This window comes from Phyllostomus discolor, chromosome 3, assembly GCF_004126475.2.
Source record: "Phyllostomus discolor isolate MPI-MPIP mPhyDis1 chromosome 3, mPhyDis1.pri.v3, whole genome shotgun sequence".
NCBI lineage: Eukaryota > Metazoa > Chordata > Mammalia > Chiroptera > Phyllostomidae > Phyllostomus > Phyllostomus discolor.
In genome coordinates, this window is record NC_040905.2 from 149,104,573 (window position 1) to 149,326,539 (window position 221,967).

The window sequence follows — 221,967 nt, forward strand, 5'->3', positions numbered from 1 at the left end:
GGAGCATGTACTTATGTGCCATGCACTTTGCTGCATCCTGGTATACATACCATGGTAAAGGTAAGACATAAGCCCTGGCTTAATTTTTCATCTAGCAGAGGAGACAGACCATGAACAACTCATTTATGATTTGTCCTATCATAATTAGTCCTATACATGATTAGTCTTATACAGGAAAACAGTGCTCTACCAGAGAATGAGAGGGACACTATTTGAGACAGTGTGGTCAGGAAATACTTCTTTTAGGAGGGACATCTAATCCTAAAGACCTTCACGGCACTAACCAATGGCAAAGGTGAATTTGGGACTGTGGAAAGCTTGTAATGACAGGATAGAGTTTAGAAAGTATTAACTTAAGTGAAAATAAATGGTTCATACCCAGCAAAGTGGTGATATAATTTTGCGTTTTAAAAAGATCGCAGAGGCAAGACAAAACAAGGAGACTTCTTAGTGGGCACTGATTGTGGCCTCGACTTGGGGTAATTGTGATTACTGGCTGGAGCGACAGGGTGGCTGAGAGTGTCCTTCTGTGATAGTACAACAATGATTACAGTGTTGCTGAAGGGCAAACTGATGACCGAGTATTTAAGGAGAAAACAAATTAGGGTTGTCGGAGTATCTTGCAGGGAACGGCCGGAACTAGAAAAGGTATCTTCCCCAGGCGGAAGTCTTCCGAGTCCGAGGTAAGAGAACCCAGGAGAGCTGCACTCTGGTCCCGCCCTCCCTGTTCGGTAGCAGTGTCCGAAACAGAGTTGGGGCCCTGGCCTAGCCAACAGTAATGCGGAAAAGATGAGGCAAGAGAGTGTCAAACCTTCAGGACTAAACCAGCCACCACGCTAAAGCTCGGCCACACGTGTAACTGAGACTGCCGAGTGCACTTCCCTTCAGATTAATCCCGCCCTCAGAAGTGCCGTCTACACACGATCACTTCCGCTACCCGTCTTTGCCTATCTCGCGAGAACTGGAAGTGCCTATGTGATCTGGGTTAAGCGGAAGCCAGTCCTCTTTTTCGTGGCGCCTGGGAGGCGGTCGGCTGCTTCAAGATGAAGGTAGGAAGAGATGGCAGTTGTGGGTTAGGCTTGGGGAACGGTAATCGAATCCCATTATACGGCGTTGCCGCAGTTGTAGCTCTCCAAAACCCTGGCTCTAGGTAGAGAAGGCTCTGAGGTAAGAAAAAGCTCTCTCTTTTGGAGCTAGAGCTCCTTGAGAGAGCGGATGGTGAGCGATTGCAGCTGGAGCTGGGCTAGTCCTGGAGCGCAATGGTGGCGCCAGCTTGGGCCTTGCCGGGGCGGATGCGGCCCTGCAGTAGTTTGGACTCCCTACTCCGAGAGGACGAACGGCTGCGGAGCACCCTTTGGCCCCGGAGTCGTTCTGCAGGGTCTACTTAATAAAAGTCGTATTTTTAGCTCGGTGCTTGTTGCGCCTTATTGTGCACGCACGTGCTTTATGGTGAATAAAATTGATATCAAACTTGACAGATTGTGTGGGGGGGGGTGACATGTAAGACTTTTTGCGATACCTTTCTTCGTAGGTGGTTTTGCAGTTTTCATAAAGTTTCCTCCCCCCCCACCCTCATCTTAATCCTTAGCTGAACATCTCTTTCCCGGCCACTGGCTGTCAGAAACTCATTGAAGTGGACGATGAACGCAAACTTCGTACTTTTTATGAGAAGCGTATGGCCACAGAAGTTGCTGCTGACGCTCTGGGTGAAGAGTGGAAGGTAAAAGTTGACTACCAAATTGAATTGTTGCAGGTATTTGAGAGAGGTAGTTACCGTCATTGGTAATTAGTATGTGTAATGGGTTTCAGACTCCGGGCCCCGTCTCCTGATCTTGGGTAAGTTACTTGCGAATGTCATTCTGTAAGGTAGAGCCATCACCTGGCAGGGTTTCTTTGAGCAAATGGGAAAACAGGTGTGTAGCCAGCTAAGTTTCCAAAGGGTGTCATTAAAAGTGCTAGGAAGGGATGTTTCTGGTTTATTTGCTGTTTGTTGATACTAATATTGCCCTGGTATTGTTATATGTTGTGTTAGAAACATGTCTTAATTGAAAGGAATTTGCTCATTGAACTTGGCAAATTGGGAATGTAGACAAAACTGAGTGGAGAACAGTTTATGTTGAGAAGTTTCAAATTGTACTTTATAATCTATCATTGTATTGCCTACAGGGTTATGTTGTTCGAATCAGTGGTGGGAACGACAAGCAAGGTTTCCCCATGAAGCAGGGTGTCCTGACCCATGGCCGCGTCCGCCTGCTGCTGAGCAAGGGGCACTCCTGTTACAGACCAAGGAGGACTGGAGAGCGAAAGCGCAAATCAGTTCGGGGTTGCATTGTGGATGCTAATCTCAGTGTTCTCAACTTGGTCATTGTAAAAAAAGGTGAAGTTTGTGTTCTTGAGTTCAGTTATGGCTGACATTACATTGACTTAAAACTCTCTAAATGCTTTTTCATTTGCCATAGTTTGACCAATGGAGTTGGTTTGTTTCTACCATTGTGTAAACAACTTAGGATTCTCTATAAGGAAGTTGAATTAAAATGTTTGTTCACGTCTTTTAGGGGAGAAAGATATTCCTGGTCTCACTGATACTACTGTGCCTCGTCGCCTGGGGCCCAAAAGAGCTAGCAGAATCCGAAAACTTTTCAACCTCTCTAAAGAAGATGATGTCCGTCAATATGTTGTGAGAAAGCCCCTAAACAAGGAAGGTAAGGGAGATTATGAAATTGAGGGCTTGCTTAGTAATCTGTCACTAGTGTTTTGAGTGCTCGTTGAAAAATAAAATCTGCCCACAACTTACCTGGAGGTTTCAGGAAAATATTGAAGAGGGTCAAGATAGGTGGTTGGCATTCTCATTACATCCAATGCCTTCTAACTGGGGTGCTACAATGTTTTGTTTTGTTTTGTTTTGTTTTGTTTTCCTGTTAGTCATTGATGTGTAAGTTTATCCAAAGGTAACTTATCAGGCAGTAAGTTCATTGCTCTTGGGTTAGGAGTTGAAGGAAGGACAGAAAATTCTATGGCTGTGATTGAATGCTGTCACCCCCACACATATCAGGGGTTCTAATTTTTTGTTTTACAAAAGAGAAATGCTTTTATCAACTTGCTTTAACTTCTGATCCTCATATTCTTCATCAGTGGGATGTGGATAACAATAGTAACAATTGTGAAAATTAGAAGTTAGAAAAGTACTGTATTCTGAATACTAGGGAATGGGTGTTATCACCAGAGCAATTTGTTGCTGCAATGCTTTTGTAACAATATTTCTGTAGTGGCAGGTATGAATATTTACATTCAATGGAGTAAGTAGCATGTTAGTTCAGGTTGAGTTTTCCTGGCAAATGGGGGAGGGTGATTGGGTTTCAGTTTTCATGTGTAGTTTTAGCCTCATGAAACTTAAAATTATGCAGGAGTTTCCCATAATCACACCTTTGGAGCATAGCAGGGTTAGTAAGTGCTAGTTGGCAAGTGTTTTTAAGATGATTCTTGGTGTTATATCATCTCACTTTTAGCAGAACTGGAACAGTTGAGCCTGGGTAATTTATTACTTCCACAAGGTATCCATAGCTAAAATGACTATAACTGAAAATACATGTGCTCTAAAGCAGATCTGTAATCCTTAGGATAGTGAATTATAAATTGGACTAAACGAAGACATTCTGTGAAGAACATGATGCATGTTCTAATGTTAATGGTTTAGTTTCCCAGATTGGCAGGAAAGTGTAGATTCAAGCTGAATGGAACTTGAAAGCATGGTGGGATGGTGATGATGATAATGTTTGATTTACCTAGTTTTCAGATTGCTAAAATAATACTCCTGTCTGTGTTTTATGGTACAAAGATATTTCGTAACCTAATTGTGGAAAGGAAATCAAAGTGAATACAAAAAAACAGGTTGGAGCATGACTTCATTATTAAGAAAAGTAACCTAAATTTATGTATGATTTTGAGCCTGACCAAACTAGTTTTGATCCAAACTAGGCATCACTTAAATGAGCTGTCTTATTGGAGGCGTCGATTAGGAAAACACTGGCAGCTAATAAGTTAGCTTGGGCCCTTTTTACAAGGGCTTAGTTTTCCTTATATTTAGCCTATCTTATATTTTGTTGACAGTCAAGTTTGATTTAAAAGGTTTCATACAAATAAGTTTTTGTAGATACTACTAATTCAAGTCTGAGTCTGTTTCTAAAGTTTTTAAAATGTAGATGTGGATCCTAATGAACCAAAGATGCTGAGAAATGATCAAGCCATTATCTGAATTTTTAGGTAAGAAACCTAGAACCAAAGCACCTAAGATTCAGCGTCTTGTTACTCCACGTGTCCTACAACACAAACGTCGGCGTATTGCTCTGAAGAAGCAACGTACTAAGAAAAATAAGGAAGAGGCTGCAGAGTATGCTAAACTTTTAGCTAAGAGGATGAAGGTCAGTCTAAGATGATTGGGGGGTGGGGTCATCCCTCACTTCAGGTTTGCATTTTTAACACTGATTTTTGTTTTGTTTAGGAGGCCAAAGAAAAACGCCAGGAACAAATTGCCAAGAGACGTAGGCTGTCCTCTCTGAGAGCTTCTACCTCTAAGTCTGAGTCCAGCCAAAAATGAGGTCTTCTAAGAGTAACAAATAAATAAGGTTAAACATTAAATCTTCTTTACTGGCTTTTCATTGATGATAAAATTTAGTTGAAGGGAGAGAGACTGGGGTCAGAAAAAGGGGGATAGCAATCTAATGATACATAAAACTTGAAGGTGAAGCCCTGGCTGGCGTAGTTCAGTGGATTGAGCGCCGGCTGGGAACCAAAGTGTCCCAGGTTCGATTCCCAGCCAGGGTACATGCCTGGGTTGCAGGCCATAACCCCCAGCAACCGCACATTGATGTTTCTCTCTCTCCCTCCCTTCCCTCTCAAAAAGTAAATAAATAAAATCTTTAAAAAAAAACAAACTTGAAGGTGAGCCCTGGCCTGAGCCCCACCAGCCAGGGCTCACCTTTGAGCCTTGCTGCCTGTGAACTGAAAGAGCACCAGTTTGATTCTAGGTCAGGGTACATGTCAGGGCTGTGCAAGAGAGCAACTGATTGATGTTTCTCTCCCTCTCCCCATTTCATAAGTAAAATATTTTTAAAAAATGATATCCTTCAACTTTAGAGACCAGGCCCAGGTTTCTTTTCTGGGTAGCTCAGGAAAATACAGTGTTAAGGCATGGGCCAATTTTCAGTAAACAAATGAGTAGAACTATTAATTTTTTATATACTTTATTTTGAAGCATACATTTTTTTCTTAAACATCTGTGCACAATACATGGAAAGTGCCCTTATGAAGGCGGGCATTTGTCATGTGATAAAACTTGTTAAAAGCAGTTAATGGATACCATTTTGAAATAGTTCACAAAGCTTTTAAAACCAGTGCAAATTTACTACATTAATAGACAGCTTTTCAACTCCAGTGACTTGTTCATGCTTTTATTCTATTTCATACTCTGAAAAGGAGTTGACTCCTTGTTTGAACATTTGTATCAATGAAGGATGCACAAAGAGAAAGTAGTACATCTTTTCTAATGTGCCATATCTAGTCTCTGGTTATTATGGTTAAGACTCGCCTATGTAGGGTAGAAGGGTCTTAAAAGAAGGCACATTAGGCTTTCAGGCTGAGAAAAAGAGGCTCCTTATTTGCTGAAATACATTTCAAGCACAGGTGAGTAAAATTTTCAAATAAGTTCCCATGTGAGGCCAATAATCCAGTTCCTGGACTATACTGTGAGAAGCGAGATTCTTAAGACAATAGGAGATCCCCATTGTTCTTAGTGCGTGGTATCGGTTACAGAACATGAAGAGTCTTAATTGGCAACTGATGTAAAAGTTGGACATTAGAAGCAAAAGGGGAAATGCAGCATTTTTAAAGAACCCAAAACAAAAACGACCTATTAAACTTAAGGGGGTACCTTAAAGCCAAAACGTAAGTCTGGTGTATATAGCCTAGAATTCTTTACCAACTAGTATGTACACGGTTGATTTAGTACACAAAATAGCCACACTGCTTTGTGATTTTGATTGCACTCCCTAAAGTGGACAGATAACAGCTTGCCTAGACTAATCTAGGTCACGAGTTCTGGCAGATTTAAGATTGAGATGTTAGAAAATATCTGAAGCATTAAGATTACAAACATGTTCAACCTTGTATTACTACTAGGTACCAAAAATGAAGAAAAAGGGCAACAACTGAACAACCCAAATAATGGGAGATTTACTCGGTTCATTATTAACCATACAGGGTGCTATAACCTAAAAAATGTGGCTCAAGTTAAATTAGGCTATCAAATCCAAAAACAGTATGAAGTTTTAGACTAAATCTGGACTAATTTGAAAGGATGCTTTCAGAAGTTACCATGATGTTTCATACAGTCTACAACTCATTCTAGATATTTCTGTCTTGGAGATTCAAATGATGTGAGATCTGGTTTTCTGGTAATAAGTTTTTCATGGTACCCACCCTTTCTGTGGTAGGTGCTAGAAAAGGCCTTTGAATAATTCGAACACAAACCAGCTTGTGTTTTCTAAGTGACTAGTAGTTTCAGGTTTCCAGTATACAATGGCTGTAATTTAGAATGTTACAAAAAGTTATCAGAAAATTTATTATTAAATACAATACAGCCAAATACTCTTAAAATGTTTAAGGAGGTCTTCATTACAGTTTTTATTTTTTAAGTGGGAATTTAAGGCTACAGAGACGAAATGGGAAAACGGGAATTACAAAGATCACGAAGGTTCAAGTTTACATATTTCAGGAGGCTTAAAAATGTAACAAGCACAGCAAACAATTTTTCATTCAACCTCCATCTTTATATGCAAGAGTAATTACAAACTTTGTTAGGGCAATTAAGTGTTAAATATTAAAAGTAGTACCAAGTCTTATGCTGCAAAAATATATACTCTGAGATAGTGCAAAAGATCCATTTTTAAGGTAATGAGAATTGAACATAATTTCTGACAAGTTCACTTAGCACTTTCACAGTAAGTGGAAACTAGAATTCTGCATAGGTCAGATTAACCCTGAAACATTCAAATAATGGTACAGTAATATGTGAAAGATTATACCAATTGGGAGGGAGATTTGTGCTGTTAACAGTAAATTTTTTTGTATCCACTGATTGAGTCATATGCATAATTACTATAAAAGCACCCACACAATGAATGACTGGCTTTTTAAGCCATGCAGAGAGTTAAGGCAATCTTACTGTTCCTAAGAGGTGTTTTCAACAAAAGCCATGATAACTGACAGGCATGTGAGGTCATGATTTTCTTAAACCTACTGGCAACAAGCTCAATTGCTTTAAAGTATTAAGACTTAATTGATTTATCCTAAAAAACAGTATTTACAAATGCACAAATAAGCATACAAATCTATTATACTATACAAGAATAAAACTGCAGTGCAAGTTTATCCCACAGGTTTTTAAAAGTGACCAAGAGCAACTGTTTACTGTGCCTGAACAATTTCAGGTCCAAAGGTAATATATACAAGCATTTTAAGCATGTTCCGAGTTTGTGAATTATGAAGCCAATTTAATTTAAACTGGCTCATTTACTCCAATTTTAAAGATGTTGCATATTAACATGGTATTGGGAAGATGGAAGGAAGTAACTGGATATTCAAGATACAATCCATTAAAGAAGAAAATACAAAATATGAAGGGTAAAGATACATATTAAGTCAGGCAAGGCAGCTGCCACCAGACTTTAAGATAATTTTGAGATTAATGACTACAGAGAAGTTTAGTAGTAGTCATTTAATAGACCCCTTTCAGAATTCCAACAATCTATAAATTTTAATAAATACAATATGGCTGTATATACACAGACCTACACAGCCACATATATGTACACACATATACAAAGCACTGCCCTTATAATTGAGATATTTTATTTGTATTGGGGTTAGGCAAGTTTATGTTAATTTGCTGTTCCCCAAACCCAATTAGCTTCAAATATAAACAAAATACCAAGGATGAATGTAGTTTCTCATGATCAAACTACTAAAACATTGAGAAATCCAAACAGTTTTTAGCAGATAAGCCATTCAGAAGTTAACAAATATTCAACATCAATAAACCCTGTGGAATTTCAATGGCATTTTTCCATTATGAGATGATTCAGTATGAATTACACTTCATCATATATTGTCTCAAGAGTTACTTCATTTCAGTTTTCACCAATTCTTAGCATTTGAAACAAACCTTGAGTGTGTCCAGACTGAATCTATTCCACCAATTTTGTTTATCAGAAATCTAGTGAATCCCTTGTTTAAATGAGAGGTGTTCCAAAACACTTCCTGCACCATTCCACACTGACACTTGGTGGAACATCAATTTTCTGCAACTTTCCAAGGACGTCTGAAGGTAGACTATTGTATGCAAGTCCATATTCATTATCAAAAGCCTCTGAAAGACATTTTCAAAAATGCAGTTGGAATTTGTTGAAGGAAAAGAGTCATGTATTTAAAAATGGTGGTCAAATCATACACATACACATACATATGTGTGTGTGTGTGTATAAACTGCATATTCAAAAGTAGAGCTCTTTCTGAAGACAAGTGGAATATTTACCCATACCAGTTGCAGTTTTTATAATTACTTTAGAAAATAAAATTACATGAGAAAATAAAAGGTAAAAATTACATTAGAAAACAAAACACAAGAAAACAAAATAAACCCTAATTAACCAGCTTACCGATATCAATATTCTCTCTTCCAAGAGACACTAATGATAAGAAGAGGATTTCTCTGTATAAACTCCTATAAAACAAATATTTTTTAAGTTAATGGGCAAAGAGTACAAAAACAAACACATGAAGGTGTTTTAAATGGTTAAAAAAAGATTAAGTTTGTGGTCTAGCTAACAGTAATATACCTATGTCAATGTCCTGGTTTTGATACGTACTACAGTTACATGAGATGTCACCTTTGGGGGAGCTGGGTGAAGGGTACACTGAACTCTGTTTTTGCAGGTACTTCCTGTGAATATCTATTTCAAATTAAAAGTCAGTGAGCATAAAACTTGACACTAGAAACAATGAAAAATAGTTTATTGGTTTACTTAAAATTTTTAACAATATTACTGTTCACAAAAGCAGAGTCTTCTCTCATCTTTTGCCACTTGAAAAAGTAACATTAATTTCTAAGTTAGGAGTCTAAAACCCTTGGACACAAACAGTGTGAAAGGTGGTATGGTCTCTTTACTATCAAATCCAAAAATAAAAAAGATACTTTATTTGGTTTGTGGGCATTTGTGGGTCACAAATGAAATCTTAAAACTGACCTTCCATGGCTCAGCTGTTAAAAATAAACTGGTTTCTGAGTAGTTAGAACAAGAAATTAGAGAGTAATGCTGATTTTGATGATGCTCCATATAGCTTTGAAGCATCATGAGCTCCATGATGCTCCAAAACTTCCACTGCAAAATAAACATCCCTCAAGTAAAAAAAAGATAGTGTGGGTATGACAGGGCCTGAGCAAGTAGAATATATGTACAACATCAATGTTACCAAATCCAGAGAGGGTTTCCAGTGAATAGCAGTAATGTTTCCTGAAGATTCAATACACTTTAGACATGAATGAATTACCACCGAAAATTTAACCTATTCCCTCCAGAGAGGCACTTTTATTTCTGCTCAAGTAAGAATATATGCACTTTGGTATCACTTTTTAAAACAATAAGATGTTCTACAGTGGGTATGTGCTTCTTTTACAACTAGAGATATTTTTTAAAAACATGATACTGTTTTGAGTAGCAAATACTGAATATTACCTTTGTCTTTTCTTGTCTGGCTTCATTTGCTGTGAAAGCAGGTTGATGGGTTTAAGAACATCATTACGTTGAATACTCTGCTTGATGGTTTCTACTAAAGTGCTTGTTGCTTGTTGTTCTTCTGACAGGACAGACAATTTCTTTTCAGAATCTAATAATAAAACACAATAATTAAGAAGGTTTATCCACTCTAATTATTAAAGAAGTATTTTTCCAGAGTTGTAGCATTTTCTAGTTTTCTATTGAGCATTGCTCCCTCCTGCTCCCCTCCCCCGCCTTTCTAGTAAAGTTATGTGGCAATGTGACCAGCTAAAACATAGTTTTCCTTTTTTCTTCAGATAGGAAAGACCCATCCCATTACCCTTTCCCTGAACTTAGGGCTTCCTGTTTGAGGCTGGGGTATGATAACTTGTACTCCAGCAGTCATCTTGTGATCATTAAGCAACCTTTACTGATGGAAAAGCAGACACAACAAAAAGAGCCTGGGGCCCTGGTGACAAAGCAGTTGCCTATCAGTCCTGGAGTGTCTACTTCATAATTTTTTTTAATATGGGACTTCCGGCAAGATGGAGGAATAGGTGGTCGCACCGTACCTCCTCGTACAACCAAGATTAGAAAACCAATAATTTACAACAATAATTTACAGTCAGAATAACACCCAGATCCGGCAGAGGATTTATCTGAATGGAAGTCGGGCAGCCAAGAAGTTGAAGTAGACGCGTTCATCCGGACTGGTAGGAGAAGACCAGCCGGCGGGCGCGGGGCTGGCTCGGGTCAGTGGTGCGTGGAGGTCGGGGGAAGGTTTGGCGCGAAATTGGCGCAAAAGCCATCGGGCGCGTAAGAAGGCAGCGGTGATCCCTGAGTACGCAAGCTGCGGCTGGCAGACCCAGAGGGGCAGCGATTGTGGACCAGGGCAGAACTCGCGGCCTGGAAGCCCAGACAAGGGTCTGAGTCCAGGGGAACGGAACTACCGCCATTGTTTTCTCCCGCCCCGCTCCCGCTCCCGCCCCCACTTATAACATCACAATCCAGCGACTGGGGTGCCCAGCCCCGGTGAGCACCTAACGCTCCGCCCCCCACCGTAACAAGAGCAACCAGACCAGGGAAAAAAAAAAGGAGAGACAGGGGGAAAAAAAAAACCCATGTTTTCAACAGAGCAGGTCAGTCCCCCAGGACTCATCCTTTTGAGCGACCAAGAACTAGCCAATCTATCAGATGCGCAGTTCAAAACACTGGTGATCAGAAAGCTCACGGAACTGGTGGATTTTGGACGAAATTTAGATGAAAGAATGCAGAGTACCATAAAACAGATGCAGGAAGACACGTGGAGGAGAGCCAATAGTGAAAGGAAGGAATATGAATCTCAAAACAATACAGTGGACCAGAAGGAAGATAGAATCAACCAAGCAGGAAAGCATGATGAAATAAGAATTCAAAAAATTGAGGAAAAGATTAAGAGCATCCAAGACACCTTTAAACGTTCCAATATCCGAATTATAGGAGTACCAGAATCGGAAGGGGAAAGCAACAGATTGAGCACGTCTTTGAACAAATAGTAAAGGAGAACTTCCCCAGTCTGGCAAAGGGAACAGTCTTCCAAGAAATCCAAGAAGCTCAGAGAGCCCCAAAGAAGTTGGACCCAAAAAGAAACACACCAAGGCACATCATAATTACATTAGCCAAGGTAAAAACGAAGGAGAGAATCCTAGAAGCAGCAAGAGGTAAGGGGACAGTAACCTACAAAGGAGTTCCCATCAGACTATCAGCTGATTTCTCCAAAGAGACCTTACAGGCAAGAAGGGGCTGGAAAGAAATATTCCAAGTCATGAAAGACAAGGACCTACATCCCAGATTGCTCTATCCAGCAAAGCTCTCATTTAGAATGGAAGAGAAGATAAAGTGCTTCTCAGATAAGGTCAAGTTAAAGGAGTTCATCATCACCAAGCCCTTATTTTATGAAATGCTAAAGGGATTTATCTAAGAAAAGAAGATTAAGAAAAGACATATATAGTAAAAGGACAGCAAACTCACAAATATTAACAACCACACCTAAAGCAAAACCAAAAGAAACTAAGTAAACAACTAGAATAGGAACAGAACCACAGAAATAGAGGGCACAAGCGGGGGCTAGCAGTAGGGGTGGGAGGAGGAGAGAGGGGGAAAAGGTATAGAGAATAAGTAGCATAGAATGTAGGTTGAAAATAGATAGGGGGAGGGCAAGAATAGTACGGGAAATGTAGAAACTAAAGAACTCATAAATATGACACATGGACATGAACTAAAGGGGGAAATGTGGGTGGGAGGGGGTACAGGGTGGAGGGGAGAGAAGGGGGGAAATGGGACAACTGTAATAGCATAATCAATAAAATATATTAAAAAAAATTAAAAAAAAAGAAAAAATAGGTATAGTAAAAGGACAGCAAACTCACAATTATTAACAACCACACCTAAAGCAAAACCAAAAGAAACTAAGCAAACAGCTAGAACAGGAACAGAACCACAGAAATGGAGGTCACATGGAGGGTTAGCAGCAGGGGGGTGGGAGGAGGAGAGAGGGGGAAAAGGTATAGAGAATAAGTAGCATAGAATGTAGGCTGAAAATAGATAGGGGGAGGGCAAGAATAGTATGGGAAATGTAGAAGCTAAAGAACTCATAAGTATGACACATGGACATGAACTAAAGGGGGGGATTGTGGGTGGGAGAGGGGGTACAGGGTGGAGGGGAGAGAAGGGGGAAATGGGACAACTGTAATAGCATAATCAATAAAATATATTTAAAAAGTAAAAAAAAAAATTTTTAATATGAAAGGGTAATCGTTTCTATAGCAGAATATAATCCTAATTGATAAAGGCTAATTCTAGAATTATTAATAGCATTTAGATTTCATAGGTTACAGAAGTACTTCAGTGGTAAAATGGAATTCAATCATACTAACATGAAAAATATGCAAAATCAACAATGTGTGCTTGACTCAGAAGAAAACTTTAATACCACAACAAATTCCAGCAATCATACAATTTTATTCATAGCCACATTGAGATAGGAATATGTATCCAGTAGCTCCCCAGTCCAGCCTGATTCTAAATGCCTGTCATAAAGTAAGCTGTTGTATTTTTCATACAACACAGCCCCTTAATAAAGGCAACTAGTAGTATTTCATTTGTATTCAACCAAATAATTGGCAAAATTGTTATAATACAAAAGGAAATATTGGCTGCTATACACTTAAATCCTAGCTCTTCTACTTTGCTTAATGATTACCTTGCTACAGATTTGATTTTCATGCTATGTTGTGATTTTGGAGCCTAAACCAAATATATAACTTTCCTGTTTCTCCTTTAATTCAATTTTTAAAATAACACCTTTACTGAGAAGTAATTCCCTAACCATTCAATTCACCCATTTAAACTGTACAAAACAGTTTAATATATTCTGTAAGTTGAGCAACCATCCCAATCAACTTATCACGACCAAAACACCTATTAGTAGTCACTCTTCTACCTTCACAACCCACAGTCCTAGGTAACCACTACCTTCTGTCTCTACAGATTTACGTATTGTGGATATTCTGTATAAATGGAATCATACTTTCTGTGCTCTTTTGCAACTGGCTTCTTGTACAATGTTTTAAAATTCATCCATACTGTAGCATGTATCAGCATTCTGCATTTTCATGCCAAGTAATATTTTATTGTATGCACATACCAAACTTTATCCATTCACCAGCTGATAGACATTTAGATGGTTTCCTGTTGGCTATTAAGAAAAATGCAGCTAAGAACTATGTTTTTATGTGGACATAGGATTTTGCTTGGGTATGTACCTAAGACAAACTGCCGTGTCACATGGTAACTACTACTTTGAGGAATGCTGAAACTATTTCCCAGAGCAGCTGCACTATTTTTTATTCCAATCCACAGTGTATGAGGGTTCCAATTTCTTTATATCCTCACCAACACTTGTTAGTGTCTATCCTTTTGATTACAGCCAATCTAGTGAGTGTGAAGTGGTTTCTTTTTTTTTTTAAAGATTTTATTTATTTATTTTTTTCAGAGACGGAAGGGAGGGAGAGAAAGAGAGAGAGAGAAACATCAATGTGCGGTTGCTGGGGGTTATGGCCTGCAACCCAGGCATGTACCCTGGCTGGGAATCGAACCTGGGACACTTTGGTTCCTTTTTGTGGTTTTGATTTCCTTGTCCCTGACATCTAGTGATATTGAGCATCTTTTCATTTGCTTTTGGCCATTTGGACATCTTTTTTTGGAGAACTGTCAGATCCTACAATGGTCTGAATACGTCTACCCAAAATTCACATGCTGAAAACGTAATGCCCAATGTGATGGTATTAGGAGACGAGGCCTTTGGGAGGTATAAAGTCATGAGAGCAGAATCCTCATGAATGGATTAATGCACTTAAAACAACAACAACAACAAAACAACATCAAAGAGATCCCTCACTCCTCAAGCCATGTGAGGCTACAGTGAGAAGTCTGAAATCGGAAGAGGCCCCTTAACTGACCATGCTAGTGCCCTCCATCTTGAACTTCCAGCCTCCAGAACTGTAAGAAATAAACGTTTTTTATAAGCTATGCTACCCAGTCTGTGGTATTTTGTTATAGCTGCTGAATGGACTAAGAAGATCCTTTGCCCATTTTTAAATGAGTTATCTTTTATTATTGAGTTTTCAGAGTTCTTCACACAGTCTCTTGAGCTATATTATTTGCAAATCTCTTCCCCTATTCTATTCTCTGGGTTGACATTTCACTTTTTTGATGGTTTATTTTTCAGCAGTTTTTGATTCTGATGAAGTCCAATTTATCTTTTTTAAATTTTGTATTTGTATCTAAGAAGACCATGAAGATTTACCCCTATGTTTTCTTCTAAGAGTGCTACAGTTTTAGCTCTTATAGTTAGGTCTATGATTCATTTTGAGTTCATTTTTATGTATGATTTGAGAAACCAATCCAACTTTTTTTGACTGTTGCTCCCATTGTCCCAGCACCATTTGCTCCAGTCCCATGGTCTTGGAACTCTTGTTGAAAAGCAACTGACTATACATGAAAGGGTTTATTTTTGAAAACTCAACTCTATTTCATTGACCTATATTATCTATCCCTATGCAGTACTTTCTTGATTACTGTAACTCTGAAATAAATTTTCAAATTGAGAAGTATGAGTCCTACAACTTTGTTTTTCATTTTCAAGATTGGTTGGCTATTTTGGGTCTCTTGAATATCCACATGGTTTTTAGGATAGGCTTGTCAATTTCTATAAAAAAGCTATCTGGAATTTTGATAGGGATTTTGCTGAACCTGTCCATTAATTTGGAAGTACTGCCATCTTAAAAATATTAACTCTTCTAAACATGGGATTTCTTTCCATTTACTTAGGTCTTCTTTAATTTCTTTCAACAATGACTTTAGTTTTAGAGTATGTTTTGTACTTGTTTTAAAGAATTTATTCCTATGAATTTAATTTTTTATTGAATTTATATAGGTTTCAGGGTTACAATTCTATAATGCATCATCTGTACATTGTATTGTGTGTTCACCACCCCACGTCAAGTCTCCTCTGATCACCATTTTTTCCCTTTACCCTCCTCCCCTCCCCACACATTCCCTCTGGTAATCAGCATACTGTTGTGTCTATGAGATTTTGGGGCGGGGGGAGGAGCATGCTTAACTCCTTCACCCTGTGAATTTTTATTCTTTATGCTATTATAAATGTAATTATTCTCCTAACTTCATTTCTGGATTTCTTATTGAAAGTGTATAGAAATACAGTTGATTTCTCTATATTGATATTATATCCAGCAACTCTGCTGACTTATTACCATGTTTTGTATTTGTGTGTATGTATTCTTTAGGATTTTCTATATTAAGATCACATAATCTATATATAGAGACAGTTTTACTTCTTCCTTTACAATTTGGATATATTTTAATTTCTTGTTCAATTTCTCCAGCCAGAACCTCCAGTACACTATGTTGAACGGAATGATAAAAAGAAATACCCTTGTCTTGTTCCTGTACTTAGGTGAAAATATTGTCTTCTATCATTAAGAAAACTGTGGGTTTTCAAGATGCTCACAAGCAAATTGAGAAAGTTCCTCCCTATTTCTAGCTTGAGTGTTTTTAACAAAGGGTGATTTTATTAAATGCTTTAGCTATGCCTACTGAGATGACCATGTACATTTTGTCTTTTATTATGTTGATATGGTATACTACATTGACTTTCAAATGTGAAACCAACATAGTATTCCTGAGATAAATTGAATTGCACTTGGTCATGGTTGTACAATGCTTTTTCTATAATGTTGGATTCGGTTTTCTAGTATTATATTTTGTTGAGAATTTTTATGTCCATATTCATTAAGTAATACAGATTTGTAGTTTTCTTTTCTCGTGGATGTCTTTGGTTTTTGTATCAGGGTAATACTGACCTTCTCACCACAAGCTCTTACTGTATCCAAGAGTGTTCTCAGGCTTGAAATTCTCCATACTCTGTCCCAAATGCAAACATTTCCTTTGAAGAGAATTTCAGAGCTTTCTATTCTTATGACCTGCCTCTCCTCCTGGGCAAAATCTCTGAGCCACTGCTGTGAAGCTGGGGCTCAGAACAGTGGCCCTTCTCTTAGAATGACACTCCTGCTTTGTTAACAGGGTGCTGGGTGGGAGCAATAGACTCTGTCTTTTCAGCTTCCCTTTTCTGGCATAAAACTGCTGCCCTGTAACCAAGATGCAGTAAGAACAATTGGTACCTCAACACTCCTGGCTTGCCAACTAAGGTAGAATGGCTGCCCAATGAATGGGGCTGGGTGGAAGAAATAAGCCTCCACCTCCCCTGGAATTCACCTCTGAGGTAACAGAGTTGAGAGGTTAAAAAGGCTGCCCGATTGTCTTTCCCAGGGAGATGCTGAAGCCCTGGACTGGGAGCTGGTGGGGGTAGGGAGGTAGGAGGATCAAGTTCTAATTCAAGTGCCACAGAGTCACATGATTTTACTGAAATTTGGTATATTCTCTTCAATAAATATTTGTTCATTTGCTCTATAGCCTTGGACATTTTTTTTCTTTAATAATTTTCACCAATTATAGTTGTTTTGCTGAGAAGTGGGTAGTACAACTCCTCCTACGGCCATTCCATAAGTCATCACTCAATTTTTTTAAAAAGATTTTATTTATTTATTCATTTTGAGACAAAGGGTAATGGAAGGAGAAAGAGAGAAACATCAATGTGTGGTTGCCTCTCACACATCCCCCACTGGGGACCTGGCCCACAAGCCAAGCATTGGCTTGTGCCCTGACCAGGAACCAGGAAACAAAACGGCTTTGGCTCACAGGCCGGCACTCAATCCACTGAGCCACACCAGCCAGGGCTACTTTTTATATGCCTTTTATTCTTATCTATATGCCAATTCTTCATATAAAGCTGCCAATCAAGGAAAGAAACAAGGCCATTCTTAAGGGCTCTTAATTTTATTCCACCAAAAATTATAGAACATTTTGAATCATTAGTCTATTTCATGATATGTGTGAAGACAGTTGATTTCATCTTAAAAAGCCAACTTCATTCTAAAACTAATTTGCCTGACCCCCTGTACTCCTTCCCTTCTTCCCTCACAGACTCTGGAATGTGCGCAAAGGCTTCAGGGTAATTACACTATTATTAATCCTTCATTCACCATACAGCCCTTCCTTCCAGGCAAGGTGCCCTCAGCAACCTATTTTTTAACTCAGATGGCATCAGAGCTTCAGTATCTGGTCCCTTTGTTCCCCTCAATCAGCCCTGCAATTCCTTTGGAGTATGCAGGTCCATGTCTTAGGCGGGTATAAAACTGGTGGTCTGGGGGTGAATGGTACGGGGATCCCTTTTTCTGTCCTGCAGCTGCCCAGAATTGCTTTTTGTAAGTAAATTCCCTATTAAACCAATAAGTTGAACTTGTCTGCATCATAGTTTGGCCTCTTGACTCCTTCAGCATTTGGGGGCTTTGCATACGTGGCCCTTTCATGTGGCCCAAACACAAGACATGCAAGAAAACAACTGAAGAAATGGCATCTCTAATTGTATTATTTTCTAGCATAGGTTTCAAAGGTACTCTGTGCTCCTGCCTAAAAATCATTAATATCAGAACTGGGACAATAACAACAAAAAAGATAAAAACTTATATTTAACCACAATTTTGTGACTGGCATATTTCAAGGGAAAACACTAGAATTTTTTCTTCCAATGATTGCAAAGTAGTGATAGACTGTTGAAAGCATAAAACAATAAAAAACTAGTGAACTTTTCCCTTTATCTTTTGAGTAGCCACTGCCAACAGCTTGGGATATATGGTTTTACACCTTTTTCTTTGTATATATTAAAAACATGTAGGCTGGGATGGGAGTAAAGGACAGAAAACCGTACTTGAATAACGATTAAAATAAAAAAAATATACATTTTTTTTCTATTTTTATCCTACAAAAAGGGGAAAAGACCAAATATTCTTCTGCAACCTGCCCTTTTTTTGACTGAATGTGGATGTATGTATGGGCATACATCCTTTCATACATCCACATACAAACGACTCTCATTCTTTGTCATGGCTGCCAACATTTTATAGTGTGAACTTTTCACAATTCTCCTGTTAGGTCTTAACATTTTGCATCATTATAAACAATCCTGAAGTAAGCATCATTGTGCAGACAGCTTTGTACACTGTATTTCTATAGAAGACAGTTGTCTTACTGTGTTTACTGAGTTAAATGGTATCCACAGATTAAATTGAGAACATATGCCATACAGTTCTCCAGAACTGCATCATTTTGCACTTCTAACAGTACAAAAAAGTATTCGTTTCCTCCATATCTTCAATAATATTGAATGTTATTGTTAAATTTTTTTGCCATCCTGACATATATAATTTTATATTTTCTTTAAAAAAGTTATATTTCACTAAATAATGAGATTGAGCATTTTTAATACTTGTGTTATGAGTGAATTATGTGCCCCTCAAATTAATAATATTGAAACTCTAACCCCAATGTGACTACATTTGAAGATCTGTTCTTTAAAGAGGAAATTAAAGTTAAAAGAGGTCATTAGGGTGGGGCCTTAATCCAATATGACTGGTGTCCTTATAAGAAAAGGATACCAGGGTCCTGGCTAGTGTGGCTCAGTGGACTGAGTGCTGGCCTACAAACTAAAGAGTCACTGGTTCGATTCCCAGTCAGGGCACATGCCTGGGTTGCAGGCCAGGTCCCCAGTAGGGGGTGTGTGAGAGGCAACAACAACACACTGATGTTTCTATCCCTCTCTTTCACACTCCCTTCTGCACTGTCTATAATTAAATAAAATCTTAAAAAAAAATAAAACATCTTAATAAACGAGGATACCGGGGAAATGAAGACGCACACAGAGAAAAGGCCATCTGCAAGCCAAAAAGAGAAGCCTCAGAAGAAACCACAACTACCAACACCCTGATCTTGGACTTCCAGTCTCTACAACTGTGAGAAATATCTGTTGTTTAAAGCCACCCAGTCTGTGGTATTCTATTAAGGTAGCCCTAGCAAACTAATACAGTCTGTATAAGCCATTTAATGTTTCTTCTATGATCTGCCTTGTTGATATCATTTGTTCAGTTATCTACTCAGTTATTTGTGGTTTCTTATCAGCTCACAGGGCTTCTGGACTGGATGATGACCCTTTAAACCCCTTGTAAAAATACATTCTAAATATAAAAGACTAAAAATGAGCTAGAATCTTTGAGACTAGTCTTCATATAACTAAAACTAATGGCCCTATACCTACACATCCAAATTACTATTCCACTATACAGACTTTAGTCTTCAAATATCTAACCAAAATGGTATTTGACAGAAAAATCACAAAACAATACTCTTCAACTCATGTGGAGACCTGACATAGTTAAATGGGTCAGTTACAACAGCAAATCAATTTGAGCTAAAATAGAAAGTATCTTGAAGAAATACTAAAAGTGAATGAAAAAATTTGAAATAACACAAATAACTTATTTCTTTCTTCACATAAATTCTAGTCCATTTTTCTTTATTGCTAGACAGTACTATACTGTGTGGACAGCTTCTACTACAATTTGCTTATTCATTCACCTGTGGGTAGATATTTGGGTTGTTTCCAGTTTGAGTATTTTATGTCTTTAATTCTATTTTACTTACTAAAATTCCTCCATGAGATATACAGAGGTTCTCCTGGTTCCTGATGAAGGTTGATGTTATCCCATAACAGCTGAATATACACAAGTTTGCTATCCTGAGACAGAGATGATAGAGGTAGCTAAAAAAGATTGATACAAAGTGTTAGTACCTCAACCATAATAATTACCAGGGGACCTAGCAAAATCTGATCAAATAAAACACATGAGTTTTTCCAAAACTCTGAAACTAAACTTCTGTGCAACAATTTTTATTTAAATCTGAAGATTTATGTTTTTATTATTTTCTGAAGTGCAGGTTTCTCATTCTAAACTTCAAAGATTGGAATTACAACTTGGTAACTAGCACAGTAGCTACATGAATGATTAACTGACATCACAATACTTTTTCAGGTAAAAGTAAATAAGCGCAACAGTTCTACTCTCTTGGTGTGCCAACTAGTACTTAAAATAAATGGGTCAAAATGGAGTTTGTAATACTTTAAGATTTTGTTGGACCCCTAGTCTACATTTGGAGTATAGGGTACCTCTCAATATTCAATTATCAAAATGAAGGAACTCTAGGACCTCACTATTTCCTCTGGAATAAGGGTTCCCAGCACAAGTAGAGCAGGGGCTTTCAGAGTAAGACAACCAGAGTGTGATTTTAGCTCTCCATCACATATTAGGTATGTGGCCTTACAAAAATTACTTACCTTCTCTAACTTTTAATTACATCATCTGAAAAATTAGGATAATGTGAGTCTTTTTTTTCTTTTTTCAATTGTATTTTGTATTGGTCCCAGGTGTATAGAATATGAGACTTTTAAAATATGGTTGTTGTGAAAAATTTTAGCTGAGAGTATGATAGTTCAGAATAAAAGCTACCTTTTCTACCTACGTTTGCAACGGGAAATAACCATATAACATCATGCCAAATAAATACATATGGAAATATGTACAACTCCAGGAACTGTCCCTAAAGAAGAATACATATTCTTTTCCATTCATTTTCTCCTTACTCTTAAGTAGAATGTTGATGTGATAGTTTAGAAGTAGAGTCAGCCATTTTGGTGTAGAACTTGGAAATGGCGGTCATGTATAACTGAGCAAAAAGATAGAAACATTTCATGTCCTTAACAGTACCATCCCTGGACCACCTATCCAAACTTTTAAGTTAGAAAAATAATGTACATCTTGTTAAGTCACTATTGTTCATATTTTCTGTTACATTAAGCCTCATCCTAACCAACACCAACAGAAGTTGATACCCTACCTGTGTACCTCCATTACAATGTTCAGATGTGAGGATAAGTCCTGGCAAGTTACTAGGAAGGTCCAAACGTCTGAAATACCAAACGAGGTTCCAGAAAATGATTGGATGTTGATTGATGAAAGAGGAAGTGTGAATCACCTGATCACCTTCATTTTCTAGCAAAGATTCAAGCTCTTTACGAAGCACTAGAGGACTCAAGTAGGGCACAGAAACAGGTGGAGGATTGGGTCTTTTTCCTAAAGGATCCTTAAAAAAATAAAAATATAATAGATGTGAATATTATCTAATTAATTCTGTATGTTTTAGAAGTACTTCTCAATGAGATTATGCTTATCTATCTTTAAAAATCAGTTATTTCAAATCCATTTCTACATGCAGAACACCTCAATTAAAACCTAAAAAAAAATCATAATTACCTTAAAGTTAAATAAGATAAAATTAATAATCCATATAATAGACACTATTATAAACATGACAGTTATTCTACTATGTTGATAAAAACAATGGTCTCTGTAGGATTGATTTGTCCTTGCCAATTTTTTAAAAATTAATAAATATGTGTGACTTTATCTTCCTCCTACAACAGGGTAATTTTTTTGTGTTAATATTCTCTGACTTCTTTTAAAATTATATTTAAGTCAGTTTTACATTTGATTACAATAAAAAAGTAAAGTAGTTAAAGAGCAGTTTTATAAATCAAGCAAAATAATGAATAAAAAAAACACAAGAGACACTGTAAGTTGTACATAATATAATCAGAAGAAAATGTTTATGACCAACTCAGTATTAAGTATCCCTAATAGCCAGTCTGTGATATCCAAATACTTGTTCCCTCTAAAAGGAACAGTGTTTCTTAGAGAAAGGGCTTATTCTAGGTCTGGAATAGAAAATAATATAACATGAGCATAAAACATCTTGTCATATAAAAAAACAAGGAAATGTCTAAAAAATTTTTAAGGCTACCAGAGTCGTATCACAGGAAATAAATCACTAACTTGTAGAGAGCTCTAGCTGACCAAAGAAGGGATGATGTAATCAACATCAATAAGAATAAGGACAGTGAGAGTAGACTCTGGACTTCCAGCCAAGATAGAGGCGTAGGCAGATGTACCATGCCTCCTCCTACAGCCAAAAGAAGGACAACAACAAATTTAAAAACAAAAAATAACCAGAACTGCCAGAAACTCGAACTGTATAGAAGTCTAACAACCAAGGAGTTAAAGAAGAAGCATTCATCCAGACCTGCAGAAGGGGCGAAAATAGGCAGCCAGAGCAAAGAGGACTCTTAGCAAGGTGGCGGCTGGTAGACCAGGTGGTCCCATGTTTGCAATGCAGATAAACTGGGAGGAACAACTGGAGAGCGAGACATATTACATAACCCAGGTTTCCAGCAGAGGGAAATAAAGCCTTAAAGCCTCTGACTATAAAAACCTGTGGGGTTTGCAACAGTGGGAGAGATTCCCAGCCTCATAGGAGAGTTCACTGGAGAGACCCACAGGGTCCTAGAACATACATAAGCCCACCAACCCAATAATTAGCACTAGAAAGGCCCAATATGCTTGAGGGTAGCAGAGGAAATGACTGAACGCTGACTGAGAGCTCAGCAAGTGGCATAGTTACCTTTTGGACCCCTCCTCCACATACATTGTCACGGCGACATGAGTTGCCCCACCCTGATGAATACCTAAGAGTCTTCCCCTTACTATGTAACAGGGGCACCCAGACAAAAAAAAATATATGGCCCAAATGAAAGAACAGATCAAAACTCCCGAAAAAAAAACACAACTAAGCAATGAAGAGATAGTCAACCTATCAGATGAACAGTTCAAAACACTGGTGATTAGGATGCTCACAGAAATGGTTGAGTATGGTCACAAAATAGAGTAAAGAGTGAAGGCTATTCAAAGTGAAATAAAAGAAAACATATAGGAACCAACAGTGACAGGAAGGAAACCAGGACTCACATCAACAGTTTGGACCAGAAGGAAGAAAGAAACATTTAACCAGAACAGAATGAAGAAACAAGAATTCAAAAAAATGAGGAGAGGCTTAGGAACCTCCAGGACAAACTTTAAACAGTCCAGCATCCAAATCATAAAGGTGCCAGAAGGAGAAGAGGAAGACCAAGAAATTGAAACTTATTGGAACAAGTAAGGAAGGAGAATTTCCCCAGTCTAGCAAAGGAAATAGACTTCCAGGAAGTCCAGGAAGCTCAGAGAGTCCCAAAGAAGTTAAACCCAAGGAAACACACACCAAGGCACATCATAATTACATTACCCAAGATGAAAGAAAAGGAGAGACTTAAAAGCAGCAAGAGAAAATGAGACAATTACCTACAAAGGAGTTCCCAATAGATTATCAGGTGATTTCTCAAAAGAAACCTTGCAGGCAGGAAGGGCCTGGAAAGAAGTATTCCAAGTCATGAGAGGCAAGGACCTACATCCCAGAATGCTCTATCCAGCAAAGCTTTCATTTAGAATGGAGGAGCACATAAAGTGCTTCCCAGATAAGGTCAAGTTAAAGGAGTTCATCATCACCAAGCCCTTATTTTATGAAATGTTAAAGTGACTTATCTAAGATAAAAAACATGTATAGTAAAATGACAGCAAACTCACAATCATTAACAACCACACCTAAAACAAAAACAAAAACAAAAACGAACTAAGCAAACAACTAGAACAGGAACAGAATCACAAAAATGGAGATCACATGGAGGGTTATCAGCAGGGAGTGGGGAGAATGGGGGGAAAGGCACAGGGAATAAGAAGCATAAATAGTAGGTACAAAATAGACAGAGCAAGGTTAATAGTACAGGAAATGGAGAAGTCAAAGAACTTTTATGTACAACCCATGGACATGAACCTAGCAGAGCTGGGGGCACAGGGATGTGGGTCCGAGGGGGTGTACATGGTGGAGGGGAATAAGAGGGGAAAATAAGATAACTGTAATAGCATAATCAATAAAATATATTTAAAAAAATAAGTTCAGCAATGAATGTAAACATAAATGTTAAAAGTAAATTTTTCATAATGATACCCTACTCCCCCAAATTAACTAATCACCTTAGAGAATATTAGGAATTCAACTTGTTATTCTGAAGATTGGTAAATAAAAGGGGGGATCAAACATTTTCCTGCCTTTCCCACTTAAACTGCATCTTTACAACACCAAACAGAAGACCTGGGGGAAGGTCTGCATAGATGTACTCCATATTATAAAGATAATAGCATTAGACTATTATTATTTTATAAGCTCTACATGAATAATCTGATCTAGGCAACAAGATATTTAGTAGTTTCTAACATCAGAAATATAGTTCATGTCTCCATTGCAGGAATATACTGCCACTGATGAAGTTGTCTTGTAAAAATAAACAAATGAACAACAAAACAAGACAAAATTAAAAAACTGAATTTGACCAAGCTTCCAGTTACAATTACCACTTTATATGGTTGGAATCAATAAATGAGGCATAAAAGGAAAAAGGGAGAGTCTACAGATTTAAAAAAGACCAAAAAACGGATGAATCAATTGCAATGCATGGGCCTTATCTGACCCTGATTCCTCAAACTACAAAACAGACATACTTGACATTTTGGGGACAATTAGAAATTTCAACAAAAACTGAAAAATTTGAGATTATTTATATTTTGTGGTCTGATATTGGCATTCTATTTTTAAAAGAATCCTCGTCTTTTAGAGATACAAACAGAAATATTTACAAGTGGAATACATGATGTTTGAAATTTCCTACAAAATAACCTGTAATAAAGTGAATGGGGGTATACACGAAAGAAAAATAGTTGTAAATTGAAAATTACTGGATCTAGACAATGGGCCAGAGGAATTCATTTCTGTTACTCCTCTGTATATTTTTGTACATGTTTGAAATTTTACAAAGTTCTTAGTCTTTTATGAAAAATTCTTAATTCTTTTCATGACATTCAAATACATCTTCTACAGAAGAATTACATACTGTTCTAATAAATAGTTACATGAACACAGAGTGTAATTATAATGTTGTTACATACCAGAACTTCCTGCAGACTGTTTGGAAGACTAACTGTTGAAATGCCATGAAATGGTCGCTGAGAAAAGTCAATATTTTGCAAAGGACCTCCAACACTGTGACTTCGAGTCAAAGACACATTCCGCTTTGATAAACTATTAGGCACAGGTGAAATTTTTGTAGTTTGAATATCTCCACTGGCATTCTTTATTTCATGACTTAAAAATGAAGAAGAAATGCTGGTTCTGTAAAACAATCTAAATCTGTAGAGCTAAAGTATTTTTTACAGTGAATTTTGAGTCTATTGAATATGTGAGTAGTCAGTACTGCCTTGTAAGAATAAAATTTTCTCCAGGCACTTTGTAAAACTGGTTGAAAGGGCAAGATTGAGTGCATGACTTTGGTGAAGTGGGAAGAGGACACATGGTAGATAACAGGTTCATTTTAAAAAGACTAAGTGCCCATTCAGTTGCTTTATTCAAACATTATGTTATCTTTATGAAACAAAATCACCTAGAAGCAACTATGCTGCATGCAAGTAATGTGGATTCATGGCAAGTTATTTCATCTCTACCAGGCTATGACCCACCTAAGGATGGAGACCAGAACTTACTTTTTTATTTTTAGTGTTTAGCATAATGTTTAACATAGAAAAGTCTCTCAATAACTGTTTGATTCAAAAATATTTAAGAGTAAAGACAGTATGTCATTGGAAACTGCAATGACTACACTAAAGGGGAAAATAGTTTTTTACTGGTTGGTAAGTTCATTTTGTACAAGACTGTAAAACATTAAACATAGTTTAAAAAAGTTAATCATCAGATTCATTCATTAGATAGTTAAGATTAAATTTTTTAAATGCTAGAACTTATGCCTACATGAGTCAAGTTATCTTTAAAGATGGAATTTTTACAAGGTTATCCAATTTATTATGAGAAGTTCTCTATAACCAGTGGTACCTTGATTCAACTGCAGAGCTTGTTTCTTCAGTTATGGTCTGGTTTTGTTTTGGGAAATCCATAAAGTTGATCAAATCAGGTTCTGCTGAACTGGATACAGGTTTGTGCTCTAAAGGTTCACTTGCCAATGGAATGCTGCCACTTTGTAAACTGTCACCAGAGGTACTTGGTTTCAGGAAAAAGCTAAAAAACACAGAGCAGTCCAAAAAATAAGTCTAGCCCTGTAGCAGTCCAAAAAATAAGTCTAGCTAGTAGCTCAGTGGATTGAGTGCGGGCTGCAAACCAAAGTGTCGCAGGTTCGATTCCCAGCCAGGGTACATGCCTGGGTTGCAGGCCATAATCCCCAGCAACCGCATATTGATGTTTCTCTATCTCTCTCTCTATCTCTATCTCCCTCCCTTCCCTCTCTATAAGTAAATAAATAAAATCTTTTAAAAAAAGTAAAAATAACCTCAGTAAAAATTATAAAAACAAAAAAAACAAAAAAAAAAAGTCTTAAAAATCCTCAAGTCCTCTAAATTTCATATTTAGAATTAGTTTATGGTAAAGCAGTCATTAATGAATTATATAATACATAGAAATATTGCCTATTTCAGACACACACACACACACACACACACACACACACGATCACTCACTCACACTGCTACTTTCATTCTTTCCCTCCTGTCCTAAACTCTTCAAATGAAAGGTCTGGAGGTCATTATAGTTCAGTGAAGATCCCTTCACTTTTTAAAAACTATTAAAGAAAGCTATGAAGGAAGAACAAAGCACAATATTTCATTGATTTTCTGAGTTAAGAAAGAGAAGAAACAGCAGCATTTTAATGTGTTATTAACCTATTACTGTTTATAATACCTCTTTTTCCCCCCTTATAAAATTTCCATTTGGTTTCTGGTCATTTCCTCTCTCCTCTATTCATTCAGAGTTTTATTTTCCTCTTATCTCTCTCTCCTCCTTCTGGGTGGGAACAGTGTGAGGGTTGATCCTTGCAAGGGACATTAAGAGAACTTTCTGAGGTAACAGTAATGTTCTGCATCTTGTTATGTATCTTGATAAATGTTTGAATTTACACAAACGTATGCATTCTCTATTTAAATGGAACGTTTAAGATCTGTACATTTTATTGGATACCAACTTTACCTCAAAAGAAAAAATGTGGTAAACAAATATCAAACTCCAATAATTATATATAGGATGAAGTCTTTGAGGGAGAAATGTAGTAATGTCTACATTCTACTTTATTTATGTATTTTCAATTACCAGTGCCTCAGATAAACCTCTTTGGTTAAAATACTACCACTAAGCAAAGCTACATTTTACTTTAAATGAATAAAAATATAAGGTGGATTGGTGGCTGGCTGGAGGGATAAATTGGTAACAAAGCAAGCACAGTAAAATGTTAATTGTAGAACATAGGTGTCAATATTTGGGTGTCACTGCAAAAAATATCTTTAAACAACTATAAGTTTGAAATGTTCCAAACTGAAATACTGTGAAGGAAAACCAATAATGCTCCTTTATACTCAATTAGACAATATAAAATAAGATCCTTACCACGATAGCTTAAGAAACACAATTACTCAACAATAAAGTACAAGACGTACAGAGAATACTTTAAAAGTACATAAAAAATCTAAAAAATGAAGATATATACTATGCTCACAGATAAGAGAATAATATTGAAAATATCTATTTTCCTTACATTAATCTATAAAACTAATGCAATCCCAATAAAAACTCAAGTTGAATTTTTAAGGATCTTAAAAGTTATTCTAAAGTTCTCTATATATGTATACACATATACATATGTATACATAGAAATATATATACACATAATATATATATATATTTCTAATCCTCAACCTAAGGCATTTTTTCATTGCTTTGAAGAGAAAGGAAGGGAGAAAAGAAGAGAGGAACATTGATTGGTTGCCTTCTGTGCATGCCTGGACCGGGGACTGTTCACGTCTGGACCAAGGATCAAACCTGCAACCTAGGCATGTGCTCTGACTGGGAATCGAACCTGCAACCTTTCAGCTACAGAGCAACACTTCAACCAACTGAGCCACACTGGCCAGGGCTCAAATTTTATAATTTATATAATAGGTAACTATAAGCAAAAAAAAAAATCCATAAGAGGGTAACTTACAGATATAACAAAGAGTAATAAAGTTAATACGATATTGACAAAAAGAACAGGAGAACACAGAGTGAGATGTACATAAGAATCTGAGATGTACATGGGATGAAAGGCCTAAATATCAGAGGTAAAACATCAAAAGAATATTCAGGAGAAAAATTTTCATGTCCTACAGTTGGGAACAACTTTTAAAACAAGACTCCAGAAGCACAAATCATAAGGTTTAAAGTTAATAGATGAAGACAGCAAAATTAATGATTTCTCTTCAGGGAGTTAATATCGAGAATATTCAAGGCAGAGATCAACAAGAAAAAAATCTTAACATAAAAATGAGCAAGGGATATACTGCATTTTGCTGCATATGATGTGCAACTTTTTGCCCCAATTTTTGAGGGAAAAATAAGGATGCGTGTTGGGAACCGCCCTGTCTGGTATCAGAAGCTGTAACCCCCACCAAGGCTAAGGCTGAGGGAACGACCTTGGAACCGTAAGCCACCAAGGAAGACAGGCTTATCTCCCTGGCAGGAGCACCACTTCTCCTTTTACTTCACCCTGCCTGGCCCCCAATGCTTGGTCAGTTAGCCAATGATGGGTAAGATTCCCCAAGGGGGGGAACGATCTAAGACAGGCACGATCATGTGGGAGGCCCCCAAGGAAGGACTTTGGGGGCTACAGCAAAAGGGGGTGATGGACCCTCACCCCTTGGCTTTGACATAGCCTGAGTCCTCATTGTCTGAGAGAAAATCTCCTTATGTCTTGGTTGCCTTAGTTCCCTTGCTCCACCTAAGCCTGAAACAATGACAGGGTGGTGCCACCCTGTGCTGGAAAGGGCGAGTTCCCTAGGTGATCAGGCCTAAGAAAGAATGTGTAAAATCCTGTGAAACATGCTTTGTTTAGAATGCTCTCTGATGGAATGATAAAAGTCCAAGGAAGAAGTAAGTTTGTTCCTCAAAGTTTTTTATAGCTCTTTGACCCTGACTCAAAATAGGCCCTCAGACTTCCTTGTTATCTATTGTTTGATCCTTATTTCCTGGCAATGAGTAATGAGCTTTGCCAGAATTCTTATGCAAATGAACCCAATAAAAAGCCTGCTTGGGCAGGAGAATGAGGAGCTCTCCCCTAGGGAGGGTGGCCATGGCACTCCCCACTAGAGAGAGTGGCTGTTCCGTTCCTATTTCCCCACAGGACCTGGTTGTCTCTGTGTATGTTTTTCTCGTGTTTCAACGAGCCATCTGCAGTGTTCCAAGGTCTTTGCTGGTCGGTGATCGAGACAGACGTCCATTACATATGGGTAGTATTAATTTTGTAACTATATAATGTTTTTAATTCTTTTATTTATGCTTATGCATTAAAGAGTATAACTCTAGAAAAGCAATAACAATATCCATATGCAAAATAATATGATGGAATACAATAATTGGTTTTGTTTCTAGAGTTTGTTTCTAAATATAAATAAAAAATTGAATTAAAAAACTAAAACGAAAGATTTGTTTCCTGAAAGTTTGGGACAAAACATGAGTGTGCATTATACAGGGGAGCACACTATACACAGCAAAATATGGTAAATGGGCAATTCACAGAAAATTCTGGAAAAACAAATAGAAGAGATACACAAACTCTCTAGTGTTCAGAGAAATTCAAACAAAAATGAGATTCTACATTAGTCATTAGAATGCAAAAATCAGAAAAATTATAATACCAAATGCTGGTAAGGAGGTAGATAAATAAAAATTCTTAGACACTGCTAGTGGGAGTGTAGCCATCTGGGAAGCAGTCCCCCAGTATTTTTTGAAATTATGTAAGAAACAACCCAATGGTCTTACTCCTAAGGCTAACTTTGGGAAAACTACTTCACAAGTCCAGAAGTAAACATGTATTTTACAGTGTATAGGGGGTACCTCCCAAAACCAGAATTATCTTCTGGAGGACTTCTGGTGGACATCTTATAGCACAGCCTTCCCCCACTAGGGGAGTGTTCTAGGAACCCATCTATATCAGTGTATCAACTGGTAGTGTTGTGAGATGTTGTGTTTTGCTTCAGTGATTTTTTTTTGGAAGACTCATTCGATGCATTTGCCCATTTCATGATGAGTGACTTACCAGTACAGCTGCCCACACCACACTGAGTCTCAGCAGTCTTTGACCAAAAATGGCATGACCCCCATGGCCCACTCTCCCTATTCACCTAATTTTGCCCCCAGTTACTTTTTTTGTTTCCTTGGATGAAAAAAGTCTCCAAAGGGAAACATGTTGCTGATGTGGAAGAATTGAAACAAAAAATGGCAGAAGCACTAAAAGGCATCAAAATCAACAAGCTCAAAAACTATTTTGAGCAGTAGAAAAAATTTCTCAACAGGTATATTGCATCAAATGGAGAGTACTTTGAAGTACTTTGAAGTACTTTGAAGTGACTGAAATTCAAATATATAAGAATAAATACACAATATTTTTATAAATAAATTCTGTTTTTTGGGGTCCCCCCTTGTATTTTATCACTGTGGTGGTATTTATTAACAACAAAGAACTGGAAGCAACTGAAGTATCCAACACTAGAATAATGGATAAGTAAAATGGGATATTAACTTCCTGCCAGAGAAAAGAAATAAACTAGATCCACATATAGCAACTCAGATTTTAAACTGAATGACAAAATGATAGAGATTTTCCACATTATTCCAATTATATAAATTTAAAATGCATAATCCTGCAAAACAACATATTTTATAAGGACATATATTCAAGGATATACTACAAACAACACAATGTCTTTGTTGGATAAAGCAATGAGAATGGGAATGAGCAGGTGGAGGAAGATAATAAAAGAGGGCCCTTGCAGAAACCATAGATACTATATCAAGAATCAGAGTTCATTCTGCACCACACCTGAAGCTAAAAGGAAAAATAGAGAGAAAACACTCATACAACTGGACATTTTTAAAAAACAGTTAAAAGCAGACAACAATATGAAGTTCATTTGCTCCATAAAACAAATAGAAATATTAAATATAATTACTTAGGTCAGCATAGCTACCAAACTCAATTACTTATTTGATGACTGATTATAGATCAGTTAGTCTCCTTCTTATTGCTTAGAATTTGGTCGTTTCACTGTACAGAGGACCACCAGTTAACAAGAAGAGCTCAGGCAAGGCCCACCCCCCACCTTTTAGTTTATTTGTTTCTAAAAGACATAATTAAGGTCAAGAGGCAGAATGTTTACAGCAATGCCTAACATAAGATTTTCAATTTTCTATAAAGTTTAGCTGCAAGAATTAATTGCTACTGAAAATTTATATGTTAAAAAAATGAAAAAGTAGTTTCCTACATTACCATTATTTTCTACTTAAATACTCATACTGAAAGTGATGGTTAGAAAGGTAAGGGACACCTGGAACATAACATGAATATTTCACTCTTCCCCCAGGAGTCATGCCATTGGGGGGCACTTACCTCTTAAGAGTTTTTATAATACTAACCTTGCAGAGCCTCTGAAATCTTTAAACTCTACATTGAGAAGAGGCAAGAAGTTGCTTTTACAAAATGGGCAAGAGGTATTCAAGTTTGAATCATCTGCCGTCCATCCAGCCATAATTTCTTCATCATAAACTAAAGCTCCACAAGCTGTGCACTGTGAACAACTTGACATCAAAACCTAAGAGTAGAAAAATGTAGACACTGAAAACCTCCACAATGACAATCTTAACAGACCATTCTCTTGAGACACAGAATTTTATTTATTTTGTTGATCAAACCTGGGATTACAGTTCAATTACTTTACAGATAAAACTACTAGTTTATTGCCTTGCTTACATAAGATATCAAGCAAATTCAACAAAATGGCTTATTCTGTCGACAGGCATATCATAGAGTTCTGTTAAATGTCATTCTGAAATGAAAATACGTTCACAGCAACTTTATCATAAGCAGAAACAGAACTTTTACCTCCATTGCACAATTCTGATAGATGCTAGACATGCTGGTGTTTTGAGAAGAACCATGATCTGATTTTTCAAAGTCCTGCCCTTTTATGCCTCTTGGAAATGGAAGTTCACCTAGAGAAAAGTAACCATCATAACACATTATGAGAATGTTCTTATTCTTTGGAAATGCATACTTAAGCATTTAGGGGGAAATTCAGGGGGAGATCATGAAGTCTGCTATTTACTTTCAAATGGCTCAGTATGCAAATGTATGTGCATTTATATGTATTTTTATATACACATGTACACATATACACATACATATATAGCAAGAGTGGGAGAGAGAGAGAAAGTTGACAATAGTTTAAATCTAGGTGGAGAATATAAGATTGTTCACTATATGATTCTCTGAACTTCTCAGGAAATTTAAAATTTTTCACAATAGAAAGTTAGAGAAAATAGAATTATAATTTTAAAAAAGTAACACAGAACTAAAGACATTTCAGTTGCCACGGCCCAGGGACTCTCAAACCCTGGTAGGTACTTGATTCACCCAGAGAGCTGATTAAAAACCATAAATTTCTAAGGCCCTATCCCACATATTCAGTCTCAAAAATTTTAGCCTAGGACTTGGATATTTGTATATATTTTTAACCAAACTCCCCAGATGATTCTGACACACTAAAGTTTAAGAACAACTGAAAATAAAGTCATTAAGTAACTATAGTACTTGGAGATCATATAAAAACAGTGATAGTATCATGTGGCTATATTAAAAATCTATCAGATCATCTCAACAAATGAGGCTTATTGTATGCCTGGTGGGAGAAGGGAAAGGTAAGGTAACATAAAATAGAAGAGAAGACAATCCTTCCCCATACCTGTTGAGTAATGTGATTTTCCTATATCTCCACTGCTGCTGCTACTGCCAAGGCTTGTGTTGCTCTGGGTAAGTTCACTAGGGACCAGCCCTGAGATACTTGTGTTAGGTGACATATTCTCTTCCAAAATATGGTCTTCAAGGCCAGCTGGGAAGCTGTAATCTCTATTAGTTTCCTCCTTCAATTGAAAAGAATAAAACCAGACACATAAATAATACCTTTGCCAATGAGAATATATCTACTCCACCTTTTTCAGAATTAAACTTCTCTATAACCCTTAAATAAATCATCAGCCCCCATATTTTTTAAAACAAAAAAACTTCTATTACTTGTAATTTTCAAACTCTTGAAACATTCAAGAGATGACCTATATAATACTACTTTAAGATTGTGTTATGGCCCTGGAGTATATTTGGGATATTGGCTGCCTCTCAATATTCAATATTATAAAATGAAGGAACTCTCCCTGGCTGGTACAGCTCAGTGGATTGAGCACTGGCCTTCAAACAGAAAGGTTGCTGGTGATTCTAGTCAGGGCACATGCCTGGGTTGCAGGCTAGTCCCCTGTTGGGGATGTGAGAAAGGCAACAGATCAATGTTTCTCTCACATCAATGTTTCTCTCCTTCTCTTTCTCCCTCCTTGCCCTCTCTCTAATAATAACTAAATAAAATCTTAAAATAATAAAACAAAATAAAATCAAGGAACTCTAGGAGCTCACTGTCTCTAGTGGGATCAGGGATGGCAGCACAAGTAGAGTAGGAGTGTTAGAGTCAGGCACAGCCGGGGTGTGATCTTGGCTTCTGGTCACGTTACATGACTTTGCAAAAATTACTTCTTTAACTTTTAATTATATCATCCAAGAAATATGGATAACATGAGTCCTTTAAAATAAGACTGTTGTAAGACTTTCAGTTGGGAATGTGACTGTTTGGAACAACAACCACCAATAATAGAGATATAAAGAATGAATAAAGTTCCAAACACTGTTGTTCTTGACCACTGTGACTGTTGATGCTTTAGTTTAAATAAAAAATATTTCAATAAGCAGTTTCCTTTTGAATTTTGCTTTAAAGAAGACTTGTGTCTTCTGTGTTATAAAATCACATTAAATGATAAAAAATTTAAGTACAGATATGCAAAATGGGAAATAAGAGCATTTGAAATACCAACATCCACAGAATACAATAAAAATCTTGATGTATAGCCTTCTAATCATTTTAAAATATTCTTAGTACCTTTTTACAAAATAGGAATTGTTTTTTAACATAATCTTTTCATGTACTTTGACATTAAATCTACATTGCTCTGACTGGTATGGCTCAGTTGGTTGGGTGTTGTCTGGCAAAGCAAAAGGTCACAGGTTCAATATCTGGTCAGGGCACATGCCTGGGTTGCAGGTTTGGTCTCCAGTCAGGGCATATACAAGAGGCAACTGATCGACGTTTCTCACATCAACGTTTCTCTACCTCTATCTCTCCCTCCCTTCTACTCTCTCTACAAATAAATAAATACTTTTTAAAAACCTTCTACATTATTTATACCTCTCCATCCTAATCCAATTTACTGATGTACTATAATGTATTTAGTAAATCCTCCATTGTGTATACATTCATAATGCTTTAAATTTTATATGTTACACTGATGAATTCCCTTGAGCTATTTTTATACATATTCCTAATTTTTCCCTAGATTAAATTCTGGTTAATAATTAGAAATATTTTATAGACTTTTTACTCATTTCTTCCTTTGAAAATATTAAGTATATCCTATTTGTTATTGCCAGGGTATCATGGCTATAGCAATGAAAAGAAAGATTAAGATCTGTGACCACTTGGTATCTATATCTTACATTCCAAGTCCAAATTACTCCATATAAAGCTTTAAAAAAAATACTGTTAGATAAAATTTCAAATATAAAATGGCTCACTTTTTTTAAAAAAGAATAAAACACCTGGAAATAAATCTAACCAAGGAAGTAAAAGACCTGTACTCAGAAAATCATAAGACACTGAAGAAAACAAACTGTTGTGCAAATAAGTAGAAGTATATATCGTGTTCATGGATAGGAAGAATTAACATCATTAAAATGTCCATACTTCCCAAAGCAACCTATAGATTCAATGCAATTCTTATCAAGATTCCAATCATGTATTTCACAGAACTAGAACAAATATTTCAAAAATTGATATGAAAACACAAAAGGCCCCACATAGCAACAGAAATCCTGAGAAAGAAGAACAAAGTTGGAGGAACCACACTACCTAATATCAAGCTATACTGTAAGGTCATAGTAATCAAAACAGCATAAAAACAGACACATAGATCAATGGGGCTGAACAGAGACCCCAGAAAAAAGCGCATACCTTTATAGTCCATTCATATTCGACAGAGGAAGCAAGCACATACAATGAGCTAAAGATAGTTTATTCAATAGATGATGTTGGCAAAATTAGGCAGATATGTGCAGAAAAATGAAACTAGACCACTTTCTTACACCACACACAAGAATAATTTCAAAATGGATTAAAGACAAATATTAGACCCAAAACCATAAAATTTCTGGAAGAAAAACATAGGCATTAAAATTTCAGATATAGTTTATAGCAATATTTTATCTAATATATCTCTCCAAGCAAGGGAAACAAAAGAAAAAATAAACAAATGAGACTCCATCAAATTAGAAAGTTTTGCACAGCAAAGGAGACCATCAACAAAATAAAAAGATAACCCACGATGGGAGAACATATTTGCCAATACATCTGATAAGGGGTTAATATCTAAAATTTATACAGAACCTATAGAACTCTACATCAATAAAACAAACAACCCAATTAAAAGTGGGCAAAGGACGTGAAAAGACATTTTTTTAGAGGAGGACATACAGATGGCCAATAGACATATGAAAAGATGCTCAACATCACTCATCATCAGAGAAATGCCAATTAAAGCCACACTGATATATATCACCTCACATCTGTCAGAATGGCTATCATCAATAAATCAACAAACAAGTGCTGGTGAGGGTGTGGAGAAAGGGGAACCCTTTTGCACTGTTGGTGGGAATGCAGACTGCTGCAGCCGATGTGAAAAGCAGTACGATACCTCAAAAAATTAAAAATGGATATGCCTTTTCACCCAGCAATTCCACTTCTGAGAACATATACTAAGAAACCCTAAATACTAATTTGAAAGAACATGAGCACCTCTATGTTCATTGAAGCATATTTACAATCTCAAGGTATGGAAACTGCCCAAGTATCCATCAGTAGATGAGTGGATAAAACAACTGCAGGATATTTACACAATGGGATATTAGCCATAAAAAAGAAAAATTTTACCCTTTGCAACAGTATGGATGGACCTGGAGAACATTATGCTAAGTGAAATAAGCCAATCAGAGAAAGGCAAGTATCATATGATTTCACTCATGTGAAATCTAGTCAACAAACTGAACTAACAAGCAAAAGAGGGACAAACTCATAAATAGAGAACAGGATAACAGCTATGGAGGTGGGGGGTTTGGGGGTGGAGGAACTGAGCAGAGAGAAAGAAAAAAGAACTCATGGACATGGACAAAAGTGTGATGATTGTAGGGCGGGGATGAGAGTATGAGGTGGTTAAATAGTAATACAAGAAAAATACCAATAAAAATTTTAAAAATACTGTTAGGTAAAATTTCAAATATAAAATGACTCTAAAAAAAATACTGCCAGGTTAAGGCATTTTTGAAGTTAGCTTATCTTTTTCTTCCCTTAATTGACTGTATAAGCTCCTTAAATCCAACATACAATTTGAATTATAATACTTACTGTACTTTTAATTCAATTGAATTTGCCTACAGAATTTTCCTTTGAATGGTATACAAGTCCTATTTGTCCAGTTTTATTTCCTGTCTCTACTTCCTATTTATAACTTTAGCAATCTGAAATTGATTATGTTGTCTTAAAAATGCATGATGCTTTAAGCCTTCATACTTTTCCCATTATTTTCTCTGATACACATCTGCCATCTTACTACTTTAACCCAAAACTTTCAATTTATCCATCAAAAGCCAACTTAGACACTATCTGCTTTCCTCATTTGGATAGTCTCCACAGGAACCTTTTCTAAGATGTTGCCCCCTTCTTTGCTACTATGGTGGTTAAGGGCATGAACTCCAGAGCAAGTCTCCCAGACTTCAAATTCCAGTTCTGCCACTCACTAGTTGTGTGACCAGGGGAAGTTAATTAATCTCTCTGAATCTCAGATACCTCATCTATTAAATGGGGATAACAACAGTACCAATCCATGGGATTGCTTCAAAAAATAAATACACAGGTGAACATTATATATTCATATGTAAAATAAAAATATAACTTATGACAATACCTAGAACATAGTGCTACAATAATAATAGTAAACACAGGTGTCTGTTTTTTTCTAGTAAAGTAGTATAATTTTTAAACAGAATAGTAAAAATAATTTTTTAAAGATTTTCAAAATTTATTTTTAAAGAGAGGGGAAGGGAGGGAAAAGGAGAGGGAGAGAAACATCAATGTGAGAGAACACTGATCAGTTGCCTCTCGTGCGCACCCTGGCTGAAAACCCAACTAGCAACCCAGGCTTGTGCCCTGACCGGGAATCAAACCAGCAACCTTTCTTCACTTTGTGGGACAAAGCTCAACCAACTGAGCTATGCTGGTCGAGGCAACATTGTAATTTCAATTAAAGTTTTTCTATACAACAAATAAGCAAAATTTCCCTACTTATATTCATATGAAGATTTAATGATTTTCTTTACAATGATTTTTAAAATAATTACCAGATTTTGTTATAGAGCATGAAATCTAGAGATCAACTTGTAGTGTTCCTTCACATATATTAAAAAGATAACAAAGGTAAGGTTATTTAAAAACTGAAGTGTGCCCTGGCTGGCGTAGCTCAGTGGATTGAGCGCGGGCTTGCGAACCAAAGTGTTGCAGGTTCGATTCCCAGGCAGGGTACATTCCTGAGTTGCAGGCTATAACCCCCAGCAACCGCACATTGATGTTTCTCTCTCTCTCTCTATCTCCCTCCCTTCTCTCTCCAAGCATAAATAGATAAATTAAAAAAAAAAAACAAAACTGAAGTGCCATGCAAATATAACATGGCACCATTATTAAATTGAAACATTAATCATTAGTGCTTTCAAAGAAATAAACTTAATGTGTTAGCTTAGACTAATCTATGGACTTATAAAATAGTCCTGATATTCTATTTCTTCATTATTACTTTCCTTACATGTATGTTCCAGTTATTTCAAGAAAGAAATAGGATATGCGTATTTTTAAAATATAAAAACCAAAGTTACTAGAAATCTCTAAATAACAACTTGTACACAAAAAAACACTACAAACACTCCAATGTGAGACAGGCTTACACACATAAAACATTCTTACCTCATCATCTGAGTAGTTGTAGGCAGACGCCATAGCTACCCACACCTTACTGGCAACTGTTGCTGCTTGTTTCATACCAGACTTCAGGACATCTATCTTGGGCCCTGAGAGTATGTTATCCAGCTTTAGCCCTGACAAAGAATTTACCACAGAGCCCAGTGAGCCATGAGGTGAAGAGCGCACCAGTGCTGATAAGGAACTTGAACGTTCTTTGTGACCTCGAGAGGGAGTGTGCTGCTTGAAACGCCCAGTAAATGTTTTGGACCTCGACACTGCAGGGGAGCTCTTTTCACTTTCAGGACTTTCCTGCACTGGCGGACCATGATCTATAGGTAGGCTTGATCTCCTCTCTAAAGGGTGTATCAATGGGGTAGTTCCAGACTCTCTGTTCCCCTCTCCGTGTAATTCCATACTAGAAGACTTGCTACCCAGGGGGCTCTTTAGGTTCATATAGTTTTCAATTTCATCAGCCAGATTACGTGCAATAACTGGAGAAAACAATTTATCCTCAGAATCAGAAGTTTTTTCTCCTATAAATTCAGTGGCTAAAAGAGACAAAGGATCTAGTCCAGTTTCAACATCTTCCCTCTCCACGGCTTTAGCAACACCACAGAAACTACTTCTCTTATTTATTAGATCTTTGGATCCTGCTTTCAAGTCTCTGGACTGATTACTATTACTATCATTTTGTAGACTGTCATGTGTATCCTTTGTGATAGTAGTTGTAGCAACAATGTCATCAACAACAGGTTCTAGGAGCTCTTGGCTTTCCTCAAGCATCTCTAACACTGAAGAAGATCTGTGCTCAGAACCCCAAGTGCTTTCAGACACACAAGTCCTAGGATCAGCTAGATGACAGCTAACACTCTCAACACTATGGGTTCTTGCAATATGAAGTGGAGAAGTCTTAGGACACGTCAATGCTGCTGTGAGAATCTTGGCATCTGCTCCCATCATGATAGCCGCTTCACTTGAATTCAAATCCAAACTGCTCTTCTTAAGCAACATTCCTGCTCGACTTTCAGAACTAAAACTACAACTCCTCTCTGGAAAATGTTTTTGTCTTTTTTCTCCTCTATCACCATTCTTGAGATTAGTAACTTCACCAAAGACTGTATCTTCAACTGGATCTTGAGCAGAAAATAGCACATTTGATGTACTACCTAAAAGGGAAAGTATAATATTAAAAATGAGTGTTTTCTAAAGTAACTTTTATTAAAAAGTTTATTTTCTGATTTTTGAAAGTGACACATATTCTGCAAAAGATTCAGAAAGTTTAGAAGGTAAAAATAAGGTACACAGGAAAAAAGCACAAACAAAACTCCATTTAATTCTGACTCCCAGAAATAACACTTTATGTATAATCTGCCAAAATAAATCATGTAATATATGCTGTATATGCCTGCATTGTTCACTAAAATATATCACATTTATTAATATAGATCAATACTTTACATTTCAAGGGTTTATATTCAATTTAAGAAATATATTCTGTATCAAAGAACATAAGTAAAAAGAAATAATTTCTTCTTAGTTTTCACATATCCAATTCAACAAGTATTTGCCAGGAATCTACTTTGCACAAAGCAAATTCATAATCATGGAGAAATTATATATTTGCTTTAGCCAAAGTCTTACTGCTCCAAAGTAAAATAACTGCCCCAAGTAAAGAATCAAGATAGAGTGCTTAAAATTGGCCAACTCTAAGAAGGCTAATAAAATTTGAGTAGCTAAAAAGTGTTCAGATATATTCATTCCTTCAGCAAATGCCTGAATGTCTACCAGCATCCACTACATGAGGTGCTAGGAATACAATGGTAAAGAAAGCAGACATGATCCCAGCCCTCACAGGTCAGTATTGTCTGATCAAGTAGCACAAAATTATGCCAGTGGCTGTAGGAATATCCCACCCTGCAACTTTGGAAGAAGCAAGAATGGGATATTCTTTTTTGCTCTTTGCTACCCTGCAATATTTTCCACTTCAAAACCAAAAGCAATCAACATATTTCCTATTTGAATCATTATCCAAACTTAAGTCTGTCTAACCCTTCACATTGAGGATTCTCATTTGTTTGTTTTTTGTTGTTGTTACTGTTTTTAAAAAATCTTTAATGGTGTTAGATCTTCATGTTTGTTTTTTTAAAGGTTTTATTTATTTTTAGAGAAAGGAGAAGGGAAGGAGAAAGAAAGGGAGAGAAATATTGATGTGAGAGAGAAACATTAATTACCATATTTGCCATGTATAATGTGCACTTTTTTGTCCAAGTTTTTGAGGGAAAATAAGGATGTGCATTATACATGGGTATAATGATTACATACCATGGATATAATAATCCATGTATAATACGCACAAAAATGTGGGTGTGTATTATACATGGCAGAATATAGTAGTTGCCTCTCGTATGCTCCCAACCTGGCCCAAAACCCAGGCATGTTTCCTGACCAGGAAACCAGCAACCTTTCAGTTTGCAGGATGTCACCTAACCCAGTGAACCAGTCAGGGCTCTCATTTGTTTTTTAAAAACCATAATGACCTGGGAATTTTGGAGGGGAAGTCTTTGACAATTTTTCAATCTTCCAAATTGATTTCAAGCTTCTTTTTAATCTTCCAAATTGGTACCAACTAATCTTCCAAATTAGGTACCAACTAATAATCATAATTATACCAATTAAACAGAACTAATAATAAGCACTTAGAAATATTTTTAAAGGTCTTGGAAGAATCGTATTAGCCTATTTTGTAAATCTGTACCTGCTTTGAAAACTTTTACCAATATTCGAAAAACAAATCTTTGCAAATTTACTGGTTCTCATAGCATTTCCAGGAATTTAGTGGCACAGTTAGTTCAATTTTAAAATAAATTTGACTGTTTGATGTACTGGCAAAAGCCCCATTACCCTCTCTTTCTTTCTTAACATACATCTTCCTAGATAAAGATGTAACATGGAAAAAAGATGAGTAAAAAGGCAAAAAACTACACGAGTCTCCAGACCATGTCCATTTCAGTATTCTGAGAAGATTCTAACACTTTGATGAAGAAGACTCTGCCCTTCTCTTTTTTTAACCTGCTATCAACAGGTTGGAAAAAATGGGATATAGAACATATATATCAATTATTTGTTCAAAACACCTTTAGCTCCACTTTTTGTGCACTATCCCTCCCCCAACAACAACAAAAAACTGACTTGGTATCACAATAAATATATACAAAAAGAACCCTCTAGGAATAAGAAGTATTTCTACATTGATTTAAGAAGCTAGGAAAATTAAGTTCCATAAAGTCATACAGAAGATACACTTACAGATAAGACAGTCAACTTTAGAGACATGAACTGTAGCTACTAACGAAGGGCACAAGATACAGGTTAATTTCATTGTCCTTTGAAACTATATACCCAGATGTATGCCTTTAGATTACTTGGGAGGTGCCCTGACCAGTGTGGTTCAGTTGGTTGGACATTGTTCCACAAAGTGAAATGTTGCCAGTTCCATTCTCAGTCAGGGCATGTGCCTGGGTTGTGAGTTTGGTCCTCAGTTAGGGTGTGTTCAAGAGGTAACCAATGGGTGTTTCTCTCTCACATCAATGCTTCTCTCCTCCTCATTCTCTCTCCCTTCCTCTCTCTCTAAACATAAAATAAATAAAATCTTCAAATAAAAAAAGAATACCTGGGAGGCTATAACATAACTGAAAAGTAGTAAACTCAAATTCATGGGACTTGCACAAAACAGTTACTCATTACAAATACCTAATTACAAATAAGAAGTAGCTCAGGGTACTTATAATAATTGGGACAAAACTAAAGACCCACTGGTGTTTTGTGTAGAAAGTAAGTGATGTCAGTCATTTTTTTTCCATTCTCTTCAGTGACAGGAATTACCCTATCACACATAAGCCCTCTAAAATTCCATCACATCACTGCATCTCTGTTCTTGATGAGTATAGGAGGCCCTAAAAAAACCTTATCAAACACGTCCCCTCCAAATTTCCCAGGTCACTATGCTTTAAAAAAAAACAAAAACAAATGAGAGCCCTGGCTGGTGGTCATCTCTCACTATCTATGGTCATCTCTCATCATTTACCATGTGAAAGTAGGACCAAACTGAGAACAGGCAATACAACAAGGAAAGGTAATCCAAATAACAACTAAACACACTCTTTTTAAAAATTAAGTATCTTTAACAACTGTTTTAACTTATTTAGCTCATTTGTAGGATTTAAACTTACTTCTGGCTCTTCAGCATGTTCACTGTAATCAGTCAATTACTGTAATAACAATTCAATGTCATTAAAGGCACATGTGTATCTGCAGAAGTATGTGTGTGCATGTGTGCATTTCTCACTCAAGGACATTTTTTTCATTGCTTGAAAAAAGAAATCAATTGGTTGCTTCCCAGATGTGCCTGGACCAGGGATGAAACCCAGTACCACGTATGTGCCCTGACTAGGAACTAAACCCTCAGCCTTCTGATGTACGGAACAGTGTTCCAACCAACTGAGCCATAACAGCCAGGGCTCTATAGAAGTATATATTAAATATTTAATAACCAATATACAAAGACTCACCAGTACTACTTTTCCTGCCATTGACATCAAATATACCAGATGGAACTTTCACAATACTGCTACCCCATGCAGGAGGCTCAGTAGGACTCTGTGGCTCTCCACTATATTGTGAATGTTTAGCCACCACAGCAGACACATCACACACCTCTGAGGGGAAAAAAAAATTTGAATGTTATCATTCCTACTTTTGCCAATATTGAACAGAAATCATGTATTGATTTTAATATATTCTATGTGTGTAGTTTTCCCCCAATGAATACATAACCATTTTTTATTGATTTATTGTCTCAGTTACTTTATGCCATAAATGTTGCCAGTATTGATTCAAATAAAAGCTTTATTTTAATATTCAATAATCCTAACTTGAGCATTCCTGAATGAATAAATTAAAACTGAAATTGGCCTTCAGTTATACACCTCATCACTTGTCAAGTAGGAGATGGGCTTGCTTTTGCATAACTGGAGAATAAAATAAATGATATCTCTGAAGAAGGTATACTTACATTTATGTAAAAAAAGGTAGGAAGAACATCTTATTACTATAAAGCCAAAACATACCTCCCTAGTTTCATAAAATGATTACTACAAATCATTTCTACTTCAATGAGCCCCATAAACAAAACAAAATAAAACAAAACAGAACAAAAACAGAAAACCACACAGACTCTATTCAATGAAAAATACCCACTTAGGCATTTGAAAGACTTCCAGTGAAAGAGCATTTTAAATAACAGGGACATTAAAATAGCAACTTTGATGGCTCAAAGTTTAGTCTTAGTTCTGTCACAAAGTAGCTATATAACTTTGGTAAATAAATAATGGTCATAGTTTCCTACAATATTGAGGGCTGACTTACAGAGTCCCTAAAGATCACTTACATTCTAAAATTCAGAGACTAACAAAATCTACCATATATAATGGTACACAGTATCTTATAAGCTCAGACCTTACAATTCTAAAACCTATCACCGAAATTATCAAACAACATTTTTAGTTAACAGAGGTATTTTTCTAAGTAAAGCTAGAAAGTATCAGTACTTAACCTTCTGTTTGCACTTTCATTTTAATGATCAATTCTCTTGCTGCTTGTTCTTCAGTACCATGAATTTCTGCATCATCCTTTATTAGTTCATCCTTAGACCCATAGCCTTGGTCAGACTGACCACCTGTGAAAAACAATGCAGACTTACATAGAAATGTTTTCATAGAGTCAAGCTATAAAACTTCAAAAGAAAATTGATGTATACAACTTAGAGAAATGAAAGACAAGAAAGCTTACAAAGCTCACGGGACATTTTAAAACAATAAGAAGCAAAGAACACTAGAAACAGGAACATCAAAGACTAAAGGCCATTACATATTTGAAAGCACTGAACCTTGATTTCCTCATCTGTAAATTAACAGATTTGCACAAGATATCTGCAAATTTTCTTTTGGAGGGTGTCTACAGAATGCTAATTTTTGTGTAAAGAAGAAGAAATAAAACAAATATACATGTCTGCTTACTGTTGCAAGAAGAAATGAAGTAATAATAAACCAGAAAACAAAATTGGTTAATTATAAGGCATGGGACAAAATAGGATGGAAGGAATCGAAAGGAAACTTCTATAAATAGGGCTTATTATGTTGTCTTTATTTTTGGAAATGTATTAACTTCTACATATTCATAAAATTAAATCGATAAAATGCAGATGGGGAGGGGAGTAACTAAAATTAAATACAAACAGAAACAAATGAAAGCAGCTGTATTTCATATAAATAACAGAAACACTCTGAAAGGATGGAGAGGAGTAATCCAAGTAACTTTGGAACACATTATTTTGAGTATATACCCTAAACCTGGGGAGGGGAGTTAGTAACAGTCAAATCTTGAACTCATGAGGAGGTTTGTTTTCCACAGGGGAATGGGTATAGCAATTCTGAAATTATTTTATGTGTACTGTAGGACTGAGCAAACTAGTAAAAGTGATGATGTTTTTAGAAGCCAAGATTCTTAATATGGAAGAGAGATTTTAAAAAATGAAATGAAGGAAGGCAAAAAACTTCTGTAGGGTTGACTGGAATTAGAAGTATTTCTACAATATAGATACATATTTTCCAGCTCTTCTGAAAAAAGTCTAGAAGCAGTAACACCTTGGAGTTCACCTACAGCCCAGATGTTGTTTTCTAAAATCTATTGCTCATTAAAAGGAACCTAGGATCTTTGAAGAAATGGCCAATTGCAGAGCTCAGACAGGGAAGGTATAAGAAGAAGTCAGGAACATTTTATCATTCAAGAAAGGAAGTACTCAAAATCAAGATGGAGGTATGCCTAAAGTGTATACGATAGAATATCTATTATCTTACAAATGTGGAGGGAAGATAAAGTTGGCAAAACCACCACTTTATAACCATCACAGTAAAGACTGGTTCAGGCAATAATCATCAATGATGCTAAATTTAAAGAGAAAGTGTGATAAGAAAGAGGATATTATTACATAGCCTAACAGTGTCTCCTCACAGATAGCTTATTATCTGCAAGGGGGATAACAGTAACTAAGAGAAACCAAACACTAAGACCAGTGACTAAAATTAACATGACCAATGAGGGGCAGACAGACATTGTGTGCCTCTGCAATGTGATCATCAGAAAGGATACAATATACTTTTGTAGTAGAGCCATTGATGCATAACCTAATCTAACCACAGGGAAAAATCAGACAAGCTCCAATTGAGGAACATTCCACAAAATAACTGGACTGAATTCTTCAAAAGGTTCGATGTAATGAAGGACAAAGAAAAGGTGAGAACCTGTGCCAGGTTAAAGGAGACAAAGAGAAGGAGTTGAAGTGCCACAAAGGACATTATAATAATTGACAAAATTGGAATGCAGAATGTAGATTAAAGTAGTTTATCAATGTTTTCCTGAATTTGGTAACTATACTGTGGTTATGTAAAACAACATACCACTAAAGTATTAAGAGGTAACAGGGCAAGATGTATACAACCTGCTCTCACACGATTTAGAGAAAATAATAATGTGTATATGTAATATAGAAAGAAAACAATAAAGCAAATGTAGCAAACTAAAAGTAGATGAATCTAAATAAAAGTTATTTAAGAATTCTCTATACTATTCTTGCAAGTTTGAAATGATTTCAAAATGAAGTTTTTGACTTTCAAAAGCTTATTTGGGCTTTAAACTTATATCATTTAAAACCAAAACTAAGACCAGTCACTAGACAATCCTTTTATAAAGGACATCAATGAAAACACATAAAATAGCTCAGAGTGGGGGGTGGGGTTTGGAGGTGGAGGGATTAAGCAAAAAAAAAAAAAAAAAAAACCAAAAAAACCCTAAAACCTCATGGACACAGACACAGTGTGGTGATTGCTGGGAGTCAGGGACTGGAGGTTGGAAGAAGGTATAGGGGGGATGAATGGTAATGGAAAAAACAATAAAAAATAAACTTAAAAAAGAAAAACATAAAATAAAAAATACAGAGTGTTATACATTCTACTACCACTTGTTACACTGTCACTCAAGTGCTGGGTTTGCCTTATACGTAACAAAAGAACTAAATTTCTTTAAATGTGGCTATTTAGAATGACTAACTTCAGTCACATTTTTATTGGCCCCCTCAGAAAGGCTGCTAAAGCATTGTGGTGCCATGAAAGGACACTAGACTGGAAACAGAATAAACTGATTAAACCCAGATATGATCCCCAACAAGCTAAGTGACTCAGTTATCAGGTACCAAGTGGAATGATTCTACAAGATAATCCTTAACGAAAAGAGTAACTTAAGTATCTGGGCTACAAGTCTCCAAAGGTATCAAATGACATCACAGAAACTCCATAGAGATATATAATCACTGTAAATTCAGTACTAGGGCTTTGGCCATTTGAAATGCAACTGAAAAGATGTATGTGGAAAAAGGATCCGAAGTTTCTTCCCCAACTACTGGAATCTTTATGCCAATTACCCAGGATTACTAGATCCCTTTTTTTCTATTAAAGGAGACAAGTTTAACAATCTAGAGGGATAGGGAGGATATTTATTATTATTATTATTCCTGGTAAAATGGTTTCATGCCACAAAATTATTTTCCTGGTATTTCATAAGTGAAATCCAAAGCATTTCTAAGTATTAGAAAAAAATACAGGGGGAAATAAAATAAGGTGTCTTTAATATGAAAGTGTAATAAGAATTCCTACTTGATAAAAGAAGGGAAATTCACAATCAGGATTGTAACTTAGCCTTATGTTGACTTTCAATGATTTACACATGCTTCTGTAATTATGGGAGTAGTTTTTATTATAAGAATTTAGATCAGTTTTAGCAAGCAAAAACCACCTCAACAGCTAGAACACTGAAATCTTTAATGTCTATAAAACTATTGGACACAACAGTGCTATAAACAAATCTCAAAATGAGAATTACAGTAAGGTATAAATAGTATAGTTTCAAATAAGTTAACAAACATGCTTGCAAACTGATCATCAAATGTTAATTGAATTTTTCAGTAGCACATATATAATTATGCTTATCTGAAGGAGAAAAAGCCAAGAAAACTAAAATTGTTTTCCACTGGTAACAAGACTTAAAATACAACAAAAGGTCTCTTCTCCCCCACCCTTGCACGTCAGCAAAATTTAACCTGATAAATGGGAAATTACCTGAAGTGGTTAACATTCAAGGGTAGAATTAATGCACACGTGTATCCATAGCTTCACGTCATACAAGTCTGTCTGTACCCCCACACCATGACAGCCAAGGACAAATGCAGCACCAAGCAACAGCACAGAGCAAGAAGCAGAGCAACAAAGAGCAGAGAAAAGGAAACTTCAGTCATTGAGACAAGTTCATCAGATGAAGCACAGGAATTAGACTCCGAATTCTTTTTAAAGAACAGCCTGAGATATTAACAACAAAAAAGAAAAACAAACAAGAAGAAGGATGTGCAACACATATATCTGCTCAATGTGCTCCTTTTAATTATGCTTCATTCTACCTTCAGAGGACAGAGGTCATGTCCATAGCTTTGTATGTAAAAGTTGCTTCAGTAGTTTCTCAGATTTTTTAAAGTGTGATTTAAGGTAATGACTATGCAAAGAGAATACTTTTTCTCATGGTGTGTAATTTATTTTCTTACCTCTTTAATATACATAATCTCAAATCCTTAATAAATATTTCCCACTTAATGAAAGAGAAAAGATTTACAAGTTGTGTCAGTAATATTCAAGTTCCTCAGCCCACATTTCCTAACGATATCATATATTTTCACAAATGAATGATGAATAAATATGAAGTTCCATGCTAGAGCCTTTTGCACAGCACTCCAAAGTTAACTACAGGAAATAAAGAGAAGTGAGCAGCAACTGAAGGTATAATTTCTTCCTTTACTTATATATAGTATTTTTAAAGTACTCATATTGCACAAAGTCGAGAGGGATGTAAAATCTTTTTTAAAAAGGAAAGACTTAATGTGAGAAAATGAAGGGTTAGTAAAATCCAGATTTAGTACCTGTGCTAGAGTGATTATCAATGGAGTCAAGCCTGATTAAATCTCTGACGAAGACTGTGTGCTCCCCATTGTTAGCATCATTAGAACTATCCACACTACCGTGGCTCACCGTGTCCCCATCACTTCCACCTGTGGCATTCTGAGGAGCTGAAGATAAGGACAACAGTAGTTCAATAATTCATGCACTGATAATCTATAAAAGCAAACATCAGTGACCCACAGTTTATTTAAAGTTGTAGAATACTTTCTAAATATTTTGAGGGTGAAATTTTGGACTAAGGTATAACTGTCTTTAGCTGTATTTAAACATATCAACCAGAATTTAAGTTTTCTACTTCATGTCATTTAAATTCATATACCTATAAAGTTTATGGTTCAGCAAGAAAGTGTCTTTCCAATCACATGTATTACCTGATATTGAGGAGACCTGTGACTTCTGCATGGTCTTTTTAAGCGGCTGTCTAAATTGTGCCAAGCCATGGATCACATTCCGTACCTTCGTCCATAAGAAGATACCACTGCGGGTACTGCTAGGCCATGGGCTCTCCAAAACTACCTAAGGTAAAATAAAGGAAAAAGTAATGATTAGTACAAATGTTTGATTTTTAAAAATACACATGAATATATTTATATAATACATATATAAAGATTATAACACAAAACCTCTAAAAGAAGGTATAAAAATTAATCAATCTTAATAAGCAGCACATAATGCCCAATGTCAATCCTACTTACCTTATTATAATAACCATAAGTAATAGCATTTGGCTTTATGTTAGCAGTTTTCATTTCAAATAAGACTCTCACAGCTAAAACAGGATGACCCCAAAGTCCACAAAGCTGCATTACTACTCGATAGCACACCTAACAAAAAAATGACATCAAAGTATTAGCATATAATCCATCTGTGACTTGCAGAGATTTTCTTTTTAAAATTATTTTATTAACTCTGTTATTACAGTTGTCCCAATTTTTCCATTTGTCTCCCTCCACCCAGCACCCCCACTCCCTCAGGTAATATCCCTACCACTGTTCATATCTATAAGTCATTCGTATAAGTTCTTTGGCTAATCGGTTTCCTAATTCGGTACTTTACACACCCATGGCTATTCTGTAATTACCTACTTGTACTTCTTAATCCCTTCACCTCTTCACCTATTTCCTTACACCCTCCTCCCATCTGGCAACCATCAAAATGCTCTCCGCATTCATAATTGTCTCTGTTCTTCTTGTTAGCTTAGTTTTTTTTTTTTAGTTCAATTGTTGAATTCTACAATTGAATTTAATTGTAGATATGTATTTTTGCCATTTTATTATTCATAGCTTAGACTCTTTTCTTAAAAAAGTCCCTTAAACATTTCATATAATAATGATTTGGTGAAGATTTACTTCTTTAGTTTTTTTCTTGTCTGGAAAGCTCTTTAGCTGTCCTTTCATTCCAAATGATAGCTTTGCTAGGTAAGGCAATCTTGGCTGTCAGTCCCTGCTTTTCATGACTTTGAATATTTCTTGTCAGTACCTTCTAACCTGAAAAGTTTGTTTTGAAAAATCAGCTGAGAGTCTTATGGGAACTCTCATGTAGGTCTGTTTTTCTTTTGCCACTGTTAAGATTCTCTCTTATCTTTAACCTTTGGCATTTTAATTTTGATGTGTCTTGGTGTGGTCCTCTTTGCATCCATCTTGTTTGGGACACTTTGTCATTCCTGCACTTGTATCCTATTTCCTTCACCAAATTAGGAAAGTTTTATTTCATTCTTTTTTCAAATAGATTTCCATTTTCTTGCTCTTTCTCTTCTCCTTCTGGCATCCCTGATGCGAATGTCGAAATGCTTGAAGTTGTCCAAGAGGCTGCTTAAACTTATCCTCATATTTTTTGGATTCTTTTTCCTTCTTCTTGTTCTTATTGGTTGTTTTTTGCTTCCTTATGTTCCATATCATTGATTTGATTCCTGGCTTCATTCACTCTAATGCTGTTTCCTTGTAAATTGTTCTTCAATTAGTGTATCCTTTGTTTATGACTGGATCTTTTTTATGCTGTTGAGATCATTAACTTCCTTCAGTTTTCTTGTAACCAGTTTTAAACTCCGCATCTGATAGATTGCTTGTCTCCATTTTGTTTAGCTCTTTTTTTGAGGTATGCCCAAATGGGCTGAGTACACCCTCTTTCATTGCTGTTGGCAGACCAATGGGAAGGATTTACCCAGGCAAGTTAGCTGCAGTGATGGGGTGTGACCACTGACCACCAACCTCTGCCCTCCATGGAGGATCAACTGTGCCAGAGCAAGGTAGTGTTACACTGACGTGGTCTGTAGCTGTTCACTGGGTGCACAGGCTTTGGGGTTTCCTGGGTGGTATAGGCCAAGGTCAGCTCCCACCTGTGTTTTGCCTGGGGCCACCCTGCATGAGCTATAAAGAAATCTGAGATGGCTGCTACTTGTGCTGGGCTTGGAGGTTCTCAGCACCAAGCTGGGAATCTAGACTGGCTGCTGTTAGTGCTGGGCCTGGGGCCACTTAGCAAGAGGTATGGGAGCTGGGGGTTTGCTGAGGCTGGCTGTTGCTGTTTGATAGGATTTAGGAAATTGTGAAACATGAGCCAAGACCAGCTGTTTATAAGGAAAAGTCACAGCTAACAGTTTGGGTGGGCCATAAATTGGATGGATCAGAGTCTCAGGGGATTTCCAGGGCAAGGCAAAGTGTTAGCCAGGTTAATGTGGTCTCAGATATGGCAACAGTCTGCTGGCTCTGTGGCTCAAAGAGTTTTCCACTGACAATCCCTACTGGTTTTTGCAGCCAGAAGTTATGTGCTTATCTTCCTGGCACTGGAACCCTGGGCTAAGGGTTGGGACTCCTCACTACAGAGATATCTCTTCTGAATTTTTATCCACCACACACAGATGTGGGACCAGACTGTCCAACCTCTCCGCTCCTCCTACTGGTACAGATGTAAGCAGTTTCTTTAATTCCGTAATTGTCAGACTTCCATTCAACTCAACAATTTCTGATGGTTCTGAGTGATGGTTGTCCCATATTTTAGTTGTAATTTTGATGTGGTTGTGTGAAGAGGCAAGCCATGTTTACAATATAAAGCCATTTTGACCAGAAGTCTTGTAGAGATTTTTAAATAATTTACCTAGTCCTTCCCAAAGTTATTAAGCACTATTTTTTCTTTCTTGTGGTTCGAGAGTCTTGTTAAATTATTTGTAAAACCTACTCATTAATGTAAGTACCAGCATTATTAACTATTGCATGTAGCAGTTTGCCATTTGTTTCAATAACTAAATTTACATAAAGAGAATGACTATTATTATCCATAACTTGAGAAATTCATTTGTAAAATCAAGCATGATTAAAATAGCTCTCTCCTAAATCATGTTTTATATTCTGTATCAAAGGAATTACAGAATTTTCCAGGATCCTATATAACAAAAAAATTTGTAAACCTATCCCTTTTAAAAGTATGTTAAAAAAGGTAAAAACACTGTAATATAATTAACAAAAGCTTTTCTGATATGCATTTATAAAGGGAAGCTAGGTTTGATCATAAGAGGACAAGTCAACTGGGCACTCCTAAAAGTTAAAATCTTACGTACTAGGTGACGGAAGAAAACTTGAAGAATGAAACAGAAATTTCAATGATGTCTGGCTAAGAGGTGAGACAGTTTATAGAAATAGTAACAATATAGCCACAGACTTATTTATAATATATAAATAGTTATTCTGAGAATAAGGACTGCTTGCTTCAAGGAGCACTTAAGTAGTATTAAAAAGATATGGAGAAGATCAGCATGGCCCCTGTATGAGGATGACATGCAAATTCATGAGGCAAATAAGGAAATATGCATATAAAAGATAGTCTTGTTGGCACTCATATAATGTGTTCTACTTGTGTCAGAGTTACTTAACAACTGCATCATACAGCCAAGCTGCTCTTTCTACTAAAGGGTAAAGTATAAAGATATGAGGAAGGAACTTACATTCAAGGGAACAGAAGAAATGAAATGTGAAAGATCTGAAGAGGCAGAGGATCATAAAGATGAATATTATGAAGCTAGAAATGCAGAGTATAATTTAGGAGCAGGAGGAGGATCAGAAACTGTTAGAGGACCTCTACAAAGGACCAGGTTAAAGATATTTTATGAAACTACATAAATTAAGAACAACCGAAAGAACTAGATAAGATGTATGAAAAAAAAAGTGAGACAAGGGGGTACTTCAAATATCTGAAGAGTTGTCACATAAAAGAGGGAGTAAACAGTTTGTGCAACTCCAAAAAGCAATAGGGAGGTAGAACTCAGCTCATCACAAAACACATACACTTTATAACAATAACAGCCAATTCAAACATAAGCAAGATCTCAAGCTACAAACTTTCTAGAGCATCTCAGTTTAAGGTTAAAATTATACTAAAATATCTTAAAGTCCTATTCAACTGTAAGAAAATCACTTTCTATATCAAACTGGGATTAATATGAATTTTCTAAAATGATTCTAGATGATGAATTTATTATGAAGATTGCAGAGTATTCCCCCAACCTTCCAGATTTACTTGTGTAAGAGCCAAGAACCAAAATATATAGTAATAACACCAGGGATATATTTTCCAATTTCAATATTGTGTTGCTGACAACATGATTTCTTTTGGATGTGTGGTAGATTAAAAATGGTGACCAACTCTGCTATACCTCATACTGAAAGGCCTATGTCCTTTTTTTGAACTGAGGGGGAAGGGCTTAATTCTACTGCATGACTAACAGAATTCAGCTGAAGTGACACTGCACCAGTTTCCAGGCTTCAGACTTAAGCAACTGCCAGTTTCTACAATACCTCCTCTCTCTTGAAACAAAAGCCCTTGGAGCTGTAAGCTGTACGGAAAAAAAAAACAAATACCACATTGAGAGGTCCTAAGACTATATGGAGGAAGAGGGTCCCACCTGAGCCCAGCCTTGCAGTCAACCTTGCCAAGGTACCTGCCCGGCCTTTCAGTTAAGCTATCCTGGACTCTCCAGATGAGATCAGGGAGCAACTGGTTATAATATGTGATTCCGATGAATGAAAAGTGAGGCAGAAAAATCAACCAGGATCTTTCCTAGATTCTCAGCAAATAATAAGACAATACAATAGCTGTATTAAGCCACAAAGTTCTAGGGTGGTTTGTTATTCAACAATAGCTGTTAGACTGATGAAACACTATAAAAATAACCATGACACAAATATTTCATTATCATTAAAATTTAAGTAAATGGTATTAAAAAACAAAATGCATTATGCATTATAATTTCAATTCAGACTAGGTGGCATATGCTATTTCAAGGTCTTCCAAATTTTTATTTTTTAAAAATTTCTTTAAAAGATTTTTTTAAAGCATATCTTCTTGATTATGCTATTACAGTTGTGCCATTTTTTTCTCCCTTTTATTCCCCTCTGCCCTGCAACACCCTTCCACAAGCATTCACCCCCCTTAGTTCATGTCCATGGATTGTACATATAAATTCTTTGGCTTTCTATTTCCTATACTATTCTTAACTTCCCTTGTCTATTTTTTATGTGTCTTTTACTTTTTTTTCCTTAAAAAGAGGGAGAGAAACATCAATGTGTGAGACATACTCATTCAGTTGCCTCTCACACACCCCTAAACTGGAACCTGGCTGGCAACCCACACATGTGCCCTAACTGGGAATGCAACCGGCAACATTTGGTTTGTAAGCTGGTGCTCAATCCACTGAGCTACACCAGCCAGGGCCTTTTAGCAAAACAAACAAACAAACAAACAAAACCTTATGCTATTATAGTTGTCACATTTTTTCTTTCCTCTATTCCCCTCCACCCTGCAATACCCCTGTTAGTTCATGTCCACGGGTCATATATATAAGTTCTTTGGCTTCTCCATTTCCTATACTATTCTTGACCTCTCTCTGTTATTTTTACCTACCATTTGTTTCTTATTCCCTGTACCTTCCCCCCATTCTCCCTCTTCCCGCTCCTTGCTGATAACCCTCCAAGTGACCTCCATTTCTGTGATTCTGTTCCTGTTCCAGTTGTTTGCTTAGTTTGTTCTTGTTTTTGTATTTTTTTAGGTTCAGTTGTTGATAGTTGTGTTTGTTGTCATTTTACCGTTCACAATTTTGATCATCTTCTTTTTCTTAGATAAGTCCCTTTAACATTTCATGTAATAAGGTCTTGGTGTTGATGACTTCCTTTAACTTGACCTTATCTGGGAAGCACTTTATCTGCCCTTCCATACTCAATGATTGCTTTGCTGGATAGAGTAATCTTGGATGTAGGTCTTGGCCTTTCATAACTTTGAGTACTTCTTTCTAGCCCCTTCCTGCCTGCAAGGTTTCTTTTGAGAAATCAGTTGGTAGTCTTCTGGGAACTCCTTTGTAGGTAACTGTCTCCTTTTCTCTTGCTGCTTTTAAGTGTTTCTCCTTTTCTTTCATCTTGGGTAATGTAATTATGATGTGCCTTGGTGTGTGCTTCCTTGGGTTTAACTTCTTTGGGACTCTCTGAGCTTCCTGGACTTCCTGGAAGTCTATTTCTTTTGCCAGATTAGGGAAGTTCTCCTTCATTATTTTTTCAAATAAGTTTTCAATTTCTTGCTCTCATTCTTGTTTTATATCTTATTTTCAAAGCTTTTAGAATATACAGATAATACTTAAAGAAAAATGAGTTTTAGTGTACCCATAATTTATTACCAAATTATTCTGTAAATGCTGTAGTAATTTCAGATCTTTTTTAAAGAATAAAATTAGTTATTGCTGAAGCCTATAATGTGCTCTTTTCAATATCATTTCTGTTCTATTCTTGTGTTCTCTCCTTCCCACAGACATCATTACTCTAAATTTTTATTTCAACTTCATTTTAATTCTAATCTGATTCTACTTATCATTTATAATTATTTTAACACTAAAAATAATTTCAAAGAGACAGACTAAATAAGTGACTCAGTTTCTTTAATCCTATCGCTATCTCTTGGGATGGTTCTGAGTCTTAATAGAGGTAAGGTAAAACATTTACCACATCATTCACTCAGTGCTTACTATCTATAACCTAGGTACTATTTTAGGCATAGTACATTAACTGACTTAACCCTCAAGCTTATGAGGAAAGTACTGTTACTATGTACATCAGTGGGGCAATTTTGTCCTCCAGGGGTCACTTGGCAATGTCTGGAGACAGTTTTGATTGCCATGGAAGTGAGTCTGCTACTGGCATCTAGTGCGTAGAGGCCAATGATGCTGTTAAACATCCAGCCATGTGCAGGACAGGCTTGGAGAGGCCACCATAATAAAAATTATGTGGGCCAAAATGTGAGTAGTGCCAACATTGAGAAACTGGAATCTACACTTCAGACTTATAATCTGAAAAACAGTTTGGTTTTATAAGTCACCTAGACATAGGTCCTATGTGGAAAGCCACTTACTAAAATCCTATTCCCTATTTACTTTCTAAAAAAGTTTTTATCAAGAATAAAATAAAATCAATGTTATTTTCTACTTAACAAGGGCAAACAATCTGGTCTAAGAAAGAAGTCTCAGCTTTATTCCACAGTAGTAATCTTTAAAATAAATGTATTTAAAAATAAAAAATAAGAACTAGCTCTATGTAACAAGGTGTTTTTACCTTTTCTGCTTAACAGAAATTCTTGAGGACACTTTGAAGCAATTGAGATATAAATTCTCTTAAAAAACACAAAAATAAAATTTGTCTTAGTGACATTCTCAATGTGTTATACTTGCCTCATCTAGTGGATCCACATCTGTTTTCCTCATCTTAATAAGTGTATTATATGCATGCTGAAGTGCTCTGACCTTAGGATGAGAAACTCTAACATAGGCTGGGAGACAAATAAACCATAAACTGTAACAATGACTGAAGAGGCACTTGGCCCATTGAGGTGGATTTGCGTAACATCTCTTCGCCAACTTATGAGCTGTTTTTATCTCCTAGAAAGAGAATAAATAAAACATGGTATTTACAAAAATTCACTAGGATAGGGAAAGTGAAAAGGGAAGGAGAAAAAAGTTTAATGTAAAATTTGACTCTAAAGTCAAGCATTTCATAGTTTTACTTTTATGTGTGGCTTCCTACTTAGTGCCACATGGTTCTTTCACATTCACCTACAGAAGTACTTTATATTGTACTGTAGCAAGCATGCATCTCCTAATAAATGAGAAATCCCTTCAAAGCAGAGATCATTCATATTTGTATAATATAATGATTAATTAGATGCCCTTCAAATAGAAGGCACTGATATGTCTGATGGATGAAAGGGATTTAACCATTTACAACTTATGAGTTCTTCAATGTCATTTTAAAAAAGTGAGTCTCCTCACACTTTTCCCTGCCAAAAAGTTAAGATGCCTTGGCTATTTCCTGCCAAGATTTTCATTTTACCATCCCTTACTACAGTCTGTGTTAATTCCTTCCTTCACTGAATGATTACATAAAGGGGCCTATTCCTTTGAAGACACATAGTCTGAAAAGATCATAGACCTTCCTACCTAATCATTTAATAGTCATGTTTTCAACTTCTGATTTTCATTCTGATTTAGGTGGAAGAGAATAGGTATCAAAATCACCAGCTGAGCTTTATCAAACTATAGATACTCCCAGAAATTATAGAGCCTTCCAGATATGTTAAACTGCTATTGTGTGCTTTGCACAAAAGATCCCTCTACTGGGATATGTTCTAAATAAAAATATCCTAGTGAATTAATTTTGTGATCTATTTTTATGAGACTTGAGGATACATATGAAAATACAGTACCTTTCCTTTTCCAGCTAGCTTGGGAAAAAATGGTGATGAAAATGAGATTTAAATACTTAGTAACAAAATTCTCCCCTTAAAAAAACTTGCCTTTAGTAAGCTATCAAGGATAAAAAAAATTATCTTCAGACAACACTGAGAGAAATGTGTACTGTATGCAATTAAGGAACACCTTGGGTTACCTCTCAGATTTGGGAGAGGTACATGAACTGGTAAAATCTGAACTGAGAATTTCATTCTGAAATTTTCTATGGCTTGTAGACCCCCAAAATGTCAGTATATATCTAAAAGATGTTTAATTTTAACTCACACCTAACTATAGCTTAATTCTTTACACTTAAATCAGGTGTGGTATTAAAACTAGATGTCTAGGTGGTCCTAAATAACTCATTTGAACTCTCTTTAGAATGCAGTTTTCAGTATAAAGTACATTTAGATTAATCATGAGGGAAATGCAAATCAAAATCACAATGAGATACCTACCACTTCACATCCATTAGGATGCTATAATAAAAAAGATAATAACAAGAACTGACAAGGGTATAATGAACCTGGAACACTCATAAACTGCTGGTAGGAAATACAAAATGGTGTAGCCACTCTGAAAAACAGTCTGACAGTTCCTCAAAAAGTTAAACAGAGTTACCATATGACACACCAATTCTACTTCTAGGTACATACCCAAGAGAAATGAAAACATACACCCACACAAACACTTGTACACAAATGTTCATAGCAGCACTACGAATAATGGCCAAGTAGGAACCACTCACATGTCCATGAATGGATAAATGTATAAATACAATGGAATATTATTCAGCAATAAAAATAAATGAAGTACTGATACATGTTATAACATTCATGAACCTTAAAAACATTATTATAAGTGAAAGAAGCCAGTCACAAAGGGCTATATGTTACACAATTCAATTTATATGAAATGCCCAGCATAGACAAAACTATAAAGACAAAAAACAGACTAGGGGTTGCCTAGGGCTATGGGAGGAAAAAACTGGGAGTTAATAGCTAAGGGGTGAAAGTTTTTATTAGGGATGACAAAAACGCTCTCAAGTTGATTGTGGTGGTGGTTGCACAACCTTGTGGATATATGAAAAGCCATTGACTATACTTTAGGTGAATTGTATGTGTGTGAATTATATCTCAACAAAGTTATTTTTAAAGTATATTTGGTTCCCAAGGATTCTCCTAAAACATAAACATAAGCATGCAAAAACTTCAGCCTTGATATTATAAGTAGGGTTGCAAGAAATACAGTTCATCATCAACCATAGTAGATCTTCCAATGGTTACTGTGGGTGATAAATCTAAACTATGAGCTGCATATCACATATACATATTTTACATTTTAAATTAACATGTATTACATAAAGAATATCTGACCTGTTTAGTTCTCTTAGCCATGAGAGCTGGGCTGTTTGTAATGCTATTCCCAGTAGGGTGTCTACTAAAACAAAGTTTCAACTCCTGTGGTCTGTCAAAAAGCTTAAGGTCCAGTCTTGGAAAGTATTTGTAACTAAAATAAAAAGCAAAAATAGAACTGCTGATTTAAAATACATTAACTCTTCATATTATTGCAGAATTTAGGTGAATATTTCTAAACCTTAATAGTACCCGATATTATTCCCCAAAACCCTTATATAGAAAATTTTCTTTTCAAAAATGTAAGATGATATAGTTATAAAATACATAAGCCACCTACACAGAAAGCTTGGCTCCTCTCCACCCTATTTATTTTCAACCAATCCCTAGAAAACAGAAAACCCTGATATCTTACTTGATAGAGGAGTTAACCCTTATAAGAGAAACCATGTGTTTAATGATAATTTATATTTAAAAATAATATTTGGCTGGTGTAGCTCAGTGGCCTGAGCATGGGCTGTGGACCAAAAATAATATTTAGTATAATTTGTAATTTTGTTTTTCTTCATAAAAGTATTTTGCACTGATATCTAAAAGGAAATTTTTTCATAATATTTTTATTAAATGGGATATACAATTTAAGCAATTCTTTACTGCTAGACACTTTTAGGTTATTTCTGAATTTTTGCAATTAAATATCTTTGTACATATATCTTTATGAATACTTTTGCTTAATTTCTTAGGATAATGCCTAATAACAGGGTTTGCTAATGCCCAATAACAGGGTTTTATAATCATACCAAATTATTTCCCCCAAAAAGCAATACTTGTAGCATACAATCTAACATACACTCTAGTAGCACAGCCTATCCTCAACATGATAGATTAAAAATGCTTCTGCCCTGACCAGTGTGGCTCAGTTGATTGTGCACTGTCCCACAAAGTAAAAGGTCACTGACTTGATTGCCAGTCAGGAAACATGCCTGGGTTGCGGGTTTGGTCCTGGTCGGGGCACATGAGAGAGGCAACAAATTGATGTTTCTTTTCCTCTCTTTCTCCCTCCCTTCCCCTCTCTCTAAAAACAAATAATAAATAAAATCTTTTTAAAAATGCCTCTACTCATCATTTTGGTCTGCATTCCTTTGAATACTAAAAAAACAATATATTTTCATATTATCGACTACTGGGAATTCTTCTTGGAAAATGCTTGGTTAGTTCCTTTGGCCAATTTTCTTCTGGGCAATACTGCCTTTCCCTATTTATGTTGTTTGTCAATACCTGGATACCAACGATTAAGCCAAAGTAAAAAAGAATTCTATAGTTAATATGCAATCAAAATGGTACTTAATTAAGCCACTCAATCCCTATGGTATATATTCTTCATTCTTACGCAGTCCTTCTGAGATTATATATTAATTCTATATTTCCATATTTTTAGAAGACAGTTACTTTATATTTCCTTTGCTACATATACTTTTATGAATACAGTCTAAGAAATAACTGTGTATATACAAAGATATAGACAGCAAAGAACTACAAACAAATCCACACGTGACTGGTAAAACAAATCACAATAAACACATGCAATGTAGTCATTCAAAATGATATGGCACAAAAATATTTTTTTAATGTGGACATATGTTTGGACCATTAAAGGCAAATACAGGTTACAAAGAATATGTACAGAATGAACTTGTATTTGTTTTAAGTAAATGCAAATTTATGCACAAAAAGACAGGAAAAATATACATACAATTGTTAACAGACTAAGTACTGGTGCTAAAATGATGTGCTAATTTTCTTTTTTCTGTTGTTTAATTTTCTAAGTCTATTAAACTTTGTCCTATCACAATTACAACAACAGCAATCAAATACATTTGATTTCTCAAAAGATTCCTATCCAAATCCTATTCTTTACATTTATTTTAATAAAGAACGATTCCTGGTCCTCTACTTTTAAGTGTACTCTGAGATATTAAGCATGAGAACTTTAGTCTTTATATTAACAATGAAATCCCCAAAACGGTGGGGGAACCTCACAAAAGTATATACATTTTTTAAACATTAAAATATGGTTAAATGTTTAGGTGAATAATGACCAACATCTGGCTTATCTTCCAATAAGGTTGTCCAATTCTTAATTTACATTACCCAGTAATATTATAAAATAATTTATCTCTATTAGTTTCACTGAATAAATTTTGAAAATTACCTTCACAAATAATTAATATATGTATCTACTATCAATCAGAAACAATTAAAATAAATTACTAAAGCTGTGCCCAAAGAGCTCCTTTAAAAAATTCCTGCTACCTGTACTTTGGTGACAGGTCCTTTCCATCATCAGGAGGTGGCTCTGGTGGCATTATGAATACAGTGTGCTCACTTTTTTGTGAATCATCTAGCTCTATCAACTTGGTATCATCTGTTGAATCACAATCAACCTGAAAATAATTAGTTTTTTTCCAGTTAATTTGTATATAAGCAAGACCTAATTCTGAAATTTCAAAACTTAATTTTAAGAAAAAAATACCTTATCTGTTTTCTCCATGCCTTTATCAGGAAACAACTAGAAAAGAAGAAAATAATTCTTAGTAGAAATGTCTACTGTGAATTTAATAGAGTTTACCTTAAACTCTTACATTAAAAAATATTCTTTTTTTAAAAAAAACTGGGCAGATACAAAGCACTTCACAATATATTTTTGGGACCCTATACTATATTAGGCTAAAGTATAATACTTCTCTTATGGCTATTAAAATAGAAAACAATTTATTTTGATTAATATTTTCATGAATCCTTCAAAAGCAAAAGATGACTAATCACAAGGGAAATCTAGCTTCTCAAATCAAAAATTTCATTATTATTAAACTACTGCATTAGTGATTGATATTATCTAAGCATCCCTCTAACTGGATGATAGTGTACTATCAATTTTATCAGTAAACTAATATGTTAAATAATTTCAAATGTATCCCTGAAGTTTGAGATCACACTAACAGAATGGGAGAAAAATTAATCAAGTTTTCTAAGGCACATGAATCATTAGGAGCCCATAAAAAAATACAATGTCATAATATTCTACCTTTTTTGGATGTAATCTTGAATTTTATATAATATATAGTTTGTATAAATAATCAGCCTCAAGATCCACACAACAAAAATAAGAATTCTATTAAAATTTTCTTTAAAAATCTAAGTCAGTCATCAATTGACTGTTAGGAATCAACTTGAACTTCCTTCGGATGGGTGAGTAAAGCTTTAAATCTAACATATTTCCAAATATCTTCATTAGTACAAAAGAAATAAATTAGCAAAAGTATTTGGAAAACATTAAAACAAAAGAACACAAGACTCCATTAGCTATAAAACTAAACTTTTTAAATGAACTACTAAACCTTACATTATTCATATAAATTAGAAAATATAAGATTTAGAATGGCCAATGAAATGTTCTTAGCACTTAATAGTTACAAAAACAAAGCGAGAATCAAAGAGAAAAATTACCTATGTATGGTAGAAACTAGATACCACAAGGAAGATGATTCATATCAAGCCCAGAATTAGGCATTTGCATGTACATGTGAGCACATGTGTACCCACAGCCATGAGCTTGCATGCGCACACAGGCACACACACACATACCCTATATTGTCTCCATCAGATCACTTGGGCTAATCATAATAATGATGATGATTATATGTACAAGTAGTCAAACTATTAAAGTTTTTCCTTAACACTGATGTATAGGACAAACTTTTACCTTATCTATGCAGTCATCAAAAAATGCGAATCCAGTATCTTTATCACTTACAAAACTACATTCTTCAATGAATCGAATAAAAATCTGTGTTTTGGATAAAAGGGTGTAGAATTTTGTATAGGCACGATCTCGACTTTTTAAAAATCCTAAAGAAAACAAAATTACAATTAAATTCAAATTTTAAAGTGGAACTAGATGTTATATTAAACATTATTTTAAACTTCTACATGACATTATATTGTAGTCTCTTTATATATATCACTATAGAAGCTTCTAGTAACCATAGCTCCTTCTGCCTGATTCAACCACAAAAATGCTTAACTTATACCATTAACCTTTTAACTGAAACCCGAATCTCTTATAAGAAACCTCTAGCTCTACAGCTCTCAAATAGAAATTTCTGATATTCTGTATATTCTTGAGCAAGAGGTGTCAATGTCCTTCCTCTGCAATGCCACCAGACAATTATTTCTGTGTAGTCTTGTAAAAGTTTCTGTTCACTGAAGGTTCAAGCATCTGGCTATTTTACCCCTTCCCCTACCAGCTGCAGTCATCTACCGACCTTAGGGACACTCCCCATTCATTCAATGAAGATCAGGGAACCTACTTCAAAGTCTTCTCCTCTCCAATTCCTACCATCATCATTCTGTAACACATACCAGTCACAAACCATCCAACACTTTCAATGATCTGAGGTCTATTCTACCTCAACCACCAACTTCTACACATAGTCACATATACACTCTCTAGACCATTCTTGCTATCATTAAAAATAGCTCTGGCTCTCAAATATGTAATTTACATGTTATTCTCTGACCATTACCTTTATCTATCTAGTCTGCTTACTGAAGAACACCTACCAAGGCTTTTTTTGTGTGTGTATGGCGGGGGGGGGGGGGACAGAAGCTAGACTGGTTGAAATCTACAATCCAGTTACCCTTTTCCATTCTATCTAAGCCCTCCTGTTTTTAGTTCTCTACCTATCTAATACTGATTCCATGCCCATGCCCATGCCCGTCATTTCAATTACTTTTTTGTCAACACTGTCAATTCTTATGTTTTTTGCCAAACCCACCTAGTATAACCTAGCCCTGGAGGAATACACTGCCTACTTTCTCTGGATCTGCAACAGTGTGACTGAGCACAAGTTAAACGAGAAAAAAGAAGTTCCACAATTAGGTGGATCAGAATCAGTACTGTACCTTCATCCCTGACCAGCAACCCTTTACCCGTGTTTTCACAGCTATTTCTGGTTTTTAAATGTTCTCCCCCCATGTTTTCTTCCCCCATCGCAGAATGATCATACCTTATATTACAGAGAAATGAAAACCATTAAATGAGAAACCTTTATTATCTTACTACAAAATCTATGACTCTTTCTGCAGCTATCATTCCTTCCCTCCTTCTTTTTACAATGGATATGTCCAGTCCTCCTACCTAAGGCCAAGCCCACCACCTCAGCCTGGGATTCCAGCCCCTCAGTATTCTCAGAACAATTCTTCCTCTATTAGCTACTCATCAGCATACTAAAGCTCTCTCATTAAAAACAACAACAACAAAAAGCCTTTCCTTAACAAATAATCAGATCTTCCTTTCCGGCTATTTTCCTTCTCAATAAAGAGTATGACCATCAACTTGGTTGTTAAAGACAAAAATCTCAAAGTTGCTCTAGACATTTCCCTCTATCTTACATCCTGTATTCAATCACTATGTTTTTATCCAATCCACCTCTTAAAAATCACTCTTCTATTCATACTATCACCAGCTAATCCAGGTGACTTATACTGGTCACTTGGACCAGTGCATTAACCAATTTAATTAGTAGATCCACACTTCAGGAGCCGCTAGTTCAATATCTGCATTAGAAGCTAAAGTGACTTAAAAATATAAATTTGATCCTATTACCTACTTAAATATCCTTCACTGGCTTCCAAGTACTCTTAGAATAAAGACTAAAGCCCTTCACTGGTTCTAAAAAATCTTGTATGATCTGGCTCACATGCACCATTAGGAGCATGGTTTTTGAGCCACTTTTACCTCCAGCCTTTCTTTGACACTTCTGGCATTCCACATATTATGGTCCTCATTCCATCCCAGTGAAATACTAGTTGAGAAAGACTAACATAAAATAGAAATAGATTTTTCTTGGCAAGTAGTAAAGAAAAGGTTTTTTTTCCTTCTTCTAGTGGATATAGGCAATTATCAGCAAAAGCTACTGAAACAATTAAATGAAAAGCAGATGGGAAACGATAATGAATGAATGAGGCTGACAGTTAAACCCAGTGATATAATCTTAACAGCACTAAAAATGGGACAGCCAGACATGTTATGTCCCTCAAAATAGGAAGTAGTGAGCACAAAGTATTTTGGCATTACTTGACAAGAAAATTGAACCCAAATCTAATCAAGCTCTACATCAGTATTGTTTAATTCAGTAACTACTACCCCCATGTGGCAATTTAGTTCTCGACATGTGGCTGGTCCAAAGTAAGAAATGGTATAACCATAAAATACATGCCGATTTCAAAGCCTTAATACAAAAAAAGAATGTAAAATATTTCATTAAGTTAAAAATATCTGAATATGTGGTGAAATAATACTATTTTGGATATATTACATTGGAGAAAACACTATTAAAATGAAACAACATGGATGGATCTTGAGGGTATCATGCTGAGTGCATTAAGTCCAACAGAAAAAGGACAAGAACTGTGATTTCACTCACATGTGGAACATAAAACAAAAATCAACATATGAACAAACAAAACAAACTCATACATATAGACAACAGAATGGTGGTTACTATAGGGGAAGAGGAATAGAAGGAGGACAAAGAGGGTAAAGGAGGTCAAGAATATGGTGATGAAAAAAGATTCAGTGGTGAGCACACAATGGAGTATACAGATGTTGAATTATAAAGCTGTACCCTGAAACTTTTATAATGTTATTAATTAATAATGTTATCCCAATACATTTCATTAAAATAAAATTTTAAAAAATAATTTTCCCTATTGCTTATTTCTGTTTTTAACTGACCACTAAAAATCCTAAATTACATATGTGGCTAACATTATATTTCTACTGGATGATTGGGTTTTGCTCCAAATACACATTTACAGGAAATACAGATGATGGACGAAATGTAAATAACACCATAAGGATACAAGCAGCCAAAAGGACAGATAAGCTCAGAAAATTATAAATATAATTAACAAAACTTATGGATGAAATGATGTCCTATTTGGGATTCAGCGAGAAAGAGACCATTCAAGATAGCTGAAATACAAATAGCAGAATATTGATTGCTACTACTGCTTAAGTTGGAAGATAGCTATATGATTTGATATAGGTTTATGAAAGTATTCCCTAAGAAAAAGTTATCCCAAAATGAAGAGCTAATTCTTACTCATTTTTCAGGCCAAAGCTTAATTGTTACTTCTTCAGGGAAACTTTCCCTAACCTAGCACTCTCATTGTGACCAATACTTTCCTTTACAACACAGTAAAATGTAAATAGTATTTGCGTTATTTTGTCTAATGTCTGTATTCCCCATTAAACCAAATGTCATCCTGTTACCAACAAAATCCTTAGGCCTCAGACACTAAAATTAAATATCTATCTTTCTCAATTCCATTAGTAATGCCTCCTGCCTACAGAGATGAATTAATGACCCACTACTGCTGATTAGAAAAACTCCATGTTCTTAGTTTGGCATCTAAAACTATCCTTAACATTACCCATAATCTGAGCTCTGATCTTATTTTCAGCCTCATCTTCTACGATACCTATTAAAACTGCTCACTTTGGTCAAATTGTACCATTAAATCTTCTTTTTCCCAAACATGCTATTATGGGTTGATTGTGTCCCCCCAAAATTCTCCTGTTGAGGTTTTAACCCCTAGTATTTCAGAATGTGACTGTATTTGCAGATAGGTCTTTAGCAAAACAATTAAGTCAAAATGCAGTAGAGTGGACTCAAATCAAATGTGACTAGTATCCTTACAAAAAGGGGCAATTTGGACAAAGAGAACGAAGACCATGCGAAGACATAGGGAGGAGACAACCATGCAGAAGCCAAGGAGAGAGGTCTTCCAGCTACCTTCTAGAATTGTGAGAAAATAAATTTCTGTTGGTTAAGCCACCCAATCTATGGTACTTTGTTAAGGTAAACCTTGCAAACAAACACACATACCTTGTTCTTTGGTTTTTTGAGATTTCTTCCATTTTGTTATTACCACTAATAATAAATAGCTGTTATCATGAATACTGAATATTGTAAAGTAATTTTTGCTAGTTGTTCCACTTACATTTTTTTCATTGAGTCTTCACAATCATGCATGAAACGAGGTATTATCCCCATTTTATTAATGAGAATAAAGAATCCCAGAAATGTTTCATAAACATTTCATAAACATTTCATAAACAGTAAAGAAATTCAAATTCAGATTTGCTTTTTAATGCCTATTGTTTTTAGAAAGCCTTTCCTGTTCATCTCCATTTATCTAAATTCTTCCAAGTCATGCTCTTCTTCCTTAAAGTCTTCCAAAATATTGATTTGAAAGGATGTTTCTATTTTTCTGCATTTTAAGAGCTTCTCACTGAATTGTGTAAAATTTGTTTGAGTACTTGCTTTACTTTAAAAAATTAGATTATTTTCCATTTAGTATCCCATACATCTAGATTTTATACTTCTTTATATCCCTAGATAATAACTAGTTGGACTTGGAAAGCAGTGGCTAAATATTTGAGAGATAAGTTATTCTGAAGCAGAAATTATAAAAGGCAAAAGAACTACTGGGAGAATGTAGATTATTTTTAAAGTAACTGCTAGGTAAAAGTACAGAAATGTAATATAATTTTTATATAAATATTAATGAATCTGTAAAGTTGCTACTCAATATATAACAGTAGCTGAATAATAATAAAAAGCTTTAAAACTCCCTAAATTAACAAACACAAAAAACATGAGTATAGTGTTTTCCCCTGGAAAAATATATATTTTTTGAAAAATTTAAAAACCTGATGGCTTTATTCCAAAAACTAATTGTTAGGGAATATTTTAAAGCAAAGTGTATATAAAACTAAAGTTTATGCAAAACTGAAGAAAACCTAAAACAAATCACATTCTAAGATAACTAAGTAGTATTGTATATATAAGCAATATCTTTGACTTTTAATAATTAAAGCCCTTTAGTTTTAGGTGGAAAAAATGCAATATAAAAAATAAGAGAAATTCTATTCATAGAGCCAGATTGCAAACAGACAGAAGTTCATTATATTTTAATATAAAGTTCTAAAAATATAAATAGAGAATATTTCTTGGTAGCAATACCAAACAAAGTATTTTTCATATCTATACAAAGTGATTATATTTTTAATGCCACTCACCCTGTCGGTCAAATAATGAATCAGCAGCTGTGGCTTTATTTGAAGGAGCCTCTGTAATTGGTTTGAGATATGTTCTATATCCTTTTAAAATGGATGCCATAAAGCGCAAAAATGCCTCTTGAATTTCCATCTCAAGTTGAGTCGTCTTTTTTTGCCAGGAGAAATCTGCTTCAATTGGAGTCATCTCAATTGCTGAACCTTCTTGAGTTTTTCGGTGAACTGACAAAATAAGAAAAAATGACATTGATATATAATGTAATATAAATAATGACTGAACAATTAAGGAAATTTTCAAAATAAAGCCTGTGACTTTCTGAAATTTCTCTCTCCATTAATGTATCAGAATCATTAGGAAGAGCTAAGAGAGATGATCAAGCAGACAGGCCACACACAACATACTTAAAAAGTTATGAACCATAATATTAACTTCTTATTATTGGAATTTTGTAATGAGACTCCTTTTAAGCAGAGCAAAACTGTGTTTAAACTTAAGAAGAATTTTCATCAAAATATTCCTTTATCCTCACATTTACCTGAAGATAACTGGGGATACAATTTCTTCAAAGTGCTAAGCAGATTTTTGCATGGTTTTTTGGGAAGCTGCTTCCAGTTCATGTTCTTCTTTTCATCAGCTCTATAAAATAAAAGTATAACTAATAAAGTCTCTCATCTGTTTTTATGTCAAACTAAAAAAGTATATGGAAAGGATATCTTTACTGAAGCTACAACAAATGATACAGACAGTCTGAATAAGTTGTTTTCAAGGAACTTCTCTTTTCATTTCAATTATCTTGAGTCAAATTTAATCATTCATACTAACCCTTCAGCATAGATTTTCAATACTGGAGTTACAAACACTGAAGTCTTGCCTCAAGAGTATTTTAGGATTATGATATTTAAAGTGCTGCCCTGACCAGTATAGCTCAGTTGATTGAATGTCATCCCACAAAGCAAAAGGTTGCCGATTCAGTTCCCCGTCAGGGCACATGCCTGGTTTGTGGGCCACTCCCTGGTTGGGGTGTGTGCAAGAGGCAACTGATCCATGTTTCTCTCACACATGGATGTTTCTTTCCTTCTCTTTCTCACTGCCTTCCACACTCTCTATAAATAAAAAAGTAAACTATTAAATAAAAGAGTGTCAAATTTAGACTTGAGATTTCAAATTTCCTATTAGAAGCAAATCTTAACAAGTATCAGAGAAACAGTGACATATAAAGCATGTTCTGTCCACAATTCAACAGATTCAGCATTTAAGAAAAAAACTCAGAACTTCAAAAGAACGGTTTTAAATAATGTGCAAGTCAGATACAATTATTTTAATAGAAAGAAGAAACATTTAAAACTTCACAAAGATGAAAGCACTATGTACCAACCATGGACTGTGCTCTACATCAGGCTGATATCATTTATGAACATCAATGCAAGCATCTTAAATTCTTAAAAAATTTCATACATAAGTACATAAAAAACAAGAGCAAAATGATGTTTATTTCAGGAATGTCAATTGTTTACAACTAAATTACTTTATTTATTTACTTTTATTTTTTATCCTCACCTGCGGACATTTTTTTCATTGCTTTTTAAGAGCAAGGAGGAAGGAAGAGAAGGAAACATCAATGCAAGAGAGAAGCATTGATTGGTTGCCTCCTGTATGCACAAGGACCAGGGGTCGTACAGAGAGCCTATGCACCAGAACTGGGGACTGAGAATAGTGAGTGGGGGATGGAGGATCAAACCTGTGACGTAGGTATGTATCCTAACTGGGAATCAAACCCACAATCTTTTAGTTATGGGACAACATGCCAACCAACTGAGCCACGCCAGCCACAGCACAACTAAATTACTTTATAATGTAATATACCCACAAAGATCAAAAAAGAAAAAGTTAACATTCACCTCAATAGTTGTACAAAAGTGTTATAAAATTCAACATTTATTTATATTTTTAAATCATCTTAATCTAGAAATAAAGAGAAAGTTCCTTAATTTATTATTAAGTAATCAAAACCCTAGAATGGGGCTAGGAAACTTTTGGGTCAGATAGTAAATATTTCATGTTTTGAAAACCACAGTGCCTATGTCACATCTATTCAAACGTGCCACTAGCATGAAAGTAGCCTTGGACCAAATGCAAACAAATGAGCATGCATGCCTATGTTCCAACAAAATTTTATTTATAAACACAGTACTTGGGCTGGATGTCAATTCTTGCCTTAAAGCAATAATCATAATTAGGAACAAGACAAGATACAGGCTATGACTGCTCCTATTCAACACTGCAGTAGGGTCTCAGCCAGAGAATTAAGACAAGAAATTTAAAATAAGAATTGTAGATAACATGACTGTTTATAGCCAGAAAGTTGAAGACAATCTACAGACAAATTAAAAGAATTAAATTAAGTTGCTAAGCAGCTGACCACTACATAAAAATCAGCAATATTTCTATACTCCAGCAACTAACAAGTAGAAAATGTAATTTAAAATACCATTCACAGCAGCAATAAAAACTACAAAGTACTTAGGAATAGGTAAGTTTAATAAAAGATGTGCATGGTCTTTATCAAGAAAAGTACAAGTTTATTGAAAATTTTAAGATTTATGAGGTAAAAGACTACATTCATGGGTAGGGAGATGATGTCAAAAAGATGTCATGTGTTCCCAAATTAATCTGTAAATTCAACAGAATTCTAATCAAAATCACAAGATAAATTTGTGTGGAACTAACTTAAGCTTGTATTAAAATTTATATGGAAAAGCAAAGGACCAAATATATCACAATAATTTTTTAAAATGGGTAAAAGAACTCTTGCTATATCACATCACATTTTTTAACAATGTTATTAAGATACAATTCATATACCATACATTTCACCCACCTGAAATGGTCAATTTGATGGTTTTTAGTATAGGAACAGAGCTGTGTAAACACTGCCACAATTGGTTTTAGAATATCTGCATCACCTCAAAAAGAAACCCTGCATCTTCTTAGTCATTCACCTCCAATTCCTCCATCATCCCATCTCAACCAACCACTAACCAATTTTTTATGTCTATTGATTTGCCTTGAATATTTCATATAAATGTGATCATATAAGGTCTTTTAGCATGATGTTTTCAAGAGTCATCCATGTTGTATACAACTTAATTTTAAAGTCATTAAGACAGTGTTATACTGGCAAGAGGCTAAAACAAAAGAACAGAATAATAAACCTATATAGACAGCTATACACACTAATACAGAAACTGACACACAATGATGCTGACACTGAAGAATAGTGAGAAAGAGATGAACTCACTATTCAATAAACAGTGCTATGTGACAATTGTTTATCTGTGTGAAAAAAATAAACAAAATGGTATCTCTATGTCATACCATATACCAATATCAAACTTAGCTGAATTAAAGACCTACATGAGAAAGGCAGAACCTTACAACTTTAAGAATATCTGAAAGAGTATTTCATGACCTCAAGCAGAGGATTTTATAAAGAACCAAAACAACAATCCATATGAGAAACTGACAAATTTAATCAATTAAAATAAGCTGTTCATCAAAAAAACATGTAAAATAGAATGAAAAGACAAGTCAGTGTGGGAGAAGCTACTTGCTGCTTGCAGTGTGGGAGATGCACATAACAAACCAAGGATTAATTTCAGATTATGTAAAAACTACTTACACAAGAGAAGGGGATAAACAACTCGACAGGAAACTTTACCAAAAAATGGGAAAATTCAATTACCAGGAGAGAAAAACCAAAGGATAAAAAGAAAGTAAAATGTTCTATTTGTAACTAATTAGGCAAATGTGAAGTAAAGCCATAGTTGAGATCTCATTACCATCAAATGGGCAAAAATGTTAAATTCTGACCATAACAAATATCGACAAAGATATTAAACAAACATAATTCTCATTTGCTGCCAAAGAAGGGGTAAACTTGGAAGAGTAATGTGGCATTAGTAAAGCCAACCAACCAATATTGGCTCTTCAAGGTATATGTTTCAAAGGAATTCTTGCCCAATATGAACAATAATGATCAGAGCAGCCTTGTTCACAATTGCAAAAATCTACGTACAGCCACGGCATCATCCCCTACAACAAAAGACTGCAGGTTCAACTCCTAGTCAGGACATACAGATAGGCTGTGGGTTCAATCCTGATTGGGGCATGTACAGGAGACAACCACCGATCGATGTTTCTCTCTCACATCAATGTTTCTCTCTCCTCCCGGCCCCACCTCCCTTCTCTAAAATAAACATAGCCTCAGGTGAGGACTGAAAAATAAATAATAATTTTTAAAAATCTAGGTACAATCTAAATATACATCAACATTGATAAACACAAAAATTGAAATAAAGCTACATGTATCAACATGGATGACCCTCATAAAGAATGCCAAGTAAAAATGCATGTCACAGAAAACTATACAAACATTAAAAAAATGTAAAGCATGCAAAACAAAAATATTAAAGTAATACATGTTTCCAAAAACACATGGAAATAATAAACATCAAATTTAAGATGAGCCAAGACATGTTACAGAGGACTACCCAGGGGTTTCAGATTAATTGATAATATTTGATTTTTTAACCTAAGTGATAGAAACATGGGAGTTATTTACATTTCTTCTATAATTCTTGGGTATGTAGAATACTTCATAATTCTTTAAAACTGAGCAAAGAATTCAGTTGTTTTTGAAAATAATGTTTTAATTTATAGAAATTTTATAGAAGTTATTTAAAACTGGCAAAATTAAGAATCTCCATATTATTTTATTCCTAAGAGTAAGCAAATTAAAGTAAACATGTGAGTTACAACTTCATAAATAATCATTTCCAAAAGCATCACAATGTACACCACCATGAAATAACTGCTTTTCAGGGATAGCAGCTAAAAAACAATAAAAAAAATTGCTATAAGAAATATTTAGTGCATTCAAGAGGGTCATTATTTCTAGGCTATAAGTAAAGGCACACATACATAGTAAAGAACTACTACAATTATGGTTTCAAAATACAATGGTATATACATTTCAAAATTATTTTTAAAGTTAAAGCAAATGTTTTCTGCCTTCCTTAAGTTATTCCATTGGTTCACTTTGGGATACTTTCCAAACGAATTCCATTGCTGTGACCACTGAAGTCTCACCCAAAATTCTTATTCTTTTCATTTTATGCTAATCTCAAACAGTTCAGAATAACAGCACTCCAGACCTGGAAGTTGGCACCAACAGTAAGAAATTTTCAGCCCTGGCTAGTGTGGCTCAGTGGATTGAGTGCCAGCCTGCGAACCAAAGGGTCACTGGTTCAATTTTTAGCCTAGGTCATGTAATGACCTAGGTCCCCAGTGTGCAAGAGGCAACCACATACTGATGTTTCTCTTTCTCCCTCCCTTTCCCTCTCCAAAAATAAATAAAATTTAAAAACTAAAACAAAAATAATTTTTTTAAAAATTTCAATATTTACTATTCTTTTCCATTTGTGGGGCTGGGGGAGTGTGGAGCAGTTCGTTTTTAAGCATCCAAAAGAGCTGCTTCCTTTATAATGTGGTATACTAATCTCTATAACCCCATTGCACCACTGCTGTATCACCTCCAATAAACACAAATTATGATTAATTTTTAATATCAATTTCTCTGCAATAAAATACATCCTTAAAAATTCAAGTTCTGACAACTATAGAAATGACATAATATTACCCTATATTGTGACCAAACTCAAACAGGTAAACCATTTTTTTAATATTATTAATTTTAAAAAATTTTTATTTAAATTGTTGTTGCAGTACAATTTTCTATCTTTTACTCCCATCCCAACCCACCCACCCAACCCTCTCCTCTTCCCTCCCATTTCCGCCCTCCCCTAGTTTTTATCCACGTGTCCTTACACACGTTCCTGTAAACCCTTCTTCCCCTTTTCCCCGGTAAACCCATTTTTTTAAAAGCTTACACATGGGTTTTGAATTAAACCTCGAAAGTATATCAACTCTTGAGCTCTGAAAGCAGTGTTTAATCTTTTTTTAAACCCATATTCTCTTTTGACTAACATATAACTATCTACTGCCTGCCATTAACATTAGTATCTAAATACAAACTATTTTAATGTAGATGATGTTCCTTTCCAAACCACACAGCTTTGCAGGATTCTGGTATTTGGTCTGATTGAGATTCACTGAAGAAGACCCATTAACAACTTTTAAAAATAGCATATTTCTAGATGCTGTCAATGAGCTGTAGGCATATATGAGAAAATATAAAAAATCAACTTACACATACAACATGTTTGTATCCAAGTCAATGCAGACAACATCTTGTGGTGGGTCATGAAGATCAAAATACCTTGAGTCAACTCCAACTATAAATGGGAAAGGTGCACTAAGAACTCCCGCCAGCGAAAGAGGACAAAGGGGAATATATGGGCATTGCCACTGAAAGGGAAAGATCATCTGGGAAAAAAGTTTTTTAAAATTAGCCAAATTTGAAATTTACAATAAAATTATATATTTAACTAATATTGTTGAAAAGGACCATTAAGAAGCATTTAAGTCTAGTTTTTTTTACTTTCAATGTCATTCCAAAAGCTAAATGATTATAAAACATTATTAAGCATACTATAACCAATGTAATTAAAATCTTTGTGCATGACAATGATCACAAGCACAATAAAAATGCTAACAGCTCTTTGCATGTTAATTTTTCTAATGTTTATACAAAACCTACATTCAGTTTTATGGAAAAATTCAAAGTAGAGAATTGCCTAAAAAATTAAAAACAAATTCATGATCTTTAAATCTCATTCATTTCATCCATCTCTTAAGTCCCAAAATAACCTTTGACTAAAATCCAACTAAGACTAAGGAATCAAAAAAAATTAAAATGATTCCCTCGGGAATGGTAATAGTTGATTAAAAACTTCAATAAAATAAATTTCCTAGCCACTCAAACATAAAATGACTTCAGTGAGGCTTGACATCTTAAAAACAGTGTCAATATAAAACATAAAGACTCTTTACCATGTTTCCTTTATAAAGATCTACCTTAATTGTATCACATATGCTGATATTTAAGATAAATTAAAAACCCAGATTAAATTTTAACAATTAGCTAATTAAATTTTTAATCACTGATGATAAAATTTTTCTTCTACCATAAAAAGCCTTGCTGTCTTTCAAGATCTAGTTCAATTTTCATCTCATTCATCATCATTCACCCCAAAGAACAGCCTATAATGTTTACTACCTCTGCCAATTATTCCAGAAGGTTATTCAGAATTGGGATTTTTATCTTCAATCATTTACTTACTCATCAAATATGTGTCAAGCACAGTTCCAAGCACATGATGGAGCACAACAATGAATAAAGCAAAGATCCCTACCCTCATAGAGTCTAACAAAAAGTCAGCAAACTTTTTCTGTATAAGATAGGAAATGTAGGACTTGGAAGCCTATTTGCCACCAATTCTTTGTCTTCATGCACAAAAGCAGTCATTTTATGTAAATAAATGGCCCATTTCCAGTAAGCCTTTACAAAAAACAGGTAGAGGCAGGATTTGATATGTGGGCCATAGTTTGCCAACATCTGGTCTAGCGGGAAGAAACAGAAAATAAACAGAAGACATAATAAATGAAATTTGTACCATGGCAGGAACTGCTAAGTGCTATAGGAAAATAAAAAAGTAAAACCAAGTGAAGAAGATTAGAGTTCACAAGAGAAGAGAGGGGAAACAAGTGTTATTCAATAGGCCAAACAGGCCTACCTCCTTTAAGAAAGTGACAACTGAACAGAAACCTGAAGAAGGTGAAGGAGGGAGGGATTTAGCCAAGGGGATATCTAGAAGCAGCCAGAACAAAGGTCTTAAGGTAGGGGGCTTTCCTAACACGCTTCAGGGTTAGCAAGGAGTCCAGTGTGACTGGAGGAGAGTGATCAAGGGAGAGGGTAGTAGAAAATGAGGTCAGAGAACAGAGGGACAGAGTCACTCACATAGGAAACTTGCAAGGACTACACTGAAAACTGTCTTCTGTTCAACATTACACCTGCAACTATTGTAAAATGTTTTATTATAAAACTATCTTGACAGCAAAATATGACACCATTGTCTACACCTTTAACTTTTGCAGTGCAATCATAAACAGGGTCATTGTTACAAAAACACTCATTGGTTTCATTAATTTTTTCTATGGGGCTCCAATAATTCTTTGATATTCTTTGGTACTCAAATCATTCTCCTTTTGAAGAATTTATCCTGTCACCATTCTTTTCAGTTTTCTCTTCTTCAAAATGCTTAACTGACAAATCCTCACTTACTAGTGGTTTTACATGCAATTCAGGGAGCTCTCCACCAACAGTCACATAAATTCCATGCAATCTTGCATTTTTCATAAAATTTCCAATTTCATGTTGCAACTTTCCTACTTGTTCTTGAACTATACTGCTGAAATCAATCAAGAGACTGGGCCACAAAGATTCTGACAACGGATCAACATTAATGTTTTATATGAAGGAATATTTGAGTGGGAACTTTCTAAGACCAGTCAGTTCATTAACAAATATTTTCATGCAACTGTGGTGAGCACTAAGGAATAAAAAATAAAATAAAATAAAATGATGCAGTTGGGAATGGTAATAGTTGATAAAAAATTTCAACAAAAATAAATTTCCATGCTACCGTGGTGGTTTGAAACATTAATATATATGTAATGAAGTTCTTTGCCTTGAGTAAACCACCTCACATGTTATCACTGTTTTCAGTTCTAGCAGCATTTCTCTGACCAGATTAAGATCTTAGAGACATATCCCATTTGATGACTTACCAAGTACTTATTCAATGCTTACTGCAAGCTACTAAGTAAGCATTTGTACATTATCCTATTTCAAAATCACTTAGAATTCCCTATATGTTACCAGCTCACAATGACTAAAAGTTAATATTGGGAGAAAGTTAATTGTGTAATTTATTTCCATTAATATTAGGACAGCTGAAATTGGCCAGAGCCTCTCATTTAATGCAATTAAGTTTCATTCACAAGTTTTATTATTCTGTAATCATATAGATTCTCTGAAGAACTCTAAAATAAGAAAATTAGAATTTGAAAGTTTCTCTCAAATAGAAAAATTTCTCTTTGCCACTCTATTATGTTAAACTTATATTGGTAATTCCAAAGTTGCTTTCGTTGAAGGAAATTTGCCTTTAGAGTAAAAATTCTGTTAGTGATTCTGTACTAAAAGGAAAAATTCTATACTTACAGCTACAACAGCTTCAGCTACTCCAGTCAACACAGCTGGCCTAAGAGAATGCAGCAGAATCTTACTCTCGAGTAAAACAAAGAGCAGCAGTGTTGCACAATTCTCAGGACCCAGATTCATTAACAAGGTGCTAAAGTTGGCTCCACTAGAAAAGGAGAGAAACAGAGATGATTATGAATATTTTGCTAAAACATGTTAAGGTTTGCTTATTAAATTATTTCTTAGATATTAATAGAGTGAGAATCTAGTGTTGATTTCAAGTCCTGATTTAGTTAGCACTGAAAAGTAGCAAATCTAATGAGAAAGTCTAACAAGGGTGTCCAACCTTTTGGCATCTCTGCCACACACTGGAAGAAGAAGAGTTGTCTTGGGCCACACATTAAACACATTGCAACACATAAGCACAAAAAAAATCTCATAATGTTTTAAGTCAATTCACAACTTTGTGTTGGGCTGCATTCATAGCTGCTCTGGGATGCATGCGGGTGGACACCCTGGAACAGAATGATTCAAACTCATCCCTTGGTAAGGGTATTTATTAGGAAAGATATTCCTGAAGATCAACCAACCACAGGAGCAGAGAATGGAGGTAAAGGTTTGTCAGGTTCCAGAAACTGAAATAAACCTATGACTAAACATATATATAAAGGCTTGTCAGGTTCCGGAAACTGAAATAAACCTATGACTAAAGTCTATGTAAGAGAAAGGGTGAAAAAAGCAAGAGATTATGCCAAAATGAAAATGACATAATTATGTTTGCATTCTCGAAAGAACGTAACAGCTGAAATGTGAGTAAAGAACTGAAAAAAGAAAATAGCAAAAGGGTATCGATTAAAAGACATGTAAGTAGTCCAAGTGAGAGATCATGCTAACCTGGACTAGTGATGCAGATGAAGAGAAGCTAATAGATTTAAAACATTTTAGGAGATTAAAATCAGTTCACCTTGAACATTTAGTTATGAACTGAATATGAGGAGGGTAGATAAGAAAAGGAAGGTATTCCTTACACCTAATCTTGCAACTCTCTTAAGTATTCCATATTTAAAATGGCCCCACCATCCATCCAGCTATCAAAGTTAGAAGTATTTAAGTCTGCTCTTACATTGTTTGTAAAAATAGCACTTTCTTATCCTAACCCTTAAAATGTTTTAAAGTATTGTGCTCCAAATGAATAAATATATCATTTTAGATAACATTATTTACCTTAGTGGTAAAGGTGTGGAAACTGGCTGTGATAATATGAGCGCATCATGGACTGATAACTTAAAAAAAGAAAAAAGAAAGAAAAGATAAATTAATCAAGCCAATTTTAGAACCTAAAGATTCAGATCAAGGATAAAATAGAAAATACTGTGCAGACTAACACAACAGTTTTGGAAATATGTATTAAGATATAAAACAATAGCCATATTCATTCAGAAGTAACTGTATTAATTCTTTTTAATTAAAGCATTAATTCAATTGAATTTTGATTCAGTTAAATGTTTAAAATATAGGTATTTAAAAAGTGTAAAATACTTTTAAAAAAAGGTTTTATTTATTTATTTTTAGAGTGAGGGGAAGGGAGAAAGACAAGAAGAGAAACATTGATATAAAAGGAAAACATCGACTGGTTGCCTCTCACATGTCCCCTGACCAGGATCAAACCAGTGACCTTTTGCTTTGAAAGAGGACACCCAACCAAGTTACACTGGCCATGGCTGAAGTAATTGCTTTTTAAAAGCCTCAAATTTATTTACTCTACACACTACGAAGCACTTGGAAGTTATTTAATACATATTAAAACTTGCCAAACTGAAGCACATTCAAAATTAACAATATTTGACTTAATGCCACCATATCACATATAATGTTGATAATACCTTGGAAAAAATTTTTAATTGCCTGCCTCTATAGATCAGTGCTACTCAAACTGCCAATCTGCAGACTGTTATGAGTCCAGGAAGAGATGGTATGTAAATGGAGAGTACACCACTGGGAAAATTTTATGGCAATCTGACATTGCTCATACCTCCCAGACCACAATCAGTGAATTCATGTCTTTGGATGGGATATAGACCTGTTCACGTCCATACAGATCTCACACAGTAAGTTCCTTATGTCACAAGCTGTATACTTATGTAGGTTTCCCACTGATTAGAAATAAAAAGAAACTAGGCCTTTAACATAGTTTGAAGAGCAATAGTATAGACTATTTCACTTTCACCCTCTAACCATAACTCATTTCATATTTAATATTAGTCACTCCTATATTAAAAACGTGCCCATAACATAATCCTGGGTTTTAAGTTATTAAAATCAGCTACATAAACACCATATATAGACCAATGTTGATAATGTCATGAACCAAGAGTTATAATTATTCCAATTCTGTACACACAAAATTTAAAAATAAAACAGTACAAATGATATTCAGTAAAGATATAAAATGCAGGAAATTCAAGGACTTTATGGATGCATATTGCTCCACTCAAACCCAAAGAACCACAGAACTCCCACTCTGCAATGATTATAATGAACCTATGTAGGGCTCCCCTCAAATACACGCTTTCTGATTACCTGTACAAGGATTCTTGGTCTTTGTGATGAAGGAAAAGGGATGTTCTGCATAAAATGTGAAATATGCCTGGAAAAATTTGTGAATAAAGATCAGAATTACTTTTCCAAAATACTTCATAGATTCTAACAGATCTTAAATATCATTATATATCATCCCAAATATGACAAAGCCACTTATCTAAAACTTATCCTAAGTAAATTTAGTGTAAAGAAATGTACTCATCCTACTAAACTTCTGAAGTGCACTGTATGTCCTAATTAAAAGTCCATATTATTATTATACCCTATTATAACCAGAAAAATAAGAGTAACATGAATATGGTTTTCATGAAAGAAGCAAATATTTATTGCCCTGGTTATCAGTGCCAATATGGGGACCAACTAACTGTGATATAATAAATTGAAACTAATCATTAATTTAATTCTTTTACTATAACTTTGGGCAAACCATTTACCCTGTTTTTCTACTTATAAATCATGTTTCATAAGTTTCTCAAAGTTTTGAGATCTTAAAGGCCATTATAATGCAAGTTACTACTTCAACTGAGAAAAAAATCTATCAGCACATTGATTTTATTTTCAAAAACTATTCATAAAAACTTTTTCAAAAGTTACTAGCTTGTCACTCACATTAAATTTTAATTTGAACAATTTTAAGTTAACTAGGTAGCTGAAAGTTAAATGTAGATTATGGACCATTAGATTGGCATTCGAAGGGTACAGCCTGAAAGTCAAAACCGTATTTCTATACCCAGTTGTGACAAGTTTATGCACATTACTTTATTATTTTTTAAAAGTGATTTTGAACAGCACTATTTTAAAACCTACAAATAATCACCCCCAACTTATCCACTAAACTAGTATGTTTTGCTGGTACTCTATATGCTATAATGAGAGATTTTTCAAATTACAAGGAAAATCTATATTTATATATACTATAATATTGTACATTTCCACCAAGATTTTTTTTTTTTACTCAAACAATAGAAATTTATTTCCTCGCAGTTCTGGAAGCTGGGAAGTCCAAGATTAAGGTCCAGTAGAGTTGGCTTCTGGTGAGAACTCTCTTCCTGACTTGCAAACAGCAACCTTCTCAGTGTCCTCACTTGGAGGAGGTGGGGGTCCACCATGCTCTTGACACCCCTTAGTTTGCTAGCAGGGTACATAAATTATTTACTATAATAAACGAAAGTCAGTGTGCCACTACAAGTCAAAGAAGTGTGGTTTTGAAAACACAGGGGCTCCACATATATTCTTCTTGCTTACAAAAGATTTCCCTGACAAAGGGGATTATAAATCAAAGGGAAAACATTTAGAATTCTGTCAATGCTAAAACCAAAACCTCACTCTTAATATCAGTTAATTCACTCTTATTAATTTCTAGATCAGTTTAGAAATGTTTTATAGTTAGAACTTGGAATGGCCACTTATATGATTGGGGGTGTGTGTGTGTGTGTGTGTGTGTGCATAAACAGCTATTTTTCTCTTGGTTATTAGAGAATGAATAGAAGAACACACACAATACAATGTATCTAAGTTCCTTCCTCAGCTGAATTCTCAAAAGATTATTATTTGGTCATCCTTACCCACTACTCCTCAATTTTAAATTCACAGTCAATAATTCAGATGAGAAAGGGAACAAGTCAAAAGTAGGGTGACGTGACTCTCCTTCCAACTTTGCTGCTTAAAGTTAAGTAAACAACAAAAATAATATACAATATATATACTCAGTTTTTCAACCAAACATCTTTGTAATCATTATACATACTTTTCAATGGGAAGAGGATGTGGTCCAGACACAGAAAGTTTGTAGATAAACATGAGAAATTTTCTAAAAGCTTCAAAAAAGGGCCAGTGTGAGAGTAAACAAATACATTTGTTTGAATTGATGGATTTAGAGACCCTTTTTCTCTCCACGGGTGTCAACAGGCCCAGCTGCATAAGCTGCTTCTCTGTTAGGAGTTCTGAAGAGTAAGGCTCATAAAACTGGATGGCAGCTCCATATACCTACAGAGTAACAGAATTCCATTGTAAGATTTGAGGATTTTTTTGAAATTAATTTCTCTCTCTTATTCCTCAAAAATATTTGCTTAGAATGCATGAGAAATAAAAAAAGAAAAATGTAGACATTACTGATAGGAATGTAAAATGGTGTAGCTCCTATGGAAAAGTCTGGCAGCTCCACCAAAAGTTAAATAATTACCAGCTGATATACAGCGATTTTACTCTTAGGTATACAAGTATGAGGTGGGGACCCAAAGAAAAGGAAATTTTTTAAAATAAAAAATTGCATTATTTATTCTTACATGTTTAAACTTCAGTCACCTTCAAAGTACTCTCCATTTGATGCAATACACCTAGTGAGATTTTTTTTCACAGCTCAAAACAGTTTTTGAACTCATTGATTTTGATGCCTTCTATTGTTTCTGGAGTTTTTTATTTCACCTCTTCTACATCGGCAAAACATTTCCCTTTGAGGACTTTTCTCATCCGGGGAAACAAAAAAAGTCACTTGGCAAGGTCAGGTGAATACAGAAGGTGAGGCATGAAGGTCCTGCCATTTTTTGGTCAAAAACTGCTGAATGCTCAGTTCAGTGTGGGCAGGTGTGCTCATAAATCACTCCTCATGAAATGGGCAAATGCATTGAAAGATTCTTCAAAAAAATTCAGTGAAGTAGAACACAGCCTCTCACAATGACACCAACTGGTACACTGATACAGATGAGTTCCTAGAATGCTCACCAAGCATGGGAAGCCCTCTAGAAGATAATAACAGGATTTGTCTGCCCACCCCCCCATTTATTCCCTGTTTTTTGAAAGTTCATATTATGCCACATCACTTTTACAAAAGACCTACATTAGCACCTGATTATGCTAACAGAAATAAGTCAAAAGGGGGTTTTCACTTTTATAAAAAAGGGCAAATAGCAAAAATAGCATTCAGCATTTGTTTTGCAACCATTGTTATAGAGGCAGTATGCACCCCAACAATGAGAGTGGCACCACCAAACTCCTTCCCAGGGAAACACACTCAGCATCCCCACATCATGCCCCCATACTTTAAACTGTGCCTGTGAGCATCTGTGCTTTATCTTGATTTATTTTGTATTTCTGTTAGCACAATGTGTCCTAAGGTATCAGAAAAGCCTAAAAGATCTCATGAGCGTGTTTGTTATGCTTAGCATAAAGTAACATAATTAAGCATTTTGACTATGAACTAAATAAAGACATCCTACATGTGTTGAACTTGCCTGGTCCATCATTTATACTGTCTACACGAAGAGAGAAAAAATCTTGAGAGCGCCAAAATTACTATTGGTTCTATTACTAAAAGAGTGGTCTCCTTTAGCTAGCATCCAGTAATGGATAAAATGGAAAGTCTATTGATTAAGTAGATTGACACGTGTACAAAGCATGATGTGTATTTATCATACCATTCCTCCTTTTACTATATGTTAGTGTTACTTTAGGTTTCATGTGTTATATAATATGGTTTGGTAGGTTGTTTTTGGACTCTAGGAGTGCTCAAAAATTTTTTTCTATATAAATTAATGGCAACTGTTTCTTCACTTTACACCATTTTGGCTTGCAAAAGATTTCATAGAAATGCTCTACTTTCAGAGAATAGGGGGAACCTGTATACCCAAGAGAATTCAAAACAATGACTCAAACATATATTTGTATACCAATGATCATAACCATATTCACATTAGGTGAAGGGTGGAAACAACCCAAATGTCCATCAATGGATGGATAAACAAAATGTGGTATATACAAGCAACGGAAGGTTACTTGTCCTTTAAAAAATGAAATTCTGACAGGTGCAGCAACACAGATGAACCCTGAAAACATTACACTAAGTGAAATAAACCCTATACAAAAGGCCAAATATTCTAGTATTTCATTTATGTGAGCTTCCTAGAATAGGCAAATTTGTAGAGACAAAAAGTAAGATAGAGGTGACCAGGGACTTGGGATGGGGTGAGGGAAACTTATGTTAGGGTAATGAAAAAGTTCTCAAACTGGACAGTAGTATATAAATCTTCCAACTATTTTGTTATGTATATATCACATTAACTCTTGTCTTCACAGATATGACACTCCTACATAAAATGATTTCAAAGTGATCTCAGAGGTTTTTTAAATAAGCATATCAGTGAGGTTTGTTGTTCTCTAGTGTCAAATTTGGTAACTCAAGAGTCTGAAGATCTTAAAATTTTCATTTATATTTAAATATTTCAGATATGAGAATAAATTATTGTCAAGCTAAAGAGTTAGCTTAGTTGTCAGCAATCCATTTAATGTAGTCAGTCTTCATTTAGTGAGTATTCTATTATATTCCAGATAGTGTGCTGGATCTTAAACTTCATTGTCTTTAATACAGTGGTTGTAAACTTGTAGCCTATATAATGAGGCCACAGATATATTTTGTTTGAGCCACAAGAGTCAGCTTTGGTTAGCTATAATTTTCAATAAAATTGCTATTTTATCAAATTTCCTAAGAAAATTTTAATTTCAAATTTCTACTACATTAGCAGCTTTATTTAGTTTTATTTTCTAATATTTATTTCTAGTATCTTTTTATTTCAAAGTATCACCCTATGTCATTATTACTGCTTTATATATGATTTTAATTTTTGACTATTGCAGACAAAGTATATACATGTTTTTCAAAGATGTATACACTCCTATCTCTTAGGATATGCTCAGGACTGTAATCGCTGGATCACAGGGTAATTTCTTTTCCTTGCTGATGATGTTGAAGTTCTATATTTATTTCGGATACAAGACCTATTTTGAATACACATATCACACTATTTTCTCTCAACTTTGGACCTGCTTTTTCACTTTCTTTATGATATCTTTGAATGAATATATGTTTTTAACTCCAATGAGGTCTATTATTCATCTTTTCTCTAGTGGCTAGTGCTTTCTGAATGCTGTTTAAATTATCTTTGCTTACCCCCTCTATTTTAATATATTATGTTCCTTCTGACCCTCATTGTTGTTGAGAAATTAGCCAATCTAATAGTTGTTTCTTTGAAAGTAAATGTCTATTCTTTTTCTTGATTTTTGTCTTGGTGTCCCTATATGAAAAGAGGTGGTTTTGTGTTTTTACTTTTTTTCTAGTGAAGCTTCAGAGTGTATGTTTAATCCAAAGACTCAATTTTTCATCAACCCTGAAAATTTCTCAACCAATTAACTCTTTATATGCTGCCACTCCCTTTTCTGGTCCCTCCTTCTGAAATCCATTAAATATCTATGGGTCCTTATGATTCTATCCTATACATATTTCTAAACTCCTTTTATGTTTTTCTGTGCTACATTTTAAGTGATCTCTTCCACTTCATTAATTCTCCTTTCATGATGTCTTCTCTGTTGTTTAAACCACTTACTGAATTCAATTTTAAGAACCATATTTTTCACTTCTAAACATTTTATTCTTTTCCAGCCTGTCTATTCATTTTTCAAAATATACTGTTCCTTCCTTGATGCTTTAAGCCCCTCTTTTACATCTTGAATCATTTCAATGATATATTCAATCTATCTATCCTTCATATTGTTATTCTTTCAGTATCTTGAAGTTCTAATCCAGCTTTGAATTATGAGTCTTGTCAAGTCTTCCTATGGTTGCTGTGTCTTCTTTTACTATAATTTCATTTCAAGGCCTCAGTTTTAGGGGAGTCTCTCCCAAAAGACTATATATTTGCTTCTGTAGAAGCTTCAGAGTTATCAACATCCTGATACCAGTTTTCATGCTGACCTTTCACCTTGGGCATTACAGTATTTAAACCAAAATGTATTCTGTTAAAGTAATTCTAACATTCAAATAAAACTTATTTGAATGTTACTTAGGCCATATTAATCATTTTACAGGATTAAAACAAAATAGGTTACATAAAAGAGGAAAAATATACCTTTTCAGCAGAAGAACCTGTCAGGACAAAAGTTGAAAAAACTGGAAGTGGGTATTTGGTTTGAGGATCCCAACATTCAATAGTAGCTCCCATAGGAAGGCAGAACAGAGGTACAGATTCTGAAAGTGGAAATGACTCATAATCATCTTCTGGATATCTAAAAATTAAACCTTTTGGAGAAAGGAGACAATGATAAATTTTTTTAAATAGTTAGTTTTCCATATATTATATGTGGTAAGTTACTAGGACACTTGAATGGCAAACTTCATGGAAATATTTGTGTGTGAAATTGTAAAATCAATTTTTCTCTTGCCATGTCAGAAATTAAAATAAAGTAACAAATTTGGCCCTTTTTTAACCTATAGACTTTTAGTTATAAAATGTATTAAATATACTAGTTAAAACTCTACCTAACAGGATCACAAGTCTTAATGTATTTTCTTCTACATACTGCCAATATCTTATAGGAAAGGTAAAAATACACAGGAGAATTTACCATTTCAATTAGACTTCCATAAAAAATTCAGGAAGGGACAAGTATTATGAAATAATACCAAGAAAACAGAAATTATCACAGACCCTAAACTCATCTTGAGAGAGAAGCAGTGTAAGAGGCATGCAACATGGAAAGTAAATGAGAAACCATTTATGACTGAGTAGAGAGTATGTGAGACCAAGTAAGTAGGTGTGTGTGGGGATACTCTGAGAAGCATAACAAAGCCCGTTCATAATAAAGCAGCCCCATGGCATTAGTTCCTTAGTCTTTATATGCACATCACATCTAAGATAAACACTTAAAAATCAGTAGCAGATTTTTGAGTCCAAATTCAGTCTTCAAAACTCTGTATTCTAAATTGTGTCATAAAAAATACCTGAATACTTTCACAAAGCTCATTTCTGTTAGATTCTTTTTTAATTGACACTTTCTCCCCACCAAAAAAAAATTTCAAGAAAATCATATACAATCAACACATTACATCAATATTAATAGTATCACATTTTAAATTGATACTGAATTTGTAATTTTTATATTATAAATTAAATGGCTTAATTTATTAGTATTACTGTCTCTGTGAGGACAATTAACATTTTTCAGATATAAATTTGCCTGACTTCTTTGAAGTAAAACTTTATTCCAAAAATTGTTCATGATCAAAAAAGCATTTGACACTGCTTGTTGTCACAAAAAAAGTATTCCAGTATTTCTCTTTTATTTACAACTGGAACATACCTGTATTTTCAGTTTTTATCCCACCATACCAGCGGGATGAAGAGGTCACACTTAAATCTTTACAGCCCTTGACACTTTACTGTGCAGTAAGTATGTGGCGATAGATTTCTCAAACACTTCATGGCAGAAAAGTTTCTCAGGCCCTCCTCTCCTCCATATAGCTGATTCTTTGCAACAAGGGAGAAAGGAAGCAAGTCCACCTTTCATGGCAAGTAACATGTGGTTTCAAATCAGACACACAGAGATAAGAGAAGGAAATATAAGAAGTAAAGATGCAGTTTGACACCTTCCTGATTGCCAAAATAAAAAAGATCACAGAGTAAGCAGTTTTCCACTGAATTGTTAAATCTATTAGTGTAGACTAAAAGTCTGTATGTGTATTCCACAAATGGTTGCTTGGGGTGGAGGTTTCTATTTAATTAAAAACATTTTTTGGGGGGATGGGGAGGGGTGGCAATATTAACATATCTTGTGATGTATAAAATGTATTTAAGAAAACTTACACGTTTACATGATAAAAGCATAGATAATTTCATTTATAAATAGATCAATTCTGCGAAAACCATAACACAGCATACATCGCCTCTCCTAATGAAATGTTAATGTGCAATAATAACTACAGTAACAGACAATTTTTTAAAAAAATTTACTTACCAGCTTTGTATGCTATTGAATTAGAAGCAGGCACAGACTTCTTATAACACAAAAACACACTGGAACCCCACTGTAAAATATAAATTAGGTTTAAAAAAAGACAAAAGAGAAAAAATTTCATTTTGTTGAATGTCGTCTATAGATTCTGATTATTTATTCAGGGAAGTCTATTTAAAACACATATTTACCAAAACAGACTATACAGTATAAAACACAGCAAAACATGAAGTTGAAAACACCAGAAGAATAAAAATAACATTGCCACAAATATCAAACTGACATGAAGGCAGTTTCAAAAGTTCAGAATTCTATAATCATCTAGAACTGCCTATATTTGAGAGACAGAACCAAGTAGAGTGAACACTGGAGTTCAAACTAAGAGAGACTAGGTCACCTGGGTGCTATAAAGTCATTACCTCCAGAGGCAAACCTGTCTTGCCTAATAGCCATGGCTGCATTAGACATCTCATGTGCTTTTATCACATGTAAGCTAATACTAGTTTGATGTAAACACATTTTTCAAAATAAATCTAACTCAATAGCAAACTTTAGTCTCATGAAACTATAAATCAACTGTATATCTTTGATTTTCCTCTTCATTGGAGCCCTTTATAAAAAACGTAAATATTTAAAGTAAATACATATGAGGGGGCCCCAGCCCAGTCTCCTCCCTGCAGTTGTCCTTAAGAAATACCACTGAAACCCCAAAACTAATAAAACTGCTATATAGTAGTGCAACAAAAGTAATATTAGCATGTACCCCCACCCCCACCCCAAAAAGTCTGACTTTAAGTATCTATTTTCTGGATGAAATTATTCTAAGATATCAAGTAGGTAAGGATTTTTAAAATTATAATACATCAAAAATTAGAGAGCTAAAAATAATAAAAATCATGAAAACATAAACTGAGACTAAATTACATGCCTGATAATAAACAGGAGTCGAAAAATTATCTTTTGAAAATATGAAACTAAAAATGAAACTTTATCCTTACCATTCCACAATTTAAGTTTTTGTCAACTTTGCAGAAGGTATGAGGTGGGGTTTCTCCTTTACTAGTTACAATAACACATATATCTGTTACAGCCAAGGAATTCTGGGGTCGAATTAGAGGAGCCCTTCGATAAGTGATAAAGATTCTTTGTGAAGTAGTTGAACTATTATTGACATTGGCACAGCGACCATAAGGTGTGGCTTGGATCACTTCACATCCTGGAATAAGCCTTTCTTTCCCTTCATATAGAACTCTGCAAGGCAAGGAGAGGAGAAATAGGTAAGTAAACAAATTTTAGGTTAATGCTGGTTGTCTTCTTGAAAAAAAAATTGGGTCTCTATCTACTGTCTCCCAAATCTTAACTGCAAACCAAAACTAAAATTATTACTTTGGGAATTATAAACCTCTTTCCTATATTTAAATAGCTAGAATATAATTTTTAAAAGTATAAATAGGATCAAAGAACTTGATTTTTTTGTTGCTTATTATAAGAAACATGAAACAAGAAAAGGGCAGTACCACAAACATGTTCAGTTCAATTCCTAGAGAACAAGTAACCAGATACTTTCACAAAATATTCATTTATAATTCCTATTAAGATCTTGCCTTTAAAACTCTCTTATTTATTGCATGAGCTAATAAATAAAAAAGATAATCTTATGGTCATGGATAAGCAACTTAATACGGTAAGATGTCAGTATTTCCAAAATAGATCTAGAGAGTCAATACAGTTCCTATTTGAATCCTAGTTGACTTTTTTCTTATAGAAATTGGAAACATGTCCTTTAAGTTCATATGGGAATGGAAGGCACATGGTATTATAAGAACAAATTTGGAAGACTCACACGCCCCCATTTCAAAACTTATCCTCTATTACCTTTTCTATATGTTTGAAAGTTTCAAAAAACATTAAGTGCTAGAGGAAAATACTAACTTAGAAGTCAATGAATCTGATAAATGGAGTAAGATAAGAACTTTGGACAGTAGTCTGTGATTCTTTTTATCTTTTTTTTTTTAAGGTTTTATTTATTTATTTTTTTAGAGAGGGAAGGGGGGGGAGAGAGAGAGGGGGGGGAGGGAGAGAGAGAGAGAGAGAGAGAGAGAGACATCAATGTGCGGTTGCTGGGGGTTATGGCCTGCAACCCAGGAATGTACCCTGGCTGGGAATCGAACCTGGGACACTTTGGTTCCCAGCCCGCGCTCAATCCACTAAGCTATGCCAGCCAGGGCCGATTCTTTTTATCTTAATAAATATATCTGACATATATTATCCTGTTAAATCATATTTTATGGGGTATTTAGTATTATGAGGGAGTATCATATCTTATTTAACTAAACATCTTTTCCAGAAAACAAAAACTGTTTTTGTAAATATCTCAGTTTATATATTAGTCAAAAAGATCAAAAGTTCGACAATGGTGTTTCATATTTAAATGAGATGGGTACCTGTCTTATAGTGGCTAATAGGCTTTCCAAACCTCACCAATATGCTTAAGGGGGTACAGGGTAGAGGGAAGGGACAGGTAAAAACATTTAGATCAACAGATATTGATAATTATTTGATCTGGAGAGAAATATTTACCATGAAGAATAGCTCAGAGACAACTATACACTCTAGCAAACTTGGATCAGTAAACTACTATAATAGAAATTAGATGCCTTAGAGAACTGCAAAATTATATAGAAAGAGCCACTTGTAACCTGAGAGCATCTAAGTATAATGCTCTAAATCATCATTTTACTTTTAAATTGTACCACTCAACCACAAGAAACAATAATCTTTTGGAGATTCACATCCTTTCAATGATGACTGAATGGTGGGGAGCTGGGAAGAGGATGTGAAAAGATGGCTTCGAAAGGATGGCTAACAGGGAACCGTGAGGGCTAGAACATAAGTCCCTGGCTGGTTTCCCTTCCATTGACATGGATATTATTAAAATTTTTACCCTATAGTCATCTTTCTATGGATATTACCTATCTTAAGACAACCTAGAGAAAATTTTTTAAAAACTAAAAGTAAATACTGTATCACTCTACCTCCACCAATAATTTGTGTTCATACTCATTTTAACCTCCTTTCCCCTTCTCAAAAGAAAAGCCCCTCCCATTAAAAGCTAATCCACTCACCTATGCTGTTGCTATTACCCCTTTAATCTGTTTCATAACTTGTTCTATCAAATATCTCCTCTTACTCCTATATTTCAGCTCTTCCTTCTACATTGGTTTCTTTCGTTCAATATGAAGATGCTGCAAGTTATCCCCTGCGAGAAACCCTTGACTCTACACCCCCTCACCCCCCAGGTACCCTAAAACATTGCTTCTAAGGATTTTGTTAAAAATGCAGATTCTGATTCAGTAAACCTGAGGCAGTGCCTGAGATTCTGAATATCTAACATGCTCCCAGGCACTATGGACAACATGGGTCCATGAACCACACCTGGAATAGCAAGTCCCATTACTATCTCCTCTTTTCTTTACAAGCTTTCCAAAAGAAGGCTCTATAACTCCAAGTGCCAATCATTTTTCAACTCTTTCTAACCTGGCTGCTGTAACCAATGATCCTATGAAGTTGTATGACCACCATCCTAACTGAACTGAGTTGAAGGAAAATGATGGGGGCTAAACAGGGTGGATAATACTAAAGGAGTTAAATGATGCTGCTAAAAGTTCAAAGCAAAGTAAGGATAAATAGTCCTTTGGCTTTGGAAATATAAACATAATGAGGACCTTAGGATAATTTCACCACAGCTCTACTGCAATACTGGAGGAAGTGATGAATATGATAAGTGGTGGTCAAATGCAGCAGCTCACTACCTTAGTAGCTGAACCATTGACAGAACAGCCAGCAACCAACAGCTTAAAAAAAATTTCATCAATCAGGGAAATTTGTATATACGATACTAATGAATTAATCATTTTTTGAGATGTGATATTATAGATACATTAAAAGACAAATTCAACATAAGAAAATCAGTTGAAATAACATATCACACTAATAGAATGAAGGAAAATCCACAAGATCATCTCAATTACCAAAGAAAAGGCATTTGACAAAACCCAACACATTTTTATGTTAAAACTCTTTCATAAAATCAGGAATAAAAGAACATAGGGAACCTTCCTTAACATGATAAATGGCATTTATTGAAAAACAAAGAATGTTCATTAGCTGTGGCCTAGATAGTAAGTATCTCGTAATAACTACACTTCTATAATATATAAATACCCTCTCCTCATGACACTAAAAACCTCACAGTACAATTATATTTTTCAAAGCAGAATGCTCCTTTGTTAAATATGTTCATGACTTTGATAAAACCCATCACATAACCCAAGGAGCTCCTTTAAAAATGCTTTTATTGTAGCTTCTTGTTCTTGTATGGTTAATTAATAAGATTATCTGATAAGTACAACAGAAATAGAATCACATTTCAGGCTCTAAGGTCTTCAGTTCAATATTCTTTTGAAAGAAATTGACCTAATGATTCAAGCACAATGCAAAGGAATTCAGTAAGAGTGGATAGAGAGATATAATATCTTACAATACTTAAACCTAAAGTAACAAATAATAGAACTATCAAGGATTTCAAATTCCTATTCCCATGCACCTGAAATAAATTTTTTTTCCCTTTACTACAGCAAAAGAAAATAAGTCACAGTACCCAATGTCGGTAAGGGGTGGTTTATCTCTCCCTCTTTTATAACAGAGGAAAAGTTCTGGGCTTTTCAGACTTCCATAGTTCAAGTTTGCTTGGAGAGCTGATGGAGTGGTTTCAACACAGGTGTAACCTTCAGGCACTGTTTCCCCAGCTGATTTGTTAATAACTGCAATGTCTATAATTGGAGCTTTAGGTCCAATTGACTTAGTATCTAAACGATTTATTTCTTGATCCAACAGAGTAGATGTATCAGTGAGACCTGCCACAACAAAGTAGTCGGTCACTCTTGGCCCTTTGTCTTCTATCATGGTGGCTATTATATTTCCTAGAAGAAAGAAAAAAAATCAATTAAGTAAAATACTTTATCCTAACTCACTAAAATTAAAATACTCCTGCCCTGGCTGGCGTAGCTTAGTGGATTGAGCGCGGGCTGCGAACCAAAGTGTTGCAGGTTCGATTCCCAGTCAGGGTACATGCCTGGGTTGCGGGCCATGACCCCCAGCAACTGCACATTGATGTTTCTCTCTCTCTCTCTCTCTCTCTCTCTCTCTCTCTCTCTCTCTCCCCCTCCCTTCCCTCTCTGAAAATGAATAAATAAAATCTTTTAAAAATTTTTAAAAAATACTCCTGAGTTAACAGTAATCAACTAATACACTTCCCAGTTGGGGTTATAAGCAAAGAAGTGTCATTCTGTAGAAGCATGTGTTAGTATTATCTCATGAGTTTTTATTTCCTACAACATATAAATTGGCAGCATCACTGAATTTGTAAGGCTACTATGATCCTTTCATGTGCCTAAGCCTCTGTAAAGAATACTCAGACTGTCAGAGACAAGTTATGGTATGTTCCTTCGTGCAAAATGCACTTAATAAACAATATTTATACCATTTAAAAAGTCATTCTCTTTAAGTTACAGAATTCCTAGAGCTGAGCTTTACATTTAAACAAATAATTCAGCACTCTTCCAGTCAAGATGGCAGAGTAGGCAGACATGGCTTACCTCTTTGCACAACAGCATCAAAATTACAACTAAAATACAGAACAATCATCACTCCCAACCATCAGAAATAGAGTTAAATGGAAGTCTGACAACTACAGAATTAATAAACCACATCCATCCAGACTGCTAGGAGGGGCACAGATTTGGAACAGGCTGGTCCCTCACCCAAGTGCAGAGGATAAACACTCAGGAGGAATATCTCCAGAATGAGGAGTCCCAGCCCCACACCAGGCCCCCCAGCCCAGGGTTCCATTGCCATGAAGATAAGAATCCACAACTTCTGGCTGAAAAAATCAGCGGGGATTGAATTGGTGGAAAAAACTGCGGGTGCTCCCAGGACTTCCTGTTAAAGAACCCACACACAGACTCACCCACCTACTTAGACTCACTCCCTCTAAGATCCTGCACCAGCGTAGCAGCTTCGAAGGCACCAGTGGCATACAGGGAGAAACTGAAGTGTCTGGCATCAAGGCAATCAGAGGCCATTGTCCCTTTTCTAAACCCTCCTTGACAGAGCCCACAAGCTGGTACCATATCTGAGACTCCATCAACCTGGCTAACAATATTTAATCTACCTTGGAGATCCCCAGGGACTCTGCCCCACACAACTTGCAGGCCCAAGGTGCTTTTCCATGTGAATGGCTGGTCTTGGCTCCTGCTTCACAACTTCCTAAATCCCATCAAACAAGCAACAGCTGGTCTCAGGGAGCCCCAGGCCTGGCACTACCCACAGCCAGCCTAGATTAACAGCTTGGCTTTGCCTGGGAACCTCCAAGTCCAGCATAAGCAGCAGCCATCTGAGATTGCTTTACAGCTCAGGCTGGGTGGCCCTGGGGAAAACACAGGTGGAAGGTGACCTTTGCCTGAAGCACCTGGGAAACCTCAGGGCCAGCACACCCAGTGGACAACTACAGACCACACTGGAGCAACACCACCCTGACCCTGCACAGCTGATCCTCTTTGGAGGGCAGAGGTTGGTGGTAAGTGGTCACAGCCAATCCTTGCAGCTGACTGGCTTCGGTAAATCCCTGCCACTGATCTGCCAATAGCAATCAAGGCTCAACTACAAGAGGAAGGTGTACTCAGCCCACACAAAGAGCACACCTCCAGTACCCAGCCTGGGTGATAGGGGAAGCTGTGCACTGAACCCTACAGAAAACCTACTACATTGCACCACACTGCCAAGATACAGAGTCAAAGCAGCTGTACCTAATACACAGAAACAAATACAAGCAGGCTGCCAAAACGAGGATACAAAGAAACATGGCCCAAAGGAAAGGACAGATCAAAATTCCAGTCCTAGCTGGTGTGGCTCAGTGAATTGAGCACTGGCCTGTGAACCAAAGGGTTGTGGGTTTGATTCCCAATGAGGGCAGCACATGCCTGGGTTACAAGCTAGGTCCCCAGTAGGGGGATGCACAAAAAGGCAACCATACATTGATGTTTCTATCCCTCTTTTTCTCCCTTTCTTCCACTCTATATAAAATAAATAAATTCTTTAAAAACAAAAAAAAAATCTAGAAAAAGAGCCAAACAAAATGGAGATAAGCAATCTATCAGAAGCAGAGTTCAGAATACTGGTTCTAAGGATGTTCAAGGAACCTAGTGAGGACCTCAACAGCATAAAAAAGATCCAGTCAGAAACAAAGGATACACTAATTGAAATAAAGAACAATTTACAGGGAAACAACAGTAGAGTGCATGAAGCCAACAATCAAATTAATGATACGGAACATAAGGAAGCAAAAAACAACCAATCAAAACAAGAAGAAAAAAGAAACAAACAATAACAGCAAAAATGAGGATAGTCTTAGCAGCCTCTGGGACAACTTCAAGCATTGCAACATTCACATCATAGGGGTGCCAGAAGGAGAAGAGAAAGAGCAAAACATTGGAAATCAATTTGAAAAAATAATGAAAAAAAAAAACCTTCCTTAATTTGGTGAAAGAAATAAACATGTAAGTTCAAGAAGCAAGAGGGTCCCAAACAAGATGGATGCAAAGAGGCCCACTCCAAGACACATCAAAATTAAAATGCCAAAGATTAAAGATAAAGAATCTTAAAAGCAGCAAGACAAAAGCAGTTAGTTACCTATAAGGGAGTTCCCATAAGGCTGTCAGCTGATTCCTCAAAAGAAACTTTGTAGGCTAGCATGCACAAAAAAGAAATATTCAAAGTCATGAAAAGCAGAGACCTACAGCCAAGATTGCTCTACCCAGCAAAGCTATCATTTAAAATCGAAGGACAGATAAAGAGCTTCCCAGACAAGAAAAAACTAAAGGAGTTCATCATCACCAAACCATTATTATATGAAATGTTAAAGGGACTTACTTAAGAAAAAGATCAAAACTATGAACAATAAAATGGCAAAAATGCAAATCTATCAACAGTTGAATCTAAAAAACAAACTAAGCAAACAAGAAGAACAGAGACAGAATCATCAACAGAAAGAGTATTATGATGATTGCCAGATGGGAGGTGGGTGTGGGGGAATAGGTGAAGAGCTGAGGGGATTAAGTACAAGTAGGTAGTTACAGAATAGCCATGGGGATGTACAGTACAGTGTAGGATATGGAGTAGCCAAAGAACTTATATGCATGACCCACAGATGTGAATAATGGGGTGGGGATTGCCTGGGGGAGTTGGGAGTGCTGAGTGTAGAGGGGTAAAGGGGGAAAAATCAGGACAGCTGTAATAGCATAATCAACAAAATATAATAAAAAAAGAAAAAACACAGTTCACCATGGGTTATTCAAGGTCTAACACACAAAAAAATGAAGGTAATGGTAATAAATATAATTAAACTAGTCTCTTAAGAATTCAGTTAGGAGTCTGTCTCTAATAGTTAAGAAACTTTATGTAAACACTGTGTAAACTACATTGAGGAATCATTAATATTTTATATATAAATACCAGATAGAGCATAAAGAACTATAACCAAAGAAGACATTACATAAAATACACATTAAGAGACTTAGCCATTACATAGTAGAAACCTAGAGAATATGAACTTTGAGTCAAGATTTCTATTATCTTTAAATTCAATACTTCTAACGATAAAATTACACTTCTGAGTTTTAGATATTTCCATAGATTTTTTGTACTTTTTAAAAACAACTTTCTTGAGGTATAATTTATATACAATACACATATTTAAAGTTTACAGTTGATGGGGGACTCAACACTTGGAAAATTTTAGTTTAAGGTAATAATCAATAAGACTAGTAGGTAATGCATGTGAAAAGCTATTGTTTCAGGAACTGCAGGTACGACCCCTCCTGACTCCAGGGACAAACAGACCACCACCCAGGGTGAGAATGCTTCAGATTTTTAAATGTAATTTTCCCTGAATTCCAAGTCCCTCACCACACATTGTTCTCTGATATAAAAAGGCTGGCTTGAAAGGAAATGTAGGACAGTCTGTTAGAATACAAACCTGCCATCTTCCCAGATCACCGGCCATCTAAATAAAGTGTCCATAAAGATTCAATCCCTGTCTCTGCTTACTGGTTCTGATAGGTGGCAGGAAGCACGAATGCCAGCTTTTCCGGTTTCACATTGGGGCAACTCCAGTGGTACAGATTTTGGGACTCTCCAGTAAACCTAGGTATTGGCAGGGAGTCTCAACTGCTGCCTGGACAGAGGGGCCCTGGGGTGTGGATGTGAAGGCTCCATAGCAGTTGCCAAGTAACTTACCTTGGGGATTTTCCTCCTTCAATTCTCGAAAAATGACTTCCCGTCATTTTTCACATCTGATTGAATCACTGCACTTTCTAGTTCAGATTACAATCCCAAGGAATGACTCAGGTTGTCAGTAATTTAAGGTGCCTTCTGGTTTACAGAGCTCTGTCTGGTAGAATGGAGGGGAAAGCCTCCATTCCAGAAAACAGCACTTTGGGGCAAGTTTTACCTAATTGGTTGACCTGTGCTTACAAATATATGACTAAAAATAAACTGGTTTTTATTGTAATACGGTTCGGCTTATGTATTGTATAATCTTGACTCAGGGGAGTGCTGGCTACTGAATGGGTCTTTAAATTGCTGTATTATATACTATAACTAGAGTTGTTTTCTCAAAAATCAGGGAAGTGGGACAAAATGCCTTACCTAGAAACTTTCATGAATTTACATAATCAGGGTGCAGGAATAAAAGGAAATAGATTAATGGTCCAAAAAAAAAAAAAAAAGGAATTTGCCTGTGAAAGAAAGTAGAAGCTCAGAGGAGAGAGCCCAGGAAGATCTAGATATTATGGCTGTTGTGAGCATGGTTGGGGTTTCCAAAGCCCCTCCAGCCCCAGATCTTCCTCCTTACTCAGCTGAGGGAACTGGGGAAAGTGAGCCTTACCTGGTCTCACCATCTAGAACCTATCAGGGAACCAAATTTAGTGGAAGAAAAGCCCCTATCAGGGCAGGGCAATACCTTTTGCAAAAACGTGCAGAGGAAGTAGGGCCAGAGGGCCAGCCTGCTGGATATTATGGGTACATGCTCCATTGTCTACATCAGATCTGTTAAGCCAGAAAAACTCTGAAAGGACCAGAGTACCAGTATATCCCTTTAGAATGGATGAGTGCACTCAGGTTTTTTGAGTGCCCTGTCTCTGCTTACTGAGAGTCTGGTGGGTGACAAGCACCACAAATGCCAGCTTTTCCAGTTTCACAATTTGGTAAGTTTTCACAAATGTACACACCTGTGAAATGACTAAACAGATCCATCAACACCAAACTTTTCCTGTACTCCTTCATTATTCTAGCATTGACATATATGGAATCATTATAGTATGTATCCTTTTTCATCTAGCTTCTTTCACTCATCCTACTTATTTTGAGATTGATCCATGCTATTGTATATATTAATAGTTCATCCCTTTTTATTGCTGAATAGTCCACTGTTGAAATATGCCACAATATGCTTATCCATTCACCTATATAATAGACATTTGGGTTACTTTTCGTTTGGGGCTATTAAAGCTATCATGAACACCCATGTACAAGCCTTCTGGACATATGCTTTCCTTTACTGTAGGCAAATTTCTAAGACAGACTGGTAGGTATATGTAGTTCTAAAAAAAATGCCAAATAGTTTTCTAGAGTGAGTCTACCATGTTACATTCCTAGCATAAGTATAAGAGAGTTCCAGTTGTTCCACATCCTCTCCAACCCTCTATAAGGTCAGTTATTTTTTTTAAATCCTCACCTAAAGATATGTTTATTGATTTAAGAGAGAAAGGGAAAGAAACATCGATATGAGACAGAAATACTGATAGGCTGCTTTCCATACGCACCTCAACCGAGGATTGAACTGGCAATCTAGGTATATGCCCTTACCAGGAATTGAAGCTGCAACCCTTTGGTGTATGGGATGATGTTCCAACCCACTGATCCACCCAGCCAGGGCAAGGTCAGACTTTTTAATTTAGACATTCTAATACATCTATAGTGATACTTAACTATAGTTTTAATTTGGATTTTTACAATAGTGATGTGGGCCACCTTTTTATGTGCTTATTTTCCATTCAAGTATATTTTCTTCAGTGAAATTTCTGTTCAAATCTTTTGCCTATGTTTTAATTGGGTTGTTAACTAATTATTAAGTTTTGAACATCTTTATATATTCCAGTAACAAGTCATTTGTCAGGCACTTGCTTTGCAAATATTTTCTCCCAATCTGTGCCTTATCTTTTTCTCTTAATAGTGCCTTTTGTAAAGAAGTTTTATTTTTAATAAGGTCCGATTTATCAATTTCTTCTTTTATGGATCCTGCATGTGGTGTCATATTAAACAAATCATTGTTTAATCCAAGGTCACAAAGGTTTTCTCCCCATGTTTTTTTATGAAAGTTTTATAAATTTAGGTTTTACATTTAGGTCTATGATCCATTTTGAGTTACCATATTTTGGCATGTATAACATACTTTTTAACCCAAATTTTTCAGGGAAAAATAAGGATGAACATTATACATAGGTATAATGACTACATACCATGGGTATAATAATTCCATGTATAATGCGCACAAAACCATGTGTGCGCATTATACAAGGGATTGCATTATACACAGCAAAATATGGTAATTTTTGTATATGGTGTGAGGTATGAAGATTCCCTTTTTACAAATACATATCCAATTTTTTAGGACCATTAGATGAAAATACTACCTTCTCCCCACTGCACATGATCTCACCTAAAAGTGCAACCTAATCAACAAAACAAACAAGCAAAATATAACCAGAGACGATGAAATAAAGAACAAATTGATAGTAACCAGAAGGGAGGGAAAAAGAGGGAATGGTCATCAAGGAATATGTATAAAGGACATATGGACAGCCCTGGCTGATGTGGCTCAGTGGACTGAGTGCCAGCCTGTGAACCAAAGGGTAGCTGGTTCAATTCCCAGTCAGGGCACATGCCTGGGTTGCAGGCCAGGTCCCCTGTAGGGGGCATGCACGGGGCAACCACACATGGATGTTTCTCTCCCCCTTCCCTGCTCTCTAAAAATAAATAAACAAAATCTTAAAAAAAAAAAAAAGACACACGGACAAAGCCAAAGGGGGGTAGGATCTAGAGTGGGAGGTGTGAATGGAAATCAGTACCAGAAGAGCCCAATTTGTTTGTGGGTGGTGGAGGAAGTTACTGAAAGTGCCAACAGCCCAGCAAGCGGCATTGTTCCCTCTCTGACCCCTCCCCCACATAGAGTGCCACAACTTAGCCACATGGGTTGCCTCACCCTGGCAAATATCTAAGGCTCTGCCCCTTACTATGCAGCACCCACTGAGACAAAAAAATGGCCCAAATGAAAGAAAAGATCAAAGCTCCAGAAAAAATACAACTAAGCGATGAAGAGATAGCCAACATATCAGATGCACAGTTCAAAACACTGGCAATCAGGATGCTCATGGAAATGGTTGAGATTGATCACAAAATAAAGAGTGAAGGCTATGCAAAGTGAATTAAAGGAAAATGCACAAGGAACCAACAGTGACAGAAAGGAAACTGGGACTCAAATCAATGGTTTGGATTAGAAGGAAGAAGTAAACATTCCATCAGAACAGAATGAAGAAACAAGAATTCAAAAATGTGAGAAGAAGCTTAGGAACCGACAGGACAACTTTAAATATTCCAACATCCGAATCATAGGGGTGCCAGAAGGAGAACAACAGCAGAAAGAAATTGAAAACATATTTGAAAAAATAATGAAGGAGGACTTCCCTAATCTGACAAAGAAACAGACCTCCAGGAAGTCCAGGAAGCCCAGAGAGTCCCAAAGAAGTTGGACCCAATGAGGAACACACCAAGGCACATCACCATTAAGCTACCCAAGATGAAAGATAAGGAGAGAATCTTAAAAGTAGCAAGGAGGCAGTTACCTACAAAGGAGTTCCCATTAAGACTATCAGCTGATTTCTTAAAAGAAACCTTACAGGCAAGAAGGGGCTGGAAAGAAGTATTTGAAGTCATGTAAGGCAAGGACCTATATCCAAGATTACTCTATCCAGAAAAACTATCATTTAGAATGGAAGGGCAGATAAAGTACTTCCCAGATAAGGTCAAGTTAAAGGAGTTCATCATCACCAAGCCCTTAGTATAAGAAATGTTAAAGACACTTAGCAAAGAAAAGAAGAAGATCAAAAACTATGAACAATAAAATGACAACAAACTCACAACTATCAACAACTGAACCTAAAAATACAAAAACAAACTAAGTCAACAACTAGAACAAGAACAGAATCACAGAAATGGAGATCACATGGAAGATTATCATCAGTGGAGAGGGAACAGGAGAGAATGGGGGAAAAGGTACAGGGAATAAGAAGCATAAATGGTAGGTACAAAACAGACATGGGGAGGTTAAAAACAGTATGGGAAATGTAGAAGCTGAAGAACCTATATGTATGACCCATGGACATGAATTAAGGGGGGCTGGGATAAAGGAGAGAAAAATGGAACTGTAATAACATAATCAATAAATTTTTTAAAAATAAAAAAATAAATTTTCTGACACACCCTGAAAACATTTTCAAATAAAAATTAATTTCTAATATGTGTGTTTATTTCTGGGGTCCCTATTCTGTTCCACTGATCTATTTGCCTATATGTCAGTACCACATGGTTTTGACAAATGTAGCTTTATAATAAACCTTGAAATCAGGCAGCATTAGTCTTCAATTCTGTTCTTTTTCAAAATTGTTTTGAAAAAGGTTCTTTGCATTTTAATAAGCATTTTAGAATCAGCTTGTCAATTTCTTCAAAAAAATGCCTACTAAGATTTTTTTTCTTGCTGCCATGCAATGAAACCTTTATTAATATTTTGAACAGGTTCATCTATTACTAAAACTGGTATTTTCTAAACTTAAATTGGGGCAAATGTCTAGAATGCAGACTAGTGCCATCACTGGGCACTATGAAGGCAAAACTGAAGAATTAACAGCCACTTTTCACACAGAGGACCAGGTGCAGGGTGGACTCTTTCTGGATGCTGTAGTCGGAAGGAGTGCAACCATCTTCTAGCTGCTTGCCTACAAAGATGAGCCTCTCCTGTTGTGTCTGCATGGAGTGAGGGTGCAGAGGATGCCTTCCTTATCCTGGATCTTAGCTTTCATATTCTCAGTGGTGTCACTGGGCTCCACCTCCAGGATGACAGTCTTGCCAGTCAAATTCTTCACAAAGATTTGCATTTTTGACTGGTTAGCGAATGCAAAAATACCACAAATCCAATCACGTTGAGTCACTTCAACAGCACACCGTTCTGGACAACACACTGCTGCTCTCAACAGCACAGTGCTCTCAACAATGCCATTCACTTCTAAATTACCTAGTAAGATTTTTATTGGGATTGTGTTGAATCTGCAGGTCAATTTAAGGAGGACTGACAACACTGAATCTTCTAACCTGTGAACAAGGTTTAGTTCTGAATTTATTTAGATTTTTTAAAATTTCTCTCATCAATATTTTACAGTTTACAACATAAGAATATAAAGTCTTTAACGTCTTTTGTAAGATTTGCCCCTAAGTACTTAAATTTAGATGCTACTGTAAATGACAGTGTTTCCTTTTAACTTAATTTCTAATTGTTCACTGCTACTATATAGAAATACTGTAATTGATTTTTATTTACTGATCTTATATAATACAATCGTGCTAAAGCTGCTTATGAGTTGGAGAGCTTTTTTGCAGGTTCCATCGAATTTTCTACACAGATAATATTTGTGAATAAGACAAATTTACTTCTTTCTTTCCAATGTAGTTGCCTTTTATTTCACTGTGCTGCCTAGAATAGAACATCCAGTAAAGTGTTTAAAAGAAATGATGACCAAAGAAAATATACAAATGACGATCACCTGAATAAATATTCAACATCATCAGTCATAGAAACATTATTCGCAATAGCCAAAAGGTAGAAACAACCCAAGTATCTATCAACAGATGAATAAATAAAATTGAGTACATTCATACAATGGAATATTATTCAGCCATAAGAAGGAATTAAATTTGATAAATGGTACATGAATGGACTTTGAAAACATTATGCTAAGTGAAATAAGCCAGACAGACAAGGAAAAAATATGATTCCACTTCATAGATACTCAGAGTAAAACAGAGATTACTAGGGGCTGGAAAAGGGGGAAATGAAGAATTATTGTTTAATGGGTATAGAGTTTATATCAGCAATGATAAACTTTTGGGTATACAGTGGTAATGGTTACACAACATTGTCAGTGTCTTTAATGCTACTGAATTGTACACTTTCAAATAGTTAAAATGACATATATTACATATATACATTTTACCACAATAAAAAAAGAGAATGCACCAATAATCATCTCTCCATATTAAACTTTTGGGTTCTGTTAAGTTATAGAGTAAATTCTTGTAATTGGCTTCCTAACTCAGAGAATATAAAAGCCTGTGTAACTATTGTTATATGTTATCTTCTTGCATTTTGAAAAGAATATGCAATTTATCATGGCAACAATAATATACCTAGTACCAGTGAATGTTATACTTGTATTTATTTATAGTGTTAAGAGTAAGACTGTTGCAGGAAAGTTGTTTAAATACACATTTCCTTGATCACAAAAAGGGGGGAGGAGGATATGGAGAGTGAACATCTGTTTTGTTCCTTATCTTAGGGGAAAGAATTTTTTCTTTTACCACTAAATATAATGTTACTTGTAGGTTTTCCATATATGTTCTTTTTCAGGTTAAGGAAGTTCCTTTCTATTCCTGAGACTTTTATCAGGAACAGATGTTGGATTTTATCATACACTTTTTCTGCATCTACTGAGATCATGTGGTTTTTCTCTTAACAGTTTTTAATATAGTGAATTACACTGATTATTTTTCAAGTTAAAAACCAACCTTGCATTCCTATGATAAGTCCCACTTGATCATGATATATTATCCTTTTTATATATTCTGGATTCTATTTGCTAAAATTTTGACTGAAATTTTATATTCTAATGACGGACACTGATGTGTAGTTTTCTTTTCTTAGAATGTCTATCTGGTTTTCACAGAAAGTAATGTTAGCCCCACACACACAATGAGTAGAAAAGAATTTCCTCCTCTTCAATTCTCTGCAAAAGTTTGTATAGAACTGGTAATACTGTATTTTGCTGTGTATGTGCTCCTCTATATAATGCACACCCATGTTTTTGCCCCAAACATTCAGGGAAAAAAATCTTTATTTTTAATTTTTTAATTATTTATAGATACTTTTTTACATTATAAAAGAATTTTAGCATTTATTTTTTAATATATTATGATACAAGAAATTTATGAAACAGATAATTACAAAACAGAAGAGCAGATACAAGGTAATTCAGGTACTACCCATGAATAATGTACATCCTTATTTTCCCTTCAAAAATTTGGGCAAAAAAGTGCACATTATACATGGCAAAATATGGTATCTCTTCCTTAAATGTTTGATAGAATTCACCTGTGAAATCATCTGGGTTTGGAGTTTTCTTTATGGGTAGGACTCTTAATTATAAATTCAATTCCTTTAAAGCAGGAGTGTCAAACACATTTTCACTGGGGGCCACATGAGCCTTACAGTTGCCTTCAAAGGGCCAAATGTAGAATTCCTTGCCCCTAGTTAAATAGTAGTTACATTTATACAGTCTTAAAATTATATTCAGTCCTTTGACGGTAACTGAGAGGCTGATGTGACCCCTGGTGAAAATGAGTTTGACACCCCTGCTTCAAAGTCTTACTCAACAACTTTTTTTTTAAGTATTTGTTATTGATTATGCTATTACAGTTTTCCCAGTTTCCACCCCCACTTTGCCCCCCAACTCTCCAGCATTCTCCACTCCTTATTTCACGTCCATAGGTTGTTCATATAAGTTCTTTGAGTCCTCTGCTTCCTGTACCATTTTTTTTATCTCTCCCTATCTATTTTATGCCTACTAATTACACTTCTTCTTCCCTGTACCTTTTCCCCCTATTCCTCCCTTCCCCGTCCCCACTGAAATCCTTCCATGTGACATCCATTTCTGATTCTGTTCCTGCTCTAGTTGTTTGCTTAGTTTTTGTCATTTTTCTTTTCTTTTAGGTTCATTTGTTGATAGTTGTGAGTTGTGTGTTGTGTGTTGTCATTTTATTGTTCATATTTTTTATCATCTTTTTCTTAGTTAAGTCCCTTAAAATTTCTTATTATAAGGGCTTGGTGATGATGAACTCCTTTAACTTGACCTTATCTGGGAAGTACTTTATCTGCCCTTCCATTCTAAATGATAGTTTTTCTGGATAGAGTAATCTTGGATGTAGGTCCTTGCCTTACATGACTTCAAATACTTCTTTCCAGCCCCTTCTTGCCTGTAAGGTTTCTTTTAAGAAATCAGCTGATAGTCTTAATGGGAACTCCTTTGTAGGTAACTGTCTCCTTGCTACTTTTAAGATTCCTTATCTTTCATCTTGGGTAGCTTAATGATGATGTGCCTTGGTGTGTTCCTCATTGGGTCCAACTTCTTTGGGACTCTCTGGGCTTCCTGGACTTCCTGGAGGTCTGTTTCTTTGTCAGATTAGGGAAGTCCTCCTTCATTATTTTTTCAAATATGTTTTCAATTTCCTTCTGCTGTTGTTCTCCTTCTGGTACCCCTATAATTCAGATATTGGAACATTTCAAGTTGTCTCAGAGGTTCCTAAGCCTCTCTTCGCTTTCCTGAATTCTTGTTTCTTCACTCTCTTCCAGTGGATGTTTATTTCTTCCTTTTGTTCCAAATTATTGATTTGAATCCTGGTTTCCTTCCTGTCACTATTGGTTCCCTGAATATTCTGCTTTATTTCATTTTGGGTATCTTTCATTTGCTCTTTCATTTTGCAACCAAGCTCAATCAGTTCTGTGAGCATTTTGATTACCAGAGCTTTAAATTCTCCATCAGCTAGGTTGGGTATCTCCTCATTGCTTAGTTCTCTTTCTGAAGTTTTGCTCTGTTCTTTTCTTTGGGCCATATTCTTTGTCTTGGCACACCTGATAAGTTGTAAGGGGGTGGGGCCTTAGGTATTCGCCAGGGCAGGGCAACCCTCTTTGCTGCCCTGCAGCACTGCTTGTGGGGGAGATGCCAGAGAGGGAACAGTGCAGCTTGCCTGCTCATCTCTAGCCCCCTTTCCAACAGACTCTCATGTGAGACTGGGAGTTTGTCCCACCAAGGTAACACCTACCATGGTCCTCAGTCAACTATAAGTCTCAGTTTCCTGTTCAGCTAGGCCCACTCGCCCTGTCCTCTGCCTCCCTGCAGTTTTTCTGAGCCGGTCCCACCTGCACAGCCTTGCCACAGGTTCTTACAAGTCTGATTGTTCTGGTTGAATTTTTTTTAATTCCTTGGTTGTCGGAGTTCCATGCAGTTTGATTTTCTGGTGCTTCTGTTTGTTTATTGATTTTAGATTGGTTGTTATCCTCCTTTTGATCATGTGAAAAAGCAAAGGGTTTTTATCTACACCTCTATCTTGGCCAGAACTAGATTCCCTACTCAACTACTTCTTAAGAAAATTCTCATATTTTGTGTTTTACTCCATTCAGGCTGCTACACCAGAATACCATAGACTGGGTGGCTTATAAACAGCAGAAATTTATTTCTCACAGTTCTGGAAGCTGGGAAGTCTAAGATCAAGGCACTGGCAGATTCAGTGTCTGGTGAGGGCCGCTTCCTTGTTCACAGAAGGCTGTCTTTTTGCGGTGACATCACATGGCAGAAGGTAGCCAAGGATCTCTGGGTCTCTTTTAGAAAGGCACTAATCCCATTTATGAGGGTTTCACCCTCATGACTAAATCACCTTCCAAAGCCCCACCTCCAAAAACCATCCCATTTGGGATTAGGTTTCAAGAGTAAAAACTTGAGAGGAGGGGACAAAACCATTCAGTCTATAGCTGGATCTTTTGATTTGTCCATTTCATCTAAGTTGTCAAATTTACTGGCATAAGGAGGTTTATAATATTCCCTTACTATCTTTTTAATATCAGTAGACTTTGTAGTGATGTCATCCATCTCACTTCTAATTAGTAATTTTAGTAATTCGCGTCTTGTCTCCTTTTTTTTTCCCTTATCAGTCTGGCTAGAAATTTGTCAATTTTATTGATCTTCTCTAAGAAACAGTTTTCAGTTTCTCTTTTACACTATTGCTTTTCTGTAATATCACACTGTATTACTTTCTACTTTGGTCTTTATTATTTCCTTTCCTCTGTTTATGAAAAATTTAATTTGCTCTTCTTTTTCTAGTGTCTTAACCTAGAAGCTGAGATCCTTAATTTGAGATCTTTCTTCTTTTCTAACATAGGTATTTAGTGCTATGAACCACTCCCCAGGCAACTTTTAGTGGCATCCTGCAAACTTGGTATGTTGTATTCTCTTTTTATTTGGTTCAAAATATTTTTTAATTTCCCTTTCTTAAAGTACTTTTTCTTTGACCAATGACTATTTAAAAGTATGTTTTTCAGGTTCCAAGAATCTTGGTTACTGCTTTCTAACTTGATTACACTGTAGTCAGAAAATATAATGTGGATTAGTATTATTTTACATTTATTGATGAGGCAGGAGATAGTCAGGAAGGAAGCTCCAGAGGCCCCCGCAGGGCTGAGGTAGAAAACATCTATACATGACAAAGACCCCCTAAGACGGGTTGTTCCTGTTTACTGGGATAACTCTGAATCATAGAGTGCGCCTGCGCGCTACCCCTGATTCATTATAATATCATTATAATGAAATAACATCGTGGGACTCCCTTCTCCAGTAGCCAATCAAGAAAATCATAGGAAACCACACATGCGCAGTAGCTTTGAAATCCAACTCCTTGTACCTGCGCAGGAAAAGCCCGCCAAAGATTAGCAAGGGGGCTTCTGCCCTATAAGAATAGAATCCCCCAGCCCACGTGCCCCTTTTTTCTCTGCTCAGAGCTGGCCCACTCCCGTGTCCTGTGGAGTGTACTATCACTTAATAAATCTTCCCTCTTTCTTTATGCTATAAACTTTGTGTGTTCGGTTCAATTCTTTGTCCTCGATCACTAAGAACCTGGTTACCTGTGCACACCTGTGACATTGACACTTGTATTATGTCTAAGAACACGGTCTAGCTTGATAAATATAACATGTGCTCATCAACAGAATGTGTTATCTGTTGCTGTTGAACAGAGGACTCTACAAATGTCAATCAAGTCTAGTAGTTTCATAGCGTTATTTCAAGTCTACCAAATCCTTGCTGATTTTCTTTCCCCTTTGTCTATCAATTATTAAAAAGGGCATTGAAATCTCTGGCTATAATTGTACACTTGCCTATTTCTCCTTTTAGTTCTATCAGATTTTGTTTCATGTATTTTGAAGCTCTGGTATTAAGGGCATAAACATTTAGAAGTATGTCTTTTTTATTAATTGGCCCCTTTGTCATTATGAAATGAACTTCTTTATCTCTGGCAAATATTATTCTGTCTTAATAAGAGCTTTTGAAAAGAATTAAAATATCTGTAAAAACTTAGGTATGTAGTTTAATAATTAAATTATCTTTCCCACTATAGCCGAGATAATCTTTAGAATCAATTTCCTTTCAACGTACTATTTAGAATGGCACACATTTTAATAAACACTGCTAACATCAACAAAATGTTGTTATCTTCAATGTACAAGGCTAAATGTAGTTGACATAATTCTTCACTGTAACAAAAATACTTTTTTAAAGCTTCAAAAATATCTGTGTGTTCCCTGGTGTTCCAAATTATACAGAATGAATGATGAGGTCTGTTTAAACCACAAAGGAACTACAGTTTTATCAAAGTTACTTGCTACATTTAAGCAATTTAAAATAGGTCCTTCATGGTTCCATTTAGAAAGCATTGTCAACATAAGTTATGCTGCCTGGGTCATGAAACTACAAAACTGAAAAAAATAAGTCATTGGAGATAAGATCAGTTCCTTTTTCAGAACACAAAGCAGTGTAATTCTCTACTATGGCATCTGCCACTGAAAGTTTTGTAAAGGAGGGTTGTAAAGGAGGGTCACAAACACAAATGCCTAAAGGGGTCAGGCAGGAGATGGGTCTTGGAAACTAGAGAAGGCAGGCAACTACTACCAGTCAGATCCCTCCAATTGTTGCCAAATAGACTTAGCAAAGCCACAACTTCCTTTTTGCCCTTGTAAGAGACACCAGAAATCAGGATTTCTACATAAATCTCCAAATTTTAAACTATCAGCAACTAATTCAAAATTCTTAAACACTAGTAAGATCAAACAAAACACAGAAGCAGCATACATTCACTCTAAAGGTTACTTCTAGAAAAGAAAAATTTCTAAATTCCATTAAAAAAAATTGACCTGGTTATAAATATCTAACTTCACCATTAAAGATATGTGAGCCAATGTACCAAAATGTATATCAAACTGGTAATATAACCATATAAAAGGGAATGAAAGGAGAACTAATCCAAGTAACTTTTGAACAATTTACTTTTAATAAGAACTGAAAAGAAATCTTGAACTTTACTGAGAAGGCTTGTTTTTTACAGAGATATGGTTATAGGAATTCTAAAGTTATTCTGAATGTATTCTATGATGGAACAATTGTTGGAAACCAGAGTTCTTGTTGTGAGAAAAGGGAGGTATACATATGGAATGGGAGAAAGCAAGTAAAATCTATATATTACAATGGAATTAGAGGTATCAGTATGAACTCATAGCTTCAAAATATATATATACTAAATGCAATGTGGATCATAGAACAGAAAAGCACAATGATGCGAAAACTAGTGAAATTTAAATAAAATCTGGATTTTAATGCATAGCAACATAATAATATTGATGTCCTACTTTTGACAAATGTACTATGGTAACATAAATGTTAACCAGGAAGGAAGAAGTCTGTAGTGCCTTTTCACCATTTCTGTACACACAAAATAATTCAAAAATAAAATATTTTAAATGTATCAACATTACTGATAATAGTCAAAAAGTGGAAACAGCCCAAAAGTCCATCAACTGATGAAGAGATAAACAGCTTTTCTACATACACCCAGGCCCAACACAGGAAGTCACAAGCTGTGGATCACTGATAGCACCAAACAGACTGACCAGGGACATTCACAAGCAGTATCTGACAAGGGTCTGAACCAGAGTCTTTGCAGACCTACCTAATACATAGAAACCAATATAAAGCAGCAGCCAATAGGGGAAGACAAAGAAACAAAGCCCAAATGAAAAAACAAGAGAATTCTCCAGAAGAAGAGCAAGATGAAATGGAGGCAAGCAATTTATCAGATACAGAGATTAATGATTATAAGGATACTCAACAGCATAAAAAAAGACACAGAAACCAAAAAAGGACCAGTCAAAAATAAAGAATGCAACATCTGAAATAATACACTGGAAGGAATAAAAAGTCGGTTAGATGAACCAGAGGATCAAATCAGTGATTTGAAGACAAGGTAGAAAAAAGCACCCACGCAGAGCAGCAAAAAGAAAAAAGAATTTTTAAAAATGATGAGAGTTTAAGAAGCATTTTGAATAATGTGAAGAATAACAACATCCGCATCATGGGAACATCAGGAGAAGAGAGCGAGCAAGGGATCGAGAACCTATTCAAAGAAATGACTGAAAACTTCCCTAATCTGGTGAAGTAAAAAGACACACAAATTCAGGAAGCTCAGAGTCCCAAACAACTTGGAACCAAAGAGGCCTACACAGAGACATATCATAATTAAATTGGCAAGGCTTAAACACAAGGAGAGAATCCTAAAAGCCACAAGAGAAAAACAGGCAGTTACATACAAGGGAACACTCATTAGACTGTCTTCTGATTTCTCAACAGAAACATTTTAGGCCAGATGGGAATAACATAAAATATTCAAGGTGATGAAAAACAAAGACCTACAACCAAGGCTACTTTACCCAGCAAGGCTATCATTTAAAATCAAAGGAGAAATAAGGAGCTTCCCAGACAAGAAAAAGCTAGAGGAGTTTGTTAACACCAAACCAGTACGGCAACAAATGTTAAAGGGCAAGGAGGAGGAGGAGAAGAAGAGAAAAACAGTTTAATGATAAAATGGCATTAAGTACATATCTATCAATAATCACCTTAAATGAATGACTTAAATGATTAACCAAAAGACACAAGGGAGCTGAATGGATAAGAAAACAAGACCCATATACATATGTCCTCCAAGAGACCCATCTCAATCAAAAGATACACACAGACTAAAAGTAAAGGGATGAAAAAAGATTTCCATGCAAATGGAAATAAGAAAAATGCTGGGGTAGCAGTACTTATATCTGACAAAATAGACTTTAAAACCAAAGCTATGTTAAGAGACAAAGGAGGACACTACATAATGATAGAGGAAACAATCCAACAAGAGGATACAACCCTAGTAAACATTTACACATGCAACATGGGAGCACCTAAACATATGAAGCCAATCTTCATGGGCATAAAGGGCAAGATCAATAAAAATACAGTCATAGTCAGGGATTTTAACACCCCACTGACTTCAATGGATAGATCTTCCAGACAGAAAATTAACAAGGAGACAGTGACCTTAAACAACACACTATATGAGATGGATTTAATTGATATCTTCAGAGCATTTCACCCCAAAGCAAAAGAATACACATACTTTTCAAATGCACATGGAATGTTTTCTAGGATTGACCACATGTTAGGACACAAAACAAGTCTCAATAAATTTAAGAAGACTGAAATCATGCCAAACATCTTCTCTGATCTTCATGCTATGAAACTAGAAATCAATCACAAGAACACCAAAAAACATGTAAGAACGTGAAAGCTAAATAACATGTTATTAAACAATGAATAGGTCAACAAGATCAAGAAAGAAATCAAAAGATACCTTGAAACAAATTAAAATGAGGACAAAACAATCCAAAATCTGTGGGACACAGGAAAAGCAATCCTAACAGGGAAATTCACAGCATTACAGGTTGATTGGAAAAAAAAAAAAAAGAAAAAGCTCAAATAAATAATCTAATTTTACACTTAAAGGAACTTGAAACACAACAACAAAGCCCAAAGTGAATAAAAGGAAGGAAATAATAAAGATTAGAGCAGAAATAAATGAAATAGAGTCTAAAAAAAACACAAAAAATCAATGAATCCAAGAGCATCCAAGAGCTGGTTCTTTGGAAAGATAAACAAGATTGACAAACCTTTAACCAGACTTATCGAGAAAAAAAGAGAGAAGACCCAAATAAATAAAATCAGAAGTAAAATAGGAGAAATAACAACCGACACTGAAGAAATACAAATGATTGTAAGAAAATACTATGCACAACTATATGCCAATAAACTGGACAACCTGGATGAAATGGATAAATTCCTAGAAACATACAATCTTCCAAAACTACATCAGGAAGAATCAGAAAATCTAGACAGATTACACTGAGTGAAATTGAATCAGTAATCAAAAAAACTCCCAACAAACAAAAGCCCTGGACTGAATGGCTTCACAGGTAAATTTTACCAAACATTCCGGGAAGAACTAATACCTCTCCTTCTCAAATTATTTCAAAACATTCAGAAAGAGGGAAGGCTCTGAAACTCAATTTTATGAGGCCAGCATTATCCTTATTCCAAAACCAGACAAAGACACTACAAAGAAAGAAAAGTATATGAAAATATCCCTGGTGAACACAACATTAAAATCCTCAATAAAATATTAGCAAAATAAATACAGCAATGCATCACAAAGATCATACACTATGATGAAGTGGGATTTATTCCATGAATGCAAGGTTGGTACAACATTTCCAAATCAATAAATATGATTCACCACATAAACAAAGTGAAGGATAAAAACCACATGATCATATCAATAGATGCTGAAAAAGTATTTGACAGAATCTAGCACCATTTATGATAAAAACTCTCAGCAAAGTGGGATCAGAGAGAACATACCTAAATATAATAAAGGTCATATATGACAAACCCACTCCCAGCATCATACTCAATAGGCAACATCTACAACCATTCATCTTAAGATAGGGAACAAGACAGGGATGTCCACTTTCATCTCTCTTATTCAACATAGTACTGGAAGTCCTAGCCACAGCAAAAGACAAGGAGAAGAAATAAAAGGCATCCAAATTGGAAAGTAAGAAGTAAGGCTGTCATTATTTCCAGATGATAATGAGGGGGTACCTCGAGAACCCCAAAGATTCCACCAAGAAACTACCAGAACTGATCAATGAATTCAGCAAAGTAGCAGGATACAAAATTAATATCCAGAAATCAGTTGCATTTTTACATGCCAATAATAAGCTAACAGAAAAGGATATTAAGAAAATAATCCCATTAACAATGGCTTCAAAAAGAATAAAATACCTAGGAATAAACCTAACCAAGGATGTAAAAGACCTGTACTTGGAAAATTATAAGACACCAAAGAAAATGAATAAGATACAAGTAAGTGGAAGCACATACCATGTTCATGGACAGGAAGAAATATCATTAAAATGTCCATACTACTCAAAGTCTTATATAGATTCAATGAAATTCCTATCAAGATTCCAATGACATATTTCACAGAACTAGAACAAATACTTCAAAAATTTATATGGAACCACAGAAGGCCCCACATAGCAACAGTGATCCTGAGAAAGAACAAAGTTAAAGGAATCACACCACCCAATATCAGCTATAATAGTAATCAAAACAGCATGGTACTAGCATGAAAAGATGCACAGACCAGTGGAACAGAACAGAACCCAGAAATAAACCCACATCTTTATACTCCATTAATATTTGACAGAGGAAGCAAGCACATACAACAAGCTCAAGATACTTTATTTGATAAATGATGGTGGTAAAGGTAGACAGATACATGCAGAAAAATAAAACTAGACCACGTTCTTAAACAAGAATAAATTCAAAATGGATTAAAGACAAATATTAGATGTGAAACCATAAAAATCCTAGAAGAAAACACCGGCATTAAAATCTCAGACACAGTTTGTAACAATACTTTATCTACTATATCTCCCCAGACAAGGGAAACAAAAGAAAAAATAAACAAATGAGACTCCATCAAATTAGAAAGTTTCTGTGCAGAAAGGAGACCATCAACAAAAGAAAAATACAACCCACAGAATGGGAGAACATATTTTCCAATACATCTGATAAGGGGTTAATATCTAAAATTTATAAAGAAATTACAAAATTCAACACCAAAAACACAAACAACCTGATTTAAAAATGGGCAGAGGACCTGGATATAAACTTCTCCAAAGAGGACATACAAATAGCCAACAGATATATGAAGATGCTCAACATCACTAATCATCACAGAAATGCAAATCAAAACCACACTGATATATCACCTATCAGAATAGCTATCATCAATAAATAAACAAACTTGGAATACATGCTGGCAAAAATGTGGAGAAAAAGGAACCCTTTTGCACTGTTGGTGGGAATGCAGACTGCTGCAGCCACTATGGAAAGCAGTATGGAGATGCCTCAAAAAATTAAAAATGGATCTGCCTATTGACCCAGCAATCCCACTTCCAGGATTCTAAGAAACCCTAAATACTAATTGGAAAGAACATAAGCACCCCTATGTTCATTGCAGTGTTATTTACAATCACCAAGATATGGAAGCAGCCCAAGTGTCCATCAGTAGATGAGTGAATTAAATAACTATGTGACATTTACACAATGGAATACTACTCGGCCATAAAAAAGAAGAAGAAAATGTTATCCTTTATAGCAGTATGAATGGACCTGGAGAACATTATGGTAAGTGAAATAAGCCATTCAGAGAAAGGCAAATACCGTATGATTTCACTCATATGTGGAATCTAATGAACAAACTGAAATAACAAGGAAAACAGAGACAGACACATAGAGAACAGGATAACTGCTAAGGAGGGGAGAGGAAGTTAGGGAGTAGAGGGTTCAGCAGAAAGGAAGAAGGACTCATGGACATGGACAACAGTGGGGTGATTGCTGGGGAAAGGGAGTATCAGAGAACTAAAGAAAAGAAAATGGAGCACATCCATACAATGGACTGTCACTCAGCAATGAGAAGGAATTAGGCACTGTTGCATGCTACAAGATGGATAAGCCCTGAAAATATCCTAAGTGGAAGACGTTAGTCACAAAGACCACATATTGTATGTTTCCATTTATATGAAATATTCAAAATAGTCAATCCTATAGAAAGAGAAGGTAAATTGATGGCTGCCTCAAATTAGAGGGTTGGGGGATGGGAGTGACTGCTAATGGGTATAGGGTTTCTTTGTGGGGTGATGAAGATGTTCTAACATGAATCATGGTGATGGTTGAGCAATCTGTGACTATGCTAAAAAGCAATGAATGTATACTTTAAATCTGATTGCATGGTATGTGACTTACATCCGAAATAAAGCTGTTAAAAATGTATACATATCTCCTCCTTCTCTCTGCTAAAATAAAATCCAGAAGCAGTGTCACCCCACAAGCAAAAACATACAGAGCACCTACATTTTTGTTTCTCAAAATCATTCCCCACCAAAGAATACTAGAGCTCCTTGGAGAAATGACCAATTTCAAAGCTGGGCAAGGAAAGTACAAGATATACCTAAAACAAAGCAACAGAGGGAGGTGGAGATGGTTGATGTGAGGAGGCAAATGGTGGGGGATAAATGCAGACAACTGTAATTGAACAACAATAAAATAATTTTTAAAAAATAAATCAACTAATTGAACTAAAAAAAGAGATATACCTAGAACATTTCATGAAAGGGAGAAAACAAAACAAAACCACTGCTTAAAGATTAATGAGGTCCCTAGGAAAAAGACACAGGAACTAGCTTGAAGAGTCTCCCATCAGCCAAACTGTGAACAATTTCAGTATCAAAATGAATGACAGCAATAAAGTATATAACACATTGATTTTTTAAAGCCTTGTATCCTTACTGATATTATAAAATAAGTGAATGAAGGGTAGGGAAGTAAAAGAATGCCCTTCACAATAGAATGCCAACTAATAAATCTAGAAGGAATGATAAAAACCATATTACAATCATCACAGTATTCAGATTCAGGAAAGAATTATCAATGGATGCTAAAACAACCGAATACAATGCTATTAGAAATAGATATTTATATAATCTCAAGACCCTTTTTCCGAGTTGCTAATAATTACAAAGAAATAAAGTGTATCCCCAGAGAAATCTGGTAGCCACCACTTTAACCAAGTAATCAAAGTTAATATCACTAATAATTGGTCAAACAGACATTACACACCTTCTGATGTGACATATTAAGAAGGGTACCACATTAGTTATGTAGCATTCCTGACAAAAATGCATATCCTTAATATAATCATGAGGGATTAGATAGACATGCTCAAACTAAAAAGTAGAATTCTTTAAAAAAAGTCAGTATCATGAAAAAGAGAAAAGTCAAATGTACTATTGTACATTTTGACAGATTAAATATTAAAATCTGAGAATCAAAAAAAAGTGACAACACAAAAACAACAGGAAAATCTCTACACATTTGGAAACTGAACACACTTCTAAGTAATTTATAGTTCAAGAGGAAGTTTAATGAAATTACAAAATATTGTGAGTTAAACAAAAAAGAAAGGACAACATATCAAAATTTGTGGTAATGGAATGCAGTTAAAGCAGTACTTACAGAGGAAATATATAGCATTAAGCACTTAGTAGAGGGAAAAAAGGACAAAGTCTCAAATTAATAACCTAAGCTTTAGTCTTAAGAAACTAGAAAATAAGAACACCAAAATAAACCCAAAGAAAGCAGAAGAAAGAAAATAATAAAGATAGAAGAAAAAGAAATAAAGGAAAGGAAGAAATAAAACTGCCCCTGTTTGCTGACCAGACTTGTCTACATAGAAATTCCAAGTAATCTACCAAATAAATGATAACTAAATATAATCAATGATACAAGAATTAGTCAGGAAACATAAAAATGAAAACAAAATGTTATAAGGTATAGCACTGGAAAAATTTTAATGAAGATTATATGTCAGATATTTTTGTAACAAAGCTAATTTTCCTAATGTGATCATTGTATTGTGTAAGAGAATGTCCTTGTTCTTCAGAAATGCTGAACTTAACTTTCAAATGGTTTAACCAAAGAATAACAATATGCACAGGGAATGCTAATATGTCAAAATGTTCACCAGTAAATCTAAATCAAAGGATATATTAGAAGCTCATTATAATATTCTTACAACTTTTCTGAAAGTTTTTTTTTTTCTAAATAAAAAGTTTTGTTTTAAAAAAAGCAGTTGTCTTTTGAGATTTCAACAAAAGTATAGGGGGAAATGGAGGGTTAGAAAGGTTAAGAAAATACAAAGAGGAATAACACTGGTTTCAATTCAAATAGTAGGAAGGAAACATAATTGTTAATCTGAATATTCCCAATTGGGTAAAATAACACCTCACAAGTTTCTGAAACTCAGTTATCTGGCAACTTCACCAAATCATATGCACACCATGAGCCAGCCATGAAGAGTTACAATAGATATCACAAAGCAGGCAAACATACATACTTTACAGATTTCAGTTTCCTATTCATAGTCTACTTAGTGTTTACAAGAAATTCTATGATGTTTGAGTGCTAAACACATAGCAGAAGCAGTAACAAGTTAAAAGCAAGTGAGATAAAAACACTGTCAGATTAAAAAGATTAAGCTGTCAAAGAATGAAGGAGATTTTATAAAACAGAAAGTAACCTAAGGGCACAGTTAACTTGATCCCTAACTCTATGAGTAAAGAGCCCCACACATCTCAAATATACCTGGGCATCAAGAGCTTTACAGATGCTCTACAAAATAAGTTTATGAACATGTCATCTACTTATGAATGAAAGATTAACTTACTGAATAATTCTTTTCTCACTTTTATCATATAGTAAAACCTTATATAATCCTACAAAATCTAACCTCTATTTTGTTTCATTGGCCAATTTCCAAGATAGTACCACCCCCATAGTTAATTGTAATTGTTCTTTCTGTTTTTTGACCTGGTAGATAAACTCCCTCTTCACTGTTTTTCAATCCTTTCCAGGCTTATTCATTCACAGTGATCAAGTTTCAGAGAAAAAAACAAAGTTGAGATCTTTGTTTGGGACTGCACTAAAATACACATTGTTTAAGGAGAACAAGGATCTTTACAACATTAGGTTCTCCGGTCAATAGCATGGTATGTCCCTCCATTTTATTCAAGTCTTTTAAAAAAAAAACCTTTAAGTGTCATCCTGACTTTCTTCACCCAGATCCTGACATTATTTTTTTCGTACTATTTGTAAGTATTTTACAGTTTTGTGGCTAAGAGGAAGGAGCTCTTGTGTTTGCTATATATACCTGAGGAAAAAGGAGGTTTGAAAAAAATGCCAAAAATTCTGTTTTGCACAAGTTTGAGATACCTACTAAAACATTTAAGGGGAGAAATCAGTCCAATACAGTGTGCAATTTGATAAAAATATCAAAGCTGGAGTTAACAGCAAATTAATGATACTTGTATACTTGGAATTAGATAAAATATCCTAAAAAGTGACAAATACTAATAAAGAAAATATATAACTCTTAAGCCTAGGGCATTTCACCTTTACAAGGAAAGAGATGCTAGAAACAAGACTGAGAAGAAAGTGCCGTATATCAGAAAAAAAAAATCACTTGGTATGGTATCCAGAAAACCAATGAAGTTTAAAAAGAAAAAAAGGGACTGATCAATCAATTGTGTTGAATACTGATGACAGGTAGAGTAACTTCAAGATGGAGAATAATGACAAGAGTAATTTTAGATGGTAGGGGTGGAGAGGAACCATCCTAAAGTGAGTTAAAGAGAAAATGCAAAGAAAGAAAGAATGAGTGTGAGCAATTCTTTTTGACAAACTTTGCTATAAAAGAGAAAGAAAGGTAAGTGTGTATGTGTGTGAGAAAGAGAGAAAATGAAGCTATTACAGCATATTCATATGCTTACAAAAATGATTCAGCAGGAAAGAAAGATCATGCAGGAGAGAAAAAGGATGACTCCAGAAGCAAAATCCTTAAATAGACAAGAGGCCGCAGCACAGATGGAGGGACCAGCATATATGTGGCTAACAGTAAGGAAAGGAAAAGATATTAAATAGACTTACTAGTAATGAAAGTGCAAGAGCAAAATGACTAGACAATGCTGATCTGAGGGCACATGTTTACATTTGTGAGCATAAATGTATATATATATGCATATATATTTATACATACACACACTCACATTATGTCAAAGCAATGAAAAAATAATTTCTGAGGATGGCACATCTCTATCAATGTTTTTTTAAATGCCCATTAATTGTAACATACAGTCAGATTAAGAATCAATTGTCTTGTGTGTGGTCATGGAAATGGATAGCTGAAGCAGATTGGAAAAGAAACCTGAAATCTGCACATTCAAGAACTTCTGAGGAGGTTTTCATTTATTAGCCCAAATATAAATAAAAGCATGAACTATGTTAAAAGTATTTTACATGCATTAACTCATTTCATATCATAACAGGTCAACATTTTTAATGATGAGAAAGAATGGTGGAGAACAGTGTACCGAATTAAGAGTCCTGGGTTGTACACAAAGTACTATACAACTGTTTGAAGATGGACTGTGGTAAGTTAAATGTTATAAAGCCTAAGGAAACTACTTTAAAAAAAAACACAGATATATGGCTAGTAAACCAATGTGGAGATAAATGGAATACTAAAACATACTCAATCCAGAAAGAAACAAAGAACTGATAGGAGAAGTTAAAAACAAAGAACAAGATAACAGATTCAAAACCAACAACATAGATAATTTCACTAAATTTAAGAGGCCTACCATGACAAATGAAGACATAAAAACATCTATACAAATATTCACAATAGCACTACTCAAAATAGCCAAAAAAACAAAGAAACACTTCAATGTCCATCAAGTCATGAATCAGTTTTAAAACGTATAACATATTTCCATGCAATGTAAATTACCTGGCCACAAAAAGGAAATAAGTACTATTGATACTAGTTATAACATGGACAAACACAGAAAGCATTATGCTAAGTGAAAGAAGTCAGACACAAAAATCACATATTGTTGTATGACTGCATTTATAGGAAATATACATAATAAACAAATATACCGACCAGTGGTTGCCAGGGTCTGGGGAGTAGAAATGAGGAATGTGATCTGCTTAAAGGGAAAGGGGTTTTATTTTGGGGCAATGAAAACACTCTGGAACTAGCTAGTGGTGATAGCTACATAACACTGTGAACATACTAAATGCCACTGAATTGTATATTTTTAAGTTGTTAAAGTGGTGAATTTTATGTTATACAAATTTTGCCAATTTTTTAAAAAGATTTTACTTATTTATTTTAGACAGGAGGAGGGAGGGAGAAAGAGAGGGAGAGAAACATCAGTGTGTGGTTGCCTTTTGTGTGCCCCCTACTAGGGACCTGACCTGGCCCACAACTCAGGCATGAGCCCTGACTGGGAATCAAACTGGTGACCCTTTGGTTTGCAGGCCAGCACTCAATCCACTGAGTCACACCAGCCAGGGTTAAATTTTGCCAATGTTTAAAATAAGGAGTGAAGTACTGATACATACAACATGAATAAACCTCAAAAACATTATTGTAAATGAAAGAAGCCAGTCGTGAAAAAGAACATATTATATAATTTCATTTATATGAAATGTCCAGAATAGGCAAATCTATGGAGGCAGAAAATAGACTGGTGGTTGCCTAGGGCTGGGGTGGGAAAGACGGGATTAGAGACTGCTAATGAACACAAGATTTCCTTCTTGAGTTATGAAAATGTTCTAAATTGGGTTACACTGATGACTGTAAAACTCTGTAAATGTGCTAAAAACCACTAAACTATATCCTTTAAAGGGGTAAATTATATGTTATATAAATTATATCTCCATAGAGCTGATTTTAAAAAAGAAACTTTTGTCTTGGCCAGGTAACTCAGTTGATTGGAACATCATCCCTTACACCAAAAAGGCTGTAGGTTTGATTTCCTTTTGGGGCACATACATAAGTTACCAACTGAATCCTTGTTTGGGCACATACGGGAGGCAACCAATCAATGTTTCTTCCTTTCTCTCTCTCTCTCTCTCTCTCTCCCCCCCCTCTTCCTCTCTAAAATCAATACACATATTTTTTAAAAAAGAAAGAAATTTTAAGTGGTCTGAACATTCCTATTTAAAAAACTGTTAGACTGAGTTAAAAACAAGACAACTCTAAACTAGCTATAGGAAATATGTTTTAATTATAAAAACACAAATGCATTAAAAGCAAAAGGATGACTGACCTTTAAAAAATGGGCAAAGGTAGTTCAATGGAGAAAGGGCAGTCTTTCAACACAGAGTGGTGGCAAAACTGGATGTCCACATGCAAAAAAGTGAATTTAGACAGTGACCTTACACCTTCTACAAAAAGTAATTCAAAACTGATTATAGACCAAAATATAAAATACAATAGTATAAAACTTCAAGAAGAAAATATAGAAGAAAATTTATGTGATACTTGGTTTGGTGATGAATTTTTAGATACAACACCAAAAGCATAATCCATGAAAGGAAAAACTGATGAGGTAGACTTTGTTCAAAACTTCTATTCTATAAAAAGCAATGGTAAAAGAATGAAAAGACAAGCCACGAAGTGTGAGAAAAATATTTGCAAAACATATTTGATAAAGGACTGCTATCCAGAATATACAAAAAACTCTTGGAACTCAACAGTAAGAAAACCACCCAATTAAGAAGTGGGCAAAAGATATGAGCATATATATACCTTCCCAAAGAAGATATACATATGGCAGATACATGTGAAAAAATACCTTCATTAGTCATTAGAAAAATGTAAACTGAAATAATGAGATACCAATACACACCTATTATAATGGCTGAAATTATTTTTTAAACCCCCAATACCAAATGCTGATGAGGAAGCAAAACAAGAACTTTCACATTTATTGCACATGGGAATACAAAAGGGAACAGCCACTTTGGAAGACAGTTTGACAGTTTCTTACAAAGCTAAATATGAGCTTTACTATGTGGTCCAGCAATCATGTTCCTAGGTATTTAACCAACTGATTTAAAAACATTGTCCATGAGGTGATTAACAGAGGGAAAGCAAGGTGGGGAAAGGAAGAAGATGGTATAAGAGGGATAAATGGTGATAGAAGGAGACTTGATTTGGGGATGGTAAACACACAATACAATATACGGATGATGTATTATACAATTGTATACCTGAAACATATGTAATTTTATTAACCAATGTCACCCTAATAAATTCAACAAAAAATACATGTATAATTCAGAAAAGTAAAATAAATTTAAAAATTAAAATTAAAAAAATAAAAAAATGCCCATGCAAAACCTACACACAATATTTATAGTAGCTTGATTCATAACCACCAATAACTGAATACAAGAAAGGCATTCTTCACCCTGACTGATGTGGCTCAGTGGGTTGGGCATAAACTGAAAGGTTGCTGGTTCAATTCTAGGTTAGCTGGGCCACACGTGGGCATGTGTAGTTGGTGGTATGCAAGAAGCAACTGATCAGTGTTTCTCTGGCACACTGCTGTTTCTCACCCTTTCTCCCTCCATTCCCCTCTCTATAAAAATAAACAAATAAAATCTTTTAAAAAAGACACTCTTCAACAGGTAAATGAATACACTGTGATACATCAAAATAGATGATCCAGTAATTTAAAAAAGAAGAGCCCTGGTGAGGGCCTGCAAATCAAAGGGTTGCCAGTTGGATTCCCAGTCAGGGCACATGCCTGGGCTGCAGGTCAGGTCCCTGTGGGGGACACTCAAGAGGCAACCACACACTGACGTTTCTCTCCTCTTTCTCCTTCCCTTCCCCTCTCTCTAAAAATAAATAAAATCTTTAAAAAATTATAGTTATCAAGCCACAAAAAAATGTGAAGAAAACTTAAATGCATATTACAAAGTAAAACAAACAAACAGCCAGTCTGAAAAGGCTACACACTAGATGATTCTATTCATATGACATTCTAGAAAGGGAAAAACTACAAAAAGAATAAAAAAACATCGGTTGTTTCCACTACTTTGTGATGAGCTAGAGAGTGTCAAAGACTTGAAGTACATGGGATTTTTTACAGGGGAAAAACTATTCTGTCTGATACTGCAACAGTGTATACATGACTTTATGCATTTGTCAAAATTCACAGAACTTTACAGCACAGAGAGTGAGCTTTAATGCATGCAAAATTTAAAAAAAAAAATTGAGGAGACCAAGGTATTCCCTAAAGGAATATGGAGTAAGTCAAAAGAATGTAACTGTATTACAAATGTGTGAAACAACCTCACTGAAGGTGGTGGGAGGGGAAAGATGCTGACCAAAGTAACTTTACAAGGGAGTGGAGTCTATAAAATTAAAGTCAAAAGGAACTGTAAAGAGGCACTCTAGTTGATAAAACTGTTTCCCACAAGGGTCTGAGTTAACAATTCTAGCACTGCTACATATGTATATTGGGATTAAAAATTATGTAAATGGATGATGAATGGTAGGATCCAGATTTCCTCCTGCCAGAGTAGGAATTTACAGCTAAACAAGAGGACATGACTAGGGCGATCCATGTGGTAATATATTAAAGTTGGAAACTCAGTACAAATTCATATTTAGCTTAATATAAGTACAGATGTTATAAATAGAAAGCTTTTGACTTCTGGTCAAGATGGTGGCACAGACAGACATGGCTCACCTCTTTACACAACCACAACAAAATTACAACTAAAATATAGAACAACCATCGCTCAGAACCAACAGAAATCGAGTTGAATGGAAGTCTGACAAACCATGCAATTAAAAAAACCACAACCATCCACACTGGTAGGGGGAGCACGAATGCTGAACAGGCTGGTCCCACATCAACGTGTGGTGGATGACAATTCAGGAGGGATATCTCAGGAGCAAGGGGTTCCAGACCCACACCAGGCCCCCCAGTACAGGGTTCCTGTGACAGGAAGATAAGTCCCCACAACTTCTGGCTGCAAAAAAGTATTGAAAATTGAGTTTGTGGAAGAAACTGCTAAAGTCCCAAGTACTTCCTCTTAAAGAACCCACATACAGACTGACCTACTAAGACTCACTCCCTCCCAGCTCCAGCACTGGGGCAGCCGCTTGAGGGGCACCAGTGGTGTGCATGGGGAGGCTCAGGCATCTGGCATCGATGCAATCAGAGGTTACTGTCTTGTTCCTGGGCCCTCTCCCTACTGAGCCAGCAGACTGTTGCAGTATCTAAGAGTCCACCAACCTGGCTAATACTGTTTAACCAGCTTTGGAGATCCCCAGATACTTTGCCCCACACAATTTTACAGGCCCACCCAAGCTGCTTTTCCTTATGAACAGCTGGTCTTGGCTCCTGCTTCACAACTTCCTAACTCCTCTCCAACAAGTAGCAGCTGGCCTCAGTGAGCCCCAGGTCTGGCACTAGCAGCCTAGACTCACAGCTTGACTTTGCCTGGGAATCTCCAAGCCCAGCACAAGTTAGCAGCCATCTCAGACTGCCTTACAGCTCAGGGAGGATGGCCCAGGGCAAACGCTGGTGTGGGCTGATGTTGGCCTGTACCATCCAGGAAACCCCAAGGTCAGTGTACCCAGTGAACAACTACAGACCACACTGGAGCAACACCACCCTGATCCTGCACAGCTGATCCTCTTTGGAGGGTAGAGATTGGTAGTAAATGGTCACAACTAGTCTTTGCAGCTGACTGGCCTGGTAAATACCTGCCATTGATCTGACAACAGCAATCAATGCTCAACTGCAAGATGGTGTACTCAGCCCACACAAAGGGCACACCTGAATATCCAACTTGGGTGATATGGGAGGCTGTGCCACTGGACCCTACAGGACACCTACTATATTAGGCCACACTACCAAGACACAGAGTCAAAGCAACTCTACCTAATACATAGAAACAAACACAGGAAGGCTGCCAAAACAAGGAAACGAACATGGCCCAAATGAAAGGACAGATCAAAACTCCAGAAAAAAAGATAATCAAAATGGAAATAAACAATATCAGATCCAGAGTTCAAAACACTGGTTATGAGGATGCTCAAGGAATTTAATGAGGATCTCAGCAGCATAAAAGAGATCCAATCAGAAATGAAGGATACACTAACTGAAATAAAGAACAATTTACAGGGTAACCACAGTACAATTGATGAAGCCAAGAATCAAATCAATAATTTGGAATATAAGGAAGCAAAAAACAAGCAATCAGAAAAACAAGAAGAAAAGAGAATAAAAAAATACAAGGATAGTATAAGCAGCCTCTGGGACAACTCTAAGCAATCTTACATTTGCTTCATAGGGGAGCCAGAAGGAGAAGAAAAACTGGAAATCTATTTGAAAAAATAATAACAGAAAACTTCTCTAATTTGGTGAAGGAAGTAGACATCCAAATCCAGGAAGCACAGAGAGTCCCAAACAAGATGGACACAAAAAGGCCCATCCCAAGACACATCATAATTAAAATGCCAAAGGTTAAAGTAAAGATAAAGAAATGGGAGGGGAGGATGTAGGAGAATGGGTGAGAGGTGAGGGGATTAAGAAGTACAAATAGGCAGTTACAGAATAGCCTCGAAGATGTAAAGTACATTATAGGAAAAGGAGTAGTGAAGAACTTATGCGCATGACCTGTGGACATGAACAAGGGTGAGGGATTGCCTGATGGAGTGGGGATTTTGGTAGAGGGGAGCTTAAGGGGAAAAAATCAGGACATCTGTAATAGCATAATCAATAAAACATCATTTAAAACAAAACAACCCAGTCAAAAAAATAAAGATTTATAGACATGTATATAATAGATTAATATACACAAGTATACTCTTTGTTCAATCAGCTGAGAAACCCTAGAAGCAATGACACTCTAGTAGAGTAGCAATCAGCATACCTAACTCAGAGATTTTGGTTTCTAACACCATTGTCCATAAAAGGAATTAAGGCTTCTTAAAGAAATGGGTGATTGATTATAGGACTGGAAAAGGAAGTATACAAAATGAGTGTGGGGCATATTTTTTTAGTACCAGAAAGTAAGTACTCAAAAAATAAGCAAACAGTCCTTGGCCAGGTAGGTAAGGTTCATTCTCAGACCAGAGCACATACAAGAAACTAATGAATGCATAAATAAGTGGAACAACAAATTTCAATGTTTTTCTTTCCCTCTTTCTCTCTCTAATTCCCCTCCCTCACTCCCTTCCTCTCTCCAAAATCAATAAATAAGCAAACAAACCAACCCACACTGATGGGCATCTGTTAAAGAAATACAGGCGCCAAATGAACAAGCTCTCAATAGCCAAAGCTGGAATAATTTAAGTAAAGTAGTACCGGATTATAGCCCAAAGTATAAAATAAATATCTGCAAGTCCATACGGATATAAATCAATGATATTAATAAATTAATAAATAAAAGAAAAGAGACAAATGTCCCAGGCAAATTAATTCCAAATAATTTATGTAGATACTCTGCCTTCAAAAAATGACTATAGCTCCTTACTGTTTAAGTGTGGGAAGAGCTTAGTGACTTCCTTCCAAAGAATACAGAATGGAAAGGACGAAGAAGGGACTAATACTACAGTGGAGAAACATGGAAAACACTACCTCAGCCAGGTAATCAAGATCACCATCGAAGTCATATATCATGTTGACAGTATGCACCCTGGATATAATATCATGACAATGGCACTTAACCGCTGTGATTTTCCTCACAAAACCCCATAACCTCAGTCTAATCCTAAGAAAAATATCACAAAAATTCTAATACAGGAAGGGATATCCTACAAAATGCCTGACCTGTACTCCTCAAAACTGTCATGATCATCAAAAATAAGGAAAGAGAAGTTGTTATACCCAATAGTAGCCTAAGAAGACACAACAATCAAATATAATGTTATATCTGGATGGGATCCTGGAACAGGAAAAAAAAGATATTAGGTGCAGAACCAAAGAAATCTGAATAAACTATAGACTTTAGTTAATAATAATATATCAATATTGGTTCATTAATATGGTAACAAATAAACCATATTAATGTAAGATGTTAATACTAGAAGAAACTAGGTCTGGCTTATAAGGAACTCTGTAAAATCTTAATGTTTCTGTACATCTAAAACTGTTCTAAAATATATAGTCTATTTTCAAAAAGGTACAAAGATTGAAAAAGATATAACATGCAAATTTTAATCGTAAGAAAGCTCAACTGGCCACATTAGTAACAGGCAAAGGAAGACTTCAGAGCAGGATAAAAAGAAACATTTCATAATCACAATAAAATAGTTAATCTATCAAGGTATAACAATACTAAACATGTATACACCTAACAAGAAAGTATCAAAGTCTATGAAGCAAAAACTGACAAAATTAAAAGACAAAATAAACAGATCTACAATTAAAGACAGTTCAACAGTCCTCACTCAGTAATTCATAGAACAAATATACAGAAAATCAGTTAGGATACATAAAATTTGAAGAACACTATGAACTAAGCATATTGAAATTTATAGAACACTCCACTTAACAACAGCAAAATAGCTCTTTTTAAGTGCACATAGAAAATTCACCAAGGTATACTATATTTTGGCCCATAAAACAAGCCTGGATAAATTTAAAAGAATATAAATCATATAGGATATGTTTTCTGACCAAAATAGAATTAAATTTAGAATCAATAATAGAAAGATAGCTTAAAATCTCCAAGTATTTAAAAATCAAATGACACTCTTCTAAATAATCCATAGATCAAAGAAGAAATCAGAAAAATATTTTGAACTTAATGAAAAAAACATAAAGCAACTTGTGAGCTATAGCTAAAGCCATGTTTATAAAAAAAATCTATAGCTTTAAGCACTTCTATCAAAAAAGAGGTTTTTAATCAATGATTTAAGTGTCCACCCATCTTAATGGTTTTAAGATGCTAAAAAAGAAAAAAGTATTAAACCAAGAGTAAGTAGAGGTAAAAAAACTAAAAGCATAAATAAAATTGAAAATGAATAAGAAATAGCAATAGAAATCAATATTTCTAAGTCAAGGAAAAAGCAAGAGGGAGGAATTACTAATATGAGGGATGACAGAAGGTAATCGTTACAGATTCTTTAGACACTAAAAATATAACAAGGTTATAAACACTTCCATGCCAATAAATTCAACAACTCAGAAGCAAATCTAAAGATTACCAGTAACCACTAGAAATAAGAAGCAAGGAAGGATTCTTTCCTATACCTCACTCAGAGGGAGCATGTACCTGCTGACACCTTGATTTCACACTTCTAGCTTCCAGAAATGTGACAGAACACATTTCTGTTACTTTAAACCACATGGTTTGTGGTGATTTAAGGCAAGCCTAGGGAAGCTCTGTGAATAATATTTTTAAAATATTTTGGATGCAATGGCATAAAAATGTATTAAATTTAATGTCACTTGCTACTTCTTAGTGTGGGGCTACTGGAAAACTTAAAATTACATATATGGCTTAACACTGTATTTCTAGTGAATAGCACCAATTTAGTAGCAATAAGGTAAGAAAAAGGGACAGGTATACTGATTGGAAATGAAGAAGCCAATCTGTCTTTTTCTGTAGACATTATGATTGTGCATGAAGAAAATCCTAAGAAATCTACATAAAAACTACCAGAATTAAAAAATGAATTTAGTAAGGTAACAGACTACAAAGTCAATATACAAAAGAATCAATTATTTTTATAAACTATTAACTGAAAAAATTTTTAAATATAATATCACGTACAAAAAAAAGTATTAAAAATATAAAATACTTAGGAGTAAATTAAGTAAAATATGTACAGGACCTATAAAATGAAAATATTGCAGAAAAAACTTAAAAAGAAAACAAATAAATGGAGAGATAAGTGATGTTAAAGTATCGGAAGACTAAGCATCATTCAGATGTCAATTTTCCTCATAGGTTTTTTTTTTGGTAGAAACTGACAAGCTCATTTGACAATTTATATGAAAATGCTACAAATCTAAAATAGTCAAAGCAATTGTGAAGAAAAAGACAAACTGAAGGATAAACACTTCCTAATTCTAAGACTTGCTATGAAGTAATAGTAATAAAGACAAGATAATATTGGTATAAGGATAAAGATATAAACTAATGAAAAAAAAGAGAGAGACCAGAATAGACCCATACAAAGAAAAAAAATAAAAAGGAATCAGCTTGCATATAACTTCCAAACTAGTAAGAGGAGGGCAAAGGAGGGGGACAGAGAAAGAAAAGGAGGAAGGGAGAAGTTCTATAGAAGAAAATAAAAAGGTGCTGTAATAATTATCTTCCTATCCAGATAGGGTGATTAGGAGAAATCTCTCAGAAAATGTAACATGTAGATGGAATAGCATATACAAGGGATCTAAGGGAAAGAACCTGATAGTAGGCTGGTATAACAGATGCACAATAAACAAGAGAAAGATAGGCTAAAGAGACAAGGCTTTCAAATCAGAGAAAAATGTCTGTATTGTATAATAGTTCTCAATTCTATCCACTTTTTCATCCATTCCTACCACTGCTGTTCTCAATCCTCACCTAGATGCTTTCAAGCTGTTCTCTCAATCCATCTTTCACAATAGATCCAAAGATATTTAACAGCTTAAAATCATTAAGTGGCTCCCTGTTCCTCACAATGCATGATCTTAATTTCTTATCTGACTCTTAATACCCTTCATGACATAGCTTACTCCCCAATTGCCTCCAAAACTACTTGTGCCAAACAATAAATTACTTAAATAGCATTTAAATATTGGGTTGGCCAAAAAGTCTGTATTTTTTTTCCATAAAAGACACTTTTCATTTTCACAAATAATTTTATTGATTTGTATACTGTATGTCAGCTACCCTCTGCGTGGTAGAACATTGATTGTTCTCAATTAATGTCTCGATTTGATCACTATCAACTTCAACTGGTCTACCCAACCCTGGAGCATTATCCAGCGAGAAATCTCCAGCACAAAACTTCACAAACCACTTTGGACCCATTTTATCAGTCACAACACCTTCTCCATACACTGCACAAATTATTTTTTTGCATTTCATTTGTGTTTTTACCTGTCTTGAAATAATAAAGCATAATATGCCAAAACTGTTGCAAATTTTCTTCCATCTTCAATACTAAAATGGCTACACAAAAATTCACCAATTTTGATAAGTTTTTTTTTAATGATTGCTGGTATAACAGTTATCATAATACAATCTAACAAAATTGTTTCAAATGAAGTTAAAGACAACTAAGCACTACTAGAGCCATCTTAAAGAAAAAAAAAAAAGTTTTTGGCCAATCCAGTAAAATCCATCAGTCTTTCATTACTTGATGCCTTTTAACATCATTCTTCAAGTTCTAAATCAAATGTCTCCTATGTAAGTCACCTCTAATTGCCATAATTAGGTATTTCCCTCTTCTCATGGCATCGCTTGCTCTATTCTAGATTTGTTAGGTTATAGTTATGGTGCTTACTTATGAGACTGTTTATCATACTAGACTTTAATATTCAGACTGTATGTTATTCATCTTTTTATCCCTAGCAGGTTAGTATCCATTTAATAATTTTTACATAATTAAAAAGATATTCACAGCTCTTGTGCTGTTATATTTAGGCATCACTAAACTAAGACATAAAGAAACTGCTAAACACACAATTTAAAAAATCGAGATTAAAGGAACGCTTTAAAATATTTCATACTTTTATAAAAATCCTGTAAAAAGACTTCTCTGTAAGTCAAAAGATTATAAATCCAGATTTGTAAATGTAAGGTCTGACTGAAACAAGGTTCACTTAGAAACATATACCCCACAATATTACAATAAGAATTAAGAATTCTTAGAGGAGCCAAGGTCAGGTAGCTCAGTTGGTCAGAGCATCTTCCCCAAATGCCAAGGTTGCAGGTTTGATCCCTGGTCAAGGCACCTATAGGAATCAACCAATGGGTACTTGAACAACAATTAAAAAAAAAAAAAGAATCAACCAATGAATGCATAAATAGTTAGAATGACAAATCAATCTTTCTTTCTCTCAAATCAATGAATTTTTTAAAAAAACTCATAAGAATATTACTTATTATATTGTATAAGTAAAATTAATAGACACAGAAACTTGTAGTAAGTCAGTAACAGGGAGAATTAAGAATTTATATTTTGATTTCTACTTGATGGATTCAACTCAATACATACATCTACAGTTTTCCACCTTGCTTCTTAATTTTGTTCTCAATTAAATACTGTAATATAGGAGCCCTAATGATCCACTGCAAAGGAAGTAGTTCAAAAAATATTTTTTTAAAGGTGAAGGATTAAGAAGTACAAATTGGTAATTATAAAATAGTCATGGGGATGTAAAGTATATGGTAGATACAGCATATGGTAGATACTGGGTTGGCCAAAAAGTCCATTGCTTTTTTTACTGTACAATCGCTCTAGTAGTGCTTAGTTGTCTTTAACTTCACTCGAAATGATTTTGTTAGACTGCAGTGTAACAGCTGTCATATCAGCATGCACTTAAAAAAACTTATCAAAATGGATAAATTTTTGTGTAACCATTTTAATATTGAAGATGGAAGAAAACACAAAACTTTTTCAGCATATTATGCTTTATTACTTGAAGAAAGGTAAAAACACAACTGAAACGCAAAAAAGATTTGTGCAATATATGGAGAGAGTGCCCTGACCAATCAAAAGTGTCAAAAGTGGTTTGTGAAGCTACTTGGTATTACTGACATTTTGGCCAAATAATTCTTTGCTGTGAGGCTGTCTTATGCATTGGAAGATGTTCAGCAGCAGCCCTGGCCTCTACTGACTAGAAGCCAATAGTGGGAGATAGCCAACACACTCAAAATATCCAAATCAATAAAGCTATTGGTGAAAATGAAAAATGTGTCTTTTACTTTACAGAAAAAAAACGTGACATGCTTTTTGGTCAATCTAATATATACTTGATAATATTGTAATAATTATGTATGGTGACAAGGGGTTGTGGAAATATTGGGGGAACATATTATAAAGTATGTGATTGTCTAACCACTATACTGTACACATGAAAGTAATACAAAATAATACGTAAACTATAACTAAAAATTTTAAACGGAATATTTTAGGAAAAAATAACTTTTTTAATCCTCACCCGAGAACATTTTTTTCATTGCTTTTAGAGAGAGCGGAAAGGAGTGAAGAAGGGAGAAAGAGAACACTGATGCCAGAGAGAAGCAACCATGGTTGCCTCCCATAGGCGCCCAGACCTGGGATCATATGGGGTACATATAAGCCTGAACCAGGACTGGGGATCAAATCCTCAACCTAGTTATGTGCCCCAACCTGGAATTGAACCCACAACCTTTCAGTTACTGGACAATGCTCCAACCAACTAAGCCACACCTGCCAGTGCGAAAAAAAAAAATCTTTTTCAAAGATTTAAAAAGAAATTTGTCTTGGACCATATGTTAGCAAAGCAATTTCATTATAGCATTATTTTAAGAGTTAAAAAAAGTGGAATTACTAAAATGTCAAAAAATAGGAAAAGGTTAAACAAACTGTACAGTAAAACTATTATAAAACCGTAAGAGTAATATGCAGCACCAAGCAAAACATGTTATGTTTAAAAAGACAATTATATAAATATTGACAACAGAATTGCAAACAAGTAAAGATATAACTAGTAATATCATATCAATATATTATGCTGCATACCCGAAACTAATATAACATTGAAAAAAAGAAAATAAACAATATTTTAAAATATGTATTTTACAAGTATAATAGAATTAAAGTACAAAAAATGTAAATGTACAATAAGAATTAATTTTTTTAATTTCCTTTAATTATGTTATATTCTTTTACAATGAAAAGATTTTCAAATATCACCTTTGGCTCTATTACTCCTACTTACATAAGTACTACATACAAATATAAGTAGAAAAAATTTAAGTTTATAAACTACCTAACATTGCCCCACAAAAATACTGTGTTAAATTTCAAATAATAATGCCAAAGACCTACTGGTTCACAGCAGCTATACTATTTACAACTTCTTCTCCAAATTTTAACTCTTATAAAGTTTTTAAGCATTAAACTTATAAAGGGATCTCCAATTCCAACAAAACATCCCATTACTACAAGTCTGTCAAACTGACAACCTGAAAAAGATACAAATTGTGGCACCAGTATAGAGAAGATAAAATTTTAATCCATGTATTGCTATGAAAGCTTATTTGCCCTAAGTTTCAGTAAACATTATTTTGGAAATATAAATCAGAAAGACCAAATGAAACAACCTATCTCTGTGACTCAGCAGCTTTCTTTTTCACTTTACAACCTTGTGCTTAAGTTGCAAGGATAAGACTGAAACCTAACTTTCAAACTGAGCGGCAAAGTCACTGTACAATCATTATCTGTCTTGGCAAAAAACTCCAATGAAAACACAAAATGCTTTGGTCTTTAACTGGCAGATATATAAGGAGGAACGGTGCCTTGTTGGGTTATTATTTACCATGCGAAATCCCTTATGTATAGCTACAAATTAGCTTTTATTGCAGATACTTAACATGTTTCTTTATAGAGAATACCTCAAACAAATAACTTCCAAGACTGGCACCATGCATTGTTACAGCCTACACATCACTGGAGTTCCTTGTAATTTGAAACATTTGCGTTTTAAAACAATCTCCACAAATCAACTCTACTGACAATTTTTTCAGTTGAAGCTCGTTTATACTACGAAATACTATATTTACTCTCAACAACAGGATGCACAAATTTACAAATTACTCGAGTGTAAAATATTCCAAAATACAACTTCAACATTTCTATCATAGATTTTTACTATCCAAATTAACCAGTCTAAACAGTAGTACACTTAGTGAGGTACTATGGCCAAACTCAAATGACATTATCAGTTCCCTAAAATCAGTAATGCAAAAATTCAGATCCCTAATCCAAAATGTCCACAGGAGACACCAATGAGGAGAAAGTGTAGACTGAGTTTGCCATTACTAGAAAAACGAGTCACAGCAAACTATGTGAGGCTTCCGCATGTATACAAATCGAAGTTCATTTCTGAGTTCCTAGTCCCACACCAAAAAGGCAGTTCACTAACTTTTTTTAAATACCAAGAAAATAAAATAGGTGGGTTTTTTTGCATGGTTATATTGATCGATAAATGGTATTAAGGCTCAGAGATGTTTTCCTTTTGTAACTGATTTTGCTCCTTTACCACGGGTACTCAGAAAACTGCTCTGCATTTCAGATAACTGCTTAATACACGTGATCACCTCAAATCAAATATTTGAAAAATTAGCGCCTTAGCACAAATATTCTCCCCATCTTACAACACTACACCTTTTAACTTCTAAACCGGAGACTGAAAGTGAAGATCTACTTCTGTAAACTGGTGAGCCTCAGGAGACCGCCTTAACACTGGTTTGCACACAAGCACACAAGCAGGCAACTTCAATTTAGTTGATTTTCCAGACTACAAGGCCTAACAAATCTGAGGAAAACACACAGACTGCTGAGGGCTCCTTACTGAAGATGACACTTTCCCTCACATTTGCACAAGTAACTGCGGTAACTGCCCTATTTTGCCGTGTGAAACAAACACATAATGGGGGGGGGTACTATTTAAAAACTGGGTCATTCCTTATTCTGATGAAACACGGTCTTCGGGAGGGAAAAGTCCATGCGGCAGAAAAGGGGAGACAAAACAACAGCATCCTCGACACAGAAAAGTTCCAGCTCTTTACAAGAGTCAGCACTAAGCGCTCATTAGTTGGTTTTGTGTTTAGTCACTTAGAATTGCACGGAACCTGCCTTCCTTAAAGTCGTCCCCAACAAAGAAGTCCTGAGGGACGACTAGGGTAAGGCAGAGCAGGAAATGCTCTCAATTCACCTGTGACACCTGCCCAAACACCCAATTCTCCCGCGATTCCCGTGGAGAATCCCTAGCTCCGCGCCTGCCTCGGCCACCACCCCCTCAGAAACTGCCCCATGCCCGCCCTTTCCCCATCCTGCCCCCATCCAGAAAGCAGTCGCCCCGGTAGTCCCCAGGGCCCAGACTCCTCGCGCTTCCACGCAAGTAACCCTCAGGAACCCCACGGCGCGGAGAGGCCCGCCCAGGCACAGCCTCTCCCCATCACGCCCCGCAGCCTCCGGGGACTCCCTGCCCCCGGAAGCCCCAAAGAAACTAGGCCGGGGATGCCACCCGCCGCCACTCTCCGCCAGCTCGGGCACCCCAACCAGGTAGGCCTTCGGAACTCCTCACCTCCCAGTTGCTACCTGCCCAGTGCCCTCCCCGCTCGGGAGCACGGGCCCAGGGGGTGCACACAGGGATCCTCCGCAAAAGGCCCGTCGCAGCAGACTCACCTGCCGCCTGCTCCTCCTTTAGCGACACCCAGACACAGCCCCTTTCTGGGGCTGGAAAGCGCCGGCTTCGTGGTCTAGGCGCCCTGGGCAGGGCCAGGCAGGACCCGGCGGGGACGTGCTCTCGCGGCCGCCGCCGCAGCTGCCGCAGTCGCCGCCACGGCCCTTTCTGCGCCTGCGCCGCCTCAGAGGCGAGGTGTTGAGGGGCACTGCTTGCAGGGAAGGGTAACGGCCGAGAGAGCGGACTCGCGCCGGCGCCTCTTCTTACAGGAGCCCAGCCTCACGGGCCGCGGGTCGCCTAGGAGCCGCCTGAGGCACGGCCGTCCAGACAGCTGACGGCGTTTCTGTTCCCTTTTTCTTTTTTTTTTCCCTCTCTCCTTCCGCCCCTTTCCACAGAACAGCACTTTCCTACCCTCCTCCCTCTCCTTTTCCTACTGCGGAGGCGGGTGGAAAAGGGCGTGGGGGAGGGGTGGGACGGGAGGATGCGGGGGCGGGGCAGCGCTCGAGCCCCGCCCCCGGGGAGGGCCGAGGCCCAGCAACTACAGCTACAGCTCCTCGACCGCCGCGACCCCCGCGAATGCGGGTCACCAGCTCAGTCAGCTAGCGAGCCCCTACTCCGCGTCTGAGTTGCAGGGCACTAGCAGAAACTGGGGAAGAGAAAGGGCCCAAGGCTTTCCTTCCGGGCCCAGACTCACCTTGTGCTGTAGGTTCATTACTTTGGCCTCAGGCAGGTGGCGGCTGCTTCTCGGATATTTTAAAGGTGGGGAAAGTGACGCCGAATCGCTCAAAGTCACTGAGGAGAGTGCAAGGAGGGATGCAGGTCTCTGGACAAGAAGATTCCTTCCCAGGGTGGGAGTTAGAATTTCCACACATGACTGTGGGCCTCCGAGGCCGGACAGAGGCCCGCCGACTGGTGGTTCCCAGCTGCAGTGCCGGGTGACAACCCTTGGCCGCGCTCGGCGTCACCACCTCGGCCGAGATTTCAGAATGGGAACTCTGAATGTGGAAATCTCATTTAAATCTCTGCTCTTCTGCTTCCTAAGTAAGTGTAGCTTCCTTATCCACGCGAATTAAGGCAAGGTCCTTTTGCCTTAATACAAATCTTGCAAGATATTTTTGACAACGGTTTAAAGTTACAGTGAGAAAGAGTAACAATTAGTTACTCGATGAGAAGCAAATGGTTTGAAACAATTAGGCAAATTGTTACCTCCTGCCCCTCCCCCGCACCCCACAATTTGTCGGGGGACTTCACAGATTCCCTGTCAAGTCAAAATTGGATCTGGTAAGATTTGTGTACGTTTAATGAGTACTCACATATAATGACAGTTTTCCTGAGAATCACTGTCTCACTCAATCTGTGTTTTTGACAAGTATGAGGTCTGATCCAGCTGGTGTGGCTCAGTGGGTTGAGTGCCGGCTTTTGAACTGAAATGTTGCTGGTTCAATTCCCAGTCAGGGCAAATGCCTGGGTTGCAGGCCAGGGGCCCTGTTGGGAGCCTTTTGAGAGGCAACGGATATGCCTCACACACTGATGTTTCTCTCCCTCTCTTTCTCCCTCCCTTCCCCTCTCTCTAAAATATATAAATAAAATCTTTAAAAAAGAAAAATATGAAATCACACCTTGGTTGTGAGGGCCCTGTTGTCAATTTACTTCTGAAGTTTCTTGCATATGTGGATAATTTGAATTTTGTAGCCAACAGCAGAAACTGTTTTCCTAACCACATTAGCAGTCTGAATCAATTGAGTAGAAATGCACAGCAATAGAAATACAGTCTATTTAATAATACTTTAGAGTTAGTTTGAGCCCATTAGAAACCAAACTTTGGCATTGATAATGTAAACAGAAATTTAATGCTTAGAAATTTAGCTTGTGGACTTATTGCCCTTCCTTTCTCAAGGTCAAATTATTTAATAGTTTAAAACATTTAGCCCTGGCTGGTGTGGCTCAGTGGATTGAGCACTGGCCTGTGAACTGAAGCATGGCCAGTTCAATTCCCAGTCAGGGCACATGCCTGGGTTGTGGGCCAGGTCCCCAGTTGGTGGCCTGCCATAGATAGGCTATTGGTGTTTCACTCCCACATTGATGTTTCTCTCCTTCTCTTCCTCCCTCCCTTCCCCTCTCTCTGAACGTAAATAAAAGATTTTGAAAAATTTAATATAGCCCTGGTTCAGTTGGTTGGAGCATCATCTGGCAGATAGTCACAGCAAGGGTTCCATTCCTGGTCAAAGCACATACCTAGGTTGTGGGTGGGTGTGTAGACAAGGCAATGGATAGGTATTTCTCTCTCTCTCTCCCTCCTACTCACTACCCCTCTCCCTCCCTCCCTCTCCCTTCTCCTCCAGGCTCCCCCTTCCTCTCTTTTTAAAAGTAATGGAAAAAAATGTTCTCAGGTGAGGATAAAAAAAATTTTTTAATAAATAAAAACACCCCTGACTGGTGTGGCCCAGTGGATTGAGTGTGGGCCTGTGAACCAAATGGTCACTGGTTCCATTCCCAGTCAGGGAACACGCCTGGATTGCAGGACAGGTCCCCAGCTGGGGACATGCAAGAGGCAATTGATGTATGTATCTCTTACACACTGATGTTTCTTTCCCTCTCTTTCTCCCTTCTGTCCCCTCTCACTAAAAGTAAACAAAAATCTTTTAAATAAATAAATAAAAACATTTAATATAGACAAAAATTTTTAATGGGCACATTGTGTTAACATTCATAGATTGAGAGTTTTTTCCTCTTTTCCTGGTTTTTTGCACCCATAGAAATGATTATGAAAGAAGCCAATATATCTCTTACATTTGATTGACGAGTTTTTCTTAATTGGCAATGTACGATTTAAGAATTTCTTTAATTAGCTTCACTACTTTATTGTCCTATAGATTTACCATAGCTTTTCATTGCCTTTTCCAGCCAAAATTTCATAGAATGAACTTGTACAATACGTTTTGGGCCCAATTTTTTGTCTTAAGGCAGCTATTCTTAGATTTGAAAGCCCTTGATTCAGCAGCCTTCTCAACTGTATTATGTCCCCAGGGCTAAAATAAATTCATTTTAATTTTTAACATATAAATATTTGTCTAAAAAGTGGGGGGGGGAGCTGAAGAGCCCAATAACAACATAATTGTCATAATCACTACAGTATCATAGTTTCAGGTGAGCCTATATAGTTACAAGAAAGAAGAATCATTCAACCTTTTGCAGAAGAGAATATAGACATCTGATTGGGCATGGTCAGTACACATTTCTGTGGAGCAGCAGTAGAAAAGAATTGAATGGAAATATTGGAATTTTTGTTAAAATAAGATTTTTTTGATGCCATCTTCAATGCTGCAGCATGCTGCATTTTTTCATCTTATTCTCTTCAAAAACTTCTAAACATTGCTTTTCACAGAATATTCAAAGACCTTTTACACTTTTTATACTTTTATACTTCTTATGTTTTGTTCTACCCCATGTGTAACATAGTATTATGTATACCTCCAGCAGTCTAATCTGATTATTGTAATTATTGTTATAATTTCTTAATGTCTGAATTCCATACTATATTTAAGGCCTATGAAAGCAGGGTTGACATATGTCACATATGTGTATTCACATGTCTTGTTTCTCTTCCAGATCCCCAGTACCTAGCAGAATAACCAATATACAATAGGCTCTTAGAAAATAATATGAATGACTGAAATAAATCAGTCTGTTTACCCCCTGCTTTCTTCTACTCCATCCTTTAGGCAAGTTACTTAATTCTCCTCATCTGTAAAGTGAGTAGAATGATATTTATAAGAACCAAAATCATTTATTAATTTGTAATAAGCTATAACTATCAAAAGACTAGTTCAGTAATCAATAAAGTACTTAGCATGTGATGGGCAGCCTCTCATTGTAGCATACAATGATCCCTCCCTCCTGGTTCATGCCCTTGTGCAATCCCCTTCCACTGAGTGTGGGGTAGACTTATTAACTGGTTTCTAACATAAGGAATACATCAAAAGTGATGAGGTTTCTCTATCAAGATACGGTTATAAAAAAACACTGTGGCTCCAGTCTTGGATTCTCTCTCTCATCCTCTTGGATTGCTCACTCTAGGAGAAGCCAGCTACCATATTATCCAAAACCCTATAAGTCAATTCAGAATTGGATCCTAGCCAAGTTGAGCCTTGTGATGACTATAGCCAAACACCTCAGTTGCAGCCTCCTGACAAACTCTGAGCCAGAATCACCCAGCTAAGCTGCTCCTGGATTCTTTATTCACAGAAACTGTGAGATAAAGTCTTCTTGTTTTCAGCTATAAAATTTTGGGGTCATATTTTACACAGCAATAGATAACTACAATACCTGGAAAACAGCAAGTTCTCATTAATGGTGGCTCTTCCTTTACTGAATATAACTAGGTTTAGCATATGATACTTCATATCCTATAATGCTGAATTTAATGATAGTGTTTATAATTGCAATGAGAGAAGGTATCCAGGAAAAGACCAGCTTTACCAGATCTGTTATTTATAGACTATCTTTGCTCCAAGAGAATTTATTAAAATGTGTTTCAGATGATGTCTAAGATTTGCTTGAAAATAATACTATGGGAGGGTGAGTAAGTGGGGGTTTAGGTAAAATACATTTGGACAAAGCCCTGGCCAGGTAGTTCAGTTGGTTAGAGTATTGTCCTGAATATACCAAGGTTGCAGGTTTGATCCCTAGTCAGGACACATACAGGAATCAACTAATGGATGAATAAATAAGTGGAAAGATAAACTGATGTTTCTCTGCCTCTCTTTCTCTCTCTCTCTAAAATCAATAAATAAAAAATTTTTAACTGAAAAAAACAATAATTGGATATATGTTGAAGTAGAGTAATTGGTACTTCAAAGTTTTTTATGTTGTCCCATACTTTTTATGCCTTTAAAAGGTTTTCCACATTAAATAATTGTCTTAAGTATTTCATGGAATCATAAGTTTGGAGCTGAATGGACTCTTTACAGATCATCTATTCTAATTATTTAATTTGATAGATGGGGAATTTAAAACCTAGTAAAATTTACTGACTCACCTAGAATCTCCCAATCTCAGTTTTGGTGATATGGTAGTTGACTTTTGTGAAACTACTAAATTCACAGCTTTTTATTTTCCCAAACAGACTAACTTGCTCTAGATTTCCTAAGACAACTTCCAAAACATGAAAATCTGAGTCTGCTCTTCATTTCCACATGTTGTAGACTGGCAATTTATCTGGTTCCAGTTCTTCACTCATCAATTTTTGAAAACAGGGTTTGAAAGCCTGGTGCTTCACACCTGTGGGAGCTCTTAGTTATATTTGTAGATAGAGTTTTAAATAATAATGACATCAACAAACCCTAAATCTTATTTATTCGTATATCAGAAGTACTTAGTTTGTTTTATTCTCCACAGGGAGCATTACAACATTCTGCTCTTTATGCTTCACTCCAATATCTTATCTGGCTGGGCTCTCTATCTCACCATTATTAGAATGGGCTCCTCTAGAGTCTTTTGGAGTTAACTCAGAATATTCTTTATCAGCTGTCTTTTTTGAGCCTATAGTCCAAATATGGCTGAACTAGGAGTAGAAAGGACTGACACAAAGCTCTTGGTTTTCAGTCAGAGGAGAGTTAAATGATCCTGAGAAAAATGTCCTAAAAGATCATAAAAAAGTATGGGGATTATCAGCAGGAGAAAAACAGAAAGAAATAATGGGTAGAGCAGTTGAACAGGAAAATACTCTATATGAATATGAGAAACAAGACCTGCTACCCATGACTGGCTTTTATGGGCTCCCTATGGTATTTTAAGTGGATGGCATAGTCCTCTTCCCTCAGCCTTTCCCCACTATTGTGGATCAGTGACTGTGCTAACTTGAACACCATTTTAACACCAAACAACTCCAAATATGGCCATTCTGACTGGCACTTATCCATATCCATCCACCTAGATATGTTCCTACTTTTCCAGTTCACAGAAATGCTGCTATTCTGACATACCTGCTTCCCTCATACTCCTTTTTGTGTACTTCAGCTTTGGTATTCCCACATCATAGGAAATCATCCTGACCATAGATCAAGAAATATATGCATCCTTTATTCCAAAGATTAATTTTTAAAAACATTGATTAAAAAGACAATTAAAAAACAAGAAACTATAAGCATAAATGAAAATAGAAATATAACAAACTCTTTTATATCCATCACCTAGTTTTAACTCATAATCTTGTTTCATATAACCCCATAGCTACTTCCCCACTCCTCCCCAAGTATTTTCAAGCAAATGCTGACATTTCATTTCATCTATAAATATTTCAGCATGTATCTCTAAAAGATAAGGACTTTAAAAACAATAACCACAAGACTATTCTCACCATTTAAAAATTATTTAAATTAATATTTTATTAAATATTGTCTTTTTAAAAACATTTCATTTATATATTTTTAAAGAGAGGGCAAAGGAGGGAGAAAGAAAGGGAGAGAAACATCAATGTGGGGTTGCCTCTCGCATGCCCCCAAGTGGGGACTAGGCCCACAATAGAGGCATGTGCCCTGACTGTGACTCAAACCGGGGACCTTTTGGTTTGCAGGCTGGCATTCAATCCACTGAGTCACAGCAGCCAGGGCTCTAGGTTCTTTTTCATTAAAAAATACTGCCCTGGCTGGTGTGGCTTAGCAAATTGAGTGCTGGCCTTCAAACGAAAAGGTCACCAGTTCAATTCCCAGTTAGGGCACATGCCTGGATTATAGGCCAGGTCCCCAGTTGGAGCTGTGCAAGAGGCAACCACACATCGATGTTTCCCTCCCTCACTTTTCCTTTCCCCTCTTTCTAAAAATAAATAAATAAAATCTTTTTAAAAGAACTTAGGAATATTGATATTGCATTATCTCTTATCCCTTCCCACTCCTCAAGGATCTATTCTTGGGTACACCTGTTGCCTAGAGGATTTGAGTTTGGCATACACCTAATGGGTTTGCCAAAATGTTCATTTGTTGTTTTTTTTCCATAAGATGGCTCCAATAGTGCTTAGTTGTCTTTAACTTCATTCAAAACAATTTTGTTAGATTGTATTATGACAGCTGTCATATGAGTGTGATTTAAAAAAAAAACTTATGAAAATTGGAGAACCTTTGTGCAGCCATTTTAATATTTAAAATGGACGAAAGTAAGCAACATTTTCAGTGTATTATGCTTTATTATTTCAAGAAAGGTAAAAACACAAATGAAACAAAAAAAGATTTGTGCACTGTATGGAGATGGCGCTGTGACTGATGGAATAGGTCAAAAGTGGTTTCTGAAGGTTTCTGCTAGAGATTTCTCACTGGATGATGCTCCACAGTGGGGTAGACCATTTGAAGTTGACAATGTTCAAATTGAGACATTAATCGAGAACAATCAATGTCCTACCACACAGGAGATAGACAACATACTCAAAAGATATAAATCAATAAAGTTATTGGTGAAAATGAAAAATGTATTGTATTTTACAGAAAAAAAAACATACAGACTTTTTGGCCAACCCAATAGGATGTTGCCATCTCAGTCCTAAGTTTTTTCCAGCGTCCTCCATGCTTCAGAGAATATAGGATGGAGACTCTTCCCTTGAAGTTTTCACCTTTAAATATGGTTCATTAATTAAATCAAAGATGCCATAATGTATAAGAATCAAGAGACTGCCTAAAAATCTCAAAAGTAGCCCTGTCTGGTGTGGCTCAGTGGATTGAGTGCTGGCCTGTGAACCAAAGGGTCACAGATTCAATTCCCAGTCAGGGCCCATGCCTGGGTTGCAGGCCAGGTCCTCAGTAGCGGGTGGTGGTGAGAGGCAACCACACATTGATGTGTCTCCCTCTCTTTCTATTTCCCTTCCCCTCTCTCTAAAAATAAATAAATAAAATCTGTTTTAAAGAATCTCAAAAGTAGTACTCAATTTCCAGCTTATATTCAATCTGAGTTCAATAGGCTAAGTGTTGTTTTACATGCCCTGGCAAAAAAATAAAAAAGAAAAAATAATTTTGATCTGATGCTGATAACACTTTAATACCGATTCAGAATTTCCTCTAGTTTTATAGTTTCACACAGAAAAGGATAAATGAACTAAATACTGGAAACTGTCTCTAGAAAGGATCAATAGAAAACAATGATTTCAACCTGTTTTCGTTGTTCCAGGTTTAACTTCTTCTTTATCCTTAAATGATGTTGTTCATCTCAGTGGTGTTTATGCTATCCATGTGTGTTGTTCACTTACAAATTTACCTTTCAGCTCCAAATTTCCTTAAGCTATTGCTTCAATTATCAAACTACATCCAGTGCCTGAATGGCATCTCACAGTTTACATGTTCAAAACACAACTCAATTCCCTCCCAGCATTGCATCTCCCAAAACAACTATTTTTTTTAGGCTACTTCATTTCATTACATGGAGCCACTATATCTTCTGTCTTCCCAAATGATGTTCTCCTCAAAGGTGTGTCACGAAATGGGTGTTAGGGAGGACATCATTAAGCAAGATAGAGGAGATATGGAGAAGGAGACGACAATGGGAGAATTGCCCAGCACTTTCAGAGGCCACTGCCAGGTAGCACATAAGGGTCACTGCCTACAGATCATTGATTGCCATTCATCAGTGTGCATCATGAAGTCTTGTCAAATGAAGTGAAACGGTCACCTTAGCTGAGTGTCTAGTCATTGAAGGGTGGGGTCTTTGTATTGAAAGCAGCTTACATTTAGTTGTGGCTCTTCACCAAAAGAATATAAGCCTGTGTCCTGAGACTTGAACACCTAAACAATTGTCCTTTCTTAATTTTCCAGGATATAGGCCAGGGGACCTTGACACCCAGAGGAGCAGTGGTAGTTCAGAGGGAAAGCCTTAGCACTAACACTTGGGTGGACTGGGTAGAGGTGAAACCTTATGGAAAAAATATGTGTTAGATAAGCTATATTCGGAGATGACTTGCAGAGCTATTGGCTATGAGTTCAAGGTTACCAAATCAATGATATATGTTAAATAAAGTATCTAAACAGAAGCACACATAAAAGGTTGTGTTAATCAGTTGTCACAAATGCATACATAGGCTGTCATGAAGCTAACCCTTTATTTTCCCTAGGTGCAATGGTTTAGTGTTGCTAATTCAATGTTCCCTATCTCCCCTATTTAAAACAGCACTCACATGATATAATTTTGCCCTATTTTAAAATTTTTCCATACTCTAGTCGCTGGCATTTGCTATTTATATGTTTACTATTGATCTCCCCTACCACCATAGAAGCTCCATAAGGGCAAGAACTTTATTTTATTCACTGTTTCACTGGTACTGAGACAGCAGTCGTAGTCAGTAAATAATTGTTGGCGAATCAAACAAATAATTGAGCAGCACTTTTAGAAGTCTGTCCTCACCAATTTTTAGTGTTCATGTTTCTGGTCATTGTTCCATCCCAGGAATTTCTTTTTTTTCCTTTTTATTGATTTTTTTTGTGGGGGAGAGAGAGACATCAGTTTGTTGTTCTACTTGTACATGCACTCATTTGTTGCTTCTTGTATGTGCCCTGAAAGGAGATCAAACCACAACCTTGGTGTATTTGGGACAATGCTCTAACAAACTGAGTTGATTGGCAAGGACTCTGTTCTTGGATTTCTAAATCCTAGAACCAGTAAATCCCAACTGGCCCCATCTCTCCATCCCTACAGGTGTGCCTGAGCATACCTGGAATCTTTGGGACTCTTATCTGTATTTTTTCCTTGTGCAATCTGTGTAAGAAAGTTCTTTTGAGTTGAATCCAGAGCAATAAATACAATTCTGAACAATTCTATAATAATTACCATTGACTGATTAATGCCTAAAAGGTAATAACTTTGTAATTTTTCTCTCACTGACTTGAGTTATACATTAATTCTCAATTTAATGGTTTATTTATTGATGTTTGCTACCTTCATTAAGAATTATTAGGACTTCTGGCCAAGATGAAGGCACGGATAGATACACTTTGCCTCCTCACACAACCAAAAGAAGGACAACAACAAATTTTAAAACAAAAAATAACCAGAACTGCCAGAAAATTGAACTGTATGGAAGTCCAACAACCAAGTAGTTAAAAAAAGAAACATTCATTCAGACCAGTAGGAGGGATGGAGATGGGAAGTCGAGGTGGAGAGAACTCGAGGTAAGGTGGCAGCTGGAGGACTAGGGCAGGGAAGGTGGTGACTGGAAGACTGGGCATTCCCACATTTATGTGTGAGGATAAACCAGGAGGAGCAACAGGGAAGCGAGATAGAGCAAGGAACCCAGGGTTCCAGCACAGGGAAATAAAGCCTCAAAACCTCTGAATGAAAAACCTGTGGGGGTTGTAGCAGTGGAAGGAACTCCCAGCCTCACAGGAGAGTGCATTGGAGAGACCTACAGGGTCCTAAAACATACACAAACCCACCCACGTGGGAATCAGCACTAGAAGAGCCCAATTTGCTTGTGGGTAGCAGAGGAAGTAGCTGAAAGCCAGCCGAGAGCCCAGCATGTGGCATTGTTCTTTCTCTAACCCCACCCCCACATACAGCACCACAATGCAAAGAAGTGGGTTGCTCCACCCTGGCAAACACCCAAGACTTTGCCCCTTAATACCTAACAGGCACACTAAGACCACCCCCCTCAAAATATGATCTAAATGAAAGAAAAGACCAAAGCTCCAAAAAAATTAGAACTAAGTGATGAAGAGATAGCCAACCTATCAGATGCACAGTTCAAAACACTGGTAATCAGGATGCTCACAGAATTGGTTGAGTATGGTCACAAAATAGAGGAAAGAGTGAAGGCTATACAAAGTGCAATAGAGGAAAATGTGCAGGGAACCAACAGTGAAGGGAAGGAAACCTGGACTCAAATCAATGGTTTGGACCAGAAAGAAGAAGTAAACATTCAACCAGAACAGAATAAAGAAACAAGAATTCAAAAAAATGAGAAGAGGCTTAGGAACCTCTGTAACAACTTTAAACACTCCAACATCTGAATCATAGGGGTGCCTGAAGGAGAAGAGGAAGAGCAAGAAATTGAAAACTTATTTGAAAAAATAATGAAGGAAAGCTTTCCCTATCTGGCAAAGGAAATAGATTTCCAGGAAGTCCAGGGAGCTCAGAGAGTCCCAAAGAAGTTGGACCCAAAGAAGAACACACCAAGGCACATCATAATTACATTAGCCAAGATTAAAGATAAGGAGAGAATCTCAAAAGAAGCAAGAGGAAAGGAGACAGTTATTCACAAAGGAGTTCCCATTAGACTATCAGCTGATTTCTCAAAAGAAATCTTGCAGGCAAGAAGGGGTTGGAAAGAAGTATTTAAAGTCATGAAAGGCAAGGACCTACATCCAAGATTACTCTATCCAGCAAAGCTATCATTTAGAATGGAAGGGCAGATAAAGTGCTTCCCAGACAAGGTCAAGTTAAAGGAGTGCATCATTACCAAGCCCTTATTATATGAAATGTTAAAGAGACTAATCTAAGAAGAAGAAGATCAAAACTATGAACAGTAGAATGACAACAAACTCACAACTATCAACAACCGAATCTAAAAATAACAAAAACAAAAACTAAATAAGCAAACAACTAGAACAGGAACAAATTCACAGAATGGAGATCACATGGAGGGTTATCAGTGATGAGGGGTAGGAGGGAGAATAGGGGGAAAGGTACAGGGAATAAGAAGCATAATCGGTAGGCACAAAATAGACAGAGGGAGGTTAAGAGTAGTATAGGAAATGGAGAAACCAAATAACTTATATGTACAACCCATCAACATGAACTAAGGGGGTGGAATGCTTGTGGAAGGGGTGGTGCAGGGCAGAGAGGGAGAAAGCAGAAGAAAAAATGGGACAACTATAATAGCACAATCAATAAAATATACTTAATTTTTAAAAAAATATCATTAGTTGTAATTTATATAACAAAGGAATATTCATTAATCCTGACAAATGTGTTTTTTACATATAAGAGAATCCTCAATTTGTTCTTCTGATTACAGATCATTGATTTTTAGGCCTAGTCATGTAGTACATGCAAACTGCTATCCAACAAAAACAAAAAACCTAATACCATCAACAGTATTGTAACATAGCTTTTTGCCTTTATAGTATTATCCAACAGTATAATACCTAAAGCCCCTTTAATAACACTATTCTAATTTATTTTATTTGGATTTATATATCTCTCAGTGTTTTGGTGTTTAAAGTTACTTTTCTCTTGCAGGTTATTATTGATAGTTCCAGATTTTTTTTAAGATTTAATTTATTTTTTAGAGAGAGGGGAAGGGAAGGAAAAAGAGAGGGAGAGAAACATCCATGTGTGGTTGCCTTTCACATGGCCCCCACTGGGGACCAGGCCCAAAACCCAGGCATGTGCCCTGACTGGGAATCAACCAGCAACCTTTTGGTTTGCAGGTCCACGCTCAACCCACTGAGCTATACCAGCCATAGCCAGGTTATTAAATACAGACAAAAATTGTAACATGCATGATGGATTCTTTAAATTTTTCTCTAAGTTGGTTTCAGTTAGTCTAAAAAGTGTTTTTCCTACCAAGTAAATTGCAAGTAGTATGCTGAATAAATTTCATTTCAAAAGTAGGGGAGGGACCAAAAAAAAAAAAACCCAAATTATCTTCCAGAGGGTGGGCCCCTTGTAGTATAGGGTTCCCCTACTAGGTGAGTGTTCTAGGAACCCATCTGTATCAGTGTACCAGCTGGGTCATGAAAGGCTGCATTTAGCTTCAGGGAATTTTTTTTAAGACTCTTTCAATGCATTTGGCTGTTTCATGATAGGTGGTTTACAAGCACACCTGTCCACACCGTGCTGAGGATTCAGCAGTTTTTGACCAAAAACCAGTGTGACCCTCGTGCCTCACCATTCCTATTCACCTGATCTCACCCTGAGCAATGTTTTATTTTTGTTTCCACAAATGAAAAAAAGTCCTGAAAGGGAAACATTTTGCCAATGTGGAAGAGGTGAAACCAAAAAAAAAAAAAAAAATGGGCGCGGGCTGCCAACCAAAGCATCGCAGGTTCGATTCCCAGTCAGGGCACATGCCTGGGTTGCAGGCCATGGCCCCCAGCAACTGCACATTGATGTCTCTCTCTCTCTCTTTCTCCCTCCCTTCCCTTTCTAAAAAAATAAATAAGTAAAATATTTTTAAAAAATCGGAGAAGCACTAAAACGTGACAAAACTTAAAACACAGTTCAAAAACTCTTTTAAGCAATGGAAAAAACATCTCATAGGTGCATTACATCAAATGGAGAAATCTTTGAGGGTAACTGAAGTTTAAACATGTAAGAATAAATATAAATTTTTATAAATAAATCATGATTTTTAGGGGGTATATATATATATATATATATAGTTTGTACAGAAAAAGCCTAGCCATTGTTAATATAACAAGAATGGTTTGTACCACATCAGTGTAACCTGGCAGCTAAGGAGAGTGGACTGGAATGCGCATGTGTGAACAAATAGGACTTCACTGTACTAGTCAGTAGGGTTGGTAGACGCCATTCAGTAAGCACGTGAACTGTGTGGCCATCACATTCAAAACAACTGCACGAGTAGAACAACAAATCTGCATCAAATTTTGCATGAAGCTTGAACATTCCTCTGCAGAAACTATTTTGATGATTCAGAAGGCCATTACTATGGGCAACTGGAGATTGACTGCTTTATCACAAAATGTGCCAGCTCATGCATCACGTCTCATACAGTTTTTTGGCAAAATATCAAATCACCCAGGTGACTCAACTCCCCTATACCCCAGATTTAGTGCCCTGTGACTTTTGGTTTTCCCCAAAACTAAAATCACCTTGGAAAGGGAAGAGATTTCAGACCATAATGAGATTCAGGAAAATACAATAGGGAAACTGATGGTGATTGGGAGAACTGTGTGAGGTCCCAAGGTGCCTGCTTTGAAGGGGCCTGAGGCATCATTGGTCTATGTACAATGTTTCCTGTATCTTCTTCAATAAATGTCTCTATTTTTCATAGAATGTGCCTGTATACTTTATAAATATATAAATAATTTATAATAAGATAGTGTTGGAAAAGATGGATTTTTATTGTTGTTTTGTGACTCATACCACAGCAAAATAAACTGTAATTGATTAAAGTTGTAAATGTCAAAAAATAAAGGTATAAAAATGCTAAAATAAAATAAAAAAATAACAATATAATGTTGGCACAAGAAAGATTTTTCTAGGTTTGATACCAAAGATAAAATGCATACAGGAAAAAATATGACCACACACAAATTAAAATGTGTTTCATTTTTATTGATTAGCCCATATTCATTATGAATTCATTGTACATTAATATAAAAACATCAAACAATACAGTTATATAAAAACTAATTAGTGTCTCCTTACTTTCTTCAATTCCTCACTCCATAGGTAACTATTGCTAATAATTTATTCATATATTTCAAGACCTTTTCTAGTACATATGTACACATATAGAGTGTATACCTAAATATATAACCTTTTCAAAACAAGTATCATTCTAAGTGATTTTTTTGCACCTAGCTTTTCTTTCTCAATAGTAAATCATAGACATTTTTCCTTGTCAGCACATATAGAGCTACTTTACTTTTTCTAACATTAGCCATGTATATTCTATTACATGATGCAACTATAATGCATTTAGTCAGTCACTTATTTATGAATATTTTAGATTTTTCCAACTTGAGAGACTTTATTACAGAGAAAGTTATGATAATTATATGAAGGTTTACTACTAGTAATATATGTAAATGGATCTTTCAAATCAATAATAAAAATACAAACAGCATATTTACATAAGAAATGACATAAATGATGATATTACTTGGGAAAAATGGACAATAACGTGAAAGATAATTTGGATGAAATACAAATAAATATATGCAAATATTTAGCCAATGAATATATGCATTTATATTGATAGAGATAAAAAAAAAAAACAAAATAATGAGATCTGCCTTTCACCCAGCAGATCAGCAAAGAGAGGTAAAAAAAAAAAGAATGACGAAAAGAAGAAGTTTTGGTGTTGCAGAATAAAAGCACTTTTAAAAACTAAGCTAGAATAGTTAATTCATATGTACTTTCTGCAGTACAGTATGTTTATTAAATGTCATGAAATGATCCATAGCTTTTTTAAAAAGGTTGTGTTAGCCCTGGCTGGTGTGGCTCAGTGGATTGAGCAGTGGACTGCAAAGCAAAGGGTCACCAGTTCGATTCCCAATCAGGGCACATGCCTGTGTTTTGGGCCTCCCAGTGGGAGGCACACAGGAGGCAACCACACATTGATGTTTCTCTCCCTCTCTCTCTCTCTCCCTCCCTTACCTCTCTCTAAAACTAAATAGTAATACAATCTTTAAAAAAAAAATAAAAAATGAAGATTATATTACTATTTAGTTTTAGAGTGAGGGAAAGGGAGGGAGAAAGAAAGGGAGAGAAACATCAATGTATGAGACATACATTGATCAGTTGCCTTTTACATGCCCCAAACTGGGGTCCTGGCCCACAACTCAGGCATGTGTCCTGACCAGGAGTCAAACTGACAACCTCTTGGTTCACAGGCCAGCGTCCAACCACTGAGCCACACCAGCCAGGGCTATGCATAGCTTTTTATCCAATGCATTCCTCTGTAGAAATTTTAACTAAATCGTAAGTAAGATTACATCTTAGTTAATTTGTAGTTAAGATCATTTTGTGATTGTTTAAATCCTATAAAATATTTGCACACCATCTTCTGGCTTGTCTGTGGTGGATGTTTTCAGAGCAGCAGGCTTGCAAACTGTGCACTCCACACAGTCTCCTGTGAAAGCCTGAGCTAGCTAGGTAGCTTTCTCCCTTTGTCTCATAACCATGTCCACCAAAGGGAATGCTAATTCACTAACTATTCGCTTTAACAGATGCAAGAATAAGGCAAAAGATAGTTTGGACATGAGGTGGTGCCGAATACAAGTTAAGCTGAAGCTGAGAAGAGCCAGGAATGACCAGATGCTGAAAAGGAGAAATTAAGTTCATTTCCTGATGATGCTACTTATCTGCTGAAGAGAAAGGAAAAAAAAAAAAAAAAAACTAGCCCACCCACTAGGTGGGTTACAACTAGGGCACTGTAAATTGGTCTGTTGAGGACATTGCCAGAGGCATAAATAGCAACAATTTGGAAAGCCAGCTCCAAGCTACTCAAGCTATTAGGGAACTACTTCCTAGGGAAAAATCAGCCACCCATAGGCAACATAATCTAGGCAGGCTTGATTCCAAAATCTGTGTCCTTCTTGGACAGAACTGATTGTAGTTTTATTCGGTTTGAGTCTGCTTGAGCCCTCACTAACTTTGCTTCCTGGATATCAGAACAGACCAAGGCTGTAGTACATGCAGATGTTATCCCAGCATTCATTACTCTGTTGACATCTCCCCATGCTCATATCAGTGAAAAAGCCACATGAGCTCTGCTGGTGATGGTTCAGTTTTCCTAGACTTGATTATCACATGTGGTGCGGTTGACCCACTCTTGGCTCTTCATACAATTCCAGATACATCACCTTTAGCATGTGGTTACTTACATAACCTTACCTGGGCACATTCAAACCTTTGTTGCAACAAGAAACGTACAGCCCTGTTAGATATTATTGAACAAATTCTTCCTACTTACTTTATTGATGGTCCAAATGAATGGATTGAAATGGTCATGAAAACAGGAGTTGTACCCCAACTTGTGAGGTTCCCAGGAGCTACTAAATTGCCAATTGTGACTCCTGTGCTAAGAACCATAAGAAATATTGTTACTGAAACAAATGAATAGAAGCATTTGTTGTTTTTCCAAGCCTGCTAACGAACTCCAGAAGGAAACTATGTAGACAATGTGAAACATCACAGCTGGCTGCCAGGACCCTATGCAGAAAGTTGTGAATCATGAATTAGTCCCATTCCTCACTGGCGATCTTCCTAAGGCAGGCTTTAAGATTCAAAACAAAGCTGCATGTGCTCTGACCAACTATACAAGTGGTGGAACAGTTGCAGAGATTGTATATGTTGTTCATTGTGACATACTAGAACCATTGATGAATATCTTAACTGTGAAAGATGTCAGAACTATTTGGTTATTCTGATGCCATTTCAAATATCTTTCAGGCTGCTGAGAAATTGGGTGAAACTGAGAAACAGTATAATGATCGAAGAATGTGGAGGTTTGACCAAAACTGAAGCTTTACAAAACCATGAAAATGAGTCTGTATATGAAGCTTCAAGAGGAAGATCAAAATGTGCCAGAAACTACCTCTGAAGACTATACATTCCAAGTTCATGATGGCACTCCTGGGACCTTTACTGAGGAAAAAAGTTGTTTGTTGTATACTATGCTTGATATAAGTTTGTCTTACTGTTTTTCTGCTAAGAACTCTTTTTAAATGTGGTTGGTTATTGTAGCATTTTTTATAATAAGACTATACTGGAACAGTTCCAAACTGTACATACTATCTGAAGCTTGACCTCTCTCAATGTGTTTCTTATTTCTATGTGGAATTTCACATCTTGCAGTGGCCTGCATAAAGATTAAATTCTTCCCTTAAAAAATAAAATAGCAGCCGTGGCTGGTATAGCTCAGTGGATTGAATGCCGGCCTGTGAAACAAAGGGTCGCCAGGTCAATTCCCTGTCAGGGCACATGCCTGGGTTGCAGTCCAGGTCCCCAGTTAGGGCATACAAGAGGTAACTACACACTGATGTTTCTCTCCCTCTCTTTCTCCTTCCCTTCCCTCCCTTTCTAAAAAATAAATAAATAAAATCTTTAAAAAATAGCAAATATTTAACAACTGAATTTTAGGACATCTATGAGATGGACTGCTATGCATCATATTAAGATCGATGTTGAAAGTATTTTTTATGTGGAAAAATGCAGGCTAAAAAATGATATGCACAGATAATTGCTTTTTAAATTACTGTGAATGTTCATATGCCTACATATATTTATAGAAAAATACTGCCACTAAGATTGGTGAGATAATGGAGACTTTATTTTCTACAATTTGCTTAATTGTATTTCCAATGAACACATATTACAATAATCTAATAAAAGCTTTTATAAAATGTTTAATAAGGAGTATGCATTGGTATAAGTTTCAAAATAAGTCAATGTATCAGAAATAGACTGTGAAGGAAACAAAAGCAAACAGAGGAAAGCTGGATTGCTGCTGGTAATGAAGCTTTGCTCTCTGTTTAGGAAAACAGCAAATGACTCCCTGTGGATTGGAGCTTTCTGTGTCAATAAAAGGATGTGTCTTTGTGACTATCATTTTTTCTTTATTCTTAAGCCAAGTGGAAAGAGAACAAAGCAGTTAGAAGAAACTGATAAGGATCTTTAACAGATCTGGGAGTGGGGGGTAGGAGAACTAAGAAAACTAAACCTCAGTTAACTCGTGAAGTAATTTTTTGTGGCAAGAACAGTCTAGACTTGAGGAAGCTAGAGAGAAATCTCACTGAGCTCTTATTATCAGAGGAGTTTTGAGAGTAGATTGGCCTGAAGTGTGGGGACCATCTTGGCAGAAGTCCTTTTATAAAACTTACATTTAGGGTCAATTACAAAGAAGCCTTCCTACTCACTTTGGGCATAAAACCAAAATGTGATATATTTTGAAATGTGGTAAAGTATTATATTTTAACCTGTGTGTATGTTTTCAATAAAATTTTTCCTGATAGATGTTGTATCTAAATACAGTGTTTAGCAATAGCCCTATATATATATTTTATATTAGAGAGAAGAGGAATGTAAAAGTGTGTTAACCTACCTCTTTATTAACCATTCCTGCTCCTGAAGTCCAGTTGTTTGGACAACATGACCCTAATCAAGATAACACCAAATATAATTTTTAAAAATATTTTATTTATTTTCAGAGAGAGGGGAAGGGAGGGAGAAAGAGAGGGAGAGAAACATCAATGTGTGGTTGCCTCTCGTGTGTGCCCCCTGCTAGGGACTTGACCTGCAACCCAGGCATGTGCCCTGATTGGGAATTGAACTGGTGACCCTTTGGTTCACAGGCTGACACTCAATCCACTGAACCACATCAGCCAGGGTGCACCTAACAATATTTATAGCTATTAAACCCAAAGGAACAAACAATGACCAGGAGGCTGAATTTAAAATCTAAAGCTGTAGTGAAACTTCAAACCGAGCAAAACTATTAAGCCCATGTAATGACTTTGCAAGATTGGGCTATTATTTTTAGATTTTTGGCAACAGCTTGTTACAGCATACAAACAATAGTTCTTTGATAAATCTAGAAGTGATGACCTTTAAAGTGAGTCACACAATCTTTTCTACCTAAGACATCACAACTGAAAACATTCTTAGGACCCCCTCTCAATATAACAATTTAAACAAATGTAAGGTGTATTAATTTATTTGCTTAGTATTATTTGCTAAATGCCTATACTGTCTGATTTAATCCATAACACAGTATATAGTCAGAATTCAAGGCTGGCTGCCAGATATGAACCTTTGGCCTCATGAAGGACAAATTGACCTCGTCCCCCTCAAAGCTTGCCAGATCCACTCATGTAGGTGACTATTTATATTTTTAGCCCTCTTTAGAAAAATGTAGAGGAGCTTACTATTTGATAGCAGTTCTCCTGTACTTTCTTTGTATTCTAAATCTTACTGGTGGCCTTTTCTGCCATGATACTGATTTGTGAACTCAGCTTTCGGTTCTGATTTTAGTTTATTTGGTTTCTCATATTTTGGGTCCTATCTTTGGCATCTTTCTTAACTTTTGTTCCATCCTGAGCTTGTGTCTCAGTTAAAATTCCTGAATTTGACACCCCCTAAGCTCCACCCATACACTTCTTAAACTGAGATATTAGTGCCTATGTCCTAGAGACTGAAACCCCCAGTGAAATATTTACTCAGCTAGGAAATTATCTTTCTTAGTCTCTAGATATTATCTTTAGATATTATCTGTTCTGAGGTAGAGGGTCCTCACATACAAACCAAAAGGTGTCAATTAAAAAAAAACATTGTGCAAGAGCTGTCTGTTTTTACAGACTCCCCCCGCCAAGAGGACAAAAAGAACCTGCTAGACTAGTTACCATCACTCAGTTAGAACAGACATCCATGTGATACACATTGGAGACCTACACATCAGCTCCTCATTTCCTGCCCAGATACTGACACAACCGTCTCAATAGTTTTCTGGTTCATGGATAGTTTATTAGAATAAAGTACTTTTCAGCCCTGGCTGGCGTAGCTCAGTGGATTGAGCGTGGGCTGGGAACCAAAGTGTCCGAGGTTCGATTCCCAGCCAGGGTACATACCTGGGTTGCAGGCCATAACCCCCAGCAACCGCACATTGATGTTTCTCTCTCTCTCTCTCTATCTCCCTCCCTTCCCTCTCTAAAAATAAATAAATAAAAATTAAAAAAAAAAGAATAAAGTACTTTTCTTATACATTAGTTCTGTTCTGATGTGGTTTCACTGCGAAAACCCTTCTGATTCTGTCACCACCCATCAGTTCAGGTAAATTTATGTCTGTGAACATGTGAATGCATGAGGTATCAGGCATGTGCTTACTTAGTGTGAATTTAGCTGAATACCCTCATCTTATGGTGAGTATATGAATTTGATCCCAATCTATTTGAATTATAGTGTTTAATTATTTACACCCACATCACGGCCTTAGAGTTGTTTGGGTTACTTAATAACTGAATATGAGAGTATCACTATAATGCTATGTTTTTAGAATGCAAATGCTTTGTTCGGTACAATTTGAGAAAACCTTAACCCCAATAAGTTTCCCATCAGCATGCCACAATGTCTGAAGTTCCACTACTAGGGATTCATAGATTTGTGTCTTCAAAGGAATTCAAGAAACATAATAAAATGTTTTAGTGTGTGAACATGTGTATGCACATGGGTGTATGCTCTTGTGTATTTAAAAATGTTAACAATTATGTGGAGATAGTGGGATTTTTATTTTTCTTTTCTTTTTTTTTTAATATATTTTATTGATTATGCTATTACAGTTGTCCCATTTCACCCCTTCTCTCCCCTCCACCCTGTACCCCCCTCCCACCCACATTTCCCCCTTTAGTTCATGTCCATGTGTCATACTTATGAGTTCTTTAGTTTCTACTTTTCCCGTACTATTCTTGCCCTCCCCCTATCTATTTTCAACCTACATTCTATGCTACTTATTCTCTATACCTTTTCCCCCTCTCTCCTCCTCCCACCCCCCTGCTGCTAACCCTCCATGTGCCCTCCATTTCTGTGGTTCTGTTCCTGTTCTAATTGTTTACTTAGTTTCTTTTGGTTTTGCTTTAGGTGTGGTTGTTAATATTTGTGAATTTGCTCTCCTTTTACTATACATGTCTTTTCTTCATCTTCTTTTCTTAGATAAGTCCCTTTAGCATTTCATAAAATAAGGGCTTGGTGATGATGAACTCCTTTAACTTGACCTTATCTGAGAAGCACTTTATCTTCTCTTCCATTCTAAATGAGAGCTTTGCTGGATAGAGCAATCTGGGATGTAGGTCCTTGTCTTTCATGACTTGGAATATTTCTTTCCAGCCCCTTCTTGCCTGTAAGGTCTCTTTGGAGAAATCAGCTGACAGTCTGATGGGAACTCCTTTGTAGGTGACTGTCCCCTTACCTCTTGCTGCTTCTAGGATTCTCTCCTTCGTTTTTACCTTGGCTAATGTAATTATGATGTGCCTTGGTGTTTCTTTTTGGGTCCAACTTCTTTGGGGCTCTCTGAGCTTCTTGGATTTCTTGGAAGACTGTTCCCTTTGCCAGATTGGGGAAGTTCTCCTTTATTATTTGTTCAAATACGTGATCAATCTGTTGCTTTTCCCCTTCTGATTCTGGTACCCCTGTAATTCGGATATTGGAACGTTTAAAGGTGTCTTGGATGCTCTTAATCTTTTCCTCAATTTTTTGAATTCTTATTTCATCATGCTTTCCTGCTTGGTTGATTCTATCTTCCTTCTGGTCCACTGTAGTGTTTTGAGACTCATATTCCTTCCTTTCACTATTGGCTCTCCTCCACGTGTCTTCCTGCATCTGTTTTATGGTAATCTGCATTCTTTCATCTAAATTTCATCCAAAATCAACCAGTTCCGTGAGCTTTCTGATCACCAGTGTTTTGAACTGCGCATCTGATAGATTGGCTAATTCTTGGTCACTCAAAAGGATGAGTCCTGGGGGACTGATCTGCTCTGTTGAAAACATATTTTTTTTTTCCCCCTGTCTCTCCTTTTTTTCCCCCCGGTCTGGTTGCTCTTGTTACGGTGGGGGGCGGAGCCTTAGGTGCTCACCGGGGCTGGGCACCCCAGTCGCTAGATTGTGACATTATCTGTGGGGGCGGGGCGGGAGCGGGGTGGGAGAAAACAATGGCGGTAGTTCCGTTCCCCTGGACTCAGACCCCTGTCTGGGCTTCTGGGCCTCGAGTTCTGCCCTGGTCCACAATCGCTACCCCTCTGGGTCTGCCAGCCACAGTTTGCGTACTCAGGGTCACCGCTGCATTCTTGCACCCCCGGATGGCTTTTGTGCCGATTTCGCACCAAACCTTCCCCTGACCTCTGTGCGCTGCCAGCCCTGCGCCCGCCCGGTTTGTCTTCTCCTACCAGTCCAGATGAACGCGTCTACTTCAACTTCTTGGCTGCCCGACTTCCATTCAGATAAATCCTCTGCCGGATCTGGGTGTTATTCTGATAGTAAATTATTGTTGTAAATTATTGGTTTTCTAATCTTGGTTGTGCGAGGAGGCACGGTGCGTCCACCTATTCCTCCATCTTGCCGGAAGTCCTATTTTTATTTTCTTTATGTTTCCATATTTTTCAAATATTTCTGCAATGAATACATACACTTTTATTATCAGGAAAAAAATGCTATAAAAAATGTATATGTCCAAGAATAATAAAAGCTAAAGCTGTTGTCAGCAGGTAGCACCTTATTGAATATGTATTTTTCAAACCTTTTACATTAATGCCAGGTAACTAGAAGCCAAAATCCTTTCAAAATATGTATAAGATCACCAAAGGAAATAACTGTTAATGTTCTTGTTCTTAAGCAGAACACACCTTATTATAACACATGTTCACATAACACATTCTTTTTTATGTATCAAATGTAACATTAAAATAAATTTTTAAGGTTTTAGTTATTTATTTTTAGAGAGAGGGGAAGGGAGGGAGAAAGAGAGGGGGAGGAACATCAATGTTTGTGAGAAACATCAATCGGTTGCCTCCTGTGTACACCCCAACCAGGGACCAGCCTGAAACCCAGACATGTGCCCTGACCAGGAATGGAACCAGCAACCCTTCACTTTACAGGATGACCCTCAACAAACTGAGCTATGAGCTTAGTTGGTTTTAAATATTTTTTAAATTGAAGTCCTGGTGCTCCTCTTTCTGATGCCATCTTGGTTCTGCATTCCCTGAACAAAATGCCAGGTGAAGCCACAGAAACCCTTCCTCCTGCAGAGCAGGAGTTGCCACAGCCCCAGGATGAAACATTGTCTGGAACGGAATCTGACAGTGATGAATCAGTACCAGGCAACCACACAACAACCCCAGCTGGCAGCAGCAGCTCAAATTGATGAAGAATCAATCAGTAAAGCAAAACAGAGCCTAGTGAAAAGAAGGCATGGGAGGCTACATCCAAACAGGGTCTTCCACAGGTTACAGGGGTTACTAAGGTTACTATCAGGAAATCTAAGAATATCGTCTTTGTCATCACAAAACCAGATGTCTACAAGAGTCCAGCTTTAGATACCTGCATAGTTTTGTGGGAAGCCAGGATCAAGGATTTATCTCAGCAAGCACAGCTAGTAGATTCTGAGAAACTGAAAGTTCAAGGTGAAGTGTCTCCAACATTCAAGAAAACACACAGACTCCAACTACACAAGAGGAGGGTGAAGGGAAATAGGTTGATGAAGTAGATGTGGAAATTAAGGACTTACAACTGGTCATGTCACAAGCAAATGTGTCCAGAGCACAGGCAGTCCTAGTCCTAAAGAACAAGAGTAATGATATTATAAGGCTATTATGGAATTAACAACATAACCATCTAAAAACAAGGACTTTTTTGGTGTTTCAAAAGTGTAACTATAGCCCTGACTGGTGTGGCTCAGTGGATTGAGTGCTGGCCTGGGAACCAAAGGGTTGCTGGTTTGATCCCCAGTCTAGGGCACATGCCTGGGTTGCAGGCCAGGTCCCAGTGGTGGGCTTCTCTCTTTCTTTCTCCCTCCCTTTCTCTAAAATAAATAAATAAATTTTGTTTTTAAAAAAGAGAGTAACTTTGGCTAACTGCACTGTTTCTATTATAAACAAAGTTATGCCTTCTATGACTTCTTGTGGAATGAAAAAAAAAAATCCTGAGGGAGTTGTAGCCAAGATGGAGGAGTGGGTAGAAATGCTTCATTTCCTAGCACAACCAAAAGAAGGATAACAACCAACTTAAAAACAAAAAACAATCAGAACTGCCTGAATGATTGCCTGCATGGGAAGTCTGACAACCAAGGAGATAAAGAAATGTTCATCCAGACTGGTAGGAGGGGGCTGATAGGAGAGGTGGAGATAGCAGCCAGGGTGGTGGACCATTCATTCCCACCATTCTTGTGTGCTGATAGCCAAGAATAACAACTGTAGAGCAAGACAGACCACGGAATCCAGGGTTTCAGTATGGGAAACTAAAGATTTGAAACTCCCAGTCTCACAGGAGAGTTCATTGGAGAGACCCACAGGATCCTAGAACATATATAAACCCACCCACTTGGGAAACAGTACCTGAAAGGACACAATCTGCTTGTGGGAAGCTAGGGAAGTGACAGAAAGCGGGGTGAGAGCTGAGCAAGTGATATTGTTCCCTATCTGACCCCTCCCCGACATATAGCACCACAACATAACAAAGCAGGTTGCCCCACCCTTGGAAAATACCCAAGGCTCTGCCCCTTACGACAGGTACACTGAGACAAAGAGATATGGCTCAATGAAACAACAGGTCAAAACTCTAGAAAAAGAACTAAGCAACAAGGAGATAGACAACTTTTCTGATGCAGAGTTCAAAACACTGGTAATCAGGATGCTCACAGAAATGACTGAGTTCAGTCAAAAAATGAAAGAAGAAATGAAGACTATACAAAGTGCAATAGAGGAAAATGTGCAGGGAACCAACACTGAAGGGAAGGAAACCAGGACTCAAATCAATGGTTTGGACAAGAAGGAAGAAGTAAACATTCAACCAGAACAGAATAAAGAAACAAGAATTCAAAAAAATGAGGAGAGATTTAGGAACCCCTGGTACAACTTTAAATGTTCCAACATCTGAATCATAGGGGTTCCAGAAGGAGAAGAGGAAGAGCAAGAAATTAAAAATTTATTTGAAAAAATTATGAAGGAAAACTTCCCCAATCTAGCAAAGGAAGTAGACTCCCCGGAAGCCCAGGAAGCTCAGAGAGTCCCAAAGAAATTGGACCCAAGGAAGAATACACCAAGACCCAAGTTACCCAAGATTAAAGATAAGCAGAGAATCTTAAAAGAAAAAGAGGAAAGGAGACAGTTACCTACAAAGGAGTGTCCATAAGACTATCAGCTGATTTCTCAAAAGAAACCTTGCAGGCAAGAAGGGGCTGGAAAAAAGTATTCCAAGTCATGAAAGGCAAGGACCTACATCTAGGATGGCTCTGTCCAGCAAAGCTTTCATTTAGAGTGGAAGGGCATATAAAGTGCTTCCCAGATAAGGTCAAGTTAAAGGAGTGCATCATCACCAAGCCCTTATTATATGAAATGTTAAAGGGATTTACCTAAGAAAAAGAAGATAAAAAATATGAACAGTAAAATAACAGCAAACTCACAATTATTAACAACCACACCTAAAACAAAAACAAAAGCAAACTAAGCAAACAACTAGAACAGGAACAGAACCACAGAAATGGAGATCACATGGAGGGTTATCAATGGGGATAAAGGTATAGGGAATTAGAAGCATAACTCGTAAGTACAAAATAGATAGGTGGATGTTAAGAATAGTATAGGACTTGGAGAAGCCAAAGAATTTATATGTATAATCCATGGACATGAACTAAGAGTGGGGGGAATAATGCTAGAGGGTGGTGGGGTACAGAAATGAGGGGAATAAAGGGGATAAAAAAATTGGGGCAACTGCAGTAGCATAATCAATAAAATACACTTTAAAAATCCTGAAAAGGCAAAAAATAAGCTTATTTTTTTTTAATATTGCCCGGACCTTCCATGGCAGGATTCAAGCAGAGGGCCTTTTTTATAGACAATGTAAGTCACATTTCTAAAAGTATGTCAGAAACAAAAATGTGTAAGACAGACCCATTTTAGGTTAAAGTTTACCCCATTTTTATGGTATAATTTAAACAATTATAATTTAACTTAAAATGATTAAGTTATGATGGTAAGCATTATGTGATATCTACTCACATCAGCTTCAAGATCCTTTTCAATGTCAGGTAAATTCAATCTTGATTTTGTGGGAGCCCAGGGATTAAAGAAAAGTAGGTTTCTCTATTTCATTTTTAGGTATATTTATGAATAATTGACTTGTCTTCCTTTCACTTATTCTTTTGTTCATTTACTCAAATATAGGGTGGGGCAAAAGTAGGTTTACAATTGTTTATATGGCAAATAGTACAATGATTAATAATAATATGAAAGTAAATTGTGTTTTGCGTACTCACAACTGTAAGCCCACTTTTCCCCTACCTTATATTTCCTAAGCAATGTTCTAGGCACATACTAAATTTATGAGAGGGATATTATAGTGAACAAAACAGACCATGGGCTCTCTCCTCATGGAGCTTATAGTCTTGTGTGTTCCTGTTATGGATGGAAAAAAGGAGTCCTAGGGAAAGTGACCTCACATGGTGATCTGATTATAAATTCCATTTGGGCAGGTCCTGGTGGGTACTCCTGCCTCAGGCATGTACTGGTAACTTCTAATTCCTTGCTCTCTGAAGGCATTTGGCTTCTCAGCCAATCCATCCTAGGCTGTTTACTATTGCCTCAGCCAACCTCCTCCTATGGCCCCTCCCTACTTCTCCCCAGTGATCTGATGAGATCTCTGTGTATCATTGGTAATATATAAAGCAGTGTGTCAGGTAAATGTGAAATAGATATAGGCCCAATCCTCATGGGTCTTGCAGGGAAGACTTACCAGATAGTGCCAACAAAAATTCCTAAAAAGGAATATTAGAAAATAGAGAACCTTTACTCTTGCAAAGAGTTTGTAAACCGAGAAAACAGCCTCTGGTGGAAACTGAAAGTATACTCCATAGAGACAAAGGGGATAACAACTTTTATATATAAAATTTCCCATACAGGTCCCCAGTTGATCCAACTTCATGCAAATGAGGTATCCAAATTCATTCAATTCTCATTAGCCTGAATCGTGTAGTTCTGATTGGTCTATATTATGAATTTTAATGAGTTGTTATATATCAGTTCTGATTGGTATAGATGGAAAAGAGAATATAATTGTGCAGTTCTGATTGGAGGGGGGAGGTCTATGCCCATTGGTGGAAAGATAAAACCAGGGCTTTCCCCTCCAGTGGTTGACTCAGACTTAATAACCAACGATGGCAGAGTGTAGGAAGTCTGGAGTTTAGTCTGAGGTTTTTGCTGGGAGTCCCCATCAGCAAATGACCAATAGACTCTTACTATTTTTTTAAAATATATTTTATTGATTATGCTATTACTGTTGTCCCATTTCCCCCTTTCACTCCCCTCCACCCTGTATACCCTCTGCCACCCATATCCCCCCTTTAGTCATGTCCATGTGTCATACTTATAATTTCTTTAGCTTCTACATTTCCCATACTATTCTTACCCTCCCCCTATCTATTTTCAACCTACATTCTGTGCTACTTATTCTCTGTACCTTTTCCCCCTCTCTCCTCCTCCCACTCCCCTGTTGCTAACCCTCCATATGATCTCCATTTCTGTGGTTCTGTTCCTGTTCTAGTTGTTTGCTTAGTTTCTTCTGGTTTTGCTTTATGTGTGGTTATTAATAATTGTGAGTTTGCTGTCCTTTTACTCTACATGTCTTTTCTTTATCTTCTTTTCTTAGATAAGTCCCTTTAGCATTTCACAAAGTAAGGGCTTGGTGATGATGAACTCCTTTAACTTGACCTTATCTGAAAAGCACTTTATCTTCTCTTCCATTCTAAATGAGAGCTTTGCTGGATAGAGCAATCTGGGATGTAGGTCCTTGTCTTTCATGACTTGGAATATTTCTTTCCAGCCCCTTCTTGCCTGTAAGGTCTCTTTTGAAAAAATCAGCTGACAGTCTGATGGGAACTCCTTTGTAGGTGACTGTCCCCTTATCTCTTGCTGCTTCTAGGATTCTCTCCTTCGTTTTTACCTTGGCTAATGTAATTATGATGTGCCTTGGTGTGTTTTTTCTTGGGTACAACTTCTTTGGGGCTCTCTGAGCTTCCTGGATTTCTTGGAAGTCTATTTCCTTTGCCAGAGTGGGGAAGTTCTCCTTTATTATTTGTTCAAATATGTGCTCAATCTGTTGCTTTTCCTCTTCCCCTTCTGGTACCCCTATAATTTGGATGTTGGAACATTTAAAGATGTCCTGGAGGTTCCTAAGCTTCTCCTCATTTTTTTGAATTCTTATTTCTTCATTTTTTTCTGATTGTATGTTTTTTTCTTCCTTCTGGTCCACTCTATTGTTTTGAGTCCCAATTTCCTTCACTTCACTTTTGGTTCTCCGTGAATCTTCCTTCGTCTCTTTTATGGTAACCTGCATTTTTTCATGTAATTTGCACCCAAAGTCAACCAATTCCATGAGCTTCCTGATCACCAGTGTTTTGAACTGTGCATCTGATAGATTGGCTATTTCTTGGTCGCTCAAAAGGATGAGTCCTGGGGGACTGATCTGTTCTTTTGTTGGACACATGTCTCTCTCTCTCTCCTCCCCCTCCTGCCCCAGGGTCTGGTCACTCTTGTTACGGTGAGAGGCGGAGCCTTAGGTGTTCCCCTGGGCTGGGCACCCCAGTCGCTAGATTGTAACATTGTATGTGGGGGCTGGGGTGGGTGCGGGGGCAGGAGGGAACAATGGCAGTAGCTCCAGTTCTCCTGGGATCTCAGTCCCTTCTCTGGGATCCTGGGTTGTGCGCTCTGCCCTGGTCCACAATGCCACCTCACTGGGTCCGCCAGCTGCCACTTGCATACTCAGGGCCCACTGCTGCATCCCAGAAGGCTTACGTGCTCCTGGTTGCCTTATGCACCCAGTTCTCCCCTATCTCCCCGGCCCGAGACTGGCACCCGCTCCTCCTCTCAGCCCCTCCTACTGGTCTGGATGAACGGGTCTACTTCAACTTCTTGGCTGTCCGACTTCCATTCAGATAAATTCTCTGTCAGTTCTAGGTGTTATTCTAACTCTAAATTGTTGTTCTAATCTTGGTTGTGCGTGGAGGTACGGTGTGTCCACCTAAACCTCCATCTTGCTGGAAGTCCCAACTCTTACTATTTTTAAAACCTGTACCCTCAGTTGACCATGGGGAGTCCATCTCACCAGATAAATTCCTTCTCAGGATTCACGTGAAATGAATATTTCATCTTGGGGTCCACATTAGTGAGAATGCTAGAATTCATCATCTTTCTACTGATTAATCTTCCCCCCTCAATTTTATTGAGATATAATTGACATACATCACTTTATAAGTTTGAGGTATACAGCATAACGGTTTGACATATATACTGTGAAATGGTTATTGTAGTAACTTTAGTCAGCATCCATCACTCTTACAGCTATAGTAAAAAGAGAAAGAAAAAAAAAGATTTTTTCCCTTGTGAAATGGGAACTCTTCAGATTGATTAATCTTATATCATCTTTACCTAAAACATACCAAGATTATTTAGAATTAATATGTGCTTATACTGACTTTTTCCAGGCTTGAAGGATGACTTTAATCATTTTTAGCATGAAGGTCAGTTTTTTAACTTTTAGCCTTTTATTTATTAAGACTGATGGATCTGGTTCTGGCTGGGTAGCTCAGTTGGTTAGGCCCTGTACACCAAGGTTTTGGGTTCCATCTCCAGTCAAGGCACATACAAGAAGCAACCAGTGAATGCGTGAGTGAGTGGATGGAACAACAGATGTGTTTCTTCCTCTCCCCCCTTCCCCCACCTCTCTCTCTTTCTAAAATCAATAAATAAAATTTAAACAAAAAGATTGATCGAACTCAGACACAATTGGTTGAGTGCTCAGGAGTTTTCCCTATCACTAGATATAGCCAGCATGGTTATCTTTGTGAAGCTACACCCCACTTCAATGCAAAATCACCAGGGATCTTGTTAAAATGCAGATTGTGATTCTACCGTTGCAGTTTGGTCTTGAGATTCTTTATTTCTAGTAAACTCTCTAATGCTGTTCATTCCACTGGTCCACGGACCCCACTTCTTTAGAAGTAAATTTGCTGTCTCCCTCAGGTGTTTGTGTGACGGCTGCCTCTTCCTGTACTGGCAGCACCTTAGCCAGCACAGTCTCTGCTCCTCCCACCCCAGTTCTTCAACTGGTTTCTAGTTCTTCGGACTTTAAGTGCTAGGATCCACAGCTGTCTGACTTGCAGCCAGTTCTTGGTCTCAATAGAAACTCTTTGTTCTGTTTCTCCTTGAGGTGCTGCCTCCCTGGAGGGAAGTTCTGTATTGCCCACCACCCCCTTTCTCTTCCTAGGATACCAGATCCTTTGTTTGTGTTTATGGTCCCTTAACTACCTTTATCTAAGAGATAAAAAAAATCAATGGAAACCAGCTGCCCTTTGCTCAGACTATTTCATTGACTTTGATATAAGCCTTTCCCCTATTCTCTATTTTCATCCACAGTTTGCTGTTTGTTTTATAGGTTTGGAAAAGGTGGTTATAGCTTAAGGCTTGTTTTGATCTTTGAATTCCTTAAGCTCTGGGGTGATTGATAAACATTTTAGAAGCCAGTTGCTACTAAGTTTTGTATTAGCTGTTTTCAGGCCACATAATTATAGACTTTGAGAATAGGAAGGGGCTTTCAATAGTTTTAGTTTAACCCTTCATCTGACAGATGGGAAACAGAAGCCCCTAGAATTTCTGTACTTTGCCAAAGACAGTGGCTGAGTCGCCACACCTTTAAATTTTGTTCCAGGAAACACTGAGGAGCTGCTTTGATCTGACTGGACTGAGTTATTTTTGTTTGGAAGATTAGAGGCAAAGGCTTCCTTCCTCCCATACTTCAACCAAAGGAGTTCCATTTATATAATACTATTTTCATCTGTTCCACATGCTAGACTTTCAGTTTAGATCTTATTTGAAAAATGAGTTTTATATCTACAAAAAATGTTTAAATCATTTCACCATGCTGCCTGCAAATTAATCTTACTTTCATATCTGTAGTTTAAGAGAGTCGTATTTTTCTTTTCTCATTTTACCTAAAGAGTTTGAGCCAGAGTTAAAATTCTACATCTGTAGAAAAGCTAAGGAAAGGAAATCTGACACTGAGAACATTTAAATGTAATATTTAAATACTCCTTAATAATGACATTTTATATTAGACACTAACTCATGCTATAAAAATATAAATTTTATACTTAGAAAGATAGAGCTTGCATTGTTCCATCCAATCTCTGTTATATTTTTATAACACATTTCCTACCTTTACATTGAAAATTATGCGTAGTCATTGAGTGATTTTCACCCAAATCTTGGTAAACTTAACAGCTTTATTGAGATACAATTCACATACCATATGTGATGGTTATTTTATGAGTCTATTTGACTAGACTAAAGGCTGCCTAGATAGCTGGCAAAACATTATTTCTGTGCATGTGAGTGAGATTATTTCTGAAAGAGATTAACATTTGATTCTGTAGATGGAGAAAAGAAAATCTGCCCTCAATGTGGGTGGGCATCATCCAGTCCACTGAGGGCTAGACCAGAACATAAAGAGGAAGAAAGGTAGAATTTCCCTTCTCTTGAGCTGGAACATCCAGATTAGGAGTTACACCATCAGCTCCCCTGATTCTCAGAGCTTCACACTCAGACAGAGTTATACCACTCGTTTTCCTGGTTCTCCAGTTTGCAGGCAGTAGACTGTGGGACTTCTCAGCCCCCATAACCATGTGAGCTAATTCTTCTAATAAACTTCCTCTTATAAATATCTACATATCTGTCCTATTGGTTCTGTTTACCTGGAGAATCCTAACTAATACACCATATAATTCACTAATTTAAAGTGCAAAATTTATGGCTTCTAGTGTACTCACAGAGTTGTACAATCATCATCACCTCTAATTCCAAAACATTTTCATCACCCCCCAAAAGAAACCCATATCCATTAGCAGTCACTCCCCATTCCCCATCTCCCAACCACTCACAACCACTAATCTATTTTCCACCTCTGTGGATCGCCTATTCTTGATATTTAATATAAATGGAATTATACAATATGTGGCTGTTCTGTCTAGCTTTTTTCTCACATGTTTTCAAGGTTCATCTGTGTTGTAGCATGTATCCATACTTCATTCCTTTTTATAGCTGACTATACAGCCTATTGTTTATCTGCTGAGAGACACTTCAGTTGTTTCTACCTTTTGGCTTTTGTGAATAATATTGTCATGAACAAGGCATACAAATATATGAGTTCCAATTTTTCCATATTTCCATCACATAACTAGGATATGTAAAGAATTCCATTATTGAACATATGATTTAAAAATATTTTCTCGCCCTGGCTGTCGTAGCTCAGTGGATTGAGTGCGGACTGCGAACCAGTGTCGCAGATTCCACTCCCAGCCAGGGCACATGCCTGGGTTGCAGGCCACGGCCCCCAGCAACCGCACATTGATGTTTCTCTCTCTCTCTCTTTCTCCCTCCCTTCCCTCTCTAAAAATAAATAAATAAAATCTTTAAAAAGAAGTATTTTCTCCTGTGGTTTGTCTTTTCACTTTCTTTGGAAGCAAAAAATACATTTATCTATATACCGATGTATCTATTTCTTCTTTAGCTGCTTGTGTTTTTGGTGTCATATCTAAAAAACAACATAATCCAAGATCCTGAAAATTTACACCTGTATTTTCTCCTAAGAATGTTATGGTTTTAGCTTTTCCATTCAGATCTATGTGAGTAAATAATTATGTATAGTGTGAGGCAGGGGTCCAACTTTATTCTTTTGTATGTGACATAAATTTGTGCCAGCACCATTTATTGGGAAGACTCCTCTTTCTCCCCTGAATTGACTGGCATCCTGGTCAAAAATCAATTTACTGTAAGTGTAAGCATTTGTTTCTGGACTGTCAATTTTATTTTAGTGAACTATCTGTCTATCTTTATACCAGTACCACACTATCTTGATTATTATAGCTTTGTATAAATTTTTAAAATGAAGATGTGTGCATCATCCAATTTTCTTATTTTTTTCCAGGTTGTTCTAGCTATTCTGAATCTCTTGCATTTCATACTTTTAGAATCAGCTTTTGCAGGTTGATTTCTGCAAAAAAAAAAAAAAAAGACAGCTGGGATTTTGATAAGGTTCTATTGAATGTGTGGATCAGTTTGGGGAATAAATACTGCTATCTTACTGCTATCTTAATGACATCATCTTTCAATCCATAAACATGGGATATCTTTCCATAAATAGTTTGGTCTTCTGACCTATTTGAACAGTACCTTCATTTTACTTTGAATACCTGTTTGTTTTCAGAAAGGAGGTGACATGCTGACTCTTGAAGCATTTCTGAGCTACAGGTAAAGCTTCAACCGGTCATCCAAACTAGAGAATTTGAAGTAATCTCAGAGGGTGGCCTCTCTCATATCCTTGTTATCTAATTGGTTGCCCAGGCTTGTCAGTCATACTTCAAGTATACCTCTTCTTCTGTCTCTCCTACTTCCTTAGATATTCATCCTCTTGCACCTGTTTTATAGCATTTACCTATTTGTTTTCTATCTTTCCACTGCAGCTATCTCCAACATTGTATTTTATCTATCACATTATATCTTTGTTGAAAACCTTTAATTGGTCCCAGTGATTATAGGATGAAATCCAAACTCCTTTGTTCCTTGTAAAAGCCCTTCACTACCTTACTCTAGCACACCTTTCAGCATCAGCTCCTCCCTCCTTATATCCGACAGTCTAAATGTGTTGCACTTCTACTGCCTTCTAACCCCTTCCTTGCATAATAATTTTGACATACTTCAAGATTCAATTTAGTATCCTAGCTGGCGTGGCTCATTTGGTTGGAGCATCATCTGTAACCAAAAGGTTGCAGGTTAAATTCTTGGTCAGGGCACATACCTGGGTTGTGGGTTCAACCTCAGGTCCTAGCACATAAGATCCCAAGTCCAGGCATGTACAGAAGGCAACCAATCAATATTTCATTCTCACATTGATGTTTCTCCTTCCCCTTCTTTTTGCCCTTCCTCTCTCTCTACAAGCAATGAAAAATAAAAATGTCCTTGGGTGAGAATAAAAAAATAATCCAACTTAGATGTCCTCCTCTCGGATATTGTCCCTGGCAGGTAACACATAGACTTAATAACTTGTTTCTCTGTAACTACAGCAGTGCCTGGGAATGTCCAATGTGTTCCCTGATAGATACAGAAATTAAAAATTAAGGCATTTTATTTTTTTCTTCTCACCCTTTTGTGTGTGTGTGTCTGTAAGCTTTTTAATGCAAAGGCAGAACAATGCAGTGGTTACTAACACAGCTTACAGAACTAAACTGCCTGGGCTTAAGTCCTGACTCTGCCACCTTCTAACTGCTTTTGATTTGGACAAGTTATCTGACCATTGTGCATTTCAGTTTTCCCATCAATAAAGTGGATATTGTTCTAATTTACCTATTGCTGTATTACAAACCACGCTAAAACTTGGTGACTTAACACATCATTATTTTCCTCCAAAGTTTTGGGGGATAACTGAGCTCAGCTGAGTTATCATTTGGAATCTCTCATGGTTGCAATCTTATGGTCACTGGGGCTGGACTAATCTGTATGCTTCTTCACTCAAAGTATCTCACACCTGGGCTAGTAGGTCTGTAATAGCTGGGGCTATTTCTCTCTTCGTGTGTTTAACTTGAGTTTGTTCACTGGGCATCTGGCTTAACCCAGAAAAAAACACTTAATAATATAACCTCAGAGGTCCCAGAATGTCACTCCTACTGTATTCTATTAACCAAGCAAGTCACTAAGGTCAGGTCAGCTTCAAGGGATGGAAGGAATTAGACCTCTTGATAGGAGGCATGTAAAAAAATTTGCAGCCATTTTTAATCCTCCTTGGGTATAATTATACTACCTACCTGGAGGTTGTGAGAATTAATTGATTTAGTATTTGTAAGTGCTTAGAACAATGCTTAGTACTTAATTATGCCATATAGTCTTAGCTTTTATTATGAACATGAATGCAATTTGTGGGAACAATATATTTGGGTTTATATTCCATTTTTCTCTATGATGGAGAACACAACACTTGACAACTGCTTTCTAGCATCATTTACCAACTTTTTAAAATTCAGTATTAGTGTTTTTCTGAACCCATTACTCTGTGAATTCTTCAATGTCAGGGACTTTGTAAAAATTTTTCTTTATGGTCCAGTGCCTTGCAGAGTGCCTAGCATATGGTAATTGCTTGTGATTTAGTTTATTTAATAAATGGGTACAAAGAATGAATGGAATAGGATGACACTTCCTGGAACCAACAGGATTCCCAGGACACAGACCTTTCAGTGCTAAACCAAGAAATTCTCAGGCAAACCAGGATGAATTGGTCACTTCAGGAATAAATGAATTAATGCATTTTCCAAAGGAGAATAAGTTGAAACATAAATGTGAGATGATGTTCCTAGGCCAGTCCACCAAAGCTTGGCAAACTCATAACTCTTGTTAAAACGTTTTTATACCTTGGAGTTGTTTGTTTGCCTGTTTGTTATTTTTGTTTGTTTGTTTTTGTCCTTTCTTTAAATGAAAACTTACTTGAGCACAGCACATATAAAACAGACAAACTGGACCCTTACTGACGTGCAGGAGGTGGCCCATGGAGTTTTGGCCTTCTCTCTCCTACCCTCTCACCCTTTAGAGGCCCCTAAAGCATCTCTGAAAAATCCTAGGGCACTACCTTGAAAGTCACTGATGTAGTAAATCATAGCCTCAAGGCCCCTTGAAGTCCTTGAAAAATCTGACCTTTTGGCTACCCTTAATCTGATATTTTACAGCCTGGAGCTTCCCTCTGGCATGAGTAGTAATGTAGAACAGGGGGCCTGGCCCAAGTGACTCTGCATAGGGCCAGCCTGTAGAGTACAGGTTCTTGACTTCATATAGGATGGATTTCACATCATGAATCCAGGTGACTATGAGGGTACGTTTATTAAAGCTGGGAACAGTCAAAGAAGGAAGGGCTCAGCAAAGAAGAAGCAACAGGAAATTTCAGGCTGAGCTGTCTTAGCTCACTGAGAAGTCAGAGAAAAGGGGTTTTTGGGGACAGGGTCAGGGGATTAGCCTGGAATGAGCTGCTGCAGCCCATTGTTCCCCTGGTTGCAAGTATTATGGGAACCCTCAGAGTTTAGGAGATGCCTGTCTGTGGGGAAAAGTGAGGAAAGAAGAGGGAAAAGGGAATGGCGTGGGCTGTTCCCCAGAGAGCAAGAGCCCTGGGTCCTTTGTCTTGAGGCTTTTATCTCTCATTTGCAGACAGGAATTTTAGAGGAGGTCTCAGGAGAGGGTTTCAGCAGAATATTCCTCAGCTTTTCCAGATGTGCTCCCTCAAGGTTCAAGGTCTCCACTGATTGGTCAGTACCAGGGCAGCAGGGTCGTCAGTCATGGCAGTTAGTTCTGGCTTTGCCCACCTGGTTTTGCTGCTTTTCTGGGCCTGGAGCTGAAGTAGGACTAAAGCTTAGATGTTATCTCTAGAGAGGTGACCTTTTGTATCTAGCTGTAAATTGCTTGGCCATTTTGTTCAGCTATTTGTCTCACTTTCCCTATTCCACTTGTCCTGGCTTACTGGCCTGTCTCAATAGGATCTGGGTAAGGCAGGTGGACAGTTCCAGGGCAACAGAGGATCAGAGGGAGAAATTTATAGCAAAAGAAAAGGAGCTGCACCAGATGTTAGAGGCTATTCCAGAAATAGAAACAGGGGCTTTTATGTAAAGGAAGCAGTATCAGCACCAGGAAATCTCAGGGGCCAGAGGAGTGAAGCAGAAGCAGGCACTTGATTGCATGTCTTCTGCAAGTCAGGAACTGACTGACTTTATGAATATTGTATTGTTCCTACTATTTAAGGCAAAAAACTCTTGTTATGTATTAAGATCCTTATACATGTGGAGGGAAGGAATGCAGCAGGCGGAAAACTTGGAAAGGAAAGAGCTGTGATCCATCCCTTCCACTGAGAACGTACTTTCTTCTAAGGCACGGCACTTGTGTGGATGCAGGTGTGCCAAGACAAGATCTTTATACATGTGAATAATCTCTGTCACAGTAATTTCACTTCTAATAATTTTCACTAAGGGGAAAGTCAAAAATGTGTAAAGACATATGAGGTCTGTCCAGAAAAAGCCCAACCAGTGTTGATATAACGAGACTGATTTGTGTCACATCGATGTAATCTGGCAGCCAAGGAGAGTGGACTGGAATGTGCATGTGTGAACAATGACTTCACTGCGCTAGTCAGTGGTGTCAGTGGATGTTGCTGAGTGAGCATATGTACTGTGTAGTCATTGCATTCAAAATGACTGAGTTAGTAGAGCAATAAATCTGCATCAAATTTTGCGTTAAGCTTGAACATTCCTCCATGGAAACTATTTGGATGACTTAGAAGGCCACAGCTGAGGGCAACTGGAGATTGACCACTTCATCATGACAATGTGCCTGCTCATGAATCACATCTCATGCAGTGTGTTTTTGGAAAACATCAAATCACTCAGGTAACTCATCCCATCTATAGCTCAGATTTGGCACCCTGTAATTTCTGGCTTTTCCCAAAACTAAAAAGAAAGGGAAGAGATATCAGACTGTCAGTGAGATTCAGGAAAATACAATGGGGCACTTGATGATGATGGGGAGGATTGTCTGAGGCCCCGAGGTGCCTACTTTAAAGGGGACTGAGGCATCATTGTCTTGCATACAGTATTTCTTGTATCTTGTATCTTCTTCAATAAATATCTCTATTTTTTCATATTACATGCCTGGTTACCTTCTAGGCAGACCTCATATCCAAAGAAATACAACAGATATACAGGGATATTCATTGCAGTTTTGTGATAGTAAAGTTCTCCAAGAGAGAGTGATACTTGAGCTGAACCTTAGAGAGTGACTAGAAATTAAGTAAGTTTATTGGTCAGGAAACAGAAAGAGGAGAAGGTATTCCAGCTATGGGGGGCAGCATGTACCAAGGTACAGAGATGTGCTAGGATGATGGGTTGGAAAATTATAAATATCAGGCATAATTGGAGCCAAGGATATATTGTGAATGGGGATCAGGGGACAGGGACAAGGAGGAAAAGGTCAGAAGCAGGACAATATTTAATTCCTGTTATAAAGATCACAATAATTTTACTCTTTGAGTGAAAAACACACTATTTAGGTTGGCACGTATACACAGATGAGAAATCTAATTCTACTTGCAGGAAATTCAAACCAAGGGAAGTAATGAACTGCACTTGAGTTTAAATGTTACTTGAAGCAATAAAATAAGGAAGACTAATGAGTCATGCTACTCTGATGTCAGATGTGATCATCTCTCTGTATTATAGATTGGTGAAAGTTCAAGAACTGGTTATCTTTATAAAAATATTACTCTTCTCTTTGCAAGGTCATCACAATGGTTCCAGAATTATTTACGTAATAATTTTTGTGTCCCATGCAAAAAGTTATATTTTTAGCCAAGTTGATTATAAAACAAAGTTTTTCATATTGTTAATGGACTTACATCTGTTCGCATAATAAAAATTGCTCCCCAGTTTACCATTATCACATTGCCTTGGTCATTACCTGCTGTTATTGCTACTTGCCTGTTTTTAAACCTTTCTTACAATTCCCTGTTTATCTGTCCCCTGTGTACACTTTTATCACTTCTACTGCCAAAGGAAGAGTTTTGTTTCACCCCTTCCTACAACCTAATTGTTCTCTGACCACAAAGACCAAGACCAAAACAAAGTGCCACCATAATAATTCTATTTATTGCATGAACAAACACTGGGTCAATGGCAGTACTTCCTCACAAGTAGAAGATTATCATACTCACCTGATAGATGAATTGAAAATATTGCATCTTAAAATGTCCCTTTATGATCCTCAAATATTTAAGAGTCTCATTAAATCTGAAGGAATGATTCATTGTGAAAGAACAAGTGTTGAAGAGGGAAGATGGCAGCATGGTAGGAGGGAGCAGATCCCATTTTTCCCTACACATGGGAGAAAAACCTAGCTGATCTACGGAGGAACAGAGCAAACAGCCAACAGTGCCACAGCATATACGAAAATTAGGAGATCAAAAATTGTAGCGGACATTGAAAAACCAGATGGTAAAGAGAGTGCTTCAGGACAATAAGGGCCCAGGGATCAGCACGGGGACCAGGGAGGCTGCAGCCTCAGGCCCAGTGCTCACCGGGTCTCCCACAGGGCTCTTGGGAGAGAGCTGGGTCAACCTCCCTCCCTGGCCAAACAAGGATTGAGCAGCACTGGGGGAGTGAGGACTGAGTGGCAAACATACAGGGGCTGTGAGCACCCACGCATAGCCCTGGGAAGAGTGTGCGCCAGAGCCCATGCGACCAAGGGTGGCCTGGTCTTGTGCCTGCACCTACAACCCAGAGTGAATGTGCTTTGTGGAAGACCCAGAGCTCACACCTATAAAGCCCGGGAGAGCGTGCTTAGGAGGGCCTGGATCCCACACCCAGGGTCCTGTGGAGAGGCGCCAGACTGGCTATGGGGAGAGTGTGCAGCTAGCCCTGAAAAAAGCACGTGCAAGGCTGACTGAGTGCTGAACAGGAAGGGAGAAAAGCGAAATCAATCGCCCCTCAGCCTGCTGCAGCCAACAAGACCAGAAAAACTGGTTTGAAACCAACAAGAGGGTTTTTTTCTTGGTTGTTTTGTTTGATTTTTTTAAAGTAATTTTTACTTTTTATTATATTTATATCTCTCAATTCCTTTTGCTTCTCTTTCCTTCTTTCTAGTGTTATGCCTTCTTCCTTTCTTTCCAATTTTATCTCCCTTCCTTCTTCTGCTTTTTTTTTCCTTTTCCTTTTTTCTTTTTAAATACCCACAAGTGACACAGAAAAACCCAGAACTGTGGAAAGACCAGAGCTGGATCCAAAGAGGGGGCATCCCAACAGCTGAGACAGCGAGACAAATTTCACTTTGTTATTACAGAGAACCTGCAAGTTATTGCATATTTGTATTATTATTTTTTCATTATTCTTACATCTTTTATTTTAATAGTATTTTTGTATTCCTCTTCTTTTCGTATAGTCTTCTTTGCTTGGCTGGTTATATTGTACCATTTGACAGTTTTCCCCTGTTCTCTCTTTCATAGTGTATTGCTAATTTACTGTCCTTCACTTCATTTGTGTTCCATTAATACACTACTCAAGGTTCTATGCTCCCTATTCTTGTTATCTAGATCTCATAGATTCTGTCATATGATTGTTGCTCTAATATTACTGTAAATAATAGCTATTCCATACAATTGTAAATACTACACAAGACTCCCACCCCTAGATCTTAGCCCACTTCAAAGTTTCCTGAGCTCTATTACTGTAGTGGTTAACTCTATTCTCTCACACATTACACCTATTTACTATCCTTTACTCTCACCTTACCTCAGAATCTGACCTCCTCAACCTCACTGCTTTCTAGATACATCTCACAATCCTTCCCTCCCCAACAAGAGTCTTGTCGTCTTTCCAACCTTTCTAAAAAGTGGCTAGTTGGGTGGAATATCACAGTTAACACTATACATAACCAAAGGATCTTCTATCTCTTCTCTACTGGCTGCTAGTGTAAATATCATAGTATACTCTCTTGCTGTCTTAAACCATTTTGCCTTACCCTTCCAAATGATCACAAAAAAGATTAGGTGGAAGCTGTGAAACCAGAATACCCAAAGGAGACTGCACCACTGAATCTCACAGGTATTCTACCACAGAAGTTCACACTATACACCCAGGGAGCCAGGACAGATCAATTTAAGAAACAGAGGCTAACAAGAAGAGTCTCACAAACAATGGGAAGACAAAGAAACAACCCCCAAATGAAGGGAAAGGGGAAAGCCTCAGAAAGAATGCTAAATGAAATACAGGCAATTCAACTATCAGATATTGAGTTCAAAGCAATGATTATCAGGAAGCTCAATAAGCTCACAATGAGCTACCAGAAACTACAGGGAAACTACAATGAACTCACTGAAAACTATATCAACATGAAAAAGGAAATAGAAACTGTCAACAAAGGCCAAGAGGAAATGAAGAATACAATTTCTGAACTGAAGAACACAGTTGAAGGAATCAAAAGCAGGATCAATGAAGCAGAAGATTGGATTAGCGAGCTGGAGGACAAAGTGGAAAAAAAAACACCCAGAAAGAGTAAGAAAAGGAAAAGAGGCTCAGAAAGAATGAAGAGGGATTAAGAGAAATGCAAGATAATATGAAACATAATAATATCCGTATAATACAGATACCAGAAGGAGAAGAAGAACAAGAAATAGAAAACCTATTTGAAAAAGTAATGATGGAAAACTTCCCTAATTTGATGAGAGAAAAAGTCACACAAATCCAGGAAACACGGAGAGTTCCAATCAAGAGGAACCCAAAGAGGCCCACCTCAAGACACATCATAATTAAAATGGCAAAATCTCAAGATAAAGAGAGAATCTTTTTTTTTTTAATTTTATTTATTTATTTTTTAGGGAGGGAAGGGAGGGAGATAGAGATAGAGAGAGAGATAGAGAGAAACATCAATGTGCGGTTGCTGGGGGTTATGACCTGCAACCCAGGAATGTACCCTGGCTGGGAATTGAACCTGGGACACTTTGGTTCCCAGCCCGTGCTCAATCCACTGAGCTACGCCAGCCAGGGCTAAAGAGAGAATCTTAAAGGCAGAAGGGAGAAACAGGAAGTAACATACAAGGGAGCCCCCAAAAGGCTAGCTGCTGACTTCTCAATGGAAATGCTCCAAGCCAGAAGAGAATGGCAAGAAATAATCCAAGTAACGAGAACCAGAGGTCTGCAACCAAGGCTAGTTTACCCAGCAAGGCTCTCAATCAAAATGGAAGGCCAAATAAGGAGCTTCCCAGACAAAAGAAGTCTAAAAGAATACACCTCCACCAAACCATCTCTGCAAGAGATGCTAAAGGTCCTGCTTTAAGGAAAGGAAGGAAAAGAGAGACAGAGAGAGAAACACAGGTACAAAAATGGCAATGAATAAGTATCTATCAATAATAACCTTAAACATAAATGGATTAACTACTTCAATCAAAAATATAGAATAGCTGAATGGATAAGAAAGCATGACCCGAGAAAACCAATAATTTACAACAATAATTTACTATCAGAATAACACCCAGATCCGGCAGAGGATTTATCTGAATGGAAGTTGGGCAGCCAAGAAGTTGAAGTAGACGCGTTCATCCGGACTGGTAGGAGAAGACGAGCTGGCGGGTGCGGGGCTGGCTCCGGTCGGCGGCGCGCCAAGGTCGGGGGAAGGTTTGGCGCGAAATCGGCGCAAAAGCCATCCGGAGGTGCAAGAAGGCAGCGGTGATCCCTGATTACGCAAGCTGCGGCTGGCAGACCCAGTGAGGCAGCGATTGTGGACCAGGGCAGAACTCGCGGCCCAGAAGCCCAGACAAGGGTCTGAGTCCAGGGAAACGGAACTACCGCCATTGTTTTCTCCCGCCCCGCTCCCGCCCCACCCCCACATATAACGTCACAATCTAGCGACTGGGGTGCCCAGCCCCGGTGAGCACCTAAGGCTCCGCCCCCCACCGTAACAAGAGCAACCAGACCGGAAAAAAAAAAAAAGGAGAGACAGGGGGAAAAAAAATATGTTTTCAACAGAGCAGATCAGTCCCCCAGGACTCATCCTTTTGAGCGACCAAGAATTAGCCAATCTATCAGATGCGCAGTTCAAAACACTGGTGATCAGAAAGCTCACGGAACTGGTGGATTTTGGATGAAATTTAGATGAAAGAATGCAGATTACCATAAAACAGATGCAGGAAGACACGCGGAGGAGAGCCAATAGGGAAAGGAAGGAATATGAGTCTCAAAACAATACAGTGGACCAGAAGGAAGATAGAATCAACCAAGCAGGAAAGCATGATGAAATAAGAATTCAAAAAATCGAAGAAAAGCTTAAGACCATCGAGGACACCTTTAAACGTTCCAATATCCGAATTATAGGAGTACCAGAATCGGAAGGGGAAAAGCAACAGATTGAGCACATATTTGAACAAATAGTAAAGGAGAACTTCCCCAATCTGGCAAAGGGAACATTCTTCCAAGAAATCCAAGAAGCTCAGAGAGCCCCAAAGAAGTTGGACCCAAAAAGAAACACACCAAGGCACATCATAATTACATTAGCCAAGGTAAAAACGAAGGAGAGAATCCTAGAAGCAGCAAGAGGTAAGGGGACAGTAACCTACAAAGGAGTTCCCATCAGACTGTCAGCTGATTTCTCCAAAGAGACCTTACAGGCAAGAAGGGGCTGGAAAGAAATATTCCAAGTCATGAAAGACAAGGACCTACATCCCAGATTGCTCTATCCAGCAAAGCTCTCATTTAGAATGGAAGAGAAGATAAAGTGCTTTTCAGATAAGGTCAAATTAAAGGAGTTCATCATCACCAAGCCCTTACTTTATGAAATGCTAAAGGGACTTATCTAAGAAAAGAAGATAAAGAAAAGACATGTAGAGTAAAAGGACAGCAAACTCACAATTATTAACAACCACACCTAAAGCAAAACCAAAAGAAACTAAGCAAACAACTAGAATAGGAACAGAACCACAGAAATGGAGGGCACATGGGGGGCTAGTAGTAGGGGTGGGAGGAGGAGAGAGGGGGAAAAGGTATAGAGAATAAGTAGCATAGAATGTAGGTTGAAAATAGATAGGGGGAGGGCAAGAATAGTAGGGGAAAAGTAGAAGCTAAAGAACTCATAAGTATGACACATGGACATGGACTAAAGGGGGGGAACGTGGGTGGGAGAGGGGGTACAGGGTGGAGGGGAGTGAAGGGGGAAATGGGACAACTGTAATAGCATAATCAATAAAATATATTTTAAAAAATGATAAAAAAAAAAAAAAGAAAGCATGACCCACACATATGCTGCCTACAAGAGACCCACCTCAGGACAAAAGATCTACACAGACTAAAAGTGAAGGGCTGGAAACAAATCTTCCAAGCAAACAGACAGGAAAAAAAAAAAAAAACAAGGTAGCAATACTCATATCAGACAAAATAGACTTCAAAAAAAGGGCCATAAAGAGAGACCCAGAAGGTCACTTCATAACACTCAAGGGAAGAATCCACCAAGAAGACATAAACATTGTAAATATATACTTACCCAACATAGGAGCACCCAAATACATAAAGAAAATCTTAGAAGACTTAAGGAAAGATATTGATAGCAACACAATTGTCATAGGGGATTTTAACACCCCACTGTCAAAAATGGACAGATCTTCCAAACAAAATGTCAACAAAGATATTGTGGCATTGAACAATGCCCTAGATGAAATGAACTAAACTGATATATATATATAGAATCCTTCATCCCCCAAAAGCTAAATACACATTCTTTTTGAATGCACATGGAACATTTTCAAAGATAGACCACATGATAGGACACAAAACAGGCCTCAACAAATTCAAGAAAATTGAAATCATACCAAACATTTGCTCTGACCACAAGGGACTGAAACTAGCAACCCACCCTAAGGGAACAAACCCAAAACACTGAAAATCATGGAGATTGAATAGCATGCTATTAAACAATGAATGAGTCAAGAATGAAGTTAGGGAAGAAAAAAAAATTCTGGAAACAAAGGAAAATGAACTCACAATAACCCAAAACTTATGGGACACAGCCAAGGCAGTCCTGAGAGGGAAGTTCATAGCGATGCAGGCCCACCTAAAAAAGATAGAAACATCTCAAACAAACAACCTAACCCTATGTCTACAAGAACTCGAGAAACAACAACAAAGACAGCCCAGAGAAAGTAGAAGGAAGGAAATAACCAAGATCAGAGCAGAATTAAATGACATAGAGACTAAAAGAAAAATTCTAAGGGTCAATGAATCCAGGAGCTGGTTCTTTGAAAACATAAACAAAACTGACAAGCCTTTAAGCAGGCTCATCAAGAAAAAAAGAGAGAAGACCCAAATAAACACAATCAGAAATGAAAGAGGAGAGTTTACAACTGATACCACAGAAATACAAAGGATTGTAAGAAATTACTATGAAGAACTGTCCAAGGAATTTGAAAATCTAGGTGAAATGGACAAATTTCTAGAAAAATATAATCTTCCAATACTCGATGAAAAAGCAGCAGAAAGCCTGAACAGACCAATAACAACAAAAGAAATTGAAGCAGTAATCAAAAAATTCCCAACACACAAAAGCCCTGGACTGGATGGTTTCACAGGAAAATTTTATAAATCATTTAAGGAAGAGCTAACTCCTATCCTTCACAGACTATTCCAAAAAATCCCAAATGATGAAAGACTCCCAAACTTTTTTCATGAGGTCAGGATCATCCTAATCCCAAAACCAGATAAACACACAACAAGGAAAGAAAACTTCAGGCCAATATCACTGATGAACATAGATGCTAAAATCCCCAACAAAATATTGGCAAACCACATCCAACAATACATTAAAAAGATCATACACCATGACCAAGTGGGATTCATCCCAGGGATGCAAGGATGGTACAATATTTGCAAATCAATAAATATAATACATCACATAAACAAAGGCAAAGACAAAAACCACATGATCATATCAATAGATGCAGAAAAAGCATTTGATAAGGTAAAACACCCATTTATGATAAAAACACTCAGCAAAGTAGGAACAGAGGGACTGTTCCTCAACATAATAAAGGCCATATATGAAAGACCTACAGCCAACATCATACTCAATTGGCAAAATCTAAAATCTTTTCCACTAAGATCAGGAACAAGACAAGGCTGTCCAGTTTCACCACTTCTATTCAACATAGCATTGGAAGTTTTAGCCACAGCCACAAGAAAAGGAAATAAAAGGCATCCAAATCAGAAAGGAGGAAACAAAACTGTCACTGTTTGCAGATGACGTGATAGTGTACATAAAAAATGCTACAGACTCGGCCATAAAACTGCTTGACTTAATAAATGAATTTGGCAAAACAGTGGGATACAAAGTCAATATCCAGAAATCAAAGGCATTTTTGTATACCAACAATGAAACAACAGAAGCAGACATCAAGAAAAAAATCCCGGACTTCCGGCCAAGATGGAGGCATAGGTAGACACACTGTGCCTCCTCACACAACCAGGATAGGGGCAATAACAATTTAGAAACAGAATAACAACCAGAACTGACAGAAAATTGAACTGTATGGAAGTCAGACAACCAAGAAGCTAAAATAGACCTGTTCATCCAGACTGGTAGGAGGGGCAGCGTCGGGCAGCTGGGCTTGGGTAGTAGCGCAGAGTGCAGAGAGTGTTGGGACCAGGAGAATAAGGCATCCAGGGCTCACAAGACCACAGTGGGTGGACCCTGAGCACTCAAGCGGCAGCTGGCAGACCTCAGCCAAGGGGTGGCAACCGGCAGACCCAGCGATGTGGCAATTATGAAGCCAGGGACTGCGCGCAATCCAGGATCACAGTGCTGGGAAATAGAGCCTCAGGACACTGATTGAAAACATCTGTGGGGGGTTGAGGCGCAGGGAGAGACTCCCAGCCTTTCAGGAGAGGTCCTTGGAAAGTCCCACGGGGTTCACAAGCCCACCTACACAGGCATTGGCACCAGAGGGGCCCAGTTTGCTCGGGGGAAGCGGCAGAAGGGACTGAGGTCAGACAGAGAGTGGAGCAAGTGCCATAGTTACCTCTCTGATTCCGCCCCCACATATAGCATCACAACCCAGCAACTGGGATGCCCTCTCCGGCCCTCTCCCCATGAACACCTAAAGCTTCACCCCTCACTTGTAACAGGCTTGACCAGACCAAAGGGGGGGAAAAAAGATGGCTCAAACAAAATGAAATCCCCAGAACCAGTACTTTTAAGTGACCAAGAAATAGACAGCCTATCAGATGCACAGTTCAAAACACTGGTGATTAGGATACTCACAGAATTGGTTGATTTTGGTCACAAATTAGATGAACAAATGAAGGCTACAATAAGTGAAATGAAGAAAAATACATAGGGAACCAATAGTGATGGAATGAAAGCTGGGTCTCACATCAATGGAGTGGGCCAGAAGGAAGAAAAAAACATACAATCAGAAAAAAATGAAGAAATAAGAATTCAAAAAAATGAGGAGAGGCTTAGGAACCTCCAGGACATCTTTAAACTTTCCAACATCCGAATTATAGGGGTACCAGAAGGAGAAGAGGAACAACAACAAGTGGAAAACTTATTGGAACAAATAATAAAGGAGAACTTCCCCATTCTGGCAAAGAAAAAATATATAGACTTCCAGGAAGTCCAGGAAGCTCAGGGAGTCCTAAAGAAGTTGGACCAAAGAAGGAACACACCAAAGCACATCATAATTACATTAGCCAAAGTAAAAATGAAGGAGAGAGTCCTAGAAGCAGCAAGAGATAAGGACACAGTAACCTACAAAGGAGTGCCCATAAGGCTATCAGTTAATTTCTCAAAAGAGATCTTACAGGCAAGAAGGGGCTGGAAAGAAGTATTACAAGTCATGGAAGGCAAGGGCCTACATCCAAGATTGCTCTATCCAGCAAAGCTTTCATTTAGAATGGAAGGGCAGATAAAGTGCTTCTCAGATAAGGTCAAGTTAAAGGAGTTTACCATCACCAAGCCCTTATATGAAAGGTTAAAGAGACTTATCTAAGAAAAAGAAGATAAAAAAACAAGTATAGTAAAATGATAGCAAACTCACAATTACTAACAACCACACCTAAAACAAAAACAAATGCAAACTAAGCAAACAACTAGAACAGGAACAGAACCACAGAAATGGAGATCACATGGAGGGTTAGCACCAGGGGAGTGGGAGGAGGAGAGAGGGGGAAAAGGTATGGAGAATAAGTATCATAGATGGTAGGTAGAAAATAGACAAGGGGAGGGCAAGAATAGTATGGGAAATGTAGAAGCTAAAGAATTTATGACATATGGACATGAACTAAAGGGGAGGAATGTGGGTGGGAGAGGGTGTGCAGGTGGAGGGGAATGAAGGGGGATTAATGGGACAACTGTAATAGCATAATCAATAAAATGTATTTTAAAAAATCCTATTTGATATAGCAAAAAGAAAAATAAAATACCTAGGAATAAACTGAACAAGGAGGTAAAAGACCTATATGCAGAAAACTACACAACACTGAAGAAAAAATGAAAGAAGACACAAAGAAACGAAAACGTATACCATGTTCATGAATTGGAAGAATGAACATCATCAAAATGTCCATACTACCCAAAGCAATTTACATATTCAATGCAATACCTATTAAAGTGCCAATGGCATATTTCACAGACATAGAACAAACACTTCAAAAATTTAAGTGGAACCATAAACGACCCAAATAGCTGCTGCAATTTTGAGGAAGAAGAGTAAAGTAGTAGGGATCACAATACCTGATACCAAACTCTATTACAAGGCCACAGTAATCAAAACAGCCTGGTACTGGCATAAAAACAGGTACACGGACCAGTGGAACAGAACAGAGAGCCCAGAAATAAGCCCAAGTCTCTATGGCCAATTAATATTTGACAAAGGGGGCAGCAACATAAAATGGAATAAAACAGGCTCTTCAACAAATGGTGTTGGGAGAACTGGACAGCTACATGCAAAAAAAATGAAACTCAAGCACCAACTTACACCATACACAAAAATAAATTCAAGGTGGATAAAAGATTTAAATATAAGCCGTGACACCATTAAAGTCCTAGAGGAGAACATAGGCAGAAAAATCTGAGATATTTCATGCAGCAACATTTTTAATGATATGTCCCCTAGAGCAAGGGACATAAAGGAAAGAATAAACAAATGGGATCTCATAAAAATAAAAGGCTTCTCCACGGCTAAAGAAAACGGTATTAAAATAAAAAGAGAACCAACTGTATGGGAAAACATATTTGCCAATGATACCTCAGACAAGGGCTTAATCTCCAAAATATATAAAGAACTTACATGACTCCACTCCAAGAAGACAAGCAACCCAATTAAAAAATGGGCAAAGGACTTGGGCAGACACTTCTCCAAGGAGGACATACAGAGGATCCAGAGACACATGAAAAGATGCTCGATATTGCTAACTATCAGAGACATGCAAATTAAAACCACAATGAGCTACCACTTCATATCAGTAAGAATGGCCATCATAAACAAAGCAACAAACAACAAGTGTTGGAGAGGTTGTGGAGAAAAGGGGACCCTAGTGCACTATTGGTGGGATTGCAGACTGGTACAACCACTATGGAAAACAGTATGGAATTTTCTCAGAAAACTAAAAATGGATCTGCCTTTTGACTCAGCAATTCTACTGCTGGGATTATATCCTAAGAACCCTGAAACACCAGTCCAAAAGAACCTATGCACCCCAATGTTCACAGCAGCACAATTTACAATAGCCAAGTGCTGGAAGCAATCTAGGTGCCCATCAGTAAATGAATGGATCAAAAAACTATGGTACATTTACACAATGGAATTCTATGCAGCAGAAAGAAAGAAGGAGCTCCTACCCTTTGCAGCAGCATGGATGGAGCTGGAAAGCATTATGCTAAGCGAAATAAGCCAGGAGGTGAAAGACAAATACCATATGATCTCACCTTTAACAGGAACCTAAACAACAAAACAAACAAACAAGCAAAATATAGTCAAAGGCTGAAATAGAGAACAGGCTGACGGTGACCAGAGAGGAGAAGAGAGGGAATTTCAGGGGAATTTCCAGGAAAAGGGGGAAGGGTTTAAGGAACAAATTTAAAGGACACATGGACAAAAACTACAGGGGTGGAAATGGGAGGGAGGTGGAGAGGGATGGGTGGGTGGGCTGGGATGGGAGTAAAGGACAGAAAACTACACTTGAACGATTAAAATAAAATTCAAAAAAAGTGAATCTAAAAAAAAAAGAACAAGTCTCACAACTGGAAATCATAAGATTACAGAATTTTAGAGTTGCACACTAGTGTGCAATTCAGAAGTTATCCATCTTTTTACAAATGAAGCAGCTGAAGCCCTTAGGAAGATCACATGGTGACTTTGGGCAATTAACTTATTTTCTCTTTGCCTTACTTTTCTTATCTATTAAATTGATCTTAGCAGTACCTATACCTCAGAATGTAATTGTAAGTAGTAAGTGAGATAATGCAATTGAAGAACATATGAGTGCTTAGCCCAAATATATCATTCAATAAATGTTTGTTGTTATTAATATAGGGGCAACAAAGTGGTCCTGAATCTGCTGTTAATTTGCTAAAAACTCAGAAAGTTCCTCAGTTTTACCAATTTGTGAAATGAGGTTGGACTAAGTTAGTGGATTAAATTGTACTGTAGAGCTCTAGGGCTCCCCTGAAGGACTACAGAGAGGGGATGGGAGACCAGCAGGCAGGCATCCAACACCCATCCACCTTCAAGCAAAGCTGTTTAGCTTTCATTTTACTTCCTATATTTTTGTTTGAATAAAAAGGTTCTGCTAAAAAAATTACAACATAACGAGATAGTCTTTAAGGTTCTTTCAATTCAGGATTCTATAATTTCAGAATGATCATGCTGTGTTCCTCTGTTATTCTAGTTTCAAAGTAAAGACGAGGGTTTAAAGTGTTAAGGAGTCCTGGCTGGTGTGGCCCAGTGGATTTAGTGCCAGCCTGAGAACTGAAAGGTCCCTGGTTCAATTTCCAGTCAGGGCACAAATCTGGGTTGCTGGCCAGGTCCCCAGTTGGGGGTGTGTGAGAGGGAACCTATCATCAATGTTTCTCTCCCTCTTTGTCTCCCTCCCTTCCCCTCTTTCTAAAAATAAAGGAATAAAATCTTTAAACAGAAAACAATAAAGTGTTAAGGATAAGATCAACTTACAACTATAGGCACAGAGCCAAGACAACTCTAGGTCTCCTGACAGTAAGGAAGAGACACAATAATCTCTTGAGGTTAATGGGAAGGAGATATGATTAATGTTCAGTAATGGTGTTTCCCTCATAGAGAAACAAATCCTGCTTTTTTGCTTCTTAGTTTCCTCTTGGATTGTTTAAGGGGTGCATATTCTTTTGAACAGTGCTGAGGACTATCTACTCTATGATTACCACATATATTACCCAATCCTTTCCTGGGAAATTGAAGATTCAAATCCTCAAACTAAATTATAGTTTTTTAAAAAATGATTATGCTATTACAATTGTTCCAGTTTTTCTCCCCTTTCCCCACTCTGTCCAGTACCCTTCTTTCCTTTAGCAATTCCCTACTTCAATTCATGTCCATGGGTTGTGCATAAAAGTTCTTTGGCTTCTCCATTTCCTACACTTTTCTTAACATACTCCTGTATATATTGTACCTACCAATTATTCTTCTTACTCCCTGTTCATTTTCCCCCATTATTCCCACTTCCCCTCCCCACTGATAACCCTCCAAATGTTCTCCATCTCTATGATTCTTTTCCTGTTCTAGTTGTTTGCTTGGTTTATTTTTGTTTTTTTTTAGATTCAGTTGTTGATAGTTATGAGTTTGTTGTCATTTTAATGTTCATAGTTTTGATCTGCTTCTTTTTCTTAAATAAGTCCCTTTAACATTTCATATAATAAGGGCTTGGTGATGATGTACTCCTTTAGCTTTACCTTGTCTGGGAAACACTTTATCAGCCCTTTGATTTTAAATGATAGTTTTGCTGAATAGAGTACTCTTGGTTGTTGTTCCTTGCTTTTCATCACTTTGAATACTTCTTGCCAGCCCCTTCTTGCCTGAAAAGTTTCTTTTGATAGCCTTCTGAGAACTCCTTTGTAGCTAACTCTCTTATTTTCTCTTGCTGCTTTTAAGATTTTCTCTTTGTTTTTAACCTTTAGCATCTTAGTCATGATGTGTCTTGGTGTGATCCTCTTTGGGTCCAATTTATTTGGAACTCTCTGTGCTTCTGGGACTTGTATGTGTATTTCCTTTGCCAAATTAGGAAAGTTTTCTTTCATTGTTTCTTCGACTAAGTTTTCAATTTTTTGCTCTTCCTCTTTTCCTTCTGGCATCCCTGTGATTCGGATTGTAGGAGACTGTTCTGCGTGGCATGGGCCCAGCTCCCACTGGAAGATGCACAGGACCCACGCCCATGGTTCTCCCGTGGGGAATCAGGTCTGCAATGTACCCAGGCCACTTTGAGACTTGCTTTTGCTAAAACTCCCTCACCTTGAATTGAGACAGCAGGTACTTACCGTGACTTCCTAAAATCCATGCTAAAACTCTCCAGTATGGAGTGTAACTGGTTCAACTACTTTTCCCTTTTCATTTGCAAATATCCTTCTTCTGTGATGTGATTAGCAACATCCTCTCCTTTGTTTTCTGTAAAAAGTAACAACCTAAAGCAAACCTGTGCATAGTAAATGAGGACCATCATGTAATGTGCTGAGAAACCCAATAAAGGCCTCTCATGGCAAAGGCCGAGGCTTTTGGCTCCTCTTGAGAGAAAAATCCATGCTGTCCCTTTTCCTCCACAGGACTCAGTAGTCTGTGTGAATGTCTCTCCCCATCCACAATGTCTTGGACCCCACAAGCCGGGTTCCACATTGCAGATGTCGGCACTTTTGGAGATGTCCCAGAACCTTCTTATTCTCTCATTTTTTCTTTTCTTTTAAATATTTTATTTATTTTTAGACAGAGGGGAAGGAAGGGAGGAAAAGAGAGGGAAACGTCAATGTGTGGTTGCCTCTCACGCACCCTCTACTGGGGACCTGGTATGAAACCCAGGCATGTGCCCTGATCTGGGAATCAAACCTGCAACCCTTTGGTTCTCAGGCCAGTGCTCAATCCACTGAGCCACACCAGCCGGAGCCTCTACTCATTTTTTTTAATTCATGTTTCTTCATTTAGTTCTGCTTGATTGTTTATTTCTTCCTTATGTTCCAAATCATTGATTTGAACCCCGGCTTCCTTCCCTTCATTGTTGGTTCCTTATGGATTGTTCTTTATTTCAGTTAGTGTAGACTTCATTTCTTTCCTTATGATTTTCCTGTATTCAGTAAGTTCTCTCAACACCCTTGTCACCAGTGTTTTCAACTCTGCATCTGATAGGTTGACTATCTCTCTTTTGCCTTGTTCTTTTTCTGGGGTTTTGTTCTGTTCTTTCATTTGGGCCATATTTCTTTTTTATTTTATTTTTATTTTTTGGACTTTCTTAGAGGAAGGTGTGCAAAGCATGGGTCATATTACTTTGTCTCCTTGATTTGGCAGCCTCCCTGTTTTTGTTTCTGTGTATTAGGTAGAGCTGCTTTGACTCCCTATCTTACCATACCTATAAAGTTGTATGGGGTAGAGCCTTAGGCATTCACCAGGGCCTGGCCACCAGCTTCATGGCTTTGTGGTTCTGTATGTGTGGGAGAGGTTGAAGAGGGGCCAATACCACTGCCTGACTTGTGGAGGCTTGCTCAGGCACTCACCCTGATTCCAGTCACTTCACCCTCTTTCCATATGTGACTGATGCCTCTCTAGATGCTGCCCCAGTGGTGTTTCCCAGAGTGGGTACATTTGTGTTCATTCTAGGACTGTGTGGGCCCATTAAATGGACTCTCCCAAGAGATCAGCAGTTTCTTCTGCTGCCCCAACCCCGACTGGTTTTTACAGCCAGAAGATATTAGGCTTTATATTACAGGTACTGAAACCCTGGGCTTTGTGATCTGGCCTGGGGCTGGGATTGCTCCCTCCCAAGGTACCCCTCTGATTTTATCCACCACATGTGAATGTGGCCCCACCCATTCTGGTGGGTGCCACTGTCTTGCCACCACACTGCTGTCCTGTCCACCATGGCTCCCCATTTCTGCCCCCCCTCCCCAACTAAATGAATATGGCTTCTTTAAATTCTTGGCCGTTGGACTTCCATACAGTTCGATTTTCTGGCAGTTCTGGGTGTTTTTTGTTTTGAGGTTAGTTGCGATCCTTCTTATGGTTGTGCAGGGAGGTGAAGTGTGTCTACCTAGGCCTTCATCTTTACCAGAAGTCTTAGTTATAGTTTATTGAGAAAGAGGACCTTAAGGAGAAATTTCATTATCACTTCTACTCACATTTATTTTTTAAATAAAAATTTTAGGGTAGTTATTGCTATATTATTGAGACATCTAGGTGAGGTTTGTTCATTTCAGATGCAACTCTTTGATATAGTTCTAATTTTCAGTAAATACACCCAGTTTCAAAGCTCTAATCAAAAAAGAGGTTGTAGATATGTTAAAATATTACATAGTACATTTTTAGCACACAGTAAGCTTATGGTATATTTTCTATTGGGTTAAGTTATTATAGTAGTTTTATTTTCCATGAATTTCACTCTTTCTTGGGATAAAATTTTTTTAGATTTGAAAGTACTATATTAGATTCCAGTATGTAAATTTCAAACTGTTCTTTCTAGCTTGCCCTTTCAAGTGTCTTTGAACTAATGTTTACATTGTATGAAATAGTTTAAGGATATTGACTTTCATAAGACTAAAAATGTAACCCTAAGATGTATGCAGCGTTCTACCATGTAATTTTAAGTCTCACATAGAACACACCTAATTTAGACTGCTACAAGGCATTGCAGTCAACATAACAGATGTAAATGTAAATGAAATAACAGGCTTCTTGCTGCATTTTCATGAAGACTTTATTAAAGCCTAAATTTCATACTAATTATTCTTTTTTAATTTTATTTTTCAATATAAGTTTATATTCAATATTATTTTGTATTAGTTTCAGGTGTACAGAGTAGTGTTAGAGAATCATATACTTTACTAAGCATTCTCCCCAATATTTCAAGTACCCACCTGGCACTATACATAGTTATTACAATATTATTGACTATATGCCCTATGTTGTACTTTACATGCCCATTAATATTTTGTGACTACCAATTTGTACTTTTTAAGTTCTTCACTTTTTTCACCCCAGCCTCCTTACCTCCCTCTCCTCTGGCAACCATCAGTCTGATCTCTGTATCTATGAGTTCTATTTTTGTTTTAAAGAGAGAGGGGAAGGGAGGGAGAGAAACATTAATAGAAACATTGGTTGCTTCTCACATGCCCCCAAACAGGGACCTGGCCCGCAACTCAGGGATGTACCCTGACCAGGAATCAAACGGGTGACCTTTGAGTTTGCAGGCCAGTACTCAATCCACTGAGCCACACCAGCCAGGGCTTAATTTTGTTTGATTATTTATTTTGTTCTTTAGATTCCACATATAAGTGAAATCATATGGTATTTGCCTTTGTCTGTCTTATTTCACTTAGCATAGTACCCTCTAGGTCCATATATGCTGACACAAATGTTAACATTTAATTCTTTTTATGCCCTAGTAATATTTTATTATATATATGTACCACAGATTATTTATCCACTTATCTATTGATGGACACTTGGGTTGCTTCTAATCTTGGCTATTGTAAATAACACTGCAATTAACATAGAGGTGCACATATGCTTTCTAATTAGTGTTTTGGGTTTCTTCAGATACCCAGAAGTGGAATCACTGGGTGCTGAAGCAGTTTCATTTTCAATTTTTTGAGGAACCTCCACACTGTTTTCCATAGTGGCTGCACCAATCTGTATTTCCACCAACAATGCAGGAAGGTTTCTTTTTTTTAACATCTTTGTCAACACTTGTTTATGTATTTATTGATAGCCATTCTGACAAGTGTGAGGTGATATCTCATTCTGGTTTTAATTTGCATCTCTCTGAAACATTGAGCATTTTTTCATTTGTCTGTTGGCCATCTGTATGTCCTCTTTGGATAATCATGCTTACATGTGATGATTTTTTGAATATGATGGAAAGTATGGTATATACAATGAAAAGGAAATCTTTTCCTAGCCATGACCCTTGTCTCTCAGTTCCCTTCCTGAGATGACTCCTAGTCCCAGTTATTTTATTTGTCCCTTCATATATGTATATATATATAATATACACTTATATAAATGCATTTTATGGTATAAGAAAGCAAAACTTAAATATGCATTTTTAATTTAATCCTAACAATTCTGTAAGATAGGCAAAAGATGTTTCCTCCTGGATCACAGAAGCGAAAATGGAGGCTTAGAGAAGTGAATCAGTCATTATAACTGTTCTACAACTAATAAGTTGATCACAGCATCAGTTATGTCTTTATTAAGTACTTCTTTCATCCAGGCATTGGGCTGAGGGGTAGAGGCAGAACTTCGAGTCCAAGTGCATAATACCTCAATGATGTTTCTATTACGTGGAGTGACTCTTGAATGCTTCAGTTTAAAAGACTGAGTGTTTTAAAATTGGGGGAGGCTTCCTTATAGTCTAAACATACATGCTCAACAGAGAAATCTTAATTCAGAGTATAATATACCCAACATCATTCTGTAACAGGTGAGGACAGTACACAAATGTCCGCTTTTCTAACTAATGTGTTTGCCTGCTTAGGCAACTAAGTTTTGTTTTAAAGATTTCTTAGGAAACCCCAACTGTTACAGGGAAGTGTTGGTTTTGGTTAAATGTTTATGCTGCTAATGTATTCCACCCTCAAGTGATCTTAGTGACTAATAGAATTGGCAGTAGTTCTCACTTACCAGATGTGAGTTTCACTTACCAGCCTGTTTTTTGTGCCTTCTGCTAACTTGCAGTAATAGGCAAAACTAGACTGAAGAACTTCTTTAAATAAACAAAAATAGGCAATGATGCAGTTGCTCTTTAATTTTTAAATTGGCCCAGCCCAGTGGCCTCACCTAAAAGTCATATGATCAACCAGTCAGTCTTATGTTCCCTAGCATCTAGGGAGCCCTCCCCTGCTGCCCACAGTGACTCACGGGGCAGCTGCAGATAAAGGGAAGGCCAAAGGTCCATGTGACAAGCCATGTGCCTTCCCCAGAGCAAACAAATCAGGCGGGGCTTCTCTCTGCCCCCGGCTTTACATTGCCATTCACGGATTTTGTTTTTCCCTCCTCCAACTTCTCTGAATTTTCTTTTAACCTAATTTCATCTGTGCAAAAAATGCTGTCAGAAGGGCCTGCTGATATTTTGCCTGGGCCTGCCTCCCTGAAGAAGCCAACAGTTTATTTGCACACTAAGGATGGAAAAAATGTTTCTGTGTTTCAGAGATTACTGAACACACTCTTTACAAAATGAATCAATTTCTTCCAGCAGGGATAATTTTCGCTAGTTGGGAAAGTAAAGCCATCAATATTTAGTAGCCAATCTCTAGATTTCTAGAGACCACACATTTTCAAGGCTTCTTCTAGTTTTTCTTTTCCAGGTTTAAGTCATTTTTCCCCCCAAGTGTGGCCCAACGTCCACATACATTAGAATCATAAAGGTTAAGGAATCATCATCTGTGGAGAAGAACCCAGTAATCTGTGATTTTAACAAGCACTACAACTCATTTTTACATACAAAATTAACTCAGCTAACTCAGAATTCACAAGCCTTCATGGCTAACACCAAGGGAGACAATCCTGGGGAAGAGGAATGTTGACTCCCCTTGTTCTCACCTCTCTATGCCCTCCTCGTCCAACCCCTCAAAAAGTGCCATTTCTGAAGCTCTTGCACAGTCACTGCAGAAGGAAATAGAGGAAGGACTAGGAGCTAAGGAAAGAGCAATGTCCTCTGTTGATTGCACTGGTGTGGGACTGGATCCCTGGCCCATGCTGGGAAAGTAAGAAGTCGGACTCCCAAGGTGGGCCACACAGAAAAGGAAGAAGACAGACCAGTGATTGGTACAATAGATGCTTCATTAATGTTGTTGTGCCCACTTTTGACCAGAAGAAGGGCTCCAATGCCAACTCTTAAGTCCTTTGTAACCTTGGCTTTCTTTAAAAATGCCACTTAGCCCAGCTTAAAAAAAAAGATTTCACAAATGCCTTAAAAATAGGCATTTCTAAAAGGACTGATTTTTAGAAAGTAATAGACCAGAATGGTTAATCATTCACAAGTCTTGTTAAAAATGCAAATGCCCCCTCCCCACTCTAATTCAGCAGGTATAATGTGGGGTCTGGGAACCTGCATTTGTTAAGGTGCCTAAAGTGATTCTAATGAAGACTGATCTGGGGGCACATAGGACATCATTTGTTTAATATGCTGGAGCCTGGAGCAAATGATAAATTGAGAGAAAGTACTTGCAATGTCTACAGCTAACAGATTTAATAGCTAGTACAGCATTTTTCAAAGTGTAATCTCTGGACCCATGGAGTCTCCAAGAATTTTCAGGGAGTCTGCAAAATAAAAAATATTTTTATAATAACACAAAAATGTTATTTGCCTTTTTTAATGTGTGACTTTTGCACTCATTCAAAATCAATGTTAAATTGATAGGCTGGGTACTTAGCAGACAGGGGTGAAACAGAAAACTTAGGAAGAATAGCCTAAGGGGAAGGAAAGACTAATTCTGGATGTACTGATTTTGAGGTGCCTATGGGACATCTAAACGGAATTAGCATGTAGATATTTATGGATCTGGAGCTCAGCAGAGTGATCTGAACTAGACATATACACAATCAATCTTACTTGGATAAGGTGGGTAGAAATTATGCTTCTCTTTACATATTCCCTAATTCTCCAAGCTAGGTTAAATATCCCCCAAATGCTCTTGTTGCTCAAGGATACACTTACCCATTTGTGTGACTTTAGGTGAGTTAAAAAAAAAAGCTCTATTTCTCAATTTTCTCATCTATAGAATTAGAATAAAGGACCTTTATTATAGCTTTGCTGTGACAACTAAAGGACTTAATGTGTGTTAGGTGCTAAGAATGTAGCAATCACTCAGTAAACATTAACTATGTTTTGTAATTATAGCACTCATACTTCTCTTTGTAGTGCTATCACAATTGTTAGCATATAATTACCAGGTTATGCTCCATGAGTATTTGGGTCGAGATCCCTGCAGTATCCCTAGCACTAGTATATAATGATAGAGACTAAATAAAAACTGATTCAATTAATTAATCAATGTGTTTCCCAGGTTGTGGTTGTACTGTAGTAAAGTCTGTGCCGTCTTTAAGTTGCCCTTGATTTAACCCAGATCAGCTGGTTGAAGTGAGTTCGCTGTGACTTCTTCACTTTGTGCAGTATTGTGTTCCTAACATATCCTTGATTGTGCATGTACACAAGGGGTCAATAGCAGCTTAGGGGTTGGTTTATTAAATGATGTGGATTGATCTTTATCCTCTGCCCCAACTTTGCCTGTTGTCAGATACAAAGCAAAGAGAAAAATTAGGGGAAAAATTCTTAGGTTACAGAGATCAAATCTTTACTTGGATTTTTTGAAACATAACCTGGCTACCATAGGAACTTGGCTGTTTGTCCGTAAATGGTCTGAAAACTCAAAAACCTGGTGGTCAGTAACCAACTACTTCAGTACCTCAAATATTACAGCAGTGTTAAATTCCATACATGCCCCATTTTGTGAATTAATAAGTGTTAGTGTAATCAGAAGTGTTTTGTCTTTCTCATCTTGGGCTTTGCAAATGGATGAGTAAATATTCACTATTCTTTCTGTTGTACCAAAATCATACTGTATCAGAGCGCCAATAGTTCACTAGCTACGTAACTCTGGGTAAGTCATTTCTATCTGGAAGTAAATTTCCTCATTGAATTACTTGGATTTTTGTCTAAGTCCTCTTCCAATTCTGACATCTTGTATCCCTTGTATCATTCAGTGCACCAGACCAAACAGACCAAACAAATTAATTTTTGCTCAGTTTTCCCTCTATGCTTATAGGGAAAAGTTTTTGCTTTTCCATAAATCTGGAGGTAAACTTTCTAAATTGTGCTTATGTGACTACAAGGGACTTTTCCTTGAAAATAAAATACTAAAAAGGTAGACTTTTTTCTATTTGGCCATTAGGTGTCGCTAAACATCCAGGAAGTATAAGAAACCAAGCATGAATTACAAAATTCTAGTTTGGGCCTCCAGCCTCTACCATTCCTGCTGTTTGAATCTATGGTTTGCTTAGTCTTGTATTGGTATTTGTGCATCAGTGTCTTGCTGTTTGTGGCCAAAAATTCCCTCAGCCACCAGAAAATGTGTTTTCTTAATATCTTCATTCTGCCATTTAAGTCAATATATAGTTATTGAGCATTTGACGTACTACATACCAGGATCAAGACACTCCACAGTAGATTTCCCATTCATCCTTTAAGACCTAGCTCAAATTCACCTCCTCTGTGGAGCTTTATCTCACCATCCTTCCAAACCCAGAGCATTGTTGAAAAATTTTTGTCACAATACTTTTGTATTGTGTTTACATATTTATAAATCTCTCTCCCCAAATTCTGGAAAAGATCTGGATTTCTGTCATAATGAGGGAAATGCACACTAAAACTACAAAGAGAAGTCATTTTCACTTAGTCGTTTAGCAAAAATCCACAATTTTATATTTGGTTTAGGGTAACAGGAATTCTCATCCACTCTTGGGAGTATACCCTAGTTTATGCTTTCTGGAAAACAATTTGGCAATACCTATCAGAATTTTAAACAGCAAACTTTCTTCTAGACAATTAAATATATATATATATAGTACTTTCACACACAGACAAATACCTGTTGTAAAGAGATATTCACTGCAGAATTATTTGTGGTAAAAAAAAAAAGATCAGACATGACCTAAATGACTGGTTAAATTGCAAATCTTACAGTGAATCACCAGAGGTTGTAATAGTCAACATTTATTCAGCACTTTATGATGGAGTTTCTCACCCTGGCTCATGTGGCTCAGTGGATTGAGTGCCGGCCTGCAAACCAAAGGGTCACTGGTTCAATTCCCTTTCAGGGCTCGTGCCTGGGTTGTGAGCCGGTCCCCATTTGGGGGCATGAAAGAGACAACCTCCCTCCCCATCTCTCCTCCTCTCTTTCTCTCAAAAAAAAAAAAGGAAGGTAGTTTCTCATATACTGTTCATAAAAGCCGTAAGAAGTAGGCACTTACATTACGGATGAAACTGAGGCAGAGAGAAGTTAAATAATTTGTCCGAAGTGTTTGAAAGAACTAATATTTAAATATTCACCATATGATCTGGATTCATAATGGCCTGGTAACAGTGGCTGCATCTGGCTGTATCTGGCAGGAGAATTGGGACTGATGGTCAAGGGCAGAAGGAAAAGTTTCTTCCCATTCTGTACCAGTGGTTCTCAGCCTTAGTTGCATATTAGAATTACATGAAAAACTTCAAAATAATACTTTTGCCTGGGTTCACTTCACAGGTGAATTAAATGAGAACCTCTGAGAGAAGGGACCAGGCATTGGACTGGCTTTTTCAAAATTTCCCAGGTGATTCAAATGTGAAGTTAGCATTAAGAACCACTTTCTATACCTTCTTGCACCACTTGAGAAAAAAGAATTTTAATAGCAAATGTTACTTCAAAAAGAATCCCAAGGCCTGACCAGCATGGCTCAGTTGGTTGGGTGTTGTTCCTCAAAAAGGAAGGTAGCTGTTTCAATTCCTGGTCAGGGCACATGCCTGGGTTGCAGGTTCAGTCCCTGGTTGGGGTGCATAGGAGAGACAACTGATAGATGTTTCTCTTACATTGGTATTTCTCTCCCTCTCATTTTCCCTCCCTTTCTTTCTTTCTTAAAGTAAATAAATAAATAAGAATCTCACAAAGGAGCATTGTGTCTATGACACAGATCTCTGGAGAACACAGTTTCCTTGGTGATAAGTTTCTTTATTGTGCTAAAAATTATCTCACTAAAAGTTACTGTATTAGACTGGTTAATTTAGCAAAACGCAAACATTTAGGTTTTTGCCTCAAATCCTTAATACATACACATATTGACATATTACCCATGACCTGATAAAATCTTTGAGTTATTTCTATTTCCTATAATAATATAAAAAGTTTTCTGGCCTATATGTCCTTAATATAATAAAAAAAATGGTCAGCTATATCTGTTTCTTGTTAAAATAGTGGTCAACAAAATTATTTAAATATCTTATTTTTTATGTTCCTGGCATCTTCATTCCCCCCTCCTTCATTATATCATTGCCACACAAAAGCATCTTCGTGTTTTCATAGTACAAAAGATCTCTAAATCTAAGAGAAGTTAACAATTTACACATAAAGCATGTTCAGAAATGAGTTAAATTCATCAGGCACAATTCTGTCCTCTCTTTTATTGACATACAATGCCTAGAGGTGGGCTTTCCAGAAAACTCCAGTGAAGGCTTTACTATGGGTAGAGAAGTAGGACATACACCATGAAACCCAGAGGAAAAGTTCACCCCGGTCAATGATTTACAGGTCCTAGGTTTATGAACTGATAAGACTCGGGATGAGGAAGAATAACAGTAGCATGAATGCATTTCTTGCACACTTGAGTAGGGGAAAGGGAACATTGGCCTGAGGGAGGAGGGATGGTGCTAAGTATGACAGCTGGCAGGTGGGTGATCAAAGGTCCACTTACACCATCCCACGGAAGGTCTTTTTGATCATTAAATCGGCATCTTCTAAAGTATCTCTTTCTCCCCTTTGAAAAAAAAGGAAATGTCCTGGTACTCACCACTTCCAACCCCCTTCCTTCTTCAGAATGTTGCTGTTCATACTTTCGACATTTTTCAAAATCATTTTGTTGGTTGTGCATTTTACAACTTGCACGGGGAAACTGAGACACATGTGGACACTTTCCTACAAAGTGTTCAGCATAAACCTATTTCTGTACAGGGCCTTGAGTGTAACCATGGTTTCACAGTGAACTTTGGTTTTATCAGATGAAGACTGAATTTCAACATTGCAGTTTTTGTTTGGCCATAAGTGGATTGCTTAATATTTGTTCCAGTTTTTACAGATTAAAAAAACCCTTCAGCAAAAGGCTCTCATTTGCCTCTCACATGGTTGATTCCTGAAGATGAGAAACACACCTAACATCTTGAATATTCCTCACTCCCTCAACATTGGACCTAAAACAATAGTGGACTAAAATAAAAATACAATTATTTTTAAAACCTTGAGATGCTAATTTAACAAGGAACATGCAACTAATTTATTTTATGTCACCAAGGCAGATAAACATTTATTTAATAAAGTTAATACCTGGCCTCTTGTGTAATTTTCCTCCTGATTTATAGTTAATATATTTTGATACTATGTATCCTATGTGCAGGCACTTTATACTTCACCTCATTTAAGCTTCCCTTTGGCTTCCCACTGGTGTCCCTTCTTCCTGCCCTTTTTTCTTTTATAGCTCATGCTTTGCCTCTGACTCCTACTCTTTTCCTCCATTATTTACTGCCATTATTTGCTCCCATTATTTTTCCCTCAGCTTCCTCTCTCTGTCCTTGGCAAATCTTTTAAAAAATTTTTTCTGTGATCTCTGCCTCCATCTTTTTTTTTTATTCCTGCCTTTGAAACCGGAAAAACCAGCATTCATGCTGCCTGTCACCTACCAGACCCAGTAAGCAGAGACAGGGATTAAATCTTTATAGGAGCTTTATTCAGATGGCCAGGGACCTGAGAAGATGGGGGTTTGTACCCTAACAGGCTGTCTTATATTCCATTTTAAACTTACCCTTTTTATAAACAGATGAAAAGTATAAGTAAGGGGTTTGGAATTCAGGGAGAAAAATAGTAAGATAAAAAGCTGCAGCATTCTTTCATCTGTGCCCTGGGTGGTGAACATCTCACCCTGGTGCACAATGGCTCACATACCATCCTGATAGCATGCAGCCCTCCTGGGGCACAAAGGTGGAACTGCTTATGGTCGGTCTCCTGGAGCCAGGGTGGATCATAGCTTCAGTTCCTGGAACAATAGCTTTCTACAGACATTAATTACTAAGCTTATTAGCTATTACTTGAAACTAAAGTTTTTCCAACATTTGAGTCCCCCATCACCTTCTGTAAGTGTTGACCAACGTGAAAAAAACTTTCTATTATAAGAAAATCACAAAATATTTTCTTATAATACTGTTAGACTCTAGTTGCTATTGAAGGGGACCAAACTTTTGCCACCCTGAAGCTTCCTTCTGGGATTTTGATTTTAAGTGATTATTAAGAAACAAAAGAAGGAACTTTTGATCCTCCTCCTTCCTACCTAAGAGATTCAGATGGACAGGCCTATTCCAAGAAGAAAATTTTAGGGTGTTGCCTTAGCCCAATTTGAATTAAGTATGGTAAATAGGAGGGCTATGGGTAGGGAGGGGCCTTTTAGCTCAATTCCCTGTGTCCCACTATTTCTGAGTCGCTTAGCAAGAATTTTCCTGCCATGTGTGTTCTGTTCTTCCTCAACTACCTGTTGCCAACATAAGAGACATTCATATCTGTAGAGAATTTTTTGTGAGTTTATTTGATCCAAGGTGATGATAATTGCCAGGAAGCAGACTCTCAACCAGTTGAGAAAATGCTCCTGAAAATGGCAGTTTTATCACTAATTTTATACATCAGAATCAAAGAGGAACACATAAGGGGGTTACATGAAATTCATTGGTGATAGATATGGGAGGCAGGAGAAAGCACATGGAGTGGGGAGAGGGGTCTCTAGGACTGGATAAAAAGTAAAATGAATACACATGTACTTACTTCTTTTACATAGGAGGGTATAGGATAGGTAAGAGTTAAGAATTAAAACAATAACATTAACAATGAGGGGTTCTATGGTTTCCTGCTTTGCTGGGAGATTGTGCCCTGAGGGATCTGGAAAAAGGAAATTACCCTGACATTTCAAAGATGTGTTATCACAGATTCAAAAAGACAATAGACAGCCTCAGTTAAGTAAAGATTGACTTTTGTCAAGAAAGACATCATTCTAGAACCTGACTCCCTACTATGACTCACTTTTAGCTAGAAAGTTTTTTTAAATTGATTCTAGAGAGAAAGAGAGGAGGGAAGAGAGAGAAAGAAATATTAATTTTCTGTTCTGTTACTGTACAGTCACTTGGGGTTCTGCTGCCTGCCACCAATAAACTCCAGAGGCAGAGGTTTGGTGGAAAAGGAAGGGGCTATTTAGTTAAAAGCTGTACAATTTCGGTCCTTTCTCCTTTAAGAGATTGGCCACCTTTCCTCCCAAGCAGATCATGTATTGGAAGACTTACTCTCATCCATGAAGGGTGGGGGAGGCTCTGCAGGCGGAGCACTCCCACAGTAGAGTTGTGAGAAGCTTAGAGATAAAGGTCTCTTTTGAAGTAATAAATAAATAAATACATACATACATACATACATAAAAGCTATACAATTTTAAAAGAATAATGGGCTTATGCCTCAAAGCTTATTTCCTTTACAACACCCAAAAGAAAATAACCCCTGCACACCTGGCCAGCTCAGTTCACGGATGCACATGGAATCCCTTCCCCCATTTAAAAATATTGTCCTTTGTGATATGCAGGTGGCTGCAGCATGATTATCCAGGTGCCTTGGCAGGTTCTTGGTCACAGTTCCACTTCACGTACCTCTCACGAGTATGTGCACCTGGCTGGGCAGTACCATGCAGCACAGCATGCTGGCTTGGCTTTCTGTGTGGGAGAGATACAGTGTGGCTTGGAGCCTGGCAATGGGATCTCCAGGGCCTGCTGACCTGGGAACTCTGGCCCCTGACCCCCTAGCCCCTGGCCACAAGGGGAAGGAAAGAAAAAAGGCTGCATTTCTGCACACTCTCCACTTTTAAAGTCCTATCCCCAAACCCCATGCAAGGCAGGAGTTTTCAGCCTGTCCACCAGTCCTGGCTTACATCCACCACACTTCTCAGCCCACAGAGCATCGTTACGCGGGGTGGGGCATCACCTTATGACGTGTATAGTGTGACATTTTCAGCCACCCCAGCCTGCGCAGCCTCTCTTTAAGCAGTGTTCCAAGGTAACACCTGAGTTGGTTGTGCACTGTTGTCTGGGAAAATGGAAGCAGGAGGTGCTGAGCTGCTCTGTAGCCAGAGCTACATTAGCTTGTTCCCTGTCGCTTCTGACAGGCTCCTCTGATGGCCGCCCCCTTCTTGGGGGTGAGGGGAGAAGCCTCTTCTGCTAGATTTGGGTGCCCCTGCATTGGGGTCTCCCCTGCTCTGCAGTGATTTGGTCAAACCCCTCTGTCACAGTTCCACTTATTTATGCATTCAAACCCATATCCTTGATGTATCAGGGTGATGCTCTAACCAACTGAGCTACCCAGCCAGAGCTAGCTAGAAAGTTTTAATTCCAGGTCATCTTGTGTGGTTGCTTTAGGTCTTGAGTTTGTAAGGTAACCATGCAGGCCTCCCCGAAGCTTGTCAGGTTTAGTATGTGGCCCCTTTTTGGTACACATATATATGCTTTGTTAATATATTTTACCTGTGCATAGCTTGCTTCTTCATTTCCTCAAGGGTGACATTTGATGATCAGAAGTTTTTAATTTTGATGAGGTCTACTTTATCAGTTTTTCTTTTGTAGTCATTGTGTCTTATCTAAGGAACCTTTGCCCAATCCCAAACCATCCAGATATTTTTGTTGGGGACCACTTTGTGTGGTATCAGAAACTATAGCCCCACACAAGCTAGGCCTCAAAAGAGGCCTCTAAGACTTGACTGGAAAACTGGGAATGCAGGAGGCAGATATGACCTGATGCTAGCACCAAGGGTTCCTGTGGGAAATTGGGCCTGAAGAATGCATTGTACCCTTTGAAGCCTGCTTTGCTTTGTATAGCCTTGCTGGTATAAACCAGATGTTTAAGTTCAAAGCATAAGTGAGTGAACACCTAATCTCATGAACCATGCCTTAACGACCCTGGCGTCAGTGAGTCTAACAGACCCTGACCTGAGGCAGATTTCTGTGTCTCTTCAATCGTTATCTATAGATAATATCTGTTTTCTGTAACTATAGCCCTTTGACATTGATTGATGTGCTATGCAAGTATGTTGTATACCCCTGCACATACCAATCTCAGTAAAAGCTGTTTCAGAGAAGGGTTTAGGACTAAGGGAATCACGAGCCCCTTTCCCCCAGACAGATTATGTCTGGTCCAACTCATTTCATCAGTGACTGGGAAGACTCCGTGGGACAGGGTTCCCCTCATATTTTCATATATTTTCCTCTAAAAGCTTCATGGTTTTACCTTTTACATTTAGGTTTGTGATTCATCTCAAAATACTTTTTGTGCATATTGTGAACTAATGGTTAGGATTCATTTGTTTCCATATGAATATTTAGTTTTTCAGCATAATTTATTGAAATGGTTTTCCTTTACTCATTGGATTGTTTTGGTACAGTTTTTTGAGAATTTAAAGGCTGTATAAGGATGAGTGGTTTGCATTTTTTAATTATCTTTTTGTTTTTAGTTTTTAATTTTATCAGGTCATGACCTGTGGATCTGGTTTATATAATATTGGATATTTTGTTTTAGGGCACCTTCTTTTTGACTTACCACATTGTCAGTTTTATTAAATGATCCTCATGTGCCTAAACAACATGGTTTTTCTCTAACTGTCAGTTGCAGAGTTCTATATCAATCAAACTCTTGAGGAAGAGTTTTGCGTTGTACAAATTTCATACTCTTAAAAAAATGTTTTTGGGTGGAACAGAAGGAGCCATCATGGGAGCCAACATCCGCCACAACAAAGACCAGAAGGTTTGGCACAGGGAGCCCAAGAGCCAGGACAGTTTTAACTCCAGGCTGTTGGTCAAGCTATGCAGGTTTCTGGCCAGACAGGCCAACTCCACCTTCAACCAAGTGGTGCCGAAGAGGTTGTTCATGAGCCGTACCAACCGGCCAGCTCTGTCCCTTTCCCAGATGATCTGGAAGATGAAGCTTCCTGGCTGTGAGGGCAAAACTACAGTGGTTGTGGGGACTATAAACGATGACATGTGTGTCCAGGAGGTGCCCAGGCTGAAGGTGTGTGCACTTCGTGTGAGCAGCTGCACCTGGAGCTGCATCCTCAAGGAGTGGGGCAAGATCCTCACCATCGACCAGCTGGCCCTGGACTCCCCGAAGGGCTATGGCACCATCTTGCTTTCTGGTCCTCGCAAGGGCTGAGAGGTGTACAAGCATTTTCAGCAAGGCCTCAGAAACCCTTCACAGCCACACCAAACCCTACATGCAATCCAAGGGCAGAAGTTTGAGTGCACAAAAGGACAGCAGGCCAGCTGTGGCTACAAAACCTAACCCCAGATCCTACCTTGTTATTAAAAAGATTTTGGATGCTGAATAAAAATGTTTTTGACTTGAATTCTCATTTTTTGAGATATATATTTCAGTCTCCTAAGTTGGCATGATTGGGGAATAGCGAGGAGTTTAGTGTGTTTCAAAGGCAGTAAGGAAGCCCTGGCTGGCATAGCTCAGTGGATTGAGCAGGGGCTGCGAACCAAAGTGTCGCAGGTTCGATTCCCAGTCAGGGCACATGCCTGGGTTGCAGGCCATGGCCCCCAGCAACCGCACATTGATGTTTCTCTCTCTCTCTTTCTTCTTCCCTTCCCTCTCTAAAAAATAAATAAATAAATAAAATCTTTAAAAAAAAAAGGCAGTAAGGAGGAGAGAAATAGGAGTTGAGATAAAAAAAAAAGCAGTAGGGTTCTAGAGGGGTAACTCAATTGGTTAGAGCATTCTCCTGATATACTAAGGTTATAGGTTCAGTCCCCAGTCAGCGCACATATAGGAATCAACCAGTGAATGCATGGATGAGGGGAACAATAGATCAATGTTTCTCTCTCAGTTGTCTCTCCCTTCTTCTCTCTTTCTCTAAAATTAATAAATAAATTTTAAACTGATAAGAACATATCCTACACTTGATCTTAGCCAAAAGGTCGAGAAGTGATCTAAAATTAACAAATAAAATTTTTAAAAGATGCAGTACAGCCATATAATGCCAGATCTTGACTTTGGATTTTACTCTGAGTTGAGCCAGTTTTGAAGAGGATTACACTAATACTGTGTTGATATTAAAAAAGAGGATGTAGTCTCTGGCTGGTGTAGGTAGCTCAGTGGACTAAGCACCATCCTGAGGACTGAAAGGTTGCTGGTTCGATTCCCAATCAGGGCACATGCCTGGTTGTGGGCCAGGTCCCCAGTTGGGGGTGTGCAGAAGCAACCAACCAATGTTTCCCTCCCTCTCTTTCTCCACATGCTCTAAAAATAAGTAAATAAAATATTTTTTATAAGAGGGGGTATAGTGGTAGGGGTTCCCTAAGAGACTAGCTAAGAGATTATTGTAGAAGGACAGGCAGTAGAAGATAATGTTTGGACCAAGTGGTATGGGAGGAAGAGATAAGAAGGATTTCTGGCTTCTGGGTATCTGAATATTTTGAAGATAATACCAGCAGATTTTGTTAACAATTTTTAAGTGTGGGGTCTGATAGAAAGAGAGGATTCAGAGGTGACACAAGATTTTTGACTGAAACTGTTAGAAGAAAGTAGTTATTGAGTGGGGGCTATGTGTGTATATACATATCTGTGAGCTCTATACCAGCATAGTCAGTATCGTCTGTTTCTTTGCTTCCTCACAAGAGTGCCTTTATGATTGAAATTCTGACAAATCTAATAATGTTAACATCTAACATGTATCTAGTATTTACATGTCAGGTATGGTACAACTAATGTAAATATAAATTTATTCCTTAGTGTAAAATTTAATCATTTAAAACCTAGCTGATAGGTCCTATTGTTGCCCCCCCCCCATGTGTCTAAGGGACATGAGCCCTGTAGAAGTTAGATAACTTGTTCAGGTTTACATAGCTAGTAAAAAGGAAAGCTGGATTTTTTTTTTCTCAACTTTTCTCCAGATGTATGGCTCTTTACTTTTAGAACGGTTGCCTTAATTTTTGAACAGGTGAAAGAGTCGTGTAGTTTAAAATTGAAAAATCTTGAAATTTTTTTCAACCTTTTAGTCCTCAATCATCCACTTCCCCTCCCACAGGCAATCAGTCTTATTAATTTCTTTGATATTCTTATGGAGATATTTTACTTTCTAAGCAAGCAGATACAAAATAGAAAATACACTTTCTCCTTTTTTTTTTTTTCCACAAAGGGTAACATACTTTATACACTGCTCTGTAAGTTGTTTTTCTGCTTGGATAGCTTTCCACATAATCATATCATAATTTATTTAATTAGTTCCCTATTGATACACAGTATATTTCCATTTATTTTCCCAGTACATTTCCAGTGCTGCAGTGAGTGGCTTGACACATATGCCATTTTGCAAAGTTGAAAGCTGGTTATTGAAATACAGATCTGCCTGACTTAGCTAGTTTCCAGGCCACATTGCCTCCCCTTATGTTGTTGATTCTTTTTAGAGGATGATACTTCTTAACTCTTCTCAAGTTTATGAGAAAACTTTGTCTTAACCCCTGTGACACTCAGCTTCCAGCTCTAGGAGTAGCCACTCCTGAAAACCTCTTAAATTCATAAACACTCAGTATCCTCAGAGGATCTTCCCTGGGAATCTCTTCCACACTCACATGACCCTGATGACAGTGTAGGAAAGGGTAATGATAAACTCAGGGTGGTTGAGAAAGGTTTACTTTGCTTATTACCTTAAAGCAAATAGACTTTGGGAAATAACCCAGAGGGTGAAAGTATATAGGGCCAATGGAAAACCTTTTCTAAAGTGAGATGATGATCTGACTGCTGCCAAGACTGATTGCACACTTGCATCTTAAGCAATATATCACCACACCATGCATGACACAACACTCATCACTTTTGTCTTGCACAACTTTGCATTGTGTGTGGGACTAGATTTGAGCCATTTCCTGTTAAATTTTACCTCCAAGTTGTGGTGCTGGTCCTATGATAAGGCAAATGAGTCATATAGCAACTCTATCTAGCTCTGAACTTTGGTCTATTTTGTGTTGCAATGATACATGCTCCTCAATGAACTTTCACCTAGATATCTGATTCCCAGAAATTATTACGATAAAAGCACTTTGAGTGGATTTAATAATCCTTTTTTAATCTATTGCTATTTGAGCTATCTAAATAATATGTAAACATTATTAGCATGTACATTTAAAGTTAAAACCACTCTTGCATCTCAACTATAGAAAATGGCACTTGTCCATCCTCTGGTAATAGTAATAATTAATGCTTATTGAGTTCCTACTATAAGCTAGGTATTGTTGTAAGTCTTTTAGGTAATATTCATAAGAAGTGGATTCTATTATTATTATTGTCCCCATCTTATAAGCTAAGAAACTAAAGCACAAAGACGTTAAATACTTTGCTTAAGGTTACTACTCTGATAGGGAAACTGTGATTTGTACTCTGTGTAGGCTGGCCGGGAAGCCCATATTATTAACCACCATGCCATGAACTTTTTAGAACACAAAGCCCTCTGTCTATTTTACTGCTACTACCCTTTCCTACCTCCCTTCCCTTCTTGTCCTATTGTCCTACCTGTAACAACCTCTGCCCTCTACTGTCTTAAGCAAACACTGGCAAAGCCAAACTGGAGAACCAGCTGTCAGAACACAATAACCCAATTCCATGATGTACCAGAATGTCATAATTTTCTGATTGGGAAATGGTAATATTACCAGTGGCTCCGTAATAGTTAAGAACACTTCAGTGAGTGCCATAGGTCTTGTGTATAGGCCAAAATGTTGTTAAGGGAAGTCAATCCACATCCTAGAACTGGTTTGTGATCTAGGGAGGATCCAAGAAGCACCCATGACCCTTGATGTGAGGTAGGGGTAGGGCAGCTCTAGAACACTTGTTTTTCCACACCTGGCTTCCTAGAGATTTCAGACTTCTTCAGGGTTTCCCTGGGAGCCAGACAAAACTAGTTTTTCTTCAAATAGCCATCCCATCCTGAGAATTTCTTGAATTCCTCTTTGATCTCTCTCCAATTCACCCTCCTCACTGCTGCCAGAGATTACATAATCCTAGTGTAAACTCGTCTAAGGGTTCCCCAACATCACTTTCACAATAAAGTTTAAACTCCTGAGCTCATCACACCAAGCCTTGATAATCTGGTCTCTGACTGTTTGTCTGCCACTCCCTCACATACACCTTTCATTTCACTCCCTTCCAAAAGCGCAGTGGCTCACCTTGGTCCTAGCTCACCCCCTTAGCATGCTTTTCAAGGGCCTCTCAGACTTACCTCTCTATCCTCATCCCCTACCAATTTTGAATGTACCCTCTGTCCCAGCCTCCCTAGACTAAGCTTCCTGCAAGTACATCATGCACTTTGTTGATACAGTTCACTTGCCGAGTTTTCACCTGAAAACCCTCCTCCAAAGCCACCTCCTTTATGAGAGCTTACTTGTAGCACTGCCCCCAACCCTCCCCTCACCATTTGAATGAGCTGCACCTTCAGCTATACCTTTAGGGCGTGATTCTGTTCAGATTCTGTTCAGATTCTGTTCACTGCATCTTCAATGTAGTACAGTTATTTGTTTACAGTCTTTTTTTCCTTGAGATCAGTGACTAACACTGTATCTATTTCATTTCTATATCCCTTTGCAGATTCTACTAAAGTACCTGGCCCATAGATAGTGTTCATTGGAAATGCCTGAATAACCTATTTCTCATGCAAAAAAAAAATGCCAGGCAACAGTTACTAAATCATTTGTGTATGAGGTAAGTCAAAGCAAGGGGTAGTATTACTCTTTTCAATTTAATAAATGAAGGTATAGCTTTCAGATGTGGTTGAAAGAATCTAGAATGGCACCATCCAATATGGTAACAACAGCACCTGTCGCTATTTAAATTTATATTAACTTAAAAAATTGCCCTGGCCAGGTAGCTCAGTTGGTTAGAGTGTTGTCCCCATACACCAAGGTTGAGGGTTTGATCCCAACTCAAGGCACATACAAGAGTCAACCAATGAATACATAAATAAGTAGAACAACAAATAGGTATTTCTCTCCCTCTCTTACAAATCAACTAATAAATACAAATAAATATATATTAAATAAAAATTTATTTAAAATTCCATTTTCTTGTCACACTATCCACACTTGCAGTGCTCAATAGCCACAAGTGGCTACAGGCTAATGAATGGATAGCATAGACATAGAACATTTCTGTCATTGCAGAAAATTCTATTGGACAGCACTGATCTAGAAACATTATTGGTACAGATCAGTGGAGTTAAAATAAAGTTTATAGGAGGTCTGTCTGGAGAAGTATGGTATGGCCATTGTTAATATAATAAGAACAGTTTGTGCCACACTGTTGTAACCTGGCAGCCAAGGAGAGTGGACTGGAATGTGCATGTGTGAACAATGATGACTTCGCTGTATTAGTCAGTGGGGGCAGTAGATGCTGTTGAGAGAGCATGCGTTCTATGAGGCCATCACGTTCAAAATGACTGAGCAAGTAGAGTAATGAATCTGCATCAGATTTTATGTTAAGCTTGAACATTCCTTGTGGAAACTATTCAGATGATTCAGAGGGCCACAGCTTTGGGCAATTGGAAATTGGCAGCTTCATCACAACAATGTGGCCTCTTGTGTATCATGTCTTATACAGAGTTTTTTGGGGAAACATCAAATTAGCCAGGTGTCTCCACCCCACTACAGCTCAGATTTGGTGCCCAGCTGTTGGGAACTACCCTGCCTGGTTTCAGAAGCTATAATACCCCACAGCTAAGGCTGAGTAAAAAGACCTGAGGACCATAAGCCACTAAGGAATAAAGCTTATCTCCCTGGCAGGAGCATCACCTCTGCCCACTTTACTTCACCTTCCCTGGCCCCCAGTACATGACTGGTTAGCCAATGATGGGTAAGATTCCTCAAGGGAGGGACATCCTAAGACAGGCATGGTCATGAAGGGGCCCTCAGGGAAGGATCTGGGGGGCTATAGCAAAAGGAGGTGATGGACTCTCACCCCTTGGCTTTAACATAGCCTGGGTCCTCATTCCATCTGTGAGAAGTCTCCCAGTCTCTTGGCTGCCTTACTTCCCCTGCCTGACTTAAGCCTAAAATAATGCCTTAGGCCTGAAACAATGCTGGAGGTGGGTAAGGCCCTGTTCTGGAAAGGGCAGGTTCCCTAGGGTGATCAGGCCTAAGAAGGAATGCATAAAATCCTATGAAACCTACTTTGTTAATACCCTCAATTTAAATGATAAGGGTCAAAGCAAGAAGTTTGTTTCCCAAAGTTGTCTGACCCTTTGACTATCTGACCCTGACTCAGAATAAGGCCTCAGAGTTCTTTGAATGTTATCTATTGTTTAATCATTTCTGTGTGACAATGATCAGTCAGCTTTATGTATACAGCCTGTATTTCTATGCAAATTAAACCCAGTAAAAGACTATTGAGGAACAGGTTCCTGGCCTTTCTCCTTTGAGAGATCTGCTGCCTTTCCTCCCCAAGCAGGTAGACCTTGGTAGACTTATTCTCATCTGTGGTGGCCGGGGGTTGGGGGGGTGAGGGGGGTGGGGGGGCCCTGTGGGTGGAGCCCTCCACACCCAGGAACTTCTAGCTTTTCCCCAAACTAAAATCACCTTTGAAAGGGAAGAGATTTCAGATTATAGATGAGATTCAGGAAAATACAATAGGGTAGTTGATGATGATTGGGAGAACTAATCATCATCACTGGGTTCTGGGGTGCCTCACCTTGAGGTCCCAAGGTGCCTACTTTAAAGGGGACTGAGGTATCATTTTCCTATGCATAGTGTTTTTTATATCTTGTATCTTCCTCAATAAATGTCTCTATTTTTTACATTACGTGACTGGATACCTTCCGGACAGACCTTGTATACCATTAAGAAACCATTTTTGTGAGCACATGAGGATAACACTGAAAATAATATCTTGAAGAATGTCTGTGAATGCTTTACATTTGGAATATTCAACACTTGGTTAATGACCCAGGTTTACAGTGGAGAAGGAAGGGAAAAAGAAAAGAGAAACAAAAAAGTTAGAAATTGCTTTGAGGAGAATTTCAGCAATCAAAATCTTAAAAGTAACTTAACAACTGTCAAAAACAGATCTTTGTATGCTGTTTGTGAGAGTAAAAAGTAAGCTAGGATTATAAAAGGGTGTTGTTTCATTTGTGAGTTTGTTTTGTAATCTTCCTGACTTGCATGTCAACTTAAAAAGTAGGATATGCCTTAAAATAAGAGAAAAAATTTACCATATTTTCAGACATTTGATAAACACATCATGATGCACATTTCTTCTTAGAGAAGAGTTTACATTTTAAGAATGTGTTAATGGCCTCAAAAACACTACTTTAAAAAAGGTAAAGAGAGGTATATACAGGGACATTATATGCCGTGAAAGCAAGAGGATATATATCTGTATCATTTAACCTGGATTCCTAACATGAAAACTTTTCAGGTATTTTGGAGGAGAGAGAAATATCTTAGAATGTTGGATTAAAAATACAAGATCTTGCAATATGTCATATTTTAGTGCCAGTGAGAGTTGCTACTTTTCCCAGTGATTTATCCTCACTCATTCAGTCTGCTCTCCAAATCTAGTTACTCCTTGTGGTTTCTCAGACCCTCTTTTCTTTTCTTTTGGCTTCCCTCCCTTGGTGTCTAGTCATATCACATAACTGCTAATTCCAATGATCCTCTCCAAGGTAATGACTACTAAGTCAACTTTCCCCATGCTGAACTCTGTGAATACAGGGACAATGTATGCAGGCCAGTACTGTCAGGATGGGCAAGGTAGGACAATTGGGAACCTAATTACAATTATAGCGTTTTGGACTACAAACATGGCCACCATTTGGACTACAAGTAATATGGCGACTGAACTCTGACCCGGAAGAGGTGGTTGACATCAGACCAGGAACCACCAATGATATGTTGCTTCTTTGTTCACCAAGAACCAATCCTTGGCTCCCGCGTGAAGTCAAGCCACATAAAATTCCCACCCTTTCCCTTCTCCCTCTCGGCCTTTTCTCTGTACGGGCAGAGGAAATCTCGCCCAGGAGCACAAACTTCCAAAATAAAGCTCATCTGCCTATTTTCATGGCTAATTGGCTGCTTATTTCCTCGGCGGGGTCTAAAAAAACCTTACAAGTACAACTGGTCTGAGGACCATCTTTGAGTAGCCAGGCTCTAGGTGAGAGGTTGACAAACCTTTTCTGTAAAGGGCCAGACAGTAAATATTTTCAATTTTGTGGGCCATTTGATCTCTGCCCTAGTTACTCAGCTCAATCAATGTGGCCTGAGAGCAGCCACAGCCAATATGTCATTGAACAGGCATGGCTGTGTTCAAGTAGAATTTTATCTGCAAGAATAGGTGGCAGGCATGATTTAGTTATAGTTTGCTGATTCCTGTTAATCACTGACTTTCAACCAAGAAGGCCCTTTAGAATCCGTTCGGTGAGAAAGAAAGAAAGTACTCAGTTCTTCCCTCCCTCATTCTGATCAGAGCAATTTAACTTTAACCCATTTTGTTCATGTAGTTGAGTGAGATTTTATTTGCACAAATGGGCACAAAGTTTGAAAATGTCTCATCTACATGTTTTCTGAATTTTATTCTAGGTATGAATCTGTCATCTTCCTCAATCTAGTCACTGTCTGCTTTGATCTATCTTCTCTGCCAAAGAAGGAAGACAATTGCCCATTTCTGATCACACCACTTCACAAACTTCAGTGATTCTCATGAGCCATTCCTTAGTCTACCTACCCCCTTAACCTTACCCTACTGGCATCTAACACACCATCTATGAGCCACATAGGACTTTATGTATGACACTCCTCAAAGATGCTTTTACCTCTGTCTTTGTGTATGTTCTCCCCTTGACTAGGATGCCCTCTCCCTCCCACCCCACCCTTCCACATGGTGATATCCTCAAATGCTACTTGCTATGTGGAATCATCTGTGATTTCAATACCCAGAAGCAGTCACCTCTCTGTCCCCATGTTCTTTTTTCATGGGGCTTTTATGTGCACAGACCCCAGCAGCCCAGATCCCCAACTAGATTAATGTTCTTTCCAGGCATGAAATCACACTTTCCAGATCTTTCTACCCATCACAGACACAACTCAGTACCAAATCCATAACAGCCATTTGAGCTCTTTATTTGGATAGGAAGAGGGCATATCCTGGCAAAATGCACTCTACTTGCCTAAATGCATCTTCACCTTCCTGCCATCTTCACACTTCTTCCTTCTGTACTCCTGTTGAAGGCGACAGTTAGAATGCACAGGCGATTCCCATTGTTCTGAGAAGATAAGAGTACCTGGTTAATGTTTGGGACCTGAGAGAATAAGACTCAGGTAACCTTGCAGTGAAAGGAACATGAGAAAGGGATTGAGAGGCAAAGACAAATCCAGAAGCTTCGAGTGCCAGGCAGACAAAGGCCTCTGTCTAGGTGGGCAAGATCTAGGCTGGGGCATTTGCCAGGGTTTTGAGAAACAATGTCATGCTGTGGGAAGAAAACAGCAGGCCTTGGAGAGGGACATACCTATGCTTAAAATTTATAGCTTTTCAAATTTGAGTGTATATGTAACCCTCTAAGCCTCATTTGCACATTAAGAATAAATATATCTTTTGAAATTTTCTAAGGGTTAGAAATGCCTCTGGTGCAGAGAAGGGGCTCAAAAAGTGGTATAAGTTATAAAGATGGGGGAGTGAAGAAGCAAAGGAGATCTAAGAAATAAAATGATGGAAAGGTAATCCTTAAGATAAATGTCATTAATTGCTCTTTGTTTTTTTAACCACCTGGGATTTATCCAGCTAATCTCATTAATAAACCATGGTTGAAATGAGAGTATAGTGGTCTGGCATGTGCACAGGAATCACTTGAGGACCTATTAAAATGCAGATTCTCATTCAGTGGGTCTGGGTAGACCTGAAGGTGGACATTTGTGATGTCATGCTGCTGATCTGTGAGGCTGATGCTGCTGATCCCTGGACCACACTGAGAGTGGCAAGGTGTTTGTCCATGTTGGCTGAGGTAAAGAAGATGGATGGGTTTGCTGAGCTGTCTGGTCTGCTTCTCCCACATGCCTAAAAATCCCGGAGCTTCTGAGGTGAATGAAGTCAGCTAAGGGAAGCTAAATAAAGCCTGTCAGGGAAAGTAGCACCATGTGGGCTAACAGGGCCAAAGGGCAGGGAATTTATAAGTAAAAAAAGAATAATTGAATTCTCTGGGGCTTACCTGCAGACCACATGCGGACACAAGAAGCTGGATTTAAATATTTCTCAGGGAACTTGTGTATGGATCATGATTAGCAAATAAGTCTATGTCCAGTTTCATAAAGCAGTACATCACGGGGCTGACCAACCCAGCAGCAGCCAGCTGGCCCTGTCTACTTGAGGACATTTTAGGTATGAGACAAAGGCTCTGTAGATTGATTTTCTGCTGTTCAGATAGGGCTGGGCTCAGGAAGTAACTCGGTTGGGAAGCCCAGAAGAATGAGGGGTTCAGAGGCAGACTGGAGGTCTGGTCCACTGCTGCAGGCTTGCATTAACAGAGGCAGACAGGAAATAGGGAGTGAAGAACTACATCTCATGACTTGGGCATAGTCCTGTGTAAAGAATAGATTACATATTCCATGCTTTATAATTTACAAAGTATCCATAAACATCGCCTCTTTCTAGCCACACACCTGCCCTAGAAGGTAAGTGGGCATGGATTTTGATGTATTTTACTTATGAGGAAGCTAAGTGTGGTTGCCATGAGATATGCCTTTCAGATATCCTTCCAACTGCATGAAGCAGTTGACAGAGTTCTGTAAGCCCTGAAGTCCATCAGTGTGTTCCAGCTGAGGCCATGTTAGCCAGTGGCAGAGATATTAAGGCAGGCCCATTCTTTGGAGACATAGGACTCCTCTGATGGCTTGAGAGTACACTACAGCCTAACCAGCTTCTGCCCAACCTTCCCTCCTTCCCTCTCTCTTTCACCCCTGAGGAGGCCTGCATCACAGTCTGATGGCTTTCCTACCCTCTCCTGGCTCTGTCCCATTTCCCCCTAGAGGCATTTCCTGGAAGTTAGATACTGTTTTTGGCATAAAATGTAGATCTGGGTGATTCCAGGCTGTGTTTCTAATTAATGCTCTTTATTGCCTTTCTTCTCATGAACTTCAGCTTCAGTCATCAGATGGGCACATCCTCTTTCCTACCAGCTTGTTATCATTTTTAATACTTTATTATTTAAAAATACTTATGTGTATGTGATTATGTCTGGCATATTACATAGGCATATAAATGAAAATTATCTTGTTGAAAATGTAATTGTGTTTTATTGAATTATGCAAATTTATAAGAGTTCACAAAGCTTGTTGTTGAGTTTATATGCAGACTCTGAGGCCTCTGTTGTTATTGTTGCTCATTGTTTATAATTTGTCCCCTACCATTCTCCAGTTCCACTTTTCATTTTTCTCATTAATTGGGGTTTATAATTATGCTGGTCAACCTGGAGAGTCCAGGAATTTACATAGGCCAGAAAACTAACATTTGCAGGTAGCCCTTCTGGTCTGGCAGGGAATATCAAAAGCCACAAATGCTAGTCTAAGGAAGAAGCTGTTTAAGTCTGTTGAATGGGTGTCACCAAGAGAATGGGGGCATTGTAAGCTGTGAGCAGGATACCATTTACATGAAGAAGAGGAAGAGACAGAGGAATAAGCAGGCTCTTCTAGGTCCTTCCTGGAACTGGCTGGCAGCAATCTGGCTGGCTATTTGCTGAGTTCCCAGGACTCCATCAGGAGTTCATTCTTCATAAACAGAATATTTCATCAGAACAATTAGGTCTTAGTTCCTAAAGTGTGCTTGGCTGGGAAAGAAAGCAGAAATAGCCACAGGGATCGGTATTCTAGGAGTGGGTGAGTCTGAAGTGATAAGTGGGAGAAGAGCTACAGAGTGAGGACAGTGGACAGGAAGCAACTAGAATAAGCTGAGTCTTGTGGAAGCAACCCTCCTCAACAGTAGACTGGATCATAATGATGTCTTTTTTTTTTAAGACTCATTCACTTTTTTAGTTTATTTTTTCCATTACTATTTATCACCTTTATACTCCCCCACCCCTCCTCCTGGAATCACCACACTGTTGTCCATGTCCGTTAGTCCTTTTTCCTTTTTGCTGGATCTCTCCACTCCTTAACCCCACCCCCATAGCTGTCATTCTGCTCTCCATCTATGAGTCTGTCTCTGTTTTGCTTGTTAGTTCAACTTGTTCATTAGATTCTACATATGAGTGAAATCATATGGTATTTGTTTCTCTCTGACTGGCTTATTTCATTTACCATGATGTTCTCCAGATCCACTCATGCTGTTGCAAAGGGTAAAATTTTCTTCTTTTTTAATAGCTGAGTAGTATTCCATTGTATAAATGTCCTGTAGTTGTTTTATCTTATAACAATGTTTATATTCTGCTTTCCTGCCCCTATGGTGACAGGAAGTATGGCTGGAGAGTAGGAGGGAACCAAAGCCAGAGCCCAAAGGAAAGAGAAAGCTTAAACAACAGTACTTGATTTGGTGAAGACAGTCTTTGAAGAATATTCATATAAGCAGAATGATGATTAGCAGGAACATCTGTGCACACACATGGGGATGGAGGGTGGTAGAGGGGAAGAAGGAAGAATACCACCTTGACCCTTTACAATAGTCAAATCCTCAGATATTAACTATATTTTGAGCTCTTCAAGAGCAGGAGTCATGAATTTTTCTCCCGGTTGTGTACCAGTGTTTCCCAGCACAGAGCTGCTGTCATGGCAGGGCCTCCTTGAATACAGAGTCTTGTTCTTTGGGTGTCAAAGAAAATGGGTTCTTCGCTTCCTGGTAATATGCACTGTGCTAAATGACTTGCATCCCCATGAGCTCAAAAGTTCCCCACCACACCTGTAACATTCTTCCTTCACACATTTAAAAAATATATATTTTTAATTGACTTTAGAGAGAAGGAAGGGGGTTGGGAGAGAGAGAGAAACATTGACTTCCTGTTCCACCCGTCCATGGATTCACTGGTTGATTCTTGTAGGTGCCCTGATTGGGGATCAAACTTGCAACCTTGGCTTATGGGGACAATACTCTAACCAACTGAGCTATCCAACCAGGGCCTTCCTTTACATATTTCAAGAGCTCTATCTAACAGTTTAGTTCTACCAGATGTCTTTGACTAAGCATGAGGTTTGTTGTTACCAACAGTCAATACTAGATTAAACTCCTACTGATGGGTGACTCAAATGTTGGAAAAATTTTAGTTTCAGGTGACAGCTAATAAGCTTAGTAATTAATGTCTGTAGAAAGCTATTGTTTCAGAAACTGAAGGTATGGCCCACCTTGACTCCAGCAGACCTGAAGCAGTTCCACCTTTGCCTCAGGAGGGCTGCAAGCAATCAGGATGGTATGTGAACCATTGTGCTCCAGGGTGAGATGTTCACAACCCAGGACACACATAAAAGAATGCTGCAGTTTTTTATCTTATTAACTTTTCCCCTGAATTCCAAACCCCTTACCTACACTTTTCTTCTCTTTATGATAAGTGTACATTTAAAATGGAATACAAGGTGGTCTGTTAGGGTACAAACCTGCATTTTCTCAGATCACTGACCATCTGAATAAAGTTCCCACAAAGATTCAATCCCTGTCTCTGATTATTAGGCCTGGTAGATGACAGGCAACATGAATGCTGGCTTTTCCAGTTTCACTATGGCCATTAGCCACTTTCTGAGAGTACTGGGGAATCAACTGCAAACCAAAGATGTAGGGTGGAGTGTGGGGGTAGCTGGTTGGAGGTGGTGGTAAGCAAGAACCTGAAGGGAAACTGCTCATTCTGATGGGTGAAGACAGTGCCAGCAGACCCAAGTGAATGAGCCACAAAAAAAGGAAGCCCAGGGGCCTTCTACTTTTCCCAAGATGTATATCTACACAATTTCCTACCTATTCAGAGGATTAGTAAGGAGCTGCCAGATTTTCTCAGGGACTCTCACAACTGCTTGGAGATTATATTGGGGATTTTCAAAGATACACAGGAAGGAATATCACAAGAAAGTCTGGCATGAAGCTAATGATGGCAATATGAGATCCATTGCTAAGTGATTTGCAACCTGACTTTTGTATATTAACCTTCAATCCTTTGTGGGGGAGAGACAAACTTCCCTCTGCCCTTAAGGTTCTTTTAGCTATTCTGATAATCAAATAGATGTGAGACACATTAGTGAGAGGGAAAAAAACCAAATTTAATACATACATATGTATGAAAATGTCACATACATGACAGAGTCAGAGATCCCACATGCAAAAAACTTGAGAGTTGAATTATGTTCTGAGCTAGGGAAGCAATGTGCCTTGGGGGCTTCAGAGGGTCATTGCAGAATGGTAAGAAGAGCAGATATTTGGTAGATAGAATTTGCCCTGCCTTATAGGTGGGTCAAAAAGAGATTGTCACTGATAATCTTTTATTATGGGCAAGGCCCCTAATTCAAGTTCTTCTAGATAGTTAGAGGAAGGAGCAAAAGTTTCTCTTGAGACTGAAGCTCAAATTGGCCTTAACTCAAAACAATCTGCATACTACAGAAGCACATCTTGGGGTGACTAGATATGGTCCCCCACAACTGCAATAATCTTTGGGATAATAGCTTATTAGTTCCTTGTTTTGACAAGTCTTTTGGATCTTTTGTAAAGACTATCATGTCATCAGTGAATAAAGACAATTTTATTTATTTCTTCCTAAACTGCATACATTTTATTTCCTTTTCTTGTCTTATTGCATTAGCTAAAACTCCCAGTACAAGGTCAAAAGAGACTGGTGAGAGGGGATATCCTTACCATGTATCTGATCTTAGTACGAAAGCTTCAAGTTTCTCACATTATGATACTTTTTGTTTTTAAGTTTTCTCTGTTATGCTTTCTGCTTCTAAAAGTAGAAATACTGGATCATTAAACATTTGCAAATGTTTTAAGAGATACATAAAAGAAAAGTGGAAGTTTTTTACAATGCATGCCTGCATACCCCGAATTGCCATGACCAGATGGTATACTTTGTGATTTAGAAGCAGATTGTGTCTTTTATTTTTGTTTTCTTTTAAAGATTTTATTTAATTTTTATAGATAGTAAAAGGGAGAGAGAAAGAGGGGGAGAGAAACACTGATATGTGAGAGAAACATCAAACAATTGCTTCTCACATGCTGGCAACTGGAGACCTGGCCCACAACCCAGGTGTGTGCTCTGAACAGGAATCAAACTGGTGACCTTTCAGTTTGCAGGCCAGCACTCAACTCACTGAGCCACACCATCGAAGGTACAGATTGTATCTTAACACACAGTATTTCTGACTGCCTGAAAAATTGTACCAAAAACTGGGATTCCTTGGCAGTTTAGAGTATATGTACCAAGTTGTGTGTATATTGTGTATAAAGGAGAGACAGAAAGAGACAGAATGAATATGAAGTCATCCCTGCTTCTTTTCTGGGAAATGTTCTTCAGTTCTTGATTTGTATCTTTCATAGGAAATTGTGGTATGAATTAGGTAGTCAGATACTTTGTCAGATACAATGTGAATATGTTAAAATTTAATTCAATCCCAGAATGTTCTTATCAGAATTATCCAAGAAATTATAAGTTAAAATAAAGGACTGGTTATGAGCTATCAGTTACATATGCGCTCATCTGTTGGAGAGCTGTCAAGAACATGGTGGCTTAGGTATGGTGCCTGCCCAAGAATCTCTGTAGGTCTTATGAGTACATGAAGAAAAGGAGCCATGTCTTAGAGATGCAGGGAGGATATCCTAGGATGGTGGGTAGCTTGAGAATTCCTTTTGTAAATGAATTTTTGGAAACCTGAAATTTGAACTTAGACCTCCTTATGGAAGTGAAATCGTCTGCCTTTGGGGACGTACCACCCACCAAGCAATGTCAGTGATTGGTGCTTCCTGGTAGGAGATGTGTGTTGCTTGGAGAACACAATTGTAGAGGCCCAGCAGGTGACTAGGAATGGGTCCTGTGATACTGTAGCTGACTTTGCTCAGTTTATGGTCCCACACCCCCACCCACACTTTTCCAAAACATTGGAGAGACTATGTCTTGGTTCATCAATTAGAATTGCAATTTTGAGACATCCTAACTAGCCATCTCCAAGCAGCTGTGGGGTTTCCTGAGTCAGGTGTATGTGTGCAAGTTCACAGTTGGATTTTTCTAGAACTAGTGAGCTGCACCCAGTTACTGAGTTTTTTTTGTAGTCAAGCTTTGAGGTAGAATTTAGCAATCATTAGTGACTTCTCTGGCTAATTGTTTAGTTTTTTAACATTAATTACAATCTAATAAAAATCTTTATAAATTTTTTTATTGTGTCACAAGTAGTATATGTTCACTTTAAAGAATAACCAATAAGAAAAAAATTAGCTATTATATAATTCTTCTACCTAACTCTGATTAACATTTTTGTGCATTTCCTTTTAAAATCTGCATACTTTAATAAGCTTTAATAAATAGATATTTTTTAGTTATATGAGAAATTTTTTTCTTTTATTTCAACTTAGGGATAACTATGATGTTTCTTTGTTTCTTTTTTTAAAAAAAGATTTTATTTATTTATTTTTAAAGAGAGGGGAAGGGAGGGAGAAAGAGAGGAAGAGAAACATCAACGTGTGGTTGCTTCTCACACACTCCCAACTGGGGACCTGGCCCACAACCCAGGAATGCGCCCTGACTGGGAATTGAAGTGATGACCCTTTGGTTCATAGGCCAGTGCTCAATCCACTGAGCCACACCAGCCATGGCTCTTTGTTCCTTTATAGAAGGATTTTATTTGTATCCTTCAAAAACATTTGACCATGAATTATTTTTATTCAATCCTAATGGCAGTCTTTGAGGTTTTAGATATCTGTATCCTTATCTTGGGGATACAGGATGGGGATCTGTATCCCCATCTCAGTGTCTGGATGAAGACACTGAGAGCTGTAAGATTTCTTTATGAAAGTATGAGAATGCATTCTACTAACTATAGGTTGGGAAGCAGATAATAAATTAGTTTGCTCTGGTTGTTTAAATACATATTCTATCAAGTGGCATAGTTATACTTTTGAAAGAAGGCTAAGTTTTAAAAAGAGTTTTATGTTGATCCACAGAACAAATTCCTTGGACCTTGATTAATGTTGCTTTAGTTTGATCTTAAATGGGCCATAATATTTCCAGCCACTAAATACCACACCCGGTTGTTTCTGTGTTCCCTCCTTGAGTGTTTATCTTATGTCTTCAGAGATGTATTCAAATCATCACATTGCTTATACTGGAGCCATGTGGCTGACTGGGTTAACAAGCAACCTGGTCTGCTTCTGTCACATGTCTGAACACTCTCCAGTTTTCAACAAGAATGAGGTCAATTGCAGAATATTTAATGTTTATGATATATTTAGTGAAAAGTAAGCTACAGAATATTATCAATAATATAAAACCACTTTTATAAAAATATAAGTTTAGATAGGTACCCCCTGGCTGGGTAGCTTAGTTGGTTAGAGCATTGTCCCAATACACCAAGGTTGAGAGTTTGATCTCTGGTCAGGGCACATAGAAGAATCAACCAGTGAATGCATAAATAAGTGGGACAACAAATTAATGTTTTTCTCTCTCTCCCTCCCTTCCTCTCTCTAAAAAAAAAATCAATAAATAAAGATTAGATAGATACACTTTCTTAGAAAAATATGGGAATGGTATAATACAAAATATAGGTAGCATAGAGTTATGGATTATAATAATTATGAATTTTTAACACTATGGATATATATTAATTTTTAATGTATTGACTATAGAGAGAAGAAGTGAGAGAGAGACACACATTGATTTGTGGTTCCACTTATTTATGCATTCATTGGCCAATTCTCGGTTGATTCTCATATGCACCCTGACCAGGGATGGAATCCACAGCCTTGGCACATTGGGATGACACTAATCAACTGAGCTACCCTGCCAGGACCAAAACCAAAGTGATACTACAATAAACAAAATTCCATTTATTTCTAACTTCTTCTCCCTCCCATTGTCTTTCCTTCTTATCTACAACTTTCATCAAACTAAGTACTACGTGGTTTCCTCTCAATTCTGAGATGATTTTTGGAAGCAAAAATTATGTAAGAAGAGTATAGTGTGAGGAGGAATGAAAAACCAGCATGTATTGTATGTATGGCATTCAATTCAATTCAGTTCTATATTACCTAGGTACATGTGGATTTACTTATGTCTCTATTTCCAAAAGTATATTGTGTGACCTATAAGGCCAGCCTGAAGCTTCTTAATGCAGGGAGGGGGCAGTGTTTTTGAGTCCATATTCCATTACCTCCCTATTAGTTATATCTGATCAGAATCTAAGTGATCGATGTAATTGGAGGGCAGTAGCTAGCTGATCTGCATTTTAATTTCAGAGAAATGGCCTTTCTTTTGAGACAGCAGAGTGGTTTTATTTATTTATTTTTCATGCCTCAAACTACTTTTTATTTGCAACTATAGGATTTCACACAATCCTTCTAAACAACAATGACATATAATATATTTCCTTGTGTATAAATAACTTACATATTCTTTATAATGCTTACATATGCTTAAAGGTGCTAGAACAGACTGTCCACTCTTACACTGTTCTCATATACAACAGAGTTGATACACAGTATGTAAATACTCAAGTCCAAAATTTAAAACTCAAGCACTTGACTAACCTTAATAAAGTTTCTCAAATTATATCGATATATCTAAAGTGAGCATGTGACCCTGGCTGGTGTGGCTCAGTGGACTGAGCACTGTCCTGTGAACTGAAAGGTGGCCAATTCAATTCCTGGTCAGGTCACATGCCTGGATTGTGGCCAGGTCCCTGGTTGGGGGTGTGTGAGAGGCAACCAATTGTTGTTTCTCTCACT

At 37.2% G+C, this 221,967-nt stretch overlaps 2 protein-coding genes, 1 non-coding gene and 3 pseudogenes across 12 annotated transcripts; 4 read left to right on the top strand and 2 right to left on the bottom strand.

Annotated features, from left to right (window-relative positions):
* Positions 1-922: 922 nt before the first annotated feature.
* RPS6 (ribosomal protein S6) lies at positions 923-4,635 on the top strand. Of its 2 annotated transcripts, none has more exons than XM_028523387.2 (6): positions 923-1,049; positions 1,589-1,720; positions 2,167-2,377; positions 2,556-2,702; positions 4,261-4,418; positions 4,499-4,635. In XM_028523387.2, exons 1-6 carry the CDS (start codon positions 1,044-1,046, stop codon positions 4,592-4,594), a joined length of 750 nt encoding a protein of 249 aa, XP_028379188.1. In that variant the 5' UTR covers positions 923-1,043; the 3' UTR covers positions 4,595-4,635. The 2 variants fall into 2 exon arrangements, with proteins under 2 accessions (XP_028379188.1, XP_028379191.1); XM_028523390.2 differs by having other exon boundaries at positions 1,041-1,167.
* Positions 4,636-5,660: 1,025 nt separating this feature from the next.
* DENND4C (DENN domain containing 4C) lies at positions 5,661-136,106 on the bottom strand. Of its 9 annotated transcripts, XM_036021548.1 has the most exons (34): positions 135,040-135,457; positions 108,671-108,789; positions 92,174-92,495; positions 88,512-88,764; positions 87,517-87,586; positions 85,632-85,801; positions 81,482-81,720; positions 79,714-79,780; positions 78,358-78,416; positions 77,155-77,299; positions 74,182-74,357; positions 68,449-68,549; positions 67,916-68,134; positions 62,528-62,673; positions 61,298-61,333; positions 61,078-61,208; positions 58,786-58,918; positions 56,354-56,560; positions 49,353-49,481; positions 49,029-49,173; positions 48,618-48,764; positions 44,154-44,276; positions 43,111-43,257; positions 38,546-39,708; positions 33,128-33,305; positions 32,269-32,378; positions 31,803-31,978; positions 26,184-26,366; positions 25,247-25,469; positions 21,216-21,461; positions 19,965-20,082; positions 9,789-9,939; positions 8,712-8,776; positions 5,661-8,422 (listed from the first exon to the last, which is right to left on the bottom strand). In XM_036021548.1, the coding sequence occupies exons 3-34, from the start codon at positions 92,476-92,478 to the stop codon at positions 8,286-8,288; spliced, it is 5,898 nt and encodes a 1,965-aa protein (XP_035877441.1). In that variant the 5' UTR covers positions 92,479-92,495; positions 108,671-108,789; positions 135,040-135,457; the 3' UTR covers positions 5,661-8,285. The 9 variants fall into 9 exon arrangements, with proteins under 9 accessions (XP_035877441.1, XP_035877442.1, XP_028365407.1 ...); XM_036021549.1 differs by lacking the exons at positions 108,671-108,789; positions 135,040-135,457 and adding an exon at positions 135,732-136,106; XM_028509606.2 differs by lacking the exon at positions 108,671-108,789 and having other exon boundaries at positions 25,247-25,442.
* On the top strand, positions 52,349-52,454 carry LOC114514023. Its single transcript, XR_003685897.1, has one exon. It is a non-coding gene; the product is annotated as a U6 spliceosomal RNA (small nuclear RNA).
* A 22,315-nt stretch (positions 136,107-158,421) lies between the features above and the next one.
* Positions 158,422-159,075, top strand: LOC114490815 (annotated as a pseudogene).
* Positions 159,076-202,758: 43,683 nt separating this feature from the next.
* LOC114511845 lies at positions 202,759-203,424 on the top strand (annotated as a pseudogene).
* A 489-nt stretch (positions 203,425-203,913) lies between these two features.
* LOC114513536 lies at positions 203,914-204,032 on the bottom strand (annotated as a pseudogene).
* Between the last annotated feature and the right edge of the window lie 17,935 nt (positions 204,033-221,967).

Excerpts from the sequence above, each read along its gene's own strand:
- RPS6 (XM_028523387.2), top strand. Across the intron at positions 1,721-2,166 it reads CTCTGGGTGAAGAGTGGAAG|GGTTATGTTGTTCGAATCAG; the intron begins GTAAAAGTTGAC and ends TATTGCCTACAG. Across the intron at positions 2,378-2,555 it reads CTTGGTCATTGTAAAAAAAG|GGGAGAAAGATATTCCTGGT; the intron begins GTGAAGTTTGTG and ends CACGTCTTTTAG.
- DENND4C (XM_036021549.1), bottom strand. The coding sequence starts at position 92,478 with ATGATAGAAGACAAAGGGCCAAGAGTGACCGACTACTTTGTTGTGGCA. Across the intron at positions 87,587-88,511 it reads AAAACTTAAATTGTGGAATG|TGGGGTTCCAGTGTGTTTTT; the intron begins GTAAGGATAAAG and ends TATATTTTACAG. Across the intron at positions 62,674-67,915 it reads TTCATTATTTGACCGACAGG|GATTTTTAAAAAGTCGAGAT; the intron begins GTGAGTGGCATT and ends TGTTTTCTTTAG.